Source organism: Hoplias malabaricus, chromosome 6, assembly GCF_029633855.1.
Source record: "Hoplias malabaricus isolate fHopMal1 chromosome 6, fHopMal1.hap1, whole genome shotgun sequence".
NCBI lineage: Eukaryota > Metazoa > Chordata > Actinopteri > Characiformes > Erythrinidae > Hoplias > Hoplias malabaricus.
The window spans coordinates 11,582,449-11,869,536 of record NC_089805.1 but is presented as its reverse complement, the minus strand read 5'-3'; the positions used below and the strand labels follow the sequence as shown (position 1 = coordinate 11,869,536).

Sequence of the window (287,088 nt, the reverse complement as noted above, 5' to 3'; positions counted from 1 at the left end):
ACTGTTAAAGCAGGTGTGGGACACAGGGGGCTGGGGGCCAGTGTGGAAGGCGGTGTTGGGTTTCGTTGTTGATTTCTGAGCAATAGAACCAGACGGTTCTCTTTGGAACAGAAAACGACTCATGGGTCTCGGCTGAAGATCTATGATGTGTTTCTGATTTTTGTTTCAGTGAGTGACAGTCGGAAGAGTCTAGGTCTGACACGGAGCTGCTGTCCTGGGTCAGAGGTGGGCTCTACGGCACCTTTTAGAGGAGGGTTCTGTACAGCACCAAAAAGAGTTTTTTAACTGTCATGATGTCGAGCTTGTTACAACAGAAGAACCGTTTTTGGTGCCGTGCAGAACCCTTTTCTAAAAGGTGCTTTATAGCACCATCTATAACACACTCTCCATCAATCTAAAGAACCCCTTTATGATCCAAACAACCTTTTAATCATGCATTCATCATAAGTTTGTGGCGTAATGTCTTCCCTCGAATACAAGGGTAAAACCAGGACGAGCAGGTGGTCCTCAGCAAAGCGTCTGGAGAGATGCGATGGGTTCAGAGGGCAGAGGAAGGGTGGGCTAAAGAGGAGGTGGTCAGATGGCTCTTGTCTGTCTTGTAGAGATTTGAAAGGGGGACTGTGCTCGTCCTGCTCCTTCTCCACCGACTCTCCCTTATCTTCTGGAGTTTCACGTTTGTGGAGATGGACAAAGCCCAGCTTTGTGAGTCCGGGACTCCCTCTCATCGAGGCCGTTATTTACCCCTCGGCACCCCTCACCTCCGCCGTGTTTTACAGAGAACAGCACAAAGGAGGACGGCAACATTTTCCCCTCTGTCCATTCTTCTCAGAGAGCTGTAACCTGATGCAGCCATCACTCTCCCCCCTCGTCATACCACTGTCTGTCTTTAAAAACAACACTGTACACTCACAGTCGGACCCTCAGTGGCATGGCAAGGATATTAAACTGCATTAATCAGGGGCTGGTGGCAGCAACGGACTGGGAGATTGCTGTGAGGATTTGATGGCCCGTCACAATAATTACATTACTGACTTATTGTACAGTATATGAACGTTTCCTCAGTGATTTTCACAGACCTCTGTGATGTCCACTGTGTTTACTGTGTGTTTGTTTACAGAAGAATAAAAGACTGTTAATAATATAGATAGAATAGGCTTAATGGTTTTTAATAACTAATTGAATTAACCTTTAAAGTAGTGCAATTGTGGGCGACACAGTGGCGCAGCAGGTAGTGTCTCTGTCACTGTCCCTGTGTCTGCGTGGGTTTCTTCTGGGTGACTGTCTGTGAGGAGTGTGGTGTGTTCTCCCTGTGTCTGCGTTGGTTTCTTCTGGGTGACTGTCTGTGAGGAGTGTGGTTTGTTCTCCCTGTGTCTGCGTGGGTTTCCTCCGGGTGACTGTCTGTGAGGAGTGTGGTGTGTTCTCCCTGTGTCTGCGTGGGTTTCCTCCCGGTGACTGTCTGTGAGGAGTGTGGTGTGTTCTCCCTGTGTCTGCGTGGGTTTCCTCCAGGTGACTGTCTGTGAGGAGTGTGGTGTGTTCTCCCTGTGTCTGCGTGGGTTTCCTCCGGGTGACTGTCTGTGAGGAGTGTGGTGTGTTCTCCCTGTGTCTGCTTGGGTTTCCTCCGGGTGACTGTATGTGAGGAGTGTGGTGTGTTCTCCCTGTGTCTGCGTGGGTTTCCTCCGGGTGACTGTCTGTGAGGAGTGTGGTGTGTTCTCCCTGTGTCTGCGTGGGTTTCCTCCGGGTGACTGTCTGTGAGGAGTGTGGTGTGTTCTCCCTCTGTCTGTGTGGGTTTCCTCACGGACACAGGGAGTATGTGGAATGGAGACTGAAAAGTATCCGTAGGTGTGAGTGAATGACGGGACTCCAACTCCTCTCAGAGAGTTGGGAGAGCTCTCCAGAGAACACACTCACACCCGGTGCGATTGTGCCATATGCTGTATCTCTCTTTCAGACGCTTGGCATTTAATCATCTCACCTCTTTTTTGTGAAAATGCATCATTGATAAATAAAAAAGATTAATGGTACAGCACTAGAATGTCCCCTCACCTCCCTCCAGAAGTACAGGTGTAAGTAATATCAGGCTTGTATCTCTCTCTCTCTCTCTCTCTCTCTCTCTCTCTCTCTCTGTCTGTCTCTCTCGTTCTCCTCGGTCTCCGGTGTCCTCTCCGCTTTCAGTGGCGGCGATAAGATGTCTGTGCGATTAAGAGCGAAAAGCAATCCGGCCCCTGGCCTCGTACTGAGAGCTCAGGCGACACAAAAGAGAAGTGGGGGAGGGCCTGTGTGTGTGTGTGTGTGTGTGTGTGAGAGAGAGAGAGAGAGAGAGGAACGAGAAGAGCGAGGGATGAGGGGAGGGAGGAGAGGGAGGGGTAAATAATTGATGGGCAGCACTTTCGTTTTTTAATCTGTAAATGAGAAGCCTGGTGATGCTTTGGCCTGCTGTGTCACACTATCCCAGCGCCATTAAGATAACAAGATGGAAGATAATGATCCTAGTTAAGACACAGTTTACATGGGAGCGGAGAGAGAGAGTGAGGGAGGGGGAGAGAGAGAGAGAGAGAGAGAGAGAGGAAGAGGTTGATGAGTCCTGGCTGGGGCTTTGGAAGAAGACCCTCTTGGAAGACGATCTGTGTTTATGTCCGTATAACTACAGCGAGCTGGACTCCCATCAAAGACGAGTCTTATCTCCTCCATCACTCTGCTCCGTTTACACGCCACCTGAAGGAAATCATGCACGGACGAGCGCTCAGAGAATTATCGAATCATCAGCGCCTCTGTGTCGCTTTAATCACAGGTAACCCCTTCAGATGGAGCGAGAGATGAGGGCGTAAACAAAGGGAGAAGGCCCTTCCAGGGAAAGAGAAGTGGCGCAGTGAAGACGAAGAGAAACAGTGAGTGCTGGACGCTCTCTAAAAGGCCAGAGATGTGTTGGAGACGTTCTAGACGTTCTCTGTGTCTGGAAAAAGGCCTGGGTTATGGTCAGGAACAGAGTTAAACAGTGACCATCCAGTTTTGCAGCAGCTCTGGTGCTGGAATTAAAAATCCCATTCGTATTCTCCATAGACATTTCACACAATACTTATATAAAGAGTTGTATTCAGTCAGCCGCACTGCATGAAAGTAAACACAGACTGGCCTCTCTGGATGGCCCTCTCTGTCCCCTGTCACTCAGCATGACGCCAGCCAATGCAGGCATGTATGAAATGATAAGAGGTTAGTGTTCTCCTCCAAGCATATGGAGTTAAAGTGATGCTGCACTGGGAGCAGTTTGAGGAAAATGTGGTGTGGAGTAAACAGTTACACATTAGCCTCAGATCACCAAGATCAGTGTCAAGTATCTGCAACAAGGGTGTAAAGCCCCCCCAGCAATAGGTGGCCCACTCTATGTAGTGATGAATATCCATTCAGTACCTTTGGGAGGAGCTGGAGTGGTGTTTGAGATTCGTATCAGTTAGTTGTCGCTTTTCAACTGTATAGTCCCTACACGACTTGTCTCTTTTCCTCCTCCACCAAGTAAATCTGGTCCTGGTCCTGGTTCTGGAACTAAATGTTCTTGTTTAGTGGCTGTTTTCACGTGGTTCAGAGCGAGCCGAGTAGGGACTAAACCGTGGCGTGTAAACCTTGCAGAGCGTTGATTGTCCAGAGAGAGTCGTCACTGTATGCCACGCAATGCAGACGTCCAGCACCAACTCTCCATCTGTAAACTCTCCAGCTGCAGCAGAGATCACGTTTGTTTTTATCCGACTCACGACGGCAGCTCGTAAAATTACGCTGTGGTCTTTTGAAGAGGTTCAAACGCTCCTTGGATCGGTGGCCGACGCTGCAACAAGGAAGGGACAAACTCTACTGATCTGTCTGAACTGATGACTGAGCTGTGTTCAGTCCCAAACAACAACAACAACAACACCCCAATACACCATGAGTAAACACTGCTTAATGTTACGGCCGCCGTTGTTCCAGTTAGAGATAGGTTTAAGAGATGGCACCGGATACAATTCTGGGATGGATGTATAGTGGAAAACGAACCAGTGCCATGTGAGCAGAGCAGAGTAGGTACCATACACCGGAAAAGGCTGCTGTTAAACCCTCACAGCACAAGCTGTTACTGCAGCAAAATCAGGGGTGAGTTCCCTATTAATGCCACTCGTTTCTGAACAAATGAAGTGGCCCACACACACACACACACACAAACGCACTTAAGCAACGATTCAAGGCCGATCCAACGACTCTCAGAGATGGCCCCTAACTGCTTGACCTCCGCGGTCACAGAGGGATGCTGATGCTTATGGCTGTTCCAGCCTTGGGTCCAGGAAACCAAGCTGAACACCATAAGCGGGAGCCTTCCCGACCCTCAGCCCATCTCCATCCATCAGAGCGAGGGAGTGACGCAGAGGAAACGGAGCTGAGATCACCGTGAATAAAGACGTCTATTAACAGGATGAAGGATCTCTCTCAGAGGGAGGTGACCTCAGCGCCATCACATGACCTCAGCTAAGGATGGCCATTGGCTGGCGGCGTGGAAATGAGTGATACGAAAGGCAGGAGATTGGGAGGGGTGGTTTCATAGGGGGGCCAGCCATTCTTGCCCTGCACTCTAATACGTTACCCATCATGCATTCCTCTCGGCCTCTAATGAAAGCGCAAGGTCCCATCCGTCACAGAGAGAGAGAGAGAGAGAGAGAGAGGCAAATGGAAATTCGTCCATCCTGTGAAGTGTGTGTTTGTGTGTGTGTGTGCACGCAACCGAACATGACTGATCATCATTGCAGAACAGTGCCCTGCAACAACATATTAATATTCACTAAAAAACCTTCAAGGATTTTTTTCAGTGCTTTGTTTTCTTTTTTCCAAGGAAACACATTTTTGCACGAAGAGAAAACACAGCGTTCCTCTCCAGAAATAACTGGGCCTTGTTTTTAGAGTCTCTTTGTCTCAATGAGAATGTGAAAACAACTCAAGAGCACTCTGCTTAGCGCTCCTGAATGGTGCGGTCGTCCTAGGCCCAATCTTATGTCTTATTTTTATCCCCACAGAGGAACATACTAATGCTCATAGGTTGCTCTGCAGTGACTCAGGAGACATAATGGCAGCTCTCCAAAAATTCCTCAGGAGAATCAGAATGAGGCAAAATGGAGATGTGAGACAGAGATAAAGGAGAGCAAGAGATGTATGCTAAAGTCTCCTTTGTCTCCAAATGATCTTGTTGATTCTTCCTGCCTCTGGGCCTACCCCTTGTTTCTGAGTGTCCTCTCGCCCCTTGGAGCTGAGTTACCGGGTGTAGAGTTTAAACCTTCCCCCTACGAAACAGGACGACCCTTCAAGACCCTGACACTTCATCAGAACACAAATAAAACAGAGCAGCGCTTCATTTACCAGGCAACTAGCGCCGCTCTGTAGCAGCTCTGCACCAGTCTGCAGTGATATCAGAGGAGCTTCTGGAAATTAGTTACATTTAGGGCCTCATTCTCCTTCAGAAGAGTTCCACAATCAGAGATTACCCCCCTCTCCTCACTCTTCTGTGATATGGAGCTCAGCTCAGATTCTCATTCTGCAGCCTTTCATTTGAAACTTTCATTTCCACCTTAAATGTTGCAGTAGCATCAGGTGCCAAACTAACATTTTCAGCATTTAAGGTGGAACTTGAAATTTACAGCTAACTACTGAGACATCAGCTACTGCTAGTGACGTTTTCTGCTTGTTCTGAAGTAGAGGGACATAATATTTTAAAACTACATTATACTAAGAAAGGAAGGTGCAAATTGTGGGGAGGGGGGAGTGCCCCACTACATCTGACTAGACCAGAGCACTAAATTCAAACATGTAATTATCTGCTGTTCTCTGTTCACATTTACAACAAGTCCTTCAGATAACACCTCATTTTTGAGGCCCCCATCCCCTCTACCACCCCCCCACCCACACACACACACAGATGGCCAAGGTAAATCTGGAGTCTTCCCCAGAGAACAGATCTCCATCAAGTCCATCAGCTCAAGGCCGTTTGTCGGCTGCTGGAGATCCCCATAAAAAGAGGAGGGGGTGGTTTCAGACGGTTGCCTAATTGCTCGGATATCCTTGACACATTTAGAAGACGAAACACTTCACCATCGCTGACTGGTCTCAGAGGAATTGTTTCTAGGTGATATTTGGATTTTAAAGCATGTTTTTCTGTGTTGTTTTTTATTTTTTTTTTTGGCTTTAAAGGGGGCAATTTATTAAAGAATCCCTTTGTTCGGTGCATGTTCACATTAATGTGTTTATCTGTAGCCCACCAACCCACACACTGTAAAACAAGGCCATCCAGTCAGTTTTCTATGTGCTGCTTAAGTCTTTACAATTGCCTCACCCCCTCGTCTGAGTCTGTCCAATCACATTCATAGACCCATGTTTATCTGAGAGCACAAAGACGAAACAAACAAAAGTGCGGAGATAAAAGGAGAAAATGAGAACGGAGGAGAAAGAGAGCCGAGAGAAAATGGCTAAAAAACAGAGCATCTGCTCCTCGCTCCTCACTGCCGTGCACTCGTGGTGGGGGCGAACAGCGAGCAGCTCATTATCATTTAAAGGAACAGGGCTGTTTAGACGGGGGGAGGACGCTGCTGTGGGGCTTGTGTGGGTTTGACCCAGAACTGGGTTCTCTCAGAAAATGTGGGAGAATATATCGGCTCAGCTTTAATGTAAATGATATTGTTTAATGAGTTGCTTTTGAAATGAATGAACTTTAATGGCGTATAGTTCTTCATTGAAAGTAATAGACAACAGGCCAATTATAACCATGCCTCATGCACAGCTGTGTTACAGCACATTGGTTCTGGTCCAGACCCGCTGTTCCCGTTAGAGATGGGGTTTTGAGACGACACCGGATACCATATGCGCACATCTGATAGCATCTTACACTCTCTCTCTCTCTGTTTGTTTCCCAGGGTTTCTTTCGTAGGAGCATCCAGAAGAACATGGTGTACACGTGTCACAGAGACAAGAACTGCATCATCAACAAAGTGACGAGGAACCGTTGTCAGTACTGTCGGCTACAGAAGTGCTTCACCGTCGGGATGTCCAAAGAGTGTGAGTGCTGGACACACACACACACACACACACACACCCTCCCCTGATGTGACAGATCAGTGTGTTCTCCTCTGGTCAGTGTCACTCTGTTAGGAGTAGTTTGAAAAGAAACTGTGGATCGGCCTCGTGTCTCTGACTCACTGCAGAGGCTCAGGGTCCTGGTTGGGATCCTCCCCTCAGGTCACTGTCTGTGAGGAGTGTGGTGTGTTCTCCTTGTGTCAGTGCGGGTTTTCTCCCACAGTCTAAACACAAACTAAAACAGGTAGACTCTCTTTTCCTGGGTGTGTTCCTGCCTGGGGCTCCGGACCTAACGTGACCCTAACCATTGCACGTAAACTCTGGAGCTGCGGTCTGATTTTATAAAGCCTTCTCCAACACTAGAATTTTTTGAGGTTAACGTTATTCCCCTGGGTGTTTAATTAATCCTCTCTCAGAGAGCATGCGTTTATTGCTTTTTTTTGTTCGTGTATCTGATGCTTTTCACTTTCCCAACTATTTTTTACTGCTCAAAATAACTGGAAATGTGTTTGCTGTGATCACATTTACTTTATTCTTCTTAATTGTGGTCTTTCTTATTGCTTTCGCTTGTTTAAATTTATCAAAAATTGTATTAACTAGATGCTTGTTGGTTTAAACATTCCTGTGATCTTTCTTATTTATTATTATTACTCCTTTTCTCTTAATTTTAGGTATTTTAGCCAACACTCGCTGCCTTTTCAGTGCTCTCCATTAATGAAGTTGTCTTACAGAAGAAGAAAGAATGAATGAATGTGAAATTCTTTTTTCCCTTTTTATTAAACCCTTCTCCTTTTCCCTCTGGTGAGGTGTGAGGTTTTAAACCAGGGGCTCTGATATTTCCTCTCATGATGCCGCTCTCATATACACAAAAACTCTGAGCTCTGAGAGTCCAAGAGTCAGCGAACGTCTGAATAAACTGGAAATGCCTCTCTGTCAAATCATCAGGTTTATTATCCCTTCAGTCCGTGGAGTGGTGCTGAGCCTCATATCCACCGCAGCAGAAGGTCAGGGGTTCAGATCCCGTCACGGCCGGCTGTAGAGACACGATTAAAGGTCAGCTGTGAGTGCTGTGTTAGCCTCTATCCTCTCCCTAGTCATAGCCTTGAATAAGCAGGTAATAACACAGAGGTGCCTCCACATAAACGCTCTCAGCTCAGGGTTCAGAGCGTCTACTCTTGGGGAAATGTTGGGGGAAACGACGGACGACTCGGTGGCCTTTTTCTTTAAAGTGCTGCCAGAGCTCCGTCCCCTGTCCTACAGGTAAAGAGAAATGGTAAAGCCATTCCTGTCAGTGAAGAGGGTTCAGGAGGCGTTGACTCGGAGTAGAGAACCTGATATCAACCGTTTGCACCACAGACCAGACGCTGACGGAGCACTGTGTTGTGATTTTCGCCTGAAATCACTGCGAGGGACAGGTCAGTAGTCGCTGGATTGGTGTAGAGATGGAGCAGCCTAACCCTTGCATTGAGCACATGTTGCTTCTCTGGAGTGATGCTGCATTATCTTTGGGATCCAGGTGCCATCCACTCTAATAGCAATGTTCTGACACTTGGTGTAAAGCTTTTCTAGTAAAAAGAGGCTGTACCTGCAGCACAGAGGGAACAACCTGGGAATGTTGGATGATCAGGCGTCTGTAAACATTACCGTGAGTGTGGACACATTTCGGGACCCCAGGAACATTCTGAGTGTTTTCATATAATATTTTACACATTCATGGCTTCTCCATGATTCTGCCCCACTACCCTCTCCCCCTTTAATGTAATGTAGTGTTTTCCAAGTTAAACGAAATTGGAAAAACATGGCCGACGCCGTCGTGGCACATCAGGACGCTGGTGATTCGCGTCTGGTTCCCGTCGTAGCTGCTGCTGGAGCCAGAGGACGCGTCATTGCCCCGAGTGTGTCCTGCCGCTTTTGGGGTTCTTTTCTCCTGCGGATCCGAGCGGGTCGCATTTCACACGTTATTGGAGCTCTTCGATTGCATCAGCGGTTATCACCACAGCCCACTTCACGCTCCATTTATCCCGGTAGAACGGGCCATGCCTTCCTTTCGGGACGAGAGAGCGATCCTTAATGTTCATCCCTCTCTCTCCTCTCCTCCGCCCGTAGATGGGCCGCTGGCTTATCGCTAAGGTTTTACAGGACGTGCCGCACCTGCTCCTGTGATGTATATCAGAGTGAAGCTCTGCTGGAGACAGGACGCTGGGTCTTTTGGAGAAAAGCAAGCCACTGGAATGGAAAAGTGGTAATGGGGCTCATCAGGGCTGAGTGTGATGGTAATGTCAGGCATTCTGGCTAAAGGAAGGCAATTCCCGCCAAAGCAGGACAGTTCCAGGGGACAGTTTTTGGTTGTTGTGGCCAAATATCGTGTCACTGTTGAGTTTAAACAGTTTTGAAGCATGAAATGGCAGCGCATTCCTGTATTACGCATGATGTTTGGGGCTTTTTTGGCCACGGTTTTCTCGATTCCTAGACCTTTATGTCCTTCAAAGCCTCCTCAAAGCACCATGAAACTGCTTTCTTTATAACTCCCCAATACATAATGTTAGAGCTTGTGAGCTTGAAGGAAAGAAAAAGGTACTTGATTTAATCATTCATCCATTCATTCATTCATTTTCTGTAACTGCTTCGTCTTGTCCCGGGTCATGATGTCTCCAGAGCCCACATAAGTCACTGGGCACAAGGCAAGAGCACACACTGGAAAGAGCATCACACACTCACACTAACATTCTGGAGGTGGTGTGGGTGGGTCCTGTAGGGGGCGTCCCTGTGCTCTGTGAGAATCCTGTGCCTGAGTTCAGTGACAGACATTAACAGACTGTACGCAGTAGTGTGGGAGGGGCTTCAATGAGGTAGGGCTTTGCTGATTGGCTCTTTTAGCCTTTTACACTCTTAAAAATAAAAGGTATTGTGCCGATACATTACTGGTACTGAAGGTAGAAACAGTGCAGTGTGTCTTTAAAGGTACAGCAGTGGTGCTCGAGTCCAGTTGTGTTCCCTAAAGGTTCATTACATTCTCTTCTCCAGAAGGAGAGGGGATCTCTGTAATCTTTCATTATACAACTGTGGGGAATAAAAGAACACAATAAAAGTCCTGGAGAAGAAATGGGGCGAATGAAACCAACATTTTTGAAATGTATAATTACAAAAGGATATGGTACAATAATGTTCCCTTCAGGGGACAACCACAGTTTTTTTTGACAGTGTACTCAATAATCAAGTTATTCTGCAACACAGTTTACAGGTTTACAGTTTAAACTCCCTTCCTATAATTTTAATTGGTTCTGGTTCTGAGCTCAGTTCTTGTTCTGAGCCTGGTTCTGGTTCTGAGCTCAGTTCTGGTTCTGAACTCGGTTCTTATTCTGAGCTCGGTTCTTATTTTGAGCCTGGTTCTTGTTCTGAGATCGGTTCTGGTTCTGAGCCTGTTTCTGGTTCTGAGCTCAGTTCTTGTTCTGAGCTCGGTTCTTGTTCTGAGCCTGGTTCTGGTTCTGAGCCTGGTTCTTGTTCTGAGCTCGGTTCTTGTTCTGAGCCTGTTTCTGGTTCTGAACTTGGTTCTGGTTCTGAGTCTGGTTCTGGTTCTGGTTCTGAGCCTGGTTCTTGTTCTGAGTCTGGTTCTGTTTCTGAGCCTGGTGTTGTTCTGAGTCTGGTTCTGTTTCTGAGCCTGGTTCTGGTTCTGAGCTTGGTTCTGGTTCTGAGCCTGATTGTGAGGCGGTGGAGGAGGAGGCAGTGAAGTCAGAGATGATATTAAACTAAACAGCCCTGAGGAAGATGTCACTCGCTCTGTCTCCCCTCCCTCAGGCTCCACTGCAGAGCATCATTAGCAAATAAAGACATCTGCAGATTCCCCATCTCTCTCTCTCTGTCTGTCTGTCTCTCTCTCTCTCTCTCTCTTCTCTCTCTCTCTCGCTGAGTTCACCTCACCTCTGATCGTATTACAGCATACAAGTACTATGGCAAAAAAAATGGGATGATGAAGACAGAGAGAGAGCAGGAAGAATGGGGAAGAGAAAAGAGAGAAAGACAAACAGAAACTAGGGAGAGAGGGAGAGAGGGAGCAGGTTTGTTTCCTGTGGTTCTTTCAGTGGTGTGTTGTACATGTGAGACTGATGTACATCTCTTCACACACTCTGCTGCCTGTGTGTGTGTGTGTGTGTGTGTGTGTGTGTGTGTGTGAGTGAAATATGGTGTTTATTTATCGAGGCATCTGTCGTGTTGGTGAGATGCCGAGGTTTAACACAGATGGCAGAGTGACAGGAACATGATCGACACCAATAAAACACACACACACACACACACACACACACACACACACACACACACACACAGACATATATACCCCCACACACACCCTGTGCCCACATTAGGATGACAGCAGCTGTACTTCAACAATTAATGCAGATTATAAAACATTTAAAAAGCAGTGAGAGCCGTGTTGGTCCTGGGTGGGGTCCTCTCCCTGGTCACTGTCTGTGAGGAGTTTGTTCCTCTTTCTTCTGCAATCTCTCTCTCTCTCTCTCTGCCTTCCCCCTCTCTCTCTCTCTCTCTCTGCCTTCCCCCTCTCTCTCTCTCTCTCTCTGCCTTCCCCCTCTCTCTCTCTTTGCCTTCTCTCTCTCTCTGCCTCCTCTCTCTCTTTGTCTCTCTCTCTCTCTCTGCCTCCTTTCTCTCTCACTCACTCTGCCTCCTCTCTCTCTCTCGCTCTGCCTCCTTTCTCTCTCTCACTCTGCCTCCTCTCTCTCTCTCTCGCTCTGCCTCCTCTCTCCCTCTCTCTCTCTCTCTCTCTCTCTCGCTCTGCCTCCTCTCTCTCTCTCTCTCTCTCTTTCTCTCTCTCTCCTCTCTCTCTCTCTCTCTCTCTCTCTCTCTCTCTCTCAATATTTGGAGATGGAGATGAGAGCCTCCTGAGACCACTCTCTTGTCCACTCATCATGCCCTTTATTTTTGTGTGTTAAGTAATGCTCAATAAAGAGCCGATTAGGCCACGAGAGAGAGAGAGAGAGAGAGAGAGAGAGAGAGAGAGAGAGAGAGAGAGGGAAGGCAGAGAGAGAGAGACATCACGTTTAATCCGAGAGGAAGATCAGGCTTCCAGCAGGTACAGAGCACTGGATTGATTCCATGAGGGGGTATTAAATAGACATTAAAATTAATTTATTGTCCACTCTCTCAGCTCCACTGACCACACAGGAGCACTTTGTAATTCTACTACTACAGACTGTAGTCCATCTGTTGCTCTGCATACTTTGTTACCCCTCCTTCCCCCTATTCTTCAGGACTCAGGACCCCCAGGTTTGGTGGTGGATCATTCTCAGCGCTGCAGTGACACTGACGTGGTGGTGGTGTGTTAGTGTGTGTTGTGCTGGTGTAGAGTGGATCAGACACAGCAGTGCTGCTGGAGTTTTTAAATCCTGTGTCCACTCACTGTCCACTCTGTGAGACACTCCTCCCTCGTTGGTCCACCTTGTAGATGTAAGGAGTATTATAAACATCCAAAAAAGGTAGTGTGTGATGATGAAATGTCCACATACTTTTGGCCGTGTAGTCTGGTGAGGGCGGGGTGTCTCAGGGTCCACTGCTCGCTGTGCAGTGGATTTAGAGCCTCCTCCTGTGTCTGAGCCAGAGATTACGACCTGATAGAGATCTAACACACTCAACAGCCACTTGAAATTGACACTTTTACAGCGGGGCGTATGTCTGTGTGTGTGTGTGTGTCTGTGTCTGTGTGTGTGTATGTACCAGGAATAGATTACATTGTAGGCACCAAAACCTGTTTACACACTTACATTGTGAGGATTTATCTTCCTTAATGGGACCTCCAGCTGGTCCCCACAATGTATGAGGACTACAAATAAGTTCTAAAGCGTTTTAGTGTAAAGTTTAATTTGAATTCACAACCCAAACATTCTCCTGCTCTCTTGTGATTTTCGGTGATGGTGTGTCATATTAAAAATGACAATCGTCACTTTATTCAGGAACAAATAACTTTACAAAAAACCAAGTGTTAATGCACTGCGTTCTCACACTGACTGGACACAGTATTATCCCCAAGAACCGAACAAATCCATCAGTCTTCTCCAGCATGAGAGTGTGTGAGTGAATGAGTGAAAGAATGAGAGTGAGTGAGTGAATGCGTGAGTGAGTGAATGGGAGAGAGTTGGTGAGAGAATGAGTGAATGAGTGAGTGAGAGTATGAATGAGTGAGAGTGTGAGGGAGTGAATGGGAGAGAGAGTGTGAGTGAATGAGTGAGTGAGAGTATGAATGAGTGAGAGTGTGAGTGAGTGAATGGGAAAGTAAGAGAGTGGGAAGGGTGAGTGAATGAGTGAGAAAGTGAAAGTTCACGAGCTCAGGACCAGAACACACCAGATCCGTCCTAATCAGAATAAACCAGATCAGTCCTAATCAAAATAAACCAGATCAGTCCTAATCAGAATAAACCTGAGAAGTGCTAATCAGAATAAACCAGATCAGTCCTAATCAGAATAAACTGGATCAGTGCTAATCGGAATAAACCAGATCAGTCCTAATCAGAATAAACTGAATCAGTGCTAATCAGAATAAACTGGATCAGTGCTAATCAGAATAAACCAGATCAGTCCTAATCAGAATAAACTGGATCAGTCCTAATCAGAATAAACCAGATAAGTCCTAATCAGAATAAACTGGATCAGTGCTAATCAGAATAAACTAGATCAGTCCTAATCAGAGTAAACCAGATCAGTCCTAATCAGAATAAACCAGAGCAGTCCTAATCAGAAAAAAACTGTATCAGTCCTAATCAGAATAAACCAGAGCAGTCCTAATCGGAATAAACCAGATCAGTCCTAATCGGAATAAACCAGATCAGTCCTAATCAGAATAAACCAGAGTAGTCCTAATCGGAATAAACCAGATCAGTCCTAATCGGAAATAAACCAGATCAGTCCTAATCAGAATAAACCGGATCAGTGCTAATCAGAATAAACTAGATCAGTCCTAATCAGAGTAAACCAGATCAGTCCTAATCAGAATAAACCAGATCAGTCCTACTCAGAGTAAACCAGAGCAGTCCTAATCAGAAAAAAACTGGATCAGTCCTAATCAGAATAAACCAGAGCAGTCCTAATCAGAATAAACCAGAGCAGTCCTAATCAGAAAAAAACTGGACCAGTCCTAATCAGAAAAAAACTGGACCAGTCCTAATCAGAAAAAAACTGGACCAGTCCTAATCAGAATAAACCAGAGCAGTCCTAATCGGAATAAACCAGATCAGTCCTAATCAGAATAAACCGGATCAGTTCACAGCTCAGACATTATCTGAATCATTGGAAAACCCAGAGTCAGAGCAGTGTTATAGTGGACCTCACTACACTGACCGACTCCAAACTGAGGTCCACCTCTCTCTCTCTCTCTCTCTCTCTCTCTCTCTCTCTCTCTCTCTCTCTCTCTCTCTCTCTCTCTCTCTCTTTCTCTGTTTCTCTTCTAATCTTCTCTGATTCCTTTTCTTCTTTATAATCTTTCTGTCTCTTTCCCTTTTGCATGTCTCTCATTCCTACCATCTGTTCATTCTCTCATTCCCTGTCTTAGAGTTTACTGTCACCGTTCTTGATCATTAGAGGACCTATGTGTGTGTGTATGTGTGAGAGAGAGAGAAGCGGCGTAAATAGAGCGAAGCTGCCACTGATCTGTGACTCATATGGAGCTGACCTTGATCTAACCACCCGCTACACACACGCACACACACACACACACACACACACACACACACACACACACACACACACACACACACAAACAAAGCCTCCTTTATGAAAGAGGCGCACTCTTTTCTCAGTGTGTTTACTTGTTTGTGTGTTTATTACATGCCGCAGTGTTTAAACTCCGTTCTCTCGGATCACAAATGTTATGAGTTCATTACGTCGGCTTCTTTTTAAAGTCTGTTCTAATAGAAGTGTTTTCTCTTTATGTGGAGTTCACCTTTGTTTCTCCTCCTTTGTGTTTTGTTTAGACATTGAACTACTTCCTTCGTTCCTACAACTTTGTCCCTGTGCGTTTCACAGCAGACGTTAAAGAACCCGACCCCTGGTTTTCTTTAACTCTGCCCACAGCATTCACCGGGTTTGGTGGACAGAGTAGTGGCCAGTGCAGATTTTCATATCTACATCCCCCTGATGATAATGCACGATAATTAAACAGAAAAATAATAATAATACAACACAAGCAAGCAAGGAAATGTCTCAGCCTTGGGGTCAGGAGGGTCAGAGCAGGCCAGGAGCTGCTTCTTTCTGCAGGAAACACATGTGATTTAGGAGTTTAATACTGTAATTCACCTCTCCCAAAACTAGCAGGCTTTACTGATTACAGAAATGAGTAAAAAACAATCATTCGGGTTTAATAATCATAGTAAATTTAATTTAAAATGTGATATCGTGTTTGGAAATTAGAGATTTGAATAAACAGAGCGGGTGCAATTAAATAACAACATATTAATGGGGAAAGATTCAAATTAAAACAATTTTTAACATAAAATTAGCATCAAATAAATCACAGAGCATCCAATTGGAAACAGAACTAAGATTTATTGTTGTTGGAACAAAACCTTAAAAATAACTTTGAGATGTTAAAAACATTCCTAATTATAATGAAAGTTAATGCAACAAGATGCTATTCTGAGTCTCTGTCAAGGGGACAACCACTGGTCTATTAGTGGCACCTCATCCAGCCCCCTGTGCCCTGAGTAAGTCACAAACTCAGAAAGGCACTCCTCTGACAAGGAGAGACTACAACTTGGAGGGAGTGGGAGGCCTTGCCCTTAAGCGAGGGAATAACTTGAACGCACAATCGCGATAGACCGATATGGACTCGCAGGTGGGATGTGATTAATAGACATCGGTCACTGGTTCACATTTTGACTGCCATTTTTTAGCAGTTTTCACAACGTTTTTTTTACACGAGTAAAATGTGGGTGTTAATCTCTGTCTGTTCACAGCGATTAATATCAGAATGACCAGTGAAAAGCTGAAAAATCACACCGTTTCTTTAACTCGTATCTCATTGGCTACTAGACCTGTCAATCAAAGCCATATATCTCCCCCCTCCCCCGTTCTCCCGGCACTGTTTGAGTGTCCACACTAAAGTTAACGACTAATCTCAAGTTTGCTCACGTGAAATATTAGAACAGCGGCTATAATTAATCACAATGAGGATTAAATACACTGATGTGGATCTAGTTTAGTGATTATACACTCTGCTGAAACACTGATTCACTGCGGGGGCCGGTGTTGGAGGAGAATATGCTGCCGGGCTGTGGTCACATGGAGGTGGATGTGGCTCCTTGGAATCCACTAAAACAAATCCACATTTATCAGTGTTTACTGTCTACAACACACAAGTTCATTTTACATATGAAACTTTTGGACATGGTCCCAACAAAGATATTTATACATTTCTGAGCTGTACTGGGTATAAATGGTGTTATCTGTGGTTTATTTTTACTGTGACCCTCAAAGAAATACAGCTTTTACCTGCTCCTGGAAAGTTAGCTATATATTAATGGTGTCTTTGACACCGAGTCTGAAACTGACAAACTGCGACGCTCCTTCAGCTTTTCAGTTTGAACTTGTACTCTTTTTTTGTGTTTGTATGAATGCATTAACATCAGGCGACCAATCAGACCTTCGTTGTCATGGTTACAGACCAAACAAATGATCACCAAGACAGTGACAGAACAGCTCGTCTTGTTCTTGGAGGTCACTAAAGCTTAAAGAACGAGCAACACGCCGACTATAAAAATGCGGATGTTAAAGAAAATGAAACCTTTTTAATGAGAGGAGCAACACGCTGAAGCAGAGCCTCAAACCGCAGCACTGACATAGATCCTGAAACACCTTCAGATCCTGAAAAGGTGCTGAGCTCCCCGTGTTGTTGTCTTTTCTGTAGAACGGTGTGAACCCACTGTGTGCTTTGCTTAGTTTTTAAAACTAAAAGGATGAATTCATCATCACTGCTGCAGCTACTCAAGGAACTCATTTCTTCTTGGGATTTCAGGAACATTTTGGCGCAGTGTAAAAAGCATCTGCTAATTTCAGATGAGGAAAAATGGAGAGAGTTTGTTCGGGTCGTGTCGTCAGGCCGTTTTCACGTCCAGATCGCGAATACATTCAGCCTCTTTCACTGCCAGCTTTTGTTTACTGTCTTATGACCCCAGAGCCAATCAAATACGTGGAGCAAATGTGGCCCAAATACGGTGCAATCAACTTAACGATCCCACATTTGATTAATGAATTAACGCCGGGTGATTGTTCTGCGCTGTGACAGGAGCCGGTGACGGTGCTACATAGACGTAGAGTGCTTTTATCTCGGTGGAGGTTATTCACACACTCTGCGCATATAGGTCAAAGGAGCATGTTTGTGTCTCTGAGTCCAAATCCACCCCAGCCCTGAAGCGCATAACAATGACACAGAGGATAATGGAAACCCCCTCAGGACTCAGGAATACGTATTAATTCTATAGGAAGACCACCAACCCCCTCTGTTATCTCCCACTAGGACGTGGGGCTTGATTAATCTGGACTGATCAGTCGTGTGTGTCCAGTTTGGTAGAGGCCTGAGGTTCATGGATGTGCTATGACTAGGACGATGAAGAAATCTCTTGTTCGTGCATTTTGCCATTAATGTAACCTAGAGCCCACCAACACACACACTGTGAAACAAGACCCCCCAGTCAGTTTTCTGTGTGCTGCCTCTGAGTCTGTCCAATCACAGCGCTGGACCCCTGTTTATGTGAGAAAGCAAAGACGAGGTTAAACACAGCAAAACAGACACAACGAGCACGGAGAAATAAGAGCACTGAGTAAAAACGGAGAGGAAAGAGAACTGAGCGAAAACAGCTAAAAACCAGAGGTTCTGCTCCTCGCTCCTCACTGCTGTGCGCTCGAGGTTAGGCTCATTTCGAGGCTCATTATTATTTAAAGGAACAGGTGCTGAAAGCGGGTGTTCTGAACAGGGGTGTTTACACAGGCGGAGAACACTGCTGTGGGGCTTTGACTCAGACCTGTGTTCCATTGTGGAAAAGAAGAGGGAGAATGTCCTTTTTTAAAAGGTAAAAGTGGAAAATGTTAAGGTTATTGGAACTGTTGGAAGTGACTCCGTCAGTCAGTGACTCAGTAAGAGACATTGTATAAAGGAAAAGGTACAAAATAGAAACAGGTTCAGTATCAAAGCGGTGAATCTTTATGTGCTCAGAACTGACTAATACTATCTTCCACAGAGGCCTGGCAGGTTTTGCCTCTCGCTGATAGCTGTGTCCTCAGAGTCCACATCAGGGTCAACGGAGCAAGAAAGTGTAGCTCCTCCTCCTCCGGCCCATTATTCCACCCCAGCCGTAGGCGGCTGTGATTAATAGAGACGAGGCTGATGGAGTTGGCCGAGCTTTACGGGATCATTAAGAGGAGAACACCTGGTGCTGCGGAGGGCCGTCTGGGGACCATCCAGTTTCATTACGCCTCCGAGGGGCTTGTGTTTGAAGGCGCTCTCTGTGGGAGGGAACCTGGGACAGCAGTCTGTGCCAAGTCCAAACAAATCCCGCTTTATTACTCAACGGCGTGCATCCCGGAGTCACCAGACGGAGCTTCACTCATCGACTACGACTCTCCGAAAGCAACCGTGATGAAATTCAAAGCAATTCCCAAATCCCCAGCAAGTTTACAGAGCCAATGACTGAAGTCCCTTCTCACATGAACCTGCCGTCATTTATAATTCATACCTTCTCCTTCACAAACCCGGATTTATTTACATTTGCATTAAAGGTGACCCATTCCCCCTCCTGGGTTCTTAATAAAACATCTGAATGAGCCGCTCACTGTTCACCCCGACCCCGAACGCACAGCAGTGAGGAGCGAGGAGCGGAACTCTGTTTTTTAGTTGTTTTCGCTCCGTTCTCTTTCTTTTCCGTTCTCATTTTCTCAGTTTTTACTCAGTGCTCTTATTTCTCCGCGCTGTCTGTTTTGTTGCGTTTAACCTCGTCTTTGCACTCTCATATAAACGCAGGTCCAGCACTGTGATTGGACTGACTCAGATGAGGGGGCGGGGCCAATCTAAAGTCTCTGCCCTTGACGTCAGAATGGAGCAGAATCAGAATCTACATAATATCTCTCCTATAATTTACTGTTCCACTTTAAATGACAATTACTTGGCAGTCTCAGAATGTAAGGTTGGTACCATTTAAGGTGGACTGGTGAGTTTTCAGTTTCAGTTTTTTGGTGAACGTGTCCTGAACCTCAGCTTCAGTTTCAGCTGAACCCTCTCATTACCGTGCGTTGTTATTAACCAGTGCAGCTTTTTTCCTGCTTCATAAAAATACACGAAGAGTTTCTGATGATTTCCCTCATTTCCCGTTCCCCCTGCAGCCGTGAGGAACGACAGGAACAAGAAGAAGAAGGAGAGCCCCAAGCCTGAGCTCCAGGAGAGCTATGAGCTTTCGGCCGAGCTGGAGGCCATCATCGAAAAGATCCGGAAAGCACACCAGGAGACGTTCCCCTCGCTGTGCCAGCTGGGCAAGTACACCACGGTGAGTCCCCTGCTGAAACATAACCCAGATACTCTCTTACACTTATATATGATAATGTATGGAATATCATTCCAATCTGAGCCAGGACAAGGCAGAGTGAGTTAGGCGGTGAGTTAATGTAGGCCGGAGCCAACAGAGGGTGCTAGGGTGCTGCCTTCCTTGTTTTAAAAAATAAATATTTAGATATAGTCAATAACTATGGATCTGGGGTATGAGTCTGTTACAGATGTAAATTAATGTGTAATATATAAAATACACTGAGAAACGAAGCTTCCATTTCATTTCTGTTTCTGCAGGGCGTGTTTCCATTGGCTGCGCTGCTGCACTGGGCAACATTTGTAGCGGCCCGTGATGGTAGAGGCACAGCCAATCAGAAACCATTGCTGTTAGTAAATACAAACTTTACATCTAGTAGGTGGACCAATGAGGCAGGAGTGTGAGACAATAAGTGGACACAGGGTTTACTCAGACATCACTGCTGTGTTCTAAAAAACTTTTCTGACCTGGAAGTGGTTTAAAGGTGGGATTACAGCCTTCCTTACTCCCTTCCTCTCTCTCTCCCTCTCTCTCTATATCACTCTCCCTCTCTCTCTCTCTCATTCAATCTTTCACTCTCTTCCTCTCTTTTCTCTCTCTCTCTCTCTCTCTCTCCCTATCTCTCTCTCTTTCTCGCTCTCTCGCTCTGTCTTTCACTCTTCCTCTCTTTTACCTCTCTCTCTCTCTCTCTCTCTCTCTCTCTCTTTCTCGCTCTCTCGCTCTTTCTCTCTTGCTCTGTCTTTCACTCTCTTCCTCTCTCTTTTCTCTCTGTCTTTCTCTCTCTGTCTTTCTCTCTCTCTGTCGCTCTCTCTCTTTCACACTCTCGCTCTCTCACTCTCTCTCTCTCATTTTTTCTCTCTCTCACACTCTCGCTCTCTCACCCTCTCTCTCTTTCTCTCTCTCTCTCACTCTCACTCTCTCTCTCTCTCTCTCTCTCCCTCTCACTCGCTCACAAATGCAAAAACAGCTGCTGTGAGACACATTCTTTCTTTCGTGTCTTGCTTAAGCAGCATATTTATTGAAGCTGAATATGGAGGTGTCTTGGTGTCTGAGCTGATTTTTTTTTTAATTAAAGCTTGTGCCCGAGCTTTGTCGTATTTGAGGTTAACTCTTTAGCATTTTAACTTGTGATTAATCACAGAATGCCCTAGTGATTAACTCAATTGTTTTAATTGAATGTCATCACTAATTCTAAGCAATCCCCAAAATGAATAGCACAAGCCGCATGGATGAGACTGGAGATGATTGGACCGGCTGAGAGAGGACTGCAGTGTTCTTCTGTGTCCATGCTGCAGCTGCTCTGATCCTGTTCTATAGATTACAGGCTAAAAGAGCAATAGACTTGCACCGGTGGAGTGTGCGCTGAGCTAATCAAATCCATGAGGGTTCTGAGTGATGATATCGAGTCATGTGTTCTTCCTGAGCGGAGTCAAACCTTGGGGTCCAGCCCCGGAGTTATCTGCGAAGGGTGTGTTTGATTTGGGCCTCGTGCTGTAATTCTTACTGGACGGAGCTCAGAGCTAATCGATGGTGTGTACGCAACTGTAAATCCTTCTTTAATTCGGCCCGAGTGCTCAATTATTACGGCAAATCCCCGAGAACTATTCAATAACTTCCATTCTTCTCTCCCACTCTCTCTCTCCCCGGCTCCTCTGGCCTTCAATGGGCTTTTTTCCGCCCCAGAATCCAGAGTTAAAGTAGCAGTGGAAATCAATGGCGGTGAAACGAGATTAGACAGTTCCTCACAAAGGCTGCGTGAGTGTTGGCTGAACAATGAAGCCGAGGTTTTCATTATTAATATAAAGCAAACAAAAGGAGGCTGATCTAAATGAAGCCGTGCTGTATGGCGCGGACGTGACGAGGTTGCCAGATCCTCTGCTTGTCGATGCCGGAGAATAAAGACGATTGTTTTAGATGCGCAGCTCACCTCTGAGCTCGGGGGGGTGGGGGGGAATAACGTCTGATGAATGATGGGCTTATTCCCCACGCTGTGTGTAGGAGCAGCGCTAATGACAGGCTTCAGAGCCGCGCTAGGAACGTTAGCAGTGGGTTTGGGTCGAGTGGGAGCTTGTTCTTTGTGACGTGTTCTTCAGGGGGGCGTGAGCACCCGTCCCACCGAACAATAAAGGTGTCACTTGAATGCCTCTTTGAATCGTGGAGTAAATGTGGCTGATCTCTTTGAGTCGTTATCAGCCTTTGTGGCATGTAGCTAGCATTAAAGCGGGGAGGCTGCGGGATTAGCTTAGCATTGTAAACAGGTGTCAAGTTGATTTACACTCCTGTTTCTTCAGGTGACGTGAAATTCAGCGGTATATACTCATAGAAAAGCATTGAGTTCTCAGCACAAGGTTTTCCCAGCTTCTCTTCCTTGCTCTTCATACATCGGGAGTGGGTCATCACTCAGGTTACTGTCACACGTGCCTTGTTTAGTCCAGACTCTTCAGTTTGGTCTGAACCAAAGGTGCCTGAGATGAACCAAGGTCTGGTTTGTGCGCAGTGTGAAAAAACATTTTTGGAATGGTTCCGATTTTGGAGCCAATTACAGGACGTTGAGGCAGAAGAAATGACAGAGACAGATGTGACCAGGTGTTTCACTCTCTGCCTTCACTCCAAAAAGAGCAGATGAATGTAAAAACCTTTTCAATTCATTGCTATTACCCCACTATGCTCCTTCAGTGAAAACTGTGTCCTCAGTGACACCACAGATCAGATTAGATTAGATTCATTGTGCAGCATCTCACAGATCTAACAGAGATACAGGTATGAGATGTAAGACGGAGTGTGTAAGATGAATAGTGCAGTAATCTAACTGTACAGTACAGTGCTGTGCGTGCCGTTAAAGTGATGGTGTGGAGCTCAGCAGGGTCACGGTCTCAGGGAAGAAGCTCTACCTGAGTCTGTCAGAGCCTGCAGAGGCTCCTGTAATGCCTCCCAAATGGAAGAAGGGTAAAAAGCCTGTGGTTAGGGTGAGAAGGGTCCTGGTTTTCTGTAATAAACTGAAACAAAATGTAAACAGCTGTGATTCCTACTGCGTAACATCTGCTTTATTCCCCAACTACATAGAGTGTAAAAGACACTGCATTCTCGGAACGGTACTCAGTAGTGTTGGAGGTGGGACACAGCATTAGTCCCCATTAAGGTGGAACTGAAAATGTGAATAGAATGAAAGATGGCAGGACGTAGGAATATCATGGAAATTGCTAAATTGCAGAACAGAAACCTTCGTTCAGACCTTGGTCCAGACTTTCATCTGAGAAACACGTCCTTAGTGTCCGGTGTCTTAACAGTAAAAGGGAATAAGACATTAGACACCACTCAAATTCTCTTCCAGTTCTCCTTCCCAAGCCTGCATTTTTCACCTCTGAAGCAAGGCCAGTTTTACTCCTCAGTCTGCAGCTGAACGTATTGCTGTTTCAGGGTTTACACTTCATCTGTACGTTTCTGTACATTCAATGTGGAAGAAGCAACACTGCCCCCTAATGGCCAAGTCTGTGCAGGAATGTTGGCAGCTGCAGAAGCGTACCTTGGCTCTATCTGCAGGATCTGCTCCAGACATCAGTATCTGCAGCCAGGCAGGTCAACTCTGGGCTCAAATCCCCCTCCTCGGTCCACATCATGTTGTTCTGCGAGTCTAACCCTGCTGCAGCTGCGTGCTTCAACCTGGGGCTGAGTCTAGAGCTCCTTCCATCCCCCAGCTCCTGGGAGAGAGAGCCGTGGCCAGTGGAGCTTCACTAGAACACACACCCTCGCATCACACGCAGGAGCGACACACACCCTCGCATCACACGCAGGAGCAACACACACCCTTACATAACACTTGGAGCAGCACACACCCTCACATCACATGTAAGAGCAGCACACACCCTCACATCACACACAGGAGCAACACACACCCTCGCATTACACACCCTCGCATCACACTCAGGAGCAACACACACCCTCACATCACACGTAGGAGCAGCACACACCCTCGCATCACACGTAGGAGCAGCACACACCCTCGCATCACACACAGGAGCGACACACACCCTCACATCACACATAGTAGAAGCACACACCCTCGCATCACACGTAGGAGTGGCACACACCTTCACATCACACGCAGGAGTGACACACACCCTCACATCACACATAAGAGCAGCACACACCCTCGCATCACACGCAGGAGCGACACACACCCTCACATCACACGTAGGAGCAGCTCACACCCTCGCATCGCACACAGGAGCGACACACACCCTCACATCACATGTAGGAGCAGCACACACCCTCACATCACACGCAGGAGCAACACACACCCTTGCATCACACGCAGGAGCAACACACACCCTTGCATCACACGCAGGAGCAACACAGACCCTCGCATCACATGCAGGAGAGACACACACCCTCACATCACACACACAGGAGCGACACAAACCAAAGGTCTGGTCAGAACAAGGCGTGTGTGAAAGCCCCTAAAACACCTGAGCTGGAGTAAAGCACAGAGTAGTAAATCAACTCAGAGTAGTCAGGCTCCACCGACACGACCTGTGAAACACATCATGGATTTGATCTCAGCGAGGATGACCCCGGCTTGACCGGCCGACGTTTGCCTTTGGGGACGATCCACAAATGTTTACCTGTCGGAGAGAGAGGTCGCAGTTCAGGGGAGCTGTCTTAAACCTGGCAGTACTTTCCGGAGTGTGGTGCTACACCGTGACAAGCGAAGCTGACATAGATCTGTTTCTCCGACACCCCGGACTCTGGAGAAGCAGCGCTCCTCAGCCTGTGATTGAGGGCCTGATAGCAGCAGGAGATTAGGGCTTTATTTTTATTTTTCAGCGAGTGAGGAGAGCAGCGGTGTTGCAGAGATGATTGACAGTGAGCTGGTGTTTGTTTCGACTGGTGTAAATATAGCTGGAGCTCAGCGTGAGGTTTCTGAGATTGACGTTCATGCTCCATTAACACATCTCTGATCGGCAGCTTCCACAGTCCAACTCAGGGTTTGTGTGTAAATGTGTAACACACACACACATAAACACACACATCTGTCACAGCTGCTCCGTTCTGGCAGGATGAGGCGGTCTCGTGATGCCAGACGATTGGCGCCTCTGAAAAACCAACCTTTACAGCTTAAAGCAAGCAAAAACATTCCAGTCATATCTCAGTCCCGCTGTCATTTTACTCAGGAGTTGATAACGGGGGGCTTTTGTGAGTGTGTGTGTGTGTGTGTGTGTGTGAGTGTGTGTAAGTGAGTGTGTGTGTGAGTGTGAGTGACTGTGTGTTTGTGTGTGAGTGTGTATGTGTGTGTGTGTGTGTGTGTGTGTAAGTGAGTGTGTGTGTGTGTAAGTGAGTGTGTGTGTGTGTGTGTGTGTGTGTGTGTGTGTGTGAGTGTGTGTGTGGTGTGTGTGTGTGTGTGTTTGTGTGTGTAAGTGTGTGTTTGTGTGTGGGTGTGTGTGTGTGTAAGTGTGTGTGAGTGTGTGTGTGAGTTTGTTTGTGTGTGTGTGTGAGTGTGTGTGTGAGTGTGTTTGTGTGTGTGTGGTGTGTGTGTGTGTGTGTGTGTGTGTGTGTGTGAGTGTGCTGAGGGAGTGGTGGGAGGTGTTAGTCAGAAAGAGGAATCAGCAGATTTTGTGTCACTATATTTTTAGGAGTCTACAACTCTCACAAATCATCATCGGCTGCTGATCCACAGCGAGTGGTGAAAACAGAGAGGAAGGAGATCAGAGGGAAGATCCACAACTGTCTGTGTCCATCTTCTTTCCACTGTGAGAAGGACATGGGTCTGAAAGGATGTGGTGTGGAGAAGAAGCATTGGTTTGCCTGTTTGAGGCTTGGACCTGCTCTGAGAGAGTGGCCTTTGTAAACTGTGCTGCACAAACGAACAGAGAATTAGTGCTAACAGTTTCATAAACAGGGACATCCTGTGAGTGACTGGTGAGTGTGTGAGTGATTTTGTGAGTGTGTGAATGACTGGGTGACTGTGTGAGTGACTGGGTGAGTGTGTGAGTGACTGGATGAGTGTGTGAGTGGGCTGGGTGAGTGTGTGAGTGACTGGGTGAGTGTGTGAAACTGTCCACAGATGTGTGTGTGAGACATTCTGAGTGTGTGAATGACTGGGTGAATGTGTGAGTGACTGGGTGAGTGTGTGAGTGACGTTGTGAGTGATTGGGTGAGTGTGTGAGTAACTGGGTGAGTGTGTGAGTGACTGGGTGAGTGTGTGAGTGAGGGGTGAGTGTGTGAGTGACTGTGTGAGTGACTGGGTGAGTGTGTGAGTGACTGGGTGAGTGTGTGAGTGGGCTGGGTGAGTGTATGAGTGAGTGTGTGAGTGGGCTGGGTGAGTGTGTGAGTGACTGGGTGAGTGTGTGAAACTGTCCACAGATGTGTGTGTGAGACTTTGTGAGTGTGTGAATGACTGGGTGAATGTGTGAGTGACTGGGTGAGTGTGTGAGTTACTGGGTGAGTGTGTGAGTGACGTTGTGAGTGATTGGGTGAGTGTGTGAGTGAATTTGTGAGTGTGTGAGTGACTGGGTGAGTGTGTGAGTGAGGGGTGAGTGTTTGAGTGACTGGGTGAGTGTGCGAGTGGGCTGGGTGAGTGTATGAGTGATTGGGTGAGTGGGCTGGGTGAGTGTGTGAGTGACTGGGTGAGTGTGTGAGTGACTGGGTGAGTGTGTGAGTGGGCTGGGTGAGTGTGTGAGTGGGCTGGGTGAGTGTATGAGTGATTGGGTGAGTGTGTAAAACTGTCCACAGATGTGTGTGTGAGACATTGTGAGTGTATGAATGACTGGGTGAATGTGTGAGTGTGTGAGTGACTTTGTGAGTGTGTGAGTGATTGGGTGAGAGTGTGAGTGACTGGGTGAGTGTGTGAGTGAGGGGGGAGTGTGTGAGTGACTAGGTGAGTGTGTGAGTGGGCTGGGTGAATGTGTGAGTGACTGGGTGAGTGTGTGCGTGATTTGATGTGTGTGTGGGTGATTGGGTGAGTGTATGAGTCACAGTGTGAGTGTGTGAGTGACTGGGTGAGTGTGTGAGTGACTGGGTGAGTGTGTGAAACTGTTCACATATGTGTGTGTGAGACATTGTGAGTGTGTGAATGACTGGGTGAATGTGTGAGTGACTGGGTGAGTGTGTGAAACTGTCCACAGATGTGTGTGTGAGACATTGTGAGTGTGTGAATGACTGGGTGAATGTGTGAGTGACTTTGTGAGATTGTGAGTGACTGGGTGAGTATGTGAGTGACTGGTTTAGTGTGTGAGTGAATTTGTGAGTGTGTGAGTGACTGGGTGAGTGTGTGAGTGATTGGGTGACTGTGCGTGATTGGATGTTTGTATGAGTCACAGTGTGAGTGTGAGTGACTGGGTGAGTGTGTGAGTGATTGGGTGACTGTGTGCGTGATTGGATGTGTGTATGAGTCACAGTGTGAGTGTGTGAGTGACTGGGTGAGTGTGTGAGTGACTAGGTGAGTGTGTGAGTGACTGGGTGAGTGTGTGAGTGACTGGGTGAGACTGTGAAACTGTCCACAGATGTGTGTGTGAGTGACTGGGTAAGTGTGTGAGTACCTGGGTGAGACTGTGAAACTGTCCACAGATGTGTGTGTGAGTGACTGGGTAAGTGTGTGAGTACCTGGGTGAGTGTGTGAAACTGTCCACAGATGTGTGTGTGAATGACTGGGTGAGTGTGTGAAACTGTCCACAGATGTGTGTGTGAGTGACTTTGTGAGTGGGTGAGTGTGTGAGTGACTGGGTGAATGTGTGAGTGATTGGGTGACTGTGTGAGTGACTGGGTGAGTGTGTGAGTGACTGGGTGAGTGTGTGAATGACTGGGTGAGTGTGTGATGCTGAGATGGCTCTTGACCCACCATGACCCTGGTGAGGATGAAGCTGTTAATGAATGAATGGAAGGTGTTTTCCAGAACTCGTGTTTTTATTGACACTAAAATGCCTTTGGAAATGTGGAGATTAAAGGTACGCTATATAAATTCCTGCGTGCACATAAACAAAGCGTGGATCCCGATAGTGAACCCAATCTGAAACAGCAACAAGTCGACTCCAGTCTGTTTCTCGTGGAGCGAGGGCAGGGTGAAGAGCCTTTATCTGGATCCGAGCTAATTATCCTCCTCTAGCCCTGGGAGGACGTCTTTATTATCGCCGCCGCTTGGTTGGCGTGCCTTTGGAAGCTTTTTATTGGCAACAGAAGAGGAGCCCCCTCCCCTCCATCCTCCACCTCCTCCTTCTCCAAGGATTAGGTTAAAGCTCCAATTATGCCGCGAAATATTCAGATCCCGCTCCTCTGTGAGTTTGGGGAGTTCACGTGCGGGTGAGGGGGGGGGGAGGAGGCGCTTAAACCCCAACGATGAATAACGCTTCATTGACAGCGACGGTGACGAGAAATGAGCCTGGCAGCTTTTTAGAGGAAGAATAAAAGCCCTGAGGAGGAGGCAGAGGAGGAGGAGGAGGTGGATTTTGGATGCTGAATATCGGCCACATAACCCACTATTGGGTTTTATTTCAGGCCTCGATCGCCCCGTCCTGAAATTCCTGTCCCGTCGTGGCCCATAAAAATAAAATAAAAAAGGCAGTGCTCCTTCCAGCGCGGAGCAGCTCCTTTTCTAACGTCGCGAGTTTGTCTAATTTGTTTGGATAAATGCCTCTAAATGAAATTAGAATTCCCCGGCCACTTCCTTCTTCCCTTCTATTGAATTATGGCAGAGCGGTAATTGACTGAGATTGCAGAAGAAATCAAACGACACTCTCTCTCTCTCTTTCTCTCTCTCTCCCTCTCTCTCCTCCCTCCGTTCCTCCCGGCCCCTCGGGGAGAAAGAAGACGAGTGGTTTTAATATCGCAGGCCCGAGAGCCGGCCATTTCCTGGCGGGAAAAGTGTTGCGGCTCGTTGAGGATGATTTAAACACAGCCGAACCGCGGCTCGCACTTAACCCGGGATCATATTTACTGAGCTCCCGCTTCAGCTCCAGACAATAGAGCCTGGTCTCCAGTGTCCACTGAGGAATTCACCCAGCGTCCAAGACAGGCGAGAGGGAGAGGAGTTAAAGCCCTGATAGACCTCCCCCTCAGCATCAGGAATGGTCCTGATGAAGCTGGTCGACGTGAAGCTGGAACGAACCCGAGCGCCGTTTCCAGGAGAGTGAGGATGTTTCCAACTCGATCAAGTAACAAATCTCAAATCCTCAATGCTGCATTTTTCAAAAAAGCATGTCCAAACACATTCACGCAGCAGACGCCGCTCGTCACGTCCTGCTAAATAAGTCACGCACGTCTGAAAAATAAAGCAGTGTGACGTAGTGATGAACACTGTCCCAGCTGTGCTGACTGCACACGAGTGTTAAAGGAACAATACGTAACATTTTTAACCTTAAAATCACAGCTTCAAAATCATTGTGAGGATTCACTGAGCCCTAAATGGGAGAATAGATCCACTGTCATTGCTACTCTGGGCTCAGCACTGCAGAAACTGCACTGTGTAACTTGTGGCGGAGGGTAGGAAAGCTGCTGTTTATGTTCCTGTGCTTGCTCTGTTCAGATGCCTCGGGTTCGTATTGTGCTCAGACTTGGAACAAATTGCACCAGAGTATGCTTTTAGGAACTGATTTAGACCCACGTCCTCAGGTGGTCTTAGTCTGCCTTTTTGGTGCCCACCAGAGTTCTAAATGAAGCAGTAACAAACCACACTAACAGAACAATCACACCAGGGGTCGCTTTAATCAAAGCCAAAGTGGACATGTATAAACACACCCTGAAATGTCAGAAAGCAGCTTGAGACTTCACCAAAAACAGTGAGTATCCTGTAAGAGCAGAACAGCGTAACGCAGCAGATATACAAAGAGCGTCCCTCATGGCTGCTGTAGACAGCTGTGTTGATTATAACGGCAGCACCAGTGTCCTGCACAACGACTCAGACTGTGTCCTCTTCTGAGATCTCCCAGTTCTCCTTTTTTCTCATCTTTTTTTTATCTGCTGCTATCACAATGTTCTGGGAGCTCAACACAAAGCTAGCATTAGTTTAGTACCGCTTTCCTAAAGGGCAGCAATCATTTCAGGTTTGTGAGGCCATAAAGAGAAATATTTCTCTCTCTCTCTTTCTCTCTCTCTCACTCACTCACTCTCTCTCTCTCTCTCACTCACTCTCTCTCTCTCTCTCTCTCTCTCTCTTTCTCACTCACTCACTCACTCTCTCTCTCCCTCTCTCTCTCTCTCTATCTCTCTCTCTCTGTCTCTCTCTCTCTCTGTCTCTCTCTCTGTGTGTGTGTGTGTGTGTGTAATTCAGGTGTAATTAAAAGATTAATAATAACGTAGGGAAATAAGAGAACAACTCGGCCACAAATAAAAACTGAGAACTGCTTCCTCAAAATAGAGATTATTTTCTTTCAAGAAATCTCTATAGAACGAAACTGAGTAAACCAGTCTCTCCCACACAGTACACCTCCCTCTCTCTCTCTCTCTCTCTCTCTCCCTCCCTCCCTCTCTCCCTCTCGCCCTCTCCCTGTAGGTTCAGTGTGTTCTAATAGGCTTGTGTCTCTCTCGAGCTGTCACAGCTCTATCAGCAGAGAGAGAGAGAGAGGGAGAGAGAGAGAGACAGAGAGAGAGGGAGAGGTAGCACAGGCTTCAATCACAGTGCAGCACACACACACACACACACACACACACGGAAGCTACCTGCTTCATTAGAGCCACTCCGTTCTCCCCTGACGTTTCAGTCAAAACATCCCCATCCCACAACAGTTTTGTGGAGTTCTTATTTATAAATGTGTGTGTACAGTTGTTATGAGTATATTCTGAGCTTGTGTGTGTGTGTGTGTGTGTTAGTTATTCTGGTGTGCAGGCTGATGTGTAGGCGTTGCAGATCATTATCTGAGTCTAATGAAAACACTGAGACTGGGCCTTACATTCTCCACTCTCTAGATTCACTTATAGCTGTCCCTACTGGACTCGGCTTGTCTGTTCCCCTCCTCCACCAGGTAAATCAGATCCTGGTTCTGGAAGCGGGTTCTTGTTTAGTGGCTGTTCTCTCCTGGTTCAGGGCGAGCCGAGTAGGGACTAAACCGTGGCGTGTAAACCTTGCAGAGCGCTGATTGTCCAGGGAGAGTCGTCACTCTATGCCACGCAACGCAGACGTCCAGCACCAACTCTCCATCTGTAAAATCTCCAGCTGCAGCAGAGATCACGTTTGTTTTTATCCGACTCAAGACGATCAGCTCTACTGATCTGTGTTCAGTCCCAAACAACAACAACAACAACACGCCAATACACAATGAGTAAACACCGCTTAACGTTACCGCCGTTGTTGTGGTTTCCAAAGCCCACTGTTGCCCTTGGAGATGGGGTTAGAGACGACACCAGATACATTTCAGGGGGGAGCTGTGGGAGTCCAGTAGAGACCTGTAGAGTCCTGCACCATGCAGTTGGAAAGGTGGTTGAGAAACGGTGTCGCTCTGTCTTTAGTTCAGCTGCAGAATTAAACAGAAGTGTAATTATCTCAGCATTGAGCCCAGCATGAGACACCACTGCGATCTTTCTCTCAGGAGAAGCATTTCAGCAGCAAGAGATGCTCCAGAGGAAAGAAAAATCATATCTCCGTAGTTTCTCCTGCAACTACAAAGGAGACTTCATTGTAAGTCTCCTGTTGCTCAAATGTGTTTCCTGAGATAAAGACCTCAGTGATCTCACTTGTTTCATCTTGAGTTTTAGTGGAGATCTGAGTAAAGTCACAAACTGTATTGATATATGCCGGATAAACCTAAGCCTATTCTCTCCTGTATTTCTCTCATGTCTCGTTTTTGACTCATTTTGTTTGTCCTTTTTAAGGAATTTTAAGGAACCTCCTCTCAGACAGTGACACGAGAATCAAATCCAGGACCTCGAGACCCCAGAGCTGTTTGTCAGCAGCATGCGACTTGTTCAGTTTATCGTCTGCATGAGTCTAACTTTGTATTCGTGTGTGTGTGTGTGTGTGTGTGTGTGTTTCCTGCTCCAGAACTCGAGTGCTGACCACCGCGTCCGTCTGGACCTGGGGCTGTGGGATAAGTTCAGTGAGCTGGCCACAAAGTGCATTATCAAAATCGTGGAGTTTGCCAAACGAGTGCCTGGCTTCACTGGACTGACCATCGCTGACCAGATCACTCTGCTGAAAGCAGCCTGTCTGGACATTCTGGTGAGTGGGTGTCTTCCTCCCTGCAGCACTCAACACACTCGTCTCTTCATGGAACACTTTACACTAGACGTTAACACATTGCTGTGAGGATTTGATGGCAGTGTTAAATTTGCTAAAAAACAAACTGGAAGGGAACTAAATAATCTGTGTGTTTCAGAGAATTCTCATTTACAATGTTTTGCACTTGTCAATTAATAAAAAGTAAACAAAAACAAGAACAATTGATAAACAACCCGTTTATTTCTGACACAGAATTAGAACTCTCTCTGTGTCTCTCTCTCTCTGTCTCTCTCTCTCTCTCTGTCTGTCTCCCTCTCTCTCTCCCTCTGTCTGTCTCTCTCTCTCTCTCTCTCTCTCTCTCTCTCTCTCTCTCTCTCTCTCTCTCTTTCTCTCTCGAATGCATTCATTTATTCTGCTGTTTGTTTTCTGGCTTCGATGTAAATGTGGGCCATGAGACTCTCAGGCTGTGTGTCCGTGTGTGTGAGAATTTGATGACATTCAGCCACATCAGTGAGGTTCAGGGACTGGTGTGTGTGTGTGTGTGTGTGTGTGTTTGTGTGTGTCAGAGAGAGAGAGAGAGAGAGAGAGAGAGAGAGAGCTCTGTGTAGAAATACTGCAGTGAGTATTTACCATTCAACTCAGAGAGAGAGAGGGAGGGAAATGGGAGAGAGAATGACAGAGTGTGTGTGTGTGTGTGTGTGTGCATGTGTGTGTCCGTGTTTGTGTGTGTGTGTTCGTGTTTGTGTGTGTGTGTCCGTGTGTATGTGTATGTGTCTGTGTGTGTGTGTGTGCATGTGTGTGTGCATGTGTGTGTCCGTGTGTGTGTGTTTGAATGTGTATGTGTGCATGTGTGTGTGTGTGTGTGTGTGTGAGGGGGGATGAGAGAGGGAGAGAGATGCTGCAAGAGTTTTATTAAGAGAGAAACTGACAGAGTGATTTCTTTAGGTAAACAGGATGCTCTCTATCAGGAGGTGTGTGTGTGTGTGTGTGTGTGTGTGTGTGTGTGTGTGTGTGTGTGTGTGTGTTTGTGTGTGTGTGTGTGTGTGTGTGTGTGTACACTGGAATATCACACACAGTAAGTTAGAGAGTGGGACACTGAGACTGAGCGTTCTGGGGCTGTTTGTGTTCTCTGTTTAATCATAAATTAATTCACAAGGCCACGGTGTGATTTTATGTAAATTCAGATTCCAGAAGCAGCTGTGATTTTCCTCAGGAATTAAAACTTGTTGTACACTCTCTCATCATTAATTTGGAAATTCAGAAATACTCGACTGAAGCTGAAAACAAGGGGCTGTTAATAGTCTTCAAAAAGTCTGATTATCTGATCAAGTGTCAAAGTAAACGTTAGATCACTGGTGAATAAAAATGTTTAGGGCATTCAGTACACACACACACACACACTCATATCTTGTATCTGTGAATCGTGGGGACATAACATAGATTTCCATTCAATTTGTGGAGACGTACCATTCATTTTTCTAGAAATTACCACTATCTTAACCCTAACCTTAAACTTGTCTACAATTTAAAAAGGTAATTATGACATTGTGGGGACCTGTGCCCCCAATATTATATATACCTGGTACACACACACACACACACACACACAGTCTCGTCGCCATGGTTTCAGACTTACATACACTTTGTGGAGACTTGCCCTGAACACTGAGATGCTCCACTGAGCTACAGCCGGAAGATTTGAGCCTCTGTCATTGCTATCAGCCATCAGCACTGCAGAAACAGCACTATGTAACACCCCCCCCGGCTTCATTTCAGGACAGTGCTATAAATGTAAACTGCAGCCTGCAACTGTAGGGGGAGCCCAGGAGCAAAAAATATTAAAACTTACCTAGTGTTGCGTAAAAGAATAACCCTAAGTCCCCACACTGTCAGTGTGTAAATAGAAAAGGTCCCCACACTATGATATATATCTCAACCAAACACAACACACACACAAAAAACACCCCAAACACACACAAAAACACCCCCCCCACACACACACACACACACAAAAAACACACCCAATGCCAGTTTCACCTTGTCCTCTGTGATGACTGTTCACTGTGGCATTGTGTGGAGTTTGGCTTTAGAGGAGGATCAAACAATGTGTGTGTGTGTGTGTGTGTGTGTGTGTGCGTGCCCAGCCAGCAGCCATGTTTTATTCTGTTTCATCTCCCTGACGCTGCTGCCAATCACTGTCAGCACAAACCCACTGCATCTGCTTCAAAGGGTTCATATAGCAGCCATACACACCGCCTCCCATATCTTACACACACACACACACAGCGCATACCTCTTGCTGTTTAACATGCACAGATACACTACTCTTACAGATGTATTGTGTAAGTTAACAGGTTAATAACACAATAACATATTAAATATTAACGTCTCTCATTTTAAAATCCTTTAATGAAGTCTCCTATTTAAACCTTTAAATCTTCCACAGTCGCAGCCTGAAACTCACAGTAGAGCCGCAGATTCAGTGACTGAAGTTTCCCTTCAGTATTTTCCCTGTTAAAGTATAAAAGTTGATTCCAAGTTACTCCCAAGAATTTGTCATTTACAGTGAAGGGGGTTTAGAGGCGGATGTTTGGTTCCATTCACCACCACTGTCCACAGTTCTGATCCTGTGTGTTTCTCTAGGAAAGCACCACACACACTATCCATCACACTGTGTTACATCTTACATTGTGTTACATGAAGGTCATCACGCTCAATGCCAAGCCTGGACTAGAGCTGTGGAGTGTGACCGAGCTCCGTGCAGTAACTTTGGGATGAGTTGGAGTGGTGTTTGTGACCCAGGAATAAGCATCCGACACTCAGCATGACCTCACTAATGCCATCAAATTTTTACAGCAATGTTCCACTACATTTTAACTGTAGGAGTTGGGGGAATGCTGGATGAGCTTGTGACCTCTATATATTGCCCCAGTAATCACGGTGTTTACTTTGTGTGTGTGTGTGTGTGTGTAGATCCTACGCATCTGTACTCGATACACTCCAGATCAGGACACCATGACCTTCTCAGATGGACTGACTCTGAACCGGACGCAGATGCACAACGCTGGGTTCGGACCCCTCACTGACCTCGTCTTCACTTTTGCCAACCAGCTCCTGCCCATCGAGATGGACGACACGGAGACGGGTCTACTGTCCGCCATCTGCCTCATCTCTGGAGGTCACACACACACACACACACACACGCACACACAGGGTCTGTCCCAAAACCTAGTGAGCTGTTGATATAGAGAGCATTTTACGTCATAGTGTGTGTGCTCCCGACATGTGGGCTGTCCCGATTCTAAGACACCTTAAATACACTTCCTACAGAGACACCTTAATCTGGCTGAATTTTAAGGCAGCATCAAACTATACTTCAGCTGTAAAGGCAATCCCATGATGCAATGCAGGCAAGACTCCTGTCCATTTCACTCCTCTCCCAGAGCGAAGATAATTAAAATCGTGATTAAAAACAGGAAGAGCAGGTAATGCTAGACGCTGATTGAAGTAAACACCAGTCTCGTGCAGTGGGCGGGAACAAGCAGTGATGCAATCGCTCACTTGAACAGCTGTCTACGGAGTCAGTGCCTACGTATGGAGCTCACTAGGTTTTGGGAAAGACCTACAGACTTGTCTCCATGGTTTAAGGTTACATTACCTAAGCTTCCGTTAATTTCGTGGAGACTTATCCTGACCCTAACCTAAGCCCTAGACCAAACCCAAATTTAACACATTAATTTAATTTTATTTTATTTAGAAATGTAATGATTTATATCATGGGAACATGATTTTTCTTACACCCATATGGAAGGGGGTAAGCTGATTTTGGTCCCCACAATGTGGTGAATACCTAGATCTAATACAAATAAGAGATTGTGTGTGTGATTTGTGGGGACATTACATAGACTTCCATTCATTTTGTGGATATTTAAAATGAATATTTTCTTAAGTAATATAAGTTTAAGCGTAAATGTTCCCCACAGGGAAGACAAGTCTCCACAATGTGAGGTATCCCTGGTACACACACACACACACACACACACACCTGGCTGCATGTGAGACAAGGCGTGTGTGTGCGAGACTGTTATATATTTGACTCAGGTGTGTGTTACACACTCTTGCGTAATTCAGAGTGAATCTAAGTAAAGCTGCGCTGACACCCCTGCCCTCAGAGAATGGGGGATTGACTAGGGCCACATTCCCATAGCAACACTGCCACCTCGTGGCCACAGGCCTAAGAGGAATAAAAAGGGTCAAATCACTGAAATTTACACTTTGTAAAAAGGGTCAAAAAGTAGTACACAGGGATCAGTGTGTACAGTCCATCTACGTGTTTAAGCTGCAATAACAGCCTGTTTAAATCGTTTTGTGATGTCACAAAATCTGCACAGTATCTTGTACTGTTTGTATATTCTCCAATGCTCCAATGTAGTGGGAGCTCTGGAGCAGCTGCACATGAGTCTGAGATAACCTTGCTGTCAAGACGTATGATTTAGAAACGTGTAAGGACACAAGTGATGGGCTGTGGAATAGTGGAACTGTGTTATTTGGAGTAATATAGCTCCATCCAATGTGTGTGTGTGTGTGTGTGTGTGTGTGTGTGTGTGTGTGTGTGTGTGTGTGTGTGAACAGACCGCCAGGACCTGGAGGAGCCCTCGAAGGTGGATGAGTTGCAGGAGCCTTTGCTGGAGGCTCTGAAAATCTACGTCCGGAAGCGCAGACCCAGCAAACCGCACATGTTTCCCAAAACGCTGATGAAGATCACTGACCTGCGCAGCATCAGCGCCAAAGGTAAACACACCTCGATAAACACCACACAAACTCAAGACAAACACAACCATGACAAACTCAACACAAACACAAGCACAAACATGACACAAACACAAACTCAACACAAACACAACCACGACACAAACACTATCACGACACAAACACAAACTCAACACAAACACAACCACCACACAAACGCAACACAAACACAACCACCACACAAACACAACCACAACACAAACTCAACACAAACACAACACAAACACAACCATGACACAAACTCAACACAAACACAACCACAACACAAACTCAACACAAACACAACCACGACACAAACTCAACACAAACATAACCACGACACAAACTCAATACAAACACGACCACGACACAAACACAACCACAACACAAACTTAACACAAACACAACCCTGACACAAACTCAACACAAACACAATACAAACACAAACACAACACAAACACAACCATGACACAAACTCAACACAAACACAACCACGACACAAACTCAATACAAACACAACCATGACACAAACTCAACACAAACACAACCACGACACAAACTCAACACAAACACAACCACCACACAACCTCAACACAAACACAACCACCACACAAACACAATCACAACACAAACACAACCACAACACAAACACAACCACGACACAAACACAAACTCAACACAAACACAACCACGACATAAACATAAACTCAACACAAACTCAACACAAACACAACCATGATACAAACACAAACTCAACACAAACACAACCACGACACAAACTCAACACAAACACAACCACGACACAAACTCAACACAACCACGACACAGACACAAATTCAACACAAACTCGACACAAACACAACCACAACACAAACTTAACACAAACACAACCACGACACAAACTCAACACAAACACCAACTCAACACAAACACAACCACGACACACGCAAACACAAACTCAGCACAAACACAACCACGACACAAACACAACCACGACACAAACACAACCACGACACAAACACAAACTCAACACAAACACAACCACGACACAAACTCAACACAAACACAACACAAACACAACCACAATACAAACTTAACACAAACACATCCCTGACACAAACTCAACACAAACACAAACTCAACACAAACACAACCATGACACAAACTCAACACAAACACAAACTCAGCACAAACACAACCATGACACAAACACACCCTGACACAAACTCAACACAAACACAACACAAACACAACCATGACACAAACTCAACACAAACTCAACACAAACACAACACAAACACAACACAAACACAACCACGACACAAACTCAACACAAACCCAACCACAAACTCAACACAAACACAACCACAACACAAACTCAACACAAACTTAACACAAACACCAACTCAACACAAACACAACCACGACACAAACACAACCACAACACAAACTTAACACAAACACCAACTCAACACAAACACAACCATGACACAAACTCAACACGAACTTAACACAAACACCAACTCAACACAAACACAACACAAACACAACCACAGCACAAACTTAACACAAACACCAACTCAACACAAACTCAACACAAACACAACCACGACACAAACTCAACACAAACACAACCACGACACAAACACAACCACAACACAATCTTAACACAAACACCAACTCAACACAAACACAACACAAACTTAACACAAACACCAACTCAACACAAACAAAACACAAACACAACCACGACACAATCTCAACACAAACACAAACTCAACACAAACACAACCACGACACAAACTCAACATAAACACAACCACGACACAAACACAACCACAACACAAACTTAACACAAACACAACCACGACACAAACACAACCACAACACAAACTTAACACAAACACAACCCTGACACAAACTCAACACAAACACAACCTCGAGATCCATTACTGTACAGTCATTCTGAACCACACCTGAAGGTCTCTCTCTCTCTCTCTCTCTCTCTCTCTCTCTCTCTCTGTCTTTCTCTCTAACTCTCTTCCCCTCACTCTCTCTCTCTCTCTCTCTCTCTCTCTCCAGGTGCCGAGAGAGTGATTTCTCTGAAGATGGAGATTCCCGGCTCTATGCCTCCTCTCATCCAGGAGATGTTGGAGAACTCTGAAGGTCAGGATGGTCAGAGCTCCACAGAGGGAAACAGTGCGGACAAAAGCCCGTCCAAACAGAAACGTTCCTCCGGCACCACCTCGCCAGAACCAGAACAGGAACCAGAACCAGAACCTGAGCCGGAACCGGAACCAGAACCAGAAACATCATCCAGCGAGGAGCCGTGAGGAACAAACACACAGCACCTAAAAACCTCAATCAGAACCAAGGTCTCAGACTCTCCTTTGCACAGAAGCAGGTGGACCTCCCGCGCGTCCCCCTCCGGTCTTCTCCTCTCATTTCATTCCTTTTTTTCTCCTTCACATATAATAGGAAGCACTTTATCTGAAGGTCTGCCTCTTAACGGTCACTTAATTATTAGCAGATTTTTAATAATGCCCTATCAGAGCCCCATAAATGTGTTTCTGATGTTTATCTGATGTGTGTTAAAGTGGCAGTCAGCCATTTTCTCCTCTGATCGTGTTAGAGATTCTGCACTAAACATTTTTCAACCTTAAACATGACCGCCCCGTGTAGGGGACCCGCTCTGTGGAGCATAAACAGGTTCATTCAGGGACTAGACAGGCTGCTAGGGCAGTATTAATCGTCTGTGAATCAATGTCTAAGAAGCAGACGTTAAAATAAAGTGTTCGCCACAAAAACAAATAGGCCGAAAAGGACCAGCGCTTCGTGTGCAAAAACAAAGGCAAAAATAACAACGAAGAGAATGGTGAGCTCTTACGGGACTGGATCATCAGCGCCAGAGCATCTGCTCGCTCGCCCCGGACGCCCACCTGTAACACAGAGGTGAAACCCCTCAGGTGTCTGTACATGAATTAATTATTAATTACTTAACCTGCATGACGGGCTCTGAGTTACATACGTGACTTTTGCGCTCCCTCTCTCTCTCTCTCTCTCTCTCTCTCTCTCTCTCTCTCTCTCTCTCTCTCTCTCTCTCACACACACATGCTGGTGTACATTGTACATACCATCTCTGTGGGTAAATCTCTGTACGATAAATTTTGTGGTGCTTTTTTCATTGTCTTAATCTTTAAACTTTATCGTTTGAGGCGATACAAACATGTCTTAAAGATGCACAGGAGACAGATGACCACTAGGGGGAGAAGTGGCGCTAAAGAGAGTGAGAGAGGTGTTGTCACTAAAACCACACTCTCTCCAAATCTTTATAAAACTTTATAAAAGCTCTAAGTACATTATTCTTTAGAAATGGCCCCAAAATAAATTAATAATATCTATTTACAATAACAAACATTAAAAATTAAGAACGTATTTATCAAGTCAGTAACCACACTTTCTTTCTTCTTCTGTTAGTGAGTGAGTGAGTGAGTGAGTGAGAGAGAGTGAGCGAGTGAGTGAGTGAGTGACTGAGTGAGTGAGAGAGAGAGTGAGTGAGTGAGTGAGAGAGTGAGTGAGTGAGTGAGAGAGTGACTGGGTGAGTGAGTGAGTGAGAGAGAGAGAGGATGAGTGAGTGAGTGAGAGAGAGTGACTGGGTGAGTGAGTGAGTGAGTGAGAGAGAGTGACTGGGTGAGTGAGTGAGTGAGTGAGTGAGAGAGAGAGTGAGTGATTGAGAGAGAGTGACTGGGTGAGTGAGTGAGTGAGTGACGGAATGACTTCATTTTTAACACGTTAACGTAATAAGATTAAGTTTTGGACCATTTCTGTGAGTCATGAAGTACTCGAACTATGTAAATGGACTCTAATGTTTTCAAATGCTGATAAATGATGTGTTTATTGAGAAAGTGACAATACGCTACTAACACTACATCTACACGTCTGTAAACAAAGCTCCCGCACCTGCACCTAAAGCTACCGCTCCCCCCTAGTGGACAGAACTCGCCACTGCACATCTTTAAATACAGTGCTGTAGAATGTTTATGCATATCACCGTACGGACGGCTAAGATTTTATATATGCTTCGTATATTTAATGCAGTTTTGTTTCTTGCAGTTTCTTTCTAAAAATAAGCTCTACAGTCATGTGTCTAGGTGAGGAAAATCTACACACACACACACACACACTCACACATATATACACACACATGTACACGCACTGCAAGGACCACCATTCATCACCTTAAATGAAATATGAAGGGGATGTAGAGTTCAAGACCACAGACACACATTCACTGTTGTAAAGGCCTTATTTTAAGTTCACTCTTCGCCGACACAGGTTTTTATTTAGGGTCAAAGCAGTAAATGTGTGACTGTGAGCTCATAGTCTGACCCCTTCTCGCTCAGAGACCCTCACACTCCTGTTCTACACAAGTGGCTTTTATGTTGATGTTTTTTTTATTGTTTTTGGCAGTAAACAATGAGAACAATGCAATCTTCACCAACACAGGCCTCTGCACCGGGCAGATTGTAAACTACTCACTCTCTCTCTCTCTCTCTCTCTCTCTCTCTCTCTCTCTCTCTCTCTCTCTCTCTCTCTCTGGCTGACTGTAAGGCAGTTGACACAGTGTGGTCACTGATGGCTGTAAGAGATTGTACACTTTTAGCCCCCGCTCTGCTCCGAGTCCTCAGTAGAAAACCGTTGTTTGGTCCTGAAACATTTTACTGAACTCAGGGTAAAAAAAAAAAAAAAAAAGCTGTGCTCTCCATCCACAACCTGCATATCATTAATGAGACTCACATCATCCACATGTCTCTGATCATGAGGGAACACGTGAGGGAATATGACCGAACGTGCTGCAGATATTTTTCAATGAAATGAATCGAATCTTGAATCTAAATAATATCTAATATTTCTTATTGTGGGATTACTGTAAGAATCTTTCTAACTCACTCTCTCTCTCTCTGTCTCTCTCACTCTCTCTTTGGTGTCTATCCATCCATCTATGCTCAACCTGTTGCTAGATATCTTTCATGGATATATATATATATATATATATTTATATATTATTCTTGATTTAAGTTTTTTCCATTAAACAGGGCAAAATTTATGAGCAATACTTTTTTAAATCACAAGAAATTTTTCTTGAAAAATATTTCCCAGTACCAGCAAAATTATCTGCCAATGAAAAGAGCTTTAAATAATAAGTTAATAAATAAATAAATAAATGTAAAACAAGAAAAATATCCAGAAACAGGTGAATCACCTCATAACTTGCAGCGACCTCACTGTCAGAAATATTAGAGATAGGAGAATCCTGGACTAGGTTTAAGTGTGGCTTGCCTTAGGGGGTCTCCGTTTGCAGTGTTTCTTTACTGTGTTTCTGAATCTGTTCTGGGGCCTCCACAGAGAGCATGTGGAGAACATTGCTCAGATCTGGCAGAGCTGTTGGGCCACTGTGGATGCTGCAAACTACGTGCGGCCCAAACAGTGACCTTTGGTGACCTGTGGCCCTGGTCTTTGTGTTGACGTGGCCCTCTTGTGGTGAGCTGGGAGCTCACACGTGGATGTGTGCTAGAACGGTGCCAGAATCATTTTGCAATCTGAAGGTCTTCTCCTTGTCCTACTTTTTCATTCCTCTTTTTCACAGAGATGGAGGAGATCTCAGCTCCACCTTCCCCTCGTGTCTCAGCAAAGTGTTTCCAAAGTGTTTCAAAAGTGTTTCAAAGTGTTTCAAAACAACTTGGCATGAGAAATCATCTGAAATCTAGTCTAAATCATGGTGGAATACATATTTAGAGATTTATTGTCAATCATTATTGAAACACAGGAGCAGCTGCACATGAGCCATGCCCAGTGTCAAGTGTCAACTAGCGTATAAAGACCCCCAGTGTTGTGGCACTGTGTTCGCTGTAATGTTGGGGCCCCATACAATATCTTTGAGAACTTATGTTCATGTGGCTGAGTTTCATCAAATCCTCACAGCAATGGTTCAGGATCTAGTGTAAAGGTTTTCTAGAAGAGTTGTCACAGCAAATCAGAATGAAACTCCATGTTAATACCCTTCCATTGACCTTCCAGTGTATGTTTACTGGATTTAAGGTGGTCTCTCTTAGGGGAATTATTTCACGCAGTGTTGCTCAGTATCAGATTGTGAGAATTACTGAAGAATCTGTTTATAACGGCTCGTTTAGTCAGATAGAGGGAGGGAAAACATGGTTCACCGATGCCTTTTGAGGCCTGCTACTACTTTGTTTTATTTTTATTATTGTTTTAAATTTGAATGTGTTAAAAATGCTTATGTATTCATTTGAATCTCTCCAGAGTCGAGGCAGAGATACATGCAGATGCAGTGTAGATTTACATTCTTCTGTACAGTGTGTGTGTGTGTGTGTGTGTGTGTGTGTGTTGATGTACTGAATGACCTGAATGGCATCATCTCATTGACTGCCTTTACAAACACTCACCACAGGAACCTATGTATTGTAATTATTTGCAGAGATTGCAGTTCTTTTAAAGAGATTAATGGAGGCTGTGGGTCTGATCACAGCTCTGTCTTTAACAGTGCTTTTCTCCCTTCTTTCGCTGTCTTTAATATCCCTTTTTAACATGCCCTCTTTCACGTCTCCTTGTGTTTACCTCTCTAGCGCCCCCTTTAGCCACTTCCTTAAGCTGGCTTTGTTTTGTGTTGGAAATATTGTATTTATAAGATAAGCACACATGAATATCACCAACATGCTGCTTCTCTTTGGGATCAGGTGTTGACTACAGCATCATAACCCCTGCCAACACATCGTAGTGGGGATAGACCTCCCAGGTGGGCTGTTTGTACCCAATAAATATGGGAAGCCCAGTAGCACTCCATATAGGCGGGTGGTACAGCCGACTGATCCTATGTATAACCCGTTTCATCACTGACCCTCAGGGCATCCAAATCTGCAGTCAGTATTTAACCCACAGACAAAACATGCTAGTCCCCATATCAGCATGACGTGGGTGAGTTTGCCCTGAAATCATCACAACTGGATGCTGCCCATTTCAAGACTATTTAAATACAACAATATAAAGTAAAATACATATACGTAATATATACAAGCTGTTTTTCAACAGTGCACAGTGAACAAACATGTAAATACTTCATATTAATCATGCTACGTCTTACTTTTAGAATGCTAGCATGCTAGTTTCCAAGCTAACGGCTACATGGCTAACAAAAACAAATACTGGAATACACCACTTTCCTGCAGCTAAGTCTGTATACACCACTTTCCTGCAGCTAAGTCTGTAGCCAGACAAAGCAGTTGTTTACAAAAGTTTGTGTATGTTAAGTTCAAACATATCCTAAAAAAAATATATTAGGAAATTAATAGGAGGAGGAGGAGGAGACAGATCAACAACTTAAACCTGTAACATTGTGGACAAGAAGGATCTGAAAATATTACTTGAGCCTAACTTTACAAAATATGTGCACCATATTTGTCTGATTTTACCATTGGATTCAAATATGAACATTTTGCTGTGGTTCATATATTCGTTTAGTCATTGGTTTAAATTTGGGAGCAGAGCCTGGGGCTTTGTTTATAAAACATTCACAGGTTTAATACTGAAATGCTAAGGATTTATATTCAAGAAATTAAATTTTCCATAGAAAACTATGCCTTGTGTATCGTTGGTGGATGAGGGCCTGTTAAACATGGTTACAACAAATTAAATTTTTATTGCTGTTATTGTTATTATTATTAATCTTGTTGGTGAATTAAAATGCCGATACACTGTCAGCATTTAAGGCTCAATCAGCTGAAGCTCTGTTAGAACAATCTTGTAAAATTGAGGGAACGTAAAAATATGTATATTTCAAATCTTTTTTAGAAGAAAAAATACATTTGAAAAATGTTGTCGCCTTTGTTTCAAGGAACATCATCGTGTTGTGAAGTTGTTTTTCTTCTGAAACTTGCAGCATTCTTGCTTCACGTTAATGAACTTTAAGGATTCGAGGGTCAGAAACGGCAAGAAAGCCGTGACTTAAATAATAAAAAAGAAAATGTAAAAAAAAAAAAAGAAAAATAAGAAAAAAAGACTTTTACTGCTAAACCCTTTCAACCTCTGCCTGAGATGCGGAAAAAAGAAAGATACAGAACATATTTGGTCTATTTTTGTCCATTCCTTTTCTTTTTCCATCAGTGTCTTGTTTGTACATTAACAATGCTTTGTATGTTCATATACTGTTTACCATGAACTCTCCTGGCGAAATAATAAAATTATATTTATTTTAAAATAAAGATGTGTGCAGGTTTGTATCTTGTGCAGTTTGCTTGTAGGTATTTATTGAAAATAAAATTTTAGTTCAAGCAAAAGTACATCATACATCAATAAATCTAGCCAAAAGCCATTATTTTATCGTTTAAATCCTCACTACAGTGTTTAGCCTTGTTAGTGTGTATTTGTGTGTGGTTTAAAAACATTAATTCAGACAGGCAGGGTTTCATAGCTCACACACTAAAGACACTATCACATGACTGGAAGGGGGGGTGGTACTGAATGTAGTACTGAAGAATGTTATGTGTCAGTTTTTCAAACTTTCAGAGTTCAGGCCTAGTCTGGAACTCCTCAGCGCTTTGAAAGGTTCCATTAATATGAAACTACAGGCCAAGACTACGATTTATCGTACTTAAATACATGTAGACAAACTGTCTTATTACGGGATGCTCCTGAAAAATGCACTTCATTCCTGCACAGTGCAGAAGCAGAAACACAAGCACAAGCTTGTTTATATTTCATGTTTATTTCCAAGTTCATCTCAAAAGGTACATTTTGTCTCTTACTTTCAACAATTAAAATGTGCTGTAGCACCGCAGTCTAAATTTCTAAAAGCTGCTTAGGACAAATACATTTCAATGAAAGGAAAACAAACTGTTCATGTATAACAATAATAATAATAATAATATTAAGAATAAAAAGTGTAAAACAACTACACAGTAGAAAGCATTTAACATCACAAATAAAGAAAAATGAAACCGGGAGGGAATAAATGTACAAAAGTCTGCAGGACGAAGGACAGAATATATACCACAAGCGTGTGTTTGTTTGTGTGTGTGTGTGTGTGTGTGTGTTGGCTGCCTAGTCGAACATGTCTTCTTCATCGTCTTCATCTGATTCTGCAAAGTATTTCACCTCCTTCTTGGATCTTCCCGGTCGGTCTCTGGCTGAGTCCAATCGGCTGAAACTGTTCAGATCGTCGTCGTCGTCGGATACCGGCTTCTTCGGCTTCTGCAGGAAAAACACACATAAACACGTTACTTGTTCTGTTCGCATTAATGTATGAATCTAGAGGCCACCCAGAGGCTCCACTGTGGAGAAGAGGGAGAATATATCTCCTCTAAAGCAACAGCAGTGGCTTAATTGAGCAGCTTCCTGATGTGTACCGTGAAACTCACTCTGCTGGTCGGGGCTTTTCCAGTTTTCTTCACAGGGTTGTAATCATCCTCCTCAGAGCCAGAAGGCTTCCTCTTCCTCCCTCTGCCTTTTCCTGGGCCTTTAGCCACCGCTGGAGGCTTTTTCGCCACTGTGTCCGAGTCGGAGTCCCAGACGGAGGTGTCAGGTTTCTTGGGCTTCGCTGGAGCTTTCCGGGGTTTAGGAGGTGCATCTGACGGCTTCTTGGCTGAAAAGAGGATACAACACAGATGTGAAATCTCTCCAAATAAATCAAATGTAAAGTAACGCTCACAGTGGTGGTGATCTGAAGAGTTTAATGTCAAAACCTGCTTACTCACTTATAGTGTGGGGCTTTTTTCTAAACGTCCACAAAATAACGATGTTTATGTAATGAACCCACAATACATGAAAAAGCACACGTGTGTGTGAGAGAGAGACAGAGAGAGAGAGAGAGAGAGAGAGAGAGATTGTGGATGTGGACTGTTACCTTTCTTTGCTGCAGGTTTCTCGAAGGCAGAGCTGCTGGAGTACGATGAGAAAACTGGACCTCTGTCGTCTTCGTCGCTGTCTGACTTCACCTCTGAGGAAAACACAAGTGTTTAGAACAGATAAAAACAAGAAATAAATGACTTGTATCAATGCAGATATTCTTGCTTTTATTCAAAGGATTAATGCTTTTCTTTTCCTCATTTCAACAAACTTTCACAACACAAATGAGAAAAGAAAATATGTTAAAGACAAAACAAGATAGTTCTCAGAGGTCACACATTCGACCACACAAATCTAAATCACACACACCACTGTCGCTGCTCTTCTCAGAGTAGGCGGATTTGGAGGTGAAGATACTCCTCTCTGGCTCCTTCTTCTGCTTCACTTCTGGGGCAGAACTGGAGAAAAAGATAATGTGTATAGATTAAAAAAACAAGACTAGATTACAAAAGGGAAATAAAATATGGGGCCCATCTACAATCAGCAAATACAGTGTGTATTAAATGTGTGATCACAACCTCTGCAGAGAACAGACTTAAACGTGACACATTTCTATCTACAAAAATAATAATAATATATGTGTTAAATCCATGCAATACACAGTAAGTTGGCCTTTAAAGTTCCGTGCAGATGACGTCTGCCGTGTTTGAGGTTAGAGAAGCGAGCTTGAGGCCGGAGGGTCCCGGGAATTGAACCGATGGAAAAATTCATTCACGGCTGAAGTGCCCTTGAACAAAGAGCCCAGAAACAAAAAATACCCAAATCTTACCTAGTGTTTAACTACTTTTCTCACAGAATGACAGAGATTCAAACCCTCAATCTGCGCTGACAATTAAACAACCCTTAGTTCTGTGTCAGAGGAACCGAATACGAGGTGCCTCCTGTTTAATTGTAATCACCGATGTGCAATCTGAACTTTGCAGAGACCGTAAAATCAAGTACATACGAAGTGTGCTTCAGTTTCGGGGGGAAAATGTCATCATCATCGCCTTCTTCCTCCTCGTTGTTGTTGTTGTTGTTCTGGCTCGTGGGGAAGTTGTCTTTATAAGAGTGAACTGGAGAAGAAGGAACATCGTTCTCTTGTTCGTCTCCATCGTCTTCATCCTCCTCTTCTGAGAAATCAAAGGTGTACTTCGCCTTTACAGCTACAAGGAAAACAGAAGGTTAGACTTTTTTTGTAAGCATTTTACAAGCTTTTAGTACCCACTGTCTTAACCTCAGTTTTCTTTCTTAAAACCACCTTTAAATATAATTACATTTACATTATTAACAGTACTTTAAACATGCTCTCCATTCACTGCACAGACAATGTTAATCTCTTCATAACTCTTCATAACGTATATATACATTTTTTAAAACCCCTTTTTGACGCTTTACTGCCTGGAAACAAGTTTCTATTCCAATAATTTCAGAGCTGAGGTTTGAATATTAGAGTTGTGTGGGGATAGAGATGTGTTGGGGCAAACGGTTTCACTGTTGCACTGTACTTACATCATTCTGTGGGACATTTGTTGAGAGACGAATAGACGAGGCAGTGTGTGTGAAGGCGGTGTGTGCGTCAGTGGCCGAGGTAGGGGCTTCACATTCAGGAATGAAGCTGGAGGGTGCTAGGTCTATGAAGCCAAGTTTGCAAGGTATTTTGTTGTCGGTTTGTTTAGAGCAGAGATCGATGTGAGCAGGAATCTGGCTCAAACATCAAAACCTCAAAAACCCCAGCTGAAACCACACGGTTGCAGTTTGTTTTATGAAATGAAACCAAGAATAGTGTACAGCACACTAGTCGTGGTCACACTGTGATTACAGGGTTTTTTAATTCCCCACTATTTCTGCCTCAAATACCCTTTTGCCGTATGGAGTTTTCCATCACAAATGCCCCTAGATCTGCTGAACTTTGAGGTTATTAAGGAGATGAAATACGAAAGCTGCTAAAACGCAAGTAACTTAGCTGTGCATCGTAAATATATCACAATACTGTAAACCTCAGCAAAGTCCCCCACACAAAAGCAAGCTTTGACCAGTGACAGAGTTGAAAAATGTTCACCTAAAACAACCTAAATCACATTGGGATTGAAATATGTTTCATTTACCACATGGCACAGCACCAGAAGTTCTTGAAAATCCAATTAGCTTCTGTCTGCTTAGACCCTGGTTTCCTTTTATGAGACTTCAGAGTGATGCAAGATTCTGGCGGTCTAATGTCCGATTTATAATTGTGCTTTGACTCGACACAGAGCCCTACGCCGTTGTTAGCGTTTATACTTCTGCTTTGGCCACACCACTAGGGCTTTAACACATCTTACTCTACACTACGTACTACACAATGTAGTGGTGTAGTAGAATTACTTTTATAAATCTTTAAATTGCACTATGTAGTAAGGAGGGAGCTGTTTGGGACAGAGCAGCATTTATTACATGAGGTGCCAGGAAAGAAACAAATACAAAGCTGGCACGTTTTTCCTGCATGGTCCTGTTTCTCCTTGAGTTATTTTTTTCCCCAACCGTATTTTTCCTTTCTTTGACATTATTATTCCTCACTGACGTCCACACCATGACTGAGGAAATCTGTCATTGTGAATGTGCTGCGGTCTGTGTCTCTGTGTGTGTGGAGGAGAGGAGTTCATGTTCCTGTACTTCTTCAGTTCAACTTCAACAATGTCCCTCCTTTCTGTGTCGACGTGACTTGTTGTTACATTTCTAGAGAGCTATGCCCCTACACAAGCCCTACGCTGTAGGACCGACCCAGAAGTATAAATTGGGCTTAAGTGTATACCCTGTAAAAATAAATCAGAACTTGTAATGTAAACTCAAACACAAACCTGATGCTCTCCTGGACGTTGTATCTCGGGGAATAACGGGCTGCTCACTGTTCTCATCCAAATCACTGATTTCTGATTTCTCCTCCTCATCGTCTGACCAGGGGTTCCTCTTCTTGGCTTTTTTGGCAGGACTCTTCCCTGCTCCTGGAGCTTTCCTCTGTCTGGGAGCACCTAAAAGAACAGGATGTCACAGACAGAGTTCTTCCAAGTCATTTCCATACTTATTAACTCACCTTCTCCATTACTCATTACATAGTCATGCACCTCTATTAGGTTTTAAAAATAAGCAGTGCTCATACAATATCAGACGATGTATATATTTGCATTAGTGCTGGCAGATACGAGCACAAATCAATATCACACTGTACCACGATTACGTTTAATGAACGAATACTTTGTTGTTGTATTTTTGACCCTCACAGTTCAGTGACGAGGCTTGTGCTGTAAATATGGTCCTCTATTTAAGCTGGGATATTTTTCTAATGTCGCTGAGAATGTGTTTCTCTCTTGTTTTTTGAGCACTGTTTATATTTGGTGTGAGATTGTGCTTTGGTCGTTTTTTTTGTCAGCGTTTACATCTGACTTCTTTTTGTTTAGTGTCATCTTAATTAAATTCAAAACACGGCACGTCCAAAGCATAAACACTGATTTTCTTTGCTATAAGCTGCTCGGTTGGCCTCTGCGTTTAGGTTCTCCTGCAGTGTGGTTTTAAAGGGACAGTACATGAACACACAGTGAGGACATAACACAATAAACAAACAAAAAAAAAGTAAAAAAAAAAAAATTATATAATCGATACAGACAAGATTATATCCTTAGTTCGGAATGTCGATTAATTTTGATTAATTTTCAATCAATTGCACAGCCCTAGTTTGCATTAATAAGGGACTGAACTCGTGCTTTGCTGCAACTACCTCGAACCTTAAAAACTTCGCTTTTTTGTACTGTGCTTCCTATTCCTCTCTTAAAATTATAGCAAAGGAAACTTTAATTGCTGTAAATGTTAATCAGAAAGAAGTATTCATTTGTCCAACTAAAAATTAATGATACTGAGCACTGTTGTAAAATAATGGACCTTCATTGGTAGGACATTTTAGTAACTGGACCTCAACTGTAACTAATAGCCCCTTCTATAAAACATCTGCTGCTTAGCTCTAATGAGAATAACTGAATGTTTTACCGGGTTCCTTCTTCTCTTTCTTCACTCGTGGAGCCTTGGGTTTGGTTCCGGGGTTGGGGAGGCCAGATGGAGAGATGAGGGTGTTTTCTCCTGCAGCTCCGTTAGAGTCCACCACAGCGTCTTCGTCAAACTCAATCTTCATTGCAAGGTCTGCATCACTCTGGAGGATAATTCAGGCAGTTGAATGAACATAGAATAATTGTGACGTTTAAAAGGTTAACAATCTGCTCACACTCACACAGGTACAGCTTAAATGTACAGTGTTTAAGAATGAGTGGCATCTTGTGGTGAGGTTGAAGATTGCGACAAACTGAGTACCCCTCCCTCACCCCTCTCTGTCCAAGCTGCTGCCTCAGCATGAAAGTCATTCTCAGTGTGAGAGCCACCCTCTGGAGCGGGTGTAGGCTCCCTGTATAGATATGAAAAGCTCTTTCTTACCCTACATTCACATAATACAGCAAAGCAGCCAGTACTCATTCAATTTAATTGAGAACCAGCGATTATTGAGTTGAGTGGAGTTTAAGTTTCCGAAGTCATTAACTCTGCCAATGTGAAAACGTGCCACTTACACCATTCCTAGGTATTTGCTCCTATGAGAGATGACTGAGAAGACATTTCCCAGTTCTGTATGATATGCCTTTACAGTGTTTTCACCATAAAAAGATGGCAGCAGTCTTAAAATTACATTAATTACAAATTATAATCAGTAAAGTATGTCAGTGATGTAAATGAAACCATGGCAAGCCAAATGGAACTATTCTCTGGAGCATGAACTGATTCAATCAGAGTTAACAAACCAATTTGATGGTTTGTTGCTTCGGTACTTAATAACCCTCACCTTCTTCTTCTTGGTCATCTTTTTGGAAGCGTCAGCCTTCATGGCGAGTGTGATCTGGGGCTCGACTCTGCGTCCGAAAGGCGAGGGGAGAGTCTCCTCCAGCTGGATCTTCTTCACTTTGGGTTTTCCAACCTTCCCCTTAACCAACTTCACACCTTTACCCTGGCTGGCGTTCTCTCGCTCCTGTTCCTCCACTCGCTAAGAGGGAAAGAAAGAAAAATACAGACTGATTTTATTAGTACACACAGATTTACAAATGCCAAAACATACACAATGATCTTATCTCATGTATTTTCTATCAGGGCCTTATCTGATCTCAGATGACATTCGGAATCATTACGTATTGATCTAAAGTCATGGAATTGTCAAATAAATAGCATTTGTGCTGCTGTTCATTCCTCCTTGTTTTATGTGTTAATCTTGTGTTATGCTCTACTTCAGATCAAATTTATTTGTATAGCGCGTTTTTACAACTTTACAGAATTCCAGTAAAGACAAAGTTTTAACATGAAACGTAAACCCCCAGGAGAGCGAGGCCAAGGGCGACAGTGGCACAGAGAAACTCCCTCAGAGCTGAGGAAGAAACATTGCGAGGAACCAAGGCTCACACGGGGGACATGCCCTCCTCTGGTCAATCTGCCTACAAAAGGGACCCTATACTATTACATAAGTCTGCTGTTATGCACATGTGTACTGATATAATCATTCATTGCCCCAGATATAATCACAGTAGTAATAATAGATATAAGCAATTACTATATTATATATTATATTATATAATAATAATAATAATAGCAATAGTCATAATTGTAGTAATAGTTAAGTGTCCATGAAAACCTCAATGGAGGGTGGGCAGCTAGCCAATTACTTCCATTCTTCCTGCGCTTCCATTCAGTAGACACTTTTTAAAATATTCCTCAAGTACAAAGACGTTTCATCGTGTAAGAAAGACCGTAATTGCTGAAATACACAAGTAAACAAATGATCTTTGAACACTGACAATCCAACAATCACATACACACACACACACACACACACTCACATCCAGCTCCTCAATGAAAACAGCCAGGTCCTCTCTCCACAGATCTTCTGAAACTTTCCTCTGAAGGTCGTTCAGCTCTGCTTTCTGCATTTACAACACACATACAGCAGTTATTGTCCACAGAGTAAACTCCTCTGGCTTTTCTGGTTATTTAATACCTACATTACTTAAGTTTCTCAAAACCAGGCAAGTCAAATGAATAGCACCTCATTTATCAAATTCTTTACTGAAGAATTTATCTGTTATTTTGATCCACTTTGCTGGATGATTGGAAGAAATTTTAAGATGAAGTCAGAGGTTAAGTTTCAGAGTTGCAAAATGTGTCTAAAAATTTTAAATAAAATGTAATTTGTGAAAATACATTGGAATTGCATCCTGTTACTTCCTGCTGCCGCGTACCTTCATGTCTCTCTGTTTGAGAAGCTCCTCCACCTTCTCCTTGGTCAAGCACCACAGAGGCATGTTGAGTATGTAGTTGAAGTTTGGCCCTGAAGACGAGCCAGAGTCTATCGAACTGTCGCTCTCATTTCCGTCGTGATCCTCTTCCTCCAGAGCCTGAGAGAAGTCATTAAAAGGAGGAGGAATTCACCCTTTCTATTTGGTTACAACAGGGTCTTTAAGTGTCAGACTGAATGAGAGAACAGCACTTAGAAATCACTTTTAAAAATCCATACGATCAAGGAGAACATCTGGAAACAAACTTTGTTCTTCACACTCCCTCACAACACAGCTACTACTTTCTAGAAAAACAAAATCCTTTTACTTTTGCAGTACTTAGGTTTTTGAATGTACAGTAAATATATAACATTTTATACAAGCACCACGCTTATTGAGAAGAAAGCTTTAAATAATTATAACAACATTAAGTGGCTAAGATTTTTTGCACAACACTGTATAATGTATACCTTCTCCTGGGCTTTGTTCCAGGCCACCACTGGGTCAGATTCATATCCTCTCTGCACCAGCATTCGGATCAGATCTCTCTTACTCTTGTTCTCTAGAAGAGAAAAGAATTCACACTTACAGTGAGCCAAAGTGTGTGCATTTGACAATGCTGCAATATAGCTTTGGAGTTCCTGAGTGGATGAGAAGAAGCACTGCTATGAAAATGTGAAAATAATCCAGGGCTTGTGAGAATAAAGCTTCAAAATGTAGAATATATTTAAGCCTAAAGCATTAATATACACAACAGGAGATTAAACCGTTAGAGCCAAATTAGACTAGTGTTAGTGGTAAATGTGGATCAGACACAGCAATGACTCTGGAGTTTGTAAACACTGTGTCCACTCTGGTAGACAAACAGGACACTGTTGGCTGGAGGTTTTTGGTTGGTGGAATATTCTTAGTCCAGCAGTGACACTGTGGAGGTTAGAAAACTCCAGCAGCACTGCTGTGTCTGATCCACTAGTACCAGCACAATGTCTGTGTGACTGTAGCACTGAGAATGATCCGCCACCCAAATCATAGCTGCTCTGTGGGGGTCCTGAGCATGTTAGAACAGGGTGAAAGAGGTATTACAGTTTCATCATAAAGAACTACAAAATGCACCCATAGAGAGAGGTCCAGCTGAGAGAGAGGGGGGGGTGGGTGCTGACACAAAAAGTTACAGCTCATCAGTGTATACTGCCCACCTCTACTGTAACACACCTGTTCATATTAATAATCTGTATACCAAGTTACTCCGGTGTGAAAGATTCATTTAACACATGGGAATCGAATCAAACAAACTTCTAAAACCAACAAAAGGCTGAGATTTGTAAATGAATATAAAGAGGGAGCAAGTTCTCTCACCGATTGAAAGCTTTCCTTCGATCTTCTCGAGCACGAATCGAGCCTGGTTGGAGAGTTTTGCTGACTCTGCGCCCAGGCTGCCGACCAGCCAGTCCTTCCTCAGTTTGTAATAGTGCAAACGCAGCTCAAAGAACTCCTTCAGAATATCCTGCACAGACTCGTAGCGCTTCAGACAGCCCATGTGATCAAACAGCACCTAAAGCACAAAGAGAGAAAGAAAGAGCAAGCAAAAGAGAGAGAGGGAGAGAGAGAAAGAGAGAGAGAGGGGACACTTTAACTTTCAGACTTTCAGAAAACTCTTTCCTGACTAAAAAGATGCACAGCGCAGCACAGAGAGTGCAGCACAGATGAGGAAACAAGAAGCGCATGCTAAAAAAAAAGTTTAAAAAGACACGATTTCAAGTTAAAAACCCATGACTGCGCATTTCCTATGAGCACAGTGTCCTCAAGTTCAGCTGAATACTTCTGAAGATTTTAATGCTCCTTCCATCGCAATTTATGTCCATATTTGCAACGAATATTAAAACTAGGGCTCTGATTTTGTGGTCAAAAATTAATGAATTAATTAATCAAAAATAATTTTGAGTGTCACATGGATAAGAAGCCAACAGGTGATATCATTTTACATTTTAATTCTAGGGACAGGTTTTTCAGTCAAATTTCACAGGGATTAGGACGGGGGCGGGCTGGAGATGGAGAGAAATTGAGAGTTTTAAGACATAATTTCTACATCTGTAACTTTGAGCAAAGAGGCTTTTATGGGAGATGAATCAATGGTCAGAAGATTAACTTCAATTCTAGCCGAGCAGATTCCTGACCATTTACAAAGTTATAAGCATTCATTCATTAATTTATTGTCTGTAACCCTTATCCAGTTGAGGGTGGCGGTGGGTCCGGAGCCTACCTGGAATCAACGGGCGCAAGGGGGGAGCACACCCTGGAGGGGGCGCTCGTCCTTCACAGGGTGACAAACACTCACACATTCACTCACACACTCAAACCTACGGACACTTTTGAGTCTCCAATCCACCTACCAACATGTTTTTGGAGCGTGAGAGGAAACCATAGCACCCGGAGGAAACCCACGCAGACACAGGGAGAACACACCACACTCCTCACAGACAGTCACCCGGAGAAAACCCACGCAGACACAGGGAGAACACACCACACTCCTCACAGACAGTCACCCGGAGAAAACCCATGCAGACACAGGGAGAACACACCACACTCCTCACAGACAGTCACCCGGAGGAAACCCACGCAGACACAGGGAGAACACCCCACACTCCTCACAGACAGTCACCCGGAGGAAACCCACGCAGACACAGGGAGAACACACCACACTCCTCACAGACAGTTACCCAGAGAAAACTCACGCAGACACAGGGAGAACACACCACACTCCTCACAGACAGTCACCCGGAGGAAACCCACGCAGACACAGGGAGAACACACCACACTCCTCACAGACAGTTACCCGGAGAAAACCCACGCAGACACAGGGAGAACACACCACACTCCTCACAGACAGTCACCCGGAGAAAACCCATGCAGACACAGGGAGAACACACCACACTCCTCACAGACAATCACCCGGAGGAAACCCACGCAGACACAGGGAGAACACCCCACACTCCTCACAGACAGTCACCCGGAGGAAACCCACGCAGACACAGGGAGAACACACCACACTCCTCACAGACAGTTACCCGGAGAAAACCCACGCAGACACAGGGAGAACACACCACACTCCTCACAGACAGTCACCCGGAGCGGGACTCAAATTCACAATATCCAGGACCCTAGAGCTGTGTGACTGTGATACTACCTGCTGCGCCACCGTGCCGCCCAAATTATATTTCAATGAAATGTTTTATAAAAAAAATACATATTGATGTTTCTGAAGGAGTATTTCAAGCATGTTGTGAGCTTTAAAATATGAACGGATTATGATTTATTAGGTGATTTAAATAGGTGTAAAAGCTTGTTTTGTGTAACGTACCACTGTAAATAAAGATCCAAACATTCTCTTACTCTTTTGTCATTTTATGGTAACTTTTGTGTAGTATAAAAAATAACCATTTAGATTTTATTAAACAGGAAAAAAACTAAAAATGAAAAGTGTGAAAAGTGAAGAGTTTATTAGGCGCTGCGTTCCTTCTGAGCTCCATCAGAAAAAACCTGCAGAAGACTGTGATGTGTTAGTTCTGTTCTTGGGGATAATACTGTGTCCAAAGGTCCGTGTGAGTGTGGGTTTAGACCATTTACAGATGGAGAATTCTATGATAGTGGCTGTGAACCAAGCGAATTAATACTCAATATTTATGTTATTTTTTGTTGAATGACAATTGTGATTTTTAATACTGTTAACATTTTCCATAAAATGACAAAAGAGCATGTTGTTTGAATTCTGAATTACAATTATACATTACACAAAAACATCAACTCATTTGTCGTTCTAACGGATTTTGTAAAAAATGACATTCATTCCTCGCACTAATCCATTTAAACAGTCCTGCACATCAATTTCCAGAAGCTCTCACCATTGAGTTGCAGGTGAGAGAAGACTGCAGCTTGAAGACTTTGTGAAGACCTGCCGCCTCGGCCTGGGCCAGCTTCTCCTCCGTCATTCGGACCACAAACTTCACTGTGGTATCTGTGTGGTACTCTTTATAATCGTTTATTAGCGCAGGGGTCTTCTCTGTGCCCTGCAACATGGGCTCCAAGACTGATTCCTTATAAACCTGCACAAAAAAACAAGGACAATCAGTTAAGATCAGTTCACCAGGGTTTTTTAGAAACTGTGTCCCAGTCTCAATTAAGAAAGTTGGATGATGGTTTCAACTTAATGTTAGCATAAGCTATAATATTCAACAACTAAAAATAACAAGTCAACAGCATTATAGTTCAAATCCCCAGAGCAGGGCTACGAAGTATTGAAGATAATGACTTTATTAATCATCAGTTCAGCAGCAGGAGGTCTGTGCTGCCCCAGCTGTAGGATGATTTGTTACAGACTGTAATAGCTGTGAAAATAAATGTCCTCACACGCCTCTGCTTGTCTCCGTGTCTGAGTTATTATTCCTTTGTGTAACCTTACCAAAAAAGTGACTTTGCTAAACTAAATCATACCTGTGTCCAGGTGCGAATTGGAAGCTCTGTGATTTCAATGGTGTTTTTATCCAGCACAGACACCTCACCACTGACCATATACTGATTCTGCCCCAGCTCATGGATCACTCCTTTGAAATTCTTGTAGCTGGGCAGCTGCCCAAGGACAAACAGAGACAAAAGAGGGAGGAAAAGAGAGAGAGAATTCACAACATTAGTTTATCTCAAAACCCACACTCAAAAAGCAAGGAAATATCTGAGCATCTCAGCTACAGTTTTCAATACAATAAATCAAACATTAGTTGTCTATTTTTTGGAATCTACACCAAGGAAGGAGCATATGCAAATAAAAAGTTTCCAATATGTCAATGCCCAAACAACCAAGCAACCAAACAAGAGGGTAGAGGAGCGTACAGCCCCTCGGCATTGGGCTATGGAGCAGTAGAACGGTGACGGCGCAACGCCTACTTTCAAAACAACACGTGATTTCAAAACTAATCATCCATCATCAACACCAGTCCTCACGAATGCTACTGTGGCTGAATGCCTTCAAACCCTCAGAGAAAATGTTCCAACATTTAGTTGCCTTCCCAGAAGAGTAGACGCTGTCACTGCAGAGAAGAGAAACACACCCCTGACGCTTTATTACACACGTCTGGAGGTATACTGTGTGTGAACAGAGTCTCTAACCATGGGTAAAGGATCCTGATGGTCAAGCATGCGGTTGATATTGTTGACAATTTCTCTGGGGTCGTAATTCGGGATCTTGCACGCCCAACCAGTGCCGATACCCTCGGCTCCGTTCACCAGCACCATCGGGATTATGGGGATGTACCACTCTGGCTCCACTTTCTGGTTGTCATCGTAAAGGAACTTCAGTAGATTGGAGTCGACACCTGGAAACAGGAGCTTTGTCAGGGGACTGAGAGAGAGAGAGAGAGAGAGAGAGAGAGAGAGAGATTTAATATAATATTTAAACATATAAGATAATAGTAATATTGCATAAGTTATAAAATCATCATTTTGGTTGTGTAATAAACACATGCTCTTTCAGAATCTAAACTTATGGGGTTAGTTTCCTGGTGTCATGCTTTTGCCTTGTTTTCCTGTCTTTGTGGCTTCTGAGTCTGCCATGTACCTAATGAGCAGTCTTGTTTTGTTCCAGTCTCCTCCCTAGTGTCCGCCTTAGCTCCACCTTGTCGTGTGTCGCCCCACCTGTGTCTCCTTAGTTTCATCCATGACGGTTACGTGGCGTTTCAAACCCGATAATTAGCGTCCACCCCACACTACAGGAACATATTCCTGTTACGTATTTATGATTCACAACCTGACTGCTCTGGGAGGAGATTGGAGGAGTGAAGATTGGATTATAGACTCCCCACACTGCAGGATAATCTGGGAAGATAATCATTTACGATCACCCTAAAATCAGGGACCTCTTGCAATTGTCAGGAGGACTGAATCAGCCTCAAAATCAGCTCCGGTTATTCTGCGGTGTAGGCCAGGTTTAAGCCATAAGCCACAAAGCACTGTGATTTTATTTAAATCAAAAAGCCACAGCACACACTGACAAACCTCAGCATAGTGAAGATGTAACGAGGACTGGCTGCGTCTTTTCCTCCGTTGATGCGTGTACCGAACTGACCGAGTGGCTGCAGGAGGTTCACATTGTTGCTGCCCACAAAGTTCTGGGCCAAGTTCACGATCGTCATCATCAGAGCTTGCTGAGAAAAAAGTGGTTGATAGGAAGCTTTTAAATTTTTCAGTGAAAATAAAGTATTTTAATGCACTTGAAATCAAGACATACTCAAACAATACCAACAAACCATTAAATAGGCAAGTAATGCATGCATCTTGGTTAAAATCACATAGGGAATACAGCAGGGACTTATTAATACACTAAATTTGGTTTTATACATCACAGTGATGCCTTGGCTCTGATTAAAGTTATTAAAATGCATTCACCCCCTTCTCAACCTTGCCTCGCTGACTCAAGCTAAAGGGGGTACAGCTTTACATTTCACATTTTTAAAGAGACACTTTAGTGCCACTGTTTCACACACACCTCGCCGTGATGGTATGCAGACATTTCTGCCACTGAACCAGCCAGCTGAGCCACTTTCACCTCCCGCTTATCATTCCTCTTCATACAGGTGAACAGCACCTTCCTTTGACCTGGCTTTAGACCTACACACACACACACAAAAATAAGTTCAGATCATTCTACTCAGGATGTTACATATAAATAAAAAATTGCATGTAGCTGTGTATCTAAAACCACGCAGGAGACTCACCATCAACGAGGGATGGAATGGATCTCTCATTGTCGGAGTTGGAGAAAAGGATCAGCTCTTTGTTGATGAAGTCATTGTAGGACAAGTGTCTCGTTGCCGTGCCGTACAGAAATTGCTGCAACATACACGTGAAGGTTTTGTTTAAAAAACGTAAAACATTTCTGAGACTCTGCCGAGTGTGAAACTTCATCTGACCGATGATGCCAACACTGAACCCCAAGTGTAAGAGCATAAAAATACTTTTTCTGTGGGTGTTATTACTAAGAATAATGCTTGCATGTGACATTTCCCCCCCAGAGGGATTGTCATTCATTTCCATAAATCTCCTAAAGGCACTTTTCTTGCTTTAAAAGGCCCTTAATTGGAAGTGTGGAGTGACTGACTGGTCTCACCTCGGGCAGACCGTGCATCCTCCTCTGGCGCCTGTCTTCCATGAAATTAGTCAACCACTCTTTCCTGTCATCTGTCTTCTTCTTGCTGAAGGCCTGAACAGACGAGAAAGCAGAAAAATAGTATCTCATCGTCCTCTGGTTGAGTTTAAATAGCAGTAAAGGGAGGAAAATGTTTAAACAAACCAGTGGAGATTATTATATTATATAAAAACTTAATATAAAAAACGTGATTTTGGGCCGAAAGTCTAATCAGCTCCACTGCTTTTCAAGGCAATGTTAAATTTTCTATATATGCACACTCGTTATAGCCTCACAACAACTCATTTACGCATTAATGACACCTTTTGTTGCTTACACTGTAAATAGATCTGCCTTAATCAGTATTAAACCCAACGAGGATAAATCAGGTTTGATTGGTGCTAACATAACACAGATAATAACATTGAAGTGAAAGCTGAAATCTGTATTTACTTACAATCGTAATTAATAAGGAAAATATTTTGTTAATGTACTTCAATATTAGGATTAGATCAAGGCATGGTCCCTCTCATACAAGTGAGTTCAGAGAATATTTGTATAATATTATGTAAGTTTATTCTCAATATGGAGATATACCAAAGTAATGGCGGCATCGTCCTCCGTGCCTCCGTATTTGAACATAATCCGATGTCTCTCCATGTCTGCGAAGTACTCCTTTGCCTCTTTGCTGGTGCTGGTACCCAAACCTACAAGAGTACAAGAATAAATACAGAAAAACACAATTGTCAGGGTCTGGAAAAGCAAGGGGACCCTAATGAGGTAAACCTTTTAGTTCCATCGCTGTAATTTTCACTCTTTAGCTTAATTTATAAGCCCCAGTCACACAACAGAACAAGTCCAAAATGACTCAAAGATATGTGGCTCTGGAGCCCTCCAACCCACACACTGTCGAATAAGACCACCCAGTCAGTTTTCTGTGGACTGCTTAGATCTGAAAACATGGGATAATACAAGTCGTTGTGATCCTGCTCCGCTGACATCAAGTGCAGAGATTTTAGAATCGCACGGCCCCCTCATCTGAGTCCAATCACAGCGCTGAACCCGTGTTTATGTGACAGTGCAAAGATGAGGTTAAACACAGCAAAACAGACACAACGAGCACGGAGGAATAACAGCACTGAGTAAAAATGGAGAAAACGAGAACATAGAAGAAAGAGAACTGAGCAAAAACAGCCAAAAACCAGAGCTTCTGCTCCTCGCTTCTCACTGCTGTGTGCTTGGGGTCGGGGGGAACAGCGAGCGGCTCACTATCATTTAAAGGAGAAGGTGCTGAAAGCAGGAGTTCTGAACAGGGCTGTTTACACAGGGGGAGAACACTGCTGTGAGAACACTGTGTGTGGGGGGGGGGGGGGGGGGGCAGTATATGTCCATTTTAAACACCACTACATGTTCACCTTATATAAACTTATGATAAATACGATATTGCTTTCCAGACACAGCACGCCCCTGAACAGCATGAAGCTGTTACAGAAAATGAATGAATAAATAAATTCATGAAAATAAAACAAACCTTTGTAGTACTTTATGTGCCATGTTTTGTAGTTTTCTGTTTGTTTTTTCCACTCTTCAAACTCTGGAATGCTGTAGAAGGAAAGTTCCTGCTTGTTCTTGTTGGCCTATGATCCGTATTGGAAAAAAGAGTGATTAAAAATATGTAACATTTATCTTATGCACTAAAATCAGAAAGATTATTTCAAATCTGAGGTTCGCACTTTGACAATAGGGGTGATAAATTCCTCTAGGAATGTGTGCTTCAGCAGCGAAGGCCAGTTGTGGTGGAAGAAGTTGATGAGGAGGCCTTTAATGTGAGAACCGTCTTGATCCTAAGGACAAAAACACAGAGAATCACAAAAAAATTATGAGGTTTTTACAGTGCATCGTGCTCAAAAATCTGTAAAAATCTGGAGCTGTCCTTCAGCAAAGAGAACAGCCCCAGCTACTTAATATAAAGTATATTTCTTTGGCCGAAAAGACAGAAAAATTAAGTGAAATAATTAAGACAACTCACCTGATCCGTCATGATCATGATTTTTCCATAGCGGAGGGATTTCAGTGACTCTGGGTCTTCGTAACTCTTCTTATACTGAAGCCCCACAATCTTAATTATGTTGTTGATTTCTGCATTCTCCATGATCTATAAACACAACACAAAACTGTAACTATATACAAATTACCATAAAACGTGCCTCCTTATACTATTTCTGGAACTTAAAGAGAATGTCCACAATTGTGGGGAAAGGCAGCTCTAAGCTCAGTGTGTTTTAAGGTGGAGCGGTGTGTTTGAGGAGAATAAAGGCTGTTGATTGTTTTGTGTTGAAGTGTAAATTGTAAGTGTTTATTCACTGTTTGAATTCCCACAGAAACTCATTTGTAACTCAAGTTGTTTCGTTTTTAGTGCTGTCGCTAATGCAGCGATCTCCTGAGATTGGAGATATTTCCACCTTAAGGTGTTTTGCTGAAACAGCAAAAATAAGTCAGTGTTACCCCCCTATGGAGCAGGAATAGAGCAACAACCTCACTTCATCTCTCTGTCGTGTAAAACAACTCTAGATGAGCCATGAGAAGGGGGGGGGGAGAGAGAGAGAGAGAGCGAGAGAGAGAGAGCCTAGCATACCAGACCCAGACTGAGCCCGTTTGTTTTTTCATTCATTTGCAGATACGCACAAACAGACTGGAGAGCTGCAAGTGGTGAGGAAACATCTTCTGAAATTTATAAAAAGTGCCTCTGAATTACAATCATGGACTATGCCTTTAAGACAAAGCATGAGAGTATGCTACCAACAATATATATAAACATCTACATGACCAAAAGTATCCAGACAGCTCTATTGACAGTGAAAAGAGCTACTTTAATATAAGCCTTAATATAAACTGTACCTACAAACTCCTCATTAATCACTTTTATTTCAGAAAAGAAGGTTTGAACACATATGGTTTGAGTTTGAAACTTATACTTCTCCTCCTACTTCTCCTTCTATTGGTTATGCGTAACTTTGGGATGAGACTATCAAATTAAGAGGGGTATTCTGTTTTGTGGACTACCCCCAGGTCTTCTGAACTCACCTGTTTGTGTGTGGCCTCTCGGACATTAAGGATTTTGCCTCTCAGTGGAAAAACTCCGTATCTGTCTCGGCCAATCACTCCCAGCCCTGAGACGGCCAGAGATTTGGCCGAATCTCCCTCGGTCAGAATCAGCGTACATTCGGAAGAATGTTTCCCCCCTAAAAATAAGAGACAGACAGCCATTACTCACAGTGCAAATCATTTTATTTGGTTTGAATACCATTAAAGTTTTGTGGGCAATACCAATTTTTGTTACAATTTAGATAACCAGAATTATCAGTGAAAATGTTGATTTATCTTTTATAATGATTTATGATTTACCTAATTGTCAACAATTTCTGGTTAACTCTTGCAATATGAAAGAATTTCTTAACAAATTGCTGCTGCTGTTGGCACAAAGTCCCTTCCAAACTCCCAGAGCCCTTAAATAAAGGACATGACAGATCAATCGGAGTGAGGATTGAGAGAGTGTTTCTGAAGGGTCTGAACTCACCCGCATCGTTAGCGTCGTCCAGTTTCGGGATGCCTTTGATCTTACTGTGTTTGACAGAAGAGCATTTCTTATTCAGCTGCGTCTGAGCCTTAAACTTCACCCAGTTCAGGATGCTCTCCACAATGCCGCAGTTAGTGGCCTGCAGGGCAAGAAAGGAACATGATCATAAGTTCACCTTGGCACAAAAATATCACTTATTTTAAGCGTTATTAATGATATCAAGATGAAGAAAATAGGAGACATTTGAACAGTGCAAGTGTTTGTGATTTCCTTAATCCAACAAACTAGATTCATCTCAAGAAACTAACAATGAAGACTTTCACCAGATGTGGTGTTTATTACAATAAGACAACAACTCAAAAAAATACACTGCAACTCTTATTCAAAAGAAGTGGGACTGAAAATCACTGGGCTAAACGTTATAAGACATTTTAAGCCCTATTCAGATGGGATTAGTTTTACCTGTGGACGTGGGGTAAACAGAAAATAATCATATCCCGTGGTAAAGGAGATTTTTGTGGGGTTTCTGGAAGACAGAGGAGCTGGAGGAGGCGTTTAATGATGAAACATATCGTATAAGTAAAAGCTCAGTGGCTGAACTAAGCACCACAATAAAATCCACAAAAAACGTGGCTGTAGGTAGGTTTTGTGCATAACTGTACCCATTATTGTGAATGTGTCCTACTCTATAAGTTCCCATTAATTTGTTTATAATATCAATTCTAATAACTGTGTGAAGGATCAGGAAATGTTTGGCCGTCTTCTCGCCCGGTATCTGTTGTCAAGGTCTAGAAGATAAGGTCGTCGAGTGCTGGATATTTTTAGGCTGTTCTCAGAATAATTGTGACAGTCTAAAAATTCAAGTAGCTCTGCTGTTTCTGATCCACACTGTGTGTGTGAGAAACGATTACCCCCCCCATCTCTGCTATTTTTTTACTGAGATTTCTTATCCAGTGCAAATCCACCATTAACAATACTGACGTCATGGACGTTCTGAATTCTATATTTTGGTGCAGATCTTTATAAATACCACACCATAAACTGAATATAAGTGGACTGAGATTCACAGAAAACAAGGTAAATGGGAACATCTTTCTGAAATGCTTTTGAGAAAAAAACATACCGCTCTTATGAATTTTTCAGACAGATTACATTTGGAGCCAAAGCTTTTGGTCTGAAGTGTCATGTTCTCCTTGGTCTGTGAGTCAAAGGTTGGGTTCTCGATCAGAGCATTCACAAACACCCAGATGTGGTTCTTGACCTACAATAAAACATATGTTATTTATGGGCTGTTAACTTATAAATAGGATATGAACATGAGAGGGATGTTTAATCTCTTAATTAAAGCCCAAACCTGAAAAGGTTTCACAGAGACTCCTGCCTTATTCTTCTTCTTCACCACCTCAATGAGTTTCGACACGATTTGGTCCACAACGTAATCGATGTGCCTGCCACCCTGAGAGAAACGGGAGTTCAGAAAACTTCAACACAATAACATCAGCACCATCTAGTGACCAGAAAAGACTGATGTGTCAGGTATTATATCAGTGCCTGGATTTGTCACACTACCGTAAAACAGCAACCTTTAATTTCAAATTCAAATTTCAAATTTATTTATATAGCGCTTTTCACAACTGATGTTGTCACAAAGCAGCTTCACAGAATTCCAGTAAGACAAACCTTTAAAAATCATTATTTATCAACTTTATGAAAGGAAATTTTGCTTTAAAAATTACCCACCCCTCAAATGATTGTTATTCGTATTAAGAAAAAAATAGCCACCAGCCACCATTCATTCATTGTCTGTAGTCTTTATCAAGTTCAGGGCAGCGGTGGGTCCGGAGCCTACTCTGAGTCATTAGGCACAAGGCAGGAACACACCCTGGAGGGGGCGCCTGACCTTCAAAGGACGACACACACACACACACACACACACACACACACACACACACACACACACACACACACACACACACACACACATTCACACACACACATTCACACCTATGGACACTTTTGAGTCACCAATCCATCTCCCAAAGTGTGTTTTTGGGGTGTTGGAGGAAACCGGAGCACCCAGAGGAAACCCATGCAGACACAGGGAGAACACACCACACTCCTCACAGACAGTCACCCGGAGGAAACCCACGCAGACACAGAGAGAACACATCACACTCCTCACAGACAGTCACCCGGAGCGGGGCTGGAACACCCAACCTCCAGGACCCTGGAGCTGTGGCAGAGACACTACTTGCTGCGCCACCGTACCGCCCCCCTAATCACCAGTTCAAGTAAAATAATTATGATTAATCGTAATTTGACAATTATTAGTAAGAAAATGTTAAGATTATAACATCTATTTCTAGACAGTGCTTGGAAAAAGTTACATATTCCATGTGCAGGCAATTTTGCTTGTTTCAAGCATAATTTCTCTAACTTTCCATGTCATTACCTGCAACGTTCACTGGAATAAATAATGTAAAATAAGCAAAAACCTTTAGAAACAGGTGGAATGATCTCATAATATGAAAGATTACACATAGTAACAAAATTTAAGATGACATCATGTGGATTTAGCACACTCCAGGTACCTTGGTGGTGGCGATGCTGTTGACGAAGCTGATCTGCTGGAAGCCCTTCTCGCTCAGCGTAAGACACACCTCCCAGCGTTCATTCACAGATTCGTTTACAACCTTCAGGGCCACACCGGTCTCGTCCAGTTTATCCTTCACATACAGGTCCACGTAGCTGCGGAATCCATTCACCTGCAGCAGCGGAAAAGAGCTTCATCAATGAGAAAGAGTTATCATTTATAAAAGATGAGGAGTGAGATATCAAACTGACGAGGGAAGCTGACATTTCTGTCTGATGTCTACATCAATAATAATTCAATATACATCATATACTGGATCTGTCACTGACTGATGGTCGTTACAGGGCGCTGCTGTCAGTTCATTACACTCAAATTTAAAGTTAGTTTAAAAATATTAATATTGACAAAGCCAAGAGGTTTATGTTTTCACTGCGATGTTGTATGTCTTGATGAAAGATTATTTTGTGTTTGTATTCATGACCCTCACAGTTCAGTGACGAGGCTTGTGCTGTAAATATTTTCCCGTATCAAAGATTTATCGTGATATAAATTTTGGCCGTACTGTCCAGTCCTATTGGGATGTGCCAAAAAAAATAGAGATGGGATAAATTATCCTGCTCTTGTAATCAAAAAGCTTCTGCTCTTCTTGCATTGCTTGCCCTAGATGTTGACACGCTACTGTAAGGTTTTAAAGTTCAGACACCACATAAACATGAGTGAGGTCAGGTACTGATGTTGGGTGATTAGTTCTGGATCACACACACCATCTCAGACAAATACAAATATATTAAGATCATTCCAGAGAACACAGTTCCACTGCTCCACAGCCCCGTGCTGGGGTCTTTATAACCCTCTACCCCACGCTTAGCATTGGGCAAAGTGACCCTAGGCTCATGTGCAGATGCTACAGTGCATCCCATTCTACTAACTGTGCTTTTCTACAGGGATTATTCAAAATGTGTGTGTCCACAGTGGTTGAACATATATATTTGTGTTTGTGTGTGTGTTTTAATGTATGATATACATATAAACAAACAGTCAGCTCGATTGAAAAGAATGAATGTAAACATCAGCACATGTTGTTTGGCTCTAACACAGTGAGCATCATCTAAAAACACACGCAGGGCATTTCTGACTCGATGGAAATGTTTAAAACGAAAACAGCCTCCAGCTGCAGCCACACATCACTTCCTCAAACTCAAAACAGTCAGATTCACAGTTTCACAGCTGCTCACAAACAACCAGGACAATAACAGCCTCGCGACTCTGTGGCACATCGTGACATTAGTTCTAATGAGTTGAGTCGAGGCCAGTTTTGCCGGAGTATCAGTAAACCAGCCGCGATGAGGGTTCATTATGGCTCTTATGAGACACACTGCTCTATCCTCATGTGACTCTGAGGCTGTGGAGGGCCACGATAAAGCTGCACACCCACTGATAAAGAGCTGATAATCATTAGCAGCAGGCAGGATTTGGGCCAGAAAGATTACTGCCTGCACAACACAGACAAAGAAAAAAACAAGACAAGGTAATATATCGTCACTGTCCAATTAAAAACATGTATCTGTATTTTTGTTGATTTTCAGTTTACTACATCCTTTGAACACAGCAGCTGTCCTTCACACTGTGTGTAAATTTCATGACGAATGGACCAATAAATATGCTCCAAAATTACTCTGAATAAAATCTTTTTACATTCACTTTCCCTGAAAGTTAAGAATGTTTTTCCTTCTCCTGTAAAATTACTATTTGGGGAGATACATGTTTTTAATGACGATATATACAGTATAGAGCTATTTTAAATAATAAGTGTGTCCAGCATTTTGAAAAGCCCACTTAAAGCTAATAATAGCCATGGCTAAAACAAATTTAGGATTGATAAAGTTTTTAAAAATTGGAAGAGCATTTTAAAACAGAGTGACTGTCAACTATGATGTTTTTACATCATTAAAATATCAGCATTTTCAAATACATCAGTTCGTATTTAATATAAATAATAATGTGCAATTTCCTACTGTTAAAAAAATGAGACATTTAAAATGTTTGAAGGAGTTCAGCCTGTTACTAGTGAAATAAAGTCTGAAATATTTCTCATAACTGAGAGATGATTTTACCGGTAGTTTCTTGCCATTCAGGAGGACTTTAACCCCTCTGCATGAGCCGGCCACATCGTAAGCCCGGCGCGTCAGCAGAGCCACTATGTCCTTGTCCAGTTTCTCCATCTTAAACTTGGAGAGGTCTGGCTGGAACGTGACGCAGGTGAAGTCGTCTCCCTCAAAGTTTTTGATCCTCGGTTCGCTGGTTTTCGTCATGTTGTTCTGCCATGTCTTCAGAGGAGAAACAGAGGAGGATATTTTTGTCAGTGTGTGAATTTACTGTGTTAATGCTCTTCTTTCATTAACTGATTATGATTTTACATGCACATTCACCTTATTATTCACTTGCCCTACCCTAGGTTCCAGAAATGGCATCTTTGTCACTGTTCTCGTGTGGACACAAGAAAACAGATATTTTCAGAAACGCTGACGTCACACAGCGTGTCTGTCTCTGTCTGAAACTCACACAGCTCCTCACTCCCTCTACAGTCAAGTAAATAAGTGATTAAACTACACTGTACACACACAGACAGTACTAGAGTTCAGATTCACACAGATGAATAAATAGAAATGATGTGTTAGAAATTTATACTGCACTGTTAAGATCTTCAGTGCACTACTTAGGGAGGATGGAGTAATTTGGGATTAAACCTATGCATTTCTCTAATGTGCTGGGTGTTTTCATGCCTCTCTTTAAGATGTACTATGGCCCCCTACTGGACCAGCGTAATAGTGCAGCCATTTTCGTATTCATGTGGATGGGGATATTTTTTTTTAAAACAGAGTGAGGAAAATCTCAGTTTTATAAAATAAACAGATAAGTGTGGGCAGGGCTGTATGCAATGTGCCACCATGCAAAACCTAACATTATTACAACAAATGAGTAAATGACCCGTCAGATCCATCCTACAGTGTATGAGATAAATATCCCCTGAATAATACACACTTTAAATTACTGCATTTTGACAAAATCTACTAGAGTTCTTCACTGAAGTATCTCATCAGCTTCAGTGGGATATTGAAGGGCATAGACACAGCAATGTTTGTTCATTACAAAGGTATATATAGATTAAAGCAAACAATGAACTCTAGGCATGAGAATCACTTGTAGGACAAGTTATTGGAAATCAGAAGGCACAAAAGTAACCACAGGTTCAAACCACTTTCTACCATAGGATCATGTTTTCGTACCACTGTTGGTGTTGGTTATAAATATGTTGATATTTCAGCTCTCAACAAAACAATCCACAAAAATCAAACTCCCTAATTTTTAACCTTTCCAGACAAATGCTCAGATCGTGTGGTTCATAGATCATAATTATAATCTTTGAAATAGCTCATAAAACTGAACCTGACACTGGGCAGAATGGAAAGGATAAAGCAGGATGACGTTACTTATCTTGTCCAACAGACATCAAACGTTCCTAGAAACACCCCTGTGAAAAACATTGTTCTGATATACAAAAGTGCAGCTCTGCCACCACATATATTGATATCAAGTGCTTCCATCAGTGAAACCCAATATACTGAGCCCTCTGAAAAAAATATACATTAAAAGCCCCCAGTGCCTCTTTAACACATACTTACCCTTGTATGTCAAGAACAATCCTACAAAATCAAAACAAACTAACAATATGAAACTAATAATGAACTCATTCCAAGCAGATCTCATTCAAATGCTGCCCGAAGGCTATTCCACTGAAATCAATGTTGTTGATACCTGTTTAAAGCTGTGTTTGTACTCTTTGCAGGCCGTCTCCACTGTGAACTTGGTACTGAAAATATTACAGAGTTTAGCACCATACCCGTTCCTTCCACCTGCAAAGCACAGATAAGACATCAGGGTTTAAGCAGAAGGAAGAAGCACCACTTGGATTGCAAGAGCAGAGCTGCAGGTTTTACTGCAGGACACCCATAAGGTACAAGATAGTGGAAACAGCCTTAGGCTGCTCCAAAAGGATTATTCTCTTCTCCACAATAAACAGCAAGAACACAGGGGCTTGTCCAATACTGATACTGTTTTTACAGTCAAGAAATAGCAGCTCTCTCTTACATTGTGTGAATGTTTTGTGAAATCGACCGACTGGAATGCTCTGAAATTACATTATAATGTGTGTTTAGTTTTCCTTAAGGCACCCTATGAGGTATTTTAATTATAATCAACATTACACTTATACAGCACCTTTCTAGAAACCCAAGGACTCTCTAATATCAACACTCAACATTCTCACACACACACACACAAACACACACACACAGACGACAAGTGGCAGCCAAAGACGCACAGCATCCTCTCGACCAGGAACGACCATCCACCTGGAGGACTGCATCTGGCACTAGGGTTTCACCCAGGACAGAGTTCCAATCCTGGTCTGGGCACACACACATTCACTCCCACAGTTAAGCCAATTCACCTAACCTCCATTTGTTTCCACCATGGGAGGAACACACCAAACTCCTCACAGACAGTCACCCGAAGGAAACCCACACAGACAAAGGGAGAACACACCACACTCCTCACAGACAGTCACCCGGAGGAAACCCACGCAGACACAGGGAGAACACACCACACTTCTCACAGTCAACCGGAGGAAGCCCACACAAACACAGGGAGAACAAACCACACTCCTCACAGACAGTCACACGGAGGAAACTCACACAAACACAGGGAGAACACACCACACTCCTCACAGACAGTCACCCAGAGGAAACCCACACAGACACAGGGAGAACACACCACACTCCTCACAGACAGTCACCCGGAGGAAACCCACACAGACACAGGGAGAACACACCACACTTCTCACAGACAGTCACCCGGAGGAAACCCACACAGACAAAGGGAGAACACACCACACTCCTCACAGACAGTCACCCGGAGGAAACCCACGCAGACACAGGGATAACACACCACACTCCTCAAAGACCCGGAGCGGGAGTCGAACCCACAACCTCCAGTTCCCTGAAGCTGTGTGACTGCGACACTACCTGCGGCGCCATCGCACCAACAATAATGTATATTAATTTATTAATATTATTGTTGTTGTTGCTTTTTATAGCAGTAGTAGTAGTAATATTTCAGCATCTACAGTCTGTCTCCTTGGCAGCGCCTGTGGACATTGACTTCTGCTCATACAAGGCTCCTATCCCACTAAGCGGAAAGAGTTGTGTAACTTCAAAACTAGAAGTCTTGGTTAAGATATAAGAACAGAACTGAAATCACTGACAAAGACTTATAATCTTTGCCCACTCACTTTCCAACCAGGTCTGATTCTATGACTCAAGCCTCGTCCTCATCTTCCTAAACATGAATAAGCACTGAACATATTGGTTTAACACCCTGAGTCAAATCTATTATTTTGTCCAAGCGATTTCCCCCCCCAAAAAACAACAAGTGTGGAGCTCATAACACATGGTCAAGGTAACCAAAAAGAGCCTCACAGCTGATCTATAACAGGGCACATGCAGTGCTGGCTCAGGATGATTTTACTGGTGGTTCTAGATTTCTTTAGTTACCTGTGACTTTTTTCTCATCGTCATCGTAGTTGCTAGACGTGAGTAGGTGTCCGAAGATCAACGCCGGGACATACATCTTCTCTTCTTTGTGCTCCACCACTGGGATTCCTTGACCATTGTTCCATATGGAGATCGTGTTCGACTCCCTGATAAAACCAAAACACAGATCTGAGTTAATAATGACTAAACAAGCTAGCTAACACACTCGTTTCTAGTGATTTATCACATTCTTATAGGCCAAAGTGTGAGTCACATTTGTCGGAGGGGCACTTGTATATCCATATTCTGTTGTTTGTGTATTTTTAGATTGTAACCTCCCATATTTCAATGTCTGTTGTTTTTCTAGAACAGCGCAGGGCAGACTAAACGAGCTGGGATATGGGTGAGAATAATAGGCTGGAGAAAGGAAGGGGGGGGGTAGAAACAGATATAAGGAAAAGGAGATGAGAGTGGAGAGGGGGATAGAGAGTGAGAGAAAGAGAGAGAGAAAGGGACACAGGGATGTTTGAATGTTTGAGCAGTCGGCTGAAACTTGCTGGAGGTGAAGTGAATGTGAAATGAGTTTCCTGCCTGCCAGATATGCTCTCATTAGGAAACTCCCAGCTACATCATCCTCCCTCTGACCCATCTCTCCTCCAATACACTCATCTTTTATTCACTCCATTCTCTTTTTTCTCCTCTGCCGCACAACTCTTTAATCAGTTCATCCTCCTGTTTTTCTCCTCCACCGTGCTTCTCTTTCAGATCACCTCTTTTTTCCACTGATAATGAATCCCTCTTTTAAATTATTCTCATCTCTTTTAGGACTCCACTGTTATTCCCTCCATCCATTCCTTGTCCTCCTCTCCCTCCTCAAGCTCCTCTCCATGCAGAACACACAAACAGTTAAATTTACAGCCTTAGGAAACACCACAATTGCCAATAATTCATTCAACAGGTTTTCAAACACTTAAAAAACCTGACAAGCCTGAGAGTTTGTGGACACCTGTTCATCCAATATCTCTTCTAAAATGTGATCTTAAAAATGAATTAATGAGGATTTTGTTCCTCTTCACTTCAGTGATGCTTAGTTCTGGATGTCGTAACTCAGCCCAAAGGTATTCCATTTTTACAGAGAAGGCTCGAGGCTTTATATCCTTCTAACCCACACACTGTTGAGCATGGTGACCTCAGACTCATGTGCAGCTGCTCCCGAGAGTTCCAGAGTGTATGGGAGAACAATATCAAATCATGTTAACAGTGGAAATGCAAAGAAAATCCTTGGTGTCTTTATCTGATTTGTAGGAATACGGCTTTAGTCTGGTGTGACATATGCAGTTTTCATTTTGTAGAAATCTGAGGAAATATTAATATTATTATTATTATTATTATTATTATTATTATTATTGGTGTGCATGTAATTAAACTCACAATACAAGACAAGATACGCAGTGCCATTGAGCATGGTCTAGCATGCTAGTTTCTCTCTCTCTCTCTCTCTCTCTCTCTCTCTCTAATCTCTTTCTCTCTCTCTCATCTCTCTCTCTCTCTCTTCCACTCCCACCCTCCCTCCCTCCCTCCATGGCAGAGACATCTAGACAACGGTGAGACTCCAAATGTTGAAAAGCACCAACCGAGATAAGGATGTTGCTCTATTCCTGCTCCATAGGGGGGTAAAACTGACTAATTTTTGCTTGTTCAGATCACTTAAGGTGGAACTGTCTCCAAACTCTGGAGGCAGCTAACTGCATTAGCGACAGTGCTACAAAACTAAACAACTCGAGTTACACATGAGTTTCTGTGGTGATTTAAACTGTCTAATAAACTATTACACATTAACAATTTACTCTTCAGACACCAAAAAAACAGCAGTCGTTTTTCTCCTCAAACACATTGTTCCACCTTAAAATACGCAACGCTTATAAGTGCATTTCCCCACAATCAAAGACATTCCCTTTAAGTATGCAGAATGTACAATTTCCAAAGTACATTTTGCTTTACATTATTAAACAACATAACATAGCTTAATATTTATATCATAGCTTAAATGTGCATACACTATTTGCAAGACAATACTGCAGCAGAAATAATGCAACCAGCCTTCTCCAGGCAGCAGGAAAACCCCTCACAAAAAGCAACACGGTGAGCTCCAGAGACTCGAACAGCAGAATTACGAAGAAGGCGCGGGATCACCAGGCTATTTCTGTGCATTCTCAGTATTCTCGTAGCTCCTCGAGAGGGGTTATACGGCCGAGAGGGTTATGAAACGACAACGCTCGGTCTTAATAAGCCGCCGTGGCACAGTGAGCCGTCATCATTTTTTATTTGCCGTCCGGGCTACAGCACCACGGCAGGCAGATGAGGGGCTCATTAAGGGGCAGATTGTTGACTATATGAAAATTCAAGTGTGAACGGCCGGGAATTCCTCGACACGTCTCGACAGCCACGTAAAGAAAGAGTTTGCTCAAGGAATACTCACGGATCGATGGAGATTTTGATGGTGGACATGTTTTTGTCTCTCTGCTTGTTATCAGCTGCGTTAACTGTAAGAAGGAAAGAGAATAAATATTAAAACAACTGAGTGATCACATCAAACCTAACATCTTCAAATCCGCTGGCAGTCATTTTCTTTTTGTCCGTTTATTAAAATCCAGCTAATCCATGTGAAAAGTCCATCTTATTAAAATCCACCAGATTATAGTGAGATACACCACTTATCAAAATAGAAAATGAGTCCAAATAGAAATGCTATTTTAGATTAAAATGACATTTAAAGGAACCTTATGTAAGATTTGGGTTTTTTGCACCTGAAGCTCCCCCTACTGTAATTCAATTTGACAGCACTGTACTGAAATCAATAGGCAGGAGAGTGGTTTCCTACCCTCCTTCAAATGTTACATAGTGCAGTTTCTGGAGTGCTGGGCCCACAGTAGCAACAACAGTTTTTGCTGTTTTGTACAGATTTTGAAGCTGTACATTTAGATAAAAATATAACTTATTATAAAATTATATCATTTATTTTAACATAATAAAAAAATGTTAATTCTTCCCAGCTCTAAAAATAAGTCCACTAAAGCATGAACTTCATAGCTCCTATTCAAATGTATGATCATGTTCTACATAAAAGTGACAGCAGCATTGATTAATTTTGCTGCTAAAATAGAAAAGTGGATTAAAACGCATCAAATGTTGTTGTTTCCCAAGACACATAAGGGTTGAATTAATCCCTGTATTGTGAGAATAATCCTCTGGACAGATGCTACACATTCCCTCCAAAACTAAAGGTCTTTCTATTGTGGTCAGTTCCATCATGACACCAGTGAAAAGCACTGCATGACACTGAAATAGAAGGAAACTTCAGAATGTCATGGAATAAGCTGGTTTAGTAATTACCAAGAGTAAACATCTTTAAGAGGGAGTAATCCTACTTTTATCCAAGCTAAGACACAAAGGTGTGTTCACAACAAAACCCTGAGCAAAGCAATGATCCGACAGCCTTCTAAATCTGCTGGGTAACAGCGTCATTTTACCATCTGATGTAATGGAAGGGCAAAGCATCAAGAGCAAAATCATAAATAAAAGGAATCAGAGGCTGAGAGGCTGTTAGGGGGAAGTACCGCATATCGACTTACCGAGGATTTCATCAAAGATTTTATACAGTCCAGGGACGTAAGTGATCTCCCGCTGGTTCATTCCAATCTCTTCATCAAAAACCCACATTTGCTGGAAACCACACAGAACAAAAGCATAAATCAAACCGGTGGCACACAGAAAACAGAGCTGTTTGGATACAGGCCTTCGCTGATAAAAACATAGACTCGTTTACAAGGCACATCCTGAGGACTACTTAAAACCATTCTTAGTGTAATCATGTCTATTCTGCTTCAGCCTCCAGCTCCTGTTTCAGACCACAGGAAAATGTCAGGAGATAAATCCTGAGTCCTCAAACCTCTGATGATTAATGGTAGAAACAGTAAAGGCTCAGTTAGAGTCTGGGAAGAAGTGACACACCCACATTGAAATCACTGGCCTTTAAATCACAACTAGCTCTTGTGGATCTGGGGCTGTTTTTGATAACAGGAGGTCAACTGCAAAATGTTTTTCATTTAAGAAGATCCACCAAGTAAATCTAGGTAGAATATAATTACAACTCTGTAGAAGACATTTAACACAACGTAAAATTGAAGTTTGGTTTCAAGATACAACATGAATGTATCATTACTATTCTACTGATGATTTGAATGAAGCTTTTTCGTGTATTATTTTTATCAGTTGGAAATAAACAGGGTGTAAATGAGCTTTGTTCTGTCTGGGTTTCCATAATCGCAGAAGGGGTATATTTTCTGAGACATGTACTTGTTTATCCATTAACTGACTGCACTGTTGATTATTAAGTGTTTATGTTTTATGTGCCCCCTCCTCTTTTTTACATTTCCCTTTCCCACAGTTGGCATCTGCTGTTTGCCAGTCTGCCACAGACCTGAGCTGACAGTGTCTTGAAATGTGGAACATTTTGTTGTCAAAATGCTTTGTTGTCAATGTAAAACAGTACAGGATAATGCTTCTGCATTTAACCCATCCATGTCAATAAACACACACAGAGACACACTTGAAATTAGGGAGTAAACATACTGACAGCCACATCAGGGCATAGGGAAAAGTTGCTGGTTATGTGCCTTGCTCAACTGCATTTCAACCGTGGATGCTGAGGGAGGAGAAATAGCTCTTCCTTCACTACCCTGCCCCCAAGCCTCCCACGATCCTCCAGCCCCAAGCCTCCTTGACTAACCTTAAAAACTGTGGCCACCAACCAGTCGATTGCGATAAATCATGGCTGCTTCAGTTGTGGCATTTAAGGTACTATAGCTGCATCATTCTGTGTCTGCAGTGGTTTGTAAGCTACTTAAGCGGGGACTCACAGACAGTCACCCGGAGCGGGACTAGAACCCACAACCTCCAGGCCCCTGGAGCTGTGTGACAGAGACACTACCTGCTGCACCACCGTGCCGCCTGTTTCAGTTTCAATGTGGAAGATATTACACAAATATTTCGTGTGGATTACAAACTACAACACAGCGAGAGTCACACTATACTCCGGTGTTCTGTCGAGTGGTGCTGCCTTGTGGAAATGTGCGACCATAGAGTATATTCATAAGTGCAGCTGCCTAAATAAAAGGTAGGTTTTTAAGAAGTATATCAGAAAATGCTCCCAACAGAAGTGTAAGCAAGAGACACAGCCTAAATCCCTTATGAAGGTAATTAAAGCTAATTAGAGTTGATTATAAATGTATAGCTTCTTGAACATTTGATTCAGCAGGGCAAGGGCGGCACGGTGGCGCAGCAGGTAGTGTTGCAGTCACACAGCTCCAGGGACCTGGAGTTTGTGGGTTCGATTCCCACTCCGGGTGACTGTCTGTGAGGAGTTTGGGTTTCCTCCTGATGCTCCTGTTTCCTCCCACAGTCCAAAAAGGGCGGCACGGTGGCGCAGCAGGTAGTGTAACAGTCACACGAGTCACACGATTCACACACAGACGGGTGACTGTCTGTGAGGAGTTGGTGTGTTCTGCCCGTGTCCGCGTGGGTTTCCTCCGGGTGCTCCGGTTTCCTCCCACAGTCCAAAAACGCACGTTGCAGGTGGATTGGCGACTCAAAAAAGTGTAGGTGTGAGTGTGTGAGTGAATGTGTGTGTGTCTGTGTTGCCCTGTGAAGGACTGGCGCCCCCTCCAGGGTGTATTCCCGCCTTGCGCCCAATGATTCCAGATAGGCTCTGAACCCACCGCGACCCTGAATTGGATAAGCGATTACAGATAATGAATGTATGGAACGTTGAAATAGATAACAATAAGGTAAGATTGTGTAATGCACCGGAGGAAACAAACTAAACACACTAAAAATTGTGGGTCTGAAAATGCGCAGAGCTGCTGTATTCCACTTATCAAAAGTAGAACAACATTTCAGAACACCTGTTCAGCACTTACAGACAGCCTTAGAGACAGCCTTATAGTACCACCACAGCCAACATTCAGCTGTACATTGAAGTAAATAAACAGTTATTTTTATGTTATTGGAGGCGAGGGGGACGTACACAGCTTTGTTTTTTAAGTATCCTTAGACTGACACTTACACTGGTAAATCTTTCATTTGTTGAGATTTCAAAAGGTGATCTTGTAAAAAGGTTGGTGACCACTGCTTTACGGCACAGCCACCACAGTCATTATACCTTCAGCGTTCATGATTGAATACATCTACAACTTCCAGATCATCGCTGTCCAATGAAAAACAAGTATCTACAAAAATAGTAACTTTAAAGGAGAAGGAAAAATCCTTCTTAAATTTAAATCGAAGTCAATGCAAAAAGATTTAATTCCAAGTAACTGTGGAACATTTCTATTGTCCATTCGTCATGAAATGTGCACACAATGTGTAGTAAACTAAACAGTGACAAAAATAGAAAAACATGTTTTTCATAGGACAGCAACGATATATGAAGCATAAGGACTTGGGAGTGAGTGATACACTTTAAGACTTGTTTACCTTGCACAAATTCTGTATCTTTCAATCTAGTGAGTATTTAAATGGTTATTTTCTTGAGTATGGACCCTTTTACAAAGTGCATCTCATGCTTGTGACAAAATCGAATAGCAGTCTGACCATCTCCACGGTTGACTTAGACTCACCTGAGTGACAGGCTCCACGGAGCCAATGTAGGTGTCTGGACGGAGTAAAATGTGCTCAAGCTGAGTTTTCTTCTGGTAAACACGCTCCACAGACATCTTCTTGGAGCTCTCTTTCCTTGGTGCCTCGCTTTTCCCTCCCTCGCTCTTGCCGTTCGCTTCTTCTTTTTTGGCAGCATTGTTCTTATCAAAGAGGGTCTGTTGTTAGACACAACGGAATAATTTGAGTTAAAATTGTCTCTGCAACTGGCAAAGACTAAATAAAGACTCATTTAAGTCAAATGGCATTTGTAAATTAAAAATAATGATAGAACATGAATACACAATGAAGATGAAATCATATCGGCACTAAGCAATATTTACTTAGGCATAAAATTCTGTATTAGATAATCTATAATTAATTGGATATTAAATACTTAATGAGGTGTTTATTGTACTACAGAAGAACTAGAAATATATGAGATGCTAGAGTCCCAAAATATCCACATTTTATATCAGCAGATATGCAAAGGCAAAGTTTAACATATCCCCCTTCATTCATATTCTGTAACTACTTCACCATGATTACGGTCATAGTGGGTCTCATTGGAGGCAAGAATGGTGTAATGACTGAGTAATAACACATTTTCTTCAAAGAAATGTTTCCCTGAGGAATCTTATTTTAATATTCTTAAAATGATTTCATACTTGGAAATATGAGATGTATTAACTCGATTTAAAAAGATGTTTCCACTCGCCAAAACAGCACTCTTTACCAACTGTGCTGATGCAGTCCATCATCCAAAACATGACTGGTGAAAGAAGATCTGGCTTCTTTAGTTTTGAACTGGAGACACAAGGTTAATGTATCTTACAAAGACTGAAAAATCACACTCAATCTTTCTGGGGTGATTTGCTAGTTGACAGTGTTTGGGTAAACAGGAGACTAGAACTCTCAGTGAATCGTCTCTTTAATTTAAAGTGTGTATTACACAGTTAGTACACCATTCTTTACTCTTGGATAAGTGGGATGAGTTGGAGTGGTGCTTGTGATCCAGAACTAATAATCAACTATCAGTACCGGACCATGTAAACATATTGTGTGGCTTAATGCCATCCAAATCCTCATAAAAATGTTCCAAAGTCTACTCTAAATCCGTCCCAGAAGAGTAGAGGTTGCAAAGTGATGTGCTTGATGGTTAACACTGTTTGGGGTAAAGGGGAGATTAGGTATGCCAGTGGGCCATCCCTTTAAATAAGTTGTTTTAAGTCTGTCATCACGCAATTCCTTTAAATTACATATGTTTATTACACAGCTATTACACTACTATTTGCTATTAGTAATTAGTATTAGTTGGAATGGTGTTTCTGATCCTGAACTAATCGCCCAACATCAGCACCTGACCTCACTAATGTTTATGACTGCTAACCATCAAATTCTCGCAAAAACATGTATGTACACATATCTAATCTAAAGACTTCCCAGAAGAGTAAAGATCGTCCTGCAGTAAATGTAAAGGAACTCCTTATTAAATGCCCTTCATTTCCAAAGAAACGCTGATTTAAAGACTACAATGTTTTGGACATCGACTCAATCTAAAACTTTGTTCACTCAAGTTTATAATAAACTTATTTATACTCCCCTAAAATCGTTAAGTCTTCCCTTTCTTCACATTTAAAAAAATATATTACTTCTAAATTGTTATATATTTTTTACAAAGTTACAGCTATTAAATCTAAAATCGTCGCGAAACAAAAGAGCTTTTGCTTGCTTTGTTGTAGCTCCGGCGCACTGTTAACGTTAGCTCCGTTTTACAATTCTTAGTTCCACCTTAAATCGAACGGCAGTTACGTTCTGGCAATGCCTGCGAAAATATACAGCTGCAGTGCCATTTAAGGTGGAAAGGAAATTTCTAAAAACAAGCCAAATTGAGCTTCGTGGCAGCTGAAGAGAAAATTACTTTAAACTGCATTTATGTTAGAGAAAAAATATATATAACTCATATTTTAAATCTACATCTTGAATGTTTAAACAGTTCACGAACTAATGTTTTATCTGGTGGTTTATATCACTTAACGAAAGTTAGCACCCAAGCAAAACCGGCAGAAATTGACTTCTGTTCGTATTGTCCTTTCCACCTTAAATGCTGTAGTTGTCGCGGTAGAGTTTAAGGTGGAACGGACAATTCTAAAGAGAAGTAAATTCTATGCTCGTAAGCTTAGCGCTGTAACGTTTTCTGGGGTAAAAAGAATGCATATGATAATAAGATGCAAAAATGTGTGGAATGCAATACTTTTTGAAAGAATTTATAAAGTTAAAATGCTGTTAAATTAATGCAATACTCACCACCCAGGTCAAGCCTCCGCTTCCCGCACCGTTGGACATTTTCCTATTGTCTTCCAAAGCTGGTTTGATGTAAAAAATGAGTCTTCATAAAAGAAATTCCATAAATTTCGCCCCAAGCGCCGTCTCCCAAACAAACCGTGGAGGCAAGGAGCATTAAACGTGGCGCAAAAACGACATTACATCGCCCGAGAGAGGAGAGTGATATTTCGGCTATTGTTAAAATCGACAAGCGCTTACCGCACAAGGCCCTGGATGTCCTACTACTACAACTCCAGCCAGAAGCCCTCGGTACCGGCTAGAAGGGATTTAACGTAGAAAAACACGCATTACCTTTTCCGCAACATCCTAATCGTGTAAAAAATGCACGGAATATTCCCAGTCTATGATATTTTCTCATGTGCGCCTCTGGATTATTGCCACATTCCTGGATTTTCATTCAGAAACAATAAACAGTGACGAGCCCCGAATCCCGCACCGACCAATAAGAATAAAGAGAATCCGAGGCGCCGCTGAACAGACCAATAGAAATTCAGAAAGCTCACGCTGCGTAACCACATAGCAACCGCGGGCAGATTTTGAAAAAGCGTTGGATTAAAGGTGCACTAGGTGAAATGACTTCATTTTCCAACTAGTTAAAATTAACAGGATATATGAAATATGAAGAACAGGATTTTAAATATGACATCAGCACAAGTGCATTCTTATAGCTGCAATGTACTGAAATGTACATAGTTTATTGGAAATTATAAATTTCAGTAGATGTAACTTTGTCATAGATTATTCTGTGACTCTCCCTATACATCGCCACAGAGCCTCCTGCATATTTTATTTCAACATACTTCACATATCACATTTTTTATCTTATTTTTATATTAGATGCAAAATATGGAACATTTTAGCATATGTATTTTTAATCCTATTTTTACTGTAGTTATAATATGGTAGTTATTATTTTATTATTAATGTAAGTATTCTGTTGTAAAAAAATTACTGGAGTTATTGTTATTGTAGAATCTTCTACTTCATTTAGTCATTTGTAATTAGGTTAGGTTACATTGCTCTTTTCTTTTATCTTTAATGGACTGCTATAACACTGGGGTCTCCTCTGGAATAACCAAAGTGATTTCTCCTTAAAAATGCACTAATGTCCTGCTCTGGATTCAGTGCTTCTAACAGGACCTCCGCGAGCTTGGTAGGACATCTACAAAAGTAGAGACACACGCCAGAGAAACTCCATACTGCAACTTAATGGGAACATATCATGTATCAAGAAACTAAATTGCCATCAAATAAAACTCTCAAACCTCTTTTTATTTACATTTTTATAGTAGTTTTATATCATATTTAAACACAGGTAAAAGGTGCTGTAAAACACAGTCATAACCAAAGCACTGGTGATGGACAGTTCATAAAACCAGATTGAAGGGGAATTCCACCCTGTTCTCAGAATTACTGCATGATCAAATTGTTAATATAATCAAAGTGATTAAGACTGGTTTGGCATGGAAGGCACTGCACTTAAGAAACCTTTTGACAGGGATATTGATGTGTGCAAACTGTACTTGTGTTTTTGAAAGGCACTATATAAATATAACATTATTAATTATGTGGAAATATGGGAAAATTGGTGGAAATGAATTCAGATTTCTGGTTTAAAGGGGAGAAAACATTTGAAAAACCAACACAAAATAATGAAGGACATAGTCCATGAGGAGGGACAGTTCATTACATCCTCGTCTGCTACATGAAATGCATTTTAAAAATGTCATTCTTGCCGTCCTTCATTACACCACATGAACATTTAGTAGCACAGTACTGAAAACAATCCGTCTTTGGTAAATTTTCTGATATCAGTCTTTGCAGATTGTTTTAAAAAAGCTCAGTCCCATGAAGGCCCCCAGTCTAAGAGCATAGTATATAATAACTTAAAGGAACAGTATGTAATATTTTTACCTTAAAATTTAAGCTTCAAAATCATTGTGATGCTTCACTGAGCTTTATTTGGGAGAACAGAGCCTCTGTCAATGCTACTCTGGGCTCAGCACTGCAAAAACTGAAGTATGTAACTTTTGGAGAAGGTAGGAAACCACAACCCATCTCTAACCCTCTGTGATTTCAGTACAGTGTTTTAATAAAGCATCATCACGTCTGAGGAGACAGAACTAGCCATGAATCTCTCATCAAGCATCCTCTATCTCCACAATGAGGTCAAGAGAAATCTTCTCGGTTTCCTTCAGCGTCTGTCTGAAGATCTGTGCATGCTGCCACGCCAACATTCCATCTCCTCCGCTCAGCTCTGCTTCCAAAACCAGCTCTGAAAATCCGGACAGGTGTTTCAGAGGCCGCAATTCACCATCTGAAAAAATAAACCAGGAACAGGAGCATCTTTAACTGCAATTGCACACATACAAATCCAGGGCATTTGCATCCAAAATGAAACAACAAATCCATGTATTTCCAAAGTGTTCATCTTTCAGGAGCAGGAGGACACTCTTTGATATGTTAAAATATTAGTTTCAAGTTTCTGGAAAATTAAATAGTGATTTGATGTGAAATGCTCTTTTCCAGATGCCTCAGCTGTCTGAGGCAGGGAGTCTTATGGTGTTTTGCCACTGCATAGTCTCTACTCTATTTTTATTGACTCTGATTTTCCTAGTTTCCTGTTTTTCTTGTTTAGTGGCTGTTCTCTCATGGTTCAGAGCGAGCCGAGTAGGGACTAAACCGTGGCGTGTAAACCTTGCAGAGCGCTGATTGTCCAGAGAGAGTCGACACTCTACGCCACGCAACGCAGACGTCCAGCACCAACTCTCCATCTGTAAAATCTCCAGATGCAGCAGAGATCATGTTTGTTTTTATCCGACTCATGATGGTAGCTCGTAAAATTACGCCGTGGCCTTCTGAAGAGGTTCAAACGCTCCTTGGATCGGTGGCCGACGAAAGAATCCAGCGAGAGCGCTGCAGCAAGGAAGGAACAAACTCTACTGATCTGTCTGAACTGATGACGGAGCTGTGTTCAGTCCCAAACAACAACAACAACAACAACAACAACACGCTAATACACCATGAGTAAACACCGCTTAACGTTACCGCCGCCGTTGTTGTGGTTTCCAAAGCCCGCTGTTCCCCTTAGAGACGGGGTTTGAGACCACACCAGATACATTTTGGGGGAGCTGTGGGAGAACAAACCAGGGTCCAGGGCCTCATGGTGTTAGCTAGCATGAGTGGTTATCAGCTGTTGGGACAGAACTGGGCACTATTCATTCTCCTCCAGCACATTATGCTGGTCAGTAGTTCTGTTTTAATGAGGAGTTCTAAAAGAAGAGGTGGGTCAGCCTCAGGTGTCTCACATGAACAATTTCCAAGACACTTTGGTCCATTAATTATTTTTGGTCCATTAATTAGGTAAAAATGTAAAAAACAGCTAGCAGTAGTAAACAGTGTTAAACAGTACTGGCTGATGTATGTGACAGTGTTACCTCCAGGGAACATGACCCTGGTCTCTCCAGATCGAACTCTCAACAGAACTGAGCCTGAGTGGAACGTCTGAGAGAAGGTTCTCACTGAAACTGCCTTTATCTTCATCCCCACAGGAGCACAGTTCAGCTTCCAGCTCACTTTCCCTGAGGGATTGCACTCTTTCCGTGAGAGATACACCTGAAATAGAACACCTGGTTATGTAGCAACAGGTAACAAAGAACCACTGAGGAGAACAGGGTGGGGTTGGTACATACAGCATTAAACTATACGTCTATATATCAAAATAAGAAGGGTTCTGCTTTGCTGTGACTGCAGCAAAAAACATTAGATGCTGGAACTTTTATGATTATGGGGAGCAGAAATTAAAAACTAGAAAACTGGAAAAAATTAATTAAATCCCTTTTATTTTTTTACTACACCAAATTGATTAAAATATTAATAAATAAGGTTTTAAATTAAACTGTTAGAAAATTGAACTGATGAATGTTACTCAGGCCCTGAAAAGTATCCTGGAAACATATGATAGTTTTTCATAAATGAGCAATCAACAGAACTCAAACTCAGCTGTGTATTGTAATTCAGAACTAAATTTACTGAAGACAGCCACCCCAACATTACTTCACATTAAAAGCAGAAGAGATCAGACACTAACGGTCTGCCATTCGTCTTCTTCATTCCTGAAAACATTTTCCTGATTCCACACGCATTTCCTCCAGCCACGAATTTCCTCCTTGCCGTTGTGTACGCGACAGTATGTGTCTGTAGTTGCATTGTATTGCAGGTGGAACTTCTTGACAGACTTCTCAGACTCTGTGGGGATAAACTCAAACGCCGAGGCTTCCTGCAAACACGGAGAAACATTGTCCTGTTATTTGGGAATCTTATCTTATGAACTTGAAGGTTGGTCTCAGGATACAAAACATACATATCACTACCACTTTAATGACCTAAGGCACACTAATTTATTTATCATCATTTTTATCCTGAAATCAAACAGGGTATAAATTAAGTGCAGTTAGTTTTCTGAGCTTTGGAAAATTTTAAACCTGATTTATGATTATTGTAAGACAATAAAATAAAATTATTTTTTAATTATTTAATCTATCCGTACCAGTAAACACACATACACACACACACACACAACTAATTGGAGCAGAGAACACACACACAACTAATTGGAGCAGAGAACACACACACAACCGGAGCAGTGGCCACCCACATCAGCACTCGTGGAGCAGTAGGAGGTTAGGTGTCTTGCTCAAGTGCACTTCAGCCCTGGATGTTGAGGGATGAGAAATAACTTTTCCTTCTCTGCCCTGTCCCCATTTTTCTTGCCAATAGTGAGGATTGATCCAGTGACCCTCCAGGCCCAAGCCTGCTTTATAAACCTTTAGGTCACAGCTGCCACAGTCATAATACCTTCAGCATCCATGCTTGGATATATCTAAAGCTTCAATAAACAAACCATATGGACATGGGAGTAGGTGATACATTTCCAGACTTGTTTACATTCTACAAACTCTGTCATTTCTTTGTAATTCTTCGTTGGCACGATCTTGCCCATTTGTGTCTCCTTTTATGGTAGCCTTGTTCTTATCAAAGAGGGTCAGCTGTTAAACACAACAACACAGATTGAGATAACGTCTCTGTAACTGGCAATTATAAATTAACCTTAACAACAGAATTTAAATATACAACCACAATTAAATCATATCTTTATTAATTATTTGCTTAAACAACAAATATAGACAGCACAGAGCGAAAGAAAACTTATGTATTCGCCAAAAAAACGAGCTTTCACTTGCTTTTTTTGCATCTTCAGCTCACGGTTAACATTAGTTGTTTTCCAATTCTCAGTTCCACCTTAAATAGAGTGGCAGTTACGTCCTGGCGCTGCCGGCGACAATGAAGTTAGTGTGCCATTTAAGGTGGAACGGACAATTCCAAAAACAAGCCAGTCAGTTTCGTGTCAGCTGAGCAGAAAATCATTAAAACGGTAATTATATTAAATGAAAATCTTATAACCCATATATCAAATATATTAAAAGCGAAATCTGCGTTTTTCTGAATGATTAAGCACTTTGTGAACTAACAATGTTATGCTAGCTAGCATCTGGTGGTTTGTGTTAACTAACGGTAACGAAAGTTAACGCACAGGCAAACCAGGCTGAAAGTGGCTTCAAACTGTAAGTTTGTATTTTCATTTTCACCTAAAATGCTGCCGTAGTTGAATTATATCCTTGTGAAATAATTTATAAAGTTTAAGATACTCACCCCCGGGAAAAGTCTTCCCAATAACGAATCCATTAACGTTTTGTCTTCCAAAGCGGGTCGGATGTCAAATCAGTTTTTATAAAATACTAATATTGCCTCAATCGTCTTTAGATTATTGCCACAGTCCTGGATTTTCATTCAGAAACAGTAAACAGAGACGAGCCCCGACCCGAACCCCCCACCGACCAATAGAAATTAAGGCATTGCCGAACGGACCAATAGAAATTAAGAAAGCCCACGATGCGTAACCACATAGCAACCGAGGGCAGATTTTGGATTAAAGGTGTACTAGGTTACATTATTTAATTTTCCAACTAGTTCAAATTAACAGCAAGGAGAAAAACATGAAGAGCCTGAATTGAAAATATTTATATATTAAATATATTAAATATAATATAAATAGCATTAACATTAGCACAAAGTGCATTCAATGCCTGAGGACAACAACCGAACTCCGGCATGAACCAGCTTGTAGTTGTGGTTTGTATGCATGGTTGCTAGTGCATTGGTCTAAATTCAGGATCTTTTACAATACCTCTGGCAATACAGCAACACGTGCCGGTCAGTTTGCCCAGTGCATCTTTAAAGGGATAAGATCATGTAAAGAGAAATGAATACTCCCTCCAGTCATTAAAATAAACCACTGAAACAGCTCTATATACTAACATTGAAATGTAATTTTATTTAAATTTTTATAAGTAAAAGTTTAATACAATATGCAAATGAAGGTAAAGATGCAAAGTTCTTTAAAATAAAATTGTATCACAAGCAATACAAGAAAGTATAAAAGACAGACACAGATATGACCAGGTGATTTTAGTCACTGCCTTCATGCCAAAAAAAAAAGCATGAAAATAACTTTAACTAACTTTAAATACAGTATCATAACCATACCATGCCACCTTAAATGAATTCTGCTTTATCAGTGAACATCATTCATCAGTGCACGTTTTATTGTTCAGAGCTGTTCATGAGGGAGAATAAAATATAACATCTTCAGTCTTACACAGTGACAGTCCTGATTTTTGTCGTGTTACTTTAGTAAATTAATAAAAGTTTAGTTCAAACAACTGTTATTCCCACTACGCTATTTCTGCTTTATTACAGACCACACACTAGCATGCTACATAGGGTGAAAAATAATGCATTATCAGGGCACTCAGTAGTGTAGAAGGTAAAATGCAGGCGGTTGTGACTTGGGCCACCACCAGTACGACTTCAGCCATTTAAGGTGGAACCAATACAGTAAGATGTGTTTTTAGCTGATGAACGTGTGCAGGAATGTTTGCATGGTCACTTTCATCTCAAAATTTCATACTGCACTCTGCCATTTTGAGTGGAAAATGTTGTGTATCGTCTCTAGTGGAGGGCAAAAGAAAACGTGGGCTGTGCTAATGTTTCTGCAGGTCAAAACTAACGCGAACACATAGCTGTCATGTCATTCTGTGCTATAAATGGTGCCTTTACACCATTATACCTTTATGTAGAAATTAGTTGTTTGTTGCTATGTTAATGTTTAAAATGTTGGTTATTGCACCTTTAAAAATTGCGCCTTATTTTGTAAAGCCACTAAACAAAGGAAAATAGTTTATAAGGGAAATTCAACTCTGTTCTCAATATTGCTGCAATATTAAAGTGTTATTAATCAAAGATATTAAGAGTGCTTTGGTGTTAAAGTCGCCGAACTAACGAAACGTTCACAGTGGTAGATTACCACTCAACCTTTTCATTATGTAGAAATCTGGGAAAATCGGTGGAACTCTGACAAATTTACTCTGGTTTATTTCTGGTTTAAATAGACAAAAATATTTAGAACCCACACAAAATAATGTCGAACAGTTTTTGCATAAACATTCTGACACTGTCCAATAGGAGCGAAGGTTCATTATATCTTCATCTGCTACATGAAATTAACAAAATCCAGAATATCACCAGATAAATCTTTCATAAAATTATCCTTAAAATATTAACAAAGATATCCATCTCAAATTCCTGTCTTGTTTACAACACCCAAAATTAAAAATTTCAATTAACATTAATATATAACTAATAAAACATCTTCTATCACATGCAGAACAAAATACGAATTTTTCCCTGGACGTTTAAATCAAACATGTCCCAGTCATGAGTTGGTTGAGTTTAAAAACAAGATCCAGCTGATAAATATTTAGTAGCACAGCTCTCAAAAACGATCCCTTTCTGGTAACTCTGTTTTCAGATTGTTTTAAAAATAATGAAATAAAATAAAATAAACACAGCCCAGTGCCATGAAGGACCTCAGACTGTGTGTATAGTATATAACAAATGAACAAAAGCATCATCTGAGGGAGATTAAAGAAATGAGGGTTCATCTCTCTCAATGTCTCTGAGGAGACAGAACGGGCCATAAACCTCTCATCAAGCATCCTCCATCTCCATAATAAGCTCAAGAGAAACCTTCCCAGTGTCCTTCAGGCTCTGTCTGAATATCTGTGCGTGTTGCCACGCCACGTTTCCATCTCCTCCGCTCAGCTCCGCTTCCAATACCAGCTCTGAGGATCCGGACAGGTGTTTCAGAGAGTGCATTTCACCATCTGAGGGGAAAAAAAGAGTCAGGAACAGAAGCATTTCCAAAATGTTCACTTTTTAGAAGGAGAAATTTCCTTAATCATTAAGCCAAGTTTAAAAATAAAGCTTAACTTTCTGCATAATCAAATTTTCAAATCCTGATCCCAGAGTCAGAACTGTTCACAGCAGTGGTGACACCTGCCTCTAAAAGCTCCTCACAGACTGGTATTCCATCTAATGGTTATGTATTCACTGCTGATGTCTGTCTAGGTTCAACCTCATCATAATCATATTTTCCACTTAATCCATTCCCGACTCCTCTCACTGTACTGTAATGAAATCAGTTACTGGACCCTTTCTCTAAAGAGGAGCAGTATATAAAAAACCTGCTGGGAATGCAGAATTTATATATATAAAAAAACAAGATGTTATTACTACTACTGCTACTACTACTACTACTACTATGGCTACTACTGTTACTACTGCTACTATTACTGCTATTACTACAACTGTTACTACTACTACTACAGCTAATGCTATTACTACTACCAATGCTACTACTACTGCTAATATTACTACTGCTAATGATACTACTACTACTCCTGCTATGACAACTGTTACTACTACTACTTCTGCTGCTACTACTACTACTATTACTACTGCTACTATTATTATGGCTACTATTACTACTGCTAATGCTACTACTACTACTGTTACTACTGCTACTATTACTGCTATTACTACAACTGTTACTACTACTACTACAGCTAATGCTATTACTACTACCAATGCTACTACTACTGCTAATATTACTACTGCTAATGATACTACTACTACTCCTGCTATGACAACTGTTACTACTACTACTTCTGCTGCTACTACTACTACTATTACTACTGCTACTATTATTATTGCTACTATTACTACTGCTAATGCTACTACTACTACTGTTACTACTGCTACTATTACCACTACTGTTAGTATTGCTACTACTACTACTACTACTACAACTGTTACTACTGCTCCTACCACCACTACTGTTACAACTGCTATTGCTACTACTACAACTGTTACTACTGCTACTACTAATGTTACTACTGCTATTACTACTACTACTGCTACGGCTACTACTACTGCTGCTACCTCTACTGCTACTAGTATTTAATTTGATTGAGTCCCCTTTAATGATCTCCAAGTCAATCTGGACTATTTTGATTCTAAGTGAATTATGGTCCAGTGAATGTGATAGTGTTACCTCCAGGGAACTTGACAGTAGTCTGATCAGATCGCACTCTCCACTGCACTGAGCCTGAGTTGAATGTCTGAGTGACAGCTCTCACTGAAACTGCCTTTATCTTCATCCCCACAGGAGCACACATCACTTTCCAGCTCACTGTCCCAGAGGAAGAGCCCTCCGTCCGAGCGAGATACACCTGAAACATAGCACCTGATTTTAATAACGGAGAACGACTGGGGTCTGTACATACAACCTTACACTATACAGCTATTTATTAAAAATTATAAGGGTATATTTAGATGCTTGTACTGCTTTGCTTCAGTTACATTTTCTACTCTTCTCAGAACATATCCATCTAGATACTGGAACAATCCTAAGAGAAGCATTCGATGGCATTCTGTCACAAGAGCATAAATTAGGTCAGAAAAAAGGATGGATCTCCATCGCTCCTTTTCAACAGTAAGGGGCTTTATACTTTTGAAGCCCACACTGGGCATGAGCATGTAATTGGACAAGCAAAGGCACATTAATGTTGCAGAACTCACTCAATTATAAGGGGTTTTCACAAACGTTAGAGCATAGAGTGCATCTTAAGGCAAGTAAGAAAAATTCTGAATGATCCTCATCAGCCAAAGAAACCCACAAAATAACCCAGACCTGAAGGGAATCGTGGGAATATATCTTTTCTTAAATGTGTAATCAGCGGAACTGAAACTCCACTGTGTGGGTCGTAATTCAGAACAAACTAAATTTACCGAAAACACAGTCATCAAAAGCATTTCTTCACATCACAAGTGGAGAAGATCAGACACTAACCGTCTGCCAGTCTTGTTCTTCTTTCCTGAAAACACATTCCTGCTTCCACACACATCCCTCCCAGCCATTAATCTCTTCTTTGCCATTGTGTACGCGACAGTATGTGTCTTTAGTCGGGTTGTACTGAAGATGGAACAACTTTACATCCTTCTCAGACTCAGTGGGGATAAACACAAACCCTGAGGCTTTCTGCAAACACAAATAATTTATCATCAATTTACTATAAAGAAAAATGAGGTTTCGTTATTACAGCAGCGCACACACAGAGCAACTGGTCGGAAAACACTGAGAAAATTTGAAAACATGCAAAACAAACTAATAAAAAAATAGTGTTGAGCTGTAATTTACAACAGCATTTTACAGAAAGAAAAAGTAAAATATATAATCTAAGATTTAAATAATTAAGTGATAATATTTTAACATTTTGTGGTGCTAACAGTGTCAACTAAATGCCATTGTTGTAATTCCACAAGGAAGGTTAGTTACAATTTATTTTTCATCAAAAAAAATACAAAAAATGTAAAGCAACGCAGCATTGAATTTAAGTGCAACATAATTAAGCTCCACACGCTTGTAGGAGAACACTAATGGTGCTTTTCCACTGTGTGGGATCAGCTCGACTCGACTTTTAGTTTGTCGCTTTTCCACTAGCACAGCTCCTCCGTGGAGACAGCCGTGGCCTGGTGGTTGAAGTGCCCTTGAGCAAGGCACCTAACCCCCAACAGTGGCTAGTGCTGCCCACCGCTCCAGTCATGTGTGCTCACTGCCCCCTAGTGTTCATTAGTGTGTGTAAAAGTGTGTTTCACTGCACGGATTGGGTTAAAGGCAGAGAACTAATTCCTCTGTGTGCTAGCAGTGGCCAGTAAAGTGATTTTAATTCTAAAGTTGCAAAACCCCATCTCTAACAGGAACTGTGGAAAAAGTACCTGGTTCCAGGACCAGATTTTGCCAGTGGAAAAGCAAATGAGCCGAACCGAGTCGTGTAGGTTCAATGCAATGGAAAAGCGTCATAAATGCCCAGATCTGTTTTGCTCCCTGCTTCCCTTACCATTTTAGCTTCAGCAGCACCCGTCTCTCCTCGAGCCGCTCTCCAGGCCAGAGATCCAGAGATACGTCCTCCAAGCTCCCCAGCTTTGGGGCTTTTAGGAGAAATAAACTCCACTAGTTCCACCAACAACCTCTCCAGCAGCTCACGCTTCCTCTCAGCGCTCAGAGACTCCTGCCTCTGTTCACACACAATACACACAGACAAGTCTTAATCAGTGAAGCTGATAAAGCATTAATAAACAATTAATGAATAAAGAGAGTGAAAAATACCCTCCTTCCACCTGTTGTCATTCAGCCAAGATGCGTTTGATGTTTAAATGTTTTTTCTTTATACTTTTTGTTTGTTTACAGTGGATTACTGCACAAAACATAGGTAGATACTGTGAGATGTCCAGTGTCTTATAAGCTGTTAAGACTCTGAAAACCCTGTATGAAAACTTTCCTAGCTTTTCCCAGCCTTGGCTAATTTACATCTTTGTTTGAATACTCTTATTTCCACAGACAATGTCAAATCATTGTTCCCTTTTAATGAAGCCAGTGCAGCAGGGCCTCTTACCTCTGCATTGAATTTGTTGATGGTTTGCAGCAGCCACGTCTCCTTAACCTTAGTGCGTCTGGACAGAACCTCCTGATGTTTACAGGAGTATCTCCAGGTCACATCCACCACCTAAAATTATACATCAGTAAAGTACAACTTTAAAGCTTTAATAGGGTAAAACGGCATTTTTAAAATTATTTTTTATTTATTTATTTATTATTATTATTTATTATTGTTGGTACCTGATCTTTGGAGAATGCGAGAATGTAGGACAGCTTCTTGCCCCAGCCGATCTCATACAGCAGAGGTTTATCACAGGTGTTTTCACACGGGTCACAGTGCAACCAGCGGCGCTGAGACAGAGAGAACACCTCTGTCCACACGTGATCTGGAACCAGCAAATATCCAATTGTTTTACTCACAGTAAACACATATCATAGCGTGTATGAGCACAACAGAAACAAGAGTGGACATGTGGGGAGCATGAAGAAGTGAAAGCATACTGAGAATCTTTAGTTCTCCTGGAGTCAAAAGAGGTTAATGGTAACGGCATTTCATATGTTAAGGTACATCACATTATCATCAATGTCCAAAAAGAGATTATATCAGTGGTTAATTAATTAAACTTGGTGGTTAACTGGTTAAACTTAATATGTAAAAAAAATATGTAAAACAAACTTGTATGAAATAAATATGTGAGGGAGCTGACATGGTTAATAATGACTGTGTGAGGTCAGTATCCTGTGAGATTTGAGGTTTAATCTGTAGATGTGGGTTCACTATTTGGCTAATAACAAGTCACTGTTAACTTTTCTATTTGTGTGTTATAACTGATTATTAATGATTTTACAGGTGTTTATGACTCGATTAATAACCATTAACAAAACAGATTGTAAAACATTTATAAACCTTTATAGGTGTAGTCTTATTCTAAAGTGGTACCAAAAAGATTTACATTGAACAATAGCTCAGATGCAGGCCATTTCGCAGAGCTATTCAGTTATAAAGTAAACACACTGGACTGATTTTAATAAATTGTATGTGTTTAATGTATAATTGAGACGCAATAAAGGAATATTCTCAATATTGGACACAGATCTAAATTAGAATCAGGATCACTTTATTGGCCACTATACTTGCGCACACACACAAGATTTGTTCTCCGCATTTAACCCAATCCATGCAGTGAAACACACATTTACATACACACTAGTGAACACTAGGGGGCAGTAAGCACACATGCCTGGAGTGGTGGGAAGCCCTAGCCTTCAATCTATACAGAGACATGATTATGCAGGGTTTGCCTTTAGCATCAAGGCAATGCAAAATGACACTATACCTACATTTTATCCCATACAAATTACATTACCAAACACCCTTTGATAAAAATAATTTAGCTCCCGTATAGATAAACATGTCTCCAATTGGGACAGTGTCAAACACTGATACATACAAAAAGTAAAGAGATATACCTGTGCTGTCCCAAATAAACCTAGCCTCCAGCCCCATCGCTCTGCAGCACAGTGTAAAACAGTTGGCCCATTCCCCACAGCGCCCCCGTCTGGTCTCCAACAGTTTCTCAGGGTTGTTGTACCTAAACAGAAAAAAGCAGGGCTGTAAGAACAAGTATCCAACAAGAAAACAATACACATAACTTTATTTATTTAACCATGAATTTGGTACTTAACATTCATCAACAATACGTTTTTGTTTTTCATCCAATCTTCCTTCCTTACAAGTCTTTATTTAAACAACAAATAGCTGCTTGGTGGGTCGTGAATTATTAAATACTCCATCTCAGGCAGCTCCCAATATGCACAAGGAATTAAAAGACCTGTACTACACACCCCAAGTCACACCAGGTAACGGTTACATACTCAACCCCCCTTTAAAATTCGTCTCTAACACTTCACCTTGGAAATCTGGTGGAAACTTGGCAGATGTTACAGTAATGATTCTCCACTTTTCCAGCGTCCCAGCGAAGGTCCTCTGTGGACGGCGACAGGGAACCAGACGACTGAGTTTTACCTCCACACTGGATACAGGGCAGACTGTCCACCCAGGAGAAAAACTCCCCTTTAAACCACTGCAGCAGCTCCAGCACCACCATGTCCTCCTCCGTAAGGCTACACTCTACACACAGGAAACAAGGCAAATAAAACGAATCACTGAGCATGCTCAGTTAGAGAGTTGTTCACAGTCATGCAATCCATACGCTGTATACAGGGGTACTTCAAGATCTTCAAGGGTAAACAAAGCAGAGCGTTTACTATACCCTCATACCCTTTACATTATGGGCTAAAACAGTCATATCTCATTTTACAAGACCAACTACTCCTTTAAAATCAATCAGATTCAGATTTAGAAATGTTTTATCTGTCAGATGTTTTATCAGATGTAAATGATACATCATTTACATCTGGGTGCCTTCTTAAATTAAATGGCACAAAGTGTAAATGGTAATAATTGGATGCTTATTATTTTATAATTTATAGGCAGCTGGTCAGATTTCAGCAGAGTGGCTCCTGAAATCCACTTTCAGTTTTAGCCAAGGTTTCGCACTTCAGAGCCTCACAAACTAGTTAAACAGACACCATATGCAGTGCATTACATTCTCTAACAGATTAAATTTTTTACCTCGATCTGCTCTCCTGGCCTCCTGCAGTCTGTCTCTAGCTCTGGAGCAGAGCTGTCCACGAGGGATATAACTCAAAGCTTTCTGCTGAAGCTCAGGTTTCTCGTACACCATCACATGCTGACAGTTTGACTGCAAAGTCCTCAGGAAAGTCATGTTGCTCAGCTACAACAGCACAGCGACAAGCAAAAACAAGATGTATTGCATTAGTATCATCAACTCCTGTGCATCTGCCTGTTTGTTACTAGCTTCAGTCACAACACAAGTCCTAACACAAAGCAATGAGCACTGAGCATTGAATGCCTTTATGGGGAAGTGTAGAAACAAGAAAATCAGGTTCTGAGTCTTCACTGAACCTCAACAATTGCTTTTGCAGTTCCAGAGAAAGTGGAACATACAACATCGCAATAAGGTGGAGATATTCTGTTTATTATTAAAAGCAACTTTTAAAACTCAAAAGAAATAACAGTGATTGCTTTTACAGACTTGTCTTGTCTTTTAGTTCTCAAATATTTGCATGTATTCTGTCACCATACTAACTGCAAAGAAAAAAAGTACAGTTTTTAAATGCTCTGAATGTTTTATGACATTAGAACAAGCACCTGTATTTCTTATGTACTGCCCACAAGCACACACGACAGTATCGGCACAGGACACCTTCCAGTTTGGCCTCTTTTCCATTAATTCACATGAAACACAACAATTAATTCTGATGTTTCCACACTGTGGTGAAAAGAGAAAAGCATCCTACAGCTCCTGAGCCAACGGCTGTCCTTGCTGGCCATGCAGATGTCCGTGTATCTGATGTTTATCCGAATCAAACAATAATAAACATTATATTTGGACAAGAAACTGCTGCTGTGTAAGCAGCTGGGGGTGCCTTTCTTGTTGCATATGTAGCTGAGGTTTGTTTGAATAAAATAATAAGCAATAAGCAATATACATGCAGAGCATGTCATTAAATGTCTAGTTGCGTGTGTAGTTGATTTTGTCGCTGAACCCCACAAATAATACATTCTAACCTGAGATTGCTGTGGTGAGTGCGGCTGTGTGACAGTCTGTGTAGCTGGTTGCGTAGTTGGCAGAGCAGCTGAAGCTGGGGCAGATGTAGGAGAAGCAGGAGAAACAGCAGGAGAACTCTCTGTGTGTGACCTCTGAAGGCCGGTTTGGTTCTGTTCTGTCCTGAGTCTCTGGTCTCTCTCAGCAGCAATGGACTCTCTCACTCGCCGCAGTTGATCCACAGACGCTGACCTGGGGAACACCAGGTGAGTCTCTGCCTGAAAGAAATGAGGTTAGTGGAGTTTCTACCATCATAAAATATCAGTAAATCTCCGTTTATCCCTTGAATCTTAGGCTTCTAGTTGAGTTATTAATCTTAAGACTTATTTTATTTAGGATAGTAATCAGACGTCAGTCTCAAAACAAATCCTTAAAGTAAGTTATTACATTAAATTGTTGAAGTAAATATAACTTTATTTGTGACGTAGACATGAAGTGGCCTGATTCATATCACCACCAATGCAAAGAGATGTAGGTGTGAAAAAAACCTCCATTTCACATGTTTGTATCTCAATATGTATTTCTTAGAAAATCCAACCTTCTTTTATACCAACTGTAATTTCAAATAAAATGTAGGACATAACAATTTCTGGAAAAAAACTTAGTGAATACTGAACTCAATGTAGACTTCGCTGCCCTGGAAACATGATGTAAGCCTTTTCTATATTTTATAGACGTAGGTAATACACTTTATTTTAATTTATTTATTAATTTATTGTCTGTAACCCTTATCCAGTTCAGGGCGGCAGTGGGTCCAGAGCCTACCCGGAATCACTGGACACAAAGTGGGAACACGCCCTGGAGGGGGCGCCAGTCCTTCAGAGGGCAACACACATTCACTCACACACACACCTTTGGACACTTTTGAGTCTCCAATCCACCTACCAACGTGTGTTTTTGGAGCGTGGATGGAAACCGGAGCACCCGGAGGAAACCCATGCGGACACAGGGAGAACACACCACACTCCTCACAGACAGTCACCCGGAACGGGAATCGAACCCACAACCTCCAGGACCCTGGAGCTGTGACAGAGACACTACCTGCTGCACCACTGTGCCACCCCCCAGATTAATCAGTCTATCCCAAATAACATTTAGAAATCTTATACCTCCTCAAAGCCCATTTCGAAGAGGCATTCCACTGCTCCTCGTATGGGAAGGAGTTTAGTGGAAAAGGTTGGGTTGCCGATCCGGATTGATCTGTATTTCTCTTCATTTGGATTCCTGAGGAAAGTTTAAAACACACATCTCTTTGTAGTGAATCCATACATGGTGTAATAGTACCAGCTGGTCTTTAAATGGCAACAGTCCCTAAAGAAAACATATTTCCACTACTTTCTTATTGTCAGGAATACTTAAATAAGTAACACATGGAGGGGTACAAGACTTGGTCACAGTGATGAGGCTTTTGTGGGGGAAAACCCACTGTTTTACTTGTCATGTGATGTCATTGTTTCAGTTTTTTCATTTATTGACTGAAAAACTGAGGATCAATACATTTGACAGAAATCCAATTCCATAACAGAAAACATTTCTATCACAGAGTTCGGGTCCAGCTCTCTTTGAATACTCTTTAAATGCTAAACTATTCGCAACCATCGCACTCAGGGAAACGGAATGCAGCAAACCTTACAAAATGATTTTCCATACGTTTCATGCAAGTACATATTCCACCAGAGAGGCCGCCAATTCCCCATAACTCAACAAAATTACATACGGCAGCTTTAATAGTGCTTGTGAAATCATTCATAATGTGTGAGAATGAGGTATTTCAGGTGAGCTAGTAAAGCAAGGGGACATTAAATATCTTGTTCCGTCTGCCCTGGGTAGAAAGGGTGTGGAAACATCGGGGAAATAGTTTTAAAAAACGTTTAATAAAAAGAGAGGTTGGTTTCACATCTGTTTGAAATAATGACTAATATCATTGCTTTATGGTTTGACAGAGAGGTAACAGTACAGTGAGGACAGAAATATAGTTATGGAAGGAAGGAAAAACACCGCCAACAACTTAAGCTGAAATATTTACAGTTTAATATTGATTGTATATGATTGACTGGATGATGACTGTGTATTTATCTAAAGTGTGTCGCCGTTAGCTCGCAAAACCCTGAACTTAATTTAGTTAAAGGTTTAAAAGACGGATATAAACATTACCTGAGTATATTATCCGCGTAAGTTAAGAGTAATTTAGACACTTCCAAAAAAACCTCGGTTGTATTTTCACTCAGGGATGAGACGCTCTGTAGGCCGGCCATTACTACACTACGGAGCTGTACGTTTCATAACATAAAAGTCCCTGTGATGCTAAAGTCCAAAACGGAAAACGATTTCTTTAAATGAAAAAAAAAAACATAAATAATCATCAGAAGATTTCCTGTTTTAATTTATCAGCATTAAATATACAGGTTGACTATGTTGATGACACTTTTATAAGATAAAAGTCCGTATTATGTCTGCTGAGAAAAACTGAGGAAACGCCTTATAAACATCTCAGGAAATTACACTTTGATTTTTACTCTTAAATTCACCTGATATATGTTTTATACTTTTTTACAAATGTTAATGTAATTGTGTACGTTAAAATATGATCCCTTACTGAGGGAAATAGCTGAAAAAATTTACCTTTAAACATGTAAAGTTATCTTTATTTATGTTATGATTTAAATTATCATATATTTTATGTTTTATTTTGTAATATAACATTTTCAGAGCGTCTTCAACGATTATTCAAACTAAAGATGTTGACTTACTGTAAGTTAAATTTCGAAGTATAATGACCTATAACGGAAGAAATAAATAATAGGAGGCAACAATCAGATTTTTTCGCTTTAAGTATAGATTAACATTTTCATTTTTAAAATGTTAAAACCTCACTATTAGAAAGCATAAACGCAAAATTATATAAAAAAGGTGACCTGCCATTTTCAATTCTACTAGAATAAAAGACAAGAATAAAGTTATAATTACAACAGAAATATCCTATTTAAATCCCTTCATTTACATTAATTAAATATTAAATGAAAGAACAAGTAATTTGACATAAAATGTATATAAATGCAAATATTTTTGTGTGTTTCATTTATTTCCATTTTTATTTTATTACTTAATTTTTGTTTTTGAAAGTTTTAAACTTTCTGCCCTAAGGATTTCCCAGGAGCAGCCATAGGGGTGCGTTCAACAGCCAATATTGCATATCAAGTATTAAAGACTGGTTCTCAAAAATGTCTCTCTACTCGCTAAATAAAGCACTGCATAAGTCATAAAACTGGCTTCTACAGTCAAAAAGTGCACGCATTTGTTCACCCCACATCACATGGCATGCTTTGTTGATTTGATTTGACGTGTATACGTGATAACATCCTCTACAAGAATACACTTTTGCACATTCTGATACTGAATTACTGTTTAATTGCTGAATATAACATATGTCCGATGTTTTTAATACATTTATATTTGTCAAATTCGCCCACATAAGTAGAGTGTGCTACATTTGCAGGAAAAAAAAAAGATGTAATAATAATAATAATAATAAATACAAATTAAATTAAATATCTGGGTGAATATGTGTATTATTATTCTTTTTCATAATCTAGGGAGCTGATCCATAAAGTAGGGTTTATGAGTTTAACTAGATAACTTAAGCTTGAAGCGAAGGATTTTCCAATACCCTCACCTCTTTTAGTATTGTATGGGCTCTACTTCGGTCTGGCTCATCTGAGAAATCTTTTAAACTACAGGGTACACCACAAATCAGGATTTCATAGTTTAGCCAAATAACTTAAGCCTTAAATCACTGTATCCTGCAGTAAAAGAACTGAGCTAACTAAGCTAATCATGCAGGACTGAAAATCTATATTTGTATTTAGGCACATATTTGTATTGTTTTACATGTTGTCAGTGATTTGGGACATCCCTCTAACAAACACAGGTGGAAGATGATTTAAACCAACGACTGCAGAAATTATTTAAACATGTATAATCACTCTAAGTTGAGGACTTTTATAAATGTAGGAATGAACAGAATCGAGGGTTTAATGAACGCACAATTTTTGGCGCGAAATCTGTGTTGAACCCACGTTGTCCATCTGCTAAGGGTTTTACTCTGGGTAAGTCATAGCTGTTTCTTCTTAGTTTAAATATTTAAATCCACAAAAGAGCTCTCAGACTTCTTCCGCTGTGTTCACACCACGGCTCATTACTCTTTTCATGCTCAGACCTCCCTGAGATTGTTCCTTTTTGGTGTTTTTGTCTTCTAGACTCTCCCGATGGCAGAAAAACCGGTGTGGGAGCAAATTGGCTCTGGTTTTGTTCAACATTATTATCAGCAGTTTGATTCAGACCGGACAAAGCTCGCTGATATTTACGTAAGAAGAGTCCTTACAACATTACCGCGGATTTTATTAAGTATTTAATTCCTGAAAACCTGAGGTGTGTGTGGAATGTGCTTTTAAAGGGGATGTCCACCCATGTTTCGAATTTTTTGGCATAATTTATTGGCTAAGATGTAAACATTTGACATTCATTGTATTGTGAAATCTAATTAAATATAGAGAATGTATTTGTAGGGTCACCGTTTCATAAATTGTTCCCATTACTTACAGCTAATTTTTATTAAGTGGACATTTACAAAACATTTGTATGTATGCCCTTTTATTTATATGCACCATAATCATTAAAACCACCTACATGTTTTAAACTCATTGTCCATTTTTGTCAGCTCAACTGATCCTAAAAGTCACTTTGTAGTTCTACAATTACAGACAGTAGACCTTCTGTTGTTCTGCATACTTATCTCTATTTCACCCTGTTCTTCAGTGCTCAGGGCCCACACAGAGCAGGTATGTTTTAGCAGTGGATCATTCTCAGCGCTGCAGTGACACTAACGTGGTGTTAGTGTGTGTTGTGCTGGTGCAAGTGGATCAGACACAGCAGTGCTGCTGGAGTTTTTAAACCCCTCAGTGTCTGGACTGAGAATAGTCCACCGACCAAAATCATCCAGCCGACAGCGTCCTGTGTCACTGATGAAGGACTAGAGAACGACCGACACACACTGTGCGGCGACAGATGAGCTACTGTCTCTGACTTAACATCTACAAGGTGGACCAACGATGTAGGAGTGTCTCACAGAGAGTGGGAGCTAATCAAATGGACAATGAGTATAGAAACAAGGAGGTAATTTTAGAGTTATAGCTGACTGGTGTGTGTGTGTAGAAATGTTTATTTAAGAAACCTCTATTGTGTAAATGTTTTTATCTTGTAGATTGATGCATCATGTCTGACTTGGGAGGGAGAGGGTTTTCAGGGAAAGAACGCCATCATGGGCAAGCTCACTGTAAGTTCAATTCTATGTAGCAAAAACATAGTAGACATCCAGTTTCTAACCTGAAGGGCATCAGTCAGGACTCTGTTGCCCTTTGCTGCAGCACCAGACTCTCCTCCTCTGGGAAGGCTTTAGACTCAGTGGTGGAATGGATGATGTGAGGCAATGATGGCATTCAGCCACATAACTTTTGTTTTGTGTATCTTTCCAGAGCCTGCCATTTCAGACCATTCAGCACAGCATCACAGCTCAGGATCACCACCCCACGCCGGACAGCTGTGTGATGAGCATGGTCATGGGCCAGCTAAAGGTAATGGCGCTTAAACTGTCATAAATCTTTGAATCTCTTAAAATTACACTCTTTTAAAAGGTATAATTTCAAAGTGCCTAAAATCATTGTGGACCTCTCTTGTTGATTCATTTGTAATTTTTCACCCACTGTAAATGAGAGCTAGCATCAAAAAATAGGGATGAGGGTTTTGTTTTTGTAGCAACGATTTATTTATATATATATATATATATATAAATTTTATATTTATTTGCTGGCTTTTTCAAACCCATCAACCCATTCAGGGTCACAGTTTCTTATAAGCAATGTTCAGGGCAGGACCAAAGACTAATTCCAGACCAGTCTAGAAATCAGTCAGTAATGACGATGATATGATGAAAACCTGTAATGAATTCTTTGTTCTTCTCCACAGGCCGATCAGGATCAGGTGATGGGTTTCCAGCAGGTCTTTTTACTGAAGAATATTGATAATAAATGGGTCTGCACCAATGACATGTTCCGATTAGCTCTTCACAATTTTGGAGCCTAAGTAAGATATATAACCAGTGAAAATACATCCGTGAACCACTGCGAAGACCCTTCTGGATGTTCTGCAGGCCGTACGTTTTACTGTGGGCCTTTAAACTCTGAATTGTTTTGCACTTGTTCAAGCCTCCAGTTAAAAACAAAGAGTTTGAAGATTGTTTAGTACTTACTCTGTCCGTGTTCCAAAGAAAACATGAATAAAAAATAAAAAACTCAGAAAAAAAATGTGTAATTGTTATTTATTACTGCTTCTGAGTGTTTATTTAAAGGTGCCATACTCTTCCTCTTCTGTTCCACAGTGGAACACCTTTCTTAAGGAAGCATTCATGACCTGCTTTGTTCCGAGCCCCACAGCAGTGTTCTCCCCCTGTGTAAACAGCCCTGTTCAGAACGCCCGCTTTCAGCACCTGTTCCTTTAAATGATAATGAGCCAAACGCAGGTCCTTAAGGGAGGCTTAGTCCTTGCATTTCTCCACTGTGCTCATGTCTGTTTTATACAGTTTAACCCTGCCTTTACTCACATGAACAAGGGTCCTGTGCTGTGATGGGAGATGCACAGTGATAAGGCAGAGATAAATAACGGACATGTTTTCTGATCTAGGCAGCCCACAGAAAACTGGGAGGTCTATTTTTCACAGAGGGTGGGCTTCATTTGCACATGCACTGAGTCTGAAATATGTTTTATTAAATAAATGGCTCATGAGTTATACATAAACTGCCATATTTTATATCTCCATTCTACAAATATTGACACCTACCATTTGGAGGGGTAGTAAAATATGAGAAAATAAAGTGTAAACCCAACAGGAGTCATGTTTCTTTTGTAAACCAAGGGCAGTAACATCTTTCCCATGAACTGCAGCCTTGGCTGTGACCTGCATTTTTCTCTTGTTCTTGGAGAAAGTTGTTATGACTGAGATAAGGCTTCATTCCTAGCAGTTTCCAGATTAAACTCAAGTGAATTTGTGGAGATTATTGGTGAGTATTGATGGAGAACTATTGTTAGCGTTAGAAAACTGATTAGTCTCACAAACAAGGAGCTGATATTTAAGTACATTACTTTTAAAACATATAAGCCCTTTATTCGTTGTGTTTGACTGTTTCTGAGATTGGGCCTAGTGTTGGAATGTGTCTGAGCAGTTAGGAGGAGGAGCAGGAAAATGTAAATATCAGCTCTGAGATTAATCAGGTTTCTACTAAAAAAAATTACACCATAAATTTTCGAAGGTAAAAGTGATGGTTTGGTGTAAAGTGTAATTTACATATTTCCTCTCCTTACCCCACACCTAAGAGGATCCTATACAGGACCCTGAGACTCTGAAGCTGTAGCAGCAGCGCTAACTGTAGCATATGCCACTCATTTCAAACAATCAAATTTGCTGCTTTAATCCATCATAGACATCTCTGAGAGAGAGTTTAGTGGTGAATTTAAACTAAACCCACACTGAACTACCAAGTCTTAGCAAAATTTGTTTGATTTATATAATTTGCATCAAACTTTTGAGAGTCGCTCTGGATAAGAATGTCTGCTAAATGCTGTAAATGCAAGCTGCATGTGTTTTATTCAATTCTGGGTTACCTCCCTATATTTTCCTCCCTGTTTGACCCCTAGTTTTTGGCTGTACACTTTTTTCAGGTCTAACTTAAGACCTTTTAATATGACTAGGGATATCTGACCAGTGTTGTGTGTAAATATGGGATAATGTCAGAAGGAAACATGTCGCTGTCGTGTCTCCATCGCACAGCTCCAGGGTGGGATCCTATCCTTGGGTCAGTGTCTGTGAGAGGTGTGTTCTCCCTGTGTCTGTGTGGGTTTCCTCCGGGTGACTGCCTGTGAGGAGTGTGGTGTGTTCTCCCTGTGTCTGCGTGGGTTTCCTCCGGGTGACTGTCTGAGAGGAGTGTGATGTGTTCTCCCTGTGTCTGCGTGGGTTTCCTCCGGGTGACTGTCTGAGAGGATTGTGGTGTGTTCTCCCTGTGTCTGCGTGGGTTTCCTCCGGGTGACTGTCTGTGAGGATTGTGGTGTGTTCTCCCTGTGTCTGCGTGGGTTTCCTCCGGGTGACTGTCTGTGAGGATTGTGGTGTGTTCTCCCTGTGTCTGCGTGGGTTTCCTCCGGGTGACTGTCTGTGAGGAGTGTGGTGTGTTCTCCCTGTGTCCCTGTTGGTTTCCTCAAGGTGCTCCGGTTTCCTCCCACAGTCCAAAAACACAATCTGGTAGATGGTGTGACTGTTACATTGTCCAAAAGGCTGAGTGTCTAGGTAGCAGGCATTCTATCGCTAAAATATAGCGGACTCTAGTTAGTAGCAGTTACCATTTTAAACTACATTTGTATCAGCAAATACTCTTGCATTTTACTATTGTTGAAAGTACAAAAATTGTGATTGGAAAATGCTATCAGTAATTCTAAAAGCCTGCTAAGCCTAAATTAGCATCACAGAAATTCAGTCGTATAGACTGAACATTGTAGATCTCTTTTGAGGTTGCAATTTATTGCTGTTGAAGCGCTTGTGCAATATTCTGGAAGAAATCTGAAGAAACAGATGTTTTCATGCCTTCCAAAAATGGAAATTGAAAAAAAGGAAGTAACAAAATAGGACCACATGAAAGCTATAACTGATTTAGACCTTAAAGGACCATTGATACCAACAATTAGCTAGTTTCTTTAAAACAATCTCTGCAAACATTTGTCTTGTGATTATAGTCGGTGGCTGTAACTATAGTCTGAATTAATACATTAAATACATTTGAACCAAAACAACATTTAGAATTGGATGTATATTTGCGAATGTTGTCTAAATGTCATTGCAAAAGATGTAAGAAAATTCCATTTTAAAAAACGTTTGCTAGTTTTTATCTAAATATTTGCGGATGTTCGTCTTGAGGTTGTAATCTGTTGGATTGTTCTGTGTGTTGATGAACCATTTTGAAAGGAATGTGTTACATTTGTTTCAAGATTATAGTCTACTATTTCAGCAAGTCGCGGTGGGTCCGGAGCCTACCCGGAATCACTACGCGCAAGGTGGGAACACACCCTGGAGGGGGCGCCAGTCCTTCGCAGGGCGACACACATTCACACCTATTCACCCGGAACGGGTCTCGAACCCAAAACCTCCAGGTCCCTACCTGCTGATCCACTGCCATCAGAGCTGAAAGAAAATGTAAAACAGGGTGGCCACACGTTTTGGACCAATTGTCAAGCAGGATTCTAAGTAATCATCCGTGAGTGTGGACCAATATTTGGACTTATTTATTTTCATATGGGAAATTGCGAATTTGTATTATTTAAACGAGGTAAGTTTCCAGATTTATCACGATCGACACACTGGGCAACTCTGATGTAAAATATTGGAACTGAATATGTTGTCGACACTTTCTAACGATGCATGGTCCAATATGTATAATATTTGTGTCTTCAATTAGTAGAATTTATAGCAGGAGTAACATTCGAAGTAATGTTAAATGTAAAAATGGGAACCCTTCTTTCTTTTGAACATCGTTTGCAGACAGGTTGAGGTTATGTTCCGTTACTCTAGCTACTCTGTACAAAACATGGACAATACCGCAATATTTTTAGAACTAATTTGATTATAGCGGAACTTCCTGCATCTACCATTCGAAGAAAACTTTATAATTGGAATTGGAAAATGGTGTCAAGACTTTCTAAACCAGGCTAGACGTAATTGATTCACTGAAACATGATGATGTGCTACCTTCTCCATAGCTAGTGGTTATTCAACCTTTTCTTCTCCTCCATAGACATGTGAATAGTGATGAATGCTCGTCTCTGATTGGCCAGGAGCTTGGTGGGGTGACATGACGCCAGGCGCCTGGCTCCTCCCCTTCTTGGTGCAGTTGAACATCCTCCCGCTCTGGCTTGTGTCCTCGCCCGCCCTCTAGTGGCCGCTTTGTGTCACTAGTCCCGCCCACTTTTCTGCTGCAGGATGGACAGAGATGAATGGATGATGGAAATGAGTTGTGAAGTTGTTATTAACACTGATGGTGTGCGTTTGGGCCTCAGAAGCATGCGCAGACCGACTGAGGGTGAACGCGAGGGCCGTTCTAGGAGTTTTTAGACTTTTAGCATGCTGTGATCTGATTGGTCAGTGAGTCCGCATGCTAATTAGAAGGCGATGGCGTCACTTCCCTCACATTCAATGCGCCATTTTCTCTTTTATGTGCGCGAAAAAAGTGTGAGGTCTCAGGCGAAAATTGCGGGATATCACGTCTTTTTGCGCATTTTACACGTCGCTGCTTTGCGCATGAGGTGCCGGGATTTGCGGCAGAACTGATGAACTCTTTTGCATCGCCGTGAGTTGCCGCTTTTTGCACGGATTTAGCTGTTTTTTTCCCGCTGAAACTAAACGGGGGCGCTGGAGAAGGTAATGTTAACGTTAACATTAGCACAGGGAATTCGGGGGAAATGAACGGAGCCGGGAAAGTGGGAGAGAGGGGGGAGAGAAAGGGAGGGCGACTTAACTTCAGCACATTAACCTACTCATAACTTCACTCATTAGCCGCATTAAAATCTGTGGTGGGACATGTGATCTGATTTTTGGAGCCATGTGTTTTGATTAGGGTGTTTATTTTTTTATATTTAAGTGTGTCAGCTTTTCATGAACTTTAAATCTTAACATATTCCCAGCTTCCTATGCATCAAAACTGCATGTACTTCACGTTTCTGTATTCAGCAGCAGTATTTTATAGTCTTAATTTTAATTACTTGAATATGTTCATTTTCTAATGATAATCACTTTAAATAGACTCAGAATTATATGTTGACACAATCTGTATATTTATATAAAGTGTCTCTTTCACTGTTCAATACATGAAACCTTATGACAACAACTATTTAGTGTAAAGAGCTGTAATAAATAAGAGTGAACTACTTGGATGGGTGTCCTGGATGTTGTTTTGTGCATTTGATTCTGCATTTTTGAGACTCCCAAATTAAAAGAGATGTTTGTTTTAATGTGTATTTTAATAAGCATTTTTAACCAGATTAAACATTTTTCCCACAAATTAACAATATGATCCCCAAAAATGAGCCATTTGGTTTCATTCACAAGTGCAAACTTCCTCTGGTCTTGCACTAAAATATTTTAAAGACCCCCTCCAGTGTTCTGAGAGACAGGGTTTCATACCTCAGACACCTAAGGAACCAATCACATCAACTCAGGGCGGAGCTTCCCAACTGCAGAAGCATGGCAGGAGGGTGGATGGAGATCGAGCTAGGGACTCATGTCATATTCATAGAAATGCGCATACTGAATGAAGGTGTAGAGTTACAGTTGAGACAGTTTTAAGGCATCAGGGGACTTTTATCTGGCAAAAAACATCTAAACCTATAACTGAACAGTAATATATAAGGTGCTTAACAACTATAGAGATTAAGGTGCAAATAGGTTGGATATATCTTTTCTAATTTATTTTTATGAAAGCTACATGTCTTGTTAGAATTTTGGCCAGTGATCCTCTGATATTTTAGCTAATCTCTCCCAAAAAAGACATCTATCTGGTTTTTGTCTGTGGCCAGTAATAAGTGAAGGAAAATATATTTTTTTGTTCCCAGGTTGATGTTTTCCTTTTTTATAATCATCAGCTTCCTAATAATGGGTTGAACCTTTTTGCTGTTCACCATGTTTTTGTCCTAGTAGGACTCTGTTTCTCCTAGTTCACAGCCTCCTTTTAATTTTGTGATAATTCCAGGTTACAACTGTGCTTTGTTCTGGCTGTTTTAACTGTGACCTAGTGCTGGGCGATATGATCGCGAATCAATATCACGATTAATTGTACCATTTTACCACGATTATGATTAATGAGTGATTATTTGATTCAGAATCTCTTGACTACAGCTAGGTAGCATGGTTTTAAAGGGACAGTTCATGAACACGCAGTGGGGACATAACAGTATAAAAATAATTGATATAGACAAGATTATGTCGATTAGAAGTTCTGAATGTCGATTTTGATTAATTGCCCAGCCCTACAGTGACCAGTGAAATGGTCCATTTATTTTCTAAAGTGTGACTTTTGTAACCATGGAGCTTTAAAGGACCTGATATTAGCCTCTAAATACTAATTATAGGTGTGTCACCTTCCAAAAAGAGTTAGTAGGAATTAATGCATTTCAGTAAATTAATGTGATTTCCTTGTGTAAATGTGTGATTCACATATATTGCCTACAAACTATGTTTCTAGAAAAGTTATTTTGTAAAATGCAATAAAACAGGAATTTAGTTTATGTAATTGATAACACAAAAAAGAAAAGATTTCTCTAATAAAACTTGGATTTATAGTTTGTAAATATAAACACAATTAGAATCTGATGCCTGTAACACACTCCAAAAAAGTTGTTGGAGTCTAGTTTCCCACTGCAGTCCATCACCTTTCCATTAGCTAACACTGGTTATGTGTTTGGGAATTGAGAAGACTAACTGCTGCAGTTTTGCAAATTAAAATTTTTCCTCAATTTCGTTCGATACAAGACTTCAGCTGTATGTGATCACATTTGTCTGATTTTTCTCTTCATGATATACTGTAGGAGAGGGATCTGACTGCAGGATTGAAGGCAGGTTAGTCTGGCATGCAGTGCTGTCTGAGGGCTCGAAGGTCATTCTAATTTAAATGTGCTGTCTGGCCTTGTCCTACACAAGGTTTCTTGAGATATCCTGAATTGTTCACAGATTTATGGATGTTAGATCTAAAGTCTTTGCGATCTTGAGCTGAGAACTTTTCTTTTTGAAAATTCTCTCTCAATTTTGGCCGAATTTGGTGACCTTACCCCCTTTTTGCTGCAGAGATTGACCCTTATAGTGAAATAGTTAAAAATTTTGGAAATTGAATAATCTTTGAACTTTTGTCCCAGCGTAAATCAGACGTAGCGCTATGTCAGAATACATGTGTGTTTATATTTACGAAAACATGATCCTGTTATGTTCAGTAATATTGGAAATCTTTTTGTGTTTTTGTCATTAAACAAAACTTTAAGAGATTTAACATGGCACAGTTTTTTGGTTTTACTACATTACAAGTCCCAACTGTTTCCAGAAAATTTATTTGTATAGAACTCTAGAAGAGGTTTATTCTATAAGTGTCATGTTATGAAAACTTCATGAATTATTGTAAACATTTTCAGTGCTTGTAATTCTGAATAAGCACTAAAATATATCATAAATTTTCCTTTCTTAGCTGAAGAACCATGTATCAGTATCCACTCAGAGGAATCGAGAAAATTCGGAGGACAAGGCGGAAAGTGAAAAATATCCTGAGTGAATTTGGGCTAGAGGAGTGTCGAAGCTTGACTCAGGTTAGTGTGCTGTCCTAGATGCATATCTCTCTCTCTCTCTCTCTCTCTCTCTCCCTCGTGTTCACTGTCTGCCTTTTGTGACCTGGTCGTCCTAAAATGAGATGGCTCAGAGTACTCCTTGTGCATCTGTAAAATATCTAGGTCACACTTATTTTTCTTTATTACACTCACACACACGAATCACACAAATGTACCTGCAAAATCTCAGGAGCTTTTCACTCCTCTTGATTTTTGGAGCTAAACATTCCACTCTTTCTAACTCAGGGGCTCCAGGAGTTTGATCCAGGGGAGACTGCTTTTAATGCGACTGAATGGAGTGATTTGGCTGATGGATATGATGGCAGGTGGAAGAAAAAGGTGAGGATGATGATTATTAGTGAAGTCTTAATTCTTTCAGCACAGTACTGTAGTTTTGAATTTGATAAAGCATATGAATCTTAACCAGATTAATCTGTTTTTTTTTTGTCCTGTATTTTATTTTTGTATTGTATTTTTTTAATTACTATCTTCAAGTAACTTCCTCAGTAGCTAATGATATTTATATTACAGAGCTGTGATATGTTTTTGAGAAAAAGGTTAACAACCATGTTTCAGTTCCTTTTTTTGTAAAATATAAAAAAAAACTAATTTATTTTGAACTGTAATTTTGTCATGGATATATTCATAGATATAAACATGGAAAAGCCATGTCTTATTATTATTATTATTTTTATTTTTATTTTTTTTAGCAGCGTATAAAGATTGTAGTTTATAGTGTGGTAATATAAATGTGTAACACTTGTGCTCTTTTCCCTCCAGTGGGTATATCGAACACGAGGTTTGTGCTGTGCCTTGTGCAAGTTTTCAACGAGGTCGTGGAATTCCTTCAGATCTCACATACTTCGCTGCCATGATGAGGAACAGCGTCTATGCAGTCTCTCTGTCTGCTCTGGCTGCCCATTCATTGCTCACCCAAGAGTTATTGCCAAACACTACAAACTGTTCCATGTGGAACCAAAAAAGCCAGAGCCTGAGCCAGGCCCAGTCCCGGTCCCAGTCCCAGTCCCGGTTTCTCAGCCTCTGCCCACTAAAGCTTTCGGCAGTCATGTGTTTCAGTGCCGAAAATGTCCCTTCAACGATAACCTCCTGTACAGCATGAAGAAGCATGTTCTCATTAATCATTACACCTCCTTGCTGAACCGCTTTGCTGGGCAAAGAACCACTAGTGAGCTACATTTGCTCGGCCCCATGTACAAAAAATTTTATTGTAAGGTTTGTGGCGCCAACTCTGATTCCTCTGAGCATTTGCTGTATCACATACTGACCTCGGACAAACACAAGGAGCTGGAACTACACATCAACGCTCTCATTTTCGAAACAGACAGCAAGAAGGTGTTTCCTGCTCTTGCACCAAAGGCACAAGGTGGTCCTGTTAATGCTGGGGCAAATGGCCCACCGTTAGTGACTCCTTCAGCAGTTGCCCAGGTTGTGCCGAATGGTGGACCAAGATTGTTTAACACTCCTGTGCATAACCCAGCAGTTCTCCCTGCTCAAGCTTCAGCACTGGTCCAACTTGCCAGCGCAGAGGCCAAGGGTATGCTGCAACATAGTCAGCCAATGACGATTCAGAGCGTGCAAACTACAACACCGACACCTGCCACTTTACCTACTATTGGAGGCATGGGTCCAGCACCGTCGCTTCCACCTGTTATTTCCCACCAGCAGCTTCCAGTTAGAATCGGAGTGCCTGGTCAGTTACAGCCTTCACCTCGACAAGTTCTGCTCCCACCTGGGCTACAGTTCAACGTCCCAGCTGTAAGAGGACCACCGCCTGTACCATCTATTAATGCAAGTCAACGGTTCCCAGTGAACCAGCCAACGCCTAGAGGCACCATGATGACATCCCAGTCTCTCCTGAGCCACCTCATCCCCACAGGCAACAAAGTCGACGGCCTCCCTACCTACACCCTCGCCCCCTTGCAAGTTTTGTCCGTTCAACCAAATAATAACATGCAGACGGTCAACAGGGCACCTTTACCTTTATCACAAAACCACCCCTCAATTCAGCACAATGCATCGGCCAACAATGGACCCCAGGACTCCAAGCAAACCACAAAAAAATGGATCACCTGCCCTGTTTGTAATGAGCTTTTCCCATCTAATCTGTATGAGGCCCATGCTGAGGTCCACAAAGAGGCATCCAAGAAGTCCAAGCTTGGTCTAGCTGCCCGAGCACCTTTCCTAAAGAAAATGCCTGACAAGACTGTGAAATGCCTAATGTGCAAAGTCTTGCTGTCAGAAAAGGGACTGTTTGACCATCTACTTCATGGTCTGAACTGCTTGTACTGCTCTGGGATGTTTTATTCCATCAGGCAGCTCGTCGCACATATCCAGGTGGAGCACAATCCTACGCACAAGGCCAACTGCGACTTCATGAGGCGAGAGTACCGCCTTTACACAGACGAAACAGGGAACCTCCTTTTCCCCTACTTTGATATCAACACCACTGCCCCAAAGGAGATGATGGGAGAGAAGGAGCTCAGCTTGGCTCTAGTCACCAATTCCCTCGACCTGATCTTCTTGAAGATGTTGCCTGCCAGTCCTCAGCCTGTTTGCAAGATGCCTATGCCCACCCTGGACAGCACAGAATGTGTTTTCTGTTCCGAGAAGATGCTGAATATGGAGTGCTATCAGCTGCACCTCAAAGAGAAGCACTTTATTGTGCCCACCGTGCATGCCATCCTCAAATCTCCGGCGTACAAGTGCGTCTACTGTGGTGGCGTATACACAGGGAAAACCTCGATCAAGGCGATCAATGTCCACATTTCTAAATGTCGTGCTGCACCCAGGACGCCTAGAGATGCTGAAAAGATAATTAATTCTGGACTAGCTGTTGCCCCCAGAGTATGCCAGGGACTGGTCTCCTTCCCAACAACACCAAGACAGACTTCAATCCAAGTTCCAGCTCCAGTCCAAGCCTCTGTCCCAGTGGTTAAGTCCCCGGAGACGGAAGCGGAAATGCAGAGCAAGTTAAGGCTGGAGCTGGCTGTGAGGGAGGCCATAGAAGCAAACAAAAGAGAAAGAGAAGCCAGGCTGGCAAGAAAAAGAAAGCTGGAGAAAGAGAGGTTAGCAGGTGTGACTGCTCCAACGCCTGAAATCCAGATTGATCCGAACGTAAAGTTCGCTCTGGATCCTTCCGGACTGGAGCTGCGCTCCTTCGAAGAACGCCGGGACTTCTTAAACAGATACTTCAACAAGCAGCCCTATCCCGTCAAGAAGGAGATTCTCGCCCTGAGCAGCCGTCTGATGCTGAATAAGACTGATGTGGCCTGCCAGTTCGGATCCAAACGAACCAGGTGTATTAAGCACCTGCAGAGGAACAAGCCTGTGGTTCTCATGGGCTTCAAAATGGCAGAGTTGATGAAACTCAAGCACAACCTGGAGATCCCGGTGATTGAGCCGGAGAAACCTCAAGCAGAGGTGGAATCGGACACGCAGGAACCAGACGATGAAGAGGAAGAGGCCAATTGAAAGCTGTCTAGTCGATCAGTCGTGTTTTTGTATGAATCTGAAAAATAACTCAACACCAAGAACAGGACATCTTCAACTTCAGAGCTTCACGAGAGCAAGGCTCATTTTAAATAACAATGCAAAAAAATAAAGGAAAAAAAAGTTGTATTGTAGTAAAGGTAGCTCTCAGAGGACCACAATCATCTTAGAAAGTAGACTCCCTTTTCTTGGAAGTACACTTAAAGTAGTGAGTTGAACTTGAGTATATCTGGGTTTAAATGCTGTTCAGTAATGTGTTTGAGTAGTCATTCTGCAAAGAATACTGTATTATAGTTTCATGACATTTGCCGCACCACTACTGTTCCACAGTGTGATTTCCTTGGCCTTGTTTTTGTTATTGTTATTAAAATTCTTATTTAACCTAATATCAACTTTTTATACTGATATACTACACAGACTTTGTTTTCTGAATTAAAGCGCTTTCTTTGTAGTGTAGTAGCATAGATTTCTTGTATTTAAGAAGTTGCAGCTTCACCCATGTTTCTCCTGAGAGGTTTTTCCAGTATTCTGTCAAAGTGCTTCCTCATTTATCCTGTGCCTACATCATATGTCAGTATGGTATGTCAATGTATGTTACATTAAAATACATAGGATTGTGCCTAAAATGAGAATCCCTTTCAGCCTCCTTTCGTGGCGATTTCTTCATGCTCTGTGGGCCTTTGGATGGGGATGATCTGAGTCGTGGACTGAGATAAGACAAAAACAAAAGGACTGACTCTTAAACTCTTACTGACGTACAGTGCTGTACCCGTCTCTCAAACACTGCCTAATTCTCTGGCCTGGATCTGTCTGTCAAAAGCATGGCACTGTGTTTTTGCGTTGCCAGTTGTAAGCATGGTTCATAAACATTTGGTTCTTGTACTAGTGGAATGTAAGACTGTCAGAAGAGTCACCATATTTGCTCTCATCACTTTTCATGCTTCTGTTGTTTTAGGACAGCACTGAGCGATCTTAATGCATTTGTAAGAGCGATGTGTGAGAAAGAATGCGAAATAAAATTATGCATTAAAAATATATTGTGTATTGTTATTGTCACTTATAGGTATTGATGTATTTATTATATACGCTGATCTTCAATGATCAGGACCCCACAGAGCAGGGTATGATTTTGGCGATGGATCGTTGTCAACGCTGCAGCGGCACTGACGTGGTGGTGGTGGTGTGTTACTTTGTGTTGCACTGGTACTAGTGGATCCATTGGTGAAAGACAAGAGGACAAACGACACACTGTGCAGCGACAGATGAGCTACTGTCTCTGACTTTACATCTACAAGGTGGACCAACGAGGGAGGAGTGTTTCACAGAGTGGACACAGGGTTTAAAAACTCCAGCAGCACCGTTGTCTGATCCACTCGCACCAGCACAACACACACTAACACACCACCAACACGTCAGTGTCACTGCAGTGCTGAGAATGATCCACCACCACATCACTCCTGCTCTGTGGGGGTCCTGAGCATTGACAAACAAGCTGAAAGGCAGCAAAGAAAGTATGCAGAGCAAGACATGGACGGCAGTCTGTATTTTTAGAAGTACAAAGTGATCCTGTGTGGTCAGTGGAGCTGAGAGAATGGACTGAGTTTAGAAATAAGGATGTGGTCATAACGTTATGGTTGATCAGTGTATACACAGACCAATATATTACTATGTGGATTTGATGATAGCTAAATATTCCTGAGGTCATTTGCTGATTTTGGATGATTACTTTAGAGACACAAACATCACTCTTAAAAATGACACTTTAAGTAATGTTCTTTATATTTTACAGTTGTACTACTTAGTGAGATAAAACTGGCTACTGCACCTTTAACGCTCCAGTCCTAAAGGGGGCGCCCCGCGTACCAGTGATGTTTTCTAGAGTCAACTCTGACTCGACTCGTGCCGCTGGAATTGAATAGAATCGGCTTTGATTCCATTTGTATTTAATCAGTGACTAGAAAATTGTCTACGACAGATAAATGTACTACCGAGCATAGACAAAATATACTACTAAATGCAGTTGTTACAAATCATTAGACATTAGTCCGTGGACAAGTTTCGACTCAGAGTCGAAGAATCAGTTCTTTTGGAGTCGTCTCTCTACCACTACCATTTACACGAAGAAGAGCTGAGCATTTGGTGCTGGTCTACTGGAAGGAGCTGAGAAAAAATCCGATATATTCATTTAACAAAACACTGAAAAACACTATCCCTTCATTTTCATTTTAAAGGTAGGATCCATGTCTGTTTTTACCTCACAGTCTTTTGTTGTGTGTTCATTTTCTCTTTGGTAAAAAGACCAATGAATATTTAACTATCCAAGGCAGACGTTCTAGAAATTTCATCCAAGCTTGATTTTGAATATTCCGTTAAACCTTAAATGGTGCTTGTTTTCTGTTACACCTTAAAACGTTTAAACTAAAATATTGCAGTTGTGTGTATGATTTCCGAAGCTGAAGTTGGTTTTCTTTGGAATTTTAGCTACGTGCCACCTTAAATGGTGCATCGTTAACATGTAATTCATGTTCCACTTAAGGTGGAGCGGAAACTTTGAGTAAGAAGTCAAGCTGAGCTTCATAAATAAATTAAAGTAACTCGCTGTAAAAATAACTAAAGAAACTAATAACTTTCCCTTAATAGTGATGGTTAGTTCTAAATTTTATTTGCCTGTCTTTTCACATTATTAACATGAGTTTTACCCGTTAAGAGTTAGATTTGATTTTTGTATTGTATGTTTTTACACTGGGGGAAAAGACAAACAAAATGCATCTTGTACACACCAGCAGGCTACCGAGACTAATCCCTTTATTTACAACGGAGGGGGTCTTGTTAGTTCCCTGACATTGTTCACTTAAAATATATCAAAAGGACATTTATTTTGAACAGTGAAGTTAACTTGGACCTAAGCCTTAAGTCCATTAGGTGAAGAACTGGGGGACAATCCTCAACTCAGGGCTAAGGTTTTCTGATTGAGAAATGCTGATTTGATCCCACGGGAAGGTGTATGTAAATGAGCTTTGCTCTGATTGGCTGTGCCGTAATCCTGGATTATTTCTCAACTAAGTAACTTTATTCCATGCTCTGTTTTTATTTCTCAGGAAGCCACCTTCTGAGCCAAGATGTCTTATATGCTCCCACATCTGCACAATGGTTGGCAGGTGGACCAGGCGATTCTGTCTGAGGAGGACCGTGTTCTCGTGATCCGGTTCGGACATGACTGGGACCCCACCTGCATGAAGATGGACGAGGTTTTATACAGCATTGCTGAAAAGGTAACTTGGGCTCTGTTCACATGGGGACACTCTCAGCAGGATTAAGTCAGGGTAATATCCAGTACAAATGTCACGGACATTCACGTTCACACACACAGCTTCTCTGGGTAAAGTCCAGAAAACCTCTGGGTTATTGTGCATGTGAGACAGGGGCTACAATCAAATGTTCTTCATTGCCTTATGTTCATTTCTTTAACCACAGGTGAAGAACTTTGCAGTGATTTACTTAGTCGATATCACAGAAGTGCCGGATTTCAACAAGATGTACGAGTTATACGACCCTTGCACAGTCATGTTCTTTTTCAGGTGAGTTCATGAAGGGCTTTTTCATTAACACAGGAAGTTCTCTTAAACCCTGAGCACAGGGCAAACTGGACAAAGCCCAGAACATGCTCAGATTCAGTTTTCCAAGACATAATGATTAGATTTGATCTTAATTGAATGCATTAAGGGAAGCAGAAGCTAAACCTGCTTTTCTTAGGAGTAATATGTAGTAACACATTGTTTGATTTTACTATAATTTATTTATCTAAACCTTTTTAATTCCATCTTGATCCCTGCAATGTCAGTTTTTCAATGATGTAAATGCTAAATGTTTTTATACAACCAGTGCTTATTCCAGACATCCCTGTCTCTCACAGAAACAAGCACATCATGATTGACCTTGGAACTGGTAACAACAACAAGATCAACTGGACAATGGAGGACAAACAGGAGATGATTGATATTATTGAGACGGTGTACAGAGGCGCAAGGAAAGGGAGAGGTCTAGTAGTGTCCCCCAAGGACTACTCAACCAAATACAGATATTGAGGTTCTAAGACAGATCTTTTTCGGTGCCGTTTCCCTTTTCTTGAAGAACTCCATGGGAGGAGTCGTTTTGAACATTCAGGCCGTCTGGACATTTTAAATGGCCTTGTGTTGGAATTTTATTATGTATAAGGATTTTTTTTTTTGCCCATCATTGCATTTACAAACAAACCATGTCCCTGTGTAGTTTTACCTTTGTATTTTCATGTTGTGAATAAATATTTCTAATAAAAAAAAAAAAAAAAGAATTTCAATGCAAGATACTCAAGTAGAAAAGACCCCCCATCTCACAGGGACCTGAGCCAAACATCCAACGCAGGATCCTCAGACCTTTGATTCGTGTGGATGCAACACCCCACACACTGCTGGTAATTTCTTTATCTGATGGTTGTAGGAACAACATAAGCCCAAATTTAAGTGTATCCAATAGGTCTTGTTACTGAACCCAACTCCTGTACCTCTACCTCCATTTCATTGTTATGCAAGTTAATTTTATTTAATTGAACCAGAAATACTCATTTTACTAGTGAATGTGACATTGAAGTGAAAAGGAGGCTTATCTTGTTGTTTTCAGTCCTAGTTCATGTCAACATTCACTTTGCCGTATCATTTAAAATACAGAAGTGTTTCTACCTGTAAATTACCATCCGAGGGGTGTTTCCCCACTTCCTGCCCAAGTGGCCCATTGGAAATATCAAATTTTAATGTGTTCCGATTTCCATTTTGTGGTTAAGTTTCAGCTAATATTATAAAAGATTCTTCTCCCTTTTAGTCTAATATTAGAATTCACTCATTGTCTGTAGCCCTTATCCAGTTCAGGGCAGCGGTGGGTCCGGAGCCTACCCGGAATCCCTGGGCAGAAAGCAGGAACACACCCTGGGGGTGGGACAACACACACACACTCACGTTCACTCACCTACGGACACTTGAGTCTCCAATCCACCTACCACTGTGTGTTTTTGGAGCGTGGGAGGAAACACATGCAGACACAGGGAGAACACACCACACTCCTCACAGACACTATCACTATCTGCTGCAAATTAAACTAATGAAGCTTAAATAAACTACAGCATGCGTGTCACAATTAATGAAGCTTACAAGACATGCATTTTAAAAAGACTTAACAAAATTTTATTTCCAAGAATTTCAGCAAATATTGTCCATCAAGGCTAAAAGGGGAAAAAAAACATTTTTACTTAAAGTTGTGCTCCAATAAATGCAGAAAATGTTTAACTCCTTATGTATTAGATCAGGGGTCTTATATTTCCTGTTAAATGGTAGTAAGAAACACCTTTTACTAAAGTAGGGAAAAAAAAAAAATAATAAAAAAATAAAAAAAACAACCCTCCAGCTTGAGCACTGCTTGCCAAAAGGATGTGTACAGACTTCTCTTATTTCTTCCTAAACTGTACAGCAAACCAACTATTTACAGCCAGAACTTCCATCATATCAAGTATGAACTTGGAGATGATAAAATGTACAGGAGGATATGCAAATGAAACATTATAATATATAAAAGGGGCTGGGGGTATTTTAGCAGGAACCATTCCCCTGCAGTAATACAGGCCAAATCTAAGCTAATCCATGTTCATCAGTACCTTACTGAGAATATAAAGCAATACTGAAACCCACCTTTCTATCAAAGCATGTTGTTTTACACGGAGTCTCAGAGGACATACACACCTCCGTAGAGCACATGAAGTAGATCTGAAAACAGTTATATTAAAAAAAACACTAATGGTTACCAATAAGAATGTTTCACTGATCAAAATTCACAAAGAAAGATTACAGCACCTCCTCGTTAAGGTATTTATTGTCGGCGAGGTCCATAAACTGGAAGGCCTTCACTTTGAAGCGGCGCTGGTGGCGATTCTGTGGCTGGCTGGCGTTATAGAGGACTGAGACGTTTTCAGAGTCGAGAGGGTTTGGGCAACTGCAGAACACACACAAAAAAAAATGTAATAAAAAAAATAATAATCCAGACACAGTTATATGCAAACACTTGAACACCCCATTTCCTTATTCACCTTCTCCAACCAATTCATCCTGATTAGGGTCATGGTGTTTCCATTTTGGCTATCTTTTGTTTGCGGGACAGAATCCGACAACACTGATCTGATACAAGACTCTAAATAGAAACCCATTATACATTTTAAAACATCTGTGTTGCATGAGATTGATTATTTTTGTGCTCCTTGTCCAAGTGTGTATGAATTGTTGATGTTTGTATCAGTCTCCAAGTTTCTTCTCTTCTTAGTTTAACCCGCCCCAAGTGTGTAAAACAACACATACCCCTCGTAGAGCAGCACCAAAGCGCTCTTAGCTGATCGAGGGTAGGCCACACAGTAATGCACAAGCAGAGTGGCTTCAGGTTTCGGGGAGATTAACCGCACTTCAAGGTAGACAGGTTTCCCCAGGAGAACTCTCAGAGGCTGGTGATGCACAGACAGGAAACTGGAGAAGGTCTCGTCTGGAAAGAAACACGACTAAAGTGTCAGCAGATAATCTATATTTGGAAATAGCAGCGTTTAAACAAATACTCTAGGTCCACGTTCACATTACAATTCTGAACTGACTCAAATCTGATTTATTTCAGGGTTGTGTGAACATGTCAAATCTTATCTTTCCAAATCCGGTTTGAGTCACTTTCATATGCGATTGTAGATCGGATTCATTAGCATGACACTGAACGGTCAGATCAGATTTTATGACTTTAAAGCTGTGGTCATCTGCTAGCTCTGGCAGCCACTGCAGGCTGTGTCCCGAACGGCGCTGTGCTTCCTGCATCGTGAATGGTGCAGGTGATGAAACTACAGCTTCTGCACCAAAATAATACACTGAGTGTTAAGAAAGGAGCTGTGCAGGTGAGAGCTGAATATGAATGGATGTGTATTAAACATATTGCGCAGTGTTTGTGTGTAGAAACCTTTATTCAATAACCCACATCATGCCCTACAATGGTTTGGGACCATTTGGGATGGAGCCACGTAAACATAATGTGTGCATGTATGATGCTTCAAGGACAGATTTGTTCACATTACAGACAGATACAGGCTACTTACTTTTGAAATAACGAACCATCAAAATAGATGAATCCCATACGAGCAACAATCTGATGCTGGTAATGTGAATGCAGACTTCTAATTTTTTTGTTTGTTGTAGCTACAGTACCATGCCACACGTCGTTAGCTCTCAACTATCTGCTCTAATCTCTGAATCCAGAAGGTAAATAAAAGTCCATATAACCAAGTAGCTATAATGGACTGAATACGTTTAAGAAGAAAGTAAACTAATACCCTCAGCGATTCTGAGCTGGACTCCAAACAGCCCTTGGCCCCTGACCAATGACGGGAGGCTGGAGCTTTTCACCATGAACCCAGTGCTTGCCCAGCCCTTTCCTGGACCAGAATAAGGCTTTGAGTATCGACACTCCACCATTATCCTGGAAAATGCAGCATTAATCACAATCATCATAAAAAAAACAAAAACACAACCCACTGTTCCAGAATTTACTGCATTTCTTAAAAAGACTTTTAAAATAAATGTAGAACACAGCTTACATTTAAACAGGTAGCGGAAATGCATACGATTTTCTTCAGTTCAGCCCATAATCTCAAAATTTGGTCAAAAACTGCACAACAAAATTTAATCCCGTTTCTGAAACCATGACTCTATTGGCTACATGGCTCACCAGTGTGTGTCACTAGCATTTTCACCATCTCTTTGTTTCTACACTCACTGTTCATTCTCTCAGCTCTACTCACCACACAGGGTCACTGTATATTTCCACAAACAAAATAAATTGTTAATAAAATCACATGATAAATTGTGGATATTCTTAACTAAACAAACACTCAGTACCCATAAAACGTTTGGACACATCTCATCAGTGATTGGTGGAGTAGAGCTAGTCACTGTATAGAGCTGTGTACCAGCCCCTACCTCTGTACAACTTCAGTTACCGTCTCAGACACATTAAGAAGGGAGCAGTTCTACAAATGAACTCTCGACGAGGCCACAGCTGTTCACTGAAAACCATTCCAGGTGACAACCTCATGAAGCCGACTGAGTGTGAAGAGTGTGCAAAGCTGTCATCAAAGCAACAGGGGGCTACTTTGAAGAGTCTAAAGTATAAAACATATTATGGTTTGTTTAGCGCTTTTTTACCTACATAATTTCTTCATAGATTTAATGTTTTCAAAAAAAAATTGAATGAGGTGTCCAAACGTTTGACTAGTGCTGTACATTCACATCATGAGGAAAATGGCCCAAAACTAAGGAAACCCTCGCCGAGTGGGCATGTCCAGACTTTTGACTGGCACTGTATGCCTGTTGTAAGAGATTTTGCTCATGTTTTATTTGAAACCTATAAATTTAGACTCACTTGACCTGATGATCCCTGGTGATGACGCCATAATGTGTGGTGTACGTCCTTACAGCCGAGTGCACCTCAGCCAAAAAAACAGTGGTCTCTCCAATACGCTTCAGAAGAGAAGGCTCAGGTTAGGATTGAGTACAAAATGAAAGTCAAAGTCACTCAGACTCAGAGCTGGTGAAACTCACATAAGACCGAGTCCCGCACTTCGTCACTGAGAACTTAAAGATAGCAACGTTCTTATTAGAGATGATTGGTTTACAGCTTCTTTTCCCATCAACCGTCAAACTCTCAGGGTTCAGGGGGGTGCTCGAGATGTTGGCGGGAACAGCAAACACAAAGTGTCCATCAGCAGAGCATTCTTAACAGAGGAAAAGAAGAGGAAAAATGTCAAGCATCTGGAAACAGATGTGGGAAGAAGTGTACAGTACTTTTAAATTCACTTATAATTCAAAACAGACATAACTTTACCGTCCATGGGGTAGTAGCAGCTGGAGGTCTTTGGGTCAACACAGCAGCCTCTATTCCAACAGAGACCCCCTGCAACTCCAGGATGCGCACATGGCACTCTCTGTCTCACTGGAACACTGCAGCCTGTTGGTTCAACACATGGAAAACTGAGCCTAATCAAGGCTGAACTCATCCATCCCTTAATGAGTGTCCATCATAAGTTTTCAAAGTGTAATTCATTTTTACAGCACCATACTCAGACTAGAATGGGGGAGGAGAATGAGGGGGGCAGTTTCCTACCCTCCTCCAAAAGTTACACAGTGCAGTTTAGGCAATGCTGAGCACAGAGTAGCAATGGCAGAGGCTTTATTCTCCCTATTACAGCTCAGTCAGTTATCACAACAATTTTGCTGTCATTTTAAGGTAAAAATATTATGTAGCATTCCTTTAATATTCAATATAATACTAAATATTTTACAGAAGTATAGTTTTGTAAAAAACAATCAGTCCCTGTAAAAAAACAAGCAAATTATTAATATAAGTGATTATTATTTTAGCAAAGTTTCTATAAGGGCAGCTCTGATGAAATGAAGATACAAAATGCTTTGTAGTTCCAAAAATGGACCAGTTTATGCTCCTTACAGCAGAGAATACAACATTTACAAATAGGTTGAGTACATTACCTCTGCACCCAGGCCGCTAGGTGGCAGTGTAACTGTTATTTCAGAACATGAAGAAATATCATTGGAAAATGACTGGCTGATACTTTAAATTATTTGATCTCATCACCTCCTGGTTTGAAGGCAGGAGGCAGGATTCTGGTCGGGACCAAATCTGTCCCTCCTGCTACTGGAGACTGGATGGGAGGGTTATTAAAAACGACAGGACGTAGAGAACAATGTCCTGATGGTGAACAGCGAGGGGCTGAGGAGTTTGTGTCGCAGGACACGGTGGCCACCTCCATCTGACCCACAGTGTCACGATACAAGACCCTCAGGGTATAACCACCTTCCTAAAAAACACAGACAAACAGAGAGAGAGAGAGTCAGAAAGGGATATAAATGCCTGGATAAAATTGTTTTTTTGATTTCACTAAATCAACTGTAGTCACATAAACCCATACCTTTTAACATTTGAGAATACAGAGCGATAAGGGTGTGGATAACATCACAAGAGCTACACCAAGCCCACCCACCTCCAGAGTGACATAACAGCTGGAGTAACGAACTTGAAGGATGTTCCTCTTCTGCTGCTCAAACAGATGATATCCACACTCATTTGGAGCCTCCAGGACAGTGTACATCCCTGATAAACCTGCAATTGTTGCTCTGTATCATCATCCAACAACACATCTCCACCATGGAATCTTCACAGGGAAGACACATTCTCCATATATTTACCAAAAATAACCAAATTATTTGTATTAAACAGGTCAGATAACTGAGAAAACAAGTTCTTATCAGAGTCAAACCAAGACAGACTTCATAGACTCTCCCATACCTCAATGTAACAGATTTTTACAGAAAGAATTTTGATTCCTTAAAGAAATCAGCAAGGCTCTTTACAAATGGTTCTTTTAAGAAATCCTTTAACAAAAGAAACAGAAAATAGAAATACCACAAGCATAACCCATTCTACAGGACCCTTAAAGAACCCACGTTTAAGGGTATAGTGTGTGTAACTGATTAAATGTAATAGGGATATCCCAGCATGTACTTACCAAATACCTTCACCTCTGAAAGTGAACCGGAGGGTAAAACAACCTCCATAGCATCTTTCCCACAAAACACAAAGTATTTCTGAGGGTTTTTTTCAATATTATGTTCTATAATTTCAGCTTGAAGGACCTGTTCTGGACCGTGAGCATAAAGCAGTTTAAAGTAGCACAACACCAAAATAAGAAAAGCCTTGTCTGTTAAGGCCATGATTAAGGTCAAATGCCTCCAAACTAAATCATATACCTCGAATCCAAACGGCCTTTATTATGAAGAATCGATTCCCCAAAAGATTTGACTCTCGATTCCGTGAGTTGTGTGTATAAACTTCAGTCCCTCCTAAAAGTAAGTTTATTGTTATTTGAATAAAATACTGATTTCGGTAAATAAGTAAATACCATCTTTAGTAGAATTACGAACAACAACAGATCTTTAATGGTGCAACAATAAACATGTAGACATATCATTCAGCATCTCTCAGGCCATGAGCTGAAATACCGCCCTGTTCTTGATCATTTGTGTCTAAAATGATCCAAACAAATTACACAGAGTTCGAGAATTAGAAGCGGAATGTGTATTAAATTAAAGTCAATTCTTTGCTCTGTTGTTTTGAATACATGTAAAAAATATAATTTGTGAAACTTGATTAAATTGCAAATGCTGTAGAAAATGTACTTAATTCCATGTACTAGAGTATCTATAAATAGAAACTGTCTACCTCTGATAAATAGCAATTTCTGTAGTTAACTAAGCACTTTATGGAACCAACCCTGCCTATGTTTTGTTGTTTGTAATCAAATTTCAAGAAAAGAATTGTGCAGAATCGACTCTAGTGAATCAGAGTTGAAGCAGACTTCAGAATTGACTCCTTTAAGAAGCAGTGATGAAGAACACCTGGTAAAACGGACAACAGCATTAACTTCAATTTCCTTCCTTCCTTCCTTCCTTCCTTCCTTAGTTCTTTCATTTTTTATGAAGACAAAACAAAAATATAAGCAGGTTTTGTTCTCAGGGAGAAAAGGCATTCTGGATGTGGGGAAACGTGATAATAATATATTTACAAGGAAATGAAGTTTTAATGAATATATTTAAGTCATTCTCAGTGCATCTGATGAATTGAGAAAAGTGTCTATTATTTTAACATATATGTCTTTAAAATAAAACATACTCCACAACATGACATCTCTTCTTTCTCCGAAGCGTTAGATGGCGCTGTTCAGGTCTGTTTTTCAGGCAACAATGAATTAAATAAGAAGAGTAAAGGATACAGTGGATAGGTATAGGTTTATTCTTAACTATTTACGTTTTTATTTTATGTTTATTTACACACATTTACGACTGCTTATAGATAGAGCTCAAGTCCCGTGGGTAAGTCATCTTATTTACGCTCTTATCTTCGAATATGAGAACACAAAGCTGAGACTGGCTACCTATGTAATATTGCATTCCACCTTAAAAGGTTCAGCAGTTACAAAGGGTATCAATTTAAGGTGGAACCCACAACTCGATAAAGAAAACAAATTCAGCTCAAATAGTGAAGCTTCAGTTAGTATTTTTGTTTTAATGTTCCGTTCCACCTTAAATCGTCCAGCAGTTGCATGGTGCTTCGTTTAAGGTGGAAAATTCGAATAAGGAGGAAAGAAGTTTGTCTTGTTAATGGCTGTATTCATCATTCATCTAATAAGCTGATAGTTTCCTATACTTAGTTTGTAGTTTTTATTCCACCTTAAGGACTGTAACGTCACTACTGAGGCACTTTAAGGTGGAATGAAATGGAAGAACTGAGCCAGTTGGAGAACTTTACTCAAAATATTGATTTACTGTGTCAAATATAACCACAATTTGGTCAAAATATTTGTCCACTATGTTAAAATAACAGTTTATTTTCTTAACTAAACTAACTAGTTAGAGTTAACTAAAATAATTCAGCTATTATTATTATTATTTATTAATATTATTATTATTATTATTATTATTATTATACACCTATAAACAATTTATAAACATATTATAGTATTATTTAAAATAATGTTTTACTTTTTTGAAATGTAAAACCTAAAAAATATAAAGTGTTTTTTTTTTTTTTTTACTTTACTGCAAACAAAAATAAATGAATGTAAAGTGTATAATTTTCTGATTTTCTCAGCCAGGTCAGGATGAGTGCTGAAGCGGCGGATCGTGAGGCTGTGAGCGGAAGTCGACCCAGCACTCCTCCTCAGACCTCCTGGTTTGAGTTCCTCTTGGAACCGTCTTTACTGGAGCAACATCTCCATAAAAACAACCCAGGTCTGTCTTAATGTGGTCTTAAATTCAGCAAACACTGCATTTCTTGGTTGATGTAACAGCTGGAAATCTGTAGAGGATGGTCCCGATTTATCATTCATGTCCATCACTTACCGACTTTCACTGTGCACTTGTGTCACAAAGGAAGACATGTTTGACTTTATAAATTAGATTCTAAATGACCATTAATTATTTTGCACAGTGTTGTTGTTCAATTCTACACTACGCTTACATCTCCTTTAGCTATTCTTCTTCTAAAGTGAATAAAGTATGTGGTTCTGAAATGTTGGGATTATTGATTTCTGTATCTCATTTCTCATTCTCATATCTTATTTTATCACTTTTGTTTTTCTTTTCTGAACAGACCCTTCTCCAGTGCAGCTGGTGATCCAGTTCCTGGAACAAGCCTCTAAACCCTCCGTGAATGAGCAGAATCAGGTCCAACCGCCGGTGGATAACCGCAGGAACCGCACCCTTAAACTACTCGCTCTTAAAGTGGCTGCACACCTGAGGTGGGACCTGGACGTCCTGGAGAAAGGGTCAGTGTCAACCAAAGAACACAGCTTAATAAAGGGACGATACTACTAATAATAATATTACACTTTTATATAGAGCCTTTTACATACCCCACGGATGTGTTAGAATTGAGTACGGAGAAATGGACAAAAATAGAAAATGAAAATATTTTAGGAAAAGATATGAACTAGGCTTTGAAGACTGAAAGAGAGGAAGAAGAGCAAATAAAAGATGGAAAAGTGTTTTTTTATATATGTGGTGGCTGCAAAACTGAAAGACCTGCTGCCAATAGAAGAAAGTCTATTTGAAGCATAAATTGAAAGTATAATTTAATTTGAAGAAAGCATCAATCTGTCATTTTTAGGTACAACATAAATAGCGGACCTTATTTATTAACTCACATGATTTGAAGAGACAAACTGCTTCCCTGTCCCCGAATGAACTAGTTTATGCTCCACCTAATGGCAGTTATGTCCTTTTGGGCCAAGCACAGAGTTTCTGAATCATCCAGGCTGTTGGAAAAATTACTGTTTTGATTCTCTTTGTTTCCCTGTACCCTTTTTCTGGCAGTACAGTGTCTGTATAATGAGTCTTTTAAGGTCATCCATCTTGAACTTTAATGGATTCATGTTTGTGTGTCTGAATGTCCCTTCAGTCTGACCATTCCAGTGCTGAACATGTTACTGAACGAGCTGCTGTGTGTCAGTAAAGTCCCTCCAGGTGTAAAACACGTGGACTTGGATCTGTCCACTCTTCCTCCCACCACAGCCATGGCAGTTCTCATCTACAACCGCTGGTGAGCCAAACATAACCTATTTTAAGAGCATAACCCTCCTCTAAGACACGAGTATTGCTGTTTGTTTAAAACGATTTGAAATGATCTATTTAAATTGTGTGGTCACTTTATTGTATACTGCATTGCATAATATGTTATAGTGCCTGCACAGTGTTATTTTAATATAGTGGTTTATATATTGGAACAGGCAGAGGTGAATAACAATTAGAAAACAAATTCTGCTCTTTGTAATAAAACAGGCGAATTGTCAGTGACCTTGAAGTTCCTCAGAGAAGCGTCTTGTTTTTTCCACAATAACTAATATAACGTCATATTGCAAACCTCTGCCTCTTTTCTGGGTTCATTAACATATTTTATAAACTCATATTTACAAAGACATGCTGTTTTTTGCTTCATTAAAGTTAGTTGAGGTGGTTCAGGTATCAGTTAAGTAAGTCTGGGTGTTTTCCACTGGAAGTATACTAGGCATAGCCAGTTGAGAGGAGGCCCATTATTCACTTGAGAGATTATGTCTCCTGCTTGGCCTGGGAATGCAGAGGATCCTTCAGGAGGAAAAGATGAACCTGTACTCAATACTAAGTGCATGTTGTTAAACTTCTATGTTTCTGTATATTCAGTGAGTATAAGAATATAAATCTATGCTTTAAATGATCACACTCTTATTGTATTCAGCTGATGTATAACCGTATTCTATTTCTCCTGCTCAAAGGGCCATTCGCACCATAGTGCTCAGCAGCTTTCCTGAGAAACAAGCGAAACCCGGACCCCATCAGCTCAATATGTATGTATATACAGCATTTATCTCTGAATCTCACACTTGCCACCAATATGCAGCCTGTCTTCTTGGATAAGTTCCTATCTCTGGCATTTATATTTACATTATAGATGTAAGGTTGTCCAGAACAAGTTCCAAAACCGCTATGTGGTCCACACAGAGTCTAAAGCAGACTGAAACTCAGATTCCAAAATGTCTGTTGTGATACATTGACATTTTAAATTGAGTCTAGACCACTGTATTAATATCCTCTCTAGTCAAGGGCTTGTCTTTACCTATGTCTCTGTGGAAACTTATAGAGATGCTTCATTTAAGATGGGATAATTTACTCTATTTGTTTGTGTTCTTCCAGGATGAATCTGGTTCAGCAGGAAAAGGAACTGACTGAGAACATACTGAGTGTGGTGAGACATTAAAAGGATATTCCTACACTCTCAGAAAAACTGTCACTGTGGTGTTACCCTTAAGGGTACATACTCAGTACTTTTAGTTAGGAATCATAAAGCCCAATGTATACTTCTGCACTGACCCTATGTCGTAGGCTAGGCGTCGACACGAACCCTACGAGTAGCCTGACACGCACCTCTCGACACAGACCGCGACGACTGTGATTGGTCAGAAGTCGAACAGATGTTTTTGTGCAAAACCGAAGAAGTACAGAAACATGAGCTCTTCTCCTCCACACACAGAGATGCAGACAGCAGCACATTCACAGCCAGAGATTTCCTCAGACATGTGTGCTTCAGGGATGAATAAACATATTGAACAAAGGAAAAACACAGAGGTCTCCGGGGGAAAAAATATAACTTAATGAGAAGCGATACTGAGAAGGGGAAAACGTGCTGGCTTTGTATTAGTTACTATCCTGGCACCTCATGTAAACCCTGCCCTGTCCCAAACCACAACCTACTTCGTAAATGGTGTACTTTATAAAACTAATACTAGTACACCACTACATTGTGTACTACAGCATGTAGAAGAAAGTGTTTTGAGATTCAGTGGTGTGGCGGTGTAATTGCAGAGCGACGCAGACACCAATGCAGTAGTATATATTGGGCTTCATTGTACCATATTCTATTTCATACACCCCATTTCATCTCCAGGATGTGTATTTTGTTGTTTTGTTTTACTCGGTTCTATATAAAGCTGACAGATATTCACCTCTCCTACTGGAGAAGAGAATGTAGCTTTAGGGAACACAACTGGCAACAGTAAACAATAATGTTCCTTCTGAAAAAATGTGGGCACTGGCATTGTAGTTGTTCACACCTACGGACACTTTTGAGTCGCCAATCCACCTACCAACGTGTGTTTTTGGACTGTGGGAGGAAACCCGAGCACCCGGTGGAAACCCACGCGGACACGGGGAGAACACACCAACTCCTCACAGTCACCCGGAGCAGGAAACGAACCCACATCCTCCAGGTCCCTGGAGCTGTGTGACTGCGACCCTCATGTTTCAGTAATAATTAATTGGGCAAATCTAGGAGAACGCACCAAGTTTGAAACTTTTGAGAAATGTGGCTTAGACCCTGGTTTCTTTTTATGGGCCTGATACTGATTTACAGATAGAAACTTCAGTGGCCTTTTGGTGTTGAGTGTTGTCTCTAATGTTCCACCTCTGCAGCTGAAGGAACAGGCCACAGACTCCATTATGGTTCTCGAGGGTGCTCTGAACATTAAAAAGGATTTTTACATCCACACACTTCGAACATTGGACCTTCTTGCTGCAGATCCCAGTACAGCCAACGGAGAGACAGAGTCCTCTACAGCAGGCCTCAGGATCAGCGCTGATGAGCTCCACTGTCAGGTGAGGTACACTGTGTGTCCAGGGGCTTATAGACACCCCTATGTGGAAACAGCCATTGATTTTGCACATACAGCTTGTATAATCTTCTTAGAAATCTTTGAAATGAAATGGCATGATCTGCTTTATTCCCCTTGTTCTGTCCCTCGCTGCAGGTGCATTATGATTTGGGAGGAATTTATTTTCAGCAAGGTGGTTCTGACACCTCTGTGTACGAGAAAGCCCAGGAGCACTTCCGAAAAACAAGAGAACTGCTCGGAAAGGTAAAACTCATTACGCTTAGAATTAGGCCTGTCACAATCAGTACAATATTAACTTCTCATACAATATATGGACATATCTGCTATAATATTTGCTGACCTTATTAATCTACCATTGTGTTTCGCTTGTGTTTGTTTGCATAGGAATTAAGGTCACAATTATTTAACTGGGCTCTTTTCTGGGGCCATTATATTGATTTGTTTCGAAAGTATGGTTTTATTTTATTTATATATGTTATATATTTAGGATAGTTAAACTTTTTTTTATTCCAATTGCAATATCTAATTATTCTTAATTACGCTTTTGCTTAAAGGGGTCATATTATACAAAACTCACACTTTGAGTGCTTTTGTATTTCCAGTTGGGTCTCTACTGCTCCTATAAACACTCCAATTATGAAAAAAGACATCCCCCCATTTTCTTTGAGTCAGTTGAAAGAGTTTGGTGTCAGGAATCATTCGCTTCTAGGAGCTGTTTGGATGGCTCCCTTATTGTGATATCACACTAGGGTAATTTGCAAAGATCAGCTTTCGTGAAGGTGTTTGTGCATGCAGTCGGACCTCTCTGTACGCTCACAGCGCATGTTGCATACGGCCTCACAAATTAACGAAGGCCCCCTCATCTCAAGTTAGAGAGAGTTTGTGTATCATCAAAAGATGAAGAGAAACTATCCTTCAGGAAATGAAAAGGGGAAACAAACACTCCATGAGACTGAGCTGCGGGAACAGCAGTGAGGTAAACCTGTGATTGTTAATAAATAATAGTGTGCGTACACAGAGGTGCGCTGCGCATTCTCTCCACGGCCTTAAAAGCCTCGCAGCACCACGGTATCATGAACCAAACTTTGAAACAGAAAAGAACATAATGATGGTTTTATACGGTCTAGTACTTGTTTAAACTTCCCCAACACACTAGTACAGTCTAAAATAGCTTGCAATTTCATAACACCTTAAAAAATGAGAGTTATTTCCAAGTGCTAAGTTGGTATTCAAGCCTTGGAGTTCTTCGAAATTTCAATTCCACCTTAAGTGCTCAGCTTAAACAAGGGATGGGTGGGATGTGACCAGCAACAGCTTATTTTCATAAAAATGACAAAGCCCTTTAATGGCTCGTTCTGAAAGGGACTGTAACTGGCGAGAACAGAGCTGGTGAGACCACTTTATGTGAGTGATTTTGAGCAAAGAGCTTCATGAACATGTTTTGTAGCCCATAGACCTATTCTAACTTGTTTAAAAAGAGGTATAATATGTCCCCTTTTAAAGTTCATTGCTTTTTAAAGAACTGTAATTGCATTATTATTATTATTAGTATTATATAAGTGGCTAAAACTGGTCTTAAAATCACTATAATATAATTTAACACCATTATTTCTTGAATAATGTCGTGACAGGCCTGATTTCACTGTGTGGCTTTTACATGTGCGAAATTGTTCCACTACTTTCTTTTAAATTAGACTTTTGCTTGTTTCTAATTCTTTTCTTATTTTTCGTATATTTATTTTCGTGTTATTTGCAACAGCTGTTTTAGTTTGTGGCTTAGTTAGAGATCTATTATAAGAAAGAAAAATTAGAAACTTAACTAAGGATGTACAGAAGATTGGACACATGTTTTGTGTGTGTGATTTCCAGCTGAGTTCTGACCCGCTGCACTGTCACCTGGACGAGAAGCGATTGTGTGGTTATTGGAGTGCTTGCAGAGCACTCACCGGGGCTTCAGACTCCAGTGAGACTCAGCTCACTCCCTACAGCCTCATCAACAGCTTCATCAAAACACAGAACTACCAGGTTACACATGTTTTCTATATTAGTGTTTCAACTGTTCTCTAAAATGTTAAGATAAATTGCATGTTTATTTGAGTTTTCACTCGTTTTCTCTGAGAAAATCAACAGTACATGGCATTTCAGAATGTTTGTCTTGTTCCTTTATTTGGTTATTCAGAGAATTGTCATGTTAATGACCCTTTTAAAGCTGATTATTTTGCTGATAAGAGACCAATCTCAACTCCTTGTGTTTCATGAGTCTGTGTTCTCATCACCGCAGGGGTTGATTGATGCCTTCATCAAAGACAATGTCACACTCAACCTACCCAACACTTTCAGACACTCAATTCAGCTGGAGCTCTTACACAGAGTCCAACAAGGGTGAGGAAGTACAGTTGTCTTCTGTTTATGTTGACTGCTGCACAAATGACACTTTAGAATCGTAATTATATACCACGGTACCAGACCCCTTTTGTGTGTTTCTTCCAGGGATAGAGCTTTGGAGGAAGTGTGCCACATGCTGTGTGTGTGTAACGCAGTGAGAGATGCTCTGGAGGGTCGAGTTCTCAGCGTTCGCTTCCAACAGCTTCTGCTCAAACCCACAAAGAAAACCATCAGCTTCCTGCTGGAGGTATAATCAACAAATGCCCATTGCTCAAACAAGGGGGTGCATCACTTTTTCTCTCAGTGGAGCAAGGGTTTTCTGATTGGTGGTTGATCATTTTGTCTAATTGCAGGTGTGTACAAAGTCTTTAGACAAGGAGCAGACTCCAGAGATATTCAAAAGGAAGATGGCTCTCTTTCTCAAGTGAGTATTCAGTTTGATGTAACCGTGTGCTCTTGGAATTAATCTTTTGCTTTTGATGCTTTGTGTTCATTGAAAGCAGTTAATGAATTGCACTCTAGGTCTTCAGGAAGGTCTCAGTATTGGTGGAAATCTGTTGTGTTGCATTGACCCCAGGGTGTTTGTGTGCAGGAACCTTTGCGAGAGGCTGGAAGAAGTTCCTCTGGCTTACATGGTGTCATCCCATAAACTCTTCATGGACCTGCTTATGGATGAGGAGAAAAAGAGTCTTCTGGACCAAATGAGGAAACGCTCAGCTACAGTCAACCTCAGCGCCAAGCCACTGCCCTCCTTCTACGATATTCCGTGTACGCTGAATAGATTTAAACTCAAATTAGGCTGCGTTCACATTAATAGCCTCAAATAATTCCATTTTGTTGCTCAGATTGGATTTGTCTATCTTGACCATTTGCAATCTTAAAAATAAAGGCCTGTATCTGTCTGTAAGGTGAATGAATCTCTCCCAGAAACGACCGCACCAAAAGGGTCCCTAAGCCTTGTGTAGTGCATGATGTAGGTTTTTAAATAATGGCTTCTAAAACCCTCTAGTGTGTAAGATGTCCAGTACAAATCCATTTATATTCAGCTCTCACCCTCAACATTCAGCGTGCTGTTTTGATGCAGGGGCTGTAGTTTCATCACCACACAGTGCACTTTGTAGGAAGCACATAGCCGTTTGAGACACAGCCTACAGTTGCTGATGGCTCTGATTGATGACCACAGCAATAAGCGCATGGATACAGGCAAAAAGACACAGGAGATTTGACAGTTCACATGCCCATGAATTGGATACAAATCTGATCTAGGAGCACATTTGACAGTGACTCAGATCTGATTTGGAAAGATGGGATTTGTCGTGTTTACACAACCCGGAACGAATCAGATATGTCACTTTAGCCTTGTACTTTGAACGTAGCCTTAGCTAAGATTTAAACAATCACCACTATTTTAACATCATTCCATCTTAAAATTCACAGGTTCAGTTTTGCATAATAAATAATATCATGCAGTGAAGCCAGAGCTGGCTGAGAATCATTTGGCACACCCTGGACAGGGCCCCAGCCCATCACAGGGCATCACAAACTCATCTAGTCTCTCTCTCTCTCTCTCTCTCTCTCTCTCTCTCTCTCTCTCTCTCTCTCTCTGTCTCTCTCTCTCTCTCTCTCTCTCTCTCTGTCTCTCTCTGTCTCTCTCTCTCTCTCTCTCTGTCTCTCTCTCTCTCTCTGTCTCTCTCTCTCTCTCTCTCTCTCTCTCACCTGTGGACATTGTTCGATAGTTCAACCACATACCAGCATGTTTGTTTGGATTTATAGTAGTGCTCTGAGCACAGATCAGCTGTGTCCTGGATTAAACCAGTTTTGTATATCCCCTTTTTATTGTTTTTCTGTTTTTAATAGCCTCCGCCAGTGTGAATATCGGTCAGCACGAGCAGCAGCTCATTCTGTCACTGGACGCTCGACAGATCAGACAGATCCTCATTGAGCTCCATGGTATGGCGGAGAGGTCGTTCTGGAGGGTCAACAGCAAGGTCAGGTTCTTAATTTACTGATGAGTGCTGTTTGTAAAACATTTTAAAACATTCCTTATGGCAGTCCTACTAATTATACTTATCTCTTATTTCTTTGCTGTTTGTTTTCCCGCTAGTGGGAAGTCCCGTCAGATTACGTAAACAAGATTCTCGCCATTAAAGACGACCTCACTCGTGACCTGGTGTACATTCTGATGGCAAAGGGTCTTCACTGTGTTAACATCAAGGTCTGTATTCAAGCCTTAAGCAAAGCTAAACATGACCCTACTCAATCTTCCAGACTGATGCTGCATGCCTTTTTAGTCCATATTTTGCACGAATGATTAGATGAATGTCAGTAGTGGGCAAAATAAAGAAATAGAAGCTAGAAAATCCCTGTGCAATTCTAACTGTTTATTAAAAGAGGGTCATTTATATCTGCAGGCACATGGTTTAGCACTGAGTAACACTCCCTGGTTACTGCTCAGCAGGTTAGTGTAACAGATCATTTTGAGAATCTGAATTCCTGTGAATTCCCAGGACTTTGTTCGTGGAAGGCAGCTGTTCTCTGCGTGTCTGGAGCTGGTGACAGAGTTCTCTCCGAAGCTGAGGCAGGTGATGCTGAACGAGATTCTGCTGGTGGAGATTCGAGCTCACGAGTCCGGAGCGGCCGAGGGGAACACGGAGAGACCCCCACCCGACCTGGTCAGCAGAGTGAGAGGATACCTGGAGATGAGGATTCGTGGTGAGAAAAATTCTGCTGCTGCTCTCTCCAGTGCTGTAAAGTTGGGCTTTTCTGGAAGGGTCACCGGTTCAGTTCCCGGGACCCAGAGGAGACAAGTAATTCAGGCTGAAATGCCCTTGAGCAAGGCACCTAACTGCTCCCTGAGCGCCAATGTGGTCACAGCCCCCTGCTCCGGTGGTGTGTGTGTGTGTTCACTGCCCCTGGTGTTTGTGAAGAAACACACTAGAAGAACCCACTAATGAATAATGGTCCTCCTTTCCCCACAACTCTCTGCTCATGCTGCTAACATTTCAGTGGTGTTGCATTAACAGCAGTTTAAAAAGAAAGAAGCAGAGGGTTGACCATCTCGAGGCTGGTGTCACTGTGCAGTCAATGGGGGGTTCACTGATGGGGGAAACTGGCATATGTCCAGTTAAAAAATGCCCACTCTTTCTGTTCACAGCACACACTTTGGAGATGCATTAATCTATACGACAGACAAGTTAGCAGACAGAATGTCAGCAGAAAAATAATAAAGATAACTACGTGATTGCTTGTTCTGGAGCTGTGTTTTACAAGAATATCTCGACTCTGATCAACCAGAATTGCTTCAGACTGTGTTTGTGAATGTGTTTCAGATATCCCTCTCCGGCAGGTGGTTGGCGAGGAGTGTGTGGCCTTCATGTTAAACTGGCGAGAGAATGACTACCTTACACTGCAGGTCCCATCATCACTGGTCAATAGTAACCCTTACATTAAGGTACAGACCCTTTATTCAAACTGAAAATAAATTTACCTCCAAAATGTAGCAAACTATGTAAAGTGACATATGTTGTGTGTGTTGTGTTTTTTTTTTTTTGTTTTTTTTTTTTAAAATGTGATCAACTTTTTATTCATTTCCACATATTTAAGAACTGGGAAGGGGAAGGGAACGCAAGACTGAGAGATACTAAAAGACGTACAATAAATAAAAACCATTTAACTGAAAATATTATCCTGAATGGAATCATATAAAGCCCTGTGAAGGACTGGTGTCCCCTCCAGGGTGTATTCCTGCCTTGCGCCCGATGATTCCAGGTAGGCTCTGGACCCCCCGCAACCCTAATTTGGATAAGCGGTTACAGATAATGGATGGATGGATGGAATCATATAAAGTCTCCTGGTTACCAGTTGTTGAGGACTGTGCATTAGTTTAACTGTTAGGATTCCATTCTGACTATATTTTGAAAGCTAGAGATTCATAACTGAAACTGAGGGGTATAATGATTATCTAGAGTTGTATAATGATTTTCTTAACATCTGTAAAACCTGCCAGTAACGTCCTTCACTTAATCAAAGTAAATTGAAACGTTGAGCCATCATTTAAGAGACAAGTGTGTCGAAAGTGGAGTGGTGAGATTCAGTAGATTGGACAATATGCCTACGGCAGAAGACCATAACCATGTTGCAGCCATAACTAGAAATAAGTTTCATTTGATATCTCCTGTGTGGTGTTGCATAAGCCCTGTGAATAACTGTGAAATGAATAAGCCGAGGTTAGATTTAAATTGGACCATATAGTTTACCAATCCAAAAAGGGGCCGAAGAAGGGAGCTCTCTGTCCCAAAGTTGTTCAATAATCAGTGGTTTAATGTGATATGTATGTATTTTTACTTCAGTACAGAATCTCTGACACATCCAGGCCATATAAAAGCTGTCAGTATGTGTCAATATAAAAGCTATTTCATCACATGAAGACAGTACTCTGGAGAAAATCAGTCATTACTCCTTCATTTAATTAATCCTTCATTTCTCTGGAGTAGTTGGGACAGCTGCTGGCTGCCACCTGTAAGGAGCTCCCAGGTCCTAAAGAGAGTCGACGTACTGCTAAAGAGCTGTGGGAGGTGGTAGTGCAGATCTGCTCTGTGTCCAGTCAGCACAAACGCAGCAGTGAGGGCAGAGTCAGTCTCATCAAGCAAAGAGAGACCTCTCTCAGCATCCTGCCCAGGTGATGAATGTACACACACACACTTACAGAATATCTGCTACCTTTGAATGGCCTAGCGTTACATTGATTGTTTTTTTCTTTTGTTTTTTTGTCACAGTGATAAACACTCTCTCTCTTTACAGGAGTAAATTTGTTACATTCGTGAAGAAGATACGGGTGAGTTTGAAAAACCTTATACATGTTAAGAGAAATGAAAATGCTTGTATATATGCTTTCCTGTGAAATTACACCAAAAAGTTTGGTTTCATTTACAGTTACCGTTTATTTCTCCTGGAGAAATAAACAAACATGCAAATGATGCTGATGGTGTCGTCATGGTAAATTATGGCCATTTTTTTCTCACCCAGGAGCCTTTGGTGCTGACCACTCTCATCTCTCTGTTCGTGAGACTGCACAGTATCGTCCGGGTGAGTCACTTTTTTTTTTCCTTTTTACTCGTCAAAGAATATGATGTTCAAATATTCAGTATTAAATATATGAATGACCCTTTTCTAGGATGACATTGTGAATGAAGTGATGGCAGAGCATCTCTCCATATGGCCCTCCTCCCTCACCAAGTAAGACTTTAACTCTTAGGGTAGGTGGTAACTTGCTTTGTTTTTCTCTGTCCACGGTTTCTCATGTATCATGACTCTGCTTGCTGCGTGGTCGTTTCTCTGACCTCATAGAGACATGAAGGAAAGAATCTGTTGCACTCCAGTCAGAACCTCAAAAGGTAATGGGCTAAATGCAAAGCGGTTGCTGAATTAGTTTCAACAAACCCTTTAAAAGTGACGTTTACTGTACGTTCTGGATGCAGTCAAATTACAGTTTGTGAGTTTGTTGAATGACTAAGTGCTTGGTGAGGATCTAGAGACCATAGAAATGTTTATTTTAAAAGCATATTTTTGTTTCTAAAAAGTGTGTTTAAACCTTTTTAACCATTCAAATGCTTCTGTGGCCCGTCCAGTCTTACATATGATGCTCTCTGATCCCATTTTAAGAACAAAATACTGGAATACAGGTTACAAAATGGTGGTTGTGATGTTTATGTTACGTTGGGATTTTAGCTCAAAAATAATTACAGAATACGACAAAAAATGTAGAAAACAAAACAGGTTCCATGTTTTTTTTTTTTTTTTATTGTTCTCATACTTTGGCTTTTGGGTGAGCTGGGTCTGGACTTTTATGGGTTAAAATAATTTAAAATCACTGCAGTTCACTTGCTTTTAATCATTCTTTAAGCATTGTTTTACTGTATCTACTTTACTAAGAAGTATATTGGACGATGTTATCCCAAAGTTTTGTCCTCTGAAATAAGTATCAACCACTGAATATATATATATTTATTATATCATTCAGACCTATTTATAATATAATCCTGTGATATGTCTTATTGTCTCTTGCTATCTCCCAGTATCCAGTGTGTGGATGTGGAGGCAGTGGCGGTGACCATGAAGGAGCTGGTGAACTTCGCTTTGACCCTAAACCCCAACAGCCAGTCCTGGCTCATCACTCAGGCAGATATATACTTTGGTATGTGTGTGTTTAAAAAAAGGTCTCTTAAGGCCTTACCACACTGAGTCTGATTTTTACATATGAATAAAACACACGTATGTTAACGATGTCCTTCACACCGTGTTCGAAACTGACGGACTGCGACGCTGCGAGTGATTTTGAATTAGAACCTGTTATATTTCTGATTTTGTCTGTCTGATTTTAATGCGTCCGTCAATCAGAGCGCTGTTGACATGGTTACAGCCCCAACTAATGAGTAGGAAGACATGGGTTGAACAGTTCGTTGACAAACCTTAAAACATGAATAAAGAAAATATAATAATCCCTTTTAATGAGAAGACTCCCTCAGCGAGCTTCAGAAACACTGCTGGGCTCCCCGTGTTGTACTGGAGACTGGGGGGATTCAGTGTGGTGTTTAGTTTTTAGTTTTTTTTTAGTGTTTAAAGTAAACCTAAATAAATTCATCATTTTACCTACTACATAATTCAATTTATTTTCCAAACAAAAAAAAAAAACCTCAGATGTGGTGTGAAGGTTCAACTACCATTTGTTTTTTAAAAGTTGTACTCTGTACATATAACGTCCCTTAGACATCTAGACGTCTTTGTCTGATCAGTGTACTCAGAGCTTAGTGTTTAGGCATTGTTTCCATATGGCAGGTCTGTTTTGATCCTGGTGTAACTGCTTTGTTACTGCAGTTCTTTGGAACAAGTGTGAATGCTGCCATTAGAACCCTGCAGAACCAAACTGAGAGAGAAAGGAGATAAATCTGCAAGGGTACATGTGGGTTCTCAAGGTTTATTGCTCTGTAATATCAGAGAAAACCAAACTAAACTAAACCCCATGAGCTCAGCTGGTCATGTTGCATGTATTTACACTTCTCCACCAGAGAGGTCTCCAAAACCCTAGTGGTTACGTAAAACTGCAGCTTTAAATCTGTGTCAGAATTTTGTGGAGTGTTTTGTATATTATAAAAATGTCTTTAAACTCTGTATTTATTTTAAATGAATTATACTGTGTATTAATCAGAACTAACACTTTAAAACTCTTTTTCCTTTTGATTTATATTGTTTTTGTGAGCAGTAACGAACCAGTACTCTGCTGCGATGCACTATTACCTTCAAGCAGGAACGGTGTGCTCAGATTATTTCACCAAGCCTGTGCCTCCAGATGTCTACACTGACCAGGTACAAACAAACAACCATAGTCCCGTTCTTCTTCTGTGCTGCTTTACGTTTAGAGATGAGAATTCTGTGCGAATTTAGAGCCAAGTGTCTGACTCCTTCCTCCTGATTTTGAACCTGTAAAATACAAGCTTCTCTAACTCTGACCTGCTCTTACAGGTTCTAAAGAGAATGATCAAGTGCTGTTCTTTACTCAACTGTCACACTCAGGTAAGAGAGATTACTAAACTAAACTTATTTTAAAGGGACTATACATTTGTCTTAAGGAAAATAAAGCATTACTACATTCAAACAATTTAAACATACAAACATTTTCAAATTTTTGGGTTGAATTTTTAAATAAAATGAAAAATATGTGAATGATTTAATAAAAAAAGCAAAGGACAGTTACATTGATAATTTTAAAAACGATTCACTCTGAAATATGTATAATCAGATAAATTAGGGTTATTTTAAGAGATATGAAAACAGACTAGAGATTGATAGAAAAATGAAAATCTATCAATCAATAAATAAATGGTTTAACAAAGAAAATGTATAATTGCACACATTTATTACAAATATAACTGTGACAGGACTCCATTGTTTGGTAAATACATTAAGTCTTTCTGAAATCTAAACTTTTATTTAAACTTTAAAATGAACCAAATCCTTATCTGTCGAAAAGAAAACAAAAATCACATTTTCATCGTTTTTAATTTTACAATTAATTAGAATCCAAGACTCCTTTAAACTATGTGAAAGTTTAATGAAGATTGAATAAAGTTTTGAAAAAAAAATGCAAAACAATCAAGACTTTTTTTCTTGACAAAGGTCTAATTAAATGTAATGGTTTCTGTGACATCAGAACCATGAGAAGGTCTAGTGTTAATGATACTGGGTTTACATTTTTATCTAAATCAATATTGTGTTAAAAAAGCAAGTACAATTTGATTTGCAATAATAAAAGACCTTTAAACACTCGAGGCTGTAAACTCTGCTTTTCCCAGGTTGCAGTTCTGTGCCAGTTTCTGAGGGAGGTGGATTATATGACGGCGTTTAAAGCCCTTCAGGAGCAGAACAGGTACAGATATGCAAACTACACTTTATTTTAATTTGAGATGGATGCAAGTAAATATTCTTAATTTTTAATATTTCCAGCCATGACTCGATGGATTCCTTCTACGACTACATCTGGGATGTAACCATCCTGGAGTATTTGACTCGTATCCTTTCAGTTCCCTTGTGTGAAAGTGTCTCTCTGTTATTTCATTTTATTGTAGAGGTTTCTTTGCAGAGCTTGTGAGGTGAAAAACTTTTTAAAAATATTTTGTCATGTATATTTTCTTTTCCAAGTGCAATATTTTAAAGAGCATGTTCTGACAAAATTTCGTTTTTCATCCTATGTTTTCTCGTCCTTTTTTTTTTTTCCTCCTCCTTTTTGTTTCTTTTTTTAATCCATTTTTCACTTACTCTTCCGCTAGAGGTGGGCGATACCGGGAGATTTACAAGTAAATACAGGGCCAGTATCGCCGATATTGATACTGAGGGGGGAGGGGTGCTTTGCCCTGACTCACACACAGACTTTAGTGGGAGAGAATAAAAAAGCTTGAGTATTGATCTTTTTCTACGAGTATTGATCAATACCAATACCAGTGTTTGGTATCGATATTTGGATCGATCCGCCCACCTCTACCTTCCGCACAAGTGTTTTAAGTTTAATCCTCGCCCTGAAACATTTATGTGCTCTCCAGACAAAGTGAGTCTAGCCTTAACATTTTTTAACTCAGATATCCATCACAAGCGTGGAGAGATAGAAAAAAGACAGGTGGCTGTGAGTATCAAAGAGAGCAGCTCTTAATGTTTCTCCATATTGATTTGCCAGTCAGGTGGGACTGCTGGGCTTCAACCAGATGAGAAAAAACCTAATTTAACCAAGACCCAAAATAAGAATACAGCTTGTAAGGAAACAGGGGTTAGTTACAGTTAAATGTCCCTCCAATATCTAATCACATTTTTCATTCAAACAAAATCATTCACGATGGCGCAGCAGGTAGGTGTTGCAGTCACACAGCTCCAGGGACCTGGAGGTTGTGGGTTCAAGTCCCACTCCGGGTGACTGTCTGTGAGGAGTGTGGTGTGGGTTTCCTCCCATGCTCCAAAAACACGTTGGTAGGTGGATTTGAGACTCAAAAGTGTGCATAGTTGTGAGTGTTGGGTGTGTTCCCAACTTGTGCCCAGTGATTCTGGGTAGGCTCCAGACCCACCGCCGCCCAGAACTGGATAAGGGTTACAGACAATGAATGAAGTAGTTTAATTGTGTGTTGATCAGGTTGAGCCATTTCTGACATCAATGGTTTATTTGAACAGATCAAGGCTATTGGTCAGACGGAGCTGAACTCCAGTAACCCCGAGGAGGTACTACAGCTCGCCGCTCAGAAAAGGAAGAAGTTGTTCCTGCAGGCCCTGGCTAAACTGTACTTTTAAAATAAAACCCTCTGCCAACAAATGTACATTTTTTTTTAAATTTTTATTAAAACACCAAAATAAATACATTCAGTAACTTTTTTTAGTTATTTGTTTCTGCACAATTGTTTTACAAATATTTACAGGAAACTTTAAAAAAAAATCTGTAAATCAAACTTTCAATATTCACACTGACATTTTAAAAAAAGGTTTTTTTTTTTTAAAAGCTACAATCAGGAATCACTGAACTGCTTTATTTTGTTTGTTATTTTGGAGAATCAATTCAGCAACGTCCAATTGAGGCTTCAGGGGATATTATCATAAATACTTAATTTGCAATGCCTTTAGTGAAGATGAAAAGCAGGCAGATTCTGTACAATGGTTTTACAAATACTGTACATACTTCACAAAAATAAAAAAAAATCAAGTGTACAGGAGCTCAGAGCAAAATTAATTATTCAGGTAAGACACTAAATTTGATCCTTAAAATTACAATTGCAAGCCGTTTCTCCTTTTAAAGTAGACAATTATTGCACATTCTGAATGGATAAAACATGGCTGAGAAGGACTCGATTAAAAACATTAAATAGTCAGGTGTAGAGTATTTACATTTTAAAATTTTGGGAATTAGGCCTGTCACAGTCCACAATATTTCAGCTGACCATTAAATGGCAAAGAAATTTAACATTTTACTCCCCACAGTGCCCTAAATATTCAACAACCCCACGGCAGACGTTCTGAGGTTTTCACATGAAGTGGATTGATACATTTGTTTTGACAGAGGAAAAATGTTAAAAGGTTATTTTTATCATCAACACACCGAGAAAAACAATTCTCATCCACTCACAACCCACTTTGTTCACATCTCAGTGACTGAAATATGAAGACGTTTCACATTAGACTGTAAAATAAATGCTGACAGCTGAAATGAAGGATCAGTAACTAAAGCATTAATCACGACAGGCCTAAATCTCGGTTGTCATTGACATAATATTGATATTTTCTGGAAGTAATGCTTTGCACCCTGGTCTCACCACACATCGAACCAAGTGTTTTATCGATTTCCTCACTGCTTTGGCAGGAAATTTAAAGAAATAAAAAAGGTATAAAAACAACAAACACACAGAAATAAAACCCTGAGGATGAGCTTTGTCCAAATCTTCTGTAAATCCACATCAATGCAGTTACTGACTTTGTTTCCAAGCTTAACTACACATCATGGGGTTTTTCTTCCTAAGACAGTTCCTTCTGAGTTTATCTCCCAAACTCACTGTAATTACGTCCGTTTCCAGATTTTAGAAGAGCTGTAAATGCTCTGGTTCTGAAGTCTCAGTGAGAGCTGGATTTCTCAGCACTGCTCGGTGGTGTTGGTGGGAAGATGCCGTTTACAGGAATAGTGCTTTTCTGCTGAGCTTCATGCTGTCAACAAAAAGGCAAGTAAAATTAACACCTGGTTTTGCAAGAGAATCAGATACAGAGAGGATTATATAAATGGCACAATTTTTCTTTCATTCTTTTGACAAAATATAGAGCGAGAGAGAGGGAGAGATGTGAGGTGTGTGAAATCGACTCCTGTTCTTTTCAAACTACAATTAACACAACAAATCTGTACATCTCAACACCCTTGGAGGAGAATAGTGAGACTGTCAATCCCAGCTAGCAGGTGCCTGTGCTTGCACAAAATAATACATATATTTTTACACCATATATTAAACTCACCAGCATGGAGAGGTAGTCAACGTGAGTCTGAATGTTGTGTCTGTCGTCAGAGGAAACTTTCACAAACTCTTTTAACTTGGCGCGCTCGTAGCTTGCCATGGTCTCAACGAAGGGAGCCATCCAGTTCACACAGCCCTCCACCATCTCCCACGATAAACCTGATATAAAACAAACAATAAATAAATAATCGATCAATAAGAACAGGTCAGGTCTCTTAAGCTCATTCTCACACTTTTAGTTCTGAGATAAAAAATTAACACCCTGAACACAAGGGTAGATACTCCAGCATTAGATGTATCCCTAGCTGCCATTTTTGTAGTACTATAAGAGGTCTGGCTGGGGCTGGGGCAAGGCTGTCTGCTAGGCCAACCCCAGCCACTGGAGGGAGACTCTATTCCTAACACTATTCCTTTGATTTGAGGCAATTAGCTCCACCTAAGCCATTTATATTAAAGACACACACTTTTGTGGTATAAATAATGATATCTTCAAATTCTTTTGTCTCCTTTCCCCTCATTTTGGGCTGTTCAGTTTTCCCTTCTTTTCGTATCACTCTTCCTGGCACCCTTTTACTTTCAGAGGGGTTGATATATTTTTGGCTTGGTTCTCTGCACCAAAGTTCTATTCTGCAAAACTATGGTAGCTCACCAGGTTTACACTAGTTTCCCAAATCCACCCCTGGGTGAGCTGCCACATTTACAAGTCTACAGTCTTTTAGACGCATCTCTAACTGCTCCATCGGCATTCTACAGTGATTAGAAGTGTTAACTGCCCCATCTATAGACATTTGTGTGCACCCCTAACTGCCTTGTCTGGATTTATTATTGCCCCATTATTGCAATTTCTAGTCTTTTACTACTCTTTAACCACTAATGAAATCAATAAGTCGATACGTACCTGATACTTTCTGTACTATGTCAAAAGAAATGAAGTGACAGAAGGCTGCTGCAGCCAGGACCCCGTATTTAAAATCCAGTGAGTTGATATCGAGGATGCACAAATCTAAAAGCTGAGAGAAAAACAAAGCTTCTGTAAATAAAACTGTGGAAAAAGCCTTTTTAGAGTGATGTTTACACACTATAGGAACACACACACACATATATATATTGCTAGTATACAATCGCTCACCTAACACAAGAGGAACACACTCTTGCTGAAAAGTATTAACCAAGAGTGTGTTCCTCTTCAGTGCAGTAACAGTCTCTGCTCTTCTGGGGAGGGTTTACATTAGATGTTGGGACAATGTGGTGGGGATTTTATAGTCACAACACTTCAACTCTCCCTAAGGTTTATTAGATGTAGAGCTTCAAGATTTTCTTCACACGGATGGGGACTTTTTACACTCTGGCCATGGCGGTTTTAGGCTGCTGCTCCACAACCTCCAGGTCACGTTATATAAAATGTGCTTTTCTATAGATATTAAATCCCGGGCACCTTTAAGTTAAGTCATTAAAAGTTGTCTACAAACTATTCGACATCTGGTGTATATTGTTTTCACAGGGGAAAGGCCATACCTGTGTGATCTGTATGTAAGTTTCTTGAGAAAACTGAGGCACCAGTAGATTAGTGAAGTCATAAACTGAAGCCATCTGAATGTAGAGCTTCATCCACGAGACGACTGTTTCAGGGACAAGGTCCCAGTTTAATGCCTGTAAAGATGAGCCAGTGGTGAATAAAATGAGACGGTTGCTCCAAACATTACATTCAGTATTTATTTGCTAATAATAATAGTGTTAAATATAGTTTTACATTCTACTAAATCCAGTGTACGAATATAAAAACGATCCACCATTTAATCAGAGTTAAAGTAATACAGCTACTTCTGCTTTTCTAATGAGTTAATCAACATACGCATGTGTATATCTACATGCGTTATATAAACTGTACTATATCTACAACAGTGAATACCTGCAAACAAAAGAAACCCAAAACAAAAACATAGCATACATACTTTTAACATAATGAGCTCCATTTGTAGGATCTCCTCTTCTAGACAAGCGCCATCCGTGACATAAGCCAACTCCATGATCTTGGGTGGATAGATTTCCTGAAGGGAAAAAAAAACAGGACATTTGGACCACATCCTGCTTCTTCAAACAAGAAAATAACATTAACAGCATTACAGTATCTTCAGTTCTGTTTTATTTTGTGCCACTTATGGCTGTAATTGCACAAACGATGTGTTCACTATTACAGACGTTGCGCATCGTCGCTGTCACAGAACATCCATCTCAAAATTAGCAGATTTACAGGAGACAAGGTAGTTGTAAAAAAACAAAAAAAAAAAAAAACACCTTTCTATTTTTGGAGCATTTCTATTGGTCGATTCGTCATGAAATGTTCACACAGTGTGAAGGACAGCGGCTGGCTTTGACTGATGTATTAAACGAAACACCCCCCCACACACATAGATACATATTTTTGATTGGACAGCGTCAATTATGTAGTAATAATTAATTACTGCACTTCGGCAAAAAAAATCAGAAAGTAACCCAAGTAACTTCTCTTAAAACACCAGACTATGGACTTTCACGCTACTTCCACAGCTGCCTACGCAGGCCGCAATACAGCGCAGTGGGAATTGTCACACTCAAATTTAAATAAACAGAGCCCTAAAACTGAGGTAGCACAGACGTCATCTAAACCTGCCTTTACCTCAATTTTTGAGGCGATAAAAAGTGCTGTAATGCCGATTAGCTGCAGTCGCTCCTTCTCCATATTTTCTTGGGTGAGCATGAACCTGTCGAAGAAATCCTGCGCCAAATAGAACGTCTGTCTGTGAAGAAAGTAGGCCTCACACACCTAGAGAAAATAATAATAAAGTTTATTACATGGCTAAAACATCTTCCTGGAAGATATTTTAACGGTAACCCAATCAGTGAAAAGTAACGACCCTTATTTAGATATTTAACCTGTTGTATACCATGGCATATATTCAACCAACACTCTTTATAACCTAAAAACCATTTAGTTATTGTGTCCTTATAAGATAATAAGCCTGGGATTATAAAGTAGTAAATCGAAAGCAGTATAAAATAAGCAGAGTCAATTAATAATACAGCAGTTAACTCTGCACCTGTTATTCTTTACTCATTAGAATTATATTTTAAAGTTCACAATTAAATAACAAGCTGCTAACCATTGTGTTTAAGCCAAATGTTGTTATTATAAACCCCTGTGCCGCCTTAAATAATACCCATTTAACATGTAAAGAATGAAACTATTTTGATAGAGATCTGTGTGTGTGTGTGTTACAATCAGATAACCGAGGAATGTATACCTCCATGAGCCAGTCGAGTAAAACCGCTCTCATTTTGGGCTGAAGTCGGGGGTGTCTTTCCAAACTGTTTTTGCTGTGTTTATACTTTGTCTCTTTACTCAGCATTTTCACCCAAACGTCCTCAGAACTTCCCCAGCTGATGAGAGGAGAAACAGAACAATAAAATAGAGACACCGAACAACACACAAATTAAACGTTTATCATTGCGCAAGTCAAGGATCTGAGCAACAACTGACTAATACAATCAGAGTTTCCTCTAAAGAGAGGGGAGTTGTATCAATATTTTTACAGCTTTGTCTTAAAATGTTTTTCTCAGCACACTGTGGGTATTTCCTGTGAGGTTTCTTTACAAATCCTGTGAACATTTGAATATCAATATGAATATCATGACATGAGTTTCCTAGATATTAAACCCTGAGGAAGTTGAGAAGCGAATGACAAGCTAAATCAAAACACAAACAGTGCCATGTTTGTGAGACCGATAACAAAGGTGTAACGACTATTCAATGTCAGACGACTGTAAATCACATCAGAGCAACAAGTTACTGTTTATTTAAATAGCAATCAATATCAAAGTCTATGTAACAGACCTGAGTTGAGGTAGCGGACAGAGTTGAGTTTGATGTAAAAAGGCAGGGCGGTCAAAAGCGTCCTGTAGCCCCTCCATGGGGGTCTCCGTCAGGACTTCAGCTTTACTGGTTCCCTCCTGGACTCTGAGGTTCTAAAATAGTGGAGACATATCAAAGATGATCAGAAACAGAAGCAAAACCAATGGCACTAAAGCTATATTCTGATTACGTGTACATAATGAATGAGAACTACTGCTTAAGGTCACCATGCTCAATGCCAAGTGCTGGCGAGAAGGATATAAAGCCCCCACCAGTAACGGTTTAATAAGAATGAGATCCAGAACTAAGCAACAAACCACAGTGTCTGAATTTATTAATGTTTTTGTGGCTGAACGCCATCAAATCCTCACCCAACGAATATATTTGTCCAGGACTGTGTTAAAGTTACCTGCGTTCCACCATTAAGCCTCTTTTGTGTCTTCTTCCTGCTGCATTGCTGTAAATATAAAACAAATCATTTATACCCCATTAATTCACTCTGATATAAGGCGTCAGAATTTAACTGGAGTCAGAAGCCTTTCCCAAGGAATCGTATTGGTATAGCATAATGTTCCTGTCCAAGAATGGGTTTTAGACCCAAATCTGCCACCCTACTTTACCACTATTTGAACGTAAGGGCATTAGAAATGTCCGTTCTGGGTCACAAACAGTGCTCCAACTTGTCCCAAAGCTATAGGACGGACCTCCATCTTTCTGGAGAATACAGTTTCACTGCTCCACAGGCCAGTGCTGGGGGCTTCATATTCTTCTAGCCCACACTTGGCACTAGGTATCCATTGTGCCACACCAACACAAACTAATGCAGGAAAGGCATCAACAAGAAATGTAAGGCATACAAACCTCTTTCTTTATCTTTGCTATCTTATCTCCGTGAGTGCTTCCATGTTCATGCTTAGCTTGAAGCCTTCCACTGCAAGAGAAAGTGAGTTGAACCGATCAAATATTTCCCTCTAACTTAGAAACAGAAATAAAACAAATGCATTGGAATCTTTTTCTCACCTTCTTCTGGTCATGGTCCTGTTGGTGCAGTGTATTTCAACTTAATGGAAGAAGCAGCACTTTCCTGGAAAAAGGGAAAATAGCTTGTAGTTAGCTGGATTTAATATTCACTTACACCCTGTCCTCAGTGTTCCTGCCTTGTGCCCAGTGACTGGGCTCTGGACCTAGCACAACCCCCATCATGTTTTCATAAGACGAGTGAATGAATGTACTTTTATATAAATAAACTTTCTTGTTGATTTTCTAAGAGTACAGTCAGTAAAAAAAATCCTCTAACGATATGTAATATACAATAAGTAATTGCAGCTTTTCTGTTCAATATTGTGATTTTGAATTAAATTGCACTAACTTTAATTAAACACAAAGGTCCATGTCTATGGTGCAGTGTCCAACTTCCTCTGACTGATCTAACCCTCTTAAATGTAAAAAAAATAAAAAAAAAAATAAACAAAAAAAAAAAATAAAAAAAAAGTAAAGTTTACATTCAACTGCAGCATTGGCAATTACATTTTAAAAATATAAACCAATTAATCATTTAGCTCTACAAAAATGCAGACTTTGCATAATTTAACAATTGCCTACTCTTGAGTTTGACATTGGAGAAAAATAAAATCACTATGTGAGGCTTGTATTCAAGTGGGAACACATTTTATAGTTTATTTTATTTGTATTTATTTGTTAATATCAGTAAATAAACAAAAATGGTGCACATCAACTTGCAGGAAATTGCTAACCATAACTATATTTAAGTTTGTTCCCTCTAGAGGAGGTCTGAAAGTCTTAGGACTTATAAAACCGTTTAAAAAGTGTAATTGGAGTAAAGGGTTTTAATATTTTGTTTTAGAAAGTAATGCACTGTAATGTTGTTAGCTCTAAAATGGCCGATGACAACAATAGCGGTGAGAACATACACTGCCATATTAACACACTTTTGGGCAATGTAGACGAATATTTTCAACGTATACCTGTAGTTTATGAATATATAAGAGTCTAGTGGCTTCTTTTGTGAAGTTTAAAAGAGGTTTCATTAAGTTTTATTGTAGTTTTTCTTGTAATTTCGGAAGCGAATACGCGCCAAAATGAACCCGGGCGATTTGCAAATCAGCAGCTGTTGTTTTTTCGCATAAACTAATTTTGAGCACACTTACATACACACAATGCATTATTTAGTGAGCAATAATGTTTAAATCCGCAATAAATAGTTGCGTATAGTTTATGCACAACAAAATAATACATCCACCACTTTATGATCTTATCTCGTTTGTTGCTTTTACTTAGTATTTCCCGGGTCCACCTTAAATACTGCAGGATATTTTTTTCTCAAATAATCCCCCAGCTTTCCTAATGCAGCTAGACTGTACACATGCAGTTAGCAGCACAAAATCGTCTTAAGAATAATAATACAGAAACTATTTTGAGACCATTTTGCAGTTTCCCCATTGAACTACCCTTAGCTCGAATACCTAAACGCAAAATATCACTTTAAAATCACAAAATAACAACCAACACAAACATATATAAAGTTTTAGCTCGTGTACAGTCCCAATACCATCGCTTCATGGCAATAAAACATATATAAATATAGATAAACACCAATAAACTTGCACAGAAAAACTTCCTACCTTTGGCGGAGTGCAGGAAAATGAATGAGTGGCGCCGGCGCCAAGTTCTTTATAGCCGGGAGAATCCGTACGTGTCTCAAATACGACTAAGATCACTACTCCCTGCACCCCTCTTAGTGCACTCGAATATAATAGTGGTTATAAACAAACAATTTTGAAAAGACGGGTTTAAGTTATCGGGATAAACGGAGCAATCCTGCTTTATGGAACAGGTCTGACGACTGTGTGTGTGTGTGTGTGTGTGTGTGTGTCTTACTAACCTTTTAATACTTAGTTATTAACAGTCAGTTTTCAGCACACAGCAACAACGATTGTCCACTTATTGTATTAACAGTCAGCATCGAAAGCAGACATACAAAAAAAAAAATACTGGGATTTTATCACTAAATTATTCAAAGTAAATATATTTTTCCTGTGTCTGAAAACATAATTCATACCTTTTATACATTAGTTTTTTTTTTCGACATAGTTTCAGTGACTATACATTTGCAACTCAGCCATCATATTTTTCATCATATCACTCCCAAACATACTGCTAACATTTTAAAACGTTCCCAGTGTATTTGTTGCACTGTTTGTGTACAAGAAACTGAGAAATGTGTCTAAACCTCAGAGCACTAGAGTAAGGGAGTAAGGGAGACATTTGTGATCGAGCCGCAGTTTGCACTGCGCATGCGCGTCCCGCTTTTTATATTTCCTCCTCAGCGCAGTTTTTAAGCGTTTTCTCGTGATAAGAAAAGGCGCATGAGCGCGTTATAACGCGTTATTAACACCACTGTTATAGTCCTTTTTCAGGTTAAAGGATAGCATTTTGTTAGATGATATTTGTTACAATGTACGTTTTAAACAAAACGGATCTTATTTTTTCAATAATTTAATTTTCCGGTTCGAACAATAATGATGATAATCGCGTACTGGATCGTAATCAACTCAGATTCTTTTCACTATTGTTGCAATAAAAGTGTAGTTTGTGCTGTTTATAACTTCCCCGCGCTGTCAGAACGGCTTTCCTTGGGTGGGCGGGTTTGCCAGCGCCTCCATCCAATAGGGAGGCGAGGAGCAGTGGCCACGTGCGTTTGGCTCAGAATGTAAACAAATGAGCGAGAGAGAAACACGTGGTTATAACACAAAGCTGTGTCAGCTATTTAAACAAATAATATACGCCTGAATATGTGACCCTTCAGCAGAAATTTGTCTAGTCACCTCTCGAAGTAGAAAATCTTAACTTTGGGCTTAAGATAGGAGCTTTACTCTGATAATAGCGCTTTATTAAACTCCTTCTCCTTATGGAAACCCATTTCCTCACGTCTTTTGACCTCTTCTCTGTTTCTGAGCGCACTTATTATTTACTCAAAATACTTACATAGGATATTGACTTTTTTGAAATATTGACATATTTAAAAAAAATAGAATAGTAATTTTCATGGTCACTTATTTATAAATCATTCATTCATTCATTGTCTGTAACCCTTATCCAGTTCAGGGCGGCGGTGGGTCAGAGCCTACCCGGAATCACTGGGCGCAAGACAGGAACACATCCTGGAGGGGGCGCCAGTCTTTCACAGGGCGACATACACTCACACATTCACATCTACAGACACTTTTGAGTCTCCAATCCACCTACCAACATGTGTTTATGGAGCATGAGAGGAAACAGGAGCACCCGGAGGAAACCCATGCACACCACACTGCTCACAAACAGTCACTCAGAGCGGGACTCGAACCCACAACCTCCAGGTCCCTGGAGCTGTGACAGAGACACTCCCTGCTGCGCCACTGTGCCACTCCCTTTATTAAACAATACATAAACAGAAAATATAATTAAAACAATTATTATTATAATGAATATTATTGTAGATATTTTAATTATAAATCTTTTACTGGTGGTTTCATGATGTTGCCAAGTGCTTGTTGTGATAATCCCTGTGGTTCGTTGAGCATTTCTAGCAAATATATATCATTGTGACATAAGAAGTTGCTATGCGGGAAACACAAACAATAAAGAGCTGTGAACTAGCACACATCAGACCAAACAACCTCGAACACACTGAATAAAATGACACTTTGAAAATACATCTTCTTTTTGACTTAAGGGTTGCATGAAATTAAATAATCAATATACAATTTTGAATGAGTAAATCTATTTCAGATTCTGTCTCTGGAGGTAGATGATGTCATTTCATGCAAACATTTCTGGATTTCTTGAAAACTGCGGGATGAATACACAGACGAATTAAGAAGAAAATGTAATGTGTAAAAATGGGATAACAACGTTGATTAGAAACACACACCAAGAAATACTAACTTACTCCCACAGAACATTAGGATGTAAAATAGCAAAATATTTCCACACTATCTAAAAAGAAATATATTTTATTCCACGTATTGATTAAATATCGCAAATTAGATTTAATTTCATTAAACATTAATTTGGGGTCCCAAAATAATAACATTTCCCCCAATGAATTATTATGGGGTAATAACTGTTTACTTTATTAAAATATACTGTTTCTCCGCAGTCTTACAGGTTTGACATATTAGTAAGTAACTCTCTGTCTGAGATGTTAAGCCAGTGCTGTTTTGAGTTCACAGTTGATTCACTGTCTGAGTTTATCACTGTCAACGTTTTCTCCACCTCCACCTTTGTTCTCTCTGAGGTGGCTGTGGGTGGATGAATGAAAGGTTTCGTCCTCCCTCTCAGATGATGATTTAAGGGGGTGAATCTTTTTTTTTTTTTTTTTTTAAACAACACCCACATTTATTTCCCGTATTTAGTCACATTCCTTTTGATCTTAAAGGTGCAGTCCATCATTTCTGCCACTAACATGTAGCAAACAATATTCAGAAATTGGTTATTCATTGTATTATATTCTGCATAGTGCAACTTTATTTGCTTTGTGGTTCCTGAATGAATAAGTTTATGCTTCATAGAGTGGGTCCCCCACATGGGGGCAGTCATGTAAAGCATGATATAACAGGTTTAGTACAGAATCAGTGGCACATCCAGGACAATAGATGTCAGTAGAACTTGTTTAATTCTCCTCACTTTCTTGAAAGTAGTATTCATCTGTAGAGCCGGCTGACCACGCGCTCTGACCCCAGCACCCTATCAGGTCTCCTGCCCTAGAGGACGTCTGCAAAATGTTGAGCTGTCTACAGCAACCTCTAGAGTTCATCAGGGATACTGTAACAGCACAAATAAAGCTTAACATGAAGAGAGGTGTTTCACGAAGCTGGATTTTTCATAGCAGCGGGTTAAATTCATCCCAGGGTGAGGATATTTTAGGAGGAATGTTCCTCACCTTGACTTATCTGGTTAACCGGGCAATCCTGCTTTTTTAGAGACCAGCCGGGCATTAGAAATGTTATAATAATAATAATAATAATAATAATAATTAATTATAATTAATAATTAATAAAATATTATTATTATTATTATTATTATTATTATTATTATTATTATTATTATTATTGTGCTGTTTACTGTATTTTTCAATTATTAATACAGTCTACCTCAGGAATACACAGCACCAGTCAAAAGTTTAAGAACACCCTCTATATTCCTTTGCTATGAATCTTTTATCGATTTATTTTTAACCTATTCATGTAAAAGAAAAAAAGGAGACCAGTAAATGAACTGAAAACTGATTAATTCATCGATGAACCCAGTGACTGAGAGTGATCTTTGTTTTACTTTGATGTGGAACTGCTCTGTTTCAGAGAACCATACTGAGTCAGAGTTATTCAACTTAGCGGTGAATGGAGCCAGACGTCTCTTTCTCGTCAAAACACTCTCAGAGACTTGGTTTGAATTCCACACGGATTTTGGAAACTAGGCAGAACTCCCCCCTGACTTTGGAGCACTGAGATTCAGAGTTGATTCAGTCAGTGGATGGGGTTTGATAATGGCACAGACACACTTTTAACTCTTTAAATATCATCAGAGATAAGCTGGATTGGAGCAGGTGCGTTGATGGTATCTCACCACTGTAAAGACACGTCATGTGATGTGGAGGTGAATGAAAGGCGGAGGGAGGTGATGGGAGGTGATTGCTCTGTCTTTTCTTCTACTGTCATCGTTTTGTTCTCTTCTTCTCGATCATGTTCCTCTGTGAGGACTAATCTGAGGTTTCTGAAGAATGGAGGCCTTCAGGATTGTGTTTCTCCTTCAAGCTCTCATCTGCTCAGGAGGTCTGTACTATTTCTTAAATGAATGAATGAATTTTAAAGCTGTGTTTGTGCACAGTAAAGTCACTGGTGTTAAATCAGCTCTGTTCATTTAAACTAACACTGTGAGTGTATAAATGTAACACTTGTCCTCCCTCTCTTAGTGTTGATTTAACACGGGTGACACCTGCTCGTCCCACATTCCACCTGAAAGAGAGGGTACTACTCAAGAGTTGTTCTCTTTGCTGCAACAAAAGGCTCTAGATTTTATACTCTTTAAGTCTGAACATTGCTGTGAGGGTATTTATGAGAACATTAGTGAGGTCAGGTTCTGATGCTTGATGATTAGTTCTGACGCTCCAACTCCTTCTGAAGGTATTGGAGCTCCATCGCTCCAGAGAACACAGTTCCAGTCCTCAGCCCATGGAGCATAATGGCATTAGATGAACTCAGAGCTTTGTAGACGTCCTGTGCGCTTAAATACATTCTCTGAATCTTTTAATTAATTGAATAAAAGTGGATTATTTAATTCCTAATTTTCTTCAAATGTCTTAAAATTATTAAATCATACAATAAAGGCGAGTCTTTTGTTCCGTGTTGTGGGCATGTGCCTCATGGAGCTGGGAGGTGTGTTTAAGGTTGGGTTTTTAAGTGTCGTAATGTAGGTTTTTTTTTTTTTGTCTTCGAAATAAATAATGTCCTGCTTCAGTGGTTTATAAAATACCTTTAAGTGTTGGGCTCCTGAGGTCACTGATGGATGGAGTGTGTGTTTGATGTGTGTGTGTGATGTGGTTACACACTGTGACCTTGCACTAACGCCCAGTCAGGTCTGTGTTTATGCATGTATTTTTTATATTTAATAAAATATAAAAAAAATAAGTCTCTCTCTCTCACTCTCTCTCATATATAATATATAAAAAAAGATATATATATATACATCTTTATATATATATATATATATATATATATATATATATATATATATACAATATACATTCTAAAAATATTTTCTTCTAAGTCTTTTTGGAGCATTTCTATTGGTTCATTCGTCATGAAATTTTCACAGTGTGAAATACTGCTCCAAAAATATAGAGATACATGTTTTTGAATGGACAGCGACTATATATATATATATATATATATATATATATATATATATATATATATATATATATATATGTGTGTGTGTGTGTGTGTGTGTTCATATGTTCCCATTTACTGAAAAAATATTTTCTGGACTATTTTCCAGCTTCTCAGAATCTCCCCACCCCAAAGTCTCCAGAAGGCAACAAGGAATGTGAGTTATGTTTTTATTTTAACATAATTTAAAACATTAAATACACATTAATCATTAACATCCAAAGACTAACTTTACAATAGAAGGAAAAACCTTCTTAAACTTAAATGGAAATCAATATAAACAGATTTAATTTTGGAGCGTTTCTATTGGTTCATTCATCATCAAATTTACACACAGCTGCTGTGTTGAAATGATGCAGTAAACTAAACACCCACAAAAATGTGGTATAAAAAGTATATAATTAAATGAGCAAATGAAGTTAAATACAGTCCCAGGTGTGAATATTGTACAGCATCTTGTAATGTATTCACTACTAATGCCATACAGCGCTACTTACAGGACAATGTCATCGCTGTCGGGATTAGTACTGTCTCCAAAACGGTGGAAGAAAAACCTCTCATAGCTCTCAGAACTTCGTGTAATAGGAAGAATGTAAGAAATCCTTCAGAGTGATAACACCTTAATTCTCCACAATATGGAGTCTCTCACTGGGAAAGAATGATTACATCATTAGAAAGATTTTGACCTGATTGTAGGCTATTTTACTTTTTATTTGGGGACAGTTTTAAATCCATCAGGGGGTCCATTGAGTCCATTTTTTTTTTGACAGATGTCAGAAGATCTGTGAGTGGAGTCAAGTGCTTTTCAAGAGAGAAATCACATATGACCATAAAAAACAAACAAAAAAACAAGAAAACAAACAAAACAAAACTCTAGAAACAGGGGCGTAATCTTCTCATTCTTACAACAATCACAGAATGAGGAAATATTAAATATATATTGAGGAGAATTAAAATGATTTTATTTGATGAAAAAAAGAATGTGCTGTTATAGTTTGCCCTGACTTTAACGCACGTGTAACACACTGGAAACTTGTGTTTTTACGTTATAAGATAAAACATAGATAAAATGACAATAACGGAGAGCAGTGATGATGTAATCCTTTTTATTCTGCATTTACTGAATATTAATTATAAGGAAAAAAAAAAACAATAAAAACATTTAATCCCAAAATGTTAGAACCATTGTAAATTAATTTAAAGATTTTATTCCAGATACATTTCTATTGGTCTTTTCTTCATCACATTTCCCCACAGAGCGAAGGATCAATTTATAAATGGAAAACACAAGGAAAAACATTGGACAATTTGTGGACAGTGGCTTTGTTTAAGACGTCCCCATGCCCCAAGCATTTTATTTATTTATTTGTTTGTTTGTTTGTTTGTTTGTTTGTTTGTAAATAAATCACATTTAAATTCTTAAAAGAGAAAAATCCCAAAACATTTAACGTTGATGTAACTTTAAATGAAAGATAACGTAGAGAATATCCCTCATATATTCTTTCTGTTTCTTTATGACGTTTTTACACAATATTTCGAACAAAATAGAAATGATAAAATAGAAATAGAACATAGAAATGGTAAAAAATGTTGCTTTCTGTTGAAGCAGACTATCGAAATGGGTCTTTTATTTTGTTTGCATTTTTGAATATATTTTTAAATACTATTAAGAGATTTAAAAAATGTTAACTCTTAAAGCTATTAATGTATTTTTTAAATATACGTGAACATTAAAATTTTGCTCTAGTTGATTTGGAAGCATTTCCTCCCATAAATGTTTTATAAAACCATATATAATATATTTACATGCTGTTTTATTGAGTGTGTGATGATGTGAAGCTTTGTTCTGAAGCACACTGCATCACCAGAGCTGTGTGTCTCAGAGCAGGGGTCTTGGTTATTGTTCTCTGCAGTTTTTCTGCACGGTGTGTTGCTCCGGTCGGGGGGTGAAAGAAGTTACAGGATGTGGTGTGATGTTGTGGTGTGTTGCACTCTTTTAAAAAAGCCGTGCAGCTGCAGTCACTCTTCCACTGAAACCTCTCTGCAGCACTTTGCCTTAAACTCGACACAAATAACTCTTCTCTTCATCTGGAGATTCAGAGATAACATTCATAACTGCGATTTCCACCATAGTCTGAAAGTCTGTGCTGTGTTACAGCTGAAACGCCTGCGCCACCTCTGAATCACTGTGTTTTAACCATAAGTGTTTGTTAACATCAGCGCCAAGTAAAATAGGACCGTTTCTAAAGAACTGTTTTCAACTGTGTGAATAATGAAGCTACTGCTGCACTGTTGTGGGTTCACACCTCCCCTAGGGTCCCTGTCTGTGAGGAAAGAGGTGTGTTCTCGCTGTGTTTGTGTGGGTTTCCTCCGGGTGCTCCGCTTAGATACAGGTGTGAGTGACTGGGTGAGTGTGAGAGTGACTGGGTGAGAGTGTGAAACAGTCTACAGGTGTGAGTGTGTGTAACTGTCCACAGGTGTGAGTGTGTGAGTTACTGGGTGAGTGTGTGAAACTGTCCACAGGTGTGAGTGTGTGAGTGACTGGGTGAGTGTGAGAGTGACTGGGTGAGTGTGTGAAATTGTTCACAGGTATGAGTGACTGGGTGAGTGTGTGTGAGTGACTGGGTGAGTGTGTGAGTGACTGGGTGAGTGTGTTAAATTGTCCACAGGTGTGAGTGTGTGAGTGACTGGGTGAGTGTGAGAGTGACTGGGTGAGTGTGTGAAATTGTTCACAGGTATGAGTGACTGGGTGAGTGTGTGTGAGTGACTGGGTGAGTGTGTGTGAGTGACTGGGTGAGTGTGTGAGTGACTGGGTGAGTGTGTTAAATTGTCCACAGGTGTGAGTGTGTGAGTGAATGAATGAATTATTACCAAAAAAAAAAAAAGAAATTACAAAGTATTTAGTATCCACTACAAATGATTCAGTAACTGCTAAAACGAACCAGTAGCTACTTCACACTTTTAAGTATTTATGAATTATACATGAACTATTATGAATTACACATTACAGAGGATTTATTCAGTAGCAGTTAATAACTACTACACAATAATCAATTATTAATAGGAATTATCCTGATGCTATCGATAATTATTCCCTTTCTGTTCTAAATGATCTATTTTAAATACTATAAAAAGGTTTAAACACTGTATTATATTTGTGTTTTTCAGATAATCTGTCCGTATCCTTGCTCTCGAGGCCGTGCTCATGGATGGTGACGATGAGATCTTCAGGAGACCACAGGAGTGCGTTTGCCTTTCTGAAGGATTCTCTGAAGCCCCTCGCTGAGAGAGTGTGTGAGACCCTCGGCTGTGGGGGAGTGTATGATATTAGAGAGAGCTCTGCTGAGCCAAATGCCAGCTGTTTTAGAGACTGTGTGTATGACCACCACCACAACAACCCCAAAACCAACTCCTCAGCCTCGCTGTTAAAGTGCCGCCTCGGCGCCTCGGGTGAATGCACAGCTCTGAACGAGGTTATCTGCGGTGAGAATGTTACTAAAGATGTTTACTGCAATGTAGGGATTTGTTTAACCAAAAATCAAATGAATGTTCAGTAAAAAAAGGATATTTCACTAGAGAAGGAATTACATTTTGATGGAAGTCTTATGTAAATAGTATGAAATTTATTAAACAATTAAACAACAAACACCAACCTCAGTAGCAATGTCTCTAATCTCTAATATAGAGTACTGTTCTCCCCCTTGGAGCTGAGTTACAGGGCGTAGAGTTTAAAATCTCCCCCCTATGAAACAGGACGACCCTTCAAGACCCTCATACATCGTCAAAACACAAATAAAACAGAGCAGCGCTTCATTCCCAGGCGACTAGCGTTGCTCTGTACCAGTCTGCAGTGATATCAGAGGAGCTGCTGGACTTTAGTTACATTTAGGGCCTCATTTTCATTCAGAAGAGTTCCACAATCAGAGATTACCCCCCTCTCCTCACTATTCTGTGATATGGAGCTCAGTTTAGATTCTTTTTAGCTGCATTTTGTTGAAACTTCCAGTTCCACCTTAAATGTTTCAGCAGCCTCAGATGCCAGAATGTAATTGCTTCACCATTTAAGGTGGAACTGGAAATTTACAGCTAACTACAGAGACACAAGCTACTGCTAGTGATGTTTTCTACTTGTTCTGAAGTAAAGGGACATAATCAACTGAAACTGCATTAAACTAAGCTAATACAATTGTTATTATAGTTTTAAAGGAGAAAATACTGACATTTCTGGGGTTTGTTTGGTCGCTTGTGTAATGCATTGCTATGTATCTCTGTTTTGTTAAGCATTTTTAATATGGGCTAATTTTGTTTCACGTGTAGTTTACTAGTTAACTGAACGTAAAACCTGAATTAAACAAAACTGACTTTTTCTTTCCAGACACTGCATATGTCACCCCATTGTCCGACCACTGTGTGTTTAACATCAGTTTTCAGAAGTCCAGCATTATTCTGACCAAAGAAGCTGAGCTCAGACTGTCCAGAGAAATCTGTCAGAAGCAAGGCTGTGGAGAACCGTTTCCTCAGGAGACAAACACAGCTCCACCCAACAGCACCTGCCTCTCAGACTGTGTTTATAACAACTCACAGCTCCACAGCTGCTCCACCGAGCTCAGGAGTGACTGCTCGCTGCTGTCTCGGCTCGTCTGCGGTGAGATATGTGACGTACTGCGAGGATAGACACGGGCTAGGATGGTAAAAATGTTACAAGCATTGTGTATGTCCCTGCAGGTGACAGCGTGGTCCGACTGAGTGGAGGGAGTCATCGCTGTGCCGGACGAGTGGAGCTGTGGCGAGATGGTCAGTGGGGAACCGTGTGTGATGACCAGTGGGACAAACTGGACGCTGATGTGGTTTGTGCACAGATGGGCTGTGGATATGCCATTTCAGTCACGGGGCAGAACGACCAGTACAGCCACGGGGGAGGCCCCATTTTCCTGGACGAGCTGAACTGCACAGGGACAGAGAGCAGCCTGTGGGGGTGTCCGGCCGTAAAGGGAGAGAATGACTGTGGACATAAAGAGGACGCTGGAGTGGTGTGTTCAGGTAGGTCTCGGTGTGGTCTTTTTACTGATGTTGATGTTGGATGTTTTAATTACATCCAAACCTCGGTTCAGGATTTTGTAAACAAATCCAGACTTTAATTTACTTTAATTTAATCTACTCAAATCCAGATATAGATTCAATGATATTGTAATCTAATCCAGACCTTGATTCTAGGGTGTGGTTTCCCAGAAAGGGATTTAGCCTAGTCCTTGGCTCTACAGCATTTTGAACATATATAGTCTAAGACTAGGCTTAGTCCCTGTCTGGAAAACCACCCCTAGGAGTATATAATCTAGTCCAGACTTAGATTCCAAGATGCTGTAATCAAGTCCAGATGTTGATTCCAGAATGTAATAAAATAGGGATCTTTAAGAATCCAGACTATATTTTTCTCGCAAATAATTTTTTTGCAGTGTATCTACACCAATAAACTGTAATTTCTTAATTTCTCCAAAACAAACTCTCTTCTGAAGAGTACAAAGCTCTGAGACTGACCGGAGGCCTGGACCGCTGCTCGGGCAGAGTGGAGAGTCACCGCAATGGATTATGGGGGACGGTGTGTGAAGACCTGTTTCAAACAGAAGAGGCTTCTATGGTCTGCAGCATGTTGGACTGTGGGAGTGCCGTGAGGTTCCTCGGCTTCAATGGGCTTTTTACTCATAACAATGTAACACGCTGGTTTTATTGGTGTGGTAAAGTAAACACCAGCCTGTGGGATTGTAGGGAACTTAACGCGACCTCAGGTCACCTGTGCAAAGGACAAATATCTGCAGGAGTCATTTGTGAAAGTAAGTAAATTTTCCTTAATGTAAATACTTTGTATAGCACAATTATCTGATTTTCTTACAGTTCTAATGATGCAGCAGTGTTGGGTTAGAGGTCTTGCCTAAGAATCTTTATTGGTATTGTGCTTACCTGAGCTGGGAATCAAACCCTGGTCTTCTGCAAAGAAAACAGCCTTGTAACTCACTATGCTACAACAAACATTGATATTACTTTATTATTCCTACAGAAAGTTGTCTGTATTAATAACTATTCATTCAATTCTCATAGATTCCCTTGGGATTCCTGTAGCCACCAGTCCACAGGCGACCACAGCTCTGTCCACAACAGGTAATAATTCTTTCACCTCAACAGGGTGTCCTTCAAAAGCTTCTTTTTTCCACACTGCTGCTAGTGCAACGTCACTGGGCAGCCCAACACACCGGAGGAGAGCACTGTCTGCCCAGGTCTGTCACAAGGCTGGCACCATTCAATGTGTTTATGGGGAGGGAGGGGGCCATCAAGAGAGAGCGAGGTCCATTGTGCTAACTTAGGAAAAAATAAGCTCCTTTCACACATTTAGTGTAACCCAGAAATTCAGAGTGAGCACATGTATCAACAGAGATGAGAATGCTCCGGAGAATCGTGCTGTATCTTCTGCACACCTTACACAGGTGCCGCCCCACACCTGAACCATGCACATTTCAAGCTGTGAGAACACATCTGACGTGGAGAATCTCTGACTGTACGTTATATTTATGAAAGTATGAATTAAGTACATTTCCTGAGATGATTCTCTGACAATTTTATGGAGGTCATATGTGAAAAACCTATGAAGAATTACCATTTTAATTAGTTATATGTGGACATTTAGAGGTGGAGCATGCACAAAACACACACACTGCAATTCACAGTATCACAACCCTTTGTAGGGCCCACATAAGTGACTCTGGGTGTGTTGGTATACTGGCTTTATTGGGACCCAGGTCAGTTGGTAAATATGAGCAGTAACTCACTAAATAAAAGGTCCACACAGGCACATAGTGGGTCAGCTTAGTTTCAAGATATGATGGGTTTTCAGGAGGGCTTCTCATATTTGTCTTATTTAAAAGCCATTCTTCTCCTGTCACTGACCCCTCGAGGGCATCCGTATGTGGGGGCAACATTTAACACAGGGGCAAAACACTCTGGATGGTCCATTTGCACTCTACATGGCCAGGGAAGTCCACAACAGCGACAGCTCACATCCATTCCCTGGCTACATTTACAACTAGCACTGTTTCTGTCAGATTGGCCTTAAAAGAAAAAGGTTTACCTGTATTCTCTTTATCACTCTCTCTCTCTCTCTCTCTCTCTCTCTCTCTCTCTCTCTCTCTCTCTCCTCAAAGTTCAAATGACCACAGCTGCAGCTGCTGAAGGCACCTGGTCTCTGGAGCTGCTGGGCTGCATTGGACTCTCTGCCGCACTTTTGCTGGCTCTGATGGTGAACATCATCCTGTGCTGCCGCGCAAAGAGAAGAAAGAGTGGGTTTCAGTTCATACGTGCACACTCTAAATCAGTTTACTTTGAGAGGACCTTAAGAGTACACACAATGGTTAGGATTTAAAAGAAATTCAGAATTCAGCTTCATGTTTATCAGGGCTTAACAACGCAGGCACCTGAGGAAGAGAAATGTACCTCCTACATAGTGAAAGAGAAAAACAATACTTTAATACTATATATAGAAATGCAGTGGGACTTTGAAGAACATTCAGCATCTCTCAGCACAGGAAGCGAAGGGTGCACCACTCTGTTCTCACTTTCTGGATTGTTCTGGTTTAAAATACAAAACTGAAGGTACAAAATCGATGGTCTGACCCAGTCACAAAGCAGCACATGCAGTAAGTTACATCACATCACAATCAGGACGGAGGATTAGAGAGTCCCAATATGAACAGAGGATAGAGGAGAGCCCTGTGTCTACTAATATATCAGTAGGTGTTAGATGTAGTAAAGTGCGCTCATTGTGTAATTAAACAACACAGGAGTGTAAAAATACAGCAGTTTTTTTACAGTAACATTTACTTGAATAAGTGCAACTAATTAAATGTGTTCACTGTCCCTTACAGCTGTTGTAGTCCAGCAGATGTACCCCAATCTACAGAGTCCCCCCCACACTGAGGAGAACACCTACAGAGACTCCATCCACCTGGTAAAGGTCACCAGCAACGACAACAACCCCAACGGTCAGTGATATTAATATATGACCTGAGGTATACAGACAGACTCGGCTTTTCTGAACATGCACCACATTGTTCAGATCTCGGCAGCAGAGTGTAAGAGTGTGTGATCTGTGTGCAGTTGCCCCAGTGTCTGTGCAGATGTGGACCCAGAGCAGTGTGGACAGCGCAGACACAGATTACGATCCGAACGACTGTGTCCCAGACCCGGCTTTCCCTCTTTCCACGTTCCGCAGTGAGTCTTTAATGAATGCCCAAGCAATAGCAAACACCTCCAGATGACTGTCTGTGAGGAGTGTGGTGTGTTCTCCCTGTGTCTGCGTGGGTTTACTCCGGGTGACCCTCTGTGAGGAGTGTGGTGTGTTCTTCCTGTGTCTGCGTGGGTTTCCTCCGGGTGACTGTCTGTGAGGAGTGTGGTGTGTTCTCCCTGTGTCTGCATGGGTTTATTCTGGGTGACCGTCTGTGAGGAGTGTGGTGTGTTCTTCCTGTGTCTGCATGGGTTTCCTCCGGGTGACACCTCCAGGGTGTGTTCCTACATTGCGCCTAGTGATTCCTTGTAAGGTCCAGGCCCCATTGTAGGATAAAGTGGTTTCAGGAAATTAACTGATGAATGAATTTGGAGTTAAAAAATATTTTACAAAACTTTTTAAAAAATGTATTTTGTGTTCAATTATATTGTTTACACACTGTGATCTCATCAAACCACATCACACACTGTGATGTGGTTTGACATGCAATAATGCACTCTGCAATAATACATATGCGCCCGAAATGGCTCCTTATTTTCGTACAGAGCTCTATTGAGAACATCAGCCATTTACTGAGAGTATGTGAGGAGTGTGGTGTGTTCTCCCTGTGTCTGTGTGGGTTTCCTCTGGGTGACTGTCTGTGAGGTGTGTGGTGTGTTCTCCCTGTGTCTGTGTGGGTTTCCTCCAGGTGACTGTCTGTGAGGAGTGTGGTGTGTTCTCCCTGTGTCTGTGTGGGTTTCCTCTGGGTGACTGTCTGTGAAGAGTGTGGTGTGTTCTCCCTATGTCTGTGTGGGTTTCCTCTGGGTGACTGTCTGTGAGGTGTGTGGTGTGTTCTCCCTGTGTCTGCGTGGGTTTCCTCCGGGTGCTCTGGTTTCCTCCCACGGTCCAAAAACACACATTGGTAGGTGGATTGGCGACTCAGTATTCCGTAGGTGTGAGTGTGTGTCGCCCTGTGAAGGACTGGCGCCCCCTCCAGGGTGTGCTCCCGCCTTGCGGACCCACCGTGACCCTGAACTGGATAAGGGTTACAGACAATGAATGAATGACATGCTCAGAACAATCAACACTTGGATAATAATAAATATGTGCACAATCATAATTACATAATAATAAACATGTAGAAAATAATAGTCACAAACAATAATAAACGCTAACTTGTAATAAGCACATAATTAGTAGTGATATATGGAAATAATATATAGATAAAAATAAATGTGAAGGGGTTAATGCACTTCCAGTTCTTGAGGTAGGGGTTTAATACACTTCAGTCTTATCTCAGTTTAGTATCATTTTATATAATAAATAATAATGGGACATGCACAGCCCTGGTCAAATTACATTAATTGATTAACTGATTTTAAATTTAACAAATGTATATACATTTTCATTCAGTGGAGTTATTTGATGTGTTTAACCCATAAGTGACATGAAACCAAATTATGAGAAATATAAAACAGACCATTTTTCTCACATTTCTTGCCATATTCTGTCATTATTTTGGGGTTAAAAACCCAATGTAACAACCATTTTGTAACTTGTATTTCAACATTTTATTCATGCAAAGGTAATAGAGTGTCGTGTGTAACACGGGGCAGACAAATAAACCATTTGAAATGTTAAAAATTTTGGAATACACCTTTTAGAAACAAAAATATACATTTGATATAAGCATTTCTATATTCTCTATGTCCTCATGAAGCCCACGGTCATACTGTAAATAAGGTCACACACACACACCTTCACAAAGGACATTCCAGCAAATGCCACTTAAGAACGTCATGATTTAAACTGAAGAATAAAGCTGTGTAGGGAACTTTCCAGACCTTATAAAGGGTATGTGACACTCATGTCACCACGGGCTCTTACGGGTTAAAATATCCTCTCAATTTTACTGTCTCGTATTTTTATAAGATCCTGGATATTTCAGGTTCTTTTCTTACTTTCTGATTCATACATTTATTTCTTTAATTTAAAAATGTATCTATAAAGATATTGTTAATATTCTGATTAATATTTTGTTAGAATAATGATTATAAATGTATGATAAAGGCTGTGTTGTTGTAGACTCTCTGCGGTACAGTGCTGAGGGCAGAGCTCCGGGCCCCACGAGTGTGTGTCTGCAGAGTGTGTGTGAGGAGGGTGAGTCTCATACACACTTCCTGTTAGGAACGCCTCTTTAGAGTTAAAGGCTTTTTACCTCAGAAAAAAGGTTAGAGTGTATTACACTGCCGTATGAAGACCTCACACCTTTTTATATTTATATTTCATTTTATGTTTTATATTTATATTTTATATTTTATTTTATATTTATATTTTATTTTAGGTTTATATTTCATGTGATTTTAAAAGTTGGTTTTCAAAAGTCTATGAAAATGGTAAAATAAGCTATAATTCAGATATTAATAATAATGCTTATTTCATAACAATGATATTAAAACTGGGCTGTATTTTATTTTAATCCAGATGTTCCTGGACATACTTTGATGCCAGGATATCAACATCAGACCTTTACAGTTGAAGGCCTCAGTGCTGCCCCAAGTGGTAGGTGTTAATATTTTGTTCTTACTTCATAAATGCTCTTTCTTCAATTACAATATTTATGTGTGAATGATATAAAATACATAGATCAGCCACAACATTAAAACAACCTCCTGGACTCTACACTCACTGTCCATTCTCTCAGCTTCACTGACCCACAGGAGCACTTTATAGTTTTACAATTACAGACTGTAGTCCATCTGTTGCACTGCATACACCGTCTGCTACCTTTCCCCCGTTCTCCAACACTCAGGTGTGATGTGGTGGTGGATCATTCTCAGTGCTGCAGTGACACTGACGTGGTGGTGGTGTGTTAGTGTGTATTGTGCTGGTGCGAGAGGATCAGACACAGCAGTGCTGCTGGAGTTTTTAAACCCCTCAGTGTCTGGACTGAGAACAGTCCACTGACCAAAAAACATCCAACCGACAGTGTCCTGTGTCACTGATGAAGGACTAGAGGACGACTGACACACACTGTGCAGCGAGAGATGAGCTACTGTCTCTGACTTTACATCTACAAGGTGAACTAACGAGGAGGTCACACCTGATTTTGTTCCTTTCTCTCCTGCAGAGGACTCGTTTGAGACCTCAAGTACCTCGTCTGGAGAGTGCTATGAGAACACAGGCCTCAATGCTCATGATTTGGAATCGGAGACTTATGGGAACACTGGAGAGTACAGAGGAGACCTGCAAACTGGAGGTATGCTTGGGTTAAAGGAGCCTAAAATGTCCTTGTGTAAAGTGTGTGAGGGTTTGTTTCATTAACTCCATTTGGAGACGTAGTCTCCTTCTGATATTATATTCAGCTTTGTGTTTTTAGACACTGATTTTGTTCCATATGTAAATGTTTTTCTGTAGCACTGCTGAACCCAGTCCCATGCTTTGACTCGGAGAACTACACCAACCAGATTCAAGACTCTTACACAAATCACAGCAACGGACTCCCATCCAACCAGGGTCTCTAACTACATTATACAATTACATTAATTACTCAATGTATATTACCAGAACTCTTTCTATGTATGTGTATTTATGTATACAATAATAGCAATAACATAGCAATAATTCAATATCAATATATATATATATATATATATATATATATATATATATATATATATATATAATATAAAATGTTTCAATAACGATGATTTTTAAACACATTTTAAATATTTCAATATTCACTATTTACAGCATCTGCCACCGACTGATGGTTATTAGAGCTGTCGTCAGTTCAACACTCAATTTTGTTTAAAAAATATTAATGCTGACAAAGCCAATAGGTTTATGTTTGATGTCATGTTTCTTGTTTGTCTGTGGCTTTTATGTCGTTCATATCAATATCAGAATTATATCGTATCAAACAAAATTAAGAAATATACCGTGATATAAATTTTGGCTGTATCGTCCAGCCCTAATGTACCTATATATGTATGTGTATGTATATATCAGTCTCTCTCTCTCTCTCTCTCTCTCTCTGTCTCAGATTCTATCTCTTTCTGTCTGTCCCTTTGCATTTCTCGCCATCTGTGTGTCTCTGTGTCTGTCTCTCTGTTTGGAAACACCTCTTATTAACCACAGCAGCAGTAAAAGTGCTGAGCTATTTCCTCCAATGTTCAGTTGGTTGTAAAAGCGAAAAAGGCAGAAGACCAAATGAAAAACAAACATAAAAAGTGCAAAGGAATCAGACATTTTAGGAAAATAAACACAAGATAAACAAACAAATAAACAATCCAAAAGCCTGGGCAGGGAAGTGGAGCTGTTGAGTATGAGCTGACCTCACTCTGGGGTTGGATTAAAGCTGCCGTCCTGTACAACACTGACTCTGCTGTGTTCTTTCATCTCTCAGGTCTGAATATTGATGCGAGATTGGACTGTGAAGACGATTCTGAGATCTACTCGCCGGTCAGCGCTGATGTTGACCTCCACTCCGACAGTGACTATGATGACGTGACTTATTTACAGGCATGAAGTGTGATCCGAGCCAAAAGCAAACACAAATTATATAATGTAATGAAACCTGAGAAGCCACTGCACTTCCTTTCACTTTCCAATTTGCCTTTTGTTCTCGTTCTTTACAATAAGTATGAGCATGTGTATTTATAGTAAATCTGATTTATAAATATAGCATTGCTCAGTTAAGATTTTTTTTATTCATTCATTAATTATCTGTAACCCTTATCTAGTTCAGGGTCGCGGTGGGTCCAGAGCCTACATGGAATCATTGGGCGCAAGGTGGGAATACACACTGGAGGGGGCGCCAGTCCTTCACAGGGCGACACACACACACACACACATTCACTCACACACTCACACCTACGGACACTTTTGAGTCTCCAATCCACCTACCAACTTGTGTTTTTGGACTTAAGATTTTTTTAAAGTCTTTATTCAGATTTTCCTTTGTTTTATGTGAAGTAATAAGCCACGAGAGACCATTCGTTACTGTGATTTTATTACGGGAAAGGGCAAAATCAACCTTACCTGTGATAAAATCGCAGTAACGCACAGCCTCATGTGGCTTATTGCTTTATTATCTGCTGATAAACTGACACAATTTAACCTTACACATTCACATAAAACTAGTGAAAAATATCTAGAGAATACACAATATGTTCATGTAATGATCTTATTAAAGGTGGCACTGTGTCCCTGCCAAACAGCCTGGGTAGGACCCTCTCTTCAGGTCACTCTCTGTTAGGAGTGTGGTGTGTTCTTCCTGTGTCTATGCAGGTTTCCTCCGGGTGCTCCACTTTCCTCCCACAGCCGAACTAATGAGAAATATTACATATATTTACCAGGTTATTGCTATGTAGGTCATTGTTTAAAAGTTTGCAGAACACCTGCATAAGCTTTTCACAAGAAGTGACCTAAAAAAACATCTATTCCACCAAGCCTTTATAGACTGTAATCTAGAACATGAGTCGAACTGCAGAGTACTGTACCTGTTAATATATTTACAGTGTAATAATAATGTGAGAAATCCATCTCAAAACTAATGTTAAACATTCTGAAATAACATTCTCATGTAAGTCTTTCTTGAATGATGTTGTAAATAAAGGTTTTGTACAAATTATAACTGAATATTATAACTGTATTCTTCAAAACTACAACACGGTGGCGCCAAAGTCATTTGGAAAAAAGCTTACACTATAGGGTACTTCTTAAAGTAATTGTATTGGGGTTTTATTTAAATCATGAAACAAAGTCTCAGTATCATTATTATTATAAGCAGTAGTAAAATTACATTTACATGCTTTTTGTTGTTATGGCGCAGCAGTATGAAATGTACACTCTGCATTTGACACTGCATCTTTGGCAGTGAAAACACACACACACACACACACACTAGTGACTTGGGCCAGTGTGCACACATACACCCAGAGTACCAAAGGCATATCAGCTTTGGATGTTGAGGGAGTTGAAAGCAGTGTTTCCTCACTCTCCTCTATATTATTCTTGCTGTTCCAGGGCATCGAACCAGCGACCAATTGTTTAGAGCCCTCTTCTCTAATCTTTAGACCGTTTAGGTGTTTTTAAAAAATAATCATAGACACCTCTCTTTATAAAACTCAAACAAATATAAAGCCTATATTATGCATCAGTAGTGTATTCATAACATGATTAATTAAATGTAACGATTATCCCTGAGGAGCTTTTGGGGGCAAATGTCTGGGGCAAAACTCTTTCTCTAGAATGGAACATTTCACACCAAACCAACACCACTCTCATCACTTTTACATCTTTAACGTATTTCACCAGCAAGACATTTTTAGAAAATATGTGGGTTTCCCCTTTAAACGCAAATTTGCATGATGCTTCAGATAGTGAAGAAAAGAACATCAGGTTCTAGAGAAAAGAACCACTCAGATTATTTTCTCCCGAGAAACAGATTAAAAGATTAAAATGACCACCTTGTCCCACCATGTTTAAATCATCCTCACTGCAGTGATTAGCCTTTAGTTCTGCCCAAGATTGTTTGACAGAGCAGAGTATTATCTCAATCTCCAGGAATTTTCAGATGGGATTTCTTAATTAGCTTAAACAAATGTTTGGAGATAGTTTCCACTCTCTTAGAAGATCCAGGTGCTCTTGAAAATAAACCAGAAATCAAAATTGACCTTGTTTTGTTGTATTTGATCTTTTTAAATTTTATTTTATTATGTTTATTATTTATGATCCATTATTTATATTAATTATGAGAATGCAGTAAGGGCAACCAAGAGGACAAAGACAACGTAGCATTATTAGGCTAAATGCTCTGAAAGGGCAGTAAACAGCAGTCTTTATAAAGACGAAATAAAGTGCGTGCACACACACACACACACACTCACACACACACACAAATACTTGGTGGAAGGCACAGAGGTAACAGCATGGTATTCATAAACTTATTACATTTGCCTTGCAATAGCTGCAATAGCTCAGAAACCCCACCTAGGGGGCGCTTCGCCCACTCAGACAATTATTTTTCATTTTTAAATCCCAACAATCATTAAGTGCCTTATTAAGTAATTTATTTATTCTTCAGCTTCAGAAATGGCCCAATGGCTTTCATTTAATGACGTTAATAAACCTTTCCTTCTGTTCACTTTTCCAGACTATCCAAACAAACGTCCAAAAGTGCTTAAATTTCCATTCCTCATGCTCTGAAAAATCTCCAACACATTCACTTATTTTGTTTCTCAAAAATGAAAGCTTTTAATGTTTTCTTTTTTTTATTATTTATTTATTTATTTTTTAAATCTGAGGGTTGCAGATTTTGGTGTGAGGCCTGTTCTTGTTATTATAGGCCCCACTTTTGAAACTGATTTTTTCGTTTTGTTTTGTTTTTAAAGATAAGAAACACCCTAAGTAATTGTCCTTTAACTCATTCACATACGTACTCACTCATGTTTAGGAAATGCTCCACAGGGGGGTGCTGTTCAGTAGTTTGCGTCAAAGAAGGTCAGTGTACTGCTTCGTTTATTCTCCTTTGACTTTCCTCTTATTCATTATCTAATCTCTCTTATCGCTGTAAGAATGAATAGTTCAACTATAGTATATACTGGCCATTTTGACTGGTCTCTGACACTGTACTCTAACACTAGTGTGTTCCCATTCACTCTCCCTCGTTCCACTTCTCTCCTTTACAGTGTTTAAACAGCGCTTGGTTCTCTGTACAGACGAGGATCTGTGGTTGTTTGCGTAAAGATCATAAATCACTGTTCACATCATGTGTCGTGGTTCGGGCACAAGGCTGATTCCTCTGCCTCCTTCTCAAGACCTCTGTTATTTCCCATTTCACAGTCCATTTGTAATTCTGGACACATAAACATGCGAGCTGTGAGTTATTAATCAGGATAGTGGCAAGGGATAGCTTTGTTTTCACAGCTCACTTTTGACATGACACAGTGAGGGTGGTCAGATCTCGCTCATGATGTCACTGGGGATGGTACTGGAGATTGCTGCTGTGGTATTCCAGGTAGTTGTTAGGATGCTGTATGTTTGATGATTAATTCTGGATGACAGTCACCACAGCAACTCATCTCAAAATTTTTTTAAAGGACCTCCTTAGTCTGTTCTTTTGCGGTGACTCTGAAGCTCTTAGTTTTAGACTATGGTCCAATGACTCATAAGCCTCTAGACACGCTTAGGTTTGCCACCTATCTTTTTTTACGATATCTGTCCAGGTGTCTGAATGGCATATGTCTGGATTTGTAACATCTTCTTAAATTGTGGAGGGGAAAAACAAGCAATAAAACAACACCAGCCTGTTATTGCTGCTTCTTTGTATCTGCTATATTTTCATTAAACAGGTGTTTTTCCTGGCCCTTATGCACACACCTTAAGATTTCATGGTCACGCAGTCAAATCCAGCACTCTATCATCAGCTAGCCAATCAGATTTCAGTGTGATGAAAAGTAATAAATGTCAGTTTGACTGACAGGCGAAACTACCAATCACGTATCACTATTTTAGTGCATCGTTTAGAGGTAAACAAGGCAATAGCCAAGAGAAGCTGGCCGCATGGATTCAATATTTTGCATATATTCATATCATTATCAATGGGTTTTACCAAAATGTTATGTATAAAGTGACATTTAGAGGTGAGTCTAATGAAACTTTGACTTTAAGAGTATTTGGGGCACAGGGGTGACAATGTGGTAGCATTATTTAAGCTGCTACCCTTGATTTTACCCAATAGCAATATTTTTACTTGCGTGCCGATCTAGGACACTCCACACACCTCTATAAGCTGTTCAGATGAAGAACAATGTGCTGAAACCAAAGCACTTTAAGTTCAGCCAAGTTGTATCTGTATAATTCCCCAGTGAAAAGGGCCAGAAGGGTCTGATGTCAATGCTAAATGCTTTCCGCTGCTTGCTAATCCCCTGGGGGACTTCAAGGAGTAAGAATTAAATCAGCATACCCAGCTAAAGCAAATAATCAGCCCCTCTCAGTGGACGGATTGATGTCATTTGTTTCTGAGAGCTAATTGTGACCAATCAGGCCTCGGTGCCAGTGGAGTGGATCAGGTGATTGACAGCTCCGGCTGACTGTTGACTTTGGACGGAGAGCAGGTTGTTACATCAGTGAGTTTGCTCACAGGAATAACACAGGGGCAGGTGAGAGGTGGGGCAAGTAGCTTGGAGATGATAGGAATATTAGTGGAGCCTTCACGACATTCACAAACCTCTACACCTCTAAACATTTAACGTCTGAAAGAACAAACAGCGACACAAGTTAAAAGAGGCTAGCTAGCAAAATGCTATCCTGTGAAAATGGACCCCCCTCCCCCACCTCAAAGGAAAATTTATTTTTACAAACACACATATATATATATATATATATATATATATATATATGTTCTTAACCATGCTAATTTATGTTATATCCATGGACTGATGGAAGATTGTTTTCTTCATTATTCTGGGGGGCTCTGAAGTTATTGCCAATTTGTTGCTAAATAGATGTTGCTAGGTTGTACTTGTTTGCTTTGTGACTCAGGGTGGTTGTTTAGTTACTGTTTCTAAATAGATTTTAAAACTTCTGTCTTTACTAGATTTCTGTGAAGCTGCTTTATGGCAAACATCAGTTGTAAAAATGCTATACAAATAAAATTTGATTTGTTGATTGATTGGTAGATTGCTAGAAGTTGCTAATTGGTTACTGGGTCAATGCTATGCTATTCCTGGTTGATAGGTAGTTGCTACTGTGTTTTTGGTGGCTAGTAGGGAGTTATTTGTACTTCAGTCATTAAAGAATCTGCATTGATTTTTAAAGTAATAAGGAAACACTTTGCCATTTGTTCAAAGCAATAGATACTGCCCCCCTGTGGTGCATTTTGTTAAAGATGATTGAGTGAGTGATCGTGTAAGTTACAAGCCATTTCAGCGAGGTGCTTAACAGCTACAAAGGTTACAGTTAAATATGGGATATCATGATTAATCTTTAAAAACAGTTCATATGCATTGCTCACACATGACCATGGCCTAATTCACTCAATGAATATGGAACAAAATAATGACCATGTGTAGACTCTAAAGTCCGAAGGTGATGACATATGTTTTTACAGTTGTACCACTCCTTGAGAGGCACTCGAACGGTGGAGATACAAATTGGCATTAGGTCATGTTCCTGAGAGCCAATTTCATGAAGAACCTTATCCTTTTAAAACATAGCAGCTTTCACTGAGGTAAGTAAGACCCTTGATGGATGTGGAGTGGGGTCTTTGATCACAGTAGCTGGCGCACTGAAGCTACTCTTCCTACTGGTGACATAATGTTTATCTAACACAGATCAGCTTTTCTCATAGGTAAACTGAAGGGACAAAAGTTTTTGGACGCCTGCGATGAAGTGAGTCAATGGGGAGTTTATCCGTTGCCACTGTTGTTTCTCTGTTGACGGCTCCTGCAAGGGGTCACAGTGAAGCATCTGCCGCACAGAATATTCAACATGGGTATTACGCCGGACACCCGTTCCGACCAAACCTTCTCATTTCACTCGGGATTGGGACCAGCACCAGTGACTGTGGGGCACAGGTAGTAACCAAACCAAAGGCAAAATGAGGCTTTTACTCTTCACAGATTCTCTAAAGATTTGATGGAACCACAATAGTGAGAAATCAATGAAGTCAGGCCCTGATGCCTGAAGAGTTCTAGTTTCTAGATCAAGTGCTGGATTGTGCTCCATTCCTGCGAAGAACACAGTTCCACTGCTCCACAACCTGACATTTGGCACTGAACCAGGTGACCCATTTGTTTAATGCTGTCCTAAGGGGTCAATAAAGGGTATTTCTAAAGTTTAGATGGGTGTTAAAATGGGTGTTATATATATATAATCAAATCAAATCAAATCAAATTTATTTATATAGCGCTTTTCACAACTGATGTTGTCACAAAGCAGCTTCACAGAATTCCAGTAAGACAAGATTTGACATGAAATGTAAAGACAAATGTAAAACCCTCAAGTGAGCAAGCCAGGGGCGACAGTGGCAAGGAAAAACTCCCCCAGCTGAGGAAGAAACCTTGGGAGGAACCAAAGCTCACAAGGGGTGACCCATCCTCCTCTGGTCAATCTACTGGTGATGATAGTTAGTAGTCCATGAGAACTTCAGTGTAGGGACAGCTTCAAGGCACTTGGTGGTTGCTGGAGCATGGGCAGCTGGTCTGAAGCGTGGAGGAGGATCTCGACAGTCATCCATCAGTGTCCAGACAGACAGGTGGGCAGTCGTTTACTCGGAAAGATGTAAAGGGATGGAATTAGTTTTGAACTGTTTTGTGTTTGTAAAGTAGAAAATATGAAAATTTCCAGAGTGTGGCTAATGACTCCGGCAGATCTGACTATGACAGCATTAACTAAAAGGAGAGAACCAGGAGGACACACAGACACGGGAGCATCCTGAAACACTGGCATCCCTCCGCTCCACCGTCAACAAACCTGAGTGATCGCGAGAAGCGGCGGGACGACAGCACCAGCATCTCAGTTTACTATAATTCCCTGTGTCCATGGACCCCCCGGATCTGCCGCCTTTATCTATGGGGGAGCATTAGCTACCAAATGATAAACTAAACAAATGAGTTTTTAGCCTACATTTGAAGATTGCGACTGTGTCTGAGTCCCGAACATTTTCTGGAAGATCATTCCAGAGTTGGGGGGCTTTATAAGAAAAGGCTCTTCCCCCAGCTGAGGCCTTCTGAATTCTGGGAACATTTAAAAATCCAGTATTCTGTGATCTGAGTGAACGTGGGGGCTCATAATAGGAAATTGTATCTTGAAGATATTCAGGAGCAAGCCCATGTAGAGCTTTATATGTTAATAACAAAATTTTGTAGTCAATGCGGAATTTAACAGGCAGCCAATGAAGTGATGATAAAACTGGGCTGATATGTTCAAATTTTCTAGTTTTAGTGAGGACCCTAGCTGCAGCATTTTGAACTAGTTGAAGTTTTCTTAAATTGCTGCTGGTGCATCCTGACAGTAGTGCGTTACAGTAGTCAAGCCTTGAAGTAATAAAGGCATGTACTAATGTTTCTGCGTCCTGGAGGGATAAGGCATTTCTAATCTTAGCAATATTGCGAAGATGTAAAAAAGCTGTCCTAGTGATACTACCTATGTGTTGATCAAATGATAAATCCGGGTCAATTATGACACCAAGATTTTTTGCTGCTGAACCAGGTTTAACTGGAAAGTTAGCTAGATTTAAAATTAAGTCTGATAATTTATTTCTTGTCACTTTTGGACCCAAAAGCAGGACCTCTGTTTTGGTGCTGTTTAGGAGGAGGAAATTACGCAACATCCAGCCTTTCACGTCTTTTACACAGTCCTCTATTTTCTTTAATCTGTGTTTGTCATCGGGCTTGGCTGAAATATACAATTGTGTGTCGTCTGCGTAACAGTGAAAGTTAATGTCATGGTTTCTTATAACTGTGCCTAGCGGTAACATGTATAATGTAAATAATAATGGTCCTAAAATAGAGCCTTGTGGAATTCCAAATCTTACTTTAGAATAATTTGAATTTAGATTGTTTACTTTTACGAATTGATAACGTTCCGTTAAGTAAGATTTAAACCATAATAGGGCTGTCCCTGTGATTCCAACCATGTTTTCTAACCTTTCTATGAGAATATTGTGGTCTATTGTATCGAAGGCTGCGCTTAGGTCAAGAAGCACCAACAGGGATACGTGGCCTTGATCAGAGGCAAGAAGAAGATCATTTGTTATCTTGACTAGAGCTGTCTCTGTACTATGATGTTGCCTGAATCCAGATTGGAATTTTTCATATATATGATTCTTATGTAGATATGAACTAAGTTGTTGGGCCACAGCTCTTTCTAAGATCTTAGACAGAAATGGCAAATTAGAAATAGGCCTGTAATTAGACAGTGTACTAGCATCAAGATTTGGTTTCTTGATCATAGGTTTAATAACTGCTAGTTTAAAAGCTTTGGGTACATGGCCCAGACTAAGGGATGAGTTTACTATAGTTAAAAGAGGATCAATAATAGCTGGTAGTACTTCTTTGAGCAACTTTGTGGGAATTGCATCAAGTGTGCAAGTTGTACAGTTTGCGGAGGTGATAATCTTCTCTAGTTCTAATTGTGGGAGTGGGCAAAAGGTTTCAAGTCTTTCTTTTACAGTTATATTATGTTTTATTTCATTAACATCAGGTGGCAGCCAGGATGGATTTGATCCTGTGGCTAGAGATTGTTGTCTAATATTCTCAATTTTATTATTAAAAAAGTCCATAAAATCATTACTGGTGAGAGTTGCTGGAATTAGTTGTTCAGAACCTGCTTGATTTTTTGTAATTCTAGAAAACACACTAAACAGTGCTCTCGGATTATTTTTATTATGGGAGATCAGCGAGGCCAGATATGCTGAGCGAGCTTTAGTGAGGGCATTTCTATACTCTATAAGGCTGTCCTTCCAGGCAGAATGGAACACTTCAAGCTTGGTTGATCGCCATTTCCGCTCTAGTTTTCGTAATGTTTGTTTTAAAGTACGGGTCTTATCGTTATACCATGGTGCGAGCTTTTTCTGTCTTATACTTTTAAGTTTAAGTGGTGCTACCTTTTCTAAAGTAGATCGACAGGTATTTTCTAGGTAATCAGTTAGTACATCTAGGTCCATTGGGTCTGATGGAGTTGGAACTGGGGTCGATAGTTCTGGTAGGTTTTCTATAAATTGTAGGGCGGTAGATGGTTTTATTATACGCCTTGTAGAATAGCGAGGGTTCTTACATATATTATGGATAAAACGTAGCTCATATGAAATTAAGTAATGATCGGAGATTGCTGAGGATTGCGGTAAGATATTAATTTTGTCAATGTTAAGACCTAGTGTCAGAACTAAGTCTAAAGTGTGGCTGCAGTAGTGTGTAGGCCCTGTTACATTTTGAGTAATACCAATAGAGTCTAAGATTGAGGTAAATGCCTTTTTTAGTGGGTCACTTTCCTTCTCAAAATGGATATTGAAATCTCCTACAATTATAACTTTATGATTGCACACCGCTAGGTTTGTAGCAAAATTGCTGAATTCTTTCAGAAATTCTAAGTAAGGCCCTGGTGGTCTGTAAATGTTGCATAATAAAAATGCGTCCTTTTTTGTGACCGGATTTGTAATAATAGTGGAGAGAACCTCAAAAGAAGAGAAGGTGTCACATTGTTTAAGACTAATTTCTAGGGTATTTTGGTAAATTACACATACTCCACCTCCTTTGCCTGATATTCTTGGGCTATGTGCATAATTATAGCCTAGGGGGGTGGCTTCATTTAGTGCTAAATATTCATTTGGTTTAACCCACGTTTCCGTGAGACAGAAAACATTGAATTTATGATCACTTATAATATCATTTACGATGAGTGCTTTTGAGTTTAGTGATCTTATGTTGAGTAACCCAAATTTTAGTTCTGAGGTGTTGCTGCTAGGTGTTGTATATGATTTAATATTGATTAGGTTGCTGAAACAGGCTGATTTTGTTTTTCTACTTTTACATTTAGTTCGGGGGAAAGACTAGACTATTTTTAAATATATAATTTAAAAAGACCTTCTCTTTTTTATCCAAACATTGAGTAGTAAAATCCACAGTGATGATTATGAGATTAAAGGCTTTTTAAACTTAGGTTCTGACACTCTGTAAAATCAACCCCCCCCCCCCCCCCCTTCCCAACCCTTCCCTGAATTCCTCGCATTCTTCTGGACGTAAGCAACAAGCCTTACAGCGGTGAATATACTAATGTTATTTGCCACCATTAGCCACTAGCAGGCAATTGACCCCTTGACCCTCTGTCAGCGACCTGTAAGCGCGGCTTTTAAACCTTCGTCTAAATCTCCATGGGAAACGGCTCCAAATCCAAGATCAGACGCAATCAACACCCAAGGGTTAGGAAGGTGGGTTTAAAGCGTGCTCCTAAAGAAGCTTCTCTCCAAGAGATAGTGGTATGGGATTGCCGTTGCATATATGTCACTTTTTAAAAATGCTTTAATTATGTTGGTATTATTTTTGCCAGCATTAAAACACTTACATTCTTCATTAAAAAATTCCTTTTCAGCCTTTTTTAAGGTTGTGAATGGCTCCCTAAACCTTCGTTTGTAGTGTGCTATATACTGAGGTACCATAGAAACACAAGTGAAATCAGACACTGTCTGTTCCACTGTCTGTTACTTAGTAAATAAAACTAGCAATGTATTTTTTGTGAACATTCAGCTCATGTAGTGAACTACAACATTTAATATTGATTGTAAGTTCATCGTGGGAGATGACAGTGCCCTCAAAATTTGAAATCAACTTTACTATAAACATACTCTCAGAAAATGGCTGATGTTCTCAATAGAGCTCTATATGAAAATAGGGAGCCATTCCGGACGCATATGTATTATTGCAGAGTGCATTATTGCATGTCAAACCATAACAACAGAACCCTGAGATCACTGTGTGTAAACAACATAATTGAACACAAAATAGTGTTTTGTATAATATATTTTTTTCCAAATTCATTAATTAGTTATTTTCCTGAAACCACTTTATCCCCACGCGGACACAGGGAGAACACACCACACTTCTTACAGACAGTCACCTGGAGGAAACCCACGCAGACACAGAGAAAACACACCACACTCCCCACAGACAGTCATCTGGAGGAAACCCACGCAGACAGAGGGAAAAAACACACCACACTATTCACAGACAGTCACCCGGAGGAAACCCACGCAGACACAGAGGAAACACACCACACTCCTCACAGACAGTCACCCAGAACCCACAACCTCCAGAAACCCGGGCAGTGACCAGTTAAACTGTCCTCTTCACATCACTTAAAGATTTCACATTCGAGAAAGAGGTCTGAGATCTGAGAGACATCTGAACCCGAACGCTGTGGGTCTGAAAGGATGTGGCGCTACAGAAAAGAAAAAGGAAATAGACACAAAAGATGTGAAACTAGGAGCTTGAGATATTTGGAGGTGTCTACAATATTGGTCCTAAATGCTGCGCTATATATAATATATATATAATGATTATTAATGAACACAGCATTAATTAAACAATTTATGTAATTTCTTTATTCTTTTGGACCAGTTCAAAGGAATCTGAGAAACTACAGAGTGTATTCTCCTTTAAGGAATAAATGAATAAATTGGGAGTGAAAAGGAGCCTGTGAAACTGATACAACTCCTCTGTGGCTGAGCAGACGGGAAACATTCCTTCTTCTTGATGAAACCCCAAATTAGTGTGGTTCCACTGACACGACCAGTCGTAAATATGACTCCAACAGCTACGTTCCTAGCCCCCTCCTTGCCACAGAACACTTCCTTTTCCGGCCTGTTAGTGTCAAAGCATATTTCCGTCTTGCTCACCTGGGATTTGATGGCGATCCGGCCTCTCCAGGCTTGGGTTTCTCTCAGAAGGCCGTCGACTTCACAATCAATAAACACTTTGCTGATTTTTATTGAGCAGAAAGCCTGGTTTCACCTCTGCTGAAGATTATACTTATTACAGGGAGAAGGTTCCAGAAAACAGACAGAGGTTGAAACACATGTGAAAGTGATCTTCTAAACATCGCAGTGTGAAGGCTTGTAAACACAGACTTGTAAAAATAGGTCGGAATATCAAGGTGTAATGTTTTTATAATGATGTCTGATGGATAAATATATATGGATACATTCACATTACGAGCCTAATGAATTCAGATTTCTTTTTCTCATTCTGACAGTTCCCATTCATAAACGTAAGTGACCTTTATCTGTCTGTAATGTGAACAAATCGGTCCCTGAAATGGCACACGTGCACACTGATATGTTTATGTACCCCTCCCCTGTTGCTGTCAGCACTGTCTGATGAACACAACACTAAGCGCATGAGTACAGGCAAAAAAGGTGCAGAAATCCGATCTGACAGTTCACATTCATGTTGGATGGCCACAAATCAGATACGCATCTGGTCTAGGAGCTTGTGAAAGTGACTTTAATCTGATTTGTAAAAATGCCTGTCACAGCAAAGGCATAGTTCATGATTAGAATAAAAAACAATTTTTATAAAATTCAGAAGCTGTTTCCTCACTATTTCATGCTGGAAACCAGTCTGATGTGTTTATGAAGCCCCAGTGTCTGTAAATGAGTGAAAAGACATACAGGCTCAGTCCGTCATGGCTTTCTCTGTCTCTCTGCTCACATCTGGATGTTGTAAGACAACAGAGAGATTCCAAACGCTGAAAAGCACAAACCATGATGAGGATGTTTCTCTATTCCTGGTTCATATGGGGATTAAACTGACTTATTTTTGCTGTTTCAAATCACTAAATGTGGAGATGGCTAACTGCATTAGCGACAGCGCTACAAAACTAAACAACTCGAGTTACACTAGTTTCTATGGGAATTCAAACAGTGGATAAAAAGTTACAGACGAGTTACACTTCAGCCGCGTACAAGCAATGGTTATTTTCCCCTCAAACACACCATTCCACCTTAAAAGACACTTAGCATCAGAATGTAAACAACCAGAGAGAACCGCACTTAGGTTCATCGTAAGCATTACATTTAAGGGGAAAAAGTAAATAAATAAAACTGAGATCAAAGTCACTTCAGCCTGGTAATGTGAAGTGAATATGGCTATGTTCATGTTACGTTAAGTGACTCAGATCTGATCTGACGCTACACTGGAGCCTGACGTACTTCTCCTCAGAAAGCAGACCACAACATCTTTGGTCATGGATAAAGTTGAGAAGAAATTAATTAAGGAAGACTGGAAATATTAACCTCTGTATAACTCCTCTTCACCACACTAAAGAGGGTGCAGACGGCAGCAAATTCAGGTGAGACATGTCCTCAAACATGGGTTTGGACACAGCTGAATTCACATTGAGGCAGAAGAACTTGACGGATAAACACTGTTGTCTCAGGAAAATGCTGTGGGAAATGGGGACCTAGGTGGGAAAAAAGTGCCAGTGTTGTTTTTGTTTCCTTCCTGGCTGTAATTGCAGTGTGATGCAGACACACTAATGCATGAATATGAACATTCACAACCGCGTACGCCACTTGTGCAGGCTACGACATATACACCGCACCGATTTAATGAATAAATATAAATCAGCCTTAAAGAAACTTTAGATGAGGTTGGGCAATTTTGCTCTTGAACTCCTGCTAGATTTGAACAGTGTAATTCAACTTTTCCAGCTTTGCTTTGAAATCAGTGGGGTTTCCCGTCTGCCTCCAGAAGTTACATAGTGCAGTTTCTGCAGTGCTGAGCAGTGACAGAGGCTCTATTCTCCCTGTTACAGGTCAATGGAGCATAGTTAATAATTTTAGAGCTCCAAATTTAAAGTAAAAATACTACCTATGTTATCTATGCTGGTTGTTGGATTTGATGCTGCTCTTGCCATTCTGCGTAGGACAGCTCCAGCCTTTGGTATATCGTGGCCTAGTAAACTACTGGAATGCAGCAAATTTTGTGTGTCCTTAATCACTCTCTTGCTGCATGTTTATAACCCCCAAAGTCCCTAAGCCTGGCCAAGAGATGGACACTCTGCAGATCATTAGATTTAAATCAAAGCTTGTGATCTTCTCCTACTAATGGGTCACCTCACGTCACGTGTCACTTCCTTTTTAATGTGCGAACGCAGCGATGGTTCAAGGGCCGTGACCTCTGCCGAGCTCCTGTCCAAATACTTTTGATCGCGTCTCACAGATGTTTCCCATTTCCACCTCAGAGTCTCGACTGTAAAGTAAGAGCCCTGCTGCTGTCATTCACACTTCTCCTCCATGGAGTAAAAGAAGTCCAGAGCCTCTGTGATTATCGTTCAGAAACACATGGCTGAGGTCAGGCCTGTCTCACTGAGTCTCACTGAAGCCTCCACTAAGGACACTAATCCACGGCAAGCTGAAGCCACTACATATATATATTTCTCCTCTCACCTGCACCCCCCCTGCAGTTCCATGCCCCACAGTTTGAATATCTCTGCATTAGAGTGATATTAAGGTGGATCTACTGAGATATTAAGAAGAATGACAACGATTAACAAGATTTAATTCCTGATCTTTCTTTCTTATACAAAGATATACATTAAGCAAAATGAAAGGCAAAGAAAATGCTTTAAAAAGCAAAATTATAAATAATTATATAAAATTACATGATTATTAAATTGCTAAAACGTGTGGACAAAGATATAATTATAAAAATAATAAACGGCACATACAGTGTTGTTAAAATCAACAAACACAATCACCTAAGAAGCAACCAAAATCAGCTAAGATTAAATGAGAGGTAAAGAGAAGTAAAACAAACTCAACCTGTATAAACTAAACCAGTTGCAGGTGGTTATGCGTTCCAGCTGCTGATATTACAAACATCTGCTCTTCCCCACGTCTCGTCGTCTGTTTGAGGAACAGAGAAAAGCCCAAGCCCCGAGCTGGCGGCACAGCATCCTTCTCCTTCTCTTTGACTCGGTTCTGAGGAGATTAAGGAGATCAGGATGAAGCCCAGTGGCTCTGAGGGAGAGCGGTCAGACCTTCTTTTCAGTTCTGAGGCTACAGTACAGATACATACAAGTTATGAACAGTGTAAATGTACCTTTAAAAGCACAACAGTGGTTTTAAAATCCAGTTGTGTTTCGTTGCAAGTCCTGCAAATGAATTATGGCATATGAAATCAACACAATTTATATATCTACAATTAATCAAAATGATGATTAATGAGAGAGAGTGAGTTATACCTGTTCCATCACAATGAGAGTTGTTCTGAGAGTTTAAAAGGGGTGGAGTCAGGGAGGAGCCAGACCAGGAGAGGCCCAATCACAGATTGGAACTATATTAAACTACATTTAATTAACATTTCCCTTAGTTTCCAAGTGAAGATCATGAACAGTTTAATGGACTATACCTTAGCAACCACCTAGCAACCAGCTAGCAAGTCCTAGCAACCACCTGGGAATGACTTAAGACACGCAGTCATTTTTTTCAGTTCCTTTTTGTAGGCTCTGATGCTCTTCCACTGTTACATGCTCCTGCTAACCCCAGAGCATTAAATTATCAGTCAGTCTTCAGGAGCTGAGTGGAGCAGATTAACCCTTTGGCCTCCAGCTCCCAGCTATCTAAACACACCAGTCCACTGCGCAAACCTCGCTTCACCCCTCCATTCTCTCAGCTGCAATTGAGGTCACCAGTGTTTAACTCTCTGACACTAAACGACGTCTTCTCGCGGGCTAGGGACAAAGAAGTGAAATCAGAGAAACTCAAACCTGTCACCTTTACAATCTCTCTCTCTCTCTCTCTCTCTCTCTCTCTCTCTCTCTCTCTCTCTCTCTCTCATGGGAGAAATACATTAGTCTTTCCTTAGATGTGAAATAGTCTGTTCTAGAGAAAGTTATCCAGTCAGAATTATTAACAGTGGGAATGAATGGAACCAGACGTTCGCCTCAAAAAGCACCTTACAAAAAGTCATGGCACGAAATAAATGATGCTCTCAGTATCCTGCCTGATGCTGGTGACATGCTACTTTGGTGAATTATAAGGAGCGAGAGAGAATGGAAAGTAGATTTTACTAAGATTTATCACTATTTCACTACTATAATCAAACCCTTATCAGACTAATGTGTGGATACTGGTGGTTGAGGACGGCAAATAAAATGGCTGTAGACTATCGTCTGGTTCCTATCTGAGCCTCTGGATTTCTCTATAATGACTTTGTTCACATCTCAGTTTGTGAAATGGCAGAAGTGGTCAATTCTTCTGTCTTATTGCTTCAGATGTTCCTCTGAGCAGCTCTCCACTGGTGTCTACTGTTGTGAGGAATCTTTGTTGTATCTCCGGCTGCTTTCCTGACAAATGAGCAGCTTGTGTTCTAGTGTAAATGAAGATTGCCAGGATTCAGAACAAATTCAACCCTGTTTAGTATCATTGAGCGGGTTTTGATCATCGTATTGATCCAGATGTCCCTATTGTTGCGAAGGAGCTTTGTTTTGCGGCTGCTTGTATCTGTGGCCTTTATCTTCATTTATTTCTTTTTTCTCAAGATCTTCTTTGGCCGAGGGACTGTTGTTGTATCTGGACGACAGAAGGCCGGTCCAGTAAGGTCCTGCACATTCCTGGCCCTTGTTCTGGAGCTGTGTTGATTGCTTCCTCTCTCTTTACTGCGTGTGTACCTTTGAAATGCTCGGACAAAGGGGACACTCCACCTTTGACCTCGGGGCCCAAAGAGGGCCTAATCTGGAGGTTGCATCGTTGGCCGGCTTTGTTTTACCCCAGATGAGGAATGAATACAACTTTGGACACTTGGGGGTCAGTTGTCCACACCCCCCTCTGCTTCTACATCTGTCTGTTCTTTACCAATCTGTTTGTGTGAATGAGCCTCGGTCCACTCTCTCTATTCAGCCTCACACTGGAAGGCCACCCAGGGAACGTGGCACTAAGAGTCTGTTGACCCCTCGTTCACCTCTCATTAACACAGCCCCTTTTTGCTCTCAGATGCAGAAAGGTTTGCTCTCCTCGGGTTAGACCTGTTACTCTTTTTCCTGGTGACGCTCAGGGGCTCTGTGCTGGACTTTTCCTATTTGAATTTGCATGTTTGATCTTCATCTTTTCATCTGTGACAGACTGGTTTTAGTGTGCCGCAGACTACAAACGGACCTTTAAAGGGTTTGTCACTGAGAGACGTTTGATGTGACACAGTTAAGTAAGATTTCTTAGCTTAGTTTTCATATACTTTAATTTACACTAAGCATGTGTTTGGTCATTTGTTTCACAACCTGATAAATTTAAAGGGGAATCCCTCCAGTTTGAGAATTTCTGCCTTAAGATTTATTCTGTGCAATCTATCTATCTATCTATCTATCTATCTATCTATCTGTCTATCTATATGTGTGTGTGTGTGTGTGTGTGTGTGTCAGGAATGTGTCACATTGTGGGAACCTAAACCTGTTCACACACACACATTGTGGCGTATTGTTTTCCTTGTGGGGCTTTGTCTTCCTTTAGTTTATGGTTAAGCTAGATAATGATAAGTCCCCACAATTCAAAGAAACGAGTGTGTGTGTGTTTGTGTGTTCACTACCTTGAATGGTTTAAATGCATGGGCACAACTTTGTCGTACAGCTGTGCAATGACAATAAAATTAACACATTAAAATATATCGAAGACAGTGGCTGTGAATGGAACCAGACGTCTGCGTCTGTTAAAGCTCCTCATAGAAAGTCATTATAAAAGCTAGGGTTAGTCACGAGGTGCACCCACCGCAGGTAGAGATTTTTACCTACATACACATGAAATGGGATGCCCAGGAGTAGCTGCACATGACCCTCACCTTTCCCAGTGCCAAGTGTGGGTTACAGCCGTACACTGCCCCACCCCATGATTGTAGAACTGTGTCCTCTGGAGTGAGGTCAGTGACCCAGAATGACGCTCCCTGACCTACCTGATGTTCTAAAGTGGTTTTACAGAAGGTGACCAGTCCAGACTCACTTTCTCACACTGATGTGTTTATTAGAAGAATAAATCCCGTGGTTCTCATCTGAGCACAGTATTTACAGTGGGCTCTTCCTGCAAACATTGAAATAAAGCGCAGATCTAGAGCATTGCAGATTTCACATACAATGGAATAATAATTTAACACAACTGAATATAAATTAGAATTGATCTGTAGAGTTTTAATGTGCATGATATTTACAGAATAATCCACAAGTTGGGTGCATTAAAGGCACATTAATGTGTTTAATGAAATTAAATGCATGCCGCAATTCCTGCAAACACTTGGAGAGTCACAAAGGCACAAATCCTGACTGTCAGAGGAAAATATATTGCATCAAAATCATAACTTTGAAGGAGAGTGATAAAACAAACTTAAATCTCAATGAACTACTTCATGCAACAACATTGTTCTTTCTCAATTTTTATTGGACCATAAATCAAGTTTGTATTTATTTAATTTAGTTATAATATCTTTTTTTATACCCCTCTTTTTGCCTGATTTTTCACCCAAATATCCCCCATCTCCAGTTCCACTGCACTGATCAGAAGTGAATCTATATCCTTCACACAACGGCACAGAGCCAGTGGGAGAGTGAGGACAAGCACTTTGCCTTCTGTCAACCACCACCTTCATCACACACTTCCACTAATGTAAAGTCACCAGGCAGACAGGTGAGCTCTGACTGCTCAGATCTGTCACATCAGAGTCTTGGAAGGCTGAGGTATCACCGGGGATCGAACCAGCACCCTCCCGATGATTGGAGTGATGCTAACAGTACTGCACATCTCTGATTGCCTTAAAATTACAGCTTCAAAATCATCGTGATGCTCCACAGAGCTGTAACCGGGAGATCAGCGCCTCTGAAGATGCTCAGCACTGCAGAAACTGCACTGTGTGACTTCTGGTAACCCCACTCTCCCCCTTGATTTCAGAACAGTGCTGTAAAACTGGATCAGACTCTGCAACTGCAGGGGGAGCTCAGGAGCAAAAATATCAAATCTAACGTAGAGTCACTTTAATCAATAACGATTTATTTGTATATTATACAATAATATGTTTCGGGCGTCATTTCCAAAACTGTGCGGAAGTCAGAGCACCCTTCATTTAATGTAAAATCCAGTCAAAACACTTGTTAAGTGTGATGCCAGTCGTATGAAACATATCACAAATAAAACTGAGCTATTTTAAATGTTACAGAGAAAATGGGACTTCAAGACTTGGTGGCACTCCCCATAAACTGCACTTAAAGCTTTTAGAAATCTTGCCCCTCTCTCACGTCAGATCTGAACACACCCAGAGCTGTGCATACGTTCACTTGGAGAACGTCAACAACCCAACACTATGGGTCTGAAAGGATGTGAAACTGGAGAAGAAGCCCATACTGAGAAGAGGAAATAGACACAGAACAGTCTTGATTTAACTGAATGTGTTTGAGATTATTCAGATGTCAGAAGCGGAAATTAAAATCTACGACTGAACTTTGGAGCAGGGGCATAAGGGGAGGAGGGGCCTAAGGGCACAGCACGGGCATCGAAGTGTCCACCTCGAATACTGTAATTCATCCATGAGATTTTAAACATAACAAACACCTCCGATCACCTACATCCACAGGACTCCACCACCATGTCCTCGTACTGTTTGTACACCACGTTATTCCCAGCATCGATGTACAGGATGCTGATGGGGCTGAGCTTGGACGGGACACAGCAGCTCGGGGGGGTGTTGCTGGGACTCATGGAGTTCATCAGGGTCTGGATGATGGCGTGGTTGGTGGGCTCCAGGTGGGATCTTAAAGGAAAGTCACAGATTCCTTCACAATGGTACGCTTCATAATCTAGAGGAGCTATGATCCAGTCATCCCATCCCAGCTCCCGGAAATTCACATGGAGGGGTTTCTTACTGCATCTGGATTTGGATTTCCGGCCGTGTCTCTTTCCGTGGCGACTGTTCTGAGCCGTTCTCCTCTTCCTCCGAGATTTTAAGAGTGGGATTTTCCCCTTTTTGGCCCAATCAGGACCTCGCTTCTCATAGAACAGATTTTGCCTCTTCTTGGACCTGGTGAAGACCACGAGGATTGCCTTCTTCTGCTGTGGGCGTCCTCTCCGGTGGAACCCCAGATTCTCTAAATCCACATCCCTTTGCGGGTTCTCCATAAAGGCCCTGAGCTCCAGGCAGAAGAATTTGCCCTGAGAGTGGATTTGACGCTCTGCAAAAACCTCCCAGACGTCTAGAACCTCCCACCGAGCCTTGTGAGCATTCTCCAGGTCTAAGGTTTTGGACTGTAGGAGAGCGTGGGACTGGCAGGACCACAGCTGAAGCTCCACTGAGCCCTTCACAGACGCCTGGAAGCTTCCTGAGAGTTTGGTGAAGATCCTCAGCTCGGCGCCCAGCAGCTCGGATTTATCCGAGAGCGCAGAGACGTCAAATAAATACCTCTGTTTCCATAGCGATGAGGATGAAGGGTCATCTGGAGGAGAGAGGGGAGATGGAGATGTCTGTAGGGGATCTGTTTTGCTAATTTTTACATCACTGTGCCAAAGAATTTGCACACAACTCTATCCCAGAGAGCAAACTTATTCTGGCCCAGGTCTGGTCCAAATCCCCCATTTTCATATTCCTATTTTTCACATGTGTTTGACGGGAATGAACAGACCTCTCGAAATGAGGGCCACATAAACAACAAATTGGGGTCTTCACAAAATGTGGAACATGGCCCAAGACGAAGGAAACCCATTATATTTCAATTTTTTAAATCTTTTAATCCATTTATTTCGAAAAGTAATGCAGAAGAATGTATATGTAACAATAAAAAAAGCAAAATTAGACACCTTCTTCAGATAAAATCACTTAAACAAACCCAAAAATGATATTAAAAATATGTAAATAATTGTGTGATATTCTTACAGTCATGACAGAATGACAAATGTGGGACGTAATGACTTGAATGAGGATTTAACTTGCTTAGAGATCACTTTTGCAGTGCAGACATTAACCTTTATTGTTATCTCAATTTAATCAATTCTGGTTCAAGGCAGTGGTGCAACATGTCGGTCCAATGACCTTGATTTCATAAGTGAAAATCAGTACACATCCACTGTGGTGACAAAATTGAGGGGATCTCACTGAATTAGACCCAAAAGCGCTGTGTAACTGACCTTGCCCATGGTCTATGAAGCTGCTGATGGTGTTGGCGGCTCTGGATGCACGGAAGAAACTGGCGTTGAGCCCCAGCCTCTCTGCGGCAGAGAAGGTTTTATAAATGGAGAGCATGTAATCGTGAGGTTCCACCGAGCGCCAGAACTTCCGTCTTCCCGAGGTGGAGGTTCCACGGATCTGAGCTTTCGAACCAGGACTGAGGAGAAACTGAGCAGCGGGAGAAGCCTTTAGATCCAGAGAGAGAGACAGGAGAACCTGTGACAGGAGGAGGAGGAGAGAAAGAGCCACGGACAGAGCAGATGTTCGCATAGTGGAGAGAAAAAGATTTTGTTTTTGAGGAGTTTGCTGAGTCTAGAGTCTGAAGCTGAGCTCAGAGTCAGATTTGTGAGCCAGAGGAGCTTAAGGAGCCTGAGAGAGTCTGAGACCTGTCCACCTTAGAAAGTAAGCTTTAACTGAGCAGCTCTAACCCCCTCCACTCTTTAAATACTCCCACTCGGCCGATACAAAGCTCAGCCGGACCCCCTTCTTTGTGCTTTATTGACGTTTTAACAAGAAGAGTTACAGCTCTGTTTAACTGTTCGCGCTTAAATGACGTGATTCGTTGATTTTGCAGTGGAAAACTTTAAAGGACACACTTAAATGCAGCAGTCTGTTTAATCTGCTTTTATTAAGTGGAAGTCTCTAGCACAACTTTTGGCATATCATCCCATATATCTCCAAAATAGTAACTTTACAGGAGGAGGATAAAACCTTCTTAGCTTTCAGCCAAAGTCAATGTAAAATGATTTTATTCAGAGTAATTTTGGAGCATTTCTTTTGGTCCATTTTTTATGATATTGTCACACAGTGTGAAGGACAGCTGCTGTGTTCAAATGACGTAGTGGAGCAGCAGGTAGTGTCTCTGTCACAGCTCCAGGGTCCTGGAGGTTGTGGGTTCGAGTCCCGCTCTGAGTGACCGTCTGTGATGTGTTCTCCGTGTGTCTGCATGGGTTTCCTCCGGGTGACTGAATGTGAGGAGTGTGGTGTGTTCTTCCTGTGTCTGCGTGGGTTTCCTCCAGGTGACTGTCTGTGAGGAGTGTGGTGTGTTCTTCCTGTGTCTCCGTGGGTTTCCTCTGGGTGACAGTCTGTGAGGAGTGTGGTGTGTTCTTCGTGTGTCTGCATGGATTTCCTCCGGGTGACGGTCTGTGAAGAGTGTGGTGTGTTCTCCTTGTGTCTGTGTGGGTTTCCTCCGGGTTACTGTGTGTGAGGAGTGTGGTGTGTTCTCCTTATATCTGCTTGGGTTTCCTCCAGGTGACTGTCTGTGAAAAGTGTAGTGTGTCCTCCCTGTGTCTGCGTGGGTTTCCTCCGGGTGACAGTCTGTGAGGAGTGTGGTGTGTTCTCCCTATGTCTGTGTGGGTTTCCTCCAGGTGACTGTCTGTGAAAAGTGTAGTGTGTCCTCCCTGTGTCTGCGTGGGTTTCCTCCGGGTGACAGTCTGTGAGGAGTGTGGTGTGTTCTCCTTGTGTCTGTGTGGGTTTCCTCCGGGTTACTGTCTGTGAGGAGTGTGGTGTGTTCTCCTTATATCTGCGTGGGTTTCCTCCGGGTGACTCTCTGTGAGGAGTGTGGTGTGTTCTCCCTGTGTCTGCGTGGGTTTCCTCCGGGTGACGGTCTGTGAAGAGTGTGGTGTGTTCTCCCTGTGTCTGTGTGGGTTTCCTCCGGGTGACAGTCTGTGAGGAGTGTGGTGTGTTCTCCTTGTGTCTGTGTGGGTTTCCTCCGGGTGACTGTCTGTGAGGAGTGTGGTGTGTTCTCTCTGTGTCTGCGTGGGTTTCTTCTGGAGCTCCGGTTTTCTCCCACGCTCCAATAACACGTTGGTAGATGGATTGGAGACTCAGAAGTTTCCGTAGGTGTGAGTGAATGTGTGAGTGTGTGTCGCCCTGTGGAGGACTGGCACCCCTCCAGGGTGTGTTCCTGCCTTGCGCCCAGTGATTCTGGGTAGGCTACGAACCCACCACTGCCCTGAACTGGAGAAGGGTTACAGACAATGAATGAATGAAAAGATGTTCATCAGCAATATATATATATATATTTATAATAAAAATAAATATATAATATGTATTTAAAAAGGGGCAGCATGGTGGTGCAGCAGGTAGTGTCGCAGTCACACAGCTCCAGGGGCCTGGAGGTTGTGGGTTTGATTCCCGCTCCGGGTGACTGTCTGTGAGGAGTTGGTGTGTTCTCCCCCTGTCCGCGTGGGTTTCCTCCGGGTGCTCCGGTTTCCTCCCACAGTCCAAAAACACACGTTGCAGGTGGATTTGCGACTCAAAAGTGTCCGTAGGTGTGAGTGTGTGAGTGAATGTGTGTGTGTGTCTGTGTTGCCCTGTGAAGGACTGGCGCCCCCTCCAGGGTGTATTCCCGCCTTGCACCCAATGATTCCAGGTAGGCTCTGGACACACCGCGACCCTAAATTGGATAAGCGGTTACAGATAATGAATGAATGAATGAATGTATTTAAAAAGAAATAACTGCAGTGCCATTCCAAAGGTAACTTATAAACGTATACATCCCATCCCCACCCACCCTCCTGGTCACTAAGACTAGGGGACAAAAAAAAACATTAAACAACCCTAAAACAGGTGGCGGTGGAGTTAAAAGATGAGAAACTCTGTCACCTACTGAACAAATGGACATGTGGCACTTGTCTGACAGAGTATTAAATCTTTTAGATGTGATCCCAACAAAATCAAACCAGAAACTGCACAACAGCAGGTGGGGAAAAAGCATATGGCCTAACTGACTCTGTCTGTTATGATTCATAATACACACAGTATTCCTGAAACACTAAGCCATAGTTACCTTTTTTTTTTATTGTAGTACATAATTCCTATTATTTGTTTGAATTTAACATATCGGAACATGAGAACCCTGCTGAATACTGATTATTTCTGTTGCCAATATAAATCCACTCATCATATGAAAACAGGTGGGCAGCCGTGTTGCCCACCTGTTTAGAGTTTAGAGAAGAGGGCCGTGGACTGAAAGGTTGTTGGTTTGATTCTCACAACAAGCAGGAAAACTGGGGGCGGTGGGAGTGAAGGAACAGCACTGTACTCCTCCCTCAATCCATAGTTGAGGGGCCCTTGAGCAAGGCACCAAACCCATAATTGCTCCCCAGGTGTATTCACAGCCCCTAGAGCACTAGTGTGTGTGTGTGTGTACATGGGTTAATTGCAGAAGGTGCACTTTGTTGTACAAATACAAATGACAAAATGACAAATAATTTGCACATTTTCGATCACGAAGAAGGCCCATTAACAGGTTTATTATTCGTGTATAAGGGCAACCCCCTTATAATAAACTTTTTAATGGCCCCTGTAACTCTCTGTAATCCATAATCATCTCCTTCATTTTGCTGATTCTGAGACAGAGGTTGCTATAATAGCTTCACTGTGATATGACACTGAATTTCTCTCTCTGTAAGCCTGCCTATGAATGTTGATGAGGCCCAGGACAGAGGTATCATCAGCAAATTTGATTCTTTTTGTGAATCTTGGAGCCACCAGAAATTGCAGCAGAAAGTGTGGTCCAACAACTTTGTGCATATATATATATATATATAATGTCTTTTATTAGGATTTGGATTAATATTTTAATTCAAAATTTCATCAGGAGTGGAACAGGTACATTGCACTGAGCCAGATGTTGTCACCTGAACAAGTTAAAATGTATTGTTTATAGATTCCTAAGCAACTCCTGAGCATTTTAATGAATGGAGCAGATCTCAAAATCCAGGGGTATCACGACCTCTAGTGGTCAACAGTCAGAAATGCAATGCAAATATTTGTTTCTAATAATTCAGGACTATTTATATCATTGTTTTCCATGACTTTTATTGATCTCTTTATTATTGATCCTTGTCCTTGTTTTTACTTTGACCTTTTGAGGGTAAAATAAAATAAAAAATAACCGACGGTTATTTTCATTCCTACTTCACACGTCTGAGCACGCTCGAACGCTCGTTTTCACCGGAGAATAGAAATGAAATGACATGCAAACTGAACATATACTGTACATCAGTTCTTCCATCTCAGCCTTTTATCTTTAAAAAGTCATGGTGCAGAAGAATATAATATACACCTTCATTAACCCTCACATGTTTATTAAAACCTTTAAACAACAGGGAGCCAACGAATCTGCAGATATATGTTATTCATTCTCAAAATCCAGTTAAAAAGATCATACATCTAACATAGTTTCCAAAATAATTTAGCCACTAATAAAGGAGACATTACACTTTGTTATTTACTGAATAAGAAATGTATCACTCATTAGAGAATCATTAAAACATTTTGATTTCAGAAATGAAAAGAAAAACAAGAAATATATTATGTTTTTGCATATTAATGCTAAATTTTGTAAGGCACTGAATAAACATTACTACACTACATGTCCAAAAGTTTGTAGACACAAATGCACCCATTGTCAACACAGTTGTTCTGTGTTCCCTGCTCTGTTCCCTATTTCCCTCAAGGCTTCCATCAACTTCAAGTGAAGGCTTCCCAGACGAGCAGAGCACCGCAGCAAAATTTAAGAACGTTGGATTAAGTGTGTGTCCACAAGCGTTTGGACAGGTGGTGTGTTTGTTTTCTGTTCTCCTACAGTGTGCGGTGTAATAAATGTAGAACGCTCAGAATTAGGATCAAGAACATGCTCTCGATATTTAAGGCCGGGCTAGAGTCGAAGATGCTGGGGAACCTGCTGCTGGTGGTGGAGTCCTGGGCAATGGGGACCTGGGTGGTAGAGCTGTATACCTGTGTAGAACCTATGGAGAGAGAGAGAGAGAGAGAGAGAGGGCAAAGATGAAGCAAAAGAAAGAGAAGAGTCAGAGAGAGTAAAGAAAGATGGCGAATATAAAAACTGTAAAAAAAAAAAAAATAACTAAGAAAAACATACAAAAAAATTCCCATAACTTTTCCAGATCCATTAAAACAAGCAAGTAAACATGTCCAGAACAAGTTGATAATATTATAACATCCCTATATCACCACCTGACGATCAATAATATGAAGAATGACTAGAGTTAAGATCTTTACACTTAAGAACGTATCATTTGTGCGCTGCTAAATGACTCTGTGGAGTACACTATTCTGAGTCACTGACCTGAAGGCGCCGATGTGGTGGTCACATTAGTAATAGAGATGGCTCCAGACCTCGTCGTCCAGGTGTTCAGAGTGAACTCCAGGCTCATGTTCACACCTGTGGAGAACCAGAGACGTGTGGACAGTGCAGACAGCGGTTAGTGAAGGTACATTGTGTCCCCGGGGTGTTCCCTTTTCTACAACTATAACAGTGGTGTAGTTCTCTTCGTGGCAAAAGGAGGTGGACAATCGGGGGGTCTGCTTTATGAATGTTGCTTACATATGCAAAAGATTTGACCCAAAATACAGTCAAAAATAACATTCTGTATAGAGCATGGCGACATCCTGTGGTAAAACAGAGAATTGCACTAAAATCAAATGCACAAACCTTCTTTAACACATTAGTTTCCATTATAGTCAACTACATCATGAAAATACCTAATGGTACCTAAGTGTTCCTTTGTTTGAAGGTTTGATTGACGTATTTGAGGTTATTATTTATTTGAATATACTCAAAATAAGCGATGGAACTAACACTGTTTACTGCTGCAGCTGTGGCCAAACATGTTTGTTGGTGATGCAGCCACGGAGGCCACAAAACAGCACACACCCTTCCTTCCTTTGAACTCCAAAAAAAAAGCAACAAAAAAAAACTTCCACCTCATATTCTCGAAAAATTCTCGTTTTTTTGTCATTTGTTCCTCCACTTTCACCACTATCCCTCTCAACACTCAATGGGACCAAGCTCTTTCAATATTTAATATTATGAGGTGATGTGGACGGAGTGATTATGGGTAAGTGTGGGTGGTGAGACCCGTGAGACTTGTTTACCAGCACATGTTTATGATTTATGAATAGAAAATACAGAATACAGGTTTTATCATTCTGAATATTTTGGATGCAAGCCACACACACACACACACACACACACACACACACACATGAAGCTCCATTGGCGTGAATGCCCTGTTTTAGTAGCCTCTACTATTGTGGACTCTTGAATGAAGATACACTATGTGTTTAAAAGTTTGACCACAGCTGCTTTAAGTTGCACACGTTGTGGACACCGACAGTCATTTATATACACACACAGCTTGTGTGATCTCCACTGAAAGGCACGATACAAAAGGAGAGAGTCTGGAGCATCTGCATACTTATTTTTCATTGGATAGCGGTGGAGATTTGAGAGTGTTTCCACTCAAATGCGGGCTACTCTGAGCTCCCTCACCAGTGCCGTTGATGGCCAGGTCAGTGTAATTTGCCCAGCAGTCGGAGAAAAAGATGGTGGTGTTTCCGTACAGACTGTTAAGTACGTTGCCCATATTGTCCTTGAGCACGGCAGAGACGGTCAGCGTTGTCACTCCCACAGACACGCAGGAACCCTGGAGAGAGCAGGTTAGAGCCTTCAGAGTCAGATAATACACTCAAATATACAGGCTCTATCAGAGTAAAAGGACTAGGTCTGCAGCTACTTCAGCAGCTGCATTGGCTTCCTGTTGAGCTTCGGATTAAATATAAAATCCTCCCTTCATTTCTGTCCTTCCTACTTCCTACCTCCAACTCTGGTTTCTTTACTGCCCCCTCAACTAAACTTTCTACCCTGGGTGTCAGATCTTTCAGGGCTGGGGCCCCTGAACTTCGGAACTCTCTTCTTTCTCTTCTTCGTGACTGTTCAACTATTTCTTCCTTCAAATCACTTCTAAAAGCATTAATTTTTTACTCACAGTAACTTAATCCTCAGAGTTTTTTTTCTGTCCCTCTGTATGTAAAGCATCCATTTGGTTTGGGAAAGGCACAATATGAGTTGAACTTATTATTATTATTATTATTATTATTGTTATTATTACTTCAAAGTGTACATTTGGGCTCTCCTGAACTTACAGATGGCTGTGGCATCACCAGGGATGAATCTGTTAAATCATTTTTAAAATATGGCCAAACTAGATTCATTAAAACCCAACAAATGTAAAGTAGAGGCATATGTGAACTATCTGCACTCCTTTTAGCACCACCTTGTGGCCCCTGGTTTAATAACCACTGTAATAATTGAATAGTGGTCTGAAGCGCACCTGCTGGTCCACTGCCATGATGGAGGGCTGGACACTGAGGGGTCCGGGCTCCAGTCCCGCCACCGGCTCCTGCACCACGAGAAGAGCCGACACACTGCTCACCGTCTGCACCACGGGGTCCTGACGAGTTACAGGCTGACTAGCCACCTGAAAACGAAAATGCACACACACACACACACACACACAATTAGTGTCACTTAGACACACACTTTAGTCCCAGTTGAACTCACAGATGATCAAATGTTTAATAGGTGTACACATGTAGGTTTGTATCCAGACGGGAGTGAGGGTGTGTTCAGACGTGCGGTTCGTTCTCTTGGTCTGGTCTAGAGTTGAAAAGGGAGTGTTCACACTCGCTCTAACGAATCTCACTAACAGAGCACTTCACACCTGGGCTCGTTTTAATCGACCTAAAGCTGACGTATCTGAACACACCCTGAAGTCCGCAGGGCGTCCCTGTGTTCATTCACAGCTAATTCAGGCTGCAATTTTCAATCCTGGTCAATCCTGCTGGAAATTAAATCACCGAGGAACTCCTGTAAAGGTAAACTAGCCCTTGACCCAACAGACATTAAATGCCATCTAAACAGGGCTTTTAAATGTGTTGTAATGTTACCTGGCTCCAGGAGGGGTCGCTAGGTGGTGGAGGGGGTGTGATGACCCCCACTGAGGAGACATTGAAGCCGATGGACTGACTCAGATTCCCAGAGACAGCAGCCTGCCCCAAACTGTCTGCAATGTCCTTCAAAACAGCAAACTGCTGCTGATCTGAGGGAGACAGACACACAGCTCACCATTTAACAGCAGCGCTCAGGAGAATCGTTTGAGCAATAAGCATTTCCTGTGAGCAGTGTCTCCTCACCGTTGGTGCCATTGGAGGAGGTCTGGTTCTGTAGAGGCTGTTTGACCTCCACCTGGACGGTGAGACCTGTGGCTCGTTTACGTCTCGCTGAGTTCGCACGGATGATGTTGGTGACCCGGATCATGTTTGGAGGAACCTTCAGGAACCTGGCCAGGTTTGTCACCAGCGTAGCCCCGAAAAACTGCTCCTCCGTCAAGTATGGGAAGTTGAAGTCCACAAAGAGAACTGGAGACAAGCGGATCTCCACTGGGTCAGAGCCGCGCAGGAGTATGTAAAACATCTTATAATCAGGGTCGAAGAAGTTGGAGCCCTGAGGGGAGTTCAGAGTGGGGAGGTATTGCCCTGAAACACAAAAAAGGAGGGACAGTTAAATAATATAATAATGGAATTGTAAATAATACTTTAATTCTCAAATAATATGTATCTTATAACTAGTTCTACAAGCCAAGGGACGTTACTGTACCTGTATAAGCAGGTTTAAGCAAGGTGTAGTCCGTCTGATCACTGTTCCACTGAGCGTTGTTGGGCGCTACCAGGCTGTTGTTCACATAGGCATTCAATCGCTGACTTGTTGGGTAAAAAACTGCAACTACAACAGCCTGTAAAAAGACACCCCATCATCACTACCCTTTAATATCAGTTCAGCAGCTTTAAACTATGCCTCAGTTGAGCGTACTACACTGGGAACAGTGGGTAAACTGTACGTGAGCTGGCATACCTCATTAGGTTTAGCGTTGAGCAGCATGAGCCTCAGTTTCTGTGGAGGTGTGCTGGTGAAATAGATATCAAAGGACTTGTTTGTGGCTACAATGCCGTGGAAGAGAGACACTCGCTTTTGGCATGTGTAGCCGAAGCACCAGCCATGGTCCTGTGGACCTGTGGATGTATGAGATATACAAATAACTTTTAAAGCGTTTATATATATATATAACGCTTCACACCTGTAAATCCTAATACAGACACTACAAGGTCCAATAAACTGCGGTCACACACACATACCATTAATTAGATCCACGTATCCATCTCCCAGCACAGCCACAGGAGACAGACGCCTGTCCTCAGTGTCCGAGTCCAGACTCTCCATCACCAACATCTTGTAGTTCAGCCCAAAGCACTTGTACGCCTGCCATGTGCTCACATAGGTGCAGGTGGAGTCCCGGATTATACCTGCACAACGTACACAGCCGGGTCATTTCAGACACAATATATTTTGCACAAAGGAGAGAAGCTGAAATTTAATTTGCTGTATTAACATAATCTTTATGTTAAAAAAACCTTCTCAGGCATCGTAGTTTCCAATACATAGCACAAGCCAAAGGTTTGACGCAGCTGTGTGAAAAGAACAATGCACACGTTCAGCCACCATGAATCAAATGGGTATCTTTTGGCTGAACAAACAACTGGGCAGTTACCATTTTTTTGGTGTTTCCATTTTATAAATATGGTACCAGGTAGTAGGGACTAAACGTATATTAATTGGCCAGAGAGATTTGTCCATTATGATGCAACGCAGATATCCAGCACCAACTCTCCATCTGTAAAATCTCCAGCTGCAGCAGAGATCACGTTTGTTTTTATCCGACTCACGACGGCAGCTCGTAAAATTATGCCGTGGTGTTTTGAATAGGTCCAAATGCTCCTTGGATCGGTGGCCGACGAAAGAATCCAGTGAGAGCTGGACGCTGCAACAAGTAAGAAACAAACTCTACTGATCTGTCTGAACTGATGACGGAGCTGTGTTCAGTCCCAAACAACAACAACAACAACAACACGCCAATACACCATGAGTAAACACCGCTGAATGTTACCGCCGCCGTTGTTGTGGTTTCCAAAGCCTGCCCATTTGCAACTGGGTTTTTAGACGACACCGGATATGTTTCGGAGGGCAGGGGGTGTACTGGGACCAAACAGAGTAGGTAAAAAGCAACATTAGTGGCCTCCTCTGAGTGTGTTGAGCCCTGAATGCTTGTAAAAAACTTCAGAGGTGTCAGCTTTGCCTTTCCAGCTTCATCATGATATGTCTGGGGAGAACTCGCTAACATGTTATTGATAAATTTGTGGTAAAAGAAAAATAAAATCATAAAAATCCCCACACCTTTGTTTGGTGCTATCAGGTTCACAGGAATGCGGCTGCCGTTGAGGTATGTCAACATGGCTTTAGGGATGCGATAATCTCCCAGTCCGTGTCGGGGGTCTCCGTTCCACTCGTACTCCGACTGTGGCACCACTGATCCCACAGCCCCTAGGAAGCTGCCGTCCAGGTCTTTCAGCATGCTCTTCTTCTTTGCGTCACAATCCATATCCACACAGTCGGAGGGGTTCGCTTTCCTGAAATTAGAGATATGATCAAATACTGGTATACAACAGAGGACCAGCTCTGTGGAGTGTGTGAGTGACTGGGTGAGAGTGTGAAGCTGTCCACAGGTGTGAGTGTGTGAGTGACTGGGTGAGTGTATGAAACTGTCCACAGGTGTGAGTGTGTGAGTGACTGGGTGAGTGTGTGAGTGACAGCGTGAGAGTGTGAAGCTGTCCACAGGTGTGAGTGTGTGAGTGACTGGGTGAGTGTATGAAACTGTCCACAGGTGTGAGTGTGTGAGTGACTGGGTGAGTGTGTGAGTGACAGCGTGAGAGTGTGAAGCTGTCCACAGGTGTGAGTGTGTGAGTGACTGGGTGAGTGTGTGAGTGACAGCGTGAGAGTGTGAAGCTGTCCACAGGTGTGAGTGTGTGAGTGACTGGGTGAGTGTGTGAGTGACAGCGTGAGAGTGTGAAGCTGTCCACAGGTGTGAGTGTGTGAGTGACTGGGTGAGTGTATGAAACTGTCCACAGGTGTGAGTGTGTGAGTGACTAAGTGAGTGTTTGAGTGACTGGGTGAGTGTGTGAGCGACTGGATGATTGTCTGAGTGACTGGGTGAGTGTGTGAATACATGGGCTATACAAGATGGGTGGATGAATCAGTAAGTAGAAAACTAAAACTAAAACTAAAACTAACGACACATCTGGACGGTGGATGAAGATTTGTGCTGCCTCTGCGCTGTCGCTCTTGATGATCCTCTGAACAGAAACAGGGTGCTGCAGATCTTCATTGTTGGGGTCAGTTATGAACATGATGTTTGTTTCGGTTGAGCACACATTCTTAAACGAAACAAAAGTGGTGTCTGGAAGATGAAGGGAAAAGTAACATTTGATTAAAGGTTAGATTTTTGGCTTTCATTATTACCTTCAGTGGAACATCTACCTCGTGTCTACATTCATTGTACATTCATTTTATTAGCTCCAGGAGCACTTTGTAGTTTTACAATTACAGGCAGTAGTCCACCTGCTTCACTGCATATTTTCTTACCCCCTTTCTCCCTGTTCTTCAGCACTCAGGACCCCCACAGAGCAGGTGTGATGTGATGGTGGATCATTCTCAGCGCTGCAGTGACACTGATGTGGTGGTGGTGTGTTAGTGTATGTTGTGCTGGTGCGAGTGGATCAGACACAGCAGTGCTGCTGGAGTTTTTAAACCCCTCAGTGTCACTGCTGGACTGAGAATAGTCCACCGACCAAAAACATCCAGCCGACAGCGTCCTGTGTCACTGATGAAGGACTAGAGGACGACCAACACACACTGTGCAGCGACAGATGAGCTACTGTCTCTGACTTTACATCTACAAGGTGGACCAATGAGGGAGGAGTGTCTCACAGAGTGGACAGTGAGTGGACACAGGGTTTAAAAACTCCACCAGCACTGATGTGTCTGACTGCTCTGTGGGGGTCCTAAGCACTGGTACAAGGTAAAAGTTCCTAATATCAGTGTATATCAAAGTGTCTTGCATCTCACCAGTGACAGTGAGGAGTCCAGTGATGGCGTTGTAGCTCATGATTCCATCGTGGGCTTTAAGTGGAGCTCCATTCTGTGCCGATTCAAACGTGGGCCACGAGATCCCAGACCTGCCACCTGCCAAGGAAGCACAACATAATTAGATCAACACAGACCAGTGTGTGGTTTATAAATCAGATATATATCAGCTCTGAGAGGTGGCTGGATATTTAAAGAAACTCCTCAACAACTGCTTGCAGCAGCACAGACTCATCACGGAAGAAAACAGGACACTCCCTTGCATTTACAAGGGGCTTTCAGTAAGTTCTGGGTGTGTGTCTGATCTACCACTCCTGCAGGTGGTTTTATAATGGCTCTAGGATGAGACACCTTCAGAGGAGACATACAGAAAGCGTCAGCTCATTTCCATCATTAGTTTTCCTGCAGTCGTTGTGAAAACTAAACCATTCTGAGTAACACACGTGTGTTGAGGAAACTTGAGCCTGCTGCTGTGTGTGAGTGTGGACACCAGGACATTAGTCCTCCACCCTACAGCCCCCCACTCAGCCCTGAGGGGTTTTTACCTGCTCCCAAATCTGAAGGAACATTTTATGGTGAAAGCCATCAAAATCATATTTCCTTTAAAGACAACATGTATTTTCCAGGAAATGAAAAGCTAATTCCTAGATCTAACAAATGTGTAGAAGAAGTTAAGGGTGATTACATATAAAAATTAAAACATAATACATTTCACGTGTTCTACCTTACTCCAATCACGAGAGCTTACTCAACACTCTCTCTCATATTTTTTGGCTGAATTATTTTTCCCTGTGTCTTGAACAAACAGATGAACTGGGGTCATTGGGGGCAAAGGTTGTGAAATTTTAATTAAGAAATGAAAACCTGCACACTAGTGTCTAGGGGCAGTGAACCCCCGCCCCCCCCAACACACACACATCTGGATCGTCCACCTCAGCACCCAGTTGGGCATACGCAGGCAGATGTTGAGAGACGAGAAATTTCCAAGATGTTCCAGCTGTTTGAGCTAGTTACCTTGAGCTAATGACGTGAACTGAAATGTAGTTCTGTACCGTTTAGAGGTCTTGGAGCTCTGCTGGTGGCACTCAGAACTATGTTGGTGTTGTTCAGAGGAACAGTGTCCTTGCAGTTAAAGCTGGGGCTGCTGCCAACTATTAAAGCATTCTGGGAAAGAAAGGAACTTATTATCACACTGTAATTAAAATAACATTCTATTCACGGCAAGAAAAGACATTTAACTCCTGACCTGCACTAGCATGGTTTTGTTGGAGTACAAATGGGTGACTGAAGGAGGTTCGTAGATGAAGGACGCGATGCCTATACCGTTATCAACCAAAGTCACGTTAGACACCACCACGCTCATTGAGACCTGAACAAACATTGAAGAAAGTTACCTTTAATGAACAAATAATGTGTAAAACAAACTTGTAAACAACATTTGGTAAAAAACATCGGACCCCACATTTAACTGCACGTGTCCAAATGCCTGTAGACTGCTCTTATGTTGAGTGATACCACTACTTTGAGGGGCACTCAATGCTGGAACCATGGAAAAACACTGACCCACAGAATGGGATCAAAATACTCATTGAGCCAGAGAGGTGGCGCTAAACCGTCAAGTGATTTAGATTCTTCCAATATCTCTGGGATGATCTGTGTTCCAGAATTAATCAATCATTCAGCATTACCACCTCATTACTGCTCCTGTGTCTGCCATCAAATCCTGACAGCAATGTTCCAACAAGTATTGTAACCAACAGCACGGTGCAGGTACCCCCTTTTAAAGCTTTAAGAAGACACAGTGGATGGAGCGGGGGGTCTACGAGCCTCTGGACACTTGGAGGATAATCCTTCTACATTAATAATCAATCTCACCTGGAAATAAATGCCAAAATCAAAGCTTCTCCAGACACTGAATCCCTGGATTTGGGAACATCCAGGGAGTCCATCCTTGTTCATGTAAACACCGTACAGACCTCCATGAGCTTCATTCTGCTGCCACTGAGCCACGGAGCTCACATAACCTGTAAAGCATTACATTACAAAAGGCTCAAATCAATACGCAGAGCTCAGACTGGCTACACGTGTACAGAAACACTGTCAGGCGGTTTTAGCGTTGTTAGACCCACACATTACACATAAACATGGGGTCTAAACTTTAATGTCTTTATTTTAGAGCTGGATCTACAAGACTACACAGACAGTGTTGTGTGGATATGGATATGGGCCAGTCGCAGTGCTGGCAAACTGAATGTGAACCAAAAGTGGCGCACAAATTAAAAATGCCCAATCTACCATACGTCACAAACTGCACATAAGCTAGAAGCTTTCTTACGTGATGCCTGGCTGTAATTTGTTGTCTCTCTGACCTTCACGTGGACCTTTTAGGGACTGCCTCGACTTTGACTGTGATGTGTGCTATTATTTACCTATGTTTGTAATTTCACAAAGCTGATAAAAACATTCGCTCAGTACCTGGACATGGTTCTCCATCAATTCGGAATCCAACCCTTTCATATCCAGCGACAATGTTCCCCTGAAGCACCACATTGTTTCCTACGTTTGCCTTAAAATACAAACCAAAAGCGTTAAATATTCAGTACAACACAAAAATATAAAATTCTATTTAAGACCCCTATTATTTATTCTTCTCCACACCTCTATAGCTGCATTCCAGTCGAAGTTGAAGGCCTCAGCTCGTCCGTTGTATGATCCTGGCCACAGTGTCAGAGTTACTAAATTCCTCCGGAGAGTGATGTTATTGCCCCACACTCTGATTCCTAATGGGAAAAGATTATTTAGAAAACCTAAGCATTCAGGCTCCATACCATCACCTTAAAGTACTATGTAGAGTTCCCTAATTAGAAGGTTAAGTTTTTCTCTGTCAGTAGCCTTTAGTCTGAGATTATCTGAGGGGTAACAGATAAACCTACCTTCTCCTACGGTATGATGGATGACGTTATCATCAACACTCAGCCCATCAGTCCCAAAGATGCCGACAGCAGGGGAAAAGCCGTGGTGGAAAGAGCACCCTTTAACGTAGGACTCGTTCTGAGCCACCTGCAGAAATGACACATAAAGATTATTCAATATATCACAACACACTGCACACATTGCTCTGTGTGATCTTCAGTTATCAGCATTGTGGTCGTCCCCAAGGCAGATGAGGCATGGAGTTTTAACAGCAGTAAATGAGATTGTAAAATTGTCTCACCACTCCCAGGTTGAGAAATGCCAGAGAATAGCGAGGGTCAGTGTAGTCTGTCCATCCCTCCTGACCAGTGTGATAAAACTCCACATCTCTGATTTGGGCCTTTCCTTTTAAATACGTACATAGTCTTAGTCATGGCAATGAAATTAAAGTCTCCTTAAAACAGTACTGAATCTCTGACACATCCAGGTCACTAGGTGTCAGTAGGCGAAGTTCACATTACTCATTAACCATTAATCAATCAGATCTATGCTCAGATGGGATTTGGATATTTTGACGTTTTCTTCAGAAATACAAGTGACCTGTATCTGTGTGTGATGTGAAAAAAATTGTCTCTGAAACTGTAGCATGCACACAATGATATGTTTATGCGGCTCCATCCCAAATGAGTCCCTCAGCCCTGTGTAGTGCACAATCGATCATTAAATAACGGCTTCTACACCCAAGAACTGTACAACATGTCTAACACATATCTGTTTATATTCAGCTCTCTGCACTGCTGAGGTACTACAGCCGTGCAGAGGTACATAAAGAGATGTACCTCTGTAGTTGATCCCTCCGTATGAGAAGGCTCCCACCAGAACCCTGGCTCCGAAAGAGTCCGTGAGCAGACTAGGATAATCCTCTCCAATGATTTTAATGTTCCTGCTCAGCAGACCCACGTCTCCAGACAGTCTGTAACTCTGAGATGTACCAGTCACAGTGTAGTTCTCACCTACAGGCACCGGAAAATATGGTATATCAAGCTATTTTAATCAGGTTAGTACTCATATAAACAAACAATTCATTGTGAATTTATGGGTGTGATAGTTTTTCTCTCCTGTTTGATTGTCTTTTGCTCTCCTTAAAAAAACAGTATTTACACTATTTACCATCCACTCCCTATGTGGCATAAACCTCCAAATAGTGAAAAGAGAATGCACTCTCTGGGGAAATAGCTTAGGACCAAGAGTTGACCTGAGGAGGGGCTTCACTGAAACCCCTCTGTTCTGCCTCTGAAGGTTCATGACATGCACAAATGTATGTGATCAACCCTTCATTTAATTACAACAATAATCTTATGATGACTTGAGATCAGTGAGAAATCAATCTATTTATATATTTACTGACATATATTCTTACTGTGTTTTATACTTTTCTTACGTTTTCAATGCTTTTATATTCATTTTAAATTAATCTTGAAGCTACACAGTATTGTAACAGTATAAACAAGTGGTATAAGAGCTGTAGGTGCTTTTAATTGCTTTTTATTACAAATCTCAGTGAGTAAAACAACTTGAAACTTGACACTGATAATAAACAGCTGCTATTCCAACAGGAATAATGAACCCTGTCCTTCTGCACTGACCGATGTGTGTGTAACTGAGAGGCTGGTCGAGGGTCAGCGTGAGGCCATCGCTGGACACTGATGTGATGGTGCGGGTCTCTGTCTGACCAGGGTCGTAACTGGTGGTTGACAACACGATCTGATCCCCCGCCTGATTAACAGAAGGTCATAGATTTAGAAAATGTAGATGCTGTGGGCAACAGCTAGAGGAACAATAGATAAAAATGTAAAAGCTGGAAAAGCAAGGCATATTCTCCACCATATTTTAATTCCGATGGTCAGAGTATCGGGGGAACATCAGCCTGCACATGCGCAATAAGGTTCAACAACAGTGCTAGTGAGATCAGGTGCTGATTTTGGACGATCAGTTCTGGAAGAATGAGTTGGGCTCTACTCACCTTCCAGTCCACAGGGTCCAGCAGTGAGATAGAGATGGAGCCAGCTGAGGCCGTGCTGGAGAGTTTGGTGCGATAAACACTGTGTGGCATCCCGTAGAGGTCAAGAGAACCAAACACACCTGAAAGAGATCGTCGTTCGCATCAGATAAACATCACACTTGTGTTTGACGACATTTTACTAGGTGTACAAATAAGTTTTAAAGCGTTTTTGTGTAGAGTATCAATAAAAATTAAAACATTCTCCGGCTCTCTTTATTTTGCCGTAACTGTTGTAAAGCGACGGCACGGCAGAGCAGCAGGTAGTGTCTCTGTCACAGCTCCAGGGACCTGGAGGTTGTGGGTTCGAGTCCTACTCCGGGTGACTGTCTGTGAGGACTGTGGTGTGTTCTTCCTGTGTCTGCGTGGGTTTCCTTCAGGTGACTGTCTGTGAGGAGTGTGGTGTGTTCTTCCTGGGTCTGCGTGGGTTTTTTCTGGGTGACTGTCTGTGAAGAGTGTGGTGTGTTCTCCCTGTGTATGTGTGGGTTTCCTCCGGGTGACTGTCAGTGAGGAGCGTGGTGTGTTCTCCCTGTGTCTGTGTGGGTTTCCTCCGGGTGACTGTCTGTGAGGAGTGTGGTGTGTTCTCCCTGTGTCTGTGTGGGTTTTCTCCGGGTGACTGTGAGGAGTGTGGTGTGTTCTCCCTGTGTCTGCGTAGGTTTCCTCCGGGTGCTCTGGTTTCCTCCCACACTCCAAAAACACACGTTGGTAGGTGGATTGGAGACTCAAAAGTGTCCGTGTTGCGTAGTATTAAAAATGCTTGCTTGTGACAATGGAGAAGACTTTATTGGGCGTTTCATTTCTTATGAACTTTATCAGGAAAAAGCACTGCAGAAGCATGTGATTGATTTGTTCTGTTCTTGGGGATAATTTTGTATCCAAAAGAATGTGTGAGATTTGGTTTAGACGATTTACAGATGGGGATTTCGATGTTAGCATTCATTAATGTAGCGTATTGATACTTCATTTTTAGGATATATATTTTATTTAATTAAATGACAATTGTAATTGTTAAAACTAGACATTAGTTACAATAAAATGACAAAAGAGCATGAGAATGTTTGAAGTTTGAATTACAATTATAAGTGACACCACAATGCTTTAAAACCTATTCGTAACCTAATGTTATACTGGAAACTCTTTGTGTAACGTGACTCCCTCACCCAGGACCTTTGATCCCTGGTTTGGTCCATTAGGTAAAGGCCACTCAGGTGTGTGGTAGTTTCCCCTGAGAATGATCTGGAGGTCTCCTCTGAAGGGCTGGTCGGCCCACCCTGCGATCAGACGCCCGCCCTACAACAGAATAAACATTACACAGCAATTAACTGTCACTGTCACTCAGCACAAACCTAGGGGTGACACATTTGTCAAAGGAACACTACGTAAGATTTGGTGTTTTTGCTCCTGGTCTCCCCCTACAGTTGCAGAATGTAAAGTTTTTACAGCACAGTCCTGAAATCAAGGAGAAAGGTGAGGGGATGTGGTATTTTACCCTCCTCCAAAAGATACATAGTGCAGTTTCTGTAGTGCTAAACCTGGAATAGCAACGACAGAGGCTCTATTCTCCCTAATACAGCTCGGTGGAGCATCACAATGATTTTGAAGCTTTAACTGTAATGTAAAATGATTATTCCGTTATATAATTCCGTTAAATTTAGAGAGTAAGTATTCAGAGGTTCGGGACCTGGATGGAGATGTAGGTGGCATTGAGGACGATGCTGTTGTACTGCGGGAGGCTTCGGGCTGAGCGACTGGTCGAGCTGTTGTTTGTGTCCGGGATCTCCAGAACTCCTACCAGCGTGAGCTTGTTTAATGCAGGAATCACAGTGTCCAGCACCACCCACCTCCCTGAGCAAAACAGACCAGACAGGTTTCAGAACTGACCTCAGCGGACTGGCCTTTGAGTCTTAATTGGTTTTTGTGAGTGTTTTAACAGAAGGCTTAAAGGGGCCTTTTGGGCTGTACTTTACCTGCAGGAATGACAACGTTACCGCCCTCTTGTGGAACTGTGTAGTTGTTGTCTGGGGAAGATTCCCAAAATGACTTATTGGACCATGATCTACAAAGAGTAAAATACAGTTCACAAATCATTCTTTTACTGAAATGTTATTTTAATTTTGGATCCTTGAGCTAAAACTCTGAACTGAAATAACTTAAAAGTAGCTACATTTTCTAATTATAAGGGTGTCCACAAACATTTGGACATATAGAGCGTCTGTCCTGATTTGTCTGTGACGTACATGTAGTCCGAGGGTCTGCGGCTGGGTGTGGGAGGGAGAGTGGCCGGTGGTGGAGGAGTAGGCTGAATACAGTTTGGGTAAAAACAGTTAAACACACTGAAGCCCACAGATATATCAGCTGTCGATCTGTCAACACTTCGCCTCGTCCTTGAGAGGCTCGTTCTGCCAGACACTGAGGAAACATTACACAAAATAACACACAATTTCACAACATTATAAAGCATTGAAAACACCACCAAACATTTCAAAACTTTACATGAGGGTGCACAACGTCATACAGTAACATACAACAGTAAATAAACAGTAAACAACATTAAGGTGTAATCATCAGTATCTAGTCAATATTTTATAACATTTCTTAATATGTTGTAAGGATTTTATTATAAAAGATTATTCAAAAAATTTCAAATCTAGAAACACAGAACACAGAAAAATACTACAATTTATAACATTTAAATAGGTTCCAAAAATAACCGTCTGCAAACTAAATCAGAAATCCACTGAAATAAAAAAAAAAAACTAAAATCAATTTAAAAAGTGCAAAATCACACAAAAATGTTATAATGATATTAGAATAAATCTGAAGCACTATGAGTTTATAGAATATATGTTATTTTTAAAAGATTTATTTGATTGAAGGACGAGGCGAGGTGTTTATATTTTATATATAATTTTTATATAAATAGAGTGCCTTTAAGACTGATATATGCAAATTAGCTCTGTTTTGACTGGATGCCTTAAATAACACCTGAGTGAACTGGCAGTGCTGAAGTAGTGCAGACTGAGTTATAATCAGTTATAAAGTTGTATAGTCGGAATATAAATCTTTAAACAGGAACCCGGCTGTGTTTACCCATGTAGAAGAGGTTGTCGGAGGACTTGTTGAAGTACCAGTCTCCGTTTATATTCACACTGGGATCCAGAGGCACAGAGGAACCGTTCCTGTCGTCCACTATGTGGAAGCGGTCAGGACTCTGGGTCAGATTATGATTCACTATCACATAATCCTGAGGCTGTTCAGAAAGAAAAATACAGGACGACATTTAGTTTAATGAACAGGAATATAAAACCCTTTTAAACAGGAGTCTAAAATCAAAGGTGGGTTAGAGGAGTGTAAAACCCAACAGAATTTTTCAAATCCTGAAGAGAAGACAGTTTATAAACATAGCTCTGTAGGACACCCAAGTAGTACATTACCCTGTAGCTATAGAATATTGTCACTGTCCAAGGAAAACACGTTATTAATATTTATTAAACACGTTATCTCCATTTTTGTGTATGTGTAGTTTACTAATTTGAACAAAGCAGCTGTCGTTCACACTATTTTTGATGAAAGGACCAATAGAAATAAACTTTTCTTAAATTGACTTTTATTCATTCATTCATTGTCTGTAGCCCTTATCTAGTTCAGGGTGGTGGTGGGTCCAGAGCCTACCCGGAATCACTGGGCGCAAGGCAGGAACACACCCTGGAGGGGGCGCCAGTCCTTCACAAGTCAACATTCAGTCACACACTCACACCTACGGACACTTTTGAGTCTCCAATCCACCGACCAACATGTGTATTTGGAGCACCCGGAGGAAACCCATGCAGACACAGGGAGAACACACCACACTCTTCACAGACAGTCACCTGGAGGAAACCCATGCAGACACAGGGAGAACACACCACACTCTTCACAGACAGTCACCCAGAGGAAACCCACGCAGACACAGGGAGAACACACCACACTCCTCACAGACAGTCACCCGGAGCGGGACTCGAACCCACAACCTCCAGGATTCTGGAGCTGTGACAGAGACATTACCTGCTGCTCCATCATGCCGCCCCACATTGACTGTCATTGTAAGTTACAAGGTTTTTTCCTTCTACTGTAAAGTTCTTATTTGTGAGCTACTTATTTTTTTCCTTTGGGCAGTGATGATAGATTTCATTATTATTATTAGGTGATCATTAATACTTGGACATTACCTTGTAGCCATAGAATATGGCGCTGTAGGAGATGTTGGTTATCTGCGAAGCTCCCCGGAAATACCAGTTGTAGGTTTGATCAGCTGGCAGCAAAGCCATCCAGCCGAAAGTGTGGGTGATCAGCTTCTCCGCAAAGGGAACCACACTGGTGCCTGGAATGTGAGACACAGAGGGCTGTGTTAATCAGTGGTTGTCATGCACTGAGATATATTTGATTATGTAAATGATCAGCCAAGTCATTTTGATATTAACCCATTATTTAAAATGTATGACTTACTGACTTAATTCAAACAGTATTTACGTACTTTAATGGCCAGTCGGTCCAATCGCTAGTGAAAACTCTCCACAGGTGTGTGTGTGTGTGTGTGTGTCCCGAGGCACCATACCGTATGAGTTGGTGAGGATGACGTCTTTAGATAAGAGGGATGAAGGTGAGGGGTTGTTGAAGGCCAGTCGGTGGAAGCTGGTGGTGTTATCACACACAGACCCCGGGAAACCCACACTCCACGAAGAGTCGTCAGAGCAGTGAGACGGGTCCAACAGAAGACTCTTCGGCAAAACCTTGTATCCAACGTTACCTTTCGGAACAAAGCAGTTAGTGAGACTCAGACACTCTGAAGTTAAGGTGAGGCTTTATCCATCAGAGAAACCACAGCCTCCACAGGTTTTACTGCAGCAGCGAGCTAGAATTTACTACAAGAAACTCTAAAGCACTCCTCAGTGATGTCACTTAAACATTTTTAACCCTTAGGGATGCTTTCCAAGACAGGGATTTTCTACTGAAAGGAGGATATAGTTCAGGAAAAGGCCTAATGAAACCAGCCCTTAGTGTCCAACGACCTCCACTCAGCTTCGACTGTTTTGATTCTAATGAGCTTTTAATGACTTAGGTTTTACCTGCCTTTTTTACATTTACATTTCTTTTCTAATTTATTTGAACTATATTATATTATATATTGTATTTCCTGTCATTCATGATAAATGGACCAATAGAAATGCTCCAAAATTACTCTGAATAAAATCCTTTACATTGACTTCCACTGAAGGATAAGAAGGTATTATCCCTTCTCCTGTAAAGTTTCGATTTCTGAGATCCATATTTTTCTTTGGGCTGCAATTTCTCATTCTATATTTTATGTACTTGCTTTACTACACTGTAAATCAAAGTAGATCAATTGAAATGAATGTTGATTGATTGATAATCAACTACATTCAGAGGACATTCATACTACAGAGTGTTTCATAGGATTAAAGACTTCTAAAGATGCGTCTTGAATGTAGAAGTTGAAAGAATCCAGGATTAATGTTGTCTAGGGATGAATACCTGTTAGAGATCCATCCATATCTATGAGAACCACCTCGTGCTCCCATCTGAACGCGGCCTTGTTGGGTGTCTGGAAGTACTGGATCCCACTGAATTGGACACTCCAGCCTCCACAGAAGATGGAACAGGTGCCCTGTATGGACGTCAGTCCTAAAGCAGCGCAGGAGGGCCGGTCGAAGTTCAGGAACTTGGTGTTGATGACGCTCATGCCATCGTCGAAGGGCAGGACGATGCCCCGGCTGGTGCAGTAGCTGCTGCCCAATCCCAGCTCATCCACATGGCCCACTATGGTGCTGTTCACTATGGCAGCACCTCCGACAAGTCCCCAGCCGCTCACGTACTGCTGGATGATTCGTTTGGTCTCCACTCCTGCCAGCTCGTTGTTGACCATGAGGAATTCTGAGAACTGGACGGAGCCCACGTTCACCCACTCGGCTCCTTTCTGGTTATTCCAGGATGTGAGCTTGCGGAACACAGCCGGCTGGGGAATGTTAGAGTTACAGCGTCCTTGCCGCATTGGGAAATACTCTTGAAATGTCCACAAACCGAACCAGCCCTGAGAGTGAGCCGAGTTGTTGTAGAACTCCCCCAAAGGCACCATCTTCTGGCAGATATTAGGATCATAAGAAGGCCCGTCCGGATTGCTGTGCATCCGGTACCAGTACCCGAAGTGAGTGCCTCCTGCGGCTGCATTGTGTCTGATGGTGTTGTTGGGGTTGGTGACCCAGTAGCCGGCTGGCGTCACGTCGTCGTTCAACAGGCTGGTGCTCTGCTTCACAAACACAGCCAGGTTGTACTGCAGCACGTTCCCTGTCTCGATCCCATCCTCGATGAAGAAGGCTCCACCCATGATGTCGTAGATGATGTTGTGCTCCACCAGCAGGCGGTGTGTGTTGTGGATGGTCACGGCTCTGTTGTACGTTTGATGGATAGCACAGCCGCGGACGTACGACTGGAACTTGACATCGCCCATCAGGTGCCAGTGGATGGGGTAGCGGCCCAAGCGGAAAGCCTGACCAGCGTGGAAGACCTGGCCAAAGACAGGGATACAGAGCACAGGGATTGTACATTAATGCAATTGTTCTAGACATACGCAGTGTTAGAACCCAATGTTACAAGCATGTGTAAACTTATTGAAAATTTGAATGCAAATGTTAGAGGCAATATAGACTTCAAACATATGTAAATTGAATCTCATTGCTCTACACATTTCAAGACAATGGTTCTTCAAAGGTTCTTTAGTAAAGAAAATGGTTCTGTTTAAAACCCTTTATATTTGAAGAAATTTGGGCATGATCAAATTGATGGAGAATGCGCTAAAGATGGTTTTATAGAGCACATTATAAACAAAGGTGACCTCATCTGGTAAAACTGGGGAACTATACAGTAATGACTTCGCAGTAACTCGAGAGGACCATGAAGTGTTGATGTCTTTAAACTGATCCTGTAACATACCTCGACGTATTCGATTCTGCCGATGGCCAGATTTTTATTCGGTTGAGGAGCGTGGAACATAATGCAGCCTCCAAACTGGTCACTTCCAACTTCTTCCCCAAATCTTCCTTGGAAACATGTCTGAGTGGCAAACTCCCCTGAGGATAAAATATAATCACAAACAGCAGCCGCGGAAGCCGCAGTTAGCTTCACAACAAACAACAAAAAACAAAGATTAAAGAGAAAAAGAATGTAAAAGACACAAAAAGTGAACTTGGAAAGAAAAAAGTGAGTGGCTTAGGTTTGCTTTTGAAAAACACACCACACTCCTCACAGACAGTCACCTGGAGGAAACCCACGCAGACACTGGGAGAACACACCACACTCCTCACAGGGAAACCCACGCAGACTAAGGGAGAACACACCACACTCCTCACAGACAAGACACCCGGAGGAATCCCATGCAGACACAGAGAGATCATACCACACTCCTCACAGACAGTCACCCGGAAGAAACCCACGCAGACACAGGGAGATCACACCACACTCCTCACAGACAGTCACCTGGAGGAATCCCACGCAGACACAGGGAGAATACGCCACACTCCTCACAGGGAAACCCACGCAGACCCAGGGAGAACACACCACACTCCTCACAGACAGTCACCCGGAGGAAACCCACACAGACACAGAGAAATCACACCACACTCCTCACAGACAGTCACCCGGAGGAATCCCATGCAGACACAGAGAGAACACACCACACTCCTCACACACAGTCACCCGGAAGAAACCCACGCAGACACAGGGAGATCACACCACACTCCTCACAGACAGTCACCTGGAGGAATCCCACGCAGACACAGGGAGAATACGCCACACTCCTCACAGGGAAACCCACGCAGACTCAGGGAGAACACACCACACTCCTCACAGACAGTCACCCGGAGGAAACCCACACAGACACAGAGAGATCACACCACACTCCTCACAGACAGTCACCCAGAGGAATCCCACGCAGACACAGGGAGAACACACCACACTCCTCACAGACAGTCACCCGGAGGAAACCCACGCAGACACAGGGAGAACACACCACACTCCTCACAGGGAAACCCACGCAGACTCAGGGAGAACACACCACACTCCTCACAGACAGTCACCCGGAGGAAACTCAGGCAGACACAGGGAGAACACACCACACTCCTCACAGACAGTCACCCGGAGGAAACCCACGCAGACACAGGGAGAACACACCACACTCCTCACAGGGAAACCCACGCAGACACAGAGAGAACACACCACACTCCTCACAGACAGTCACCCGGAGGAAACCCACGCAGACATAGGGAGAACACACCACACTCCTCGCAGTCAGTCACCCGGAGTGGGACTCAAACTCACAACCTCCTGGACCCTGGAACTGTGACAGAGACACTACCTGCTGCACTGTGTCATTTCTTATCATTAATTCAAGCTTAATTTAATATAAAAAAAACATTCAAACCTGTGTCAAATCCAGCAGCACATGGCGGGATCTTGTCGTTCCACTCTATGTTGGTAGCTCCTCGGACAAGAATGTTCCTGGTGAGAACGCCGACCTCGGCCCTGGCCTCGAACACCGTTCCATCAGGAAGAGTGACGTTCACCCCGAGGTGTGTGTAGTTCAGAGGCTGGGTCAGGGTCAGGGTTTTACCATCATCCGACACCGCCGCGATATAATTCACCTCATTCTCATTCTGACTCTGTCTGAAAAATCAATAACACGTATTTCAAATCAAGACACAGATCCTTGTGATGTAGCTTTAACATACAGTGTGTTTACAGTGGTGTCCTGTTTTTTCCAAGGCATCTCCACCTGGACATTCGGACCATTTTAGAATAAGACTGTCCTTATACAATTTTATTAAACATTTTAAATATGTTATAAGGTGGGAAACACCTTAAACGTTATTAATAATTAGTTATAACATGCTGTTGCTTTAAGCCTAGGATCTTGCCAGATACTTACTAAATAATACATAGTAAACTGATTGTAACCCTGTTATAAACCTTTCTAAATGAAGTGTTATTTTAAAGTGGTACTCAGGAATTATATATTAATTCTGACCATATGTTTTTATGCTCTAACCATTGTTTCATGACTCATGTCTATACAAACATCACGCCATACAAACATTAGGTGATGTATTCACCTGTTTCCAGTCGAGGCGATGACGATTTCATCTCCCACTCTCCAGGTAACTGAGTCCATCAGGGTCAGAGTGTTTGAGCCACTGGTGGCGGTTTGAGCGAGACGTGTCCAGACAACAGGGATCGGAATACCTGCACAAATGGGTTTAAAGCAGATCTCTAAAAATAAATGGCAAAGTGAAAGTGTAGGGGGTTTCCTTAGGTGCAAATCCAGGGGTTTCATTATTACAAGCTTAAAACATTTTCAGAAAAACAAATTTAAATGTGTGTTAACTTATTTATAAAGGGAAAACCAACAAAAATCCCATAACCAGAGGTGTCCATTGGACACGGCTACATTTCAATGAAAATGGCATGCTCATGGCTTCTATGACATGCTCTGTTTGATCAGAATTGTTTGATTAAAAGCTGTACCGTGCAGGTCCAGGACCCCTTCTCTGACACCAAGGGTCTTGGCTCCGTAGACAGGGATCTCTGGAGCGCGTATCTGACCGTGGAGGGTGATAATGGCTTTGTGCTGGAATGGCTGGGACTCTGTTCCGATCTGAAGTGCTCCACCGTCTGTGATCAGAATGTTTTCTGCCTGCAACTCGATGTCTGCCTCATCGAAGATTAACTTCCCACCTGAGAGTAATAAGACTAACTTTGAGTATGGGTCCAGATTATTATTCCTTCCACTGTTATTAAACTTCCTTAGCCATGTCAGTATTGCCCCCCAACCCCACCCCACCTCACCACACACTACCTTGGATTAGGAGCATCTTTAACACTGGAGTACTGACGTCCAGGAGGATGGTCTGTCCTTTAGTGATGACCGCGAAGGTCCCCTGCTCAGGGGGAGATTCTCCTCCCCACGTATAACGGGAGGACCACACGTCAATGTAGAAGAAGTCAGCGTTATCCTGGAGGTAAAGGACACATAATACCATTAGCAAGAGAGTGTGCTGTTGATTTCACAAATCCATACCATCAGGAGAACATCTGAAAACACCCTTTGTTCTTCACACACCCTCACAACACAGACACTACTTTTTTACAACAAAAAATCCTTTTACTTTTACTGTATTTATGGTTTTGTGTTTATTGTAATTATATAAAAGTTCATACAAGCACCACATTTATTAAGAAGGCAAGCTACTTCTATAATATTAATAATCTTAGGTGCCTAAGACTTTTGGTGGTCAAAATGACCACCACTGGAGTAAAACACGCTTGAAGGACTGCTAACGGTAGTGCCCTGTTCTGTTTCTGTTTTGTTAATTAAAGGTTACCATCAGTTAGTTGAACGTTTACCATCTTAGCGATTCCTCTGGTTCCAACCAGCACTCGGACTTTGGTGAGCTGAGATACGGGCTGAGCATTGGTCACACAGACCACCTGAGTATCATTAACAGTCTGGACATCACACACTGACCCTGCGATGGACACCGACACGTTCCCACCACTGTAACATATGACAAAGATTACAGGCGATAACATGTAGGTTCCTGTGCAAATGTTTGTATAGTTATTAATGCTGTGGACACAGATGTTCAACTGAACACACACATTTTTATAGTCTGTAGGAAAGCATCAATAAAATGGGACACATACGAGCCTCGGTTTACCACAGTCAATGCCAAGTGTGTGTTAGAAGTGCACAAACCGTTCATTCATTCATTGTCCGTAACCCTTATCCAGTTCAGGGTCACGATGGGTCTGGAGCCTACTCGGAATCATTGGGTGCAAGGCAGGAACACACCCTGGAGGGGGCGCCAGTACTTCACAGGGTGACACACACTCACACATTCACACTTACAGACACTTTTGAGTCTCCAATCCACCTACCACCTATGTGTGAGCGTGGGAGGAAACCGGAGCGGCTGGAGGAAACCCATGCAGACACAGGGAAAACACACCACACACCTAACAGACAGTCACCCAGAGTAACCCATGCAGACACAGGGAGAACACACCACACTCCTCACAGTCACCCGGAGGAAACCCACGCAGACACAGGGAGAACACACCAACTCCTTCCAGGACCTTGGAGCTGTGATAGAGACACTACCTGCTGCTCTGCTGTGTTGCCCTGGTGCATAAGTTTGTAAGTTTGTAGACAAGTGTTATTCCAAAATAATACAATATCTACAATAGATGTTCAAACATTGCAGTGAAGATTTGATGGCATTTATCCCACGCAATCATCCAGCACCACCACTTAACCTGACTGATATTCAAGGATTAATCCTATTTCAACCCTGGACCCTACCTCTTTGCCTAGGTATTGTGTGTGAAGGGGGATGTTATTGCTGGGATAGCGTGGTGTGGTGAATTGTGAGGGCGACATGGCCCTTCAAACATGGCCCGAGATTTTTTAGAGACACATTTCAAATGAAGGAGTATGTCGTTGCGCAGCGACCAATAAAACCCACAGATGTCAGTATTTTCTCCTTTAAACTCTATGATCAATCTTAGTTTAGTTTCAGTTTCAGTGGATTATGGCCCTTCACTTCAGAGCCAGCAGAAAACAGCATGAGTAGTTCCAAATTAAAATGTGAGTAAGGGTAAGAGTAAGAGAAAGAGTGGTAATATATGATTGTGGAACTCTTCTGAAGTCTCTTCGCCCCTCTGATATCACTGCAGTGCTACGGAGCAATTCTAGTCACCTGGGAATGAAGCGCCGCTCTTTTTATTGTGTTCTGATGATGTATCAGCATCCTGAGGCGTTTAACCGTATAATAGAAGGAGATTATTGACCTCTACGCCTTGTAACACAGCTCTAAGTTGTAAGAGGACACTTGAAAACAAGACGTTCACCCTAACTCTGGTTCCAAAATCATACAGGGTTATCTCCATACCTGAAACCAAATCCTGTGATTGTGAGCGTGGTTCCTCCGGCTGTTCCTCCTCGGCGGGGTGACACGTCGGTGATGACAGGAGTCAGGCTGGATCTGTACGTGTAGCCATTAGTGACATTAGCCGAGCCGTAACTGTTCAGCACCATCACCGTACAGGCCTGATCCGCTTGAGTTCCTGCCACAGAGGAGATGACAGCACTTTACAATCATGCAGACAAACGTTTTATCTCCCAGCTATTCGTCTGTGACCTCTTCATCCAGTCTTCGCGACACTGAGGACATTCCTCAGATGTTTTACTGTCATCAAAGACCTTTCTGAAGGTGGTTAAAATAAAAGTATGTGATGACAGCATGTGTATGGAAACATTACAGTGAGATAAAAATCTCAGAGACACATACCATTGTAAGGAGGAATCTGACAGAACAGAGCAGTGGAGCTAGACACGTTTCTGTTGATGCTGCAGTCTTGTCCACAGATTAAAACTCTCGAAGAACTTGGGTCAAAACCAGTGCCTTGTACTGCCACCATCGCACCTCCAGCCAAGCTTCCTACAACACACAAACAAACCCTGGTAGCACACCTTAGCGTTGATAAACATAGCACTAATATTTTACATTAAAACAACCTCATTGTCCATTCTCTCAGCTCCACTGACAATACAGGAGCATGTTTTTAGTCCAACATTTACATACAGTAGTTCATTAGTTGCTCTGCATACTTACTTATCCCCTTTTCACCCTGTTCTTCAATAATCAGGACCCCCACAGAGCAGGTGTGATGTGGTGGTGGATCGTTCTCAGCGCTGCAGTGACACTGACGTGGTGGTGTGTTAGTGTGTGTTGTGCTGGTGCGAGTGGATCAGACACAGCAGTGCTGCTGGAGTTTTTAAACCCCTCAGTGTCTGGACTGAGAACAGTCCACCGACCAAAAACATCCAGCCGACAGCATCCTGTGTCACTGATGAAGGACTAGAGGATGACCGACACACACTGTGCAGCGACAGATGAGCTACTGTCTCTGACTTTACATCTACAAGGTGGACCAACGGTGGTCTCACAGAGTGGACAGTGAGTGGACACACAGTTTAAATACTGGTGAATATTGGTAAGTAATAAAACAATGTAATATATATAAATATAGTGTAAATGTACAATACTTTAGATTTGACATAAATTATATTAAAGGACAGATGTGTTTTCCACTTTGCTTTCCGTGTGACGATGGAACAGCCCAGCACTAGCATTTACAAATGTCTTTGCAGGACCAAACTTGACATATAAACAGTAATTATAATATGGGACTCATATAACATTCCCTGTGGTCTCTGAGAGTCATTTTGTTTACCTTCACTGGGTGAAACCTGGGTCAGCCGCAGATCATAGGTGAAATTTGCTTGGCTCTGAGCCCGACCTTTAACCTGGTGGGTCAGAATGACTGGGAAGGTCCCTCCGGCATGTTCTCCCACAGTGCACTGCAGCACCGTGTCCACGAGGTAGGAGATGTTACAGGGAACGTTGTCTACGTTCAGAGAAACTAGAGCCATGTCCGTACCAAACCCAGAACCATACACTGAGATCAGGGTTCCACTGGGGCCTGAGGAGAGGGAATACAGTAAATTACTATGGTAATGTATAGGTTATGGTACAAAGCACTGAACAGCACCCCCTAGCTTCGTGTGTGGGTATGTAAGAGGAAAAGTGAGAAATAGCGTCTCACGTGGAACAAATCCTAAACACGAGTGAGTGTGTGAGAAATAGCTCCCCTTGTGGTGCAGCTGCTAAATGTGAGTGAGTATGTGTATATGTGAGTGAGCGAGTTATTAGGTGTACTGTATTAAATTAAATAAACTGTATTTAATAATTTTTTGTTGAATATGAAATGAAAATAGCTACATACTACATAAGAGTTACCATACAATGAAAAAATAAGTGGGAGAAGGTTTGAATTTTGAATTACAATTATACGTTACATGAGACGCTTTTGTTTTTTTATTGCACAGCTAATTAAAGTCAGTTATAGAAGTCTGGGTTAAACAAACAAATAAATGAATTCATTAAAGTAAATCAAATCTAGGAACGCTGGTATCTATGTTACAGTCTCTGCTCTGTGGCTGTTTGACTGATCCTGTTACCTGTTGTGGGGCTGATGCTGGTGATTTGCGGTGTCAGGAGTCGAGTGTAATTGAATGTCAGTGGTGGGTAACTGACGCCAAACACTTTAATGTTCATCTGCACTTGCTTCTCACTGTTGGAATGTGTTAAACACTGAACCAAGCTGGGTGTAACCTGGACAATGGAGCAGGGGTAGCTTCCCAGCATCACGCTGGTGTTTCTGGGCACAAACCCATTCCCTGTGATGGTCAGCAGAGTTCCTCCGGCAAGGCTTCCAGAAGTGGGCTGCAGAGTTGCAAACGGGACGCTCGTCAGTGTGGCACTTCCGTTCGCCAGTCCTTTACTGTGGACCACCACACTCAAAGAATGTGAACCTGCGGGTAGTGCACCTACTAAAAGCGTTATGTTACCGTCTGTGACATCTGTGACCTGCAAGGTGATGTTGTCTGCCAAAACAGTCACATTTCCAAGGCTGTCAGAAAAGCCACTGCCAGATATGACCACAGCGGTCAGGTTTCCGTAAACAGAGCTCGGGACAATGGAAAAGATCTGTGGGACCAAATCTGCCGAGTATTCATAAGAACAGCTGGAGCTACAGGATGAGACGACTGAACCAATGCTAACAGAAACATCGCCTATATGAGACACAGATGGAGACGTGTCACACAACACTTGAGTGTAGCTGCTGGACACTACTTTACAAGGAACTCCAGCCACAGTGACCAGCCCGCCAATCAAACCGGAACCAGAAATAAGGAGACGAGTGAAGCCTGTGGTGCTGCCCACTGCCGGAACCACAGAGTCCACCACAGGAAGAAGCACCACGCGGCGGCTGGACTCGCTGGGCATTGTGAGGATGGCAGAGCCGAGGTTGTTGACCCGAACTTGGACGGGGAGCAAGACGCCGACAGAAAGGCCACAGTCAGGACTCAGGAGGCAGGTCAACTCAGTGGAGCTGCTGTTGATCACTTGGCAAGGAGCATTTCCGACTGTGACCTGTGGCAGGAGCAGAAAAATATCTGAATGATGAATGTATTCCCTCCTCATTTTTCATTATAGTTCTAGACTCACTACCAATCTCATGTGTTAACTAAGCTTTCAGAAAAACTGTCACTGTGCTGGTACCATCAAGGGTCCATTCTGTACCTGTAACTAGGGGAACATAATTGCACCTTATTCTATAATTGTGTTGATTTTATAAGCCCGGTATCTGAAACAGTGCCCTATTCACTGTATGGTGCAGTATTTTGGGGTTGCGACATTTTGTAGTGGTGTCCAAAAACCATGGACAATTTTCAGGGAAATCAAACAATCCCACAGTGAGCTGCAAAAATTAGTGTATGGTTGCAGTAAGTGTATAGTGCAGTGTTTGGTTAAAAACCTGCATGAAGTAGTATCTATAGTGCACTATATAGTTAGTAATATAGGGAATAGTGTATAGGGAGCCTTTTTGGACACAGCACAAGACTCACCCCTAAACCACTGAAACTCAACACGCTTGGAGGAGAATGTAAACTGCTTAACTGTAATATTTTTGTACAGATGTTGCATGGTCAAGTTCCTTGTTTCTTGGAGCAGCTGTGGCCTATAGTTTAAAAAATTGGGCTTGGGACCAAAACGTTGCAGGTTTTATCTCCAGAACTGGCAGGAAAATTGGGCGCAGTGGAGAGAGACAATGCTTTCCCTCAACATCCATGGCTGCAGTGCCTATGCGCTGAGGTGGTTGCTCACCATTTCAAAGTGTGTGATCACTGGCCCTAAAGTGTATTTTTCCTCACTATTGCATGTGTTTGTGTTCTCTGCCACAGGTGTGTTGATTAGGGAGTTTCAATAAATCAAGGCCTCCTGTTTCAGTCCGTGCCGCTGGTTCCCATCTCACCTCATTGGCGCAGGAGATGTTGCTGAAGGCAGAGCCCTGGAGAATGATGGGATTGTGGACTGTGGCTTGTGAAGGGGAGATGGAATCCACACTGGGGCTCACACAGCTGGAGAAACTGAAGGAGAATCTATCAGACGTCCCATTAAACATGGAGCAATATGGAGACGCCACACAGTCAGAAGCTGATCTACTCACACGTGCTGGACCTGCAGAGTCAGTGGATAATATGCAGAAAAAAATGGCTGTGAATGTTGGCATTTTTAAAAATCACCATTAGAGGACAGCAGTGAGTGATGTTTGTTTAGTTGAGCTGTACCTGTTTCTACTGGGCACTACTAAACAGACTATTTGTTCAGTTTGGCCATTTTTAATTATATTTCTCATAAGTAAATGCCATAATAATATATAGCAGGTAAAACCTTAACTGTGCTAATTTGATTCTGCACCAAATAATTTTTATATCTACTATTATAAGATTATTTTAAAGATTGTACATGCTGTTTTGTGGACTTTAGCCCATTACAATGCTCAGTTATGGTGTGTGTGTGAATGTACCTGGACTCTGAAGAGCCTGAAACCCAGCTACAGTGACCTGCAGCTCAGTCTTTCTCTCATCCAGAGCCCTGACGTTTACTACTCCTTGGAGATATCCCGTGTTAGCTGTGCCCAAATAACCGCTGCTGTAATAATACACTCCTGGAGTGGTGAATCTGTAGCTGAAGAACCCTGTGAAAGCAGAGAACAAACACAAGCACATGCTCTCAGACCAGCAGAGCGAGATTCTTTTACTTCCGTGAGCTTCTGAACTCACTGTAAGTCTCCATTGTATATCTCAATGCACCAATGCACACAAATAGAGCCTATATTTAGTGCAGAGAGTCTTTGAGATAATCAGGAACATGGATTGAAGCTGATACGAACACAATGGAGATATTTAGGAGGTAATTAAAGTTGTGCTGTGTGTATCGTGAGAGCTTAAATACCATTACTGTCAATAAGCTGAGATGTCTGATATCAGACCTACATGACCTTATCTGAACTCTTTTCTCAGCTCATGTTACCTTTGAAGGTTATTACCTTGCAGCCACAAAAATGAGCTCAAAAATAGAAATACATTTGATAATAAATAAATACATACACACCTGTGTGTGTGTGTGTGTGTGTGTCTGTGAGTGTGTATTCACTGCAATGCAGAGGTCAGATTTTGTCGTATAGGTGCAGAATGATCATAAAGCACACCACTTTAGAAGTCTATAGTCAGGGTAGTCATTTGTTGTAACAGCAGGCGCATGTCGTACCTGAGGCGGTTCTGTCTCCGCTGTTAAAGGTAACTCCATCAAAGTCAGTGCTGCTGGGACTGGACACACTGAACACTCTGTATCCTAAACCTGGGACAAAATCCGGAGCGTTCCATGTCCAAACCACCGTGTCTCCGACAGACGCCATCACAGTAGAGGGGCTCCAGCCAAATCCCGGACCATACGCTGAAAGCACAGAAACCCACAGGTCAGACACACAGCTAATAAACTATTTTATTTACAAGCAGAAGGCATTGGTTTGTGGAGGCGTTAAAAGAGTGTTTTTTGGAGTCTTTGTTAATGAGGTGTTGGATGAAGGTTTAGAGTGTTTTGTGGGTGTTTAGTGCAGAGTGTGTTGAGGATTAAGTATGGAATTTAGTGGGGTGTTTTAAGAAGTGTATGTGGGGTGTTGTGTTGGGTGTTTAATGTGAGGATGGGAGGGTGTTTAAATAAATGATTGAGGGTTATAGATGGGTTTTTTAAAGGGATGCAGGTTGGGTGTATGTTGGGGTGTTTAGTGGTGTTTGGTGGGAGTATGGTAGGCTTTGAGGGGTTGTGATGAGGAGTTTGATTGGGTTAATGGGGTGATTCGAGGGGTTTTGACAGAGTGTTTTATGGTGTAGGTGCTGGGCTTGCTGGAGTTTGAAGGGTTTACATGTGGTGTTTAATGAATATTTAGCAGTGTGCTTGTTGGTAGTTGGTAGAAGATGGTGCGTTAGATGGGAGGTTAAGTGGGTGTTTAACGAGGTGTAGACTCACTGGGGTCAGTCCCTTGGTTTGTGACGGTGTAGGTTTGCTGGTTGTTTTGAGTCACACACTGCAACTGTTGGTCCCAAGCTGCAGTCACCTCACACTTTGTATCACCTGGAAACAACTCAATGCAATCAAGACGTGGTAGATCACCAAATCTGTCTTACTTTAATAAACAACACTTCTGAGGTTCTGTCCACACAAAGGTTTCAAGACACCAGCATTGAGTAAAGGAAATAGACACAAAAGAAAAAATCGAACATTGTTACTCAGCATACTTATACAACTGAACTGTGGAGGTTTGCTGTATTTTATGTTTAAAAACCGAACAGTTTGAGGCCTTTTACTTGTAAAAATTTACTTAATTCTGAATAAAATGTGAACAGTTAAAGGAAAATAATGAATTTAAAATAAAAAGTGCATGTCATTATAATGTGTGACATGTTTGATGCTATAAGTTGTGTTGTGTGATGGGGTTGTACCTAGTGTTACAATGTTGTCTGTTAAGTTTGAGCTAAAACCAGAGCCAGTGATTGTTACTGTGGTTCCACCGTACAGAGAGCCCAACTGAGGAGAGAGACCAGTCACACGCAGGACATACTCGATAGAGATGTTCACACCAGAGCTGTTTAAAAAAAATTAGCACATATAAAAACTTATAAAACTTCTTATACTCAGTCTACACAATTCAGTCTGAGCAATATTAAAACATCCATTAGATTAAAAACATTTTTTACTGCTTATTTGCTGAATTTAACAAAATATAAAAAATATATTAAGTAAATAATAAAAAAGTAATTGTTTTCTGGATTTATTTCCACAAAATATCAACAAAATATTTTTGCAAGCTGCTTTTGCATACGTCTGTATAATCATTTAGCAGGACTGTACCTGATCAGGGGATAGCCTCGGTTCCCCACGCTGACGCTAATATTGTAGACCCCAGGGGGCAATGTGGGTAAGAGGCAGGTGATGTTTCCATCCATCCAGTTCAGCACCGGGCAGTCCACACTGCCAACAAGGACGAAGCTGCCATTCGTCTGTTGCTCAAAGTTAAGTCCCTCCACAGTAAGAGTCCTTTGGCCTTAAACAAAAATTGAAAACGCCCCATGTCCCAAAATGTCAGCTTTAAAATGTGATATATACAATATTCTGCCACTAGATGTCGCAGTAGAGCACCAAAATGTCAGACCAAATCAAATGCTTCATATCTTTTAGCCATTCCTCCCACTCCCATTCGTTTTCTGAGTTATAATTCTTTGTCAGGTGTGTTTTTAGCTGAATAATGTTTTTTTTTTCTACAGTGGAATATTCGGTTAGTTGAACGTTTCATATTTCTTTTTGTCATCTTGCAGTGTCTCACCTCTTGGGGTGGGCAAAATCAAAACTAAACCTGTGTTCTGGCTAAGAAAACAAAGAGCCGAGAACAACACACACAGAGTGTGTGTGACTGCTCAGGATTCCTACAGTCCACTATATATTTAAATAAATATAAGATGCTTGTTGTTATTAGTGTTTAAGGTGTTGGATATATCACGGCTGAGAATGAGGTTTAGAGGAGCTGTTGTTGTCTGCACAGATTCATCTTCAAAATATAATAATATCAGCCACTGCACTTCTCAGAATTCTTGCCAGTGATATGATACGCACTGCACCCTGGTGTAGCACCGCACCATTATCATTTAAAAATATCTTTGACAAACACTTGTTGTGAGCAGAAATCTACTGCTGATAAATGACTTGCACGAATGCTGTGAGGATCAAAGGAACGCTGTCCTGGGGATAAATGTGAAAACACAGCATGGAAACAATAACGTGAGACACTTGACACACCGGTTGTGGTATGTACCATCTCTCGGTGAAGAATAGGATGGAGTTAATCTCTTTTAAGTCTTATCTTGTCCATGTGTCATGACAGGAGACTCCATTATATTTAGTAGCTATGAATTACACAGGATTTAAATGAACTAAAATAAAGGAACAATGACAAGTGACATGTATCTCACTAAATGATGGCAGAATGATACAATGAGAAATCATGTATAATCATTTGAACTTGTTTAGACAGAGATCTCACCAAACACTGTAGTAGTCTGTGGGCTCACACCGGTAATTACAGCCGTCAGAGAGCTGTCGTAAATGAAAGAGTCGTTTGCCGTGGCCTCCATTCCTCCACTGCTCAGAGTCACTGTCTGAGCTCCTGCCAAACCCTGAGAAAAATATACAGCGACAATACAATTCCCATTTTATTACAGAGAACAAACAATTGTTAAACTTAGTTTTTTCAAAAAATCATTTATGGAAAAATGCCATGCCTTTTTTCATTAATCAATAAACCAAAGTTAAATGTAGGTTTTCGTAAAACTGTTGCTCACTCTATACACATTATTAATACCACAAATACTGCAGCTGTCACCTAAATAATAAACATTCAGCTTTAAAACATCATATAAATATGATACTATAGACATTATTACAGACATCACTGATGTTAAATTTACTCAAAATACATTCTTCACTGTAGAATTATCTGGATGAGACTTGCTTGACCTAACAATCTCTTTGCTTTTACTTTCAGTGATGTTTTCAAGCATCACAGTTCAGATAGTTTCGGCCCAAAGTCTATATAATAAATGCAGAAAAAGACGAGTGACTTACAGCAGGAACTCGGCACCTGATCTGGTTTAAGTTCACATTAATAACATCACAGGAAGTGTTCCCAATGCTGGCCACAGCATCATCACCAAACCCAAACCCAGAGACTGTAATGATCGTCCCTCCTGGAGAAAAGCAGAGTGGAGGAGTTTACATTATCTGTGTGTGTGCAAAGAATGTTAAGAGTAGCTCCTCTGGCATTAACCACATTTGGAACATCAATATAGCCCTGAAATTATATAATAACAACTACTCAATATGTGCGCAATTTTAGACACTACATGTTAAAAAACACAGTTGAAAACCCTTATGATTAGTCAATTAATTACTTAATTTTACATATTTGGGTTACTTTTACAGGAGTGTAAATAAAACTTTGGAAATATAAAAACGTAAATTGAAATAAGATCCTGAAACAAGTTTCATTAATGGGATTGAGCACAGACATTGCTGATTCATAGTCACATAAGCTGTGATGGACGGTTACCAGTCACACTGCCGGCTGTAGGGTCTATGGAGGTTATTCCCATCAGGTAAGTGAAGTTGAAGGTGTTTCCAGCTGGATACAGAGCATTGCCAAGCTCAGGGAAACTCACAGAGACCGGGTACACTCCAGCACTCGCCCGACCAACACTACAGGACAGAGATGTGTCTGAAACAAAAGCACAAGTAATTTATTAAATTGTTTATTTAACTGTATAACTTTCTTTTAAGTTATATTTTTTACATTTATTTATTTAAATTGTTTATTCTTAGGTTTCTGCAGAATTTTCCATGAAATTATTAGTTGTACTAATCCATCCGTCAGTGAGTGTCCCGAGGGTGGGGGTGAGCATATAGCCACTGCTAATGAAACACCAATAAACACCATAGGAGAATGTAAACTGCCCAGATCTGTCACATCAGCTGACAGGCTGGCACTAGGAACAGAGACGTGAGGAAATCGGAAGCATACAACCCACCCACAGAGGCACCACCAGGCATCACCTGATTATTGGGCCATCGCCTAGAACCCTGTTTCACTTGGGAGCTCAGAGAAATGGGAAATACCTTAATAACATAGCATTTATGCAGGATTAGTATTACAACAAATGTACAAGAACTTACTTGTAATCTGGAGCACAGAGCACTGAACACTTCCGATCAGCACTGAGGCATTTCCATCAACAAATCCAGATCCGACGATGGTCAGAACGGTCCCCAGTTCACTGGCTCCTAAAAGACATTGTCCAGTGGTAGATTGTTAATTGAGTAGCTAGTATAAGTAGAAGCATTTCAGCATGAGTTTCAATTCCTGCTCTGCCTGTGTACGAATATTACCGCTACATAAAAACATCAGTAAGTGATCATGTGTTGTACCTTGAGATGGAGATATTCCAGTCACGCTTGGGGTCTTAGCCTGACTCCAGCTGAAACTACAGTCTCCTGAACACACTGAGGGAATCCCATTGATAAACACTTGTACCTGAAAAGACATTTAAACCACATATTGGTTTAAGTTTATGCAATGGATTTATTTGGCTGTAATACAATGAAAACTCAAGAAACAAACTTTGAAACTCCTGTAAATTTCAAAACACAATTTCTATTTAATGCTTAATGTAAAGTACAAACAAAACATAGATACACCTTATAAAAGTGTATGCAAGGATTTTTATTCAGTGTTTATCACAACACTACCAACTAATAATAAGTTATATAACACACTTTTAAAAATATATATAATTCATTCACACCAATTTTAAACAAGTAGTTTTGTTTTTTTTCTGCAAAGCTATTAGTCATGTCTTAATTAAACTCTTAATCCTCGACACACAATGCAAATGGATCCCTTAAACACAGTGTATAATTAGACACTCCACCCAGTCTCAGATAAATTGATGGTGCGGAAACAAATAAGCAACAACAAAAGATGAAAGCATGCCAGGAAATCTTCGGATTGGACTACTATTGAGTCAGGGATTGTTACATACAGGGGTTAGACAAAGAAACTGAAACACCTGTCATTTTAGTGTGGGTGTTTTCATGGCTAAATTGGAGCAGCCTGGTGGCCAATCTTCATTAATTGCACATTGCACCAGTAAGACCATGTGCATCCAATGGTTCAAACATTTTGTCCTGAAGGCGGTGCCATGTATCAGGACGACAATGCACCAATACACACAACAAGACTGGTGAAAGATTGGTTTGATGAACATGAAAGTGAACTTGAACATCTCCCATGGCCTGCACAGTCACCAGATCTAAATATTATTGAGCCACTTTGGGGTGTTTTGGAGGAGCATCACGTAGTGACCTGGCCACTATCCTGCAAGAAGAATGGCTTAAAATCCCTTTGACCACTGTGCAGGACTTGTATATGTCATTCCCAAAATGAATTGATGCTAAAGGAGGCCCTACACCATACTAATAAATTATTGTGGTCTAAAGCCAGGTGTTTCAGTTTCATTGTCTAATCCCTGTATGTAGTGTACAGTATAGTAGCCTACACTACTGCCTTTTACATTGGAGATTAGGGTTCATTTCCCAGGCCTAACACTCACTCATCACTGTAACATCACTAAAACTGCTGAGCTGTTTATTCTACATCAGAGGATCTCTCAAATGACAAAAAGATGAATATGGTCATGAATGAGTTGCAGAGTCATGATGGAAAATCACCTGAATATTGTTTGTCGGGACACGCAGGAAGTCTCCCATAATGCGCTGCTTGAAAAGTCCTCCTCGCTCAATAAAAACGGCACGCACAGATGGATTCACACCCACCACAGCAGAGTCATTAACCTGATGAAGAAAGTAGATGTTCAATAGGAAATGTCTGCACAGTCTGCCTTCGGACCCAGTACTTCAATAAAACACAATTAAAAAAATTAATAAAACGCAGGAGAGTTTAAAGGCACTGTAAGCACACTGCAGATTTGATCAGTCAAAGTGATCAGTTAAATACACTGACTGCTGTTGTGTTCTGCCATGTTGTAAGTAAGACACACACTACCCTCCTTCGAAAGTTACATAGTGCATAGTTAATGTCTCTTTCGTTGTCATCACTACCTGTGATTGCCTTTGTAATAAATGCTTCGGACGTGCACTCCATGCTCTCTCTGCTGTTTTTTGGAGTAAAATGACATATCTTTCCTTCATCTATTTTACCTGCAGTAAAGGCTGGGTGCCTGGCTGCGTCAACCACTCAATCCTCCACTGAGCTCCTTTGCAGGTTCCCGTCTTTGTCACACCCAGCTGACCCAGCTGTGGTATTCCCTGTAGAGCGTACCTTAGGTCTTCAGCGCTGATATTCACAGACAGACCTACACACACGAAATCAATCATCGTACATTCACAAAGCAAGACAATGACATAAAAACATCTGTCAGCCCAGGTGTGTTTCTGACCGTCCACGCTCTGTCCGAAGGCCTGGACGCTGAAAGTGCCGGTGAGCGGGGGGCTGGCTCTCTGAGTCCGTCTCACAGTGACCATAGCATTGTCCTGCACCAGCACTGACAAATCTTCTGTGGAGTTATCTGTACTCTTTTGGAAAAAAATGAACATTAAAACAGAAAATCATTTTATCAGATGACTCTGATTTCAAACAATATATATTAACTGCTACACAGCAGTTTGTTTACGTCTGTCTGGTCTCTAGTGTTTACTTCCTAATCTCCAGATTGTGTTTTATTATTGCACAATGTTTAAAAGCAAAGTTATAAAAAATATATATAATTATAATTTTTCTTTATGGTTTTTAAAGTACACCATAATTTAAATTCAGGAAGTTAGATTTTCTTAAGTATGGTAGTTAATTGACAAAAGCGTTTTTTAAGATTGAAGAGAAACTGCAAAGATCTATTATATGGAATGTCTTGCATTCCGAAAGAATATTGTCCAAAAATAATCATTCAACAAATTCGTGAATTCTATGCTTAAAGGTGCCCACCCCTGCTACTGACCTGCAGGAAGCCAACCTCCATTAGAGGAAAGTTAAAAGCACAGTCATATGGAGAAGCTGTGACCTGGTAACTGATGCTAGACCCATTCCATATCTGTTGGACGGAGATGAGATTTAAGAAAATACCAGAATCAGCCAGAGCTGGTGGCCTCCTCATCTGGACAGCAGCTGAAACATGGAGAAAAAAGAGGTTAGTGAACAAATGAAATTAACTAAACTGCTAATTCTGTTCTGAGAGTGTATTCAAAGTTTTTTTGTGCATAACTAGGGGTCCAACTAACTATAATGTTGTGTTTATTGGTCTATTTCCTTCTATTTAAATAGACAGGGGCCTAATCCTGTAGGAATGCTATATAAACTGTCGAGATGACCACTGACAGTGGACAGACAGCTATAAAGACTTGGGTATAAAAAGATTAAATGAGGACAAGGCACCGTTGGGGCAGCGGTGTTCTCCCCGTGTCCGCGTGGGTTTCCTCCGGGTGCTCCGGTTTCCTCCCACAGTCCAAAAACACACATTGGTAGGTGGATTGGCGACTCAAAAAGTGTCTGTAGGTGTGAGTGTGTGAGTGAATGTGTGTGTGTGTCTGTGTTGCCCTGTGAAGGATGGGCGCCCCCTCCAGGGTGTATTCCTGCCTTGCGCCCAATGATTCCAGGTAGGCTCTGGACCCACCGCGACCCTGAACTGGATAAGCGGTTACAGATAATAAATGAATGAATGAAGGCACCGTTGGGGTCACTGAGGGTGGGCGTCCTCCCGATCTGAACTGTGTCGATGTAATAATCTCCTGTGTCTGTGTACAGATGCAATTCCAGGAGGTTGTAGCTGGAGCCGGGGAAGTTTGTCTGGAGAGTAGAATAAAGATCCACACATGTGTATTTCCACCTACAAACAAAACAGAAATTAGCTATTAACTGTTTGTTTACATGCTTTAGATTATTGCAGTTCTACGTATCCACACTGCGTGGATATCTTTTAAACTGTTTTTTTTAGATCAACATGCTTGGAAGAGAAGTGGTAATGATATCTTTGATATTTATATGAAACTAACAGATGCCTGAATTGTATCTGGACTGCGGGATAAGGGAGGGACAATATACCCATGCAGAAAAAGGAGTTTATTATGCCATCACCAGGGAGTGAACCATGTGACAGTTGCTCCAATTGGGACCCCAATAATGTACATTTCTAATCGATTTTCTTCCAATTAAAGAATAAAAAAATGGTAAAAAATAACACATTTATTTTATAATGGCATCCAATGTTTTTTTACATTTTTACACTTAACATTGATTTAAAGTGCTCTAAGAAAAACTATAAAGTAGAAAAGCATTGTTGTGGCTGGTCCATAGATTATCTCAAGACATTTTGTCCTGTACAAAAAAGATATGTGCTCTTTGTGTGCAGAAAGCAGCAGTAGCTGTGCTAATAAAAGCTAGCAGTGCTAATTAACGCTGAAACAGGCTCAGTGCTGTTCACTCTCCCACCATTCCTCATGTGCTGTAGTTATTCCCTGTCACAATAACATTATTGGACATATTCCCTAAGGCTTTTATCTCTGAAGCTCAGACTTACATGTCTCCAGAACTGAACACCGCAGAGATTTTTGTCATTGTTTTGATGCTACCTCCTGTGTTGCTTAGGTAAGTAAACACCAGCTCCAGTTCTTTCTGTAGAAAGCCTTTATACGCCATACAGAGCTAGAAGGAAACATACCATGGAGTTATGTGCTCATTATGCATGTATAATTTCAGTAAAACCCATAAATACTGTAAACATAGTAATAAGACCTGATAGCATGTAGCATAGCATTATGTGCAATGTCTAAAATAGCACTGAAGAGATGAAAGTGTTCCAAGTAAATCCCAAAAGAGTAGAGTACAAGCTGTTAAATTACATTTGGGATTGATAAAGCATTTCTGTCTCTATGTCTGTCTCTCTGTCTATCTGTCTGTCTCTCTCTCTCTCTCTCTCTCTCTCTTTTAGGCTATAGCATTCATCATAGCATTCATAGCATTCTACAGCCCAGTATTCATTCATTGGTGGGACCAGAGCCTACCCATATTCACTGGGTGCAAAGCAATAACACACACTGGAGGGGGCGCCAGGCCTTAACAGGGTGACACACACTCACACATTCACTTACACACTCACACCTACGGACACTTTTGAGTCTCCAATCCACAACACAACACACCAAACTACTCACAGAGAGTCACCCGGAGTGGGACTCGAACCCACAACTTCCAGGTCCCTGGAGCTGTGTGACTGCGACACCTACCTGCTGTGCATCTGTGCTGCCCAACATAACATGTTTATATCATGTTTAATGTTATAATTAATTTATATGTAATTAAGATGTACATTTTTTACAGTATAAACCTGTTTGAAGTGCACTGTGAATAAAGCTCCCTCATTTCTTCATTCATGCATGTTGTGTAGCTGCTTTATTCTGATTTATGTGCTCCTTTGAACCATTGGGCTCTAGGCAGGAACACACCCTGGACAAGGTATCACTCCATCCCAGGGCATCACACACTCATCCAGTCACTCACACAATCACACCTGTGGACAGTGTCACACACTCAATCAATTAAAAACAAGGCCATTTTACATACGTTGTTTGAAGTGTTTTAGGTTTTGATATTTCAGATTCCGTTAACGTTTTCAGGTGAGCGGAATAAAAGCAGTTCCGTTATCCCAGCGCGTACTTACTGTGCCGTACTGTTGAAGAGAGACAGGTCCGTACGGTAGCCCAGATGCAGTGACATCATCAAACCTGAAGAATACATTTGGGTTCATCAGAGATGTGCGTCCACAGAATGGCTCCGTGTTGTTGACCAGCGTCCCTCTGGTCATGAGGTTACCTCCAAACTGAGGTAGAAATGGTCAAAATAATGGTCTTTAATGTCCAGCAATTCACTCTAATCCCGTTATATCAACTTGAACAAAGTGATTCTAATTCTAATTTGTGTTTTATTATTTCTATTCTGAGTTGTTCTTACCCCTGTGCTGACTGTCTCATAGTCTCTGAAATATAAGACCTGAGAATTCTCCCCACTCTGAAGCCCCTGAGGACATTTAGCAGAAATCATATCTACCAGAGCAGACTGCACCTGTAGAGGACAAATGAAAGACATAAAACGATCAATAAATAGCAGAGTATTACATTTCTAGTGCGTTAGCGAAGGTGTTTAAGAGCCCTTTATTAACAAGCAATCCATCTTTAAAGGAACGCTATGTAAGTGTTCTGGGGCTCCCCTTTGTTAAATTAATTTTTACAGCACTGTACTGACATCAGTGGAGAAGGGGAGGGAGGTGGGTTTATTTCCTACTCTCCTCCAAAACCTATAGAGTCCATTTGTAAAAATAACAGAGGCTCTTTTCTTCCTCTTACAGCTCAGTGAAGCTTTACAATTGTAAGGTAAAAATATTATGTAGTGTTTCTTAAAAAAGACAAGTAGGAGGGGTTTTACCAGGATGGTTGATTACCAAATAACAACCCCAAAGTAACATCCTCCTACATAGTACAACAAAACAAAGTCATTCCCACCTGGTTTGCTGTTGAGTTGTAAGGAAGAGGGCTGGAAGGAATTCCTCCCCACAGTAGAGTAAATGTTCTGAGGTCAGATCTTCCTTTAATGACCTCTATGATTGAGATGTTTAATCCTGACCACACTGTGGAGTACTGAAAATCCTCAAAGTCACCTGACACACGGATAATAGCAGGGGGTTAGGGTGTGTACAGAAGGCTACACTAGGGGACGATCATTACATATCCAGTAAAAAGTGATGCAGAGCATGAACATGATTCAAATATAGTCCTACACTTACAAAATAGTTAAATATTAGGTTTAGAGGTTTAGGTTTAGAGTTGTTAAAGTGTTATTGTGTAATGTGTAATTGTGTCTCAAAATAAAAACATTCTCCGCAATTTTTTAAATTAATTTATTCGTTGGTCACTCCGTGTTAGCCTTGGTTCCTCCCAAGGTCTCTTCATCAGCTGAGGGAGTTGTGCCTTGCCACTGTCACCCTTGGCCTCACTCACATGGGGATTTATAAATCTTTACATCCTTTACATTATTACTTTTTATGTCAATACTTTGTCTTACGGGAAATCTGTGAAGCTGCTTTGTGACAACTTCAGTTGTAAAAAGTGGTATAGTTTTTACACTACAATTTATTCATTGGGAGGTTGGTTACCTCTGTTGGAGTTGAAGGTGATATTGTAGAGCGTCTGAGTGCCAAGGTCCTGCTTTGTGACGGTTACTGTGTCTGGTTTAATGCTCCACAGGGCGTTGAGTGCCGTCTGTACCACCTGCGCCGTTGCACTGACAGGGATTAGCCCTTAAACCACAGAATAATACAGAAATATGAGACTTCAGACCAAAGAAACTGGACAAAACAGTAACACAAAACCATAGACTGGAGAAAACAAACAATGAAGAAACATGTGACTTTGTACCATGGACACAAACACATGCAAATTAACATTTCTACACAGAGTCTGAGCTGAAAGAGTAGAACCTGTTTCCTGAGCTCCGTAGCTGAGGGTGTAGTACGTAGTGTCACAGGTTCCTGCTGAAAAACAGTCGCTGCTGACCATCAGAGTCTGAACCTCCTGGATCGGGACTGTTGGGCTCCAATCATTAAAGCTCAAGACCTTTGAAACACAAGTTAATGAGCAACAAAAGCAGATTTTAATATGCTAAAAATATCAGAACAAAGATATTGCTGGTGTTTTTCAGAACAATCGACCAGTCTCTACCTCAAGGGACCACACCTCATCGTCACTGAATGTGTTCAGATTTAACCTCTAAGACATAACACTGAAAAATGTGATGCATCATTAACTTTGTTTAATTCCTATTTTATAAAAATAAAATAATTAAAGAGCCATCCAGAAATTAGTACTTTGTGGATGTAGAGTATTATCAGAAGTGCCTTTTAGAGTGAACATACCTGCTTCTCATTCAGAACAGCGTAGCTAGCGTTTATGATCTGCTTCTCATTGACAGCGTCTATGGTCTGCCGAGCCGTGAAGGGGCTGATTTCTTTAAAAAATCCCACATCTATTGAAGCTACTACAGTATACTCCTGAAACAGGACTTCAACATAATACCTGCAGAGACATGAGGGGGAAAAATAGCTGAATAAGTCAAAGAAGAATGAGAAAAACCCACATGCAGCAGTCATCCAAAGCCTTACATACAGATATCATCATCATCATCAAAATGTTCTGCAAAGTAATAGCTTTACAGGAACAGACATAAATATTCTTCTTTATTCTATTAATACAAGCTAATGTAAAGCATTTTATTCCCAGTTACTTTTGAGTTATTTTCCAAAATGTAGATACAAGACTTTTCTGGACAATGACAATATTATATACAGTTTGTTGTTTTTAAATGAAAGAGTGTTATATACTTTTACTGCACAATATTGTACATTTTACCACAGGTTAAAAACTAGTAGAAGTAGTCCTCTGGAATACTTACGCCTGCCCCTTCTCCAAACGCATGACTTTTGACCTCTGCGTGGCACTGCTGTAGTAACTGGTCGACCAGTGATCCAGATATGCAATCTTTACCTGAATCAGTCACACAGTGGGGTTTTAATAAAGTAAGATGAGTATTTAAGAAAATCTATTTAGCCTCATGTCATATGTAGCCTCAAGATTTAAAAACATTAGCACATACAATGAAGAATCTTGGTACATATGTTTCAGATATGACCACTGAGCTCCCATCCACTGGTGGCGCTGTTTAGCTAAATCCATAAACTGCACCAAAGAAGATTCACAGAAGCAGTGTGGAAATTTGTGGGTATAATTTAGAAAAAATAATGACAATATAAAATTCAGACTGTTAGAACTGTTAGGAAAATAGTGGTAGGCGAGAGTTTAGTGGATGAAATGGAACAACAGTTTTGGTTAAAGGAAGTGTTCAGTTTACATAGTGCAGTTTCTGCAGTGCCAGGCCTGAAGTAGCAATGACACAAGCTCTGTTCTAACCATTAGAGCTCAGTGGAGTATAAAAGAGAGGGGATGTATAACAGCAATACTGTATTCCACAGTATTTAAAAATGTATACCGCAGTATTTAAAAACCTCAAGGACAAAGAGTTCATTCATGTGCATGTAAGAGAGCCACAGGGAGGGGGCCCTGTGGGAGCTCACTGGTTGTTGATGTCATAATCTGAATACGGGAGGCAGGGTATGGGCTGGATAAAAGCCAAGTAGCCCACCGCAGCTGTGAGTTTAGTGCTGAGCTTGGGTTAAAAGAGAAAAAAATGGAGCTTAAAACTCCTACTCAGAAAACCCTTGTGTGTGATTTGAGCCTCAGTTCGCTGGAACATCTGCTGTGGTGTATTAACCTACAAACCCTGTTAGCACCAGGTGTGCCTCTGTACACTGTAGGGCCATCTTATTTCACTTATTTTCAAACTTTTATTATCCTCTGTACTCAGAAACCATTTTGTTCTGAAAGTGGAAAAAAAGCCAAAATGTCCTGGATATGTCGTTCTTTCATTCATTCATTCATTGTCTGTAACCCTTATCCAGGTCAGGGCGGCAGTAGGTCCGGAGCCTACCCGGAATCACTGGGCACAAGGCGGGAACACACCCTGGAGGGGGTGCCAGTCCTTCACAAGGCAACACACACTCATACATTCACTCACACTCACACCTACGGACACTTTTGAGTCTCCAATCCACCTACAAATGTGTGTTTTTGGAGCGTGGGAGGAAACCGGAGCACTCGGAGGAAACCCACACAGACACATGGAGAACACACCACACTCCTCACAGACAATCACCCGGAGGAAACCCATGCAGACACAGGGAGAACACACCACACTCCTCACAGACAGTCACCCGGAGGAAACCCATGCAGACACAGGGAGAACACACCACACTCCTCACCACTCCAGTCACCCAAAGGAAAACTAATTAATAATCACTACAATTTAAGTCATTAATATTGTTTGCTGAAGAGCACCTTGTCCTGGGGTCGTCCAGTTATGCTGAAGTAAAGCTGAAATCGGTCATCTCCTTTGATTAAGAAATAATAGTTATCCGTCTCCGTGGGAACAAAGAAGCCACTGAATCGAGCCACAAAATAGTCAATCTCATTTGGCCACACATAGGACAGAGAGTCCACCCACTGGACAGAGTACCCAGCTCGACTGGAGTTGAAGAGCAGAACGTCCTCCAGGCGCTGGACATAGGTGTTATTCCACATCTCCATTTTAAACCCTCTGCCACCTGCAGAAACAAAGCAGATTGTGTTCTGTTACAGACTGAATAAACACAGATTCTCTCAAATAATGTCCTCTCTCTCTGCTGCACAACAGCTTCTGTTCTTCTAGGAAGGCTTTTCTAGACGTGGGAACATTTGCTGTGAGTTTTTAATGTCATGACAATTATTACTGAGTTCAGTAACTGACAGAGCATGATCCAAAATGATCTCAAAAACACATTTTTCACTTCTCTGCAGATACAAAATGTGGAAGACAGGGTGGGCTTTATACCCCTCTAATCAAACTAAACTAAAATACAAGCTAAACCATTGCCTCTGGATCTAATATCAACACATATGTCAGTAGATGTTACAGTGAAAAACAATCAAATGACTGTAAAAGATTGTAAACTCTAAAGTCTAATAGTGAAATACTGTAAATTTATACACCAGGCAAAAATGTTAATTGTTATAACTCTTTAGGTTATTCCACAGTTAAATACTGAACAGTATATGTCTGCTCCCATCCAGTCTCTCTCGGTGAATCTTATCCAGTTTAGGGTGGCTGTGGGACTTGGAATCACTGGGCACAAGGCAGGAACACACCCTGGAGGGGGCGCCAGTCCTTCACAGGGTGACACACACTCAAACATTCACTCACACACTCACACCTACGGACGGTTTTTGGAGCGTGGGAGGAAACCGGAGCATCCGGAGGAAACCCATGCAGACAAATTTGTTTATTTACATGAATTTACATGTTACACAGAATTTACATGTCTCAGCTATTTTTGGAATTGAGGATGTAGATCTGTGACAGTGTGCAGTGTACCACAGCTGAGGTGTAACACTGTTATCAGCAGATGACAGACTTTTATAAATGTTGAGAGGTCACAAACCAAATCACATTCCACTGTTACACACAGTTGATGAGTCATTGTGAGGCAAACACGACACTACACATTGTCCAGATAGAGCTGCCCCAGTCGTATGTACATGCCGTGAAAGGAAAGCATCTAGGACAGAGGTCACGGGTAGGAGGCCCGCGGTCAGGTCCGGACCTAGATGCTGTTCAATCCGGACATGGACCTGTAACTGATAAACTACTATGAGCTGTTTAATTTTGAACAGAGTGTTTGTTTGAAGTGGTGTGACTCATTACAGTTCAGGTTTAACGCTCCAGGAAACTCCCAGACTAATCACAAGCATTTCTGCATATCACACGTGAGGCTACTCAGCCAATCAGATCTGTGCTGGAATGAATGACACACACAAGGCAGGGCTCCAGACGCCACTGTCCTGGGGCCAGTAAAAACAGCCCAAGGGACGTGATAACAGCTTATTTGGGACACTTTTGGGACGACAATGTAGTGTGAATTAAAATCTAAAACTTTACCGAGAAGGATAATCTAAGAACGATTATCACCTGAACATGGATTGTGTTTACATTAGCAAAAGGAGCCAATCACATTGCTGGTTAAGGAAAAACAGTGAAAATGATGCTAGATAATGCAAGATATACACTATGTTCCAGACCTTGGCTTGGGAAATTTTCTCTAACAGGACATTAATGAATTTGAATGAATTACCCCTGGTAGGCTAAGAAGAGCTGTTTGTTAGGAGCTTCAAAAAATGGGTTTCAATGGCTCTGAGCTGGTGCAAAAAGATCAACATGTGCATCAAGCATCAGCTAGAGTGGTTTAAACCTTAGATTTTTGAGCAGTGGAAACATACTCAGGACTGAATATTCCTCTTCTTGTTTTAAGTCTTAAACAATTGTGTAAATTGCTTTTATCACCAATCATTGTTAGGTCTGAAGGGTTAAACATATTTGTTGTGTGTGTGACAGGGATCAGTGTACCGTAGCGGAGGAGAAACCCTGTTATCAGGTGATGATAGATGCCTTTAAAAGATGAAAGCACTAAATCACAGATTAGACCACATTCCACAGCCACTCATTGTGAGGTGGCCATTGTGTTTGGACGCCTCTTTGGACACAATGCCACTCTGACGTAGTACCGTCCTAAAGGATGACACAAGCGTTTTTCACCTGGAAACACAGTCATGTTGCTCCACTCATAGCCTGGAGTTATGCAGGTTATTGTCTCATCCATCACAGTCTGGACCTCGCAGTTTTGTCCTTGTGAAAACAAAACACAAAGGAGAGTTTGAGAGCAGACGTTAAGCAGTGACATTGTTTTCTCGTCACTAAAACACAATTTGTTGGGTTATCTACAATGAGAAAAAGAAGATAAGAGCAATAGGAATAAGACAAGTTCTCGTTCAGTGATCTACATTTATAACTTTATATTAGATATGTATTTTAAGTCAAAAGTAACATCTATATAATATTATTTTCTCCCTAATTACCTCCCACTAAGACCTCTGCTGGAAGATCTGTCTGATCAAAGTACTGTCCATGTATTGTTAGCAAAGTGCCACCAAGCACGCTGCCCTCTGATGGGGACACTCCAGTGACCTCTGCAACAAAATTCAAACAAGAACCAGCTCAGCACACTGCAAATCATTTCCATTATGTTTCTTGTGGTTCTGTATGAATGGTATAAACAGCACTCATTAAATTAGTGAGCAGCAGGTAGGTGTCGCAGTCACACAGCTCCAGGGTCTTGGAGGTTGGGGGTTCGAGTCCCACTCCGGATGACTGTCTGTGAGGAGTGTGGTGTGTTCTCCCTGTGTCTGCGTGGGTTTCCTCCGGCTGCTCCGGTTCTTCCCACGCTCCAATAACATACGTATGTAGGTGGATTGAAGACTCAAAAATGTCCTTAGGTGTGAATGTGTGAGTGTTTGTTGCCCTGTGAAGGACTGGCGCCCCCTCCAGGGTGTGTTCCTGCCTTGCGCCTAGTGATTGCGACCCTGAACTGGGTAAGGGTTACAGACAGTGAATGAAACCCACGCGGACACGGGGAGAAAACATTAAACTCCTCACAGACAGTCACCTGGTGCAGGGCTTGAACCCACAACCTCCAGGACCCTGGAGCTGTGTGACAGTTTATTACTGAATCCTCTTTAATACCTGCGTAAGTCTGGAACATTGAGATTTTGTTCAGAGCTGAAACACTGTAGGCCTGAAAATCTGGCAAACTCCTGAAATATAAAAAATATTCCCTTTGTTTTGTTGTTCTCACATACAACAGACATGTTAATTAAAGTTTTATCACTACAACAACCACACTGACCTTCCATATTCACTGTCGAGGATGTAGCTGAGGTTGTGATGTCCTAGTAAAGACAAAATGAACACCAGTTATGTCTGATTAGAGTTTGGTCAGGTTTTTTTAGGTCACAGTTAGACCTTTCATGATGGTTTAAACGTAATCTGACAGTTAATTGCAACTGAAATATGTTAAATTTTACAATACAAGCTTTAAGAAGCCAGGAAAATTAGCTAGAGCTCAAGTAAATAAAAATTACTCACTGCTGTCCTCTGCAGTTAGAAATCAGATCTTTTATTGTTTTCATAAAACCCATGACATTCTTCACTTTCCTTTATTTAAATGCTTGCCACAACACAAATGGATGAAAATGAATCCATTCTCATACTCATGTATCAAATATATCTAAAGCATATATAAAGCATAAATTGGATCACTTAAAGTCTATGATTTTAGGAAAATGCTGTTGCCTCTGGTTTACCTCCAGAAGTGCCACATCTTTTAAGATGGAACGGTATCTTTGAAGAATATGTTTTTGTTATTTTTTTCTTTTGCTGTCTTGTGTTACTTAAATTGGAAATACCTCAGGAGACGGCTAACTGCTAAACGCTAAAGTCAACAGGCCAAAAGTACTGGGAACTCAAGTTATAAATGAGTTTCTGTGAACATTCAAACAAGAAATAAAACGTACAGAAAAGTTAAACTTCTGCCAAGTTCAAGCAGTGTTTTTTAAAGTAAACATACTGCTCCACATTAAAAGTTGTGGTGCTTCTGAACGCAAACAAACCAGAGTTTACAGCATTTGCCCAGATTCATAGAAGGCCCCCTTAAGATTCATCTTCCACTTGCTAAGCTAAATTAAAGATTAAATAATGTTTTTAAATCTTTTGGTGCATACCTACTCAAAGTGGTTTATTGCAACACAAGTTTTTGATACAAAATGAGAACATTTTCCTCACCCACATATGTTCCAGTTATTTTACAGCTCATGTATCCCCAGTCACTGTACACTGAGTCCAGAGTCAGGCCATACCTGAGGACAAAATACAACAATATAATGATCATTGGAGTAAAGTTATGTTAAACTACCTAATGTTGAACAAATTTAAACCACACTCACAATACGTCAGAGTTGGGCTTTAGCAGAACACAGGGCATGCCTCCCATATACGCCCTGCAGCAGAAACACGTTACATTCAGCAAACGCACATTAATAGACTTTTCAGACTTTTCAAGACCTGAAATATCACTTTTAAAAGGCAAATATACCATCTGCATAGGTTTAACTATAAATTAAATGAGACTTTTAAAAATTCCTGCAGTTAAATCCTCACAGATGACAATAACCAGATATATCTAGGGTTTTAAATTAATTCAGCACTACATTAAAAATAGCTCTACACAATATTATCCACACACCTCAGAAAGCGCACGTTCTTGCCATTGGAGCTTAGGGCCGTGTTGCTGCCGTAAACATCAGTGAATATTCTCCCCCGGAGTGTGACGATGGTGCCTGTATGTTTTATACAGTAGATATTTATTTTGAATGTATTTGGCCAAAGAAGATACAGCATTGTGCAAAGTTCATGCACCAGAGGAAATGAGATTTAAAAAGTTGTTTTTAACAGTGCTTTGTTCTCACAGGGTGCAAGAGAGGAACACACCCTGGAGGGGGCAACAGTGCTTTACAGGGTGACACACACTCACACATTCACTCACACACTCACACCTACGGACACTTTTGAGTCTCCAATCCACCTACCGACGTGTGTTTTTGGAGCGTGGGAGGAAACTGGAGCACCCGGAGGAAACCCACGCAGACACAGGGAGAACACACCACACTCCTCACAGACAGTAACCCGGAGGAAACCCACACAGACACAGGGAGAACACACCACACTCTTCACAGACAGTAACTCAGAGGAAACCCACGCAGACACAGGGAGAACACACCACACTCCTCACAGACAGTAACCCGGAGGAAAACCACGCAGACACAGGGAGAACACACCACACTCCTCACAGACAGTAACTCAGAGGAAACCCACGCAGACACAGGGAGAACACCCCATACTCCTCACAGACAGTCACTCGGAGGAAACCCACGCAGACACAGGGAGAACACACCACACTCCTCACAGACAGTCACCCGGAGGAAACCCACACAGACACAGGGAGAACACACCATACTCCTCACAAACAGTCACCCAGAGGAAACCCATGCAGACACAGGGAGAACACACCACACTCTTCACAGACAGTAACCCGGAGGAAACGCACACAGACACAGGGAGAACACACCACACTCCTCACAGACAGTCACCCGGAGCGGGATTCGAACCCTCAACCTCCAGGACCCTGGAGCTGTGACAGAGACACTACCCGCTGCAGCACCGTGTCTCCCTCAAGAAAATAATTTATTTACAATAATAACAATACCCTAAGGTTCCTAAGGCTGTAGCACAGTGCTGTGTATGAGTTTACGTTATACTTTAGAGGTGTAAAAGAGGGGTATTTTTTCACCTGGTAATCCAGTCAGAGGAGTGATAGTTTGGATGGAGGGAGTACGGTACCATCGAGTCTGAGAGAGAATAAATAAATACATAAGACATAAAAGCAGTGCAAGAATGAACGAATTTCAAGTCAGTTCCATGAGGTTCTTTGCATGAACAAAAACAAACAACACAACTTACATAGAGAGTACACCAGTAATTCCACTGACTTCCATAACAGATGCTGTTGGAAGGAATGGGAACGCCGTCCACTGTCACATGAACCTCGTAGTCATCCTCTGGCATTGCTCTGAAAAAAAGGTGCTTTGTGAATATCACCAGTATCCATTCTTTTAGGCACATAAACTGATGTGAGAATGCAGAATCAGATCCTGTTTATAAAATCAGATTTGGTATTTTTACTCCTGGGCTCCCTACAGCTGCAGATTCACATTTACAGCACTGTCCTGAACTCAAGGGGATGGTGCAGTCCTACCCTGCTCCAAAAGATACATAATGCAGTTTCTGCAGTGCTGAGCCCAGGTTAACTATGACAGAGGCTCTCTTCACACTTTTAGAGCTCGGTGGAGCATCACTATGATTTTGACAATGTAATGTTAAGATAAAAATACTGCTTAGTGTTGCTTTAATATAACAATAACAATTTATCTGTATCATCACAAAGGTTCAGACCTCTGGGCAAATCTGGATTTCTCAGTTTAGTCAGATAACTTAAGCCCAAAATCAAGTCTGTCCAATTGGGAAAGAGCTACTAAACATTCCTATTGGACAATCCTCAGCTCTGGGTTTAAGATATCTAGCTAACAAAGAAATCCTGCTTTGTGGAAAACCCTGTGGTATAGCGGGTGATCTTGAATGAAGTAAAGAAGTGTGTGTGTGTGTGTGTGTGTGTGTGTTAATACCTGGTGTAACAGGTAATTCTAGTAGACAGGCTTGCATCTCTCTCCACATCGCAGGGATACGACGTGATTCTGGACACAAGGGTCACTGCGTTCCCGAAGTTCGGATCATTAGTGTTGAGACTGAACTGACTCTGCTGAGCAAAACCTGAGACAAACACACAACAGAATTTCTCACACAGCAAAATCCCAGACTCACAGATGTTTCTCCTGAAAAACAATAAGGCCAGGAGTGTCCCCCATATCTTCTTTGGTTTGAATGGAGATCTCTGGTCGTCTCGAGCTGAGCTCAGTGCTGACTAAGATATAAAAACCTATACATTGCATCACACCCTTATTTTCATATAAAGCATCCCATAAACAGGTGTTTATTTATTGTATATCTGTAATGAGATTAGTGTTTGTTTACCCTGTCCCTCTATATTCTGACTACTGTTTATTGCCCCTTTAGAGCGAGATGTTTGTTTACCTTGCACTATGTAGTGAAACAGGTTTGTTTAGTTTGTCCCTCTGTAGTGAGACTTGTGTTTGTTTATCTTGTCCATCTACAGTGATAAAATGTGCTTTACTGTCCTCGTATAATGAGACGTGTTTGTTTACATTGTCTCTAGTGATACAGGTGTGTTTACCTTGTCCCTCTATAGTGAGGCGAGTGGCTCCGTTGGTGCTTCCTAAATGTGGAGAAATGCTGTCCACACGCTGAGCTCCTGAGGGAATATTAATTGTTTATAACACGATGAAAATAAAGAGCTGAGTATTATATTAGCGCCTTAGAATCATTTAAAATTTACTGTCTTATATCTATAGAGCCCCCTGAAAGGACATAGCACTAGTATCTGTTGCTTATAACTGCAAGGCTCTGTACTTATAGAGGGTATGTGTCTGTTGAAAATTATCTGCGAAAAATAGTTTACAATACATGGGTGTTTTGTTCAAGAAAATTTGACTGCTACAAATAATTTACCTGCAAATCTGGAGAGCAGAACACACACAATGATGTGTGTGTATTCTCTCCACCTCATGGTTCAATAACAAAATTTACTCCTTTGTCCTATGGAAAAAAAAAGAGTTTACAAATTTAAAAAAGAGTGTGCACATGCAAACAGCAAACGTAAACAATTATACAAACATATCCTTAAAGCTTCACTGTACAAATACAAAACAAACACAGAATAGTTGTGTAAACAAGTCAGAATATCACGATTATCATGATAAAGTTTTTTATTGTTTTAAAACATAATATGAAATGTTTGAATATGAAACGCCCCAACAATATCTATCTATGTATCTATAAGAAAAAGCTCATAAATTATATTTACACTGTGAAAAACGTGTGGCTGGTATTTTCAGATTTTCAGTCAAAATTAAACATGCCTGTTTATGCACAGACAACAACCACATGCTTCAATTTTTCCAAACTTTAATTTTTCTATATCTCTGGAACACATCACATGTCCTTCACACTGTGTGAAACATTCATAATGAGTGTCCCATTAGAAAATAACATAATAACATTTTTTGGACATTGATGGTGTTTATTAAATGGTTCTGTGTATGATTAAAGTCAGTAAGACACTCACCTGCTGCATACGTTTTCCTCTTAAATCTCAGGTGAGCTGTGGAGGAATGGACAGATCTCAGGTGAGTCCTCAGCTTTTATACGAGACTGTTTTCTTCATGTAGGATATGCAAATGAGACCAATATTTCCTACCTGTGCTCAGTTACATCTGCTCAGTCTCGTCTCCTTTAATCTCAGCTAATCTTGTCTCGTTTCGTCGCTGTCTGTCAGTCATCTGAGCCCAAACCTGTTGGACAAGAGCCAGTGTTACGCTATTGTTCAAAATCACAAAAAAGATTTAATACACATCAGTGGTAAGAGGGTGCACACTTCCAGTCACTTTTACTCTAGAACAAGTAGCTCAACTTCATCTAAATGTAAGTCATGTGGAATGATTTGTTTAATGTTGTATGAATTTGTTTAATGTTGAAATGAATTCTGCTGTGGTCAAGCAGAAAATACATTTCTGTTCTTAATGTTTAATGAAGTTTGATTGTCGTAATTATTTACCGACTGTTAGAACACATTTTGGTGACCTATGAATCATCAGATGATCTATATTTGAGTCATGTCATGAAATATTATAAGATAAAAAACATAAATAAATCTGGTTACAAGACATATCATGCAACAAGTGAAGAGTCAGTTCTTGAAAAGGATGTAGGAAGTAGAAGAAATAAGTGAGGGTAAGGAGGCCACATTGTGATGGTCGTATTTTGATCAGAGAGTCTCAGAAGCAGCAGGTCGTGTGCGGTGTTTAGAACGGACCATCAGAGGAAGGACGGCAACAGTGTCACTGGCTGACTGCTGTGTGAGGAGTGAAGAGGGTAGCATGGTCACTCAGCCCCATCCACATAACCTGTGTGTTCTGACCCAGTTCTATCAGCAGTGTGTGCTACTTTAACTCTCCTGTGGGATCGGCCCAGACAGACTTGCCTTCTCTCCCAAAACCATCAGTGAGACTCTGGCCCAAGGACCCTGGCACCCTCACCTCTTGTAGGAAAAAAAATAAAAATAAAGAATAACTAAATAAATAAATAAACAAACACTATATATATATATATATATATATATATAGTGTTTTGCCATTATTTTAATATTTTCGTAGTTTGGCCTACATATCCCATAAGTGCCTGCGATATTTCGGTCCGTCCGTAAAGAGGCTCCGGTAGAAACACAAGCGCAGTTAATAAACGTCACTCTATAGTTAGCAGTTAGCCCCTGCAGTGTTTCTATTCAGTAACTTCTGTTGTGTTTGAGTTTAAACTCCTTTATTTAGTGTCTAATTAAACTCATAAACCCTTGAAGAACATGGCTTACGCGAATTGCTCATTGAAGGTGAACAGGGAGCTGCTGGACCCCAGTTTCGAAAGTTACAGACTCTCATTAGACACTATTCCCTGTTACAGCGTGGAACTGGACGCAGGTGAGATTTAAAACAGTTTTAAAGCCTTCTCTCATACTACAGTCAGTATTCAGCATTCATCACAACAACCACCTTCTTTTATTTAATTATAAAACTCATTACGTCTTACATCTATCTATCTGTCTCTCTCTCTCTCTCTCTCTCTCTCTCTCTCTCTCTCTCTCTCTATATATATATATATATATATATATATATATATATATATGTGTGTGTGTGTGTGTGTGTATGTGTATGCTTTTATTTCTTCTTTCCTGAAGTACTTTTGGTCAGAGTTTGTACAAGAGGGTGACAGGGTCCTGGGGCCAGAATCAGGTGAATCTGTCTGGGCCGATCCCACAGAGAGTTAAAGCAGCACACACTGCTGATAGAACTGGGTCAGAACACGCAGGTTATGTGGATGGGGCTGAGTGACCATGCTACCCTCTTCACTCCTCACACAGCAGTCAGCCAGTGACACTGTTGCCATCCTTTTTCTGATAACTTTTGGTCCGTTCACTGCACACGACCTGCTGTTTCTGAGACTCTCTGATCAAAACATGACCATTACAATGTGGTCTCAGCTCCTTACCCTCGCTTATTTCTCCTACGTCCTACATCATTTTCAAGAACTGACTCTTCTCTTGTTGCCTGATATGTCTTGTAACCAGATTTATCAGTGTGATTTATTTCAGCACTCAGTGTTTTTAGACTTGTGGCATTTTATGTGTAGTCAAATTAATGTGATGGTGTATCATCACGATCCAATGAAGAACATGCCTCTCCAAACATAGTAACTTTTCAGGAGAAGGAAAAAAAACATATTTCAATGAAGGTTGACATTTTTATGGACGTCAATGTAAGTAGATTTTATTCTTTTATTCTATTGGTCCCTTCATCATGATTTTTTTTTGTACAAAGTGAAGAACACTTACTGTCTTCAAATGATGATGTAAACTTAAGAAATGACAAAAATGGAGATGTATGTTTTTTATCATTACTTTTGCTGTATTCTTAACCTGCTTCACATGTTTTTAACTCTCTCTCTTTTAGCGGTTGCGGAGGTGAAGCTGAAAGACAGTCAGTACACTCTGGACCATATGAAGGCGTTTGGGATGTACAACTACCTCCACATTGATCCTTGGTACGAGGAGAGTGTTTACTTCATTGACTGCAAGGGAAGGGTCCTCAATCAGACCGTCACTTTGGTAAGTCTTTAAAGTTTATTACTCAATAAGCTGCTGTCATTCGAGGACCCTTTTTTAAAATTATTTAAAGTGAACAGTTAAATAAGCTTTGGGGGTAGTTATTAGTCCTGTGTTTCTCTGGGGGTGTGACGCAGGACAAATGCATGAGACACATGACACATTTCACTTATAATTCCACTATAAATAAAGATGATTTGTCACATTTGTATTGTGCCTAATTAGAAGTTGCAATTTTGTATGAACAAAAAATGCAGTGCAGTTTGGAAACCAGAAGTGTGTGTGTGTGTCTGTCGCATAGGGGGCTCAAAAATATTCTCATCTACGAAAGGGGAACATTGCAGAAACCGTTTGTGAACCACTGCATTAATGGAAGAGTGTTTTACTCTGTGAATGAAGCTTGATTATTATTATTATGATTTTTTGTCAATTAATATATGTTCCCTGATCTTCCCCACGATGGAAGGTGAGTAAAAGGCACGTGGCTCAAGTGTCTCCTCATATTTATACACAACTGAAACACTTATCTTGTGGATTTTAACTGGAGAGCTGTAATAGCCTGAGACCAGTTCATAGGAGAATTAAATACAAATTTAAGGGTGAGTAACGCGTTTCTAGGCAGCAGTGAAGTTTTCTGAGAATTTTAAAGAAACGTCATTGTAAAAGTCCAATTCTGACAGATGCAGCTGTGCTCCTCCAGCTGCTGCTTCACACTGAACCTGGTTAAATGTAGTGTCTGACTCACAGCTTCCTAGAGTTTAAATCCTTAGTTTAAAGTGAGGTGGAAAGTGTGATTCAGCTTCCACTCGTTCATTTTTCAGTCGCCGGTTCTGGCCGAGACCCCACTGCGGTTCTTTAGTGGTCTGTGTTTCCAGCGGAGTTTTCAGCTAAAGAACCAGTTTAATATGTACTTTTCCCAGAGGAAAGTGAATAGAGTGAATCTTTAATGTCCACAAACAACAGGAAGTGTACATCCTCTCTCTCCTTGTGTTACATTTAAATAGACTTTATTTACACGTTCTGCTTGTTGCATTTGTCCAGGTTGTGTGTTAAACTCTTTTCACCACTAGAGAGAGTACAAGCTCCTTATTTTTGTCTGTGTGATGATTGTAATATAGATTCCAGGATTGTAGTTGAGCACTGGATTATACTGTAGAACACTTTACTGAGGATCCCTGAAATCATGGAATAGTTGATCACACAGATCATGGAGATAGAGCACTGAGTTGTAGATGATCACTGAGTTTAACTGTTTATAGGTGAACTCTGGGAGTATATCAAAATCACAAGGTTTTGTCAGCATTAGACACTTTTATTTTTATTTGAGCAATATATGATTTCAAATGTGTACCGTCACATTTCAATACGGCCAAAATATTATAGACGCTTTTTTATGTGGAATGTAACAATTAAAATGGAAAATAAGGACTGGAAACAGGAGTCTTTAGTATCCACCGTGACAATATTTACGAGCAGTTTCCTACCTTTTCATTGTGTTTTTTTTTCTTCAGATTAATAATTCAGGAGCTGTTCGTCTAAACTTGACATTTCTCTGGAATGGGAGTCAGACAGCGCTGAGGCTCTGAGCCTCTGCAGCGCCGCATTGTGATGTGACCCAAGGCTGTTCTGAGGGTGTAATGATGGCTGTGATTATGTCTTAATTATCTCTGGGTGAACGGCTGAAATTGAGCCGGTCTCTCTCTCTCTCTCTCTCTCTCTCTCTCTCTCTCTCACACACACACACACACGCACACACAGAGCGAGAGAGAGGAGCAGAAAGTTGGAGAGTGAGAGGGAGGTAGAAGCTCGGTGGTGACTCCAGTGACACTTAAATCTCTGCTTTGATCAGCGTGGTTTTAACCCTTCTCATTCACGCTGGGCTGTTTAATTACAGAACTGTGGAGTGGACTTCACATTGTCTGATGTTTTGATTGAAATCTCTCTTGATATTGATGCATAAACATATAGAGTACGGGGGTTGGGTGTTGCTGCTTCATTCCCCTCAGCCGGCAGAAATAAATGGGAGAAAGTGGTGAAATAATAGCACTGTGTCCTCCCTCAACATCCACGGCTGAGGTGGCCTTGAGCAGGGCACCTAACCCCCAACTGCTTCCTGGGTGCTGAGGATAGCTGCCCGTCACTGTGTGTGTATGTGCTCAGAACTGTGTGTGTGGTTTGTGTGTTGAATAAAATAATAGAGTTTAAGTGCAGAGGCACATTTTAATAGATTTTTCTCTGTTTTTCTCAGGACACGGCTCTGGGGAAGCCGAGGGAGATGTTCCGGATTACTCTGGACCCGAGCTCATGTGCAGGCGAACGAGTGTGTCCCTCTCTCAGTCTGACCTCTGCCTCTGGGGCGGCGCTGTCGGACGGAGCCGGAAGACTGATCCTCCTTCGCACCAGCAAGAGAGGAGAGAGCTCTCACCTTAAATGGGAGGTATGAGAAGTATCAGAGGAGTGTGGTGTGTTCTCCCTGTGTCTGCATGGGTTTCCTCCGGGTGACTGTCTGTGAGGAGTGTGGTGTGTGTGAGTGAATGTGTGAGTGTGTCTCACACTGTGATGAACTGGCGCCCCCTCCAGGGTGTGTTCCCACCTTGCATCCAGTGATTCCGGGTAGGCTCCAGACCCACCGTGACCCTGAACTGGATAAGGGTTACAGACAATGAATGAATGAATGAATGTTCACTTTGCTTGGCCACTTTCCCTTAGGACTCCTAGCCACCACTTATGGGCCGTTCCATTTCTGTGTGAACTGAAGTGTTTTAAAGAAGCCCTAGGAGCAGCGAGGGAATGGGTTAAGCAGAACCTGCCCAGAATGCTTTGCAAACATAGCAATGGTAAAAACAGTGTTGGACAAAGTGTGAGATAAAATGAAACAAAGTATTAGATTATTAAAAATGTCATAAAACATGTAACACATTATTATAAAATATATTTTATACTATGTTTAGGTTATAAATGTTGAAAAAATAATCTTGGTGTTTATCTCTTGTGAACACACTTTGTAATCTTCACCCTTTTATGTATATGACTGCATCCATATTAAAGGAAAAACCCTCTCCACATTGCCCTCTTCCTCCCTTTTGCACTGTGAGTGGACACTTGTGACGTAGGTGCTATGCACTCCTGAGTGGTCAGTGGAAGTGAAAGTCTGAATTGGAAATGCTGCCCTGGTTTAATGCCCTGATTGTGATGCTCTGTGTCTGATGTGTTCAAACAGCCAGTGTTCAGTGAGTCTTTGGGGGAACCCTTCACCATCCTCCACAGCGTATCTCACGTCCAGTCTGGGGTCCACATCGTCGAGGTCCTGCTGCTGCGCGTACAGAAAGACCCCAGCGACACCATGGGCAGTGGCTTTTACACATCGCTAGAGTGGGTTACTGTGGACAACTCTTCCGGTGAGTCCTGTGGACTGTGTGTTTGCATCATACATTTATTCCCAGCTAAAGTACATTTTTAACATTCGAAAGCAGATTTATATTTAAAGTCAAATACATCATTCAGATGCATCAAAAATACATCTTATTCTAACTGCAGGTTCCAACAGTTATATTCTGGTACCCAAGTATCTTTGTAGAATCGTCCATTCTACCTCAAATGGTGCAATAATAACATTGCGGCGCTTAAAGTTTTAAATGCAGCTGTGCGTTCCACATTAAATGGTGTAGCACTTCGAATCTTGTGCTTAAGCGTCTTAGTGGAATTGTTTTTTTTCTTTTTTTCTTTAAAATGGTGTTGCAGTTACATTCTGGTACCTTACCTTCTTACCAGAAATGTCTGTGTCTGTCTGAGAGAATGTAACTGCACCATTTAAGGTGGAATGTATAATTGAAATTAAAGGGGGCATGTTGTAACTCCTGATTTTTCCTTAAACATTCCTATGTAATGCCTCATCATAAGAAAATAGAGGAAAAAAGACATTTGGTTTCTCTCTTGCTGTTCATTGAGGAGTATTATTTTAGGCAGACATTTAGATGCCTACCTACTACTCAGACACTGCTTATAAAATGTAATATTCACTAAATCTTTTAAAGTTGTAATATCATTTTTATTGCTTTGTATCTTTTGGCTTGTGGTGTGAGGTTCTAGGCATTGATTCTGTCTACACTTTATTGTGTTCAGGTGAGGAGAAGAAGTATGGAGTGAGGAAGAGGAGGGTGATGAAGGGGAAGTCAGTTCCTCACTACGCTGCCCTGGAGCCTCAGGGGAAAGGGCTCATGGTAGCTTCAGAAAGACCCTTCAGTTTTAAGGAAGTGGATGGAGTTCCTCTGGAGGAAACAGCTGCTGAAGACATGGAGGTGGAGAACTCGGGTGAGTCAGAATAATACCTGTGTGAAATGAGTGGCACAGTGGATAAACACATCTATGTAGTGTCAGAAACCTAGCCTTAAAGTGGACATGTTATGAAAAAAACCCTTGTCACCAACCCACACACTGAAACAAGAGAAATAAGAGCACTGAGTTAAAACGGAGAAGAAAGAGAACTTAGCGAAAACGGCTAAAAACCAGAGCTTCTGCTCCTCGCTCCTCACTGCTGTGCGCTCGGGGGCGGGGTGAACAGTGTGGAGTTTTGACAAAAGCAGGTGGGTTATAGTCAGGATTTCTGTTATGATGCTCAAACCTATTGCCCCCATTCTGCAAGATGTTTTCTGGGTCTCTGCGTGAGTGTGGTGCCTTTAAAGTAAGGAATAAATATTAATTTAATCATATCCTTATGTCAGAGTGGGCTGGTGCCACCTCATACATATATCACAATGAAACCTCATCAGATGCAGATGCCAGCATGGATTTTTTTCTTAAAAGAATGAATCAGAAAAATGATAGGTTGTGGTTATATTTTTAACTCGTTCTTTCAACACTTTCCTTTAATTTTCAGTGATAAAATTCATTAGGTTACTGAAGTTGATTTGTTTTTTGATTTCCAGAGAGGGCTAAGAAAGCCTGAGGACAATATTTGACACATTAGACTCACAAGTGAATATGTAAAAAAAATAATAATAATATAACAACAACCCACTGCTTTATTTATTTCACCGTTTCTACATAATATTATAAATTTGTAGAAAACCAAACCACCTCAGCATCTAACATTGCTCTAAATTAATAGTGCAGTTTCTGCAGTGCTGAGCCTGGAGCAGCAACGGCAATCTCAGCTCAGTGGAACATCACAGTGATTCTGAAGCTGTAATTTTAAGGTACAAATACTACCTAGTGTGGCTTTAAATGGCTTTATGTTGCTGAGCTTCACAACGTGGTATGGGTTCTGTCAGATGGCCTTTAGCGGAACGTTTGGCGGAGGAACATTAAATGTGAATTACGTTTAAACAAATCTGTGACTGAAAAGGGGACTGACATTTTTCTTGTTTTATAAGAAAAGGGATGAACCTGGTTGTCAATGTGGAGCTCGAACTGCCGTAGTTTCACACGTTGTACTTTAGTTGGTCTCCATAGAAACTACAGCAAAAACCATACAGACAGGCCACTTCAAAATGGGAGGGGGGGGTGAAGGATAAGTGTGTGTGTGTGTGTGTGAGTGAGATTTTGTTTGTGTGTGAGAGAGAGTGTGTGAGAGGGAGTATGAGAGCAAGTGTGTGTGTGGATGACAGCGAGCGTGTGAGTGAGCGTGTGAGTGAGCGTGTGAATGAGCGAGTGTGTGAGAGCGCGCGTGTTTGTGTGCAAGCGAGCATGTGATTGTGAGCAAGCGTGTGTGTGTGAGAGCGTGTGTGAGAGCGAGCGGGTGTGTGTGTGTGAGAGCGAGCGGGTGAGTGTGTGTAAGAGCAAGTGTATGAGAGATCAAGCATGTGTGGGTGTGAGGGAGAGTGTGTGTGAGTGTGAGAGCGAGCATGTGTGTGAGGGAGCGTGTGAGAGATAACTTTGTTTAACCTTTACTTGGCCAGGGGCTTCCAACCAGCCATAACACTAAAATGATCTCGTTCTATCTGTACTCATTCTCTCTCAGCTCCACTGACCACACAGAAGCACTTTGTAGTTCTACAGTTACAGACTGTAGTCCATGTGTTGTTCTGCATACTTAATTATTCCCCATTTCCCCGTTCTTCAGCGCTCAGAACCCCCACAGAGCAGGTGTGATCTGGATGGTCGATCATTGTTGTGACGCTCCTACCTCGTTGGTCTTTGTACCACAGCAGTCCATGTTCAGGACAATTCTAATTATAATTCTTACCCACATGGTAATCTCTTGGCTAATGGAAGATAATTGGCAGCTAGTGTTGTTCTCCAAGCGTGAGGAGCCCAGTTTAGAAGCAGGTTTAAAAGATGCTAAGTGCAATATAAAGTACTTTGAACCTGACCCAGATCTGCCTTTTTGAAGCAAGTACAGGACACCGGAAAAAGAGATGTATCTTGAAGCTGTGGGTATAAAAATGTTTCACACTAAATTGGCAGGTGTTATTCCACCCATCTTCTTTAAATAGAGGTCCTTTTTCGCTGTGGTAGACCTACCTTTAGTGCTTGCCTTAATAGCCACCTCCCACGACCAGTAACATTGGGTGAAAGCCCTGTTTTCTCTGGACCATGTAAGGTTTTTTTTTTCGTCTTTTCTTTGACGCACAGGAGCTAATGGATCATTTGGTTTATTTCGGTCCGTTTCCTTGTGCGGAGTGAAGCTGTGTGGGGCCTAGTGAAAAGGTTTGAGGGAGGCATTAGTGGGCAGCACCAATCACAAAAGACAGCTAATTCTGACACACACACTTTAACACCAGCTAAAGGCGAGAGAGAGAGAGAGAGAGAGAGAGAGAGAACAGACAGAACAGACAGATTTGGAGGTAACCTCGCAGTGCCACCTGCTGGTGATGCATTCTTTGTCCCCATCAAAACTGGAAAGGCGAGGGTGCCAGTTCCCTGGGGAGCACCAAGGTTCCAAGAGTTAGGAACGGAACCGGTTCAAGTTCTTTTGGTGGAAAAGGGCTATGAGTGAATTACAAGCCAGTCTTATCAGGTGCTATGCTTCTGATATCTTTTTTACCTCTGGATGATGACTGAGAGCCAACCACCTGGGGACGCTGTGGACATGGACACACATCAGGGCAAAACCTCATATCTCCAGATCAGTATCTTGACAGGACAAGTTTAAACAAGTGAATGAACCGGTTTTTGTTTTTAAAAGATGGTGCTGTAAAAGGCAGCTGGTGTTTTCGAATGATGCCAAAAAACGAAAAACTAAAACGGAGGTGCAAGGATTTGTTCCAGCCGAACTAATGCATACTCATACTGTATCACAGGTGTTACATCACCCTTTCTCCTCCTCATTATCTCCTTCAATCCGAGACTGAGGTCAGACCTGGTTTGAGTGGATCAGCAACAAAAGAGAGTAATGAAGTGGCGGATATTTCTGTGGGTCACATTAGCCGCGCACATCGGAGTGTTCTGTATGGGAAAATTGGTCCAATTTCAGTAATAAGGTTTTGCCAGAAATTACGAAGCTGTAGGTGTGTGTGTGTGTGTGTGTGAATCAGCTCTCAGTGGAGAGTCTGTTCCTCTCCCTCTCTTTCCTTGCTCTGTACTGTTGTAATAGTCCCTTGTTAAAAGAACACCCCCGGCTCCACTGAAGCTACACACTGAACTGAAGCCCAGATCCAGAATTAATGCCAAAGTTGCAAAGAAAACTCAGCCCTACATCCGGTCTTGTTCATGAATTTTTATAATGATCAGTCTTCAGGGTATGCACTGCTCTGCTGATCTAACATTTCTTCAAAAAAAAAAAAAAAATTAAATCGCTTACAGTAGGTGACAGGGGTGGGCGATACGACCCTAACATTATATCACGATATTTCAGGGTGTTTTGGTGATAACGATATTAGTGGTGATGTATAACAAAGCACTGAAAAATACTTTTATTAATTTCAAGAACATGCTATTTCAACAAAATAAATATTATAATAGTATAATTATGTAAATTTTATATATATTAATAGTATTAAGGGCGGCATGGTGGCGCAGTAGGTAGTGTCGCAGTCACACAGCTCCAGGGGCCTGGAGGTTTTGGGTTCAATTCCCACTCCAGGTGACTGTCTGTGAGGAGTTGGTGTGTTCTCCCTGTGTCTGCGTGGGTTTCCTCCGGGTGCTCCGGTTTCCTTTCACAGTCCAAAAACATACGTTGGTAGGTGGATTGGCGACTCAAAAGTGTCCGTAGGTGTGAGTGTGTGAGTGAATGTGTGTGTGTGTCTGTGTTGCCCTGTGAAGGACTGGCGCCCCCTCCAGGGTGTATTCCTGCCTTGCGCCCAGTGATTCCAGGTAGGCTCTGGACCCACCGTGACCCTGAATTGGATAAGGGTTACAGATAATAATAGTATTAAATGATTTTACTTTTTACTTTTTAAATTTTAATACAAATGTAACAGTATCAAAAATTCAGAAGTGACCAAAAAAAATCAGTAAGTGTTTGTTTATTTTGTCTACCACACAAACAAATCCAGACAATTTTGTGTGTGCATATAAACAGCAAACGTAAACAATTATACAAAAAGCAACCTTAAAGCTTCACAGTAAATAACAAAACAAATACAGAATAGTTGCTGTGCATCGTTACGTAAACAAGTCAGACCGTCTCGATTATCATGATATTGATTTTTTTTTATCGTTGTAAAAATATAACGATATTATCTCGAACAATATGATACTGCACAGCCCTAGTAGGTGAACGAATAAGTGAATGATATTACAGTAGCACGGCTCCTGATAGAGTTTATCACCCTGCTTGTTGTCTGTCTTGTTTCAGATCCCATCTACTTCTGGCAGCAGACAGAGGAGGATTTGACGGTGTGTGTGCGTTTACCCGAAGGAACCAGTAAAGACGACATCTGCTTTAATCTGTCAGCGGATGGTATGAGTGTCGGAGTGAGAGGATACGCTCCTCTGCTGCAGGGTCAGCTCTTCGCCCCGGTTGACCCCCAGGCCAGCGTCTGGACCATTACAGACAACAAGAGGTGGGAGACACTCTTTAGAGACGTTTATCTTCATCTGTCCACTCCTGTCAGCGCTGACCTTGACTGTCATATACAGCACTGTGCAAACCTTTAAGGGACCGGAGATTTATAAAGCTATTTATCTGATCAGTAAGAGATTACATGCTCAAGAAATCTAAAAAAAACCACACTTAATATTAGAATAAACCCAATCCCATTATTCCAGTGTGATAGTGTGGTTTGAATGCATGGAGAGACTCAGTGGCGTTAGTGTTAGTGCTAGAAATCACATTTACTTAGGTTTTGCTGGGAATTATGTACCAATCATAAAGCACACAAGGAAATTTGATGTTGATATAGCAACCAAGATTATTATTTATGCCGTGTAATGTCCCCAATGGGGGCGACACAGTGGAGCAGCAAGTAGTGTCTTTGTCACAGCTCCAGGGTCCTGGAGGTTGTGCGTTCGAGTCGCGACTGTCTGTGAGGAGTGTGGCGTGTTCTCTCTGCGTCGGTGTGGGTTTCCTTCTGGTGACTGTCTGTAAGGAGTGTGGTGTGTTCTCCCTGTGTCTGCGTGGGTTTCCTCCGGGTGACTGTCTGTGAGGAGTGTGGTGTGTTCTCCCTGTGTCGGTGTGGGTTTCCTCCGGGTGACTGTCTGTGAGGAGTGTGGTGTGTTCTCCCTGTGTCTGCGTGGGTTTCCTCCGGGTGACTGTCTGTGAGGAGTGTGGTGTGTTCTCCCTGTGTCTGGGTGGGTTTCCTCCGGGTGACTGTCTGTGAGGAGTGTGGTGTGTTCTCCCTGTGTCTGGGTGGGTTTCCTCCGGATGACTGTCTGTGAGGAGTGTGGTGTGTTCTCCCTGTGTCTGTGTGGGTTTCCTCCGGGTGACTGTCTGTGAGGAGTGTGGTGTGTTCTCCCTGTGTCTGCGTGGGTTTCCTCCGGGTGACTGTCTGTGAGGAGTGTGGTGTGTTCTCCCTGTGTCTGGGTGGGTTTCCTCCGGGTGACTGTCCGTGAGGAATGTGGTGTGTTCTCCCTGTGTCTGGGTGGGTTTCCTCCGGGTGACTGTCTGTGAGGAGTGTGGTGTGTTCTCCCTGTGTCTGGGTGGGTTTCCTCCGGATGACTGTCTGTGAGGAGTGTGGTGTGTTCTCCCTGTGTCTGTGTGGGTTTCCTCCGGGTGACTGTCTGTGAGGAGTGTGGTGTGTTCTCCCTGTGTCTGTGTGGGTTTCCTCCGGGCGCTCAGGTTTCCTCCCACACTCTCCAAAAACACACGTTGGTAGGTGGATTGGAGACTCAAAAGTGTCCGTAGGTGTGTGTGTGAGTGAATGTGTGACTCTGTGTCGCCTTATGAAGGACTGGTGCCCCCTCCAGGGTGTGTTTCTGCCTTGCGCTTCCCTTTTTGCCAAGTCTCCATCCAACTGTTAGATCATGTCTGAAAGAACAACAGAAATGTCACAAATAAGTATTTAATAGAAGTGTGTTTATGAATGTCCAGACGTTTGTTCTGTTAAAGCATTTCTGAAAACAAATGAGCACATTTATAGAGACCATTTCCATAGTGACCATAGTGCTTGTAATATCTGTACTGTACACTGCAAAATGTGTGTGTCCAGTCTGGAGGTGACACTGCAGAAGCGCAGTGAGGGTCCACAGTGGTCCGAGCTGGTTCTGGGCGACAGGAGAGGGGAGTACATATTCAGTGAAGAACAGACCTCACAGCTCCACCAGAGACTCGCTCACCTCACCGCTGAGCAACTGGTGAGTGTCTCTCTCCTGTGAACTATAACAAATTGTTCTAAATCTGTACCTCACTGACCTTACTATTGGTTTTATGACTGAATGCCATCAGATCCTCACAGCTGTGATTTAAATTAAATGCAGCAGAACAGACACAATAAGCAGGGAGAGTAAAAAGGGAGAAAAGAAGAATGAAGAAGAAAGAGAACCGAGCAAAAACGGCTAAAAACTTTTGCTCCTCGCTCCTCACTGCTGTGCGCTCGGGGTCGGGGCGAACAGCGAGTGGCTCATTATCATTTAAAAGAACAGGTGCTGAAAGAAGCTGTTTAGACAGGGGGAGAACACTGCTGTGGGGCTTTGAGCAGATGTTTCATAAAGACCCAGAACTGTGTTTCCCTTGTGGAGAAGAGAGAGAACATGCTGCTTTTCTGTAGAGAAAATATTTTCTTGTTTGCTCTACAGAGTCTCTGTATGTATCTAGTTTGTTCAGTGTGATACAGTCACACATCCCTCATTGCATGGGAGACATACAAAAGTGAAAATAAAGTGTTTCTAATCTGGTTTCTCTGTTGTTCTTTTTGTTTAACTGCTGTTCCCTCTTATTCAGAACGCAAACCCAGACAAAGACAAACCTCCATGTAACGCTCAGGAGCTGGAGGAGTGTGACGGCTTTCCAGAGGACAGCTCGACGTTAATGCGGTTTGATGGCACCACCCTGAAGCCCACCCATGTGGTAAGACCTTCACACACTCCCTCGCACGCACTGTGGTCAGGACACTGGACAATGCTCGGCCCTCAGAGGCTCTTAAAATAAACCCAAATAAGCTCTGGTTAAAGCTTCTGTAAGAAATCTACAGTTTAGAGATGTGTGGCGGTCATTTATGAGCTCTGAGACCAGACTTAAAGGTTCTGTCTGAGTCCCCAGCAGATATTTTTCATTCTTGTTTGCATGTTTTTTGTTTTGATGTGCTTTAAACCCTTCAGGCCTGCATTATTTAGGTTGTTCTGCCTTGGTGATGCATTGTATTTTGCCTGATTTTGACAGTGTCATACATTATTATATTCTGCTCGTGAGAAATGTCCCTTGGATTTCCATCACCATTACAAAGGTTTGTAAATCAAGGATCGCAAACTTGGCTTGTAGACACTCCTTATTATTAGTGTATTCAATCACTTCAGCGTGGACGCAGACATGTGCTTATGCACACACATGTTCTATATGAGCAGCAGGTAGTGCCTCTGTCACAGCTCCAGGGTCCTGGAGGTTGTGGGTTCGAGTCCTGCTCCGGGTGACTGTCTGTGAGGAGTGTGGTGTGTTCTCCCTGTGTCTGCGTGGGTTTCCTCCGGGTGACTGTCTGTGAGGAGTGTGGTGTGTTCTCCCTGTGTATGCGTGGGTTTCCTCTGAGTGACTGTCTGTGAGAAGTGTGGTGTGTTCTCTCTGTGTCTGCGTGGGTTTCCTCCGGGTGACTGTGTGTGAGGAGTGTGGTGTGTTCTCTCTGTGTATGCGTGGGTTTCCTCCGGGTGACTGTCTGTGAGGAGTGTGGTGTGTTCTCTCTGTGTATGCGTGGGTTTCCTCCGGGTGAGTGAATGTGTGAGTCTGTGTCACCCTGTGAAGGACTGGCGCCCCCTCCAGGGTGTGTTCCCGCCTCACACGCAGTGATTCCAACCCACTGCGATTCTGAACTGGATAAGCCCCTACAGACAATGAATGAATGAATGAATGAATGAATGAATGAATGAGTGATTGAATAATTCTTGAGCTGACTCCTCACTTGAAATCCTCTTGGCTATTTTTGCCCAATTATTTTTTCAGTAGGGACATTTCTTCTTTCTTTTCTGAAAAGCAGTGGGTCTTTTTGGTCTCAGCAGGTTCCTGTACGAACACTTAATGCAGGTTTCAGAGCCACAGGTGATATATTTACTGCGGAAGACGAGGTGGAACCTATACCTTCCTCTGATGCACTCTTCTCCATTGGCAATATCATCTGAGTTTTTGCTAAATCACTAGCATTGATGCATGAGGGAATCATGCTGACGGTTTGTTGCAGAGAGCTTGCTCCCAGATGAAGCACTTGCTCTCAGAGTTGCAGGAAAACTGTCCAAGAAGCTTTTAGCTTCAGGTTTCTCCACGTTTTCATGCCCCCAGCTGGAGCTGAAAGGTGTCCAGGAGCTCGCTAAAAGACCCTCGGCACCTCGGGTTCCCACCTGGACCATCAGACACAGGCAAAGCGGCCACGGCTCCGTAAAGAGCTTTGACATTTACAGAGGATCCTCTTGAATCACGTATAAAAGCTTCCCGCTGAGCGTTTCTGACGAGCTGAGGCTTGTTTCATTAAATTCTGATTGGATATCACTGAGCGGAATGACTCTATATGCCTTTCTTCTTAATGAGAGCCTCGTCAAGAGCTTGGTTATTATCCACAAGAGCACAATCCTGACTCATGGAGGAAAAGAAAAAGTTCCTTTAAGACCAAGTTCCCTCGCTGTTCTAAAAGCCTGTGTTTGATAATTAAGGCTGGTTAACTCTCGGGGCCTTCTCTGAGGTGTTGGAAAACAGCCTTGGAATATAATGAAGTAGGTCCAACGTTTTTTATTCACGAGATGTGTTTCAATATGAGCCGTCTCCTACTCTCCTGGCTTTGGCCGGAGGTGCCACTGCCTGGAAACATTTACCCTGTCCATGTCTCACTCTCTGAGGATCTGTGCCGTTTCTACATAATTGTACTGTGGACAGATGCTGCATTTGTGTCCTGGCCCCCTCTAGTGAAGGCAGACTATTATCTGGGGTTAATCTCAGTGGGAGATTGTGTGCGTTTCTGCAATTTTCTGAGCAATTCATCTAAAGCTAGTAGTACCTCTGAGCCCTCTAACACCCTCGTAATGTACGTTTGTATATTGTTGTCTCCAGAAATTCATGTAAAGCAACACTAAGTAAGATTTGGTATATTTGCACCAGGGCTCCCCCTACAGTTGCAGAGTGTAATGTACTTTCAAGGAAGAATGGAAAGGGTGCTTTCCTACCCTCCAACATTAGTTACATAGTACAGTTTCTGCAGTGTTGAATCCAGAGTAGCAACAATTGACTGTTGCTAATGCAGTTAGCGCTCTCCTGAATTTGGAGACGGCTCCACCTTAAGTGATCCGAAACAGCAAAAATGTGTCAATGTTACCCCCCTATGGAGCAGGAACAGACCAACATCCTCATCTCGGTTCATGTTTTTCGATCGTTGTCTAAAAACCTCCAGATGGCGTTTCTCTGCCGTGAGCAGAGAGAGAGAAAGCCTAGCGTACCGGACTGAGCCAGTTTGCATCAAGGCTTCAGTGTCTTGGTGGCCTGGGTCATCCAACAGTTGGTCAGTGTGTTACACACATGAGAAACTGCTGCCAGTCTTGAGATGCAGCCAGGCTGGAGTTTTTAGCTTCTTTAAGGTGGCACTTGAGTGCTGAAAACTCCACCAGGGTTTAAATCTGTCAGTGGCATTTTGCAGTGCTTATTTTGCCATGAATTGCGTGTTTGAGAGTGATGTTAATCTGGGCCGAAAGAGTCCTTTCAGAGCTGCCAGTCATACATCGGCTCTGTCTGTTACGAGTCCCGTCTGAATGCTGTTGGAATGAGGACTTGTCATTTGTAAATGTTATTCATGTCAGTTATGTCCCTGTTTATTGTGTCCTGCTATATAGGGCTGTAAACATAGGGTTAAACCAAAAGTAATGTATTTGCAGAGCAAAGAGCAGCTCAGATGAGTTATAAAGTGCAACTTGCATTCATTCGTTCATTCATCCACTCATTCATTCATCTTCACATACTCACCCTGTCACTCACAGTCTAATCTGTGGACAGTTTCACACACTCATCCTGTCACTCACATTTAAAACTGTGGACAGTTTCACCCACTCACCCTGTCACTCACACACTCACACCTGTGGACAGTTTCACACACTCATCCTGTTACTCACAGTCTAATCTGTGGACAGTTTCACACACTCATCCTGTCACTCACATTTAAAACTGTGGACAGTTTCACCCACTCACCCTGTCACTCACACACTCACACCTGTGGACAGTTTCACACACTCATCCTGTTACTCATGCAGTCACGCCAGTGGACAATTTCACACACTCACCCATTCACTTACACCCCCCCACCAGTCACTCTCACACTCACACCTGTGGACAGTTTCACACATTCACCCAGTCACTCACACACACACACACACACACCCCTCTGGACAGTTTCACACATTCACCCAGTCACTCACACACACACACACACACACACCCCTCTGGACAGTTTCACACACTGACCCAGTCACCACACACACACACACCCCTCTGGACAGTTTCACACACTGACCCAGTCACCACACACACACACACCCCTCTGGACAGTTTCACACACTGACCCAGTCACCACACACACACACACCCCTCTGGACAGTTTCACACACTCACCCAGTCACCACACACACACACACACACCTCTGGACAGTTTCACACACTCACCCAGTCACCACACACACACACACACACACCTCTGGACAGTTTCACACACTCACCCAGTCACCACACACACACACCTCTGGAAAGTTTCACACACTCACCCAGTCACCACACACACACACACCTCCGGACAGTTTCACACACTCACCCAGTCACCACACACACACACACCTCCGGACAGTTTCACACACTCACCCAGTCACCACACACACACACCCCTCTGGAAAGATTCACACACTCACCCAGTCACCACACACACACCCCTCTGGACAGTTTCACACACTCACCCAGTCACCACACACACACCCCTCTGGACAGTTTCACACACTGACCCAGTCACCACACACACCCCTCTGGACAGTTTCACACACTCTCCCAGTTACCACACACACACACTCACACACACACACAAACTAACTAAATGCCTGTATTAATGGTGTATCAAATGAAAGATAATTGAAACCGAACTATTCTGAGGAGGTCAGTGTTTTGATGCGTATGGATTCATATTGAATGTATTTAAAGTGTTATCTTCACTTGTGCCTACAATTATATTTAAATGCAGTATTTATTATATATTTTATTTTATTAAGTGGATTAAACGGAAAATGCATTTGTGTTTTGTTTTGACTTGAGCTCCTAAGGCATGTTTTAAGCCCCACATTTTGCCCGTATCTCCAGGTGAACCTAGGGAGCCATCAGTATCTGTTCAGTGTGGATATAAACACGGGAGAAATGCCGGTGTTCTGTCTGAGACACGATGTGGACGCGTTGCTGTGGCAGCCGAGACCCGAGCAGCTCGAGGAGAAGTGGGAACACATCGCTACCTTCAACGCTCTCGGTGACACACACACACACACTCTCTCTTTCTCTCTCCCTCTCTCATTACTACTTCTCCTGACTCCTGCTCTGTCTCCACATGTCTCGGTGGCATTAATGCAGGAGTTCAAGACCTTGTAGTAAAATAGAATAAAAAACCCAACATGGCAGTAAAACCCTGTTTTTGAGCCGCCATACGACAGTTTTACCACCAAACAGTAAAAATCAATGATTATGGAACTGATAATTAATTTTTTTTATGTTACTTTGTCTAAGATGCAAATTACACAAGAGCAGTTTGAAACGTGCACTTATTAAAAAATTGAGAGAATAATCCAAGAATTAACCAAATGGTGCTTTATAAAATGAATGGGAAAAGCACCTTATTATGGCATGAAATTATGTGACAAATTGAAACCCAAGGTGATGGAAAACTGATTTTTTTCAATCGTTTTTAATAAATGATGTTTCCAGCTGTAGGTACTTGTTTGTGTGGGTGGAATGAGAGAAACAAAGAGAGGGAAAACACACAGGAAATAGCTGTAAAACTAACTCTAAATCTCTCCAATCTTTCCTTGTTTTGATCCTGACCCTAATAACAGGAGCCTTCGACATCTGAAGTTCCTTCACATAGCTGTAGGGGATGGAAACATGACTTTGTTTTGCGTTTTTTTTCTGCTGAAATTACTTTTCTACACGTAACATTTGTGGTGTTTTTGCATGTAAACGGGGCTTAAGTTCAAACTAGGCCACATGGTGTCAGTATAACAGCTATGTAACAACATGGAGAAGTATCCCTGGGCACGCTGCTTTTTCTCTCTCGTTATTGGAGCTGTCCAGGTTTCTCCAGCAACCACAAAATCTGACTAGGGGTGCCCAAACCAAACATAGGCTTTGTTTGTAACAAAGGGAACAATGGGACATGGATATTTGTGTCCACTCACTCATGCTTCTTTCCTGTCCCCCTGTTATCTCTGGTGTCCAGGTTATGTCCAGGCTTCGAAGCGGGATAAAAAGTTTGCGACCTGCGCCCCTAACTTCTCGTACTCGTCTTTGGCTGAGTGTGTGAGGCGAGTTTTCATCTACCGCCAGCCGTCTCCTGTGGACACGCAGCTCTTCAACCGCAAGCTCGGACGCCAGGTCGGACAGGTTGCTAAGCAACAGGTCGCCAGCCTTGAGTCCACCGAGACCGTGCTGGGCTTCAGGGCCACTAACGAGAGACTGTTCGTTTTAACCTGCAGCAAGCTGTTTATTCTCAAGGTGAATAATTAAATCTCTGTTAATTGCAGCTGCCTGTTTCAGAGACTGTACTTTTCAAAGGCTGCAGACATTAAATAATGTTCTTAATGGACTAAATGTTCCTTTTCAGAATGAAATCATCTTAAATCAAGTTGACAGTGCTGAGCAGATTGTTGTAGAAATATTATAAGTTTATTCCACACATGTCTAGATGATTTATTGCATGTTTTATGTGCTTAATTCATCCATTGTCTGTAGCCTTTATCCAGTTCAGGGCAACGGTGGGTCTGGAGCCTACCCAGAATCATTGGGCACAAGGCAGGAACACACTCTGGAGGGGGCGTCAGTCCTTCACAGGGCGACACACACTCACACATCCACACCTACGGACACATTTGAGTCTCCAATCCACCTATCAACTTGTGTTTTTGGAGCATGGGAGGAAACCGGAGCACCGGAGGAAACCCTCGCAGACACAGGAAGAACACACCACACTCCTCACAGACAATCACCCAGAGGAAACCCACACAGACACAGGGAGAACACACCACACTCCTCACAGACAATCACCCAGAGGAAACCCACACAGACACAGGAAGAACACACCACACTCCTCACAGACAATCACCCGGAGGAAACCCACACAGACACAGGGAGAACACACCACATTCCTCACAGACAGTCACCCGGAGGAAACCCACGCAGACACAGGGAGAACACACCACACTCCTCACAGACAGTCATCCGGAGGAAACCCACGCAGACACAGGTAGAACACACCACACTCCTCACAGACAGTCACCCGGAGGAAACCCACGCAGACACAGGGAGAACACACCACACTCCTCACAGACAGTCACCCGGAGGAAACCCACGCAGACACAGGGAGAACACACCACACTCCTCACAGACAGTCATCCGGAGGAAACCCACGCAGACACAGGGAGAACACACCACACTCCTCACAGACAGTCATCCGGAGGAAACCCACGCAGACACAGGTAGAACACACCACACTCCTCACAGACAGTCACCCGGAGGAAACCCACGCAGACACAGGGAGAACACACCACACTCCTCACAGACAGTCACCCAGAGTGGGACTTGAACCCACAACTTCTAGGTCCCTGGAGCTGTGACAGAGACACCACCTGCTGCACAATCATACCACCCTTATATAATATTCTTACGATATAATTTTCTTGACATTTAAAAAAGATTATCCACTAAAATTATCATATTATATACATTTTAAAGTAATATTCCACATGATATAAGCACATAAAACATGCAATAAATGTCTAGAGATATTATAATAATCTTAAATTGATAAAAATGCGATTGATGAGATTTATGGACTAGATTTAAGATGATTTCACTTCATTAGACGTGCTTTTTACAGCGTATTCCACAGCGCATACGCCAGCCGTCTGCTTCTAAGGCTGTACTCAAGGATTGTGCTGGAAAAACAAGACCTTTAAAAATGTGGATGGCATTGAGCATTGTTCATTCTGCTCATGTTGTCCGGATGCTTCCTGTTTGAATGGTGTGTGATTGCTTGCAGACGTCAGAAATCGTTGTGTAACCTTTATGTTTTGTTGATTTTCTCAGTAAAGATAAGTGTAAATCCTCTACAGGGAGCAGAGTTAACTGGGGAAATCTTTCTGCAACGTTGAATGTGTTGCGTATGAAATACATGGAATAATAAATCTAAAATACAAAATATTCCATGATTTTAGAGCAGGCAATATTTTATTTATATATTTTCCCCTCAGTATTTCACAAACCCCAGCATATTATTTGTGAATTATAAGCATTAAAGTGTAAAGATTCAGACAATCCAGAGAAACGGGTGTCTGTTAAAGACAAGGCTGGAAACCAATACTGAGCACCTTTGACCTTCCATCCCTCAGACAGCACTGAAACCAACGTGCACCCAAACTGATCAGAGAAGAGGGTGTGTGCTTGTTTTCACTCAGAAAATCAACAACAATCTTATTTAACACTTGTAATGTTACCACAGGATGTCTGTAATATTTGTCTGATTTGCATCGGCTTTAAAATCTTAGTATAAAAGACTGAGATAAGAGTGGCCACTGACCACAGGGAGCAATCAAGTGTAAAACGAATCCTGTCAAACACATGTAATTGTGTCCAAACGTGTGTGTGTGTGTGTGTGTGTGTCCAGATGATCTTAAGTTTTGTCCACATTCCCATTTCTTTTTTTGCAAAACAAATAAAGCAAAATGCAAACACTTAGACATTAGACATTTAAACTTACCTAAAACTGTCAACCACAACATTAAAACCTGTGCTGAAGAACAGGTTGAAATGGAGCAAAGAAAGTATGCAGAGCAACAGATGGACTACAGTCTGTAACTCTAAAACTACAGAGTGCTCCTGTGTGGTCGGGAGCTGAGAGAATGGGCAGAGAGTGTAAAAACAAGGAGGTGTTAGTAATGTTATGACTGTTGTATAAGTCCCTGTTTAAACTTGGCTTTAGGAAGCGAGCTGTTTCTGTATCTGGATGTTGCCCAAACACACATTAAATGAGTCTAGCTGTGTTTGTGTTGGAGGAGTGTTCAGATCTCTGCGGAGTAAAACAGGCACCGGCCCAAAATCATCTGATTTACATAAAATCACCAGAGTCGACTACATTTAAAGAATGCGCTGTTTCTCCATTTGCTTGCTGTTAAAATGAGACCATTGCTGTGACCTACTCACTATAATGTGCACTATTTTGAGGTTCTGTATTGGTGTACGAAAACATAGCGGGCAATTTACAGCACACTCAAACAATCCCACAATGCACCGCAAAAAGTAATGTACAATCCATGATGGCAAATTACCCATAATCCAGTGTGTAGTTTGGTTAAAAAAAATCCACATACATAGTGTCCAAAATCGTTGACTACCCTCCTAAATTCAGTTCCCTATTATTGTGCACTATGTAGTGAGTAATATAGGGAATAGTGAATGGGGAGCCAATTCGGACACAGGGATTGTTTAAGTTTGATACGCTGAATGTCTTCTGCAAATTAGTCTAATATCCAAATACTTCTGGACACCACATCTAACATCTTTGAAATGAAGGGTATGAACTGGTAGTGTTTCCCTTCTTACAGTAAGATGTTGGAACATTGCGGTGAGGATTTGATTGAACTCTTGTTTCTTCCATGTTTTGGGACACGGATAGGCAACGTAGACGATTCTGGAGAACTACTGTTCTCACACTAAAACGTACACTCTCTCCTGTTTATGTTCATTTATGAGCTCTGCATCTTTTTAAGGTGGAATGGTGTGTTTGAGTAAGAAGCGACTGGATCTTGTTGGTGTCTGTATTACATTATATAAGTTTTTATTCACTGTTCATTCACTGCACTTTTCTTCTGTGGTTATTTCCATGCACTTAGCACTGTCCTGAATTTAGAGTCAGTTCCACCTTAAGTAGTGTAACTTTAACAGCAAAAATAATTCTTTTTTTTTTTTGTTTTACCCACTTATGGAGCAGGAATAGAGCAGCATCCACATCTCTTTTCATGCTGTTCAACCGTCAGAGTCTCTCCACTGTTCAATCGCATTCAGATGCCATTTCTCAGCTGTGGCTCTCTCACATTAGGTAAGATTTGGTATTTTTGCTCCTGGGACCCCCTATTGTGTCCTAGTGTGTGTTACATAGTGAAGATTCTGCAGTGCTGAGCCTGAAGTACTGGCAACAGAGACACTTTTCTCCTTATTACAGCTTCTTAGTGGAGCATCTCAATGATTTTGAAACTGTAGTTTTAGGGTAAAAATACCCCCTACTGTTGCTTTAAGAGTGCATGACTTCTCTGTGACTTCTGGGCGTTCTAGGTAGTGTTCTAGACATTACAATTAGGTTTCAGTCAGTTGAAAAACATGCAGATATGGTTCATCAGAGACTCTGACACAGAGTTCTCTGTTTAAATTCATGAATGTGTGATTACACGGCTCGCAGTGGCCTGGAGAAGGACTGGGGACGGCCTGGGGCCAGTCGGTATGCATAGAAAATGTGTCATTTACATATCACTGGCACTTTAATGTGCTTTTTCATTGGTGGAGCAGATGATGTTCCAGAGACCACCTACATGGCCTCGATTAACACTAGACAGATGAGGATCTGATATGGAAAGAGGTCAGAGAGGGGGTTAGTGATGTGATCAAGAACGTGGAATGCTGTTGTGTCTTTATAAAGAAGACGGATGGTGATGTGTAATTTGTCCCTGTTGCGTTAGGGCCCTTCTGGTCATCCCTTGATATCCCCTCCCCCTCACATCCTCTTGGCCACTTACACCATCTCCAAATCACTGTGAAGAAAATGGTTGATATCCCCACCCCCTCACATCCTCTTGGCCACTTACACCAAAATCACTGTGAAGAAGATGGTTGGTGTAGTGTAGGGGATAGCAACACTGACTGCAACCAGTGTTGACCATGTTACAAGGAAAGGAGTCCTTGGGCAAGACTCCTAACACTACAGTTACCCACCTCTAACAATGTCTGCCACATGCTGTAAATGTAAATGAGATGCTGGAAGTTGTTGAGGACTGTGTTTTTTTAAGGGGAAGAAAAGTCTGAACACATTCAGCACAGATGTAAACATTGTGTTCTAGCACAAAGCAATGAGGACACGAGGTGAACAGTAAGTGCCGGGGAGAGACTGAGGATGTGTGAAATGGCAGTGGGCTTCAGCAGGGGGCGCTACGCATCACTTAATTAATCCGGATTCAGCGTAACACACAGCGTGCTGCAAATTCAAGCTCTAATTTGGGAACCGTTTCCTGTGATTTGGTAATTCATGGATACAGAGGGCAGACGGTATGAGGAAGATGCCAGATTGGGGTTCAGTTCCCTGCTCTAGTAAGAAAAGAATGATTCATTAATTAAATGACATCATTGGCCAGTGTTAGAGTTCAGTTCTGGGTCCGTGGGTCTGTCGCGTGCAGGAAAATGCTGGCTAAGGTTAAGCCTAAAAATTATATTGTAGCATCTTAGAAGAAGAGACAGAGTCAGGCTGCTCAAGGGTGCTTTTTATCACACTCCAAAGGCAATAAGGGAACAATGGAACAGAGCAGAATTAATTAACAAAACACCACAGCCCAAATATGCATAGAACATGCTTCTAAACACCATAAACAACCCCAGATTAGTCTCATGGGAGACCCACCCCCCACCAAAAGTCCTGGCAGATGCCGCGGTATTTTATTGGCAGGATATTAACACACTTAAACAGATGAACACTATTAAGGATGACTACAGAAACACATGCTTAGAAAACTCTAAGAAAAAGATATGTGTGTTACATAGCCTTGATGTTTAGACGTGTATTAGACTGAAATAGATGGCTACAGCTCTCTCTCGCTCACTCTCTCTCAAGCCCCATCTGCTGCTAAAAAGTTCCAGAGCAAGCTGTGATCACCACTGAACCCTTCTTTTCTATTCCTTACATCTTAGACGTGAATATTTACTCAAGGATTTGTTCCCATTTTCCAGGAATTCATTCAAAAACTCTTATTTTAACTCAGGTTCAGCATTTAAAACACAAGGTTTTTGAGAATAGTTAATTGTATCTAATGATAGAATAAGGCTAAGACACATTGTGCAGCGACAGATGAGCTACTGTCTCTGACTTTACATCTACAAGGTGGACCAACGAGGGAGGAGTGTCTCACAGAGTGGACAGTGAGTCGACACAGGGTTTAAAAACTCCAGCAGCACTGCTGTGTCTGATCCACTCTACACCAGCACCACGTCAGTGTCACTGCAGCGCTGAGAATGATCCACCACCCTAAGCATACCTGCCTGGGGTTTTTTGGGGGTCCTGAGTGTTGAAGAACAGAGGGAGTAGTGGCAAAAAAGCTGCAGCTGGACTACAGTGTATATACCCTTTGTTTCTGAGATGTGGGAGGGGCTGTTGCTCACATTCTTCTGGCTGTGTAGATTATTAAAGCGTATTAATTTACTCTGCCATCACACTGCTCAGATATAATTAGACAGAAAGCTAGCAGTGGTCTTTTGTTGGAAGCAGGTGTATAATCACAGTAAACGTGTCGTCTCTGTCGCCTCTAACCTTCTGATGGTTATAATGTTGTGTTCCTATCATCACTGAACACGACTCCTTCATTAAGCCTCTTCACACTGAGCAGAAACTAAATGGACTGGAAAATAAGCTGTTGCTCCCCCTCAGTCTCCTCCGCTCCTCCTCCCCTTTATTCACTCATTCATCCTCTCTCTCAGTGCTCGTATATAAGCATAGTATCCATATATCAGTACTTCAGTTTTTGTGAGAGCGTCATGGTGACGCTGTGGGACCTGTGTGGGACCCTCTTCTCTGGTCACTGTCTGTGAGGACTCTGGTGGGTCCTCCCTGTGCCTGTGTGGGTGTCCTCTTGAACACACATTTTGGCAGGTGGATTGACTGTGTGAAAGTGTTCGTTTGTGTGAGGGACTGGGTGAATGTGTGAAACTGTCCATAAGAGTGTGTTTGTGTGACTGATCAAGTGACTGGGTGAATGTGTGAAGCTGTCCACAGTGTGTGAATGTATAAGTGACTGTGTGAGATTGTCTGAAGGTGAGTGTGTGTGTGTGTGTGAGAGAGAGACTGTTTGAGTGTGTGAAATTGTCCACAAGTGTGTGTGTGTGTGAGAAAAAAATGTAAACTTTCCTTTGTGTTGATGAATAAACAATGGCACGGTTTGAGTCGAGTGTGTGGTGAGTTAATTATGCAGTTAAGGCTATGCTAACTCTTGATGCATAAACTACTCTCTTATCTAGCCTCGTAGCTCAATCATGAAACTAAAGGAGAAAACCTGAGACACAGAACTTGTCTCAGCTGGTCGCCTACAGTCGGGAAAGGGAGGGAAAACTGGGTAAATTAGATTTATTTTGTGGACCATTCCTTTGCAAAACAAGCTTGATGGATGTAGCCCACCTGGGCTCGTCAGTCATAACAGCAGCTAATCACAGGTAATGAGGGAGACAGATTTCCACCTTAAGAGAATCTTGTTTGTGCCATGCTTTAGATTTAAATGCAAATGAGTATCATTTGTGTGCAATAAAACCACATGGTCAAATTTATTCTAATGAGGACTGCAGATGCATTCCCAAACACAACAGTTAATTTGCATTCAAGGAGCGGGCGAATCTTGCCAGAGTCTAGACATCAAATTTGACTCAATCTGAGCACAAACAGTATTCGTAAAGCTGCATAATCACCTCCAGTTGGCTGTGAGATCACCTGGAGTCCTGGGTTGGTTTGGGATTTCAGCTGTTTGTGGATGCACTAAACCTCCTCGATCTATCAGCTTTAAAATGAAAGTGTGTCTATTACTTTCAGCAGAATTTAATTTACAGCCCACTGTGAGCCTCCTGATTTAATCTGAGTGAAAGATTGCTCTGACAGAAGAGGGGAGGAGAGGAAGGGACAGCTCAGTAGAGAAGGGAATAAGAGTAATTTAAGAGTAAGTTTTAGGAGCAAGTAATGGACACTTTAAAGGTGGTGTCCATGATTGAAATTTAAAAAAAAAATTTTTTTCTTTATTTTAGAGCGCACTGAACACAGGTCTGATGTGTTTACAAAACCCAATTGTCAGTAAAAGGTATTCTCTCTACTCATGACAGAGAAACAACATCTGGAGGTGTTTAGACAGCTGAGAGACCTCCAAATGCTGAAAATCCTGAAAAAATTAGGATATTGCTCTATTCCTGCTCCACAGGCGGGAAGTGGAATTGACTCTAAATTCAGAAGAGCATTAACTGCATGAAAGTAAACACAGAACGAAAGTGCTACAAAACTTAACAGCTAGAGTTACACATGAGTTTCTGTGGTAATTCAAACAGTGAATAAAAGCACACTGTTCCACTTTAAAATAAGCACAGATTCTGAACGTAAACGAATGAGAAAATAGCAGTTCCCCAGAATTGACATTGCATTTAAGGCTCTATGCAAATGGTTGGGGTCAGCTACTTTAGGTTCCAGAACTAATCGTTCAACATCATCACTTCACCTCACAAAAGAGTATGTTTGTTCATCCATTCATCCATCCATCCATTCATTCATTGTCTATAAGGGCGCATACATTTCAGGGTTGCGGTGGGTCTGGGGCCTAACCCGGATTCACTGGGCGCTTCATTCACCCATTTATTCACTAATTCATTCATCTTCCGTAACTGATTCATCCTGCTCAGGGTGTGTGAAACTGTCCACAGGTGTGAGTGTGTGAGTGACTGGGTGAGTGTGTTAAACTGTCCACAGGTGTGAGTGTGTGAGTGACTGGGTGAGTGTGTTAAACTGTCCACAGGTGTGAGTGTGTGAGTGACTGGGTGAGTGTGTTAAACTGTCCACAGGTGGGAGTGTGTAGGTGACTGGGTGAGTGTGTGAAACTGTCCACAGGTGGGAGTGTGTGAAACTGTCCACAGGTGTGTGTGCGCGAGTGACTGGGTGAGTGTGTTAAACTGTCCACAGGTGTGAGTGTGTAGGTGACTGGGTGAGTGTGTGAAACTGTCCACAGGTGGGAGTGTGTAGGTGACTGGGTGAGTGTGTGTAGGTGACTGGGTGAGTGTGTGAAACTGTCCACAGGTGGGAGTGTGTAGGTGACTGGGTGAGTGTGTGAAACTGTCCACAGGTGGGAGTGTGTAGGTGACTGGGTGAGTGTGTGAAACTGTCCACAGGTGGGAGTGTGTAGGTGACTGGGTGAGTGTGTGAAACTGTCCACAGATGGGAGTGTGTAGGTGACTGGGTGAGTGTGTGAAACTGTCCACAGGTGTGAGTGTGTGAGTGACAGGGTGAGTGTGTGAAACTGTCCACAGGTGTGAGTGTGTGAGTGACTGGGTGAATGTGTGAAACTGTCCACAGGTGTGAGTGTGTGAATGACTGGGTGAGTGTGTGAAACTGCCCACAGGTGTGAGTGTGTGAGTGACTGGGTGAGTGTGTGAAACTGTCCACAGGTGTGAGTGTGTGAGTGACTGGGTGAATGTGTGAAACTGCCCACAGGTGTGGGTGTGTGAGTGACTGGGTGAATGTGTGAAACTGTCCACAGGTGTGGGTGTGTGAGTGACTGGGTGAATGTGTGAAACTGTCCACAGCTGTGAATGTGTGAGTGACTGGGTGAGTGTGTGAAACTGTCCACAGGTGTGAGTGTGTGAGTGACTGGGTTTGTGTGTGAAACTGTCCACAGGTGGGAGTGTGTGAATGACTGAGTGAGTGTGTGAAACTGTCCGCAGGTGTGAGTGACTGGGTGAGTGTGTGAAACTGTCCACAGGTGTGAGTGTGTGAGTGACTGGGTGAGTGTGTGAGATTGTCCACAGGTGTGAGTGTGAGTGTGAGAGTGACTGGGTGAGTGTGTGAGTGTGTGAAACTGTCCACAGGTGTGAGTGTGTGAGTGACTGGGTGAGTGTGTGAGATTGTCCACAGGTGTGAGTGTGTGAGTGACTGGGTGAGTGTGTGAGATTGTCCACAGGTGTGAGTGTGAGAGTGACTGGGTGAGTGTGTGAGATTGTCCACAGGTGTGTGTGTGAGAGTGACTGGGTGAGTGTGTGAGATTGTCCACAGATGCGAGTGTGTGCGTGACTGGGTGAGTGTGTGAGATTGTCCACGAGTGTGAGTGTGAGAGTGACTGGGTGAGTGTGAGAGTGACTGGGTGAGTGTGTGAAACTGTCCACAGGTGAGAGTGTGTGAGTGACTGGGTGAGTGTGTGAGATTGTCCACAGGTGTGAGTGTGTGAGTGACTGGGTGAGTGTGTGAGATTGTCCACAGGTGTGAGTGTGAGAGTGACTGGGTGAGTGTGTGAGATTGTCCACAGGTGTGAGTGTGAGAGTGAGATTGTCCACAGGTGTGAGTGTGTGCGTGACTGGGTGAGTGTGTGAGATTGTCCACAGATGCGAGTGTGTGCGTGACTGGGTGAGTGTGTGAGATTGTCCACAGGTTTGAGTGTGAGAGTGACTGGGTGAGTGTGTGAGATTCTCCACAGGTTTGAGTGTGAGAGTGACTGGGTGAGTGTGTGAGATTGTCCACAGGTGTGAGTGTCTGCATGACTGGGTGAGTGTGTGAGATTGTCCAGAGGTGTGAGAGTGACTGGGTGAGTGTGTGAGATTGTCCACAGGTGTGAGTGTGAGAGTGACTGGGTGAGTGTGTGAAACTGTCCACAGGTGAGAGTGTGTGAGTGACTGGGTGAGTGTGTGAGATTGTCCACAGGTGTGAGTGTGAGAGTGACTGGGTGAGTGTGTGAGATTGTCCACAGGTGTGAGTGTGAGAGTGACTGGGTGAGTGTGTGAGATTCTCCACAGGCTTGAGTGTGAGAGTGACTGGGTGAGTGTGTGAGATTGTCCACAGGTGTGAGTGTGTGCATGACTGGGTGAGTGTGTGAGATTGTCCAGAGGTGTGAGAGTGACTGGGTGTGTGTGTGAAACTGTCCACAGGTGGGAGTGTGTGAATGACTGAGTGAGTGTGTGAAACTGTCCGCAGGTGTGAGTGACTGGGTGAGTGTGTGAAACTGTCCACAGGTGTGAGTGTGTGAGTGACTGGGTGAGTGTGTGAGATTGTCCACAGGTGTGAGTGTGAGTGTGAGAGTGACTGGGTGAGTGTGTGAGTGTGTGAAACTGTCCACAGGTGTGAGTGTGTGAGTGACTGAGTGAGTGTGTGAGATTGTCCACAGGTGTGAGTGTGTGAGTGACTGGGTGAGTGTGTGAGATTGTCCACAGGTGTGAGTGTGAGAGTGACTGGGTGAGTGTGTGAGATTGTCCACAGGTGTGTGTGTGAGAGTGACTGGGTGAGTGTGTGAGATTGTCCACAGATGCGAGTGTGTGCGTGACTGGGTGAGTGTGTGAGATTGTCCACGAGTGTGAGTGTGAGAGTGACTGGGTGAGTGTGAGAGTGACTGGGTGAGTGTGTGAAACTGTCCACAGGTGAGAGTGTGTGAGTGACTGGGTGAGTGTGTGAGATTGTCCACAGGTGTGAGTGTGAGAGTGACTGGGTGAGTGTGTGAGATTGTCCACAGGTGTGAGTGTGAGAGTGAGATTGTCCACAGGTGTGAGTGTGTGCGTGACTGGGTGAGTGTGTGAGATTGTCCACAGATGCGAGTGTGTGCGTGACTGGGTGAGTGTGTGAGATTGTCCACAGGTTTGAGTGTGAGAGTGACTGGGTAAGTGTGTGAGATTCTCCACAGGTTTGAGTGTGAGAGTGACTGGGTGAGTGTGTGAGATTGTCCACAGGTGTGAGTGTGTGCATGACTGGGTGAGTGTGTGAGATTGTCCAGAGGTGTGAGAGTGACTGGGTGAGTGTGTGAGATTGTCCACAGGTGTGAGTGTGAGAGTGACTGGGTGAGTGTGTGAAACTGTCCACAGGTGAGAGTGTGTGAGTGACTGGGTGAGTGTGTGAGATTGTCCACAGGTGTGAGTGTGTGAGTGACTGGGTGAGTGTGTGAGATTGTCCACAGGTGTGAGTGTGAGAGTGACTGGGTGAGTGTGTGAGATTGTCCACAGGTGTGAGTGTGAGAGTGAGATTGTCCACAGGTGTGAGTGTGTGAGTGACTGGGTGAGTGTGTGAGATTGTCCACAGATGCGAGTGTGTGCGTGACTGGGTGAGTGTGTGAGATTGTCCACAGGTTTGAGTGTGAGAGTGACTAGGTGAGTGTGTGAGATTCTCCACAGGTTTGAGTGTGAGAGTGACTGGGTGAGTGTGTGAGATTGTCCACAGGTGTGAGTGTGTGCATGACTGGGTGAGTGTGTGAGATTGTCCAGAGGTGTGAGAGTGACTGGGTGAGTGTGTGAGATTGTCCACAGGTGTGAGTGTGAGAGTGACTGGGTGAGTGTGTGAGATTGTCCACAGGTGTGAGTGTGAGAGTGACTGGGTGAGTGTGTGAGATTCTCCACAGGCTTGAGTGTGAGAGTGACTGGGTGAGTGTGTGAGATTGTCCACAGGTGTGAGTGTGTGCATGACTGGGTGAGTGTGTGAGATTGTCCAGAGGTGTGAGAGTGACTGGGTGAGTGTGTGAGATTGTCCACAGGTGTGAGTGTGAGAGTGACTGGGTGAGTGTGTGAGATTGTCCACAGGTGTGAGTGTGAGAGTGAGATTGTCCACAGGTGTGAGTGTGTGAGTGACTGGGTGAGTGTGTGAGATTGTCCACAGATGCGAGTGTGTGCGTGACTGGGTGAGTGTGTGAGATTGTCCACAGGTGTGAGTGTGAGAGTGACTGGGTGAGTGTGTGAGATTGTCCACAGGTGTGAGTGTGAGAGTGACTGGGTGAGTGTGTGAGATTGTCCACAGGTGTGAGTGTGAGAGTGACTGGGTGAGTGTGTGAGATTGTCCACAGGTGTGAGTGTGAGAGTGACTGGGTGAGTGTGTGAGATTGTCCACAGCTGTGAGTGTGAGAGTGACTGGGTGAGTGTGAGAGATTGTCCACGGGTGTGAGTAGAGGTTGGAGCTGTCTAGGGAATGGTGGAGAATTTTCACTACGTATTCGAACACAGCCTCACACAGCAAAAGCATCCATCTGCAAAATATACATATACTATGATTTTTTTATATTACACTGAAATTTTGGTCCTCTGTGCCTTTTAAAGTAACACTGCTCTATTATTTCTAACAGATGTTAAGCCCTAATGTTAATTTGCTTAATTAAAGCAGAATAAATTCTGGACACTGTTAGCATCCCAAAATATCTCTCTCTCTCTCTCTCTCTCTCTCTCTCTCTCTCTCTCTCTCTCTCTCTCTCACTCAGTGATAAGCAGTGATTACACGCCTGCTTTCAAAGAGCTGTCAGTTTGTGTCAGTGATGGAAGTGAAATCTGTGAACAGCGGAAATTAAAGCTGTTTGAAATTTGTTGTTGATGTTTAACACTGGTGTTTACCTCAGTTTTGTTAAAGGTGCCATAACCAGATCTTGCTCCACTTGTATAAGATGTTCACTACAGTGCCAGACATAGGCTAGAGAGGTGATTACTTTCACTGCAGAAAAGCTGAGTATGAATTAATAAGGAGCATTGTTTATTGCTCCTTTAAAGGACCACTAGGTAGTATTTTTACCTTAAAATACAGCTTCAAAATCACTGTGATGCCCCACGGAGCTTTAACGGGGAAAACTGGGCTCTCTGTCTGCTCAGCACTGCAGAAACTGCACTATATAACTTTCAAAGGAGGGTAGGTAAACACCCCACCTCCCTTTAATTTTAGGATAGTGCTGTAAAAGCGAATTACACTCTGCAGCTATGATCTACCAAATCTTAACAAATGTTCCTTGAAGCCTTCTCTGAAGAGTTGAGGCTGTTACTACAGAAAGACTGCGCACTAAGGAATAAGGAGCATGTTGCTTATTGCACCTTTAAGGTGTGAGACTTCAAGCAGAGCAGGAGAGAATCAGAGATCCACCAGACACCTCCTTCAACACGGCAGTCCACTTTACACTGTTCAGCTTAAATAACAGCAGTCAGGTGTATGTTGTGCTTAGCTTTATTTCCAGATAATCCCAGTGAAATATAAGTGGGACACTCAGGATGAAGGGAGAAGAGAGAAACACGGACACAAAGCCACAGTCACGACTCACAAACACGGAGAGCACTAATCACCCAAGGACTGAATCACTTTACACGTCCACAAAGCTCAATTTACACTGTTCATGAGAGCGGTGTGTGTTACAGCGAGCTTCCCGCCGCTCTCATCACAAAAACACTTACACACGTTCGGATCAGAAAGGAGAAGTGTTTTTACATCAACATCACAATCGCTCCCGCTGCTGTGGCCATGTCCTGGGCCCGATGGAGTCCACGGTGTGAAACTACAGAAATAGAGCTGGAGTCTGTCGTTATAATTACATTATTGACTTGTTTTAATGTATGGGCATTTCCTTAGTAATTATTCTCTGGGCTCTCTGTTATTTGGATTAGTTTCAAAACAGTGGATAAGCATTGTTTATATTACAATTCCAATTGTTTTTTTTTTTCAACAATACATTCCTCTTTAAAAGGGTGTAATTGCATTATAATCCTTTTTTTTCATTAGTGGAAATGAAATGGTCTTAAAATGAAAATAATCTAATTTATTGCAGTTATCTCTGGGTGAATACATCAGTCACAAAATGGCTGCTGTGGCAGCTCTAGTGGAATCAGAACTCACAGCTTTAGGAGTTCTTAATTTTAAGAATAATTAAAAGCCTTGTTGCATAAACCACGGTGGAAACTTGACTTGTGTGAAGGTAACACCCCGGTTTTAAAGGAGCAGTAAGTTATATACACTTCCAGAAATAAAGAAAAGCATTGATATTATATGTAGCTCATGACATGACGAATCAAACTGGTCCTTGAATGAAGCTCATCCTCCATAGAGCGGGTCCCATATCAGAGCAAGATGAGAAATATATTTACATATATACACTCACATTGAAAATATATGTGCAGTCCATTTCAGAGACCACTCTTCAATTTGTTTCCCATTAAAACACACTTCATTTCTCAGGAGAGACACTACATGGCCGTATATTTGTAGACACCTGCTGCTACATCTCTTTAGAAATGATGGGAAATGAGTAGGGACTTTGTCCTCTGCTTTTTGCTGGAACTGCTTCTGCTCTACAGTAGATGTGGGAACACTGCTGTGAGGATTTGATGGCAGCCACGTAGTGAGGTGTTGGATAAATAGGTCTGGATCAAAACCACTTCCCCAGCTCATCAAAATGTATTGGATGGAGGTTGGAAAGCACTTGCCCAGTCTAGCCCACGCTTGGCACTATACAGAACTTAGGCTCATGTGCAGCTGCTCCAGATTGTTTCTGAGCTCTGGTCTCTTCTGTGGAGCTGATAAAAAGTAAAGAAGCTGAAGTGACTCGTTATAAAGCTGGTCTACAAACTGTTGGACGTGTGGTGTTTTAGTGATGTTCCCGGTTTAGTTCCAGCAGCAGAATTATCAGAGAGCATCAGCAGCTCTTTCACGTTCCTCCTCCAGGGAGAAGAAGAGGCGCTCATTAATCAACTCGGCAGCTTCTGTTCAGACCTCGATATTCATCATCCTTTTCCCTCTGGAGCCAAACAGACTGCATCTTCTTTTCTAACATACACAAAGGTCTCACTCCCAACAACTCGGGAATAGAGATCTGTTACAGAGATCTGTGCAAAGGTCAGAGACCACTTTTAATGAGCTTAATGTCCTGTTAAACTGTTGTTAAAAGGAATTGTTCACTGAAAAACAAGAGTTTTCAAAACGCGGGAGAAACTGGGACCCGTAAGAACCACGCAAGACTCCTCAGGTCCCTGTGTGTGTGGAGTGTGGTGTATTCTCCCTGTGTCCTACAGTCCAAACACACATGTTGGTAGGTGAAGTGGCTGTGTGATATTGTCCAGTGTGTGTATGTGTGTGTCTGTGTGACTGGGTGAGTGTCTAGTGCCCTGTGCAGGGAATGTTCCAATGATTAACACCCACCTGGACCCAGATTGGAATGACGTTCTTAAAGACAACTAATGAATGAATGAAGTGTGGTTTGTGACTGTTTCACAGAGCTATAGATACGTACACATTAAAAAATACGTACACCTCCTTCCTCAACTCGTCCCTATTGTAGTGAGAACTGTAGCTAAACATTAGCCACTAACCGAGTGGCAGATTGATGTGGCAGAAGCCTCAGTGAGCAAAAAAATATCTAACCCTCCCACACTCTTTATTATGAGAGGAATTAGAACAGAACTCGGATCGACCTCGGATCTGTTCATTACAGCACTTTAAGGAGCTCAGGTTTCAGGAGATTAAACAAAACAGTGTGTCGTCTATATATTGACGTCCGAGCCGATACAAACGAGGTTTTGAAGGGTCACTGTTTGACCCAAAGCTTCTTTAGACCTCTGAATGTCTCTGTAGAACCAGAAATCCGTTACTGGTTCAGGAAATAAAAAAATAGCTTTTCTATGGGCGCACTCTACAACCCCCTCCCCCCTTTTTTCCCCATAATTTGATGAGCAAAGACCCCAGTGTATACTCTAAACCCCCCCATCACTCAAAATCAAGTGTTTAACCTTGGTTGTGTGTGTGTGTGTGTGTGTGTGTGTGTGTGCTGAATGATTAAGTTGAGTCCCAAACACAGTCTCAAAACTGATTCCGATGTTTCCTACATCACACTTCTAAGGAACCAATCCTGTCAATCCTGATGTGATATGGTGTAGTCGAAGGAGCCCATGTTAGCACTTTTCTTAAAGGGCACATATTATGAAGAAAGCTCCTGTTCAATGCATGTTCACATTAGTGTATGAATCTGGAGGCCTCCAACCCACACACTGTGAAACAAGAGCCCTGCAGTCAGTTTTCTGTGCGCTGCCTGAGTCAGAAACACAGGATAAAACGAGCCGTTCCGATTCTGCTCTGCTTCTGACGTCAGGTGCAGAGACTTTAGAATGGCCTCGCCCCCTCGTCTGACTCTGTCCAATCACAGCTCTGGACCCATGTTTATGTGAGAGCGCAAAGACAAGGTTAAATGCAGCAAAACAGACACAACGAGCACGGAGTAAAAATGGAGACAACGAAAACGGAGAAGAAAGAGAACTGAGCGAAAAAGGCTAAAAACCAGAGCTTCTGCTCCTCGCTCCTCACTGCTGTGCGCTCGGGGTCGGGGTGAACAGCGAGCAGCTCATTATCACTTAAAGGAACAGGTGCTGAAAGGCGTTCTGAACAGGGCTGTTTACACAGGGGGAGAACACTGCTGACATTGAAAAACCACTTGCAGTTAAACCATTGTTCTGACATGAGACAAATGACATTTTGAAAGAAGCTCCACATAAAAACAATTCTGATCCGGAGGAACCAGTATCGATCTAAGTGTGACCTCTGACGTGTGTGTATTGATGCAGACATTCCCCTGAGGATTCAACCCCTGGGATGGTTCAGTACCTTGTTTAGTGTGATTGTTAGGCCCTGCTGTGTCCAAATAAAACCTGATCAACCATAGTTCATCCTCCAGACACAGCTCCTTCTACTTGTCCAGGCCGTCTCCCGTGAGATCTTCCTGTCCCTCTGTCAGCTCGTCCATCTCTGTGGAGAAGTGCTCTGTGCTCTCCATCACGGACACCTCCTTGACGGCGCTGTAGGTCAGGGTCACGCTGTAGGCCGTCTGTTTGCCTTGAGCCTGCGGGCTGCAGCTGCACAGCTTCCTGAATGCGGCGCGGAACTTCTGGGACATAACGTTGTAGATGACCGGGTTCACGGCGCTGTTCAGGTACACACAGCTCCTGCAGAACAGCAGAAACCAGGCGTCCAGATACGCCTCGTTCAGGAAAGAGTTGACCACCACCAGCGTCCGGTACGGCATCCATAACACAGCGAAGAGGACCACCACTACGGCCAGCATCTTAGTGACCTGAAACAGTGGGTTAAAACATGTGGAGAGTATAATAGAGGCTTTTATCACCTCAGACATTTTATATCAGATGTTTCAAGATTGCAGCAAATTCATTCATTCATTTAATCATTCATTAATTTCTATAACTACTTCATCTTGATCAGGGTTGTGGTGGGTCAACAGCCTCCACACAATCACTGGACACAAGGTAGGAACATCACACACTCACCCAGTCACTCACACACTGACCCACTGACTCACACATTCACCCAGTCACACACTCACACACTTGTGGACAGTTACACACACTCACCCAGTCACTCACACACCGACCCACTGACTCACACACTCACCCAGTCACTCACACACCGAACCACTGACTCACACATTCACCCAGTCACACGCTCACACACCTGCGGACAGTTATACACACTCACCCAGTCGCTCACTCACACCTGTGGACATTTACACTTTCACCCAGTACCTCATACACTCACACCTGTGGATAATTACATACACTCACCCAGTCACACACACACTTACACCTGTGGACAATTACACACACTCACCCAGTCACACACACACTTACACCTGTGGACAGTTACACACACTCACCCAGTCATGCACACACACATACACACACACACACCTGTGGACAGTGTCACACACTCACCCAGTCACTCACACACTCACACCTGTGAACAGTGTCACACACTCACCCAGTCACTCAAACACTGACACCTGTAGACAGTTTCACACACTCACTCAGTCACTCACACACTCACACCTGTAGACAGTTTCACACACTCACCCAGTCACTCACACACTCACACCTGTGAACAGTGTCACACACTCACCCAGTCACTCAAACACTGACACCTGTAGACAGTTTCACACACTCACTCAGTCACTCACACACTCACACCTGTGGACAGTTTCACACACTCACTCAGTCAGTCACACACTCACACCTGTGGACAGTTTCACACACTCACTCAGTCAGTCACACACTCACACCTGTGGACAGTTTCACACACTCACTCAGTCAGTCACACACTCACACCTGTGGACAGTGTGACACACTCACCCAGTCACTCACACACTCACACCTGTGGACAGTGTCACACACTCACACAGTCACTCACACACTCACACCTGTGGACAGTGTCACACACTCACCCAGTCACTCACACACTCACACCTGTGGACAGTGTCACACACTCACGCAGTCACTCACACACTCACCCAGCGTGTCACACACTCACCCTGTCACTCACACACTCACACCTGTGGACAGTGTCACACACTCACCCAGTCACTCACACTGGTGGATAGTTTCACATACTTACCCAGACACTCTCACACACACACACACACACACCTGTGGACAGTTATACACACTCATCCAGTCACTCTCACAGTCACACCTGTGGAAAGTTTCACACACTCACCCAGTAACTCCCACACTCACCCAGTCACTCACATTCACCCAGCCACTCACACACTCACACCTGTGGACGGTTTCACACACTCACCCAGTCACTCACGTCTGTGGACAGTTTCACACACTCACCCATTCACTCACACACTCACACCTGTGGACAGTTTCACACACTCACCCAGTCACTCACACACTCACCCTGTCACACACACACACACACACACACACACACACACACACACCCAGTCACCTACACACTCACCCAGTCATTCACACACTCACCCTATCACTCACACACACAGACACACACACACACACACTCACCCAGTCACTCACGTCTGTGGACAGTTTCACACACTCACCCATTCACTCACACACTCACACCTGTGGACAGTTTCACACACTCACCCAGTCACTCACACACTCACCCTGTCACACACACACACACACACACACACACCCAGTCACTCACACACTCACCCAGTCACACACACACTCACACCTGTGGATAGTTTGACACCCAGTCCACCTACAAAGGTGTGTTTCGACTGTGGGAATAAACCCACACAGACACAGGGAGAACACACCACACTTCTCACAGACAGTGACCTGAGGAGAGGATCCCACCCAGGAACCCGAGCCCCTGCAGCGCCACTGTTTCATACAAATCATGATCATAGTTCCTTACCTTGACCTTATATTCTACCTCTGTCTTTTCTCACCTGTCTCCGTGAAGCCGCCGTGGTGCTCGAGCACTGACTGGAGCTTTTGAGGCCGTTGGTCTTGGTCCCAGCCGAGTGTCCATTCTGGCTCTTGGTTTTGGGCAGAGGGTTGAGGAAGAGGATCCTGGCAATGAGGCCGTACAGCACAGTGGACAGAGCTAGGGGCAGGACGAAGAAGACCCCGAAGTCGAAGAAGTAAATGGGCAGGTAGAGGTTGCGGGACACTTTGTAGGCACAGGACACCACTGTGGCGTTGTCGTAGACCAGCTCCTCTGTGTTGGCGAGGTAGAACCACATCACACAATAGAGCGAGGTGCTTATCCACACGCTCAGGATGATCCTCTTGGCCCTGGTGTAGGTGCAGAGGGACTGGGCACGGATCGGGTGACAGATGGCGATGTATCTCTCCACCGTGAAGGCAGCAATGGAGCAAGAGGAGGCATTGATGCCCAGGTACTGGAAGTAAGTGATGCACAAACAACCAGCGTGTCCAAACAGCCAGGAGCCATAAAGACTGTCTGCCACACTGGGAAGACCCGCGGCCACCAGGACCATGAGGTCAGCAACCGCCAAACTCACCAGGTAACAGTTGGTCGGGGTGCGCATGTGCTTAGTCGTCAGAACCACCAGGACCACCATCACATTGCCTACGATCCCCAGGGCACAAATGATGAGGACCAGGAAGGTGCTGATCAACTTGTATGTCATGCTTCGGTCGGTCCAAGGGCCAAGGGTTTTATTGGGAGAGGTGAAGTTCTCCATGGCTGTCTTCTCAGTTTTGTCTCCTGGAGTCCAATTTTATACGTCTCAGTTCTACTCAGTTTTGTCTCCTGGAGTCCAGTCTTATAAGTCTCAGTTCTTCTCAGTTTTGTCTCCTGGAGTCCCGTTTTATAAGTCTCAGTTCTTCTCAGTTTTGTCTCCTGGAGTCCAGTTTTATAAGTCTCAGTTCGTCTCAGTTTTATAAGTCTCAGTTCGTCTCAGTTTTATCTCCTGGAGTCCAGTCTTATAAGTCTCAGTTCTTCTCAGTTTTGTCTCCTGGAGTCCAGTCTTATAAGTCTCAGTTCTTCTCAGTTTTGTCTCCTGGAGTCCAGTCTTATAAGTCTTAGTTC

At 42.0% G+C, this 287,088-nt stretch overlaps 15 protein-coding genes across 25 annotated transcripts in view; 7 read left to right on the top strand and 8 right to left on the bottom strand.

The window, feature by feature from the left end:
- The window catches only part of LOC136699682 (retinoic acid receptor beta-like), a 65,077-nt gene extending 23,496 nt beyond the window's left edge, over positions 1-41,581 (top strand). The window contains exons 3-8 of the mRNA XM_066674593.1: positions 6,915-7,056; positions 19,447-19,607; positions 31,609-31,785; positions 34,759-34,963; positions 36,418-36,576; positions 38,656-41,581. Of these exons, the coding sequence (XP_066530690.1) occupies positions 6,915-7,056; positions 19,447-19,607; positions 31,609-31,785; positions 34,759-34,963; positions 36,418-36,576; positions 38,656-38,906 (1,095 nt within the window). The 3' untranslated portion in view covers positions 38,907-41,581. The remainder of the gene's footprint in view (positions 1-6,914; positions 7,057-19,446; positions 19,608-31,608; positions 31,786-34,758; positions 34,964-36,417; positions 36,577-38,655) is intronic.
- Positions 41,582-45,352: 3,771 nt separating this feature from the next.
- top2b (DNA topoisomerase II beta) lies at positions 45,353-81,163 on the bottom strand. Its single transcript, XM_066675043.1, has 35 exons — positions 80,735-81,163; positions 78,412-78,606; positions 75,367-75,457; positions 74,214-74,277; positions 71,756-71,901; positions 69,960-70,057; positions 68,258-68,470; positions 66,142-66,315; positions 64,905-65,006; positions 64,674-64,811; positions 63,551-63,689; positions 63,058-63,215; positions 62,003-62,128; positions 61,707-61,817; positions 61,505-61,610; positions 60,571-60,680; positions 59,956-60,048; positions 59,564-59,678; positions 59,335-59,456; positions 58,845-58,993; positions 57,960-58,191; positions 57,291-57,425; positions 56,702-56,902; positions 54,159-54,354; positions 53,273-53,364; positions 52,767-52,922; positions 52,368-52,451; positions 51,326-51,523; positions 50,488-50,647; positions 49,308-49,478; positions 47,438-47,636; positions 46,801-46,889; positions 46,490-46,582; positions 46,005-46,228; positions 45,353-45,837 (listed from the first exon to the last, which is right to left on the bottom strand). Exons 1-35 carry the CDS (start codon positions 80,771-80,773, stop codon positions 45,688-45,690), a joined length of 4,869 nt encoding a protein of 1,622 aa, XP_066531140.1. The 5' UTR covers positions 80,774-81,163; the 3' UTR covers positions 45,353-45,687.
- An 883-nt stretch (positions 81,164-82,046) lies between these two features.
- LOC136700106 (peptide-N(4)-(N-acetyl-beta-glucosaminyl)asparagine amidase-like) lies at positions 82,047-86,655 on the bottom strand. Of its 3 annotated transcripts, none has more exons than XM_066675329.1 (5): positions 86,486-86,655; positions 85,732-85,821; positions 84,864-85,052; positions 84,211-84,388; positions 82,047-83,090 (listed from the first exon to the last, which is right to left on the bottom strand). In XM_066675329.1, exons 1-5 carry the CDS (start codon positions 86,516-86,518, stop codon positions 82,915-82,917), a joined length of 666 nt encoding a protein of 221 aa, XP_066531426.1. In that variant the 5' UTR covers positions 86,519-86,655; the 3' UTR covers positions 82,047-82,914. The 3 variants fall into 3 exon arrangements, with proteins under 3 accessions (XP_066531426.1, XP_066531428.1, XP_066531429.1); XM_066675331.1 differs by having other exon boundaries at positions 85,677-85,821; positions 86,486-86,620; XM_066675332.1 differs by lacking the exon at positions 85,732-85,821.
- A 515-nt stretch (positions 86,656-87,170) lies between these two features.
- On the bottom strand, positions 87,171-101,253 carry ngly1 (N-glycanase 1). Of its 2 annotated transcripts, none has more exons than XM_066674596.1 (12): positions 101,051-101,253; positions 97,474-97,588; positions 96,328-96,582; positions 95,308-95,470; positions 94,584-94,803; positions 94,143-94,264; positions 92,913-93,058; positions 92,689-92,799; positions 92,134-92,310; positions 91,086-91,274; positions 90,288-90,465; positions 87,171-89,058 (listed from the first exon to the last, which is right to left on the bottom strand). In XM_066674596.1, coding segments are annotated over exons 1-12 (1,854 nt in total). In that variant the 5' UTR covers positions 101,053-101,253; the 3' UTR covers positions 87,171-88,882. The 2 variants fall into 2 exon arrangements, with proteins under 2 accessions (XP_066530693.1, XP_066530692.1); XM_066674595.1 differs by lacking the exon at positions 101,051-101,253 and adding an exon at positions 98,519-98,638.
- nutf2l (nuclear transport factor 2, like) lies at positions 100,314-102,710 on the top strand. 2 transcript variants are annotated; one of them, XM_066674597.1, is made up of 5 exons: positions 100,314-100,470; positions 100,621-100,728; positions 101,625-101,696; positions 101,896-101,994; positions 102,386-102,710. In XM_066674597.1, exons 2-5 carry the CDS (start codon positions 100,630-100,632, stop codon positions 102,500-102,502), a joined length of 387 nt encoding a protein of 128 aa, XP_066530694.1. In that variant the 5' UTR covers positions 100,314-100,470; positions 100,621-100,629; the 3' UTR covers positions 102,503-102,710. The 2 variants fall into 2 exon arrangements, with proteins under 2 accessions (XP_066530694.1, XP_066530695.1); XM_066674598.1 differs by lacking the exon at positions 101,625-101,696.
- A 3,884-nt stretch (positions 102,711-106,594) lies between these two features.
- Positions 106,595-114,346, top strand: adnp2b (ADNP homeobox 2b). Its single transcript, XM_066675312.1, has 4 exons — positions 106,595-106,874; positions 109,684-109,801; positions 110,066-110,158; positions 110,600-114,346. The coding sequence occupies exons 2-4, from the start codon at positions 109,694-109,696 to the stop codon at positions 113,309-113,311; spliced, it is 2,913 nt and encodes a 970-aa protein (XP_066531409.1). The 5' UTR covers positions 106,595-106,874; positions 109,684-109,693; the 3' UTR covers positions 113,312-114,346.
- Positions 114,347-115,228: 882 nt separating this feature from the next.
- Positions 115,229-117,613, top strand: txnl4a (thioredoxin-like 4A). Its single transcript, XM_066675227.1, has 4 exons — positions 115,229-115,560; positions 116,428-116,601; positions 116,804-116,907; positions 117,243-117,613. The coding sequence occupies exons 2-4, from the start codon at positions 116,449-116,451 to the stop codon at positions 117,412-117,414; spliced, it is 429 nt and encodes a 142-aa protein (XP_066531324.1). The 5' UTR covers positions 115,229-115,560; positions 116,428-116,448; the 3' UTR covers positions 117,415-117,613.
- A 920-nt stretch (positions 117,614-118,533) lies between these two features.
- Positions 118,534-124,195, bottom strand: LOC136699543 (zona pellucida sperm-binding protein 4-like). 2 transcript variants are annotated; one of them, XM_066674331.1, is made up of 11 exons: positions 123,957-124,195; positions 123,432-123,550; positions 123,026-123,248; positions 122,258-122,380; positions 121,975-122,147; positions 121,796-121,893; positions 120,708-120,853; positions 119,704-119,881; positions 119,206-119,344; positions 119,044-119,118; positions 118,534-118,580 (listed from the first exon to the last, which is right to left on the bottom strand). In XM_066674331.1, the coding sequence occupies exons 1-11, from the start codon at positions 124,159-124,161 to the stop codon at positions 118,575-118,577; spliced, it is 1,485 nt and encodes a 494-aa protein (XP_066530428.1). In that variant the 5' UTR covers positions 124,162-124,195; the 3' UTR covers positions 118,534-118,574. The 2 variants fall into 2 exon arrangements, with proteins under 2 accessions (XP_066530428.1, XP_066530429.1); XM_066674332.1 differs by lacking the exon at positions 123,957-124,195 and having other exon boundaries at positions 123,360-123,488.
- A 34-nt stretch (positions 124,196-124,229) lies between these two features.
- On the top strand, positions 124,230-142,408 carry ints8 (integrator complex subunit 8). 5 transcript variants are annotated; one of them, XM_066674327.1, is made up of 29 exons: positions 124,256-124,296; positions 124,758-124,848; positions 126,098-126,237; positions 126,599-126,773; positions 127,406-127,546; positions 128,256-128,327; positions 128,674-128,725; positions 129,949-130,131; positions 130,284-130,391; positions 132,018-132,173; positions 132,430-132,530; positions 132,639-132,780; positions 132,887-132,957; positions 133,126-133,301; positions 134,391-134,521; positions 134,638-134,748; positions 135,041-135,245; positions 135,863-135,984; positions 137,027-137,211; positions 137,334-137,367; positions 137,559-137,618; positions 137,707-137,768; positions 138,608-138,726; positions 139,792-139,895; positions 140,052-140,102; positions 140,882-140,955; positions 141,033-141,097; positions 141,662-141,705; positions 142,242-142,408. In XM_066674327.1, the coding sequence occupies exons 2-29, from the start codon at positions 124,835-124,837 to the stop codon at positions 142,356-142,358; spliced, it is 3,015 nt and encodes a 1,004-aa protein (XP_066530424.1). In that variant the 5' UTR covers positions 124,256-124,296; positions 124,758-124,834; the 3' UTR covers positions 142,359-142,408. The 5 variants fall into 5 exon arrangements, with proteins under 5 accessions (XP_066530426.1, XP_066530424.1, XP_066530427.1 ...); XM_066674329.1 differs by lacking the exon at positions 124,758-124,848 and having other exon boundaries at positions 124,230-124,296; XM_066674330.1 differs by lacking the exons at positions 124,256-124,296; positions 124,758-124,848 and adding an exon at positions 125,133-125,228.
- A 36-nt stretch (positions 142,409-142,444) lies between these two features.
- Positions 142,445-150,597, bottom strand: LOC136699544 (G1/S-specific cyclin-E2-like). Its single transcript, XM_066674333.1, has 12 exons — positions 150,587-150,597; positions 148,965-149,028; positions 148,806-148,875; positions 148,354-148,401; positions 147,927-148,057; positions 147,337-147,472; positions 146,712-146,858; positions 146,008-146,103; positions 145,571-145,705; positions 144,954-145,065; positions 144,057-144,214; positions 142,445-143,756 (listed from the first exon to the last, which is right to left on the bottom strand). The coding sequence occupies exons 2-12, from the start codon at positions 148,976-148,978 to the stop codon at positions 143,667-143,669; spliced, it is 1,137 nt and encodes a 378-aa protein (XP_066530430.1). The 5' UTR covers positions 148,979-149,028; positions 150,587-150,597; the 3' UTR covers positions 142,445-143,666.
- A 4,092-nt stretch (positions 150,598-154,689) lies between these two features.
- Positions 154,690-169,729, top strand: LOC136699972 (T-cell differentiation antigen CD6-like). Its single transcript, XM_066675061.1, has 15 exons — positions 154,690-154,777; positions 156,003-156,050; positions 159,062-159,376; positions 160,269-160,538; positions 160,619-160,933; positions 161,407-161,721; positions 161,987-162,046; positions 163,084-163,218; positions 163,804-163,920; positions 164,036-164,149; positions 166,227-166,301; positions 166,626-166,703; positions 167,272-167,400; positions 167,559-167,657; positions 168,550-169,729. Exons 1-15 carry the CDS (start codon positions 154,726-154,728, stop codon positions 168,669-168,671), a joined length of 2,244 nt encoding a protein of 747 aa, XP_066531158.1. The 5' UTR covers positions 154,690-154,725; the 3' UTR covers positions 168,672-169,729.
- An 18,506-nt stretch (positions 169,730-188,235) lies between these two features.
- On the bottom strand, positions 188,236-190,105 carry gdf6b (growth differentiation factor 6b). Its single transcript, XM_066674184.1, has 2 exons — positions 189,796-190,105; positions 188,236-189,107 (listed from the first exon to the last, which is right to left on the bottom strand). The coding sequence occupies exons 1-2, from the start codon at positions 190,103-190,105 to the stop codon at positions 188,236-188,238; spliced, it is 1,182 nt and encodes a 393-aa protein (XP_066530281.1).
- A 3,556-nt stretch (positions 190,106-193,661) lies between these two features.
- LOC136699455 (fibrocystin-L-like) lies at positions 193,662-246,819 on the bottom strand. Its single transcript, XM_066674175.1, has 78 exons — positions 246,692-246,819; positions 246,076-246,162; positions 245,741-245,818; positions 245,115-245,259; positions 244,393-244,501; positions 244,223-244,280; positions 243,119-243,212; positions 242,820-242,873; positions 242,659-242,732; positions 241,724-241,766; positions 241,561-241,631; positions 240,897-241,007; positions 240,577-240,666; positions 238,287-238,552; positions 236,788-236,879; positions 236,252-236,411; positions 235,817-235,952; positions 235,493-235,636; positions 234,843-234,997; positions 234,295-234,405; positions 234,005-234,163; positions 232,865-232,989; positions 232,017-232,174; positions 231,290-231,456; positions 230,735-230,870; positions 230,496-230,650; positions 230,007-230,129; positions 228,705-228,810; positions 228,453-228,560; positions 227,833-227,997; positions 227,349-227,470; positions 226,768-226,900; positions 225,582-225,774; positions 225,173-225,315; positions 224,700-224,804; positions 223,941-224,126; positions 223,198-223,368; positions 222,643-222,848; positions 220,784-221,759; positions 219,997-220,245; positions 219,051-219,200; positions 218,652-218,826; positions 217,105-217,255; positions 216,557-216,713; positions 216,226-216,435; positions 215,814-215,943; positions 215,126-215,367; positions 213,640-213,776; positions 212,185-213,214; positions 211,247-211,438; positions 210,861-211,012; positions 209,743-209,902; positions 208,890-209,061; positions 208,620-208,708; positions 208,334-208,497; positions 207,813-207,942; positions 206,617-206,735; positions 206,240-206,369; positions 205,433-205,606; positions 204,895-204,998; positions 204,614-204,740; positions 204,339-204,460; positions 204,156-204,246; positions 203,556-203,704; positions 202,927-203,049; positions 202,733-202,844; positions 201,663-201,779; positions 200,829-200,994; positions 199,935-200,167; positions 198,839-199,006; positions 198,558-198,715; positions 198,303-198,438; positions 197,840-198,181; positions 197,594-197,745; positions 196,978-197,124; positions 196,137-196,290; positions 194,931-195,026; positions 193,662-194,592 (listed from the first exon to the last, which is right to left on the bottom strand). The coding sequence occupies exons 2-78, from the start codon at positions 246,131-246,133 to the stop codon at positions 194,426-194,428; spliced, it is 12,663 nt and encodes a 4,220-aa protein (XP_066530272.1). The 5' UTR covers positions 246,134-246,162; positions 246,692-246,819; the 3' UTR covers positions 193,662-194,425.
- Positions 246,820-247,844: 1,025 nt separating this feature from the next.
- nudcd1 (NudC domain containing 1) lies at positions 247,845-269,715 on the top strand. Of its 2 annotated transcripts, none has more exons than XM_066675887.1 (10): positions 247,845-248,096; positions 249,126-249,280; positions 251,526-251,714; positions 252,498-252,675; positions 253,400-253,588; positions 258,015-258,222; positions 259,807-259,951; positions 260,538-260,663; positions 265,113-265,272; positions 266,236-269,715. In XM_066675887.1, exons 1-10 carry the CDS (start codon positions 247,982-247,984, stop codon positions 266,520-266,522), a joined length of 1,752 nt encoding a protein of 583 aa, XP_066531984.1. In that variant the 5' UTR covers positions 247,845-247,981; the 3' UTR covers positions 266,523-269,715. The 2 variants fall into 2 exon arrangements, with proteins under 2 accessions (XP_066531984.1, XP_066531985.1); XM_066675888.1 differs by lacking the exon at positions 247,845-248,096 and adding an exon at positions 248,865-248,931.
- Positions 269,716-283,450: 13,735 nt separating this feature from the next.
- On the bottom strand, positions 283,451-286,741 carry trhrb (thyrotropin-releasing hormone receptor b). Its single transcript, XM_066674183.1, has 2 exons — positions 285,980-286,741; positions 283,451-283,834 (listed from the first exon to the last, which is right to left on the bottom strand). Exons 1-2 carry the CDS (start codon positions 286,739-286,741, stop codon positions 283,451-283,453), a joined length of 1,146 nt encoding a protein of 381 aa, XP_066530280.1.
- Positions 286,742-287,088: the final 347 nt, after the last annotated feature.

Bases quoted from the DNA above. Each gene is read 5' to 3' on its own strand.
- adnp2b (XM_066675312.1), top strand. From the start codon at position 109,694: ATGTATCAGTATCCACTCAGAGGAATCGAGAAAATTCGGAGGACAAGG. The intron at 109,802-110,065 runs GTTAGTGTGCTG...TTTCTAACTCAG, and splicing joins AGTGTCGAAGCTTGACTCAG to GGGCTCCAGGAGTTTGATCC. The intron at 110,159-110,599 runs GTGAGGATGATG...TTTTCCCTCCAG, and splicing joins ATGGCAGGTGGAAGAAAAAG to TGGGTATATCGAACACGAGG.
- txnl4a (XM_066675227.1), top strand. From the start codon at position 116,449: ATGTCTTATATGCTCCCACATCTGCACAATGGTTGGCAGGTGGACCAG. The intron at 116,602-116,803 runs GTAACTTGGGCT...CTTTAACCACAG, and splicing joins TATACAGCATTGCTGAAAAG to GTGAAGAACTTTGCAGTGAT. The intron at 116,908-117,242 runs GTGAGTTCATGA...TGTCTCTCACAG, and splicing joins ACAGTCATGTTCTTTTTCAG to AAACAAGCACATCATGATTG.
- ints8 (XM_066674325.1), top strand. From the start codon at position 125,266: ATGTTTATTTACACACATTTACGACTGCTTATAGATAGAGCTCAAGTC. The intron at 128,726-129,948 runs GTGAGACATTAA...CCACCTCTGCAG, and splicing joins CTGAGAACATACTGAGTGTG to CTGAAGGAACAGGCCACAGA. The intron at 132,958-133,125 runs GTGAGTATTCAG...GTTTGTGTGCAG, and splicing joins AAGATGGCTCTCTTTCTCAA to GAACCTTTGCGAGAGGCTGG.
- ngly1 (XM_066674595.1), bottom strand. From the start codon at position 98,619: ATGGCCGGCCTACAGAGCGTCTCATCCCTGAGTGAAAATACAACCGAG. The intron at 96,583-97,473 runs GTATAAGATTTC...CATTTCTTTCAG, and splicing joins TCGAAATGGGCTTTGAGGAG to GCAGAGACTCACCTGGTGTT. The intron at 95,471-96,327 runs GTTAGAATGTAT...GTGCTGTTGTAG, and splicing joins ACTCACCACAGCAATCTCAG to CTGAGCAACATGACTTTCCT.
- LOC136699543 (XM_066674331.1), bottom strand. From the start codon at position 124,161: ATGGCCTTAACAGACAAGGCTTTTCTTATTTTGGTGTTGTGCTACTTT. The intron at 122,148-122,257 runs GTAAAGTTATGT...TCCTCTGTTAAG, and splicing joins CTGCTACTACCCCATGGACG to AATGCTCTGCTGATGGACAC. The intron at 120,854-121,795 runs GTGAGTCTAAAT...TGCATTTTCCAG, and splicing joins ACCAGGGATCATCAGGTCAA to GATAATGGTGGAGTGTCGAT.
- LOC136699544 (XM_066674333.1), bottom strand. The intron at 146,104-146,711 runs GTAAAGGCAGGT...TTTTCCCTTCAG, and splicing joins TTATCGCCTCAAAAATTGAG to GAAATCTATCCACCCAAGAT. The intron at 144,215-144,953 runs GTACGTATCGAC...GTTTTATATCAG, and splicing joins CATAGTACAGAAAGTATCAG to GTTTATCGTGGGAGATGGTG.
- LOC136699455 (XM_066674175.1), bottom strand. From the start codon at position 246,133: ATGAGGTGGAGAGAATACACACACATCATTGTGTGTGTTCTGCTCTCC. The intron at 236,412-236,787 runs GTAAGTATTCCA...ATGTCTCTGCAG, and splicing joins CGTTTGGAGAAGGGGCAGGC to GTATTATGTTGAAGTCCTGT. The intron at 217,256-218,651 runs GTATGGAGATAA...CATATGTTACAG, and splicing joins ATCACAGGATTTGGTTTCAG to TGGTGGGAACGTGTCGGTGT.
- top2b (XM_066675043.1), bottom strand. From the start codon at position 80,773: ATGTCCAACGGTGCGGGAAGCGGAGGCTTGACCTGGGTG. The intron at 64,812-64,904 runs GTTTGGGCTTTA...GTTTTATTGTAG, and splicing joins TCTCTGTGAAACCTTTTCAG to GTCAAGAACCACATCTGGGT. The intron at 62,129-63,057 runs GTGAGTTCAGAA...TTGTGTTTATAG, and splicing joins GAGAGGCCACACACAAACAG to ATCATGGAGAATGCAGAAAT.
- LOC136699972 (XM_066675061.1), top strand. From the start codon at position 154,726: ATGGAGGCCTTCAGGATTGTGTTTCTCCTTCAAGCTCTCATCTGCTCA. The intron at 163,219-163,803 runs GTGGGTTTCAGT...TGTCCCTTACAG, and splicing joins CCGCGCAAAGAGAAGAAAGA to CTGTTGTAGTCCAGCAGATG. The intron at 164,150-166,226 runs GTGAGTCTTTAA...GTGTTGTTGTAG, and splicing joins CCCTCTTTCCACGTTCCGCA to ACTCTCTGCGGTACAGTGCT.
- trhrb (XM_066674183.1), bottom strand. From the start codon at position 286,741: ATGGAGAACTTCACCTCTCCCAATAAAACCCTTGGCCCTTGGACCGAC. The intron at 283,835-285,979 runs GTGAGAAAAGAC...CCACTGTTTCAG, and splicing joins CGGCGGCTTCACGGAGACAG to GTCACTAAGATGCTGGCCGT.
- nudcd1 (XM_066675887.1), top strand. From the start codon at position 247,982: ATGGCTTACGCGAATTGCTCATTGAAGGTGAACAGGGAGCTGCTGGAC. The intron at 252,676-253,399 runs GTGAGTCCTGTG...TATTGTGTTCAG, and splicing joins TACTGTGGACAACTCTTCCG to GTGAGGAGAAGAAGTATGGA. The intron at 258,223-259,806 runs GTGGGAGACACT...GTGTGTGTCCAG, and splicing joins ACCATTACAGACAACAAGAG to TCTGGAGGTGACACTGCAGA.
- LOC136700106 (XM_066675329.1), bottom strand. From the start codon at position 86,518: ATGGATTCGTTATTGGGAAGACTTTTCCCGGGG. The intron at 85,822-86,485 runs GTGAGTATCTTA...TGTGTTTAACAG, and splicing joins TGGGAAGACTTTTCCCGGGG to CTGACCCTCTTTGATAAGAA. The intron at 85,053-85,731 runs GTTTGTAGAATG...CCGTGTTTGCAG, and splicing joins AATTACAAAGAAATGACAGA to GAAGCCTCGGCGTTTGAGTT.
- gdf6b (XM_066674184.1), bottom strand. From the start codon at position 190,105: ATGCGAACATCTGCTCTGTCCGTGGCTCTTTCTCTCCTCCTCCTCCTG. The intron at 189,108-189,795 runs GTCAGTTACACA...TCTCTCCTCCAG, and splicing joins CTTCATAGACCATGGGCAAG to ATGACCCTTCATCCTCATCG.
- nutf2l (XM_066674597.1), top strand. From the start codon at position 100,630: ATGGCAGAAAAACCGGTGTGGGAGCAAATTGGCTCTGGTTTTGTTCAA. The intron at 100,729-101,624 runs GTAAGAAGAGTC...TTTATCTTGTAG, and splicing joins CAAAGCTCGCTGATATTTAC to ATTGATGCATCATGTCTGAC. The intron at 101,697-101,895 runs GTAAGTTCAATT...GTATCTTTCCAG, and splicing joins CCATCATGGGCAAGCTCACT to AGCCTGCCATTTCAGACCAT.